Here is a 284,041-nt window from a genome sequence, read left to right on the forward strand (position 1 = left end):
CTGGCAGGGGGACGGCATCCCTAACAGAGAACCAGGCCTCGGCATGGGCTGGAGGGATGACAGAGCGGGCCGGCGGTACGAGAGTCCGAAAGACGTTGGAAGCAGGGTCAGGGACAGGGGGGAAGAGAGCACCGCACGCAGACGCCTCGGGCCCCGCCTATCAAGTTGCGGGCGTGCGGCCCCGCCCCTTCCCCCTGCCGGCCTGACTGCGCGTGCGTGGCCGTGCCTACGGTCCCGCCCTCTCCCGAGACAGGCTGCGTGCGCACCGCCCTCCCGCCGTCCCAGTGCGCACGCGCGGCAGCGGCCCCGCCCCCCTCCCCCCCCCCCCCCCTTTCCCCCGGTTCCCCCGGCGCTCGGAGCCCGAGTCCGCGGGAAGATGGCGGCGCCACTCATCCCCCTCTCCCAGCAGGTACGGGCCGGACGGGCCTGGGGGCGGCGCCGGGGTGCGGGGCGCGAGGCGAGCGGCGCGGCGAGGCTGAGGCGCGGGGAGACTCAGACGGGCGGCGGCGGGGGCGGCTCGTGCTTGAAGGGTTTGCGGCGGGCGGGTGGGCAGGCGGCCCTGAAGGTGACAGGCCGGGGCCCGCGGCCTCCAGTGCCCAAGCGACCCTCGCGGGCACCGGCGAGGCCAGGAGGTGCGCGGCGCGTGTCCTCTTCGCCCAGGGCCCGGACCCTGCCGCCAGCCGAAGCTCCCAGGCCGTGGACCTGCGCGGGGCTGGGCTGCATCCCGTAGAGGTGGGCGAGGGGGACGAGCGTTTCTGTCGGCGCGGTGGCCCGGCGAGTCTTTGTCTCCCGCGGGTGCCGGCGCCCAGGCGGGCAGGGTCCCTGCTGGGTGCAGGGCAGAGCCTCGCCGGAGCCCGGACCCGTCAGCAACAGCGAGATCTCAGACTGATCCCTGCCTCCCTTGGGAGCTGCTTCCGCCACCCCTGCACCCTGCACCGGGCGCAGATCGCACGTCTTTGGGCACCTCTCTGTGTCCTCAAATTCGCCTGATGTGCTTAAGAAGGGGCAGTATCGGTAGCGCGACACAGACGTGCGAAAAAGAGTCCTGCGTAGGCAACTCTGCTATTTGGGAGGGACTTTCATTCATTCATTTTCTATCCATCCCTCATATGTGCGTTGGGTCAGGTGCTGGGAGCGCTGCATTCATCCAGACAGACAAGGTCGCTGCTCTCCTGGAGGTGACACTCGTGGGAACTAGAAACTGCCTGTGTTCTGCTAATCACAGCTGCCTTTATTTTCTGAATACCTGTGTTGTGCAAAGCACCGTATAAGCATTTTGCTAGAATGATCTAGCACAGCATAGTGATTAAGAGTGAGGACACAGGGTTAGATCATGTGTTCAAATCTTGGCTCCAGCCCCGATTTCTCTGTGCCTTTGGTTGAAGCTCTTAGCCTTTCCACCCATCAGTTGCTTCCTTTGGAAAATGGAGATATAAAAACATGTTGGGATTATGTGAAAATTAAGCATGTGAAAAAGCACTTAGAACAGTGCCTATGCCAGATTTGGACCTTTGGGAGTAGAGACCACAGCAAGTAAGAATTCCAGACCCAAAGAGAGCTGATAGGCCGGTTACATGCTTGCATGACTGGTTAGCTGATCCAAGGAGAGAGAAGTGCACAGCTAGCCAGTTTGCAACACTGTCACTAAATTAACAGTGCTAAAACCCAGTGATTATTAATTAGCAAGTTCTTGCTACTGACATGAAAGTGCTCTGTAAACTGTTAAGTGTCCTACAGATAGTAGTTATTAATAGCTAAGTGCTACAGTTTAGAGTATGTAGTGGGGAGGTGGGGGGTGGGGGGCGGGAGGGCAGGGACAGCAGGAGTCGGGGAAAATCACCTAAGATCATTTCATGAGAAATCTCTAAGCACTACCAGTTTGGGAGGCATGGATCTTTCTAAAACTTCCTGTCCAAATTTTCCTGTCCAAATTTTTTTTTTTTGAGGTGGAGTATTGCTCTGTCACCCAGGGTGAAGTGCAGTGGTGTGATCTCAGCCCACTGCAACCTCCGCCTCCCAAGTTCAAGTGATTCTCCTGCCTCAGCCTCCTGATAGCTGGGACTGCAGGCACACCCGGCTAATTTTTGTATTTTTTTAGTGGAGACGGGGTTTCACCATGTTAGCCAGGCTGGTCTCAAATTCCTGACCTCAAGTGATCCACCCGCCTTGGCCTCCCAAAATGGCGTGAGCCATTACCCCCGGCCAGGTCACTGACTCCTAAGCCTCTTCCTGTTCCTTTCCCTATACATTTGTTGAATGAAGGCTTGGCCTGGTTTTCTTCCTTTGGAAATGTCAGCATTTCTCTACACCTGCTCTCGAGTGAAGATCTACACCATGGGTTACCGTTGACCCAGATGTGAGGCATGGCCCTCCCAGGCCCTTACTGTCTAGCTCAGGAGATCACTTGGGTTCACAGATAATTCCGGGGGAACCAAGGGTATGATTCCAAAATTTTTGATTGGGGGCAACAGGGAAGCACCCTGCAGCAGGCGGCTGTGATCTGGTTGGATTTTGGTGACAGAGCACACTTGGCAAGCAGAAGGCCAGGTGAAGGTGAGCAAAGTGGATAACCCAGTGGGCTAGCCTAGGGGAGGAGGGGTGTGTTTTCTCCACCCCCACTCCCGTCTGCACTTTTCCCATCAGCGTCTTTTTCAGCCTGCTCTGTACTCCCCGACATCATCTCAGAATCCCCTTCCTTATATACTCTTTTCTGACCCTGAATATCAATATGAATTAGAAAGGTCTGCACTGCTGCCTCTTTAGTAGTGATTTTTTTTTCCCATCAACATCTCAGTTTTTTGTGTTTCTCCCTGTCCCCCTGCTCAGCTCTCTTCTCCTTTCCAAAAAGACTTCCATGGAAATGCGTCCAGATTTTCTCCCTCCTTATACTCCCCGAGGTTACCAGCGGCCCCTCCGTCCTTAAACCTGGTGCCCTGTGGCTGCAGCCGATCCTCTTCAAACCCTGTAACACTGGAGCCCATGGGACTTTACTCTTCATCCTCTCTCCTTTCGGTCTCTCCCTCTTGTCCCCTAATTTCAGCCTCCCCACCTGCATCTTATCTCTCTGTGTTCTCCCTCCCCTGAAACTTCTGTGCAGAGGACTCCAAACCTGCCTTCTGGAGTCCAGAAGGTGTCTCTCTCCTGCACCCCTGCCAGCCTGCTGGACTATGGAATAGGCCACTTTTTTGCCATGCCCAAAGTGGGCTGGGCCATCCTACTTCCTACTTGCCCTCTCCCTCCCACTTCATCCCCTGCCACTGTGGGAGTCATCTTCTTTTTGTTTTTTGAGACAGGGTCTCGCTCTGTCCCCCAGGCTGGAAAGCAGTAGTAGGATCATAGCTCACTGCAACCTCAAACTCTGGGCTCAAGCAATTCTCCCACCTTGGCCTCCCAAGTAGCTGGTACTACAGGAGCGCACCAGTCATACCCAGCTAATTAAAAAAAATTTTTTTGTAGACATGAAGTCTTGCTATGTTGCTTAGGCAGGTCTTAAACTCCTAGCCTCAAGCAGTCCTATCTCGGCCTCCCAATGTTTTGGAATTACAGGCATCAGCCACAGCATCTGACTGGGATTCATCTTCTAAAACATACTCCCCTGTTCCAAAAACCTTTCACAGCTCCCATTCCCCTTCCTCCAAAAGAAGTCAGTTTACAGCTGGGCGCTGTGGCTCACGCCTATTATCTCAGCACCTTGGGAGGCTGAGGCGGACGGATCACTTGAGGTCAGGAGTTCGAGACCAGCCTAGCGACACTCTGTGTGTACCAAAAATACAAAAGTTAGTCAGGCATAGTGGCACACACCTATAGTCCCAGCTGCTTGGGAGGCTGAGGCACGAGAATCGCTTGAAACCAGGAGGTGGAGGTTGCAGTGAGCTGAGACCGCGCCACTGCACCCCAGCCTGGGAGACAGGGTGAGACTCTGTCTCAAAAAAAGTCAGCTTTGATGAGCTTAGTAAGCCCTGAATCGACTCCACCTAACCTTGCTGGGTCCCTTTCCTGCACTTCTGGCCCTTGGCGACACCTTCTAGCCTCGGCATCCTTAGCTGTGTTGCTCCAGTTGCTAGAACATCACTGTGAGCTCCTGCCGCATGCTGCCTGCCCTGAAGGACGGTCTTTGAGGCCTCCCCCGTGTTGTCCCCCCTTAGCCCCACCGGAATGAGAGTTCTCTCCCTTGTACCTTCTGTCAGTCCCTTTTGTGGCCGCTGTCCCTAGGAAGTGCATGGTACTGGGCTCAGTGATGAGGAGAGACTGCCCTGGGCCCAAAGAGTTAAACCTTCCTCCTTTCCCCCTTGTCATGCGTTCTTCATCCAGGAGCTTTTGCTGTATTTTGGTAGGTGCCACCATTCTAGGATGTTTTTATTCCCCTTTTACAAAGTGAGGAAACCAAGACCCACAGAAATAAAGTAACTTGCTGAAGTCTCATAGTTGGTGGGCCCAGAGCTGAGGTCTCATCCATGTCCTCCTGCTGCAGAGCCCTGCTGTTCCAGATGGCCTGCTGGGCACCCTCCCAGAGCAGCACCCGGCCAGTGTGTCTGAAATGAATGCTGAGTGGCTTGGACACTTACTTTTCCTCTTGTCCCTTGCTTTTTTTCTTCCTCTGAAATAATCGCTAGTCTCTCTTACTAGAATGCTAATGGCGATGCAGTCTAAATTGATGAGAACCAAGTTTTAGAGTAAAATCCACTTCTGAAAGATCCAGAATTCCCTGTCTCTTATTGACCTGAACTTGCCTGTTTTTTTTTTTAGTTGGTGTTGATTTTTTTTTTTTTCTTTACTAAATAGATTCTCACTGGGCAAGACCCCTCCACCCCCATTCTGAACTTTAAAAAACTTTCCGGGCCAGCCGCAGTGGCTGACGTCTGTAATCCTAGCACTTTGGGAGATCGAGGCAGGTGGATCACCTGAGGTCAGGAGTTCAAGACCAGCCTGGCCAACATGGTGAAACCCTGTCTCTACTAAAAAACCAAAAAATTAGCCAAGCATGGTGGCGGACACCTGTAATCCCGGCTACTCGGGAGGCTGAGGCAGGAGAATCACTTGAACCCAGGAGGCGGAGATTGCAGCAAGCCAGTATCGCGCCCCTGCACACTCCAACCTGGGCAACAAAGCGAGACTCCATCTCAAAAGAAAAGAAAAGAAAAGAAAAACAGGCACCATTAGGTGCAGTGGTGCCTGCTTTTCAATGTTTGGGTCCTTAGATGTTTGGATTCCCAGATATTCCTTCGCTGCCCTCAGTCCTGCAAATACTTTCTGTACCACAGTTTTCTCATCTGCAGACTGGGACTGTGGACTCGCTTGACCTGCTTTGTCACAGTAGAGTGTCAGCACCCTGCCGTGTGATGCATGAGCTCTCAGTGCCTTCCCTTTTTTTCTGAGACGGAGTTTCACTCTTGTCACCCAGGCTGGAGTGCAATGGCGCTGTCTTGGCTCACTGCAACCTCCGCCTCCCGGATTCAAGTGATTCTCCTGTCTCAGCCTCCTGAGTAGCTGGGATTACAGGTACCCGCCACCATGCCCAGCTAATTTTTGTACTTTTAGTAGAAATGGAGTTTCACCAGCCCAGGCTGGTCTCGAACTCCTGACCTCAAGTGATCTGCCCGCCTCAGCCTCTCAGAGTGCTGGGATTACAGGTGTGAGCCACCACATCTGGCCCTCGTGCCTTCCTTTTGTAGATCACGCTGTTTGTTCAGTGAGTATTTATTCGGCATCTTCTTTTTGCCATGCACTTTCTGGGCAGTGGATGGAACAGTGAATCTGAAGGCAGCGCCGCCTCACGGGGCTGACATTGTGGAGAGGGGTCCAGATGTAAAGAAATGAGCCAATGTGTAGTGCATCTGGTGGGGATTGTTGCCGTGAGATGAGTAGAGCAAGGCAGGTTCTGATCTGATGTGGAGGTCAGGAAAGGTCTCACCACCAGGCTGGAAGGACTGAGTAAAGAAGACATCTTAGATTGCCTGGTTCATCCTCCCAGTCACTCTGGCCAGTGTTATCTTCAGTGTATAAAGAGGTAAAGTGGGCCGGGTGCGGTGGCTAACACCTATAATCACAGGACTTCGGGAGGCCAAGGCAGGTGGATCACTGGAGGTTGGGAGTTTGAGACCAGCCTGGCCAACATGGTAAAACCCCATCTCTACTAAAATACAAAAATTAGCCTGGCATGGTGGCGCGTGCCTGTAGTCCCAGCTACTCAGGAGGCTGAGGCAGGAGAATTGCTAGGACCCAGGAGGCGGAGGTTGCAGTGAGCCGAGATTGTGCCACTGCACTCTAGCCTGGGCCACAGAGCAAGGCCCTATCTCAAAAAAAAAAAAAAGAGGTAAAGTGAGGCCAGAGATTGTCATGTCCCTTGCCCAAGTTTGTACCCGGTGAGCTCGGGCTGACATGGCTTTTCTGACACAGGTCCAGGCCTCTTCATTGCACCATAGTTTCTTGTCTTGGAAAGTTTTTTTTTTGAGTTTGTGTGTTTTGTTTTTTTTTTAAACTCCCAAGCATTATCATAGCATGACATCTCCTAACCTCATTTGTTTTTATACCTAGTTATTAGATACTATGTAGTCTGAGTTTGTATCTTATTTCTTTTTTCTTTTCTTTTTTTTTTTTTTTGAGACGGAGTCTCGCTCTGTCACCCAAGCTGGAGTGCACTGGCCAGATCTCAGCTCACTGCAAGCTCTGTCTCCCGGGTTCACGCCATTCTCCTGCCTCAGCCTCCCGAGTAGCTGGGACTACAGGCGCCCGACACCTCGCCTGGCTAGTTTTTTGTATTTTTTTTTTTAGTAGAGACGGGGTTTCACCATGTTAGCCAGGATGGTCTCGATCTCCTGACCTTGTGGTCCGCCCGCCTCGGCCTCCCAAAGTGCTGGGATTACAGGCTTGAGCCACCGCGCCCGGCCTGTATTTTATTTCTTTAATCTCATCTCATTTAAAGGTAGAGAGAGAACTGGAAAGTCCTGCTTATTGTCTTTCTTTTTCCTTTAGAGACAGGATCTTGCTTTATTTCTCAGGCTGGAGTGCAGTGGTGCAATCAAAGCTCATTGCAGCCTCGACTCTTCGCCTCAAGTGATCCTCCTGCCTCAGCCTCCCAAGGAACTGAGACTACAGGCATACAACACCATGCCTGGCTAATTTTTAATTTTTTTGTAGAGACAGGATCTTACTATGTTGCCCGGTCTGGTTTCGAACTCTTGACCTCAAGTGATCCTTCTGCCTCTGCCTCCAAAGCGCTGAGATTCCAGGTGTGAGCCACTATTCCCAGCCAATTGTCTTTAGAAGATCCAAAGGTTTCCCTGACAGAGTGGTAATCAGTGCTCCTGGCCCATGCAGAATTGAGTTGTCCAGGCCCGGCCCACAGCAGAGCCTCAGGTGACAGGTGGTCCAAGCTGCAGGAGGGGCAGACGACTGGCTTCCATTTGGGTGTTGGACATGGTTGTATGGAGGAGAGGGCGTGTTTGGTGTAGGCCAAGCTTGTCCAACCCATGCCTGCATATGGCCCAGGATGGCTTTGAATGCAGCCCAACACAAATTTGTAAACTTTCTTAAAACATGAGGTTTTTTGGTGAATTTTTTTTTTTTTTTTTTTTTTTGAGCTCATCAGCTATCGTTAGTGTTAGTGTTAGTGCATTTTGTGTGTGGCCCAAGACAATTCTAGTGTGGCCCAGGGAAGCCAAAAGACTGGACACCTTTGGTCTAGGCCGTGGGGAATAGCCTTTTGCACAGAGGCAAAGAGGACTGAGCCGGAGCTGCGAGGCTGCAGGTCTAGGTCAAAGGGCCAGAACGTGCGGCTGGGACTTTGGGGTTTATGTCCTTCCTTTAATTTAGGCGACTCAGGGATGAAAGGAGGAAGGTCTTTTGGTAAATAAGACGTGAGAGTTTGTGTCTGGGCTACAAATTGGCCCAAGACAAAAGGGACTGACAGGATCTCTGCTTGCCCAGAGAGTGGCCAGTGGCTGATGGGGGCCGAGGAGCCGAGACCTGCCCACTGTCCTTCGCACTGGACTGGGCTTTACCGCTCGTCGGAGTGGTGGCCCTGAAGTTTGCTCCTGCATGGAGTGCAGACCATGAGCTCTTAAAGCTTCTTTGGGCTTTTCCCCTCATAGGAGTCCTAGCTCTTGATACTACAAACTGTCGGGTGAAAGTAAAGGTTACAGATGACCACAGGCATTTGTCTGGGATTTCCATCTGCACTGCCTGCGGTGTGGAATGTAGACCTGATAGCAGAATCTGTTTACTGACTTCGTGCAGGTCAGGCTAACATAAAGTCAGTTTTCCTCCTCTTGAGCACACCAGTAGAAACCGGGCTGGATCAGGAGGGGCTGGATCAGGCGCTGCTCCCGGCAGCTGACAGCATACCTGCTCCCTGTGCCTCCCAGGCCTGCAGTCCTCATTCCCTCTGCCCTGTGGCCCCCGGCCCCTCTTTCTGTCGGTCCCTCTTTCTGTCGTCTGTGCAGGCGAGACTTCATCTTGCCTCAGGGCCTTTGCATCTGCTGTTCTCTCTCTCTGGAATGCTCTTTGCAAACCCTTCATCCTCTGGTGTATCCCTACACCTCTTCATATCACCTGGGGCATCACTTCCTCAGGGAAGCCTTTCCTGACAAACTGGCCCAGCTTCTCTGTTACCACTGGTGGAGATGGACACCTTTTCCATGTAGCCGTTTATAATTTTCTCTTTGCGGGGTTGATTGATGGTCTGTCTTCTCCAACTACCTAGAGTAGGTCCACAAGGGCAGAGACTGCCTGTTTTATTCATCCTTGTTCACCAGGCTGCAACTGGCACTCAGGTGCTCAGTAATCATCTGTTGAAGGAAGAGTAGGATGGGCCACATTATGAGGGGCAGTAGGGAGCTATGGCAGGTTCTTGAGGAGTGACACCTTTAGACTGTCTGGCTGCTTACCCAGGGAGTGCTTGGAACTGGGTTCTAGCTTTGAGACAGTCTCTGTGATATGGGCATGAAGTGATCAAGAGAAACCTGGCCTGAGGTTGTTTTAGGAAGAATAGAAAGGGCTGGGGGTGGAAGGAGTATGTGGGGTAGCTATTTGGACAGGTGAGGGTCTAGGTGGGAGAGGAAGCAGGGGGAAGAAGCAGGCATAGGGTCTGCAGCCGTCAGATTGAGGCCACCTTCAGGGAGCCAGGATAGCAGCAGTGGGAGTGCCCGGTGGGCAGAGCCTGGTGGGCTGTGGCTGTATCAGTTGAGTCAAAACCCATCACTTTGCAGGAAACCCTCCAAGCCACATGAGACCCCACATTTAGGTACAGTCAAAAGGAAAGCCAGCTATGTCGGGCGCGGTGGCTCACGTCTGTAATCTCAGCACTTTGGGAGGCCGAGGTGGGTGGATCACCTGAGGTTAGGAGTTCGAGACCAGCCTGAGCAACATGGAGAAACCCCATCTCTACTAAAAATACAAAATTAGCCGGGCGTGGTGGCTCATGCCTGTAATCCCAGCTACTCGGGAGGCTGAGGCGGGAGAATCGCTTGAACCCGGGAGGCGGAGGTTGCAGTGAGCCGAGATCGCACCATTGCACTCCAGTCTGGGCGACAAGGGCAAAACTCTGTCTCAAAAAAAAAAAAAACAAAAAAAAAAAACCCAGCTCTGGCTGGGGCTAGGGCCCCGTGAGATTCTGTCTGCTTGCTGAGCTACTGTGTGCTGTCTTGGGACTAAGATAAATAAAACCGAGCCCCGCCCTGCAGGTCAGCTCAGCTGCAGCCAGGCACACAGAAAATTAGGACACAGTGTGACACACTCGTGGAAGTCAGGTGGCACCCACAGTGGTGGGATGAATCGCCTCCACTGGGCTGGGAATAAAGGACAGGAGGAAGAGGGCTCCTGTGCCTCCTTTTGTCTTTTCCCTCCTCTGTTCCAGCAGGCCTGGAGGAAGCAGCCGGACGCAGCCTTTCTGACTGGCCGCACACTGCGTGGACCAGTGTCCTGCCCCCACCCTCTGCACAGGCCCTCTCTCCCAGCACCATCTTCACAGATCCTGGCCCCTTCTGTGCCCACTCAGAGCCTCACTTCCCTTTTTCTTTGTTTTATTTTATTTTTTCTTGAGGTGGAGTCTCGCTTTGTCACCTAGGCTGCGGTGCAATGGCGTGATCTTGGCTCACTGTAGCCTCTGTCACCTGGGCTCAAGCGATTCTCCTGCCTCAGCCTCCCAAGTAGCTGGGATTACAGGCGCACACCACCAACCCTGGCTACTTTTTTTGTATTTTTAGTAGAGACAGGGTTTCACCATGTTGGCCAGGCTGGTCTCAAACTTCTGGCCTCAAGTGATCCACCCACCTTGGCCTCCCAAAGTGCTGCGATTACAGGCATGAGCCACCACGCCCTGCCCCCCACTTCTCTGATTCTGATAACCTGGTCTCCCAGAACAGGTGGCAACGGGACCCCAGTCCTGGTGGTACCCTGACTGCCCTCACCAGTGAGTGGGCCCGGACAGGCAGCTCTGGGACCTGGGGAGAGATCTGGGGCACAGGTCTGATACAGGAGTGAGGGAGTGTTGTGGGACCAACAGTGGTGCCATCGTCCCTGTGCTTGTTTCTAGATGAGGAAACTGAGAGGGAGAGGGGTAAAACAACCAGTCAGACCCCCATAGAGAACAGGCGTCTGGATCAGACCATGGGCTCCAAAGCCACCGTTTTGTCCTATGGATGCCACACCATGGGCTCCAGGAGGGTCGAGGAGCTCCGTCTGTCCTGCTCTCTGCTGGGTCTGTCCCCGGTCCCTGAAATCTGGGCTCCTGGCACATAGTGGGCCGGCGATAACCCTCTGTCGATTGGAGGCTGGGTATTTGGAACAGCAGCCAGAAGCGCAGTCTGTCTCTCTAGCTGCCTTTGAGGGTAGTTGACAGACGGGAACGTTTTGTTTCTCGGGTGAAGAAACAGGCACAGGGTCCAGAGCTGCCTGCTCAGGCCCACTGGCTGGTGATAGCAGTCAGGGCACGATTAGGACTGGCGCCCCGCTACATCCTCACCTGCACTCATCAGAGGGTGAGGAAAGGGCTTCTCTCTTGTGCAAGTGACATCAACAAGCATGCCTCTGTCATGACGCCAATCTGTAGAAAACTGGCCTTTCTTTCCTTCTTCCCTTCTTTCCCTTCTTTCCCTTCCTTCCCTCCCTCCCTCCCTCCCTCCCTCCCTTCCTCCCTCCCTCCCTCCCTCCCTCCCTCCCTTCCTTCCTCCCTTCCTCCCTCCCTTCCTTCCCTTTTCTTCCTTTTCTTCCTTTTTTGTGAGACAGGGTCTCACTCTGTGATCCAGGCTGGAGTGCAGTGGTGCGATCTCAGCTCACTGCAACCTTTGCCTCTCGGGTTCAAGTGATTTTCCAGCCTCAGCCTTCTGAGTGGCTGGGACCACAGGTGTGTGCCACCACACCCTGCTAATTTTTGTATTTTTTTGTAGAGACAGGGTTTCTCCATGTTGCCCAGGCCAGTTTCAAACTCCTGAGCTCAAAGTGATCTGCCTGCCTTGGCCTCCCAAAGTGGTGGGATTGTAGGTGTCAGCCAGTGTGCCACTATGCCTACCTGGCTTTTCTTTTTTTCTTTCTTTTTTTTTTTTTTTAAAGAGACGGAGTCTGCTTTGTTGCCCAGGCTGGAGTGCAGTGGTACGATCTCTGCTCACTGCAAGCTCCGCCTCTCGGGTTCACGCACCATTCTCCTGCCTCAGCCTCCCGAGTAGCTGGGACTACAGGCGCCTGCCACCACACCCGGCCAATTTAGTAGAGACAGGGTTTCACCATGTTAGCCAGGATGGTCTCGATCTCCCGACCTTGTGATCCACCCGCCTCGGCCTCCCAAAGTGCTGGGATTACAGGTGTGAGCTACCGCACCCAGCTCCAGCTGGCTTTTCTTAATCTGAAGAGGATGTGCTTTTCAATTTTATATTTTCCAGTGGAAGAGAAAACTATCTCATTTCAGACTCTGCCAAGGGGAAAGATGAAACACGAAAATACTTGATGATGACGCCCTCACACTGAGCGTGTTTAACCAGGACTGTATGTTTATGGGGATGGACTGTCCCCCTCAATTCCCCCCACACCCTACAAATGGCACTGTTTGTGGCTGGGGAGCCCCAGACATGATTGGCCTAGGCGCATGTTCTTGCAAACGTTCTTCCCTTTGAGTTTTTTCTTTGCTAAGAACTAGAACGCTCTGTGCCCACAGCACCACCTGTGCTGGCTTTGGAGACTTTCTCTGTGGGTCGAGGTTTCTGGGGTGGAGGAGCGGGCTCCACAGTTGCTGATGGGCCAGGCGAAGTTGTCCATCACCAGCGTGCAAATTGTTGCTGTTATTTTGCTTGCTCACACCAGGCCATGGAGTTGGCATTTTCTTTCAGGCCAGCCTCTGAGTTAGCATTCACAGTCAGTTGACTTTACTGATTTAATTTGTTGTTGACTCTTAGCCACTAGAAAATGTCCTTTAATTCACATTTAAAATGTCCTTTAATTCACGATAAGTGGGTTTTTACAGGTGTGTACTTACCTGCTGTGTGTAAAATTGTATGTTTTTTTAAGAAAATGACAACTGAGACTAAGAGAATTGTTGAAACATTGTTCTTTTTTTATTTTTAGAGACAGGGTCTCACTTCGTCACCCAGGCTGGAGTGCAGTGGTGGTGTCACAGCTCACTGCAGCCTCAGACTCCTGGGTTCATCTTCCTGTCTCAGCCTCCTTAGTTGCTGGGACTACAGGTACTACTCGGCACACCACCACGCAAACATTTTTAATTTTTGTAGAGCTACGGTCTCACTATGTTGTCCAGGCTGGTCTTGAATTCCTGACCTTAAGGGATCCTTTTGCCTTAATCTCCATAGTGTTAGGGTTACAGGCCTGAGCCACTGTTCCTGAAATGAAATATTGTTCTATCCTAGATGTTGGGAGCTGCTTAGTTGATGAGTTGAGAGAGAAAATGGCTACCACATGTACTATAGTGTAGCCCACATTTATTGAAATACTTTATTGCTCGGGAAAGATCAATTGGCAGGGCAGGCTCTGAGGACTGTGATTTTACACCTGCAACTCACATGCTGAGTCACAGCCTTGCCTGACCTGCTCCCCACCCACCACCATTCTTTGTAAATACAGCCTGCTCCCCTGTCTCAGGAATAATAATACAATAATACAATAGTAACCACAATAAGGGATGTAATAATGGCTTCCCGTTGCAGAGCGTATTTCACCTGCATATTCTCATTTGGGACTTTCCAGCATCCTCAGGCCAGGTGCTGTCTATTCTCATTTTACAGATGGGGACACTGAGGCCCAGGGTGGCTTGGTGGCTTGTTCTCACTGCTGCTGAGCCACGGAGCTGTCTGTCCAGTCCCCACTGCTGACTGCACCTCCCTGCACTCAGCCTACCACCTGCCTCCCTCAATACTTTAATTTCACCCACGCCCTCAACAGACATTTACTAAAGGCCTGCTTCCAGGAGGGCACAGCGTGACCCCTCCACCCTCCAGGCATTAGGAATGTAGTGAGAGGGGCTAGTCATTATAGCAGCTTTTCTATCAAATTGACTTCAGGAAGTGTCCCTTGTCGAAGCTTGGAGCTATGGGAGTGTGGAGGCAGGAGAGACTTGTTTCAGTTGGGGGAACCTAGGGGTGTCTTAGAGCAGTGCGTTGGCCTGCAGCAGGCAGAGGCCCTAGGCATAGGGAACACAGTCACGCACAGCATAATCACAATGGACTGCATATGTGACAGCGCTCCCGTAAGATTATACTGCTGTGTTTTTCCCGTGCCTTTTCTGTGTTTAGATATATTAGATATGCAGCTACTTGGCATTGTGTTACAGTTGCCTGCAGTTTTTAGTTCCGGGCCACGCTGCCCAGGTTTGTAGCCTGGGAGTACTTCCATTGTCAGGAACACCCCGACAGGAGGCCAGACCCATCCCGACCGAGTCCCGGGCAGTGTGCTCAGTTAGGGGATAGTAGATGGCAGAGACATTGGAGCCCAGGAGTGGCCGATGCAGGAAAGGAATGTTGGGAAGGCCTGGGGTACACTTCGGAAAGTTGGGAGACTCTGGGAAGTGGGCCCTCGTGGGAGGTGGTGGGTGCTCCTGCTGTGCAGGACACGCTGCTGAGTCATCAAAGCCCCTCTTGGTGCCCCCCCTTCCCCCCAGTCTCAGGTGACCGCTCTCCCATGTCTCTCCAGGGAGACCATGCATGGGTCAGAGGAAGGAAACAGATGGAACAGAATGGGTCTGTTCTCTGAGATGCCCGGGAGGGGTGATGTCCAGGGGACACAGGTCAGCAGCTGGGAGGGCTGCTCGGAGGTTTCATCTGCTTTTGCTCTTAAGCAGCATTTTCAGGAGGGAGGGCTGGAATCTGCTCCCCTCCTGCCTGGGCACCGTTCCTCTTCCATCCCTCCTGCCTTCTGCATGGCTGGACAAGACCCTTGAGCCCTTCCCTACACGCCCCTCTGTTGCTCCAGGACCCAGCTCCCCTGATGTTTCCTGTGGTGGAGCCTCCTCCTTCCCTTCCCGTGGCAGGCCTGTCTCCGGCACTGCTTTGGCACGGGTGCTCCGCAGCTTTGCTTGACCAAGTCTCCCTGGACAGGCTCAGCCATGGAGGGGGTGCCTCCCAGGTCTCCTGATGCCCTGGGTGTATGTCTGCTGCTGGCTGCGGAGTGGCCCTCCATCCTGTCTCTTCCATATAGCTCTTGGCAGCCGTCTGTATGCTTTGTCGCGGCTCCATGAGGCTGGGGTTGGGGAGGGTCCCATTGTTCACCTCCACACCTGCACCAAGACATCTGGAATGGCAATTAGAGTTCTACCTCAGTGCCCCTGGGGACATCCCAAGGAAACATGTTCCTTTTTAGGGAACTGGCATGTCCCCTTTCTTGGGGTGCCGCTGTAGTGAGTCGCTATAGTCCCCAGGCCTCCTGCTGCTGGAGGGCAATGGCAGTCTCTCTCTGATCGCTTCCTTCCAGCCCTGCTCCTGGTCCCCACCTCCTTGCAGTGGATTCCTACCGTACTGTTTACCATCTCATGTGCATATATACACCCAGCTTGCTGGCCTGCAGGCACCCCTTCCCCAGGCTCTGCTTGCCCTGGGGATGACACCACATCTTCTCAGCACAGCGTGCACAGACCCTGGATCTCATGTGCGTGTCCTTCCACCTGGCTGGGGCCATGCTGAATCACGCACAGCCCGCCTGACTCCTCTGTCCCAAGGCACACCTGGCCCCAGGCCCTGAGTTCCCCTCACTGTGCCTACTGCTGCAGTCATGTCATACGGTGCCCTGTGCCGTAGTCCTGGGCTGACTTTGTCCCGCCTGCCCTTCCTGAAGCTAAGGACTCTGTGAATTTTTTTTTTTTTTTTTTGAGATGGAGTTTCACTCTTGTCACCCAGGCTGGAGAGCAATGGCACGATCTTGGCTCACTGCAACCTCCGCCTCCTGGGTTCAAGCGGTTTTCCCGCCTCAACCTCCCAAGTAGCTGGGATTATGGGTACCAGCTGTCACGCCCAGCTAATTTTTATATGTTTAGTAGAGACAGAGTTTCACTATGTTGGCCATGCTGGTCTCGAACTCCTGACCTCAGGTGATCCACTTGCCTTGGCCTCCCAAAGTGCTGGGATTATAGGCGTGAGCCACTGTGCCTGGCCTGAAGCCCAGGACTCTGTCCTACATACTTTTGTATCCCCAGTGCTGCCTCTTAGCACAAATTCAGCATGTGTTGATTGAGTGAGCAGACGAATAAATCTCCAGGTCCAAAGAAGGGGGAGCTGGGGAATCCAAGGGTGGACCCTTTTTCAGGAGGGCTTTTTTTTTGAGACAGGGTTTTGCTCTTGTTGCCCAGGCTGGAGTGCAATGGCACAACCTCGGCTCACCGCAACCTCTGCCTCCCGGGTTCAAGTGATTCTCCTGCCTCAGCCTCCTGAGTAGCTGGGATTACAGGCATGCACGCCACGCCCAGCTAATTTTGTATTTTTAGTAGAGATGGGGTTTCTCCATGTTGGTCAGACTGGTCTTGAATTCCTGACCTCAGGTGATCCACCCGCCTCAGCCTTCCACAGTGCTGGAATTATAGGCGTGAGCCACCGTGCCCGGCTTTCAGGAGGTTTTATGTGAAGGGTAGGGGAGGTCAGTAGCTGGAGGTGGAGGGATGTTTCTGGGGAGAGGGTACATATTTACCTGGAGCCAGTGGAAGGAGGGTGATGAGGAAACCAGGAATCACAACAGCCGGCGATTGACAAGTCCCTGTGTGTGGGAGTGCTCACCCTCATCTCCAGATGCAGAAGCTGAGGCACAGAGAGGCTGCTCACCCCAACCCAGGGTTGCACAGCATTCCAGCAGCGGGACAGGACTCAAATTCACATTTGTCTGACAGCACTGTTGACCTTCACATGAGACAGCTTCTCTTAGTGAAGGAAGATGGGAGGACACAGGCCGTAAGTGTAGATGGAGCCGGGCAGTCTCTCCTAAAGACTTTTGGGGCTCGGTGTAGTCCTGCATCCTCCACAGGGCAGTTCATCGAGGCAGGAAGCCTGCTGCAGGCGATGTTTTTTCTCCAGGAATTCCGTTTCTGGAATGGTGAGTTCGGTGGCTAATGCCTGTAATCCCAGCACTTTGGGAGGCCAAGGCAGGAGGATTGCTTGAGGCCAGGAGTTCAAGACCAGCCTAGCAAAATAATGAGACCCCCATCTTTACAGAAAAATGAAAAAAAAATTAGCCACACATGGTGGTGCATGGCTATGGTCCCAACTACTCAGGAGGCTGAGGAAGGAGATCACTTAAGCCCAGGAGCTTAAGGCTATAGTGAGCTATGATCGTGCCACTGCACTCCAGCCTGGACAACAGAGCTCTCTCTCTCTTTTTTTTTTGAGACAGAGTTTTGCTCTTGTTGCCCAGGCTGGAGTGCAATGGTGCGATCCTGGCTCACTGCAGCCTCTGCCTCCCTAGTTCAAGCGATTCTCCTGCCTCAGCCTCCCAAGTAGCTGGGATTACAGGTATGTGCCACCACACCTGGCTAATTTTGTGTTTTTAGTAGAGACAGGGTTTTACCATGTTGGCCAGGCTGGTCTCAAACTGCTCATCTCAGGTGATCCACCCACCTCAGCCTCCGAAAGTGCTGTCTCTTTAAAAACAAAACAAAACAAAAAACTTTCAAACCTTGATTCTGTGTTCTGATGCCCTTCCTGGTCCATGTCATTCACCTTGCTGCTTTGCTGCGTGTCTAAACACTCAAGGGCAGTTTTCTTGCTTGTTGGTTCCTCTCCAGAGCAGCGACTGCAAACCTTACCCCTGTGCCATGCCCCACTGCAGGCCCTGAGTTCTGTCTGGTTTGGATGGAGGCCTTGAGCCCTGAGCATGTTCGTCTTCTACTGGTCTCACAAGGCACTCATTTGGGTCCCCGGGGAGAATCCATGAAAATTCCTTCAGATCCTGCTTTTCCTTGTACATCTTTCTATTTCTGTCTAATTTACAAAAGCAGCTCATGATGACATAGAACACCAGGGAACATAGGAAGCCACGAGGAAGCAAACTAACTGGCCCATAGAAATCCTGGTAAGTGTGGCCCTGTCCCTCCAGGTTCCAATAGCGGGGCGATAGGACACCGTGTGCTTGTAAGCCAGGTCACACTGTACCTGCTAGATTGCACCCTTCTCACTTAGCAAGCTGATGAAGATTGGACCCCATTTGTAAACATTCTGCTGTTTTGACTGCTGTAAGATATTTATTCTGTCCCATGGAGACTCAGCAATTTATTAGCAGCTTAACCAGTCCTCTGCTGTTTCCAGTGCCTCGCAGTCTACATCTGTGCCCTCAAGAGGGGAAAACAGAGAACCCTCTTGCTCTCTCCCCGCTCCTGTATCACTTCTCAGTCTCCCAGTAGCAGATCTTGTAGCTGTGGTAGGGCACACTTGTGTGTGTTTTAAAGGAATGCCAGTTTGTATTGTTTGACAGAAGCACGATCCTGTCTGTGACCAAGCTCTCCTCATTTGTCACACTTAAAACCTTATGCAGCTTGTGCCATTAGGTTCCTTGACAAGGCAGAAGCACATCAAATGGTAGCCTTTAAACACATTAAAAGTCAATGGCTGGGCCTGCTAACGCCTATAATCCCAGCACCGTGGGAGGCCCAGGTGGGAGGATCTTTTGAGCCCAGGAATTAGAGACTGGCCTGGGCAACAAAGCGAGACCCGTCTCTACAAAAAAATAAAAAATAGAAATTAGCTGGGTGTGGTGGCATGCACTTACAGACCCAGCTACTTGGAAGGCTGAGGAAGGAGGATCCCTTGAGCCCAGGAGGTTGAGGCTGCAGTGAGCTACGATGGCACCACTGTACTCTAGCCTGGGTGACAAAGCAAGTCTCTGTCTCTATGAAAAATAAAATAAAATAAAATAAATGTAGAGGGAAGGGTTTAATGAATTCCCAGGTACCCACTGCCCATTTACAACAGTTATCAATATTTTGCAGATTTCTTTGTACCACCCTTTAGTTCCCAGGTTTTTTTTTTTTTTTTTTTCCAGATGACATTTTGCTATGTTGTGCAGGCCAGAGTGCAGTAGCCATTCACGGACCCAGTGATCATAGCTCACTGTAGCCTCGAATTCCTGGCCTCAGGCAATCCTCCTGCCTCAGCTTCTCGAGTAGCTGGGAACTACAGGCACGTGCCACTATGCCTGGCTCCTGTTTTTTTTTTTTTTTTTTGAGACGGAGTTTCACTCCTGTTGCCCAGGCTGGAGTGCAGTAGCATAATCTCGGCTCACTGTAACCTCCGCCTCCTGGGTTCAAGTGATTCTCCTGCCTCAGCCTCTCGAGTAGCTGGGATTACAGGTGCCTGCCACCACATCCAGTTAATTTTTATATTTTTAGTAGAGATGGGGTTTCATCATGTTGGCCAGGCTGGTCTTGAACTCCCAACCTCAGATAACTGCCCACTTTGGCCTCCCAAAGTGCTAGGATTACAGGTGTGAGCCATTGCACCTGGCCCGTTTTTTTTTAATCTTAGAAATTGTATTTCAACATGAATCTCTAACAGTTAAGATCATTTTCCTTTATATAACAACATGCCTTATCACACCTTACACAACTAATGATAATGTCTTTGGTATTATCGGATACCAAGACCGTATTCACATTTCCCTGATTGTCTGCAAATGTCACCTTGCATTTGGTCATTAGGTCTTGTAAGTCTCTAAAGAAAAAATAAAACTTCTAATTTCGAGATTATTGTAGACTCACAGACTCACACACAGTTGTAAGAGAGTCTGGGCGGGCACGGTGGTTCATGCCTGTAATCCCAGCACTTTGGGAGACTGGGCAGATCACTTGAAATCAGGAGTTTAAGACCAGCCTGGCCAACATGGTAAAACCCCGTCTCTACAAAAATATAAAAATTAGCTGGGCATGATGGCGGGTGCCTGTAATCCCAGCTGCTCAGGAGGCTGAGGCAGGAGAATCGCTTGAACCCAGGAGGCGAAGGTTTTAGTGAGCTGAGATCGCACCACTGCACTCCAGCCTGGGCGACAGAGCAAGACTCCGTCTAAAAAAAAAAAAAAAGAGACTGGACCATTTATCCAGTTTCCTCTGAAGTAACATTTGCATAATGGTGGTAGAGTATTACATCTGGGATACTGATGATGATGGCTCTGTTCAGGATCTGAAGGAAGAGTCCTGGATTCTCTCTGGGGACCCAAATGACCACCTTGTAAGACCAGCAGAAGTTGGACATGCCCTGGCTGGGCCTGGTGGCTCATGCCTGTAATCCCAGCACTTTGGGAGGCCGAGGCAGGTGGATCACCTGAGGTCAGGAGTGTGAGACTAGCCTGGCCAACATGGTGAAACCCTGTCTCTACTAAAAATACAAAAAATTAGCCAGGTATGTTGGTGTGTGCCTGTAATCCCAGCTACTTAGGAGGCTGAGGCAGGAGACTCACTTGAACCTGGGAGGTGGAGGTTGCAGTGAGCTGAGATCGCACCATTGCACTCCAGCCTGGGCAACAAAGCGAGACTCTGTCTCAAAAAAAAAAAAAAAAAAGGGAAGAAGATGGACATGTCTGGGGCTCAAGGACTCTGTCCCACCCAGACAGAATTCAGGGCCTGCAGTGGGGCATGGTACACGGGTAAGGCCTGCACTCCCTGCCCTGGAGAGGAACCAAGAAGCAATAGAACCACCTTTGAGAGTTTAGACATGCAGCAAAGCAGCAAGGTGAATGACATGGACCGGGGAGGGCGTCAGAGCACAGAATCAAGGTTTGAAAGCTTTTTTTTTCTCTTTTTTAAGAGACAGGTCTGTTGCCCAGGCTGGAGTGCAGTAGCACAATCATAGCTCACTGCAGCCTTGAACTCCTGGGCTCAGGCGATCCTCCTGCCTCAGCCTCCTGAGTAGCTGGAACAACAGGCATGTGCCACCATGCGTGATTATTTTTATTTTTTTTTTCATTTTTTGTAGAGATAGGGTCTTGTTGATAGCCAGATACAGAACACTGTACCTCATGTTGCCCTTTGATAGCCACACCCACTTCCCTCCCAGCCCATCTCTTCCTTATCCCCAGCAACCACCACTCTGTTCATTTCTACAATTTTATATTTTAATGATGTTATCTAGTGGAATTATTCAGTATGTAACTTTTGAGGGTTGGAATTGTCATTCAGCATAATTCTCTGGAAATTAATCCAGATTATTGCATGTGTGTCAGCCGTTCATTCCTTTTCATTGCTGAGTAGTAGTCCATGGTGTGCTTGGACCACAGTTTGCTGAACCACTCACTTATTGGAGGACATCCAGGGTGTTACCAGTTTGGAGCAGTGACATATAAAGCTGTGGCCAAGACTGCATACAGGATGTAGTGTGAACATCACTCTTCGTTTCTCTCGGGTAAATGCCCAGGACAGTTTCTGGGTCATGTAGTTTCGTGTTTAGTTTAGTTTTTTGTTGCTGTTGTTTTTTTAAGAAACTGCCAATCTGTTTCCAGAGTTGCTGTACCTTTTTACCTTCCCATCAGCAGTGTATGCGTAGCCCAGTGTCTCTGCGTCCTCACCAGCATTTGATGTTGTCACTATTTGTTATTTTAGCCACTCTGATAGGCGTGCAGTGGCATCTTACTGTGGTTTTAATTTGCATTCTCCTATTGGCTAATGATGTTGAACATATTTTCATATGTTTATTTGCCATCTGCTATATTTCCTCTTTGGTGAAGTGTCTTTTTGCCTTCAGATCTTTTGCCCATGTTCTTTTCTTCTTCGTTTTTTTTTTTTTTTTAATTTTATTAGAAATCAGATCTTGTTATGTTGCCCAGGCTGGTCTTGAACTCCTGGGCTCAAGCAATCCTCCTGCTTCAGTCTCCTGAGTAGCTGGGACTACAGGTGTGTACCACCACACCTGGCTAGTTTTTTAATTTCATGTAGAGATGGGGTCTTACTATGTTGCCCAGGCTGGTCTTGAACTCCTGGGCTCAAGCAGTCCTCCCGCTTTGGCCTCCCGAAGTGCTGGGACTCCAGGCTTGCCCATGTTCTAATTTGATTGTTTCCTTTTTTGTGCTGTTGAATTTGAGAGCTCTCTAGTATATATTTTAGATAGTAGTCCTTTGTTGGATGTGTGCTTTGCAAACCTTTCTTTCTAGTCTGTAGCTTGCCTTTATCTGGGCTTTTTTTTTTTTTTTTTGAGATGGAGTCTTGCCCTTGCCCTGTCGCCCAGGCTAGAGTACAGTGGCACAATCTCAGCTCACTGCAGCCTCTGCCCCCTGGGTTCAAGCAATTCTCCTGGCTCAGCCTCCTGGGTAGCTGGGGTTACAGGTGCACACCACTATGCCCAGCTAACTTTTTTCGTATTTTTAGTAGAGATGGAATTTTGCTATGTCGGCCAGGCTGGTCTTGAACTCCTAACCTCAGGCGATCCACCCACCTCAGCCTCCCAAAGTGCTGGGATTACAGTGTGAGCCACCGCACCTGACCTTTTTTTTTTTTTTTTTTTTTTAAATACGGAGTTTTGCTCTTGTTGCCCAGGCTGGAGTGCAATGGCGCGATCTTGGCTCACCTCAACCTCTGCCTCCCGGGTTCAAGCGATTCTCCTGCCTCAGCCTCCCGAGTAGCTGGGATTACAGGCATGCGCCACCATGCCTGGCTAATTTTACATTTTTAGTAGAGACGGGGTTTCTCCATGTAGGTCAGACTGGTCTTGAACTCCCAACCTCTGGTGATCCTCCTGCCTCGGCCTCCCAAAGTGCTGGGATTACAGGCATGAGCCACCACGCCAGGCCTTACCTGGCTCTTTCACAGTGCAAACATAAAGTTTGTCTGCCAATCTTTACTTTTATGAATCGGGCTTTTGGTATCAAGTCTAAGAACTCTTTGCCTTGCCCTAGATCCTGAGGATTATGTTTTACATTTGAATTCATGATCCTGTTTTTTTGAGACAGAGTCTCGCTCTGTTGCCCAGGCTGGAGTGCAGTGGCGCGATCTGGGCTCACTGCAAGCTCCACCTCCCGGGTTCATGCCATTCTCCTGCCTCAGCCTCCTGAGTAGCTGGGACTACAGGTGCCCGCCACCACGCCCGGCTAATTTTTTGTATTTTTAGTAGAGACGGGGTTTCACCGTGTTAGCCAGGATGGTCTCGATCTCCTGACCTCGTGATCCGCCCTCCTTGGCTTCCCAAAGTGCTGGAATTACAGGCGTGAGCCACCACGCCCGGCTCATGATCCATTTTGAGTTACATTTTGTGCGAGGCATAAGACTTTTAGTTTGAGGCCCATGTTTTTCCTATGGATGCCGATTGCTCCAGTACCCTTTATGGAAAGGCTGTCCTTCCTCCTGAAATACTTTTACACCTTTGTCAAAAAATCCACTGGGCATATCTGTGTGTGTCTGTTTCTCAGATTCTCCATTCTGTTCTGTGCATTACTGACTGTGCCTGCCCCCTGCCAACACTCTACTGTCTTAACTACTCTAGCTATAGAGTCAGTCTTGAAATCAGGTAGACTGACTCCTTCCACTTTATTACTCTTTTTCAGAATTGTTTTAGCTTCTCTGCCCTTTTTTTTTTTGAAGATGGAGTCTCGCTCTGTTGCTCAGGCTGGAGTGCAGTGGCGTGATCTCGGCTCACTGCAGTCTCCGCCTCCCAGGTTCAAGTGATTCTCCTGCCTCAGCTTCCTGAGTAGCTGGGATTACAGGCATCTGCTGCCATGCCTGGCTGATTTTTGTATTTTTAGTAGAAACAGGGTTTCATCATGTTGGCCAGGCTGGTCTTGAACTCCTGACCTCAGGTGATGCACCAGTCTCGGCCTCCCTAAGTGCTGGGATTATAGGTGTGAGCCACCGTACCTAGCCCTGTAATACTTAAATTACTAGCGAGATGGAACATTTGCTTTCTAACTTTGCTGCATCTCTTCTTTCTGAATTGCCTTTCTCTTCCCTTTGCTCATTTTTAATTGAGATGTCTTTTTCCTTGTGATTTGGAAAAGCTGTCTTTTCACTTGCCAAGTCTTCTCCTCTTGGTAACATTTACCTTAGCTCTGGTGTAGAAACCTCTGATGGAGCAGTTGGAGAGAGCTGTCCGTCCAGTCCAGGAAGATTAGACATGCCCCAGCGTTTCCCTGATGCCTTTTGAATGCTTTAAGTCAAGTCCCAGTTCTGCCACGTGCTTGCCACATGACTCAGCCAGGTTACCTCACCTGCAGAATGTGGACTGGCCTGCCAGGAGGGCTGGGCTCACGTGGGGTGATGGTTGTGCAAGGCCTGTTGGGGCCTCTAAGGGGAAGGCAGAAATGGAAGGTTTATCAAGCAAGCTCTACTCTGGGCTATGTTTTTGCATCCGTGTGTTTTTCTAAGTAGGAACTCAGACTGAGATGTGTTTCGGTGTTATGTGCCTAACTTCCTGCAAAACTTGGCAGTGGCATTGAAAAACACAACCATTATGGGGTCTCAGCTTTCCTGGGGAAATGGCAGGCCATTGAAAACACTGGCTTTCAAGTCCATTTATATGCTCAAATCGAGTGTTGGCTTTTGACCTCTTCTGTTTAATAAAATGCTCCAGCACGTCATCACGGACATGCATTTTCCCAGGCCAGCATATGCATGAGGCTGTCCTGTGGCCCGGTGCCCCGCCCTGTGACACCTGGGCTGTCATTACAGGGTGCACAGTAGGTGAGGGTCAGACTCCAGGACCACCCATCCTGGGTGCTTCGCTGACTGTTGCTCATTGGCTGTTGTGGTCCTGAGCAGGGCAAACTCAGTTTCCCCACCTGTCAACTGGGACTAGTAATATTACCTGCCCTTTAGTGTTGTTGGGAGGATGAGAGGTACTGGATATGAAACAACGGATTATAGGTACTTCTCTGAACATTGTACAGTGAAAATGGATTGCTTTCCAAAAGTCATTTTGAACCAATGACGATCATTGGTTTGTTTTGCACAAGAGCGTGTACTTTGCTAGCAGAGTGAGAGTGACAGTTCCAGCAGGAGGCAGCCAGGCATGACGATGTAGGAGGCGTCCTGCCCTTGGCCACGTGCAGGGATCAGAGTTGGGTGAACTCTGCTAAGGAGTCGTTAGAACACAATCCTGAGACAGTTTCTCCTCCAAGGTGGTTCTGCTGGGTTTCTCCATCTCAGTTGCTGTCCTGGGTTACAGGTACAGGCGCTTGTGTAAATTGTGGTGTTTTAAAGCCTTCAGAGCAGAAGGATGTGAACTTGTCCTTCTCCATGTGCCCCTCTCCCTGTCATCCCACTTGTAAATTGTTTCTGGGCTGGAGGATAAGTGAGGAGGTCACAGGAACTTTGCATGTTGTCTCAGCATTTTAAGACAGGAAGAGCAACTGAAAGATCGAGCTGAAAGCTACATTGAACCTCATCAATAATTCACACACTGCAGAGGCGAAGATGGCGTCTTCTCAGCACAGTGGGCTGGAGCAGGAGAACACCATCGGGTCAGCTCTGCCGCACTTCCTTCCATTCCTGCAGCCACCCTGGTACCGCCTGCAGCCTCTTACACTGCAGGCCTCATCCCCTGGCGCGTCCCCTTTCTGCCTTTGCGTCGGGCTTGGCCCCAGGCTCACTTTGGGGTCAGACGTGGGTGGGCAGCTCCAGAGGCTGCTCTCAGCACGCAGAGGGCTCTTTCCCAGTGGCTGTGAGTCTTCCTTTTGGGGGCCAAGAGGTCTCTGCACAAGGGGCCAGTGACAGACTCCCTGGGGCTGGGGATTTGTGTCATTAGCAACGTGTCTTCAGTTCTGCCGCAATGACGTATCAGGGCAGCGTGCAGGTGTGACTATCGTTCCCGGGAAGAAGCCTGGCCTAAGAAGAAGTGGCAGTTGAGGCCTGGTGCTTTCCCTTCTTTCTTCCCCCTTCTGGTTTGGCAGTACCTGACATATGTGTAATTAGATCAAAACCTCTGACCACTGTCATTGTTCCAGGTTACCCAGATGGACTCGCGTAGTGATGAGCACTGGTTGAGCCATGCTCCCTGGGCTTTCCCTCGGCTGTAGGTCTTTTGAGAGTGACACCCAGTGGTCATCACGTATTCGAGCCCGATGGCCCTTAGCGTGGACGGGCAGAGGCTGGAGCTCTGGGCTGTGTCCTTCAGCGGCTCTTCTGGATCAGTCCGGGCCTTGTTTCTCGTGGTTGCGGATCTTGTTGCTTCTTAGCACCTGGGAAGTGGAGCAGATATTTAATAACCCTGCGTGCCTCAAAGACTGAAACTCTTTTTTTTTCCACTGGAATCACAGTAGCTTGGAAACCTCTTTCCCTTGCTTCCCATGAGATTGTTAAAAAACTCGCCTGGGGCCGCGCGCGCTGGCTTACGCCTATAATCCCAACACTTTGGGAGGCCAAAGCAGGTGGATCACCTGAGGTCAGGAGTTCGAGACCAGCCTGGCCAACATGGTGAAACCTCGCCTCTACTAAAAATACATAAATTAACCGGGCATAGTGGCACGTGCCTGTTGTCCCAGCTATCTGGGAGGCTGAGGCAGGAGAATGGCTTGAATCCAGGAGGCAGAGATTGTAATGAGCTAAGATTGCGCCACTGCTCTCTAGCTTGGGTGACAGAGCAAGACCCTGTCTCCAAAAAAAAAAAAAACTCGAAATGTGCTTCAGATCCGGACCTTTCTTATCATTGGCAGGAAGGGCACCTTTGTCATCTAAAGTGAGGGCCTCTGGTGTCTGTGAACCCATGGCAGGCGATGTGCTGTTTGCTGCCTAGACCTGACCACTGTCACCTTTACTGACAGGTGACAAACAGCCTGCCTGCCTTGGCCTCCTTTCTGTGGGTCTTCTTCCTCTGGGGAGACATATTTTGGAAATAAGCTGGGGTTTGAACCCAGGAGGTGACACAGATATGATGGTTGGACACTGTCATCTAACGAGGTTGTAAGATATTAAGGGTGACGGCCACTCCAGGTCCTTCCTGTACCACTCCCCCAGGGATGGTGTCACTGCCTCCAAGTGTGAAGCAGGCAGCCATCCAGGGGCTGCTGTTGCTATACGCTTACCTCCTAAGTCTTTTCCATGATGTCTTTGGTCTTTGTCTGTTTTAAAAATGATGGCTCCTGGCCGGGCGCGGTGGCTCAAGCCTGTAATCCTAGCACTTTGGGAGGCCGAGACGGGCGGATCACGAGGTCAGGAGATCGAGACCATCCTGGCTAACACGGTGAAACCCCGTCTCTCCTAAAAAAAATACAAAAAACTAGCCGGGCGAGGTGGCGGGCGCCTGTAGTCCCAGCTACTCGGGAGGCTGAGGCAGGAGAATGGCGTAAACCCAGGAGGCGGAGCTTGCAGTGAGCTGAGATCCGGCCGCTACACTCCAGCCCGGGCGACAGAGCGAGACTCCGTCTCAAAAAAAAAAAAAAAAAAAAAGATGGCTCCTAAATCTCTGGCTTTTCTTGCTTTTTCATTTTATTCTAATTTTTTCTGGCTTTTCAGTGTTTCCCCCTTTCTTTTCCTCTTTTTCTTTTTGTTTTGACTTTTTCCTCTCCCCTTTCAGATCTTTATGCTATTTTCCTTCTATTTTCATTTTGTCGTGGTAATTTTCTCTGTACTTTCACTTCTTCTTCTTTTTTTTTTTTTTTTTTGAGACATAGAGTCTCGCACTGTCACCCAGGCTGGAGTGCAGTGGCACTGTCTTGGTTCACTGCAATCTGCCTCCCGGATTAATGCGATTCGCCTGTCTCAGCCTCCTGAGTAGTTCGGATTACAGACACACACCATCACACCCAGCTAATTTTTTGTATTTTTAGTAGAGATGGGGTTTCACTATGTTGGCCAGACTGGTCTTGAACTCTTGACCTCGTGATCTGCCTGCCTTGGCCTCCCAAAGTGCTGTTTGGGATTACAACTTTTACTTCTGTATACGTTCACAGGTGTTGGCGTCCCCCAGAGAAGCTGACCCTAATCCGGGCATTATTATTATTTATTTTTATTTTTATTTTTGAGACAGAGTTTTCCTCTTGTCACCCAGGCTGGAGTGCAGTGGTACGATCTTGGCTCACTGCAACCTTTGCCTCCTGGGTTCAAGAGATTCTCCTGCCTCAGCCTCCCAAGTAGCTGGGATTACAGGCACATGCCACCACGCCTGGCTAATTTTTGTATTTGTTGTAGAGATGGGGTCTCACCCTGTTATGTTGGCCGGGTCTCAAACTCCTGACCTCAGGTGATCTGCCTGCCTCGGCCTCCCAAAGTGCTGGGATTACAGGCATGAGCTGCCGCACCCGGCCCGGGCATTATTTTTAGCTTGAAGTGACCTTTTGTAGCACAATAATATGCAAGTGGTGGGTGCATATTGGTTCAAATCTAATGACCATAACTGGAAGGAGCCTACGTCCCCCTGGTTTTATTCATTGTGAGAAATCGTACAACAGTAGTCTGAGAATTTGTTGGATAAATACTGTAATCCTGCCCCCAAGACAGTCCTCTTTTCCCCTCCCAGGTCTATTCTCTTTAGCTGTTTACACACCCATTCTGTATAATTAGGCGTCGTTGTGCATTCTTCACTTTTTTTTTTTTTTTTTTTGGGACGGAGTCTCGCTCTGTCGCCCAGGCTGGAGTGCAGTGGCCGGATCTCAGCTCACTGCAAGCTCCGCCTCCTGGGTTTATGACATTCTCCTGCCTCAGCCTTCTGAGTAGCTGGGACTACAGGCGCCCGCCACCTCGCCCGGCTAGTTTTTTGTAATTTTTAGTAGAGACGGGGTTTCACCATGTTAGCCAGGATGATCTCGATCTCCTGACCTCATGATCCGCCCGTCTTGGCCTCCCAAAGTGCTGGGATTACAGGCTTGAGCCACCGCACCCGGCCAACATTCTTCACTTTTATCGCTTATTACATCAGTGGCAGGTTTGTAATACCAATACACGTAAACTTTTACAGCCAGCATTTCAGGGGCTGCATAATTCCCCACCAGGTTGGCACACTCCCCTGAGTGTCTCTTCTCTCTCCTGGGAGACCTCTGGCAGAGGTCAGGACACGGTGGGAAGTGTCTGGACTCAGCCGCCAGCCAGGCTGGATCCAGGTGTGGCCTCTGGTGGCCCCGATTAGCTGCGTGACCCTAGATGGGGAAGTGACCTCTGAACAGCGATATCTTGGGGCCCTGAGGTGTTGGGAAGTGGAATATCTTCAGTGCCAAGCTGAGGACACCACACTTCCTTCCTGCTGTGGTGGGAACAGTCACTGGCCAGTGCTCTCCGGGCGCAGGCTGGTCAGTGCGCATCTTTGAGCATTCAGATAGCTGGAGGAGGATGGATGGGATGGGTGAGAGAACCAGACCCAGGCCAGGGAAACTGGTCGAAAGCTTGCGGGCCCGGTATTTCACGGTGATATGTGGAAACTTCTTTTCTGATTCCGGAGCCAAAGAACAATCTCAGAGGATAGAGTGTCTTTTCCCTCTGAGCTCTCCAGGAGCTGAAATCCCTTTGCTCAGGAATGGAAATTGACACTGGGCTGCTACTGCTGTTTCCTGAGTGACTGGATTGTTTGCCCTAGAATTAGGATTTATTCAAGAACATTAAGCTTACTTTTTCTAAGTCGGGTAAGCATAATAATATCTGTGTCTGAAGATAAACTTAATTCTGTGTTCAGAGGATGTATAAAGTGCATACATTTTTGACTCTTAACTATCATCATCTATTTTGGTCATGACAAAATTGAGGGGTCAACCCTTTTTTTCCCCAAGGGGATGCGTTCACTTTTGACCAATATCTGTGGTTTCATTTACAGATTCCCACTGGAAATTCGTTGTATGAATCTTACTACAAGCAGGTGAGTTTAGCTGATGTCTTTTCAGATGGAACTAGAGCATGCCTGAGCTGAAAGCACAGTACAGAATAGAAGCCCGGCTGAGCGGCCTTTTGTCCTTTTCTGTTCACTGTCAGCGGATAGTCAGCATGGCGGGTGCTGTTTCACCTGCTGCTGCATTTGCTGAAAAGTTATTTTGCCTCTTGCTCTCCCATCTCAGGTCGATCCAGCATACACAGGGAGGGTGGGGGCGAGTGAAGCTGCGCTTTTTCTAAAGAAGTCTGGCCTCTCGGACATTATCCTTGGGAAGGTATGTGAAGATGAATAGTGATTTCTCTTCTGTGGTTGCCCTCACAGCTTCCCCCGCAGGTCAGGGCCAGCCTGTGTAGGCCTCCTTGCATGGGGCTGGGCCTCCTGGGGAGTGGCCTGGTCACTGCAGACCTCTCAGGCTGCAGCTGATGGATCCAAACGCCCAGGTGGCAGCCCCCACCACTACTTTGGTAGCAGACAAGAAACCCGAGTACTTTTGGGGTCTTGATAGCTTGTGGACTTTTTTTTTTTTTTTTTGAGACAGAGTTTCGCTCTTGTTGCCCAGGCTGGGGTGCAGTGGCGCGATCTCGGCTCCCTGCAACCTCCTCCTCCCGGGTTCAAGTGATTCTCCTGCCTCAGCCTCTTGAGTAGCTGGGATTACAGGCGCCCACCACCACACCCGGCTAATTGTTTGTATTTTTAGTAGAGATGGAGTTTCACTATGTTGATCAGGCTGGTCTCAAACTCCTGACCTCAGGTGATGTGCCCACCTCAGCCTCCCAAAGTACTAGGATTACAGGTGTGAGCCACTGCACTTGGCCACTTGTGGACTTTTGTTGGGGGAAGAAGGGTGTCATAAACACCATTGGCTTGGGAGCTGAGTGCATCTGGATGTCCTCTGGGCCCTGCCGCTGACTGGCTGTTTGCCCCTGGGCAGATCATTCACCTGATCTGAGTTGGCCTCTTCATCTGCAGAACAACCTGGGGACAGTCACTCCTGCCCTGCAAGGCCGGTGGTCGGGTGGTGGCAACTCTGGTTTTTGTTAACACATGGACAGTGATCAGCAGTCATGCTTATGAGCATTTTTGTGTTTCCACAGATATGGGACTTGGCTGACCCAGAAGGTAAAGGGTTCTTGGACAAACAGGTATATACACATGTACACAGAGCAAGTGGAGGGGCTGGGCAGAGCCCCCAGGCTGGGTGACCTCCACGGCTCCTTCCACATTCCTCCACTGTCAAGTATTACTAGCATGAGCACAGCTGTCAAACTTAACACTGGAAGTTTTCATTTTGAAACAAAGGTCTTTTAAACACTTGGAGCCATCTTTCATGGCGAGTGTATCTTTTATTTTTGTTTTTGTGTTTTTTTTTTTTTTTTTTGAGACAGAGTCTGGCTCTGTTGCCAGCCTGGAGTGCAGTGGCCGGATCTCAGCTCACTGCAAGCTCCGCCTCCCGGGTTCATGCCATTCTCCTGCCTCAGCCTCCCGAGTAGCTGGGACTACAGGCTCCCGCCACCTCGCCCAGCTAGTTTTTTGTATTTTTTTTAGTAGAGACGGGGTTTCACCGTGTTAGCCAGGATGGTCTCGATCTCCTGACCTCGTGATCCGCCCGTCTCGGCCTCCCAAAGTGCTGGGATTACAGGCTTGAGCCACCGCGCCCGGCTTATTTTTATTTATTTATTTATTTTTCTTTTAATGTTTTGTAACCTTACATGTGATTAAAGTGTTGTCCAGACTTTTTATTTTGGACCAGTCTCTCGTGGAAGTTGCACAAATAGCTTGGAGGGTTACTGCGTATCTTTTGCCAGCTCTCCCCAGTGATGGCGTGTTACATAATCACAGCACAGTGATCAGAGCCAGAAAGTAACATTGGTGTTATTTTTTATTTTTTATTTTTTATTTTTTTGACATGGAGTCTTACTCCGTCGCCCAGGCTGGAGTGCAGTGGTGCAATCTTGGCTCACTGCAACCTCCACCTCCCAGGATCAAGTGATTCCCCAGCCTCAGCCTCTGGAGTAGCTGGGATTACAGGTGAGCACCATCATGCCTGGCTAATTTTTGTATTTTTAGTAGAGATGTGGTTTTACCATGTTGGTCAGGCTGGTCTCAAACTCCTGACCGCAGGTGATCCACCCACCTCGGCCTCCCAAAGGGCTGGGATTATGGGCATGAGCCACCACGCCCAGCCACATTGGTGTTATTAATGTAACAAAATAGACATTTGTGTAACTTTAACTAAAGGCCTTAATCAGAGTTTTTTTGTTTGTTTGTTTGTTTGTTTGTTTTGAGACAGTCTCACTCTTGCCCAGGCTGGAGTATAGTGACATGATCTTGGCTCACTGCGGTCTCTGCCCCCTGGATTCACAAGATTCTCGTGCCTCAGTCTCCAGAGTGAAAACTCCATCTGAGGAAAAACAAAACAATCTGAAATCTGAAACTCTCTTGATCCCAAGTATTTGGGATGAGGAATATTCAGCCTGTGATTTTAAGTGGTCGCAGATGGCCGTTTTGTTGGAAGGGACCTTGTTTGTGCTGTGCCATGACTTGTGATCTAGTCTGTCAGGAAGCCCCCTTCACTTGTGCCTCCCTTCTTTGAGGTTCATGGTGCACATCTGCATGTGTTTTTTATTTTTTTAAATTTATTTTTATTTTTTATTTTTTGAGCCTTGCTCTGTTGCCCAGGCTAGAGTGCAGTGGTGCAATCATGGCTTACTGCAGCTTCGACCTTTTGAGTTCAAGTGATCCTCTGCCTCAGTCTCCCACGTACCTGAGGCCACAGGCACGCACTGCCACACCTGGCTAATTTTTATTATTTTTTGTAGAGATAAGGTCTCGCTATGTTGGTCTCGAACTCCTGTGCCCAAGCAATCCTCCCATCTTGGCCTCCCTAAGTGCTGGGATTACAGGCGTGAACTGCTGTGCCCAGCCTCATGTCTGCATGTTAAAGTTTCTGAGAATTCCTGTAGAAAAGAAATTTGACTTGACTTAATGCAGTTCCCCTAAACTTACTTTTTTTTTTTTTTTGAGATGGATTCTTGCTCTGTCGCCCAGGCTGGAGTACCGTGGCCCAGTCTCAGCTCACTGCAAGCTCCGCCTCCTGGGTTCACACCATTCTTCTGCCTCAGCCTCCCGAATAGCTGGGACTACAGGTGTCTGCCACTATGCCCAGCTAATTTTTTGTGGGTTTTTTTGTATTTTTAGTAGAGACGGGGTTTCACCATGTTAGCCAGGATGATCTCGATCTCCTGACCTCGTGATCTGCCCACCTCAGCCTCCCAAAGTGCTGGGATTACAGGCGTGAGCCACTGCGCCCAGCCTCCCCTAAACTTACTTAATCCCCTTTTGTTTGCTATTTATTTATTAATTTTTCTCTTTTCTCAGACCTTGCAGGAATGAAAGGTCCCCTTTTCTCAACACCCTCTTATGATCCTCTACACTCTACAAGAGCTTCTGAGGACAGCAGGCTGAGAAAGGCCGATCCTAGCACTTATCTCTTGGAAGACACTTTTAAAACTGTTAACAGTATTTATAGCTTTAAAAGTATCCATGTTCTTAGGCCAGTTAATTTAAAAAAAAACAACAAAACACTCTTGAAGCTAGGTGATGCCTCACAAGTCCACTGAGCCTGTGTGTGGTGGGTCCTGGGTTAGGAGGGGAGGCATCTGACAGCCTAGTTCAACTTCTTCCTTCTGGTGTCAAGGTGGGGTCCATGTCAGGCCGCTGGGGATGGGCAGGGGATGTTCCGTTCAGTGAGGCCGAGGGGATCGTGGTGAACCACAGATACGAGTTTCTGACCAACCATGTGTATTTCAGACTGCTTTTTAAAAAATTCAACACCTAGCCAGGTGCAGTGGCTCATACCTCTCATCCTAGCTACTCAGGAAACTAAGGCAGGAGGACAGGAGTTTGAGATCAGCCTGGGCAATGTAGTGAGATCCCACCTCTAAAAAACTAAATAAAAACTTAGCTGGGCATAGTGGTGCACACCTGTGGTCCCTGCTACTCAGGAGACTGAGGCAGGAGGATCGCTTGAGCCCAGGAGTTTGAGGTTGCAGTGAGCTGTGATTGCGCCATTGCACTCTGGGTGACAGAGTGAGACCCCATCTCTAAAACAAACAAACACAAATTCGGCACATATTTGGTCCATCATTCGTCACCTTAACCATGTTAACTTTGTTGCTTTACACAACCTAACACTTCCTAAATGTTGGGAGCTTATAGTTTTTGGAAAATGCTTGCATCTGAAATTTTACAGATTTTCAGATGCAGTGGAACCTAAGTCCATTTTGTTTTATTTTATTTATTCATCTTGAGACGGAGTTTTGCTGTTTTTTGCCCAGTCTGGAGTGAAGTGGCATGATCTTGGCTCACTGCAGCCTCCACCCACTGAGTTCAAGGGATTCTCCTGCCTCAGCCTCCCAAGTAGCTAGGATTTCAGGCACCTGCCACCACGCCTGGCTGATTTTTATATTTTTAGTAGAGATGAGGTTTCGCCATGTTGGCCAGGCTGGTCTTGAACTCCTGACTTCAGGTGATCCACCTGCCTTGGCCTCCCGAAGTGCTGGGATTACAGACGTGAGCCACCGCACCCAGCCAGGACAAGTCCATTTTAATGTATTCATTTAAGCGATATCCCCAAGGTGAGTCCAGTTCAGCCCAATGCTCCAAGGGGTTTTGCATGGACAGTCTTCATTGTTGAAGTGGACGTCCTCTTTCCCTGAAGCCTACCATTAGAGACAGCTCCCCTACCCTCACTGGCGATGTGCTGTTTACTCCTTCCCTTTCTTTGGACTTGCAGGGTTTCTATGTTGCACTGAGACTGGTGGCCTGTGCACAGAGTGGCCATGAAGTTACCTTGAGCAATCTGAATTTGAGCATGCCACCACCTAAATTTGTGAGTGTCCAAAGTCCTTCAAGTTGACATTCTTCTAATACCAGATGTGTGTGCGTGTGTATGTGCATGTGTGTATTTGCGTGTATATTTCCATGTTTTCTCTAGCCTTCCCCTTTAATTGTGGTGAAATTCACATAATAGAAAATTAATAATTTTAAAGTGAACTCTTCAGTGGCATTTAGTACATTTACAGCGTTGTGTAGTCATTGCCTCTGTCTAGCTCCAGAACATTTTCATCCCCCCACAAGGAGACCCCATCCACATTAAGTAATCACTCCTTGTCTCCCACTCCCAGTCGCTGGCAACCACTAATTTTATTTCTGTCAATGGATTTGCCTGTTCTGGACATTTCATGTCAATGGAATTCTCTAACATGGACTTTTGTGTCTGGCCTCTCTCTCAGCATCGTGTTTTCAGGGCTCATCCATGTTGTAGAATGGATCAGTGTTTCCATATTCCATTTAGAGGATGGACCACATCTTTATCCACTCATCTCTCTGTGGACATGTGGGTTATTTCCACCTTTTTGACTGTTGTGAATAGTGCTGCTGCGAGCATTCATGTACAAGGATTTGTTTGGACAACCGTTTTTAATTCATTTGAGTCAATACATAGGAGTGGAATTGCTGGGTCATGTGATGATTCTGTGTTTAACTTTTTGAAGTCTTCCCTTTTTTGAAAGCACTTTGAAACGTGTATCCTTTTCAGCAAACCCACCCACCTATGATTTAATTCTGTGCCAGCCACAAAGGAATGTTTCTCTCTCTTCTCAGCACGACACCAGCAGCCCTCTGATGGTCACACCGCCCTCTGCAGAGGCCCACTGGGCTGTGAGGGTAAGTGAACGGGAAATAGGTCCCTCCTTGGCTCTCCTTCAGATAGAATTGTTCCAGCAGTTGTTCTAGAATTGTTCTGGAATTGTTCTAGCTTGATGTTGTTCAGAGCATTTTATAGGATGATTCTGTCAGCTCTTCTGTCTTAGTGTGAATGGCCGTAGCACTCGGATGAAACGCCTCTTCTGAGCACCTTTTACAAAGGCGATGGTCCTTCACTGGAATTGGGAGTTGCCTACCGGGACAACTAAGTGTCAGGAGTTGGATTATTAAAGGACTGCAGTTTGAATCTTGCATCTTTAGGTCACATTCTGTGGTTTTTGCTGCTTGTGTTGGTTATTCAGAATAGAAGAGGAAACGGTGAGAGCTTGCAAGCACGTGGACCCCCAAATGTGTTCCTTGCTTTCTCGCTTCTTTCCAGCCACTTTGCATGTTACTATTCTTTCCTCCCTGATGTTCTGATTGCTTTGTGAAAAGCCTCTCTCAGCACTTGAAGTGTTATTTTTAAAACAGAGGATGTTGTGGCTGGAAAGATATGCTACTGCTTCCAGAAAGACAAAAAAAAAAAATGAGAGCTGTCTTCTAAGTACAGAATTCCTGCTAAAGGAAGTGAGCATGGTCCCTCCAGATAACGTGAGGCCTCCTCACCTTCCCTTCACTTTCAGACTGTCACATTTCCTCACGTTTTTGTGGCTTAAATCCTGACATGAGTAACACTTGCTATCAAGCAAAGGTCCCAAGTACCTGTGTCCCATGTTTACACGGTTGGTTTGTTCCCTTCTTGGAGAGGTCGTGGGTTGGGTGGGGGCATCTGTGCAGGGAGAGGACATAAAGATGTGTCATGTGACCGAGGAGTCATGCAGTCACCTCTGTCATCGAGCACTTTGCCAGTGGCAATCACTGTGGTGAAGGGTTTCTCCCTGTCACCCAGCGCATTGTGTGGACTTTGAAAAAGAGCTACTTTGTCATGGGAAACACTGCCAAGAGATCTTATTATTTAAAATGTGATGGCTCTTTTCCAGCAGGGGTTATGTCCAGGCCTCACTGGAAGAGCTGGGACGAGGGGCCTGGGGACCTTACAGAGAGGAGTCAGGGAGCGCAGGACCAGGCGCTGTAATTGGGGTGGACTATGGTCAAGAGAGATTCTGCATTCCATTCACAGCCACAGTCAGAAAGAACAAGCCCGGAGTGCCAAGTGTTTGTTTCCATTGTGAACATTCCTGGGCTTCTGAAGGCACTGAGTCAGCAAGTCTGATGGCCAGGAGAGGATCTCAGGCCCCCGAGACAGACCTGCAGTGCTCAGCTTCTTAGCACCAGCAGCCGTGAGAGCATGCGGTGTCTGCCAGTGATCTCATCTCTGTGACTGAGGGCACTGTCTTGGTTTTTCTCTTTTAAAAATTAAAAGGTTTTTATTGTGGCTGAAAGACACATCACATAACATTTACCATCTTAACCATTTCTAAGTGTACAGTTCAGGAATGTTAAGTACATTCATGTTGTACAGCCATCACCACCGTCCATCTCCAGAACTTTCTCATCCTCCCAGACTGAAACTCTATACCTGAACCTCCCAATCCCTCAACCCCTGGCACCCATCATTCTGCTTTCTGTCTCCATGGATATGCCTAGGGAGGAGGGGACGTCCTATGAGTGGCATCATGTGGTATTGGTTTTTTGTTATTTTTCAGATGGAGTCTTACTCTGTTGCCCAGGCTGGAGTGCAGTGGTGCGATCTCAGCTCACTGTAATCTCCGACCCCCGGTTCAGGTGATTCTCCTGCCTCAGCCTCCCGAGTAGCTGGTACTACAGGCACGTGCCACCACACACAGCTAATTTTTGTATTTTTAGTAGAGGTGGAGTTTCACCATGTTGGCCAGGCTGGTCTTGAACTCCTGACCTCAAGTGATCTGCCCACCTTGGCCTTCCAGAGTGCCAGGATTACAAGCATGAGCCACTGCGCCTGGCCTAGTTTTTGTTTTTGTTTTTTGTTTTTAGAGATGGGGTCTCACCATGCTGCCCAGGTCAGTCTCAAACCCCTGGGCTCAAGTGATCCCCCTACCTTGGCCTCCCAAAGTGCTGGGATTACAGGCATGAGCCAGTGTGCCAGCCTCATACAGTATTTGTATTTTGTGTGTGTCTGGTTTATTTTAATTAGCATGCTGTCCTCAGAGTTTGTCCACATTGTAGCGTGTGTCAAAACTCACTTCCTTTTTGTGGTTGAGGGATGTTCCACTGTCTGGATCTACCTCACTTTGCGTATGCATTCATCTGTCGATGGACATGTGTTGAGGGTGTTTTCTTAGTGCTCCCAATAGCTCCAGTGTGTGGCCAAGCAGGTTGCAAGAGGCCTGCTCTCCCTGAGTCCCACTCGCTGTGGGCCTCCTTTCCTTTGGAGGACGGAACAGACTGGAAGCCACTGCCTCACTCATGGCCTCTTTTACGGGCTGCCTGCGCTGTGTCTTTCAGAACAGCAGGAACTGTGACTCCGCATCCTAATGCCGCACCTTCCCTTTGTTCATGAAGAGCTATTCATATTTATGTATTAATTTATTTACCATTAGAAATTGAGGGCTTCCTGTATATGGCCGGGCTTGGTGGCTTACACCGTAATCCCAGCACTTTGGGAGGCCAAGGCAAGCGGATCACTTGAGGCCAGGAGTTCAAGACCAACCCGGCCATCATGGTGAAACCCCATCTCTACAAAAAATACAAAAATTAGCCGGGTGTGGTGGCGCATGCCTGTGATCCCAGCTACTCGGGAGGCTGAGGCACGAGAATTGCTTGAACCTAGGAGTCGGAGGTTGCATTGAGCTGAGACTGTACCACTACACTCCAGCCTGGGCAACAGAGCGAGAGTTTTGTCTCAAAAAAAAAGAAAAAGTAAAAGAAAAGAAAAAAAACCAGAGGGCTTCCTGTACTTGTTTAAAGTTGATTTTGATAATTATTTGCTCAAGCAATAACATCTGCTCACACTTTTGTCTTTTTGGTACAAGTGGGCTTCTTGGAGGAAGGTGAGACTGATCTGTGTTTCCCTGCAAAGACACTGCCCCACCATGGGAGACTCCTGCCCCACTCAGGCAGCAGCTAGGATGAAGGGCAAGGCCCGGGGCCAGGGCTTCCCTCCTGAGGACCTTGGCTCCCAGATCTGAGGTCGCCATAATGCTATTTCCTTCAGGGCATGTGTTCACTTTGGAAGGGGCCAAGACAGTTCTAAGATCATTTTGTGCTTTTAGCCAAGGGTGATGATGGGTCCATGGCCACTTTCACTTGGCTTTCGGTCAGAGCTCGGTCTGGACACTCACACAGGTGCGCTCTCCTACTTACTCGGGCTATTTCTTTCCAACTAGGTGGAAGAAAAGGCCAAATTTGATGGGATTTTTGAAAGCCTCTTACCCATCAATGGTTTGCTCTCTGGAGACAAAGTCAAGCCAGTCCTCATGAACTCAAAGCTGCCTCTTGATGTCCTGGGCCGGGTAAGTGGGCCGCGGGCTTGGTTCTTCCGCACTCGGTGTCCCTGCTGTGTGCCACTGTTCTCTTTCCCCACGGTGCTTACGGGGCTCTCGCCCTGTTTTCTCCCTGTGCCATCAGGGGCTTCATCAGCGCTCCTGTGGGTCCCGCCCCAGCTGGCTCAGGGCTTCCTAGGGCGTGGCTTACAGTGTTCACGCAGCCCCTGGGGAGGGTGCTAGAATCCTTACACTTCACAGATGAGGAGGTGGACTCAGAAGTGAAATTGCTGCCTGGGGCTTCGGGACCAGTAGAGCTCAGTCTTAAGCTCCCCAGCCTGGGCTTTCCCCCTTTCCATTGTGCTGAATGTGGGAATGTGTGTGTGTATCTTTTTATTTATTTATTTATTTATTTATTTATGAGACGGAGTCTTGCTTTGTCGCCCAGGCTGGAGTACAGTGGCGTGATCTCAGCTCACTGCAACCTCCGCCACCCCATTTCAATCTATTCTCATGCCTCAGCCTCCCGAGTAGCTGGGATTACAGGTGCATGCCACCACGCCCCACTAATTTTTGTTTTTATAGTAGAGATGGGGTTTTACCATGTTGGCCAGACTGGTCTTGAACTCCTGATCTCGTGATTCACCTGCCTTGGCCTCCCAAAGTGCTGGGATTGCAGGCGTGAGCCACCACACCCGGCCTTTTTTATTTCTTTTTTGAGTTTTTAGAGATGGGGTCTCACTATGTTGCCCAGGCTGGTCTCCAACTGCCAGGCTGAAGCCATCCTCCGCCTCAGCCTCCCGAGTAGCTGGGACTGCAAGTGCATACCACCATGCCTGGCTCTTTTCTACTGTTAATTACTCTTTTTCTTCCTGTAAAGCTCAAGGTAAAAGTATTTTCAACTCTGCTGCAAATTTAGGAAAAATTTTATGCGTTTTCTTTAAAAAAAAAGTCTTGGTTTGGTGCAGTAGCTCACGCCTGTAATCCCAGCACTTCGGGAGGCCGAGGTGGGTGGATAACTTGAGGTCAGGAGTTTGAGAACAGCCTGGCCAACATGGTGAAACCCCGTCTCTACTAAAAAAAAATACAGGGCCGGGCGCGGTGGCTCAAACCTGTAATCCCAGCACTTTGGGAGGCCGAGGCGGGTGGATCACGAGGTCAGGAGATAGAGACCATCCTGGCTAACATGGTGAAACCCCGTCTCTACTAAAAAATACAAAAAAATTAGCCAGGCGAGGTGGCGGACGCTTGTAGTCCCAGCTACTCGGGAGGCTGAGGCAGGAGAATGGCTTGAACCCGGGAGGTGGAGCTTACAGTGAGCCGAGATCACGCCACTGCACTCCAGTCTGGGAGACACAGCGAGACTCTGTCTCAAAAAAAAAAAAAAAAAAAAGCCAGGTGTGGTGGTGTTTGCCTGTAATCCCAGATACTCAGGAGGCTGAGGCAGGAGAATCACTTGAACCCGGTAGGTGGAGATTGCAGTGAGCTGAGATCGCACCACTGCACTCCAGCCACAGTGACAGAGCGAGACTCTGTCTCAAAAAAAATAAAAACCCTCAATTTAGGCTGGTGTGGTGGCTCATGCCTGTAATCCCAGCACTTTGGGAGGCTGAGGCAGGCAGATTACTTGAGTCCAGGAGTTTGAGGCCAGCTTGGGCAACATGGTGAAACCCCATCCGTACTGAAAAAAAAAAATACAAAAAAATTAGCCAGTTGTGGTGGTGTGCGACTGTAGTCCCAGCTACTCTAGAGGCTGAGGTGGGAGAATCATACCTGAGCCTGGGAAGTCGAGGCTGCAATGAGCTGAGATCGTGCCATGGCACTCCAGCCAGGGCAACAGGAGTGAGACTCTGTTTTAAAAATAAATAAATAAATAATTTTTTTTTTTTTTTTTTTGAGATGGAGTCTCGCTCTGTTGCCCAGGCTGGAGTGCAGTGGCCAGATCTCAGCTCACTGCAAGCTCCGCCTCCCGGGTTCAAGCCATTCTCCTGCCTCAGCCTCCCGAGTAGCTGGGACTACAGGCGCCCGCCACCTCGCCCGGCTAGTTTTTTGTGTATTTTAATAGAGACGGGGTTTCACCGTGTTAGCCAGGATGGTCTCGATCTCCTGACCTCGTGATCCGCCCGTCTCGGCCTCCCAAAGTGCTGGGATTACAGGCTTGAGCCACTGCGCCCGGCCGGTTTTGTTTTTTTGTGAGACAGTCTTGCTCTGTCACCCAGGCTGGAGTGCAGTGGCATGATCTTGGCTCACTGCAACCTCTGCCTCCCAAGTTCAAGCGATTCTGCTGCCTCAGCCTCCCGAGTAGCTGGGACTACAGGCATGAGCCACCATGCCCGGCTACTTTTTGTACTTGTATTTGTATTTGTATTTGTATTTACTTATTTATTTTACTGAGATAGAGTCTCGCTCTGTCGCCTAGGCTGGAGTACAGCGGCGCGATATCTGATCACTGCAAGCTCCGCCTCCCAGGTTCACGCCATTCTCCTGCCTCAGTCTCCCGAGTAGGTGGGACTACAGGCACCTGCCACCACACCCGGCTAATGTTTCATATTTTTAGTAGAGATGGGGTTTCACTGTGTCAGCCAGGATGGTCTTGATCTCCTGACCTCATGATCCGCCCGCCTCGGCCTCCCAAAGTGCTGAGATTACAGGTGTGAGCCACCAAGCCCAGCCAATTTTTGTATTTTTAATAGCGATGGGATTTCACCATGTTGGCCAGGCTGGTCTTGAACTCCTGACCTCAGGTGATCCACCTGCCTCGACCTCCCAAAGTGCTAGGATGACAAGCGTGAGCCACCGCGCCTGGCCAAATTAATTAATTTTAAAAGCCTCAATTTGTTTCTATTAACTAAAAGTACAGTTGTCCCTTGGTATACTTAGGGGGATTGGTTCCAGGGCCCCACCATACACCAAAATGTACACATACTCAAGTCCTTCAGTCAGCCCTGCAGATACAAAAGTTGGCCCTCTGTATATTCAGGTTTCACATCCCACGACTACTGTATTTTGTATCCACATTTGATTAGAAAAATACGAGCATATGTGAGCTTGCACAGTTCAACAAACCATGTTGTTCAAGAGTCAACCGTGTTTTGCTTTATTCTATGTTTTATTATTTTTATTTTTGATGATACATAATAATTGTAATGTGAGGTCCATGTGATGGTTTGATACATGCACACAATGTTTAATGATCCCAGCAGGGTAATTAGCATATCCATCACCTCAAACATTGATCCTTTCCTTGTACTGGGAACATTCAAATCTTCTCTTCTAGAGACTTTGGAAGATACGATAGCCGGGCGCGGTGGCTCAAGCCTGTAATCCCAGCACTTTGGGAGGCCGAGACGGGCGGATCACGAGGTCAGGAGATGGAGACCATCCTGGCTAACACGGTGAAACCCCGTCTCTACTAAAAACTACAAAAAACTAGCCGGGCGACGTGGCGGCGCCTGTAGTCCCAGCTATCCGGGAGGCTGAGACAGGAGAATGGCGTGAACCCGGGAGGCGGAGCTTGCAGTGAGCTGAGATCCGGCCACAGCACTCCAGCCTGGGTGACAGAGCGAGACTCCGTCTCAAAAAAAAAAAAAAAAAAAAAAGATACGATAAATTATTGTTAGCTATAGTTCTCCTATTGTGCTATTGAACATTAGAATTTATTCCTTCTGGCCGGGCGTGGTGGTTCACACATATAATCCCAGCACTTGGGAGGCCGAGGTGGGTGGATCATGAGATCAAGAGATCAAGACCATCCTGGCCAACATGGTGAAACCCCGTCTCTACTAAAAATACAAAAATTAGCTGGGCATGGTGGCATGCTCCTGTAGTCCCAGCTACTCGGGAAGCTGAGACAGGAGAATCGCTTGAACCTGGGAGGCAGAGGTTGCAGTGAGCTGAGATCGCACCACTGCACTCCAGCCTAGGTGACAGAGTGACTCTGTGTCTTTAGAAAAAATAAAATAAAAGAACTTACACCTTCTGTCTAACCATAAATATGTTTTATTTTATTTATTTATTTAATTTTTTTTTTTTTTTTTTCTGAGATGAAGTCTCGCTGTTACCCAGGCTGGAGTGCACTGGCGCCATCTTGGCTCACTGCAACCTCTGCCTCCCTGGTTCAAGTGATTCTCCTGTCTCAGCCTCCTGAGTAGCTGGGACCATGGGTCATAACGCCCAGCTAATTTTTATATTTTTAGTAGAGATTGGGTTTCACCATGTTGGCCAGGCTGGTCTCGAACTCCTGGTGTCAGGTGGTCTGCCCGCCTTGGACTCCCAAAGTGCTGGGATGGATGACAGACGTGAGCCACTGTGCCCAGCCATGCATGCATCTTTGTATCCATGCATCTATGCACCCATGTCCCTCTGCATCCCTATGATCCATTCATCTATGTGTGCACATGCCCATGCAATGTATTTATCCACACATCTGTGCATGCATCTTTGTGCCTGTACGTCTATGCTGACATGTCCCTGTATGTCCATATTTATGCATTCATCCGTGCACACTTGCATCCGTGCCGTCATCCATCTGTGCATCCAGACACCCACACATCATGCATCTGGTCAGTCATTCAGTAAGCATTTTTCAGAGCCTGCAGTGGACTCTGCCTTGTGCTGGGCAGTGGGAAGGTGGGGATGATTAGGTACCATCAAAGAAGTCAAATAAGTAATAGCCAAGATGCTTTTACTTATTTACTTATTTACTGAGGGCTTAGTATGTGCAGGCCAGGCCCTAGTGCTCTGCATGAAGACACACATCCAGCACTTGCAGCCATGCTGTTAAGGACTGTGTCTCACACCCCTCCACCCCCTGTTTTTCAGATGGGGAAGCAGATGTTCAGGGTGGTTGGGAAGTCACCCTGGTTGCACAGTTGTGGAAGGGTGCATAAGGGATGAGATCCTATTGCAGGCAGCGCGGGGCAGGATTCAGTGTGCATTCTGGAGCAGCTGTCCCCAGAGCCTGCCCTCTTCACCTCGCCTGTCCATTAGACACTCCCCACAGCATCCCTGATAATCACAGTTTGGCCCAGTGAGGACAGTGGTAGAGGGGAGGGCCCCGACCCACTCGAGCACGGGGAGCAGGGCAGCCAGGGAAGACTTTCTAGAAGAGGTGTCCCTGGTCACATCCTCCAGGGTGAGGGGGACTCTGGCGGAAGTCTGGGCATATGGGCATCTTGAGTGACAGCACAGAGGCCGCAGGTAGCCTGGCATGCCAGTTAGGGCCAGGGCTCCCCCTGGGCGCTTCTGCCCCTCAGGGCCCCCAGAGGACATTGGGCAATGCCTGGGAACATTTTTAGTTGTCACACCTGGGTCGGGTGCTGCTGGCATCTGGTGGGTCAAGGCCAGGAACGCTGCTCAGTGCCCTGCAGTGCACATGATGGCCCACACCCCAGAGAGTGATCCGGCCCTAACAGGCAGTAGTGCCGAGGTGAGGAAGGCCTGGGCTGAGGGAGGACTGTGGAGCCAGAAAGGCCTGTTGGAATCCTGGATCCCTGGCAAAGTAGGTGGAGGACCCCTTGGAGTCTGTGGAGGCTGGGCTGGGGTGCAGGGACCTGCTACCATCAGGGCTCAGCAGCAGCCAGGTGACAGGACCCCATCTGCCAGGCTGAGGAGCAGGGTGAGGCAGGGTCAGGTGTGTGTTCTGGAGCAGTCCCTGTGGTAGCCATAGGGACAAGACTGGGATAGGGAAGCCAGCTGGAGGCTCTTGGCTGTGCGAACTGGGGAGTCATGAGCCTCGGGCGCAGCAGCAGAGGTGGAGAGGAGGACCCAGATGTGAGAAACCTGCATGGACTGAAGCCCTGATGATTGGCTGGGGAAGGGTGATGGTGACACATGAAGCATTATGGATAGAGCAGTGGGCATCTTCTTAGATCCAGGGACTGGCATCCTGCCCAGCATTGGCCTGGCAGGCAGGTGTGCCCATCCAGGAAGGCTGGCATGGGTTAGGAAGCTGGCAGCGTAATGGTGCTTGAGATCTGCACATGTCTTAGGCATAGTCCAGAACCCACGCCTGCCTGCCTGCCTGCCTCCTCTTCAGCGCACTGAGTGGACCTGACACCTGTCTCACCATCCACTGCTGGGGAGAGGAGACGAGACCCACAGACATGCTCAGACATGAGCTCACAGCCCTGCCCAGCTGAGAATGCAAGGGGTGGGGTGGGGTTTGCAGGAGTGAGCATAGGGAGTGTGGGTGTTTAGGGCAACACCTGTACTCAATCAAAGCTGTCTTTTCTAAGATGCCTCTGTAAGACGATAAAGAGGAAACTCAGGCTAAGTTTAAAGTATAGCCTTGGCCATGATTATAATCATGATGATTGTCAGACCATGCATCTGGTAGTTGACAGTACTTCACAGGTGATGGTTTTTCTGAGAACTCGAAGACTGGTTCTGAAATGTATGTTGACTTCCTTGTCCTGAGCCCAGTGAGTGCCATGGCTGAGAGTCTGAATTCTGGCAGGTGGTCTCACTCTCACCCAATTTTTCCTCCCGCAGTAACCCATGCTGGTCTCTCCCTTGCAGGTCTGGGACCTCAGTGACATTGATAAGGATGGGCACTTGGACCGAGACGAGTTCGCTGTGGTAGGTCCTGCTGTTTCCTTCCCACCTACCCCAGGAAGGAAATGTGCAGTGCACAGGGGTTGCTGGATTCGTTTGTTTTTCTTATTTCTTTCTTTTTTGAGACAGGGTCTCACTCTGTCACCAGGGTGGAGTGCAGTGGCACGATCTTGGCTCATGGCAACCTCTGCCTCCCAGGTTCAAGCAGTTCTCTTGCCTCAGCCTCCCGAGTAGCTGGGACTACAGGCGCCTGCCACCACACCTACCTAATTTTTGTATTTTTAGTAGAGACAGGGTTTCACCATGTTGGCCAGGATGGTCTCGATCTCCTGCTTCGTGATCCACCCGCCTCGGCCTTTGAAAGTGCTGGGATTACAGGCATGAGCCACTGTGCCCGGCCTTCTTTCTTTCTTTTTTTTTTTTGAGATGGAATCTTGCTCTGTCACCCAGGCTGGAGTGCAGTGGTGCCATCTTGGTTCACTGTAGCCTCCGCCTCCCGGGTTCAAGCAATTCCCGTGCCTCAGTCTCCCAAGTAGCTGGAATTACAGGTGCACTCCACCACAGCCAGAAAATTTTTTCGTATTTGTGATAGAGATGGGGTTTTACCATATTGGCCAGGCTGGTCTTGAGTTCCTGGCCTCAAGTGATCAGCCCGCCTCTGCCTCCCAAAGTGCTGGGATTAGAGGTATAAGACACCACACCCGGCCTTCCTTCTTTCATTTTTAAAGTGTTTATCTTGACATAGTTCTTTGTATGTAGAAAAGTTTCATTACAGGTTGAGTGTGTCCTTAATCTGAAAGTCTGAAACCAGAATGCTTCAAGATCTGAAATTTTTTGAGCACCAACATGACACTCAAAGGAAATGCTCATTGGAGGATTTCAGATTTTTGGATTAGTAATGCTGAACCAGTACGTATGATACACACCTTCAGAAATTCAGAAAACTCCAGAATCTGAAACCCTGTGGTCCCAAGCATTTTGGATAAGGGATACTCAACCTGTAATATGGAGAATTATTTTCTGGTTTTGAGACAGAGTCTTGTTTTGTCACCCCGGCTGGAGTGCCGTGACGTGAATACCCTTGCTGCAGCCTCGAACTCAAGCGACCTCCCACAGATAATTCTTTTGAAAACTCTTCGCTCAAATTTCCCAGTGTCGCTAATTTACTACATTTGTCTTATTTTTCTCCTCCTTTCTTCCTCCCTCACTCCCTAACTCTCTCTCCCTCCCTACTGCTGCATGAAGTTTTCCTTTGAACCATTTTAGAGTTAAGTTGCAGACACGATGCCTCTTCATCCATAAACACTTCAGTGCGTATTTCCTAAAAAGAAGGACTTCTCTTACACGTAACCATTATCCACCTCAAAATCAGGAAATTCACACGATAGCATCGCATTTATGGTATTTTGATTATATCCTATATATACACCTTATATTCTGTATGAGGGTGTCTGTTATTATCTAATCCCAGGATATTACTCAGATTTTATCAGTTGTCCCAAAAATGTCCCTTGTGTCTAAAGAGAACCCAGTCCTGTGTGTTACATCCTGTTGTCCTTTTGTCTTTCGTTTCCTGGAATCTAGAACAGTTCCTTCATCTCTCTTCGTGTCTCTCAACATGGACTTTTTGTTTTTTTGTTTTGTTTTGTTTTTGAGAGGGAGTCTTACTCTGTCACCCAGGCTGGAGTGCAGTGGCGCGATCTCAGCTCACTGCAACCTCCACCTCCTGGATGCAAGTGATTCTCCTGCCTCAGTCTCCTGAGTAGCTGGGATTATAGGCGCTCACCACCACGCCCGGCTAATTTTTTTTTTTGTATTTTTAGTAGAGATGAGGTTTCTCCCTGTTGGCCAGCCTGGTCTTGAACTCCTGACTTCAGATGATCTGCCCGTCTCGGCCTCCAAACTGCAGAAATTGCAGGCATGAGCTGCCGTGCCTGGCTTCAACATCAACATTTTGAAGAGCACAGGCCAGCCGTTATGGAGTGTCCCTGGGCCTGGCTGCCAGGTCCTCTTGATGACCCAGGTCGTGCACTGTTGTGGGACAGGAATCCCACAGAGGTCACACCTGCCCCACATGGGTCTCCCACCTGGGGGAGCGTGATGTCAACATGCCTTCTTACTGCCATGTTGACATTCATCACTGGGTCAAGGTGGGGCAAGGTTGTGGGTTCCTCTGGGCAGTTGCTCTTTTTCCCTCAGTGCTCAGTTTGTCTCTTGTGGGGGATGCCTTGATACTGTCAACACCTATGACTCTCAGACTCTTCCCTAAGAGTTCCACCACCGCTGATGAGTCTCGCCTTATTCTGGCAAGATTAATTATGATGATGGTGGCTGCCAAATGGTGATGTGCTCATCAAAACCATCGTTCCTTGCACTTTTATTAGTTGGCCTTCTACAAAGAATTTATTTCTATGGCTGTGGCCTGCCTCATGGATGCATCCTCAGTTCCACTGTTTTTTGTTTTGTTTTATAGAGACAGGGTCTTGCTGTGTCACCCAGGCTGGAGTGCAGTGGCGCGATCACAGCTCACTGCAGCCTCCCTCTCCTGGGCTCAGGCGATCCTCCCACCTCAGCCTCCCAAGTAGCTGGGACTACTCCTGAACGTCTTGAAGTACAAGCCTCTCTTCTGGTGTCTTTAGACTTCCAAATCCAGTACTGGGAAGGTGCCAGCCCTGGAGCCGGTGGCCTCCCTGAGTGGTGAAGGGATGCATACCGAGTCTGGCTTGATTGAATTCTTTCTGTGTGCATTTCAGTCTCGGGGAATAATTCAACACATGTCTTGGAAAGTTACGCATAAAAGATAACTCATCTGAAACGATTTTTGTTTTACTCTGGTGAGCTTGGGAGCGTCCTCACAGAGTGTCTGTCCTGTCACTGCAGCCCCCAAAAGGGCTGCCCTCTGCCTTCTGGTGGTGCCCGGCCCCAGCCTTGTCCCTTCAGCGCCATTGTCGTTTGCACCCGCAGGCCATGCACTTGGTGTACCGAGCCCTGGAGAAGGAGCCCGTGCCCTCCGCCCTGCCCCCGTCCCTCATCCCACCCTCCAAGAGAAAGAAGACTGTGTTCCCTGGCGCCGTCCCTGTCCTGCCCGCCAGTCCCCCACCAAAAGATAGCCTCCGCTCCACGCCGTCCCACGGCAGTGTCAGCAGCCTCAACAGCACAGGGAGCCTGTCCCCCAAGCACAGCCTCAAGCAAACACAGGTATGGAGCCCTCAGCGAGGGCACAGTCCCCTCTCAGAGCACAGTAGGATGTTTCTTGGGAGTTCTTAACATGCAACCCCAGACCAGTCAAGCTTGTGATGAAATGTTTTTAAAAAATATTTGCAGCCAGGCACGGTGGCTCACGCCTGTAATCCCAGCACTTTGGGAGGCCGATGTGGGCAGATCTCGAGGTCGGGAGATTGAGACCATCCTGGCCAACATGGTGAAACCCCGTCTCTACTAAAAATACAAAACATAATTAGCTGGGCGTGGTGGTGCACACCTGCAATCCTAGCCACTCGGGAGGCTGAGGCAGGAGAATCACTTGAACCTGGGACACGGAGGTTGCAGTGAGCTGAGATCACGCCACTGTACTCCAGCCTGGGCAACAAGAGTGAAACTCCATCTCAAAAAAAAAAGTATTCGTTTATCTCATTATTTCAATAGAGATGAGGTCTCCCCATGTTACCCAGGCTGGTCTTGAACTCCTTGGCTCAAGTGATCCTCCTGCCTCGGCCTCCCAAAGTGCTGGGATTACAGGTGTGAGCCACTGTGCCCAGCCTGTGTCTGCAGAGCGCTTGCCAAGAGTTCTTACTAAGTACTGAAGGTCAGGTTGGGGAGGTGCTTTATTGGCAAGGAAGCTAGTGGGGCCAAACTCACTGGCAGGCACAGGTCACCCAGCTTCATAACCCGCCTCTCTGGTGATCTTCTGGTGGTTTTCTCAAGACCCTCTGACTAGACTGATTTTACCAGTGGCCCCTGTTGGGGTGGGGTGGGAGGGTATAGCTCCTGCCCCGAGGACGGCACTGGTAGGATCACAGTCATGAAAACCAGCATTTCTGGGGCCCTATAGTTCGCATGCTCCCCGCACTCCACCTTCCTCATCTCTAGGCCAGCAACACTCTTATCTGGGGCCCCCAAGGCCACCCGATTTTGCCCTCATGCCAGGTTTGAATGAAGCCACTTCCAGCCACCAGGGTCTGATCTGCTTCCCTTGGGACCTGTGACTGCTGAGCCTGCCTTAAAGCCTAGCCCTCACTGGGAGAGCCAGCTCCACGGGCAAGGCTGCCCCGTGTTGGGTTTACAGCCAAGTTCGCACCAGAATCTTGCTGCTGACCTACCCTGAGGCCCCAGAAATCAGGCAGTGAGTTCCTTTTGTTTGCCCAGCAAATATTATTAGGACTCTTGTCATCCCAGAGCCATAATTTCATACGTACTTTCTCTTTTGGACCCGTGGGACACAGAACCGCCCCCCCTTGTTTCTATGTCCTGCCACAGCTCAGCTTGTCTGACTCCCATTACCTCTTAGTGATCCCTGGCTTCTGAGGTTAGCTTGCTGTAGCCCCTTGACTTAAAGGCAGCAAGCCCATTTCTTATTAGAATTCATTTATTGGCATCTTTATGTCCACCAGACTTGAGGCAGCTCACAAAATTTACATAGTACAATGCCACAAGTAAAAGTCAGGTTGCTCTTGCCATCTGAACTCTTATCATTTGAATTAGATCCACAGATTTTTTTTATTTTTTAAATATATAAGAGACAGGATCTTGCTCTGCTGCCCCGGCTGGAGTGCAATGGGGCAATCACAGCTCACTGCTATCTCAACCTCCTGGGCTCAAGTGATCCTTCCACCTCAGCCTCCCCAGTAGCTGGGACAGGTGGATACCACCACACCTACCTAATTTTATTTATTTATTTATTTATTTATTTATTTATTTATTTATTTATTTATTTTGTAGAGATGGCGTCTTGCTGTGTTATGCTGGCTGGTCTTGAATTCCTGGGCTTGAGGGATCCTTCTGCCTTGGCCTCCCAAAGTGCTGGGATTACAGGCATGAGCACTGTGCCTGGCCTAGCTCCATAGATTTTGATAAATTGTTTGATCAAGTCCTTGCTGTACTTCATCACACATACTTGCTACGTGAAACCCCTGAACTAAGCTGATCTGGGTCACATGGTATCCCTTGTTTCCCAAGCTTGCTTTCTGAATTCCCCAAGTTGGTATCAGGAGCCCGTTAGATTTGGACATCACAGGAGACTTGTTCATGAAGAGTAAATGAGTTTAACCATTGTTTCCCAGTCTTGACCATGAGTCCCTTCTCCTCAATCCTATGGACATCTTCGGGTTGTCAACACTGTGATAACTCCTTTTTTTTTTTGAGATGGAGTCTGGCTCTGTCGCCCAGGCTGGAGTGCAGTGGCCGGATCTCAGCTCACTGCAAGCTCCGCCTCCCGGGTTTATGCCATTCTCCGGCCTCAGCCTCCCGAGTAGCTGGGACTATAGATGCCCGCCACCTCGCCTGGCTAGTTTTTTGTATTTTTTAGTAGAGACGGGGTTTCACCGTGTTAGCCAGGATGGTCTCGATCGCCTGACCTCGTGATCCACCCGTCTCGGCCTCCCAAAGTGCTAGGATTACAGGCTTGAGCCACCGCGCCCGGCCTGTGATAACTCTTTGAGAAATCCTTTTTTCCTTTTTTTTTTTCCCCCCAAGACAGAGTCTTGCTGTGTTGCCCAGGCTGGAATGCAGTGGCACAATCTCAGCTCACTGCAACCTCCACCTCCCAGGTTCAAGCAATTCTCCCACCTCAGCCTCCCGAGTAACTGGGATTACAGGTGCCCACCACCACACCTGGCTAATTTTTCATGTTTTTAGTAAGTAGGGTTTCACCATGTTGGCCAAGCTGATCTCAAACTCCTGGCCTCAGGTTGTCTACTCACCTTGGCCTCCCAAAGTGTTGGGATTATAGGCGTGAGCCACCGCTCCCGGCCTAAGAAATCCTTTCGTAACTAAGAGGAATGACTTTGAGTGGCAGTTTCAGGCATCATGGCATTCGTTGAAGGTGAGGAGTGGGTTGCGGCTTTTTTGTACGGTTGCTGTGTGGAGGAGGAACAATCGATCCCTCCAGCCACATTTGCCTGTCCTTTTCCTCTCCACTTCCTCATCATCTAGATAATTCAATCAGGTGTTGATTCTCATTGCTATTATGAGATTGTTTAAAAGGAGTGATTTGTATAAATATTAGTTAAAAAAAAAAACGGGAAGAGGAAAGGCACGTCTAGAGTTCAGGACACAGATGCCGTGAACTATGGCTTGGTGGGTTTATTGAAGGCCCGCGGTAATGCAGGCGGAGTGGGTCACAGAAGGGGCCTGCCCCTGAGTGCCTGAGGGGCCTCGATGCCTCTGAACCAGGTGACCGGGCCCTGGTTGACCCATGATGGCATTTGCCTCTCTCAAGTTAACTGAGCCGGCGGTGAGAGGGGCCGCAGGTGCAGCAGGTGGCCCAGCCCCAGGGCTGTGAACCTCAAGCTGCACTGGGCTTGTGGCTCCGTCTGCCCTGGCGGGGTTGGGACTGCATGAATGTTGGTGGGGCCTCGTGGGTGGCGGCCCTCTTGGATAATGAGGTCTCATTTGTTACCTGTAAGTGGTGTGTCTGCACTGACACCTTGGGGGTATCTGTTGTTTCAGGAGCGGGGTCAGGGACGTAGAGGGGTGGTCTACAGAGTCCTGGGACGGGACACTTTGGCTGCCTGTAGGGCAGCCTCTGGGGGAGGAAGAGTGGGAGGACCAGGGAGGCTGGCATGTGGCAGGGCCGGCTCTCCGGGGACAGTCCTTCCAAGTGGGTGCTCAGGGAGGTCTTTCCTGGCATGTTTGAACCCACCCCCTGAAGATCACAGCCTCCCTCGTGCCCTAGGTGATAGGGCAGATGGACAGGCAGAGCGGGCGATGGGGTGAAGAGAGGTGCAGACTGGCGTCTGGGTGAGCTTCACAGAGCCAGCCTCAACCTGTCTCAGCCTCAGTTTAGCCAGTTACAGAACAAGGATCTCATCTGCCCTCAGCTCATGGAAGTGAGGAGAGTTTGATGCCAAATGTGCATGGAAGTGCTTTAATCGCCCCATCATCAAAAAGCATGTGTCTGGGGGTCATAAAAAGCTCCAGATTAACTCTTTTGCCAAAAACTGTTTCAGCCAACAGTGAACTGGGTGGTGCCGGTGGCAGACAAGATGCGATTTGATGAGATATTCCTGAAGACCGATCTGGATCTGGATGGCTACGTGAGTGGCCAGGAGGTGAAGGAGATCTTCATGCACTCGGGCCTCACCCAGAACCTTCTAGCACACATATGGTGAGGCCGGACGGGTGGCAATCATGGCTGTGGGTGGCTCCAGGGGGCCTATGGGTGAAGACTGTGGAGGGTGGTGGTCAGGGGGCCCCCTCCAGCTTGTCACAGGCTTCCACTGTGTCTGGCGTCCTTTATTCTCCCCGGCCTGACAGAGGTTGAGCAAGGTGCATGTGCCAAGGCTTGAAGCCCACACTCCATGCTGGTCAGTTCACTGTCTTCCAGTAGGAGGGTCCTCTGGCCCCTCTCAAGAGCTCCCAGGCCATCTGCTCACACAGCTGGGCCCTGTTCTTGCTGGCCATGATACTAGTTCTAGCAGGAGGCCTGGCCTTTGCCACAGCTGCCTTCGGGAGGTGTGGGCAGCAGGGTCTTGGAGCCTCTAGCAGAATGGCCTAGGGGGTGGTGACGGGGTTGGGGGCTACAGCTGCCTCCTGTGGGAGGCCCTGCTCTGGAAAGGCCAGTGGTTTGGCTCCCGGCAGGCGGGTGAGCACAGGGAGACCCTTTCTGCACCTCAGAGCCCAGTAGAGGAGTCGGCCTCACCCCCACTTTCCCCCAGGGCTGGACACAGCTGACTTTATAGGGCTGGGCACTCCTCTTGCCACTGGCCAGGGCTGAAGTCACTTTTGAGCTTGTTGCTCAGAACTTTGTGGCCTTAGAGAAGGCTTCACTTGGGAGCTATCAAAAGGAGAGAATTGTTGGATAATTCTCAAGAGGCAAATCCCTCCAAGTAGAGCAGTGAAATTCAGGATGTTACTTAGTGGCTTGGGGGAAACGACTGTCCTTAGTGGTAATTCACAGATGTCCATACTGTGAGGTGGGAGACTGAGAACCAGCTGTCACAGAGTCATCACCCAAACGGCCAAGCCACCTCCGACTGGCTAGGGACAGTGGGTCTCACCTGCCTCGGATCCACTGTCCCTTTTAGAAACCACAAAAACAGTGTCCCCTTTATGACTCTGAAACCAACACACACACAATTCCTGGTTAGCGCCCTGACACCCTGACTGTCATGTCCAGGGGCAGTAGAGGGAACGTGATTTATAATGCATGCTCCAATTGGTACATGATGTAACGACGTGGAAATGACACAGGAAGTCATGAATCCAACTGGATCAAAAGAAGGAACTCGGAGGTCATTCCATGCAGGCAGCAAAGGGAAAGGAAAGGATAATTGGGCTCTCGAATAAACAACCACGAGGAAAGATGTGTCTGTGGGTGCCCGGGACGGGGCCATGGCCCAGTGTAGACGACACACCTCCTAGGAGGGACTGGAAGGAGGGGGAGCATGAAGATGGAGGCTTTGTCCCTGCGATGGCCGCCACTGTACAGGTCAGCAGGGCAGGATGTGTCAGAGGCGGATGGCCACCGACTGAGCCACCCCCAAGCCTGCTTCTCCCTTTTTCTCTCAGAACCCTCCGCAGGTGGGCGTCGGACCCCATGCTCCTTGAGAGATGGCCGGAGCAGAGAAGCTGCAGCACATGAGCAGGCTGGGGCCCGCAGGGGTAGACTGGGGAGAGAGAGTGGCAGTGTGAAATCGTCAGGGCCTCCAACTGTGGGGACAACTAGGCATTTTAAAGCAGCCTTTATCAGCGACGTTCCTTGAAATCTGCTCATTCTCCGCAACTGTTCGCGCACCGCATTTGGGCATAAATAAGTCTGTTAGTACTGTCCCAGCTCTCTTTGGTAGAGGGGGAAGCTTCTGCCATAACGGCTTCTGCCGTAACTACACAGGAGGTGGGAAATGAGGTCCCACGTTGAGAGGGTGGCATGGGTGAAGGAAGACATTTTTCACAGACCCCAAGGCCTTATCCTTGATCAACAAGGGTCCTTTCCTTTCCTGGCTGCTTCCCCCGCTTTTTTTTTTTTTTTTTTTTTTGAGACAGAGACTCACTCTGTTGCCCAGGCTGGAGTGCATTGGCGCGATCTCTGCTCACTGCAACCTCTGCCTCCCAGGTTCAAGTGATTCTTGTGCCTCAGCCTCCTGAGCAGCTGGGATTACAGGCCACCATGCTCGGCTAATTTTTGTATTTTTAGTACAGACGGGATTTCCCCATGTTGGCCAAGCTGGTCTCGAACTCCTGACCTCAGGTGATCCGCCCACCTTGGCTCCCAAAGTGCTGGGATTACAGGCGTGAGCCACCATGACCGACCCTGGCTGGCTCCTTGATTATAAGTGTCGGGGAGCCTCTCACCTCAGCTCCGTGGAACCACTATGTGCTGCTATTCAGATGCTGCCTTGGCCTATCTTTCAGGACATCCAAGAGCCATGTGGGCAGAGGATGCTTAGTTGTGGGGGACTGTCGGGTGCATTGCGGCCATGCCCCTGTAGCAGCCTCATTTGGGCACAAGAGGAGTGTTTTAGTCCATTGGGCTGCTGTGACAAACTGCCATGGACAGAGTGGCTTAGAAACAGACGTTTCTCACAGCTCTGTAGGGTGGAAGTCCGTGATCCAGGCACCGGCAGATCCAGTGTCTGGTGAGGGCTCACTGCCTAGTTTGTAGATGGCCACCTGCTTGCTGTGTCCTCACATGGCAAAAGAAGCAGAGAGAGCCTTCTGGAGCCTTTTTTATAAGGGCACTAATCCCACTTACAAGGCTCCACCCTCATGACCTCATCACCTCCCAGAGGCCCCATCTCCCAACACCATCCCATTGAGGGGTAGGATTTGGACATAGGAATCTGGGGGGACATTAACATTCTGTTCATAACAAGGAAAGAGAGTCATTGCTGATTCTTCCTTCATCATGATGACACCCCAAAGTGCTGCTGTCACCCCCACTGAAGGCCAGTGACCGGGGCCATTCAGATGACCCAGAGCCGCGTGTGGATGCTTGGTCTCCGCACCCATTTCCACGGAAGGGCTGGTCTACTCCACGCATGCGACATCAGAACCTGCCCCACGCACGAGATAAACCAAAGAAAGAGGCAGCTGCATCTCTTAGCCCTAGTGAGGTTTCCCAAGGGATCGGCTCCTCAGCCCAGGGGCAGGGGCTCAGGGTTCTCCAGCCCCGACAGCCCTCCTAGGGTGGGGGACGCTGGGAGTGGGAAACCCCCCGACCACTTTCTGGGAAGGAGATGTGAAGTAGGAAAGGAGCTGGGGCTTGCCACTGCGCCTTGCCATTGTTTTTGTCACTGTGATTTTTGAAAAGCATGGGATCGGTGACTTGTGTTCAGGCTGAGTCGGCACCTGTGATGTGTAATTAGCATCCCCACGTTTCTCCCAGGGCCCTGGCCGATACGAGGCAAACGGGGAAGTTAAGCAAAGACCAATTCGCGTTAGCTATGTATTTCATTCAGCAGAAGGTCAGTAAAGGCATCGACCCCCCTCAAGTCCTCTCGCCAGACATGGTCCCGCCCTCAGAGAGAGGCACGCCTGGCCCGGTGAGTGCTGGTCACGCCCTGGGGGTATTCACATCCCTTTCTGCCACCTGCCACCAGGTGGCACTGGTGGCACAGCCCACAGTCGGTGGTGGGTGCTGCCTGTGGTGCCTGCCTTCCCCAGTAGGGGCCCCTGGGAGGGTGGCTTGGCTGCCTAGGTATTTCCCCAGGCAGGGGGCTGGCACTTTGGCTACCTCACCCTATGTACTAAAGGGACAGTTTTACCCCTGGGCCCGAGACCTGCTGGTGCCTCCTGTCAGGTGATGTCAGATTGCTAATTAGAGATCTCGCCTCTGAATTTGATTCTAGGACAATTCAGGCTCTCTCGGCTCCGGGGAGTTTACTGGCGTGAAGGAGCTCGATGACATCAGTCAAGAGATTGCCCAGTTACAAAGGTACGTTGGAAACGGCCCGTCCCTCCACATCCAAACGTTACACGAACTCTCCCAGGTTGTTATCGGAAATATCAGAGACTCACCTGGAAGTTTGCTCATCACAGGTTTATTCAGAAGGAAGGAAAAGATACAGCTTCTGAGGTCCTTAACTGGCTCAGGGGGCTCGAAGAATGACATTTTCCATTTGAATCAGCCTCAGCCAGAGCCCGTGGCAGCTGTGTGGTCCCAGGCAGGTCGTGGGCAGAGCCCGTGGCAGCTGTGTGGTCCCAGGCAGGTCGTGGGCAGAGCCCGTGGCAGCTGTGTGGTCCCAGGCAGGTCGTGGGCAGAGCCCGTGGCAGCTGTGTGGTCCCAGGCAGGTCATGGGCAGAGCTGGCAGCTGTGTGGTCCCAGGCAGGTCTTGACCAGAGCCTGTGGGTGGCAGCTGTGTGGTCCCAGGCAGGTCGTGGGCAGAGCCCGTGGCAGCTGTGTGGTCTCAGGCAGGTCGCAGCTCAGTAGCCCCAGGCACCAGCCCCTCCCCAGTGCTAGGAAGGCCTTGACAGCTAGAGCAGTTGGGTCTCGGATGGTGAGGAGTGGGCTTAGGACCCAGCAGCTGAAGGTGTGAAGAGGCCTCCAGGTCTCTGACTCACCTCCTTACCTAGTGCCTTAGTTTCCTCATGTGTAAACGAGGGCTTTGGGTGGGCTGTCTGCACTTTTATAGTCTGGTATAAAGAAATGAAGTCACTTCCTATATTCCGCTCTGGATCCTCTTCATTAATGACATCGTTTTTTGTTGTTTCTTTTTTAGACAGGATCTCGCTCTCACCCAGGCTGTAGTGTAGTGGTGTGATCATGGCTCACTGTAGCCTCTGTCTGCTGGGCTTAAGCAATCCTCCTACCTCAGCCTTCTGAGTAGCTAGGATGCACCACCATGCCAGCTAGATTTCTTTTTTTTTTTTTTAATTTGAAACAGAGTTTCACTCTGTCACCTAGGCTGGAGTATAGTGGTGTGATCTCAGCTCACTGCAACCTCTGCCTCCTGGGCTCAAGTGATCTTCCCACTCAGCCTCCCAGGTAGCTGAGAGTACAGGTGCATGCCACCACGCCTGGCTAATTTCTTTGTATTTTTGGTAGAGATGGGATTTCACCATGTTGCCCAGGCTGGTCTCGAACTCCTGAGCTCAAGTGATCCTCCGGCCTTGGCCTCCCAAAGTGCTGGGATTATAGGCGTGAGCCACTGTGCCAGCCAACATCTTTTTTCCAGTCGATTCTAGGACAGGGTGGACTCTTGGGATGTCGGGGCACCAAGCAGAAGGGCCCAAAGGTGCTTTGCCCTCTGTGGGAAAAAGATTGTTTACTTGGCTGAAAATGGAAAGGGCTTTGACTTTCCCCGAGAGGACTGGATCCTGGTCCTAGCTGGGGGATCCCCGGGGGTCGTATTAACAGGTGCACTCTTCTGTCAGTTCTTCTGGGTTTGGTTTTGTGCTGTTAGCAGAGCCCTGATGAGCAAAGGCAGGTTAAGTCTTGGAGGGGATCAGGGTGGGTGGCAGGTTAGAAAACCTCAGCTGGCCGAGCTCAGTGGCTCACATCTGTAATCCCAGCACTTTGAGAGGCCAAGGCGGCGGATCATGAGGTCAGGAGATCGAGACCATCCTGACTAACACGGTGAAACCCCGTCTCTACTAAAAATACAAAAAATTAGCCGGGTGTGGTGGCGGGCACTTGTAGTCCCAGCTACTTGGGAGGCTGAGACAGGAGAATGGCATGAACCTGGGAGGCGGAGCTTGCAGTGAGCCGAGACTGCGCCACTGCACTCCAGCCTGGGCGACAGAGCGAGACTCTGTCTCAAAAAGAAAAGAAAAGAAAAGAAAAGAAAACCTCAGCCACGGCCTGAGACAGACACCTTACTTAATGCTCAGTACAGTGGACGGTTCCTGTTCTGTCCTGGCTCCTGGGGGCCACATTATCCAAACTGGCGATAGCAGGGATGTGCAGCCTGACAAGGCTGAGGGTGTCTTGAGGATGCAGGGCCAGCATGCTAGAGCCTGGGCAGGCCTGAGAATCAGGACTGGCAGGCCAAGGATAGAGGGAGCCCCTGTCGTGCAAGGGTCAGGGTCTAGGAAGGGACGCTGGGGCATGAATCACCCCAGTGTGGCCTCAGGCAGCCAGAAGCCTTGTTTCCCCAATGTGGAGGTGACAGGCTGGTGTGTGCAGAGCGCCTGTCTGTAGGAGGCTGGGGCCTGCAGTGGCCCCTTGAGCAGGTAGCTCTAGAGTAGCCCTTGGATTGGGGGAGTATGGGCTGAGCTTTCCTCTTATGGTTTCACACTGCCATAAGCCCGCAAGGGCATGTCAGGTCCTTCAGTTTAAAGAGCACTTTGTATTGTAAGTTTCTGGGCTTGTGGAAATGAATATTCCGATGATCATAGTTATTTTGTGTCTGGAGAAATGTCCCTGAGAGGACCTTATTGTTGTGCAAGTCCTGGTCTCTGGGCAGGAGGCAGGGTCTGGTAGACACATGGTGTTCCTGTCCCTGAGGTAGCCTCTTTGGGCACAAGAGGAGAGTCTTAGTCCATTCATACTGCTATAACAGACCACTCTGAATGGGTGACTTAAACGTCAGACATTTCTCACAGTTCTGGAGGCTGCAAAGTCCAACCTCAAGATACCAGCAGATCCGGTCTGCTGAGGGCCCATTTGCTGATTCGTAGAGAGTCACCTTCTTGCCATGTCCTCACAGGGCAGAAGGAGCAAAGGGAGCTCTCTGGGGTCCTTCTTATAAGGGCACTGAACCCTGGGCCTTGTGGCTCATACCTGTAATCAATTTTTCCTGTTCTAAGCCACCCAGTTGGTGATTTGTTACAGCAGTGCTAGGAAATACATGCACGAATTCTATCTCAGTTTAAAAATAAAAGAAGGCCGGGTGCTATGGCTCATGCCTGTAATCCCAGTGCTTTGGGAGGCCAAGGTGAGAGGATCGGTTGAGCCCAGGAGGTCCAGACCAGCCTGGGCCACATAATGAGACCTAGGCTACAAAAAATACAAAATTTGCCAGGCCTGGTGGCACACACCTGTGGTCCTAGCTACTCAGGAGGCTGAGGTGGGAGGATTACTTGAGCCCAGGAGGTCAAGGCTGCAGTGAGCTATGATCATGCCACTGCAGTCCAGCCTGGGTGACAGAGCAAGAGCCTGTCTCAAAAACAAAAAACAAAAAAAAAGGCCAGGCACATTGGCTCACGCCTGTAATACCAGTATTTTGGGAGGCCGAGGCGGGTGGATCACGAGGTCAGGAGATCGAGACCATCCTGGCTAATACAGTGAAACCCCGTCTCTACTAAAAATACAAAAATTAGCCAGGTGTGGTGGCACATGCCTGTAGTCCCAGCTACTCGGGAGACTGAGGCAGGAGAATCACTTGAACCGTGGAGGCAGAGGTTGCAGTGAGCCGAGATTGTGCCACTGCACTCCAGCCTGGGTGACAGAGCAAGACACTGTCTCAAAAAAAAGTAGTAGTCCAGACAGGCTCTCCTGGGCTGCCTGGGGCATCATAGGTTGAAGTCAAGGCGTCGACTGGGCTGGGCTCTTATTGGAGGCTCTAGGGGAAGAATCTGTTTCCAGGCTCATTCAGCTGTTGGCAGAATCCAGTTCCCTGCGGCTGAGGGTCCAGGGTCTCTTTTTCCTTGCTGAGTGTCAGCCAGGGCCACTCTGTGCTCCTAGACACTGCCCCCGTTCCCCCTCATGTGGCCCCTCCACCTTCAAAGTCAGCAAGGGTGCATTGGGTCCTTATCACACTTGGGATGTCTCTGACTTGCACTTGGGCCACCAGGTGGAGAAAGCACACAGGTTTTAGAGGGTGGTTACGTTGGGAGCGATCCCTCCCATAGTCACAGGTCCTACCCACAGTCGACGGGGAAGGGACTGTACAGGACGAGCAGTCGCTGGGGCTCATTCTTAGACTTCTGCCAGCACAAAGAGGGGCTTTTGTGGGGATGAACGGAATCGGGTCTTGAGGAGTGGAGGCTTACTATTCACTCTTGTTTTCATGAAATATTTTTAAACATTCAGAGAGAAATATTCACTGGAACAAGACATTCGAGAAAAGGAAGAGGCAATCAGACAGAAAACCAGTGAGGTGCAGGTAAGGCTCTCGCTTGTTTTGGTTACATCTACTTTGTGCTAAATGTAGTTTAGAAAAACTTCCCTCCCTGGCTGGTGGTGGGGAGGGGCGGGGGCCTGCCCTGGATGGAAACATGAGCTCTTGGGGGCTGCAGAATGCAGTTTTTTTTTTTTGTTTGTTTTTCAGGCTTAATTTACTTTATTTTTCTTGCATAAAAACGCTATGTTGTAGCCACAGCTGGAGCCTGGGTCCTCTGCACGGAGACTCTGGTGTGGGTTTTGACAGGTGGTCCGTGAATTCCTGGTAGGGAGATGTGGTGAATACAGTCTCCTTCCAGTGGTCGGGGGTCAGGTATCTGTAGATCTTAGAGATGGCATCAAAGCTGGCCTTGGCGAAGTTGCCCAGGGTGGCAGTGCAGCCCCTGGCTGAGGTGTAGCAGTCATCAATACCAGCCATCATGAGTGGCTTCTTGGGCACAGGCGCTGAGACGATGCCAGTGCCCCTGGGCATGAGGATGAGGTGCACCAGCACAGAGTTGCAGTGTCCTGTCACCTTGCAAGGGACAATGTGGGGCTTGCCGATCTTGTTCCCCCAGTAGCCTCTGCACACGGGGACAATGGAGAGCTTGGCCAGGATGATGGCCCTGCAGATGGCAGTGGCCACCTCCTTGGAGCACTTAACACCCAGACCGATGTGGCCATTGTAGTCCCTGATAGCAACAAATGCCTTGAACCTGGTGCACTGGCTGGTGCAGGTCTGCTTCTGCACTGGCATAATCTTGAAAACCTCATTCTTGAGAGAGGCACCCAGGCAAAAGTCAATGATCTCAGATTCCTTGATGGGCAGGGAGAAGAGATAGCTCTCCTCCAGGGATTTGATCTTCACGGCCTTGACCAGGCGGCCCAGCTTGGTGACGGGCATCCACTCCTTATCCTTGGCCTTGCCTCTGCAAGCTCCGTGGCCTTGGCCCTGGCCCTGGCCCCGTCCATGGCCACAACCCCAGCCCTGGATGCCACTGCTGAAACCTCCGTGGAAGTTACCGCAGTTGCCCATCCCAGGGCCTCTGACACCGCCCCCCTGCCCCCCATGCTGCATTGGTGTCATCTGCCATCTGACTTGCACTTGGGCCACCAGGTAGAGAAAGTGCGCAGCTTTTAGAGGGTGGTTACGTTGGGAGCGATCCCTCTCGTGGTCACAGGTCCTACCCACAGTTGACGGATGCCACTGCTGTGACATCTGTCGTGTTGGTGTTTTCTTGGAGAAGAAGAAGTGTTGTTTTTTTTTTTGTTTTTTTTTTTTTTGAGACGGAGTCTCGCTCTGTCGCCCAGGCTGGAGTGCAGTGGCCGGATCTCGGCTCACTGCAAGCTCTGCCTCCCGGGTTTACGCCATTCTCCTGCCTCAGCCTCCCGAGTAGCTGGGACTACAGGCGCCCGCCATCTCGCCCGGCTAGTTTTTTGTATTTTTAGTAGAGACGGGGTTTCACCGTGTTAGTCAGGATGGTCTTGATCTCCTGACCTCATGATCCACCCGTCTCGGCCTCCCAAAGTGCTGGGATTACAGTCTTGAGCCACCGCGCCCGGCCAGAAGAAGTTTTTTTAAAAAAATAGTTTTTTTTTTTTTTTTTCCAAATAGAGACAGGGTCTCAAACTCTTGAGCTCGAATGAGTCTCCTGCCCCAGCCTCCCAAAGTGTTAGGATTACAGGTGTGAGGTGTGAGCCACCAAGCCTAATGAGAGTGAAGATTTTTTTTTTTTTCAGTTTTTGTTTTTTTTTTAGAAACGGAGTCTTGCTCTGTTGCCAGGCTGGAGTGCAGTAGCATGATCTTGGCTCACTGCAATCTCCACCTCCGGGGTTCAAGTGATTCCCCTGTCTCAGCCTCCTGAGTAGCTGGGATTACAAGGCACGCACCACCATGCCCGGCTAATTTTTTGTATTTTAGTAGAGATGGGGTTTCACCATGTTGGCTAGGATGGTCTCAATCTGCTGACCTCGTGGTCTGCCCACCTCAGCCTCCCAAAGTGCTGGAATTACATGCTGAAGTTTTTAAAGTTGCTTATAACCATAGACAGTGGCTTCTCTTTTTCTAAAATTGAGACAAGTTGGCCCTCTGTATCCAAGGGTGCTGCATCCTTTTATCTAAGCAACCACAGATTAAAAAAAAAAATAAAAAATAATCCAAATTGATAAAACAGTACAATATGATAATTATTTACATAGCATTTACATTATATTGGGTATTATAAATAACCTAGAGATAATTTAAAGTATATGAGGCTGGCTGTGGTGGCTGACACCTGTAATCCCAGCACTTTAGGAGGCTGAGGCTGGAGGATCACTTAAGCCCAGGAGTTTGAGACCAGCCTGGGCAACACAGTGGGACCCCGTTTCTACAAAATATTTGCAAAAGCCGGGTGTAGTGGCACATGTCTGTAGTCCCAGTTACTCCAGAGACTGAGGTGGGAGAATCACTTGAGCCCAGGAGTTGAAGGCAGTAGTGAGCTGTGATTGCACTACTGCACTCCACCCTGGGCAACAGAGTGAGACCCTGCCTCAAAAATAAATGAATAAGTAAATAATATGGGGTGGTGGCAGGGTAGGTGACGTGTGTAGGTTACATGCAAACACTAAACCGTTTTACATCACACTTGAGCATCTGCAGATTTTGATACCAATCTGAGAGATGACGATATAATTCGTGTAAAATGTGCTGTATTGAAGTGTACATTTCAGTGGTGTTTCGCATAATCACCGTGTTGATTAACCATCACTCTATCGAGTTAGAACGTGATTGTTTCTCCCATAGGTGCCAGTAGGCCCATAAAAAAACATCCAGCCCTGAACAGTAAATGGAAGGATACTTTCTGAAAGATTCATTATTAACTGTTCTCTTTCAGTGAATGGAAGAGTTTGACACTAACTTTCCATTAACCCAAAAGGAACCCTCATCCCCATTAAGCAGTTACTTTCCATTCTCCCCTTTCTCTAGCTCTTGGCAACTACTCATTTTTTTTTCTGTGTGTATGGATTTGTACCCGGTCACGACGGGGTCCATTTTCTTCGTCCGTTCCTCCCATCGGTGAATATTTGGGTTTTCCCACTTTTTGGCTGTTGTGAATAATGTTGCTAGGAACAATTGCCTGCAGGTTTTTGTGTGAACACCTGTTTGCATTTATCTCAGGTGGATACCTGGGAGTTCCAGACATCTCCTGTCAGTGGAATCATACAACACATGACCTTTTGTGCCTGGCTTCTTCCACTCAGCATCATGTTTTTGGTCATCCGTATTGTAACATGTATTAGCATTGCATTCCTTTTTATGGCAGAATAATATTCCATTGTGTGGATGGAGCAAATTTTTTTGTTTTGTTTTAAGAGGCGGAGTCTCACTCCGTTGCCCAGGCTTGAGTACAGTGACACAACCTTGGTTCGCTGCAACTTCCGCCTCCCAGACTCAGGTGATCCTCCCACCTCAGCTTCTCAAGTTGCTGGGACTACAGGCACGCACCACCATGCTTGGCTAATTTTTAATTTTTTTTATAAAGATGAGGTCTCACTGTGTTGTCCAGGCTGGTCTCGAACTCCTGGACTCAAGCAATCTGCCTGCCTCGGCCTCCCAGAGTGCTTGGATCACAGGCATGAGCCACCGTGTCCAGCCACGATGGGCCACATTTTACTCATCCATCCCTCAATTGATAGATGTTCGGGTTTTCCCACTTTTTGGCTTTATAAATATTGTTGCTAGGAACATTTGTCTGCAAGTTTTTGTGTGAACACCTGTTTGCCTTTATCTCGAGTGTATACCTGGGAATGAATTTGCTGGGCCACATGGTAACTGTTGAGGAGCTGCCAGACTGTTTTTCAAAGTAGCTGTACCATTTTACAGTCCCATAAGCGGTGTATGAGGGTGCCAGCTCTGCACAGCCTCACCAACGCTTACCGATTTCCCATTTTTCCTTGTAGCCGTCGTGGTGGGTGTGGAGCACTGCCTCATTGTGGGTTTCATTGGCATGTCCCTCGTGCTTCCTTAGTGACGTTGAGTATCCTTCCATGTGCTTATTGGCCATTTGTATGTAGTCTTTGGAGAAAAATCAATTCTGATTCCTTGCCCTTTTATATGGAAAAATATTTTTTCTTGTCCATTTTTAAATTGCTTTTTTTTTTTTTTTTTTTTTGAGACAGAGTCTCACTCTGTTGCCTAGGCTGGAGTGCAAGTGTGTGACCTCAGCTCATTGCAGCCTCCACCTCCTGGGTTCAAATGATTTTCATGCCTCAGCTTCCCGAGTAGCTGGGATTACAGGCATGTGCCACCACACCCAGTTAATTGGGTTCTTTTTACAGCTGTTTTTTTTTTTTTTTTTTTTTTTTTTTTTTGAGATGGAGTCTCACTCTGTGGCCCAGCCTGGAGTGCAGTGGTGCGATCTCAGCTCACTGCAATCTCTGCCTCCTGGGTTCAAGTGATTCTCCTGCCTCAGCCTTCCAAGTAGCTGGGATTACAGGTGTGCACCACCACACCCAGCTAATTTTTGTATTTTTAGTAGAGACGGGGTTTCACCATGTTGGCAAGGCTGGTCTCAAACTCCTGACCTCAAGTGATCCTCCCACCTCGGCCTCCCAAAGTGCTGGGATTACAGGCGGAAGCCACTGTGCCCGGCCTATAGCTAGAGCTGAATTTGAAGAGTTCTTTATCATTTCTAGGTAGAAGTCCTTGTCAGATATGTGACTTGCAAATACCTTCTCAGTATCCACTGAGAGTCCACTCTGTGGATTGTCTTTCCACATTCTCGATGGTGTCTTTTGAAGCACAAGTTTTTAATGTTGGTGAAGTCCAGTTTATTCTTTTTTGGCTGCTGTCGCATTTGGTGTCAGCTGAGAATCCATTGCCAAATCTCAGGTCACATGATGTACCTGTGTGTTTTCTTCTAAGAGTTTTATAGTTTTTGCTTTTCCATGTAGGTCTTTGATCCATTTCTAGTTAATTTTTGTATATAGTATAAGGCAGGGATGTAACGTCATGCTTTTGCATGTGGACATCTAGTTGTCCTGGCACCATTGTTTTTATTATTTTACTTAAAAAAATTGTATTTAGAGACAGAGTCTCGCTCTTTTGCCCAGGCTGGAGTGCAGTGGTGTGATTGTAGTTCACTGCAGCCTCCAACTCCTGGGCTCAGGGGATTCTCCTGCATCAGCTTCCTGAGTAGCTAGGACTACAGGGTGTGCACTGCCACACCTAGCTAATTCAAAAACATTTTTCTGTTTTTTTTTTTTTTTTTTTTTAGAGACAGGGTCTCACTCTGTTGCTCAGGCTCATCTCAAAAACCTGGCCTCTAGGGATCTTCCCACTCTGGCCTCTCAAAGTGTTGGGATTACAGGTGTGAGCCACCATGCTGGGCCAGCGCCATTTGTTGAAGAGACTCTTCTTTCCCCCATTGAATGGCCTTGGCATCCTTGTCAAGGATGAGTTGACTGTAGCTGTGTGCGTTTATTTCTGGACCCTCAGTTCTATCCCATTGACCTATCTGCATCTCCTCATGCCACTACATCACTGGCTTGATTACTGCAGCTCTGTAGAAGTTTTGAAATCAGGAAATGGGCATCCTCCATCTTTTTTTTCTCTGTCGGTGTTGTCATGGCTATTCTGGGTCCCATGTGTTTCCATATGATTTTTTTTTTTTTCTTGAGACAGAGTCTCGCTCTGTCACCAAGGCTGGAGTGCAGTGGTGCCGTCTCAGCTCACTGCAACCTCTGCCTCCTGGGTTCAAGTGATTCTCCTGCCTCAGCCCTCAGCCTCCCGAGTAGCTGGAAATACAGGTGTGTGCCACCATACCCAGCTAATTTTTGTATTTTTAGTAGAGACTGGGTTTCACCATGTTGGCCAGGCTGGTCTCAAACACCTGACCTCAGATGATCTGCCTGCCTTGGTCTCCTAAAGTGCTGGGATTACAGGCGTAAGCTACCGCCATACCCAGCTAATTTTTGTATTTTTAGTAGAGACTGGGTTTCACCATGTTGGCCAGGCTGGTCTCAAACACCTGACCTCAGATGATCTGCCTGCCTTGGTCTCCTAAAGTGCTGGGATTACAGGCGTAAGCTACCGTGCCTGGCCCCATATGAATTTTGGAATCAGCTGGTCTATTTCTGCAAAGAAGCCAGCTGGGATTCTGACAGGGATTGTGTGGACTCCGTGGACTGTCGGAGTTATTTTTGTCTTCTCTTTGCTCCCCTTCCTAACCTCGAGCTGGTGGATCTTTGTCCCTCTGGGACTTTCCGGTGGCTCCTTCTCCATTACGGAATGAGGTCCAGATTCCTTCAGTTCCACACTATTGTTACCTAGTGTCCAGGTAACACCAGGCCTAACCCTCTTCCCGTCTTCCCCTCCCTTATCCATCACTCCCCTTAGATGTGGCCACCCCACACCCCTGACTCCCACAACTAACTCTGTTTCAGTTATTCAGTGTTCACCCCCGAACTTGTTAGACTTGATGCCTCAGTTCAGGGTTTTGGAGACACAGCGCCGTCCCATCAGCAGCCACCCCTTCCAGCCTAGGGTCTCCACTAGTGTCTAGGGGAATCCAGGAGTTGTCACGTCATGGGGGTTGGCTGTGCTGTGGCCTGACTGAGCAATGACCTTTTTCAATGAAGGGGGAAGACAGAGACTGCCCTGAAGGAAACTGCAGCTCAGTTTCCTAAATGCAGGAGAAACTATGTGCAAAAAATTACCCAGCAAGGTTTAAACAATTGTGTATTTCAGTTTTATTGATTTATATATCATGGAGGGAGAAAACAAGAATCAAGAAGAGGAAAAGAAGGCTGGGCACGGTGGCTCACACCTGTAATCCCAGCACTTTCGGAGACCAAGGCCGGAGGATCACTTGAGGCCAGGAGTTCAAGACCAGCCTGGCCAACATGGTGAAACCCAGTCTATACTAAAAATACAAAAAAAAAAAAAAAAAAACCCAAAAACCAACCAACTGGGCGTGGTGGTGTACACCTGTAGTCCCAGCTACTCAGGAGACTGAGGCATGAGAATCCCTTGAACCCAGGAGGCAGAGGTTGCAGTGAGCTGAGACTGCACCACTGCACTCCAGCCTGGGTGATAGAGTGAGATTCTGTCTCAAAAGAAAAAAAAAAAAATGCTGGGGAGCAGGGAGAATAAAGGTAAGGGAGAGCCAAGAGTGAGTAGGGCAGAAGCTTCTGAGGAGGGGTTTAGACTGTGAGAACCCTCTTAGAGAAATGGTGAGGTACCCTGAGCACCTTTGTCACTGCAGACACTGACATGGCACATGTGTCTTAGTCCATTCAGCTTACCATAACAGCACACCATGCACTGGGTGGTTTATAAACAACAGAAGTTTACTGCTCGCAGTTCAGGAGGCTGGGAAGTCCAAGATCAAGGGGCCTGCAGGTTCAGCATCTGGTGAGGACCCACTTCCTGGTTCATAGGTGGCACCTTCTTGCTGTGTCCTCACTCAGTGGGAAGATCGAGGCAGCTCTCAGGGGCCTCTTTTATAAGGCCACTAATCCCACTCACAAGGGCTGAACCCTTATGACCTAATCACCTCCTAGAGGCCCCACACCCAATACCATCATCTTGGGGGTGAGAATTTCAACAGCAGACATTCAGTACACGGCACGTGGCCAGTGAGTTCCCTCTCGTCCTCCTGTCATGCCTCTTCTGGGCAAATAGTCTCTGCTCTGTGCATGAAGTGTGTGGTATACACATTTTGTCATCTTTGGTTTGAGGGGGACATAAAGGAGGGACCTTCTCTGGGCAGACCAAAGGCATTGGAGCCCCTGGTGTCCTGGAGCCATGGGCCGTGGCCTGGAAGGAGCCAGTGTGGCCCTAACTAGAACCCTGAGGCCCAGGACATCAGGGAGTTGCTGCCAGTGTTACCCAGTGATGGGGCCAGGGTTTGACTTAGGAAGCTCTAGAGGCTTCGGTCCCTGGTGGGAGCATCGCTCGGAGCATTGGGCTACCTCGGGCTCTCCCCGAGCCTCCCACTGGACACCTCACCCATTCCCACATGTTTAAATACCACCTTGATGCTGACACGCCTGACTTCGTGTTTCCAGTGTCTTCCCTTCCTGGCACACTGGCTGGAGTCTTTCTCCTGAGTTTCCTGTCAAACATGTCCAGAAGTGACCCTGATTGTCCCCTCCAGATCCAGCCCTCAAGTGAAAGGCCAGAGGCAGGGAGGCTGGGGAGCGGAGACCCCAGCTTCCTGAGGCATGGTTTGCCCATTGAAGCAGGGAAGTGCCATGACGTCTTTGTCCCTGTAGTGAGGAGACCCCGAGCCACCTCTGGTTTTCTTACCTTACGGCACCAGCCACCCCAGCAGCCCAGACTGGCTCTGGGATTCAGCCCCACCGCCCAGCCATGGCTCCCTGCAAACCCACCCGTCCTGTCCATTCTCATGACCACCACCTTGCTCAGGCCCCGGCTGCCACTGCCTCTCCCTGGACCCCACACAAGGCCCCTGCAGTCCCTGCGTCCTGATAGCCCCTTGCATCACGCTCCACATGGCAGCTGGAGGAAGGGGGCTTCTCACAATGCCCGCTTGTGCTATTTCAGCTTTGGTTATTTATCTTAAAGACAGATAATGCATTTGCACAGTTGAAAATCAGGAGGTGAGAAGCCTCTGCCCTCTCCTTGGGTGCCCCATCCCTGGAGGTGCTGTTTATGAGTTCCTTGGGGTGGGGGCCTTCCAGAAAAGCATACCCTCCCCTTCCTGTTCACACAAATGCAATGTGCTCATGTCCTACTGTAAGGCAGAGCACCCGGCGCTATCCCGTTCCATGGCCAAGGAGCGTCCCACAGTGTGGGCTGTGCTGGAACCTTCCAGCCAGTACCTCATGGACATCTGCATTGTTTACGGATTTTGCTGTCAAAGACATTGTGTGCCTCTGCACATGTCATATGCCTCCAGGATGCTTTTCTTGGAAGTGGAATCATGGGGCGGTAGAGCCTCGGGCTGACCATCTGGATCCATCCCAGGGGGTCAGAGAGAGCTTCAGAAACAGAATCATGATGTCCTGCCTCCCACGCTTGCACATCCCACCTCCCCACCGCAGAGCCCAGCACCATCTCCTTGGCATGGCCTGCGAGGTGCAGCCTCTGATGCCTCGGCCCGTTCCCTTTTGCTCCAACTGGAGTGCGACATCCCCCCACCCCAGGGCCCCTGTGGTTCCCACCACCAGGCTCTGCCCCTGGCTCTTCACCTGCCTGACACCTGCTCACCTGTTGGCACCACCCTAAATGCTGCTTTTGCAGGCATCTTCCCTGCCCACAAGGTGTGACTGCAGTTTCCCTGTGACCCTCTTGGTGCCACTTGTCCCCATTTATTTGTGTTTGGGTGATGTTCCCCTCCACAGTCATCCGGGAGCTGGGGCCTTTTTCTCACAGGGACCCAGCCCCTTCTCTGGCACCTGGCCTGTTAGGCCATCAAGAAATACCTGCTGAGGGAGCTGTTGAGAGAGTGGACCCGGGCCTCCAGCCCAAGAGGCACACATTGGCCGTGGGTGTGCACGGAATGCTGGCCCTGAGCACGGTCCTGCCAGGTGGTTTCAGAGGCTTCTCTGGGGCTTCTGGCCCAGGCTACCCCCCTGTTATGTTGAACATGCTTCATTTTTCGCATCCTCACGTAAATCCCTGCAACTCCTCCCTAGGAATTACAAAATGACCTAGACCGGGAAACAAGCAGTTTGCAGGAGCTCGAGGCTCAGAAACAGGATGCTCAAGACCGCCTGGACGAGATGGACCAGCAGAAGGCTAAGCTCCGAGACATGTTGAGCGATGTCCGGCAGAAGTGCCAGGACGAGACTCAGATGGTGCGTCCCAGCTACATCCGGGACAGTGCCCTGCACACGGGCAGGGGTTCCCGAGGGCTCCCCTGCGCTCATGTTACCTGGGAACACAACACTTAGACATCCTACTGGGTCAATAGAGTTGCTCCAAATACCACGCGGAAAAGTGTCCGCGCACCAGTGGCTTGACTTCCTGGCCACCCCCCGTGCTCCTATAAGTCAGGTTGTATATGTGAATGGCCTTGGTCCCTGTGAACCTGTGCCCTGAACACACCCCACCCTGGCTGTGCCCCACAACACAGGGAGTTCCAGGGTGCCTGTCTCCCCTCCTCAGGTGTCTCTGAGGCTCCTCACAGATTCCAGAGGCTGCAAACTCAGAAAACTATGGAGACGCTCAGTCTCCCGGGTCACGGACAGATCGTTCATGCTTGGTCATGCCCCTTATTATTCCAAAGTGATCTTCCATCCACAGCAGGAGGAGCCCGTCTGCCTTTTCTGTGTCTCTGTTTTGGGTATGGAAAGAGGCCTGTAAGGAAGCCAGGTATCTGGGCCTGGGTTAGGTGTCCGCCTCCCTGGGTTAGCTTGTTTCAGGGATGGGGGCTAAGCGTTCTTTCTCGGAGTCCCATTTCACATGCACTGTGAATCCCTTTAACATCTTTTAACATCTCATTTCAGATCTCATCATTGAAAACACAAATCCAGTCTCAGGAATCGGACTTAAAGTCCCAGGAAGACGATCTGAACCGAGCCAAGTCGGAGCTGAACCGATTGCAGCAGGAGGAAACCCAGCTGGAGCAGAGCATTCAGGCCGGGCGAGTCCAGCTGGAAACCATTATCAAGTCCCTGAAGTCAACGCAAGATGAAATCAACCAGGTGCTTCCGTGGAGCCGGGTCCCTGCCACATGCCGGGGACCAGCGAGCCCCAAGAGCCGAGGCTGCCACTGCTGAACTCCTTTGCTCTCACCCTTGTTACTTAGTGAAGGTCTCTTTTGGGAGGCCGTGGTGCTGGCCTGGAGGCGCAGGGCCAAGAACTCCCCAGGGCATGTTCCAGAGGGTGTTGGCATTGGCCTAGAGGAGTTCACTTTCCTTTCCTGAGCACACAGCATCTTCAGGGAGTAGGCGGGGCAGGGTGGGAACGTTTAATTAATGACTCATTTGGAGAGACCTTGGGGTTCCTTCCAGCCTGGTCCTCACACAAACAAGAGGGACAAAGTCAGAGAGATGACTCCTTTGTCCCTGGGCAAGAGAACAGATGTCCTCTGCAGTCACTGGTGTGTTCAGGAGGCACCACCCTGGAGCATTGCGCCATGCAGGACCCCCATTCTCTAAGCTGTCTGGGGTGCCCCCACCCTCTTCCCAGTCCAGGGTGGCGCTGGCTTCTTGTGGTGTGCAGCTTTTGCCCTTCCCTGCTCTCCTGTGGGCAGTAGTTGAAGGCCTCTGTCCTGGCCCTGGGCATCCAGTCTGCAGAGTGGCTGTGACACTGGCCCTCGGCCTGTGTGGGAGTGGCCAGGCACACTTCCTTTCCCAGTTGAACTGGTCTCTCTCTGTGCTGTTAGCCAGTTTATAGGCCACAGTTGATCATAAACATGGACTGCTCAGAGATTTACTGCCTTTTCTTGTGCTTTATGGTTAATATCTGTAGGATTACTTTCAGTGTTTTCTCTTCTTTTTTTTTTTTTTTTTTTTTTGTTGTTGAGACGGAGTCTCGCTCTGTCACCCAGGCTGGAGTGCAGTGGCCGGATCTCAGCTCACTGCAAGCTCCACCTCCCGGGTTACGCCATTCTCCTGCCTCAGCCTCCCAAGTAGCTGGGACTACAGGCACCCGCCACCTCACCCAGCTAGTTTTTTGTATTTTTTTTTAGTAGAGACGGGGTTTCACTGTGTTAGCCAGGATGGTCTCGATCTCCTGACCTCGTGATCCGCCCGTCTCGGCCTCCCAAAGTGCTAGGATTACAGGCTTGAGCCACTGCGCCCAGCCTCAGTGTTTTCTCTTCTAACCCTTAGAATTTGTAGTTGGGTGTCAGGAGCAAAGATATCTTGCTTTGCTCAGTGCAGTGCCTTACACCTGTCATCCCAGCACTTTAGGAGGCTGAGGCAGGAGGATCACTTGAGGCCAGGAGTTCAAGACCAGACTGGGCAACATAGTGAGACCCCATCTCTACAAAAAAATACATTTTTTGTAGACATGGGGCCTCCGTATGTTGCCCAAAAATATAGGTGGTGATGTGCGCCTGTAGTCCCAACTACTCAGGAGGCTAAGGCAGGAGGAGTTTCTGAGCCCAGGAGCTCAAGGCTACAGTGAGCTATGATCACTCCACTGCACGCCAGTCTGGGTGACAGTGAGACCCTGTGTCTTAAAAAAAAAAAGTCTTTCCTGACATGTTTTCCTGACCCTGTTTAATGCTGATGATGTCTTTGTTGCACAGGCAAGGAGCAAACTTTCCCAGCTGCACGAAAGCCGCCAGGAGGCCCACAGGAGCCTGGAGCAGTATGACCAGGTGCTCGATGGAGCCCATGGCGCCAGCCTGACCGACCTGGCCGACCTGAGCGAAGGCATCTCCCTGGCAGAGAGGGGCGGTTTTGGAGCCATGGTAAAGGTTGAATAAATGTATTACAGTACGGGGCTCTGGTCCCCGGGTGTGACAGCAAAACATCCCACCCGCCAGATCTGTTCATGTCCAACGCTGGTTCCATCCAAGTGCAGGCGGCTGTCTCTTGTTTTTGCTGCCACTTTGTGCGTTCACACCAAGCCTCGCAGCCTGGCACAGGTGGCCATGCTGAATCCTGGCTTCCAGAACAAAGTCCAAGATAGGCCAGGATTCTTTCAAAACCTGTTTTGAAAGCCCTTCATCTCTGCGGAAGCATTACACTGGGCCAACCACCCAAATTCAGAGGGCTTCTCAAACTTCACCAAAATTGGATCAGTTTCTACTCATTGTGGAAACCCCACATTCTACTGATCGGGGGCAGGGGACATCTGAGGGGTATGTGTGTATGTATATGTGTGTTTCCACAAGGAGCACCTTGAAAAGCAAATGTGTTGCTAAAGATGAGGAAATAATGGCAAGTAGCCCTCCCAGGGTGTTCCTGTTTCAACTAAGAATTGGCCTCTCCTGAAATTTTGATTATGTTTAAAAACCTCTGCACTTTACTCCCATCTCATGACCTTAGAGTTGTCATCAGGCCTGGGGCAGGGGACTGTCGGCCCCCTAGATTTTTGAGAGATCTCGAGCCCCTGATACCAAGACAGGTGTGATCTTTTCCTTAGGTGGTCACATCCCCCCTGTTCACGCCAGTGTCTGCCCCTGCAGCCTTGAACCTGGGGACATGCGGCTTCCCGTTTCGTCTTAGTGCTGTTGCGGGAGTGGACGGGCTGGGCCGCGCGGGTCTGGATGTTTCCTTGGTGCTCTGGTGCCTCCAGCAGCTGTCTCCATGCTGCCACCCTCTCTCCCAGGGCTCCTCCCTGGAGCCCTTCTGCTCCTGGGTCTGTGTTTGTCATGGATTCCTCTTCCTCCCTGGAATAAGAGTGAGCGCTCATGCTCTCTAAACACCACACGTGCCTCTTTATGTTCAATGCTTGACTTGTTTCTCTTCTCAGCAGCCGAGTCCTCAGTCCCAAGGATTTATGGGGAAGCACACGCATCCCCTGGGCTGCTGGGAAGGCACTGCTGGCGAGCTCATCTGTCTCTTGTGTCTGGCCCACACTGGGTGTACTGCCTCCCTCTTTCCTCCCATACTCTCTTTTCTCGTGGACTCGTAATGAGGTGGCTTCCATAGCCGCCCCCGGGCCCATCATCTTCAGCTTTATCGTCTAAATTGAAACGATGAGCATTCATCCTTCATGAATTACGAGAAGCCAGAACTCCTCGCTTTGCTCCCTGGCTGTTCTTGGCGTGTGTGTTTCCGCCTCACAACCCGGCTCCTACTTTCCCCATCTGGCATTGTCCCCTGGCGCTGCTTTTGGCTTGTCCTGCTCAGTCTTCGTTCAGGGAACAGCTTCCTCTTAAACGTCCCTTTTGCAGGTTTTTAGAAACCGGTTTTCTTGAATGAAAGTTGGCAGTGAAGTGGCAGTTTGCAAGAGGCCAGTGATTCCCCCAACTCCAAAGACAGATTTTTACCTTTCTTGTTATTTTTGTTCATCTTTTGGGCAGGGCAAAGGTTACATGAGAGACAATTACTTTGGGAATGTAGATATAAGATATGTTACATGGAAATTTGCAACCCGCGTCCGAAAGAAAAACTGTCTTTATCTTGTTGTACAAATACAGTTTTTAAAGCATTTTTCTGACTTGTTTCTATTTCTTAATAAATACGTGGAAGAGAGATTTTTGTTTACTTCTGAACACTTCAAGACTGCTTCAGAGCCGAGGGAGAGGTGTCTTAGTTCTCCCTTGTGGGTTGAAGTTGGGGATTTTAAGTCCCTGAGAATGGTGTATCCACAGTGGTACATCCTGAAACTTCCTGTGTTTGGACAAGTTCTACTCAAGTTACTAAATTCCATGTGAAACTCACGCAGTGTGACTTTATCTCAAAAGTCAGGTTTTTTTTTTTTTGAGACTGAGTGTCTCTACTCTGTCTCCCAGACTGGAGTGCAGTGGCACGATCTCAGCTCACTGCAACCTCTGCCTCCTGGGTCCAAGTGATTCTCCTGCCTCAGCCTCCCAAGTAGCAGAGATTACAGGCTAGCAGAGATTACAGGCACGTGCCACCACGCCCAGCTCATTTTTGTGTTTTTAGTAGAGATGAGGTTTCACAGTGTTGCCCAGGCTGATCTCAAACTCCCGACCTCAGGCAATCCGCCCGCCTCGGCCTCCCCAAATGCTGGGATTAGAGGCGTGAGCCACGGCACCCCGCCAAAGTCAGGGTTCTTAAAGCCATATTTATTTCTTGTTTCTCATCTGATTATGAGAATATTGGCCTCTTGCTCACCATCCAATCAACTTGTAGAGAGAAGCTAATAAGTCATCCCAGACTTAGGCCTTACTGAGGACAGATTAAGAAAGGTTGGATCATCTGTCGCATCCAGCCCCAGTGGCATGCTGGAGCCAGTTTTTATTGACTTTCCAGAACCGATTATTAAATAGAAACTGGCCGGGCACAGTGGCTCACACCTGTAATCCCAGTCCTTTGGGAGGCTGAGGTGGGAGGATTGCTTGAGGCCAGGTGTGTGCCACTGCACTCCAGGCTGGGTGACACAGCGAGACTCAATCTCTTAAAAAAAAAAAAAAACCCGAAAAACAAAAAACAGGAACTTGTGAGCTAGTTGCTTGGAAACTTGAAATCAACCATGGTGAGACTGTTTATACCACAGGAATTGGCAGAAGCTCTAAACCAGGGCTTTTTTCTGAGAACTGATGCCCAGCACACCCCTGCTGCCCAGCACTCCTCTAAAGGCAGGAATGTCACAGAAGCTTCTTGAGCCCCCTTTCAGAGTTACCATGTGTATTTCCTAAGAAGGGCACTACTTCACACTGGTTGCTGAACTTGTTCAAGGTATTACATCTCTGCGAAGGGCCATGTCATTCATCCTGGCCTTTGTCTGCTGTACTCGTGTCCCCCAAGTTGGCAGATGGGTCTTTTCTCCTTGGTAGGTGGTCTGCAGGGGGTAGAATTGATGGTATCTTTGTAACAGGGAAATCCCATTTCCCACTCTGATTCTGTGCAGTGGAATCAAAACCACCTTTAGTTACCCTGACCTCCTGAATCCTGCTGGGGTCTCAGGCTTCCCCTTAGAAGGGGAAGGAGTGATTGTGGTTTCAGGCCAGTGACTCCTGAGAAAGGGATTGCAGGCCTGTCTGCAGGGGGCTTGCAACCCGCATTCCCAGAACCTTAAGTCTCTTTTCTGCCATTGTTAACTGTTATTTGGCAGTCTTCCAAGTGATGACTGAAAACACTGAAAAAAAAAAAACCTTATAAATAAATGCCAATTAAAAACTAAACAGAGCCAGGCATGGTGGCGAGTGCCTGTAGGCCCAGCTACTTGGGAGGCTGAGGCAGGAGGATCCTTGAGCCTGGGAGTTCTGGGCTGTAGTGTGCTATGCTCATTGGGTGTCTACACTAAGTTAGTCATCAGTATGGTACCTTCTGGGAGCAGGGGAACACCAGTCGCCTAAGGAGAGGTAAACCTGCCCTGATCAGAAACGGAGCAGGTCAAAACTCCCAGGCTGATCAGTAGTGGGATCGCACCTGTGAATAGCCATTGGCCTCCAGCCTGGGCAGCATAGTGAGATCCTACCTTTAAAAACAAGCAAACTAAATAGAAGCTTTCATTCTGAGGTCAAGCTGGCATTCTTAACTCACTGCTTTATCCAGGTCATGATCCCTCTCTTTCTTCTGGAACAAATACATTCCTCCTTCCATGGAGCAGTGTGAGAGGTGGATTTTCCATGTGGGCCTCCTGGCCTCCTTAGAGTAGGACTTCTCCATCTTTATCTGCATCCGAGAACCCCATCAGACGCTCGCTGGGCGTGTGTGTCTTGTGGTGGTCAGCACCTGACGTCCAGTCAGCACTGTCTCCAGCTGCGGTGCTTGTGGACATCTGTACTTAACTTGTCTAAGAACCTGGCTTGGTTTCCCCACCTTGGGAAAACCCTGTGGTCGGAGGCTCCAGCTAATGTTTCCCAGGTAAGAAAAACCATTCCATGTTCATCAGATGGCAGGGATGTGGGTGCATTCTCCCGAAGCGGGGGCTGAGGAAGAAGCACTCACACTAATTCACTCATTCACAGCCTGGACCAGTGGCTTGTCTTAACTCTGTACCTCTCAGAATTGTCCTGCACCCTTAAGTTGGCTGCCCCAGAGTGGTGGCAGCCTTGCTAGGAAACTTTCTTTTGGACCTTTGATGTGATTGCCCCAAACCATTTGTCCCTATTTTCGTGGAAGCCCCAGCTTTTTAATGATTTTGTTTTGGTCGGTTGGAATACTGGACTGGTTTGTGAGCCCCACGCAGGGATGCCAGTGTGTGTGCCAAATTCAGTGAGGGTGTTGTGCTGTTTTTTTAATATCACAGTGAAACATTCATGTTTTCACTGAGGGTGTGTCTTTATTAACTAAAACAGAGTCCTTATTTAAACCAACTGCATTGTTCCCGTGTATGACAAACCCACCCTTTTCAGGCTACTGCCCACTACAAAAATGTGCTCTTCAAAAGTAAATATTTTTTTCTTCTTGTTTAAATGAACCTGTTTGTTTCTAGAAATACACACCTTTAAAAAAAAATGCAAAGCGTTGTGTATGCTCTAGTAATTCTAACTGCATGAGTACTCATTTCCTCATAGGACAGAAACAACCAGCATGTTTCTTGGTATGAAAACTCCATTTTCTCAAATACCCACCTAGGTACATACTCACCGAGAAAAGGTGATTGAGGAAGGTCATACTTTTGAAATGAGGCCTCTGCTGCTGTCGTTGAGTGACTCTTTGCAGTTTTCTTGATGGCATTTCCAAATGTATTATTTTTTTCTGACTCAGTGGTTAAAAAAATATTGTTTAAATTTCAGGTAAAATAGACATAAACGGCCGGGCGTGGTGGCTCACACCTGTAATCCCAGCACTTTGGGAGCCCGAGGCTGGTGGATCACTTGAAGTCAGGAGTTCAATACTGGCCTGCCCAATATGGTGAAACCCCGTCTCTACTAAAAATACAAAAATTAGCTGGGCATGGTGGCGTGCGCCTGTAATCACAGCTACTCGGGAGGCTGAGGCAGGAGAATCACTTGAACCTGGGAGGTGGAGGTTGCAGTGAACCAAGATTGTGCCACTGCATTCCAGCCTAGGTGACAAGAGTGAAACTCTGTCTCAAAAAAGAAAAAAAAGACATAAACTTGACCATCTTCACTGTCTTTAAGTGTACAGTTCGGTAGTGTTAGGTATATTCACATTGTTGTGGAACCCAGCTCTAGAACGTTTTCATCCCCATGAAATACCCACTCCCCATCCCCCTACCCACAGCCCCTGGCAACCACTGTTCTACTTTGTCACTGTGAACGTGATGGCTCTAGGGTCCTCATAGAAGAGGACTCATACCTTGTGCATCGTTTTGTGACTGTTATTTCACTCAGCATCCTGTCCTCAAGGTTCTTCCATGTTGGAGCATGTGTCAGAATTTGCTTCCTTTTGAAGGCTGGATCAGATTCTGTTGTGTGGCTCTTTACAGTTTTCTTGATGACATTTCCAAATTCATTATTTTTTTCTGACTCAGAAAAAAATTTTGTTTTTCCATTTTGTTTATCCATTTATGCATCGATGGACATTTAAGTTGCTTCCACTCAATGATTTTTTAATGAATTTTTATTTTAGAATAGTTTTTAGATTTATGAAAAAATTGCAAAGATAGGCCAGGTGTGGTGGCTCATGCCTATAATCCCAGCACATTGGGAGGCTGAGGTGGGAGGATCAGCTGAGCTCACGAGTTCAAAACCAGCCCTGGCAACATAGTGAGAGACTTCATTTCTACAAAAAATATAAAAATTAGCCAGGCTTGGTGGTGCATGCCTGTAGTCCCGGCTACTCAGGAGACCAATGTGGGAGGATCACTTGAGCCCAAATGGTCAAGGCTAGAGTAAGCCATGAGCATGCAACTGCACTCCAACCTGGACAACAGAGTGAGACCCTGTTTCAGAAAAAGAAAAACTGCAAAGATAGTGCATAGTTCCTCTATATCCCACACCCGGTTCCTCCTGTTAGTCACATCACATACAGTACATTTGTCACAACCAATGAACCAGTATTGAACATTATTATTCACTCCAGTTCGTATTTCTTCAGTGATCTTTAATTAATTTATTTTTTTAAAGATACAGGGTCTTGCACTGTTGTGGCTGGAGTGCAGTGGCACAATCATAGCTCACTGTAACCTCCACCTCCTGGGTTCGAGCAATCTCATGAGTCAGCCTCCCAAGTAGCTGGGACTATAGGTACATGCCACCATACCTGGCTTTTTTTTTTTTTTTGAGGCAGAATCTCACTTACTCTGTCACCCAGGCTGGAGTGCAATGGCGCAATCTCAGCTCACTGCAACCTCTGCCTCCTGGGTTCAAGCAGTTCTCCTGCCTCAGCCTCCCAAGTAGCTGCAATTACAGGTGCCTGCCCAGCTAATTTTTTGTATTTTTAGTAGAGACAGGGTTTCACCATGTTGGCCAGGCTGGTCTTGAACTCCTGACCTCAGGTGATCCGCCCACTTTGGCCTCCCAGAGTGTTGGGATTATAGGCATGAGCCACTGCGCCTGGCCACATTTTTAAATTTTTGTTTTTATAGAGATGGGATTTTGCTATGTTGCCCAGGCCAGTCTCGAACGCCTGGCTGAATCATTCTTTTTAGGGTCATGCTACTCAAAGTGGAAATGTGAGTTAAGTATGGAATTCTGTCCTTTGCTTTAACTCAGAAATAATCAAATCCTTGTCCTGTTTCTTCACAAAATTATAGGATGATCCTTTCAAAAATAAAGCCTTGTTATTTAGCAACAACACACAAGAGCTGCATCCGGATCCTTTCCAGACAGAAGACCCCTTCAAATCTGACCCATTTAAAGGAGCTGATCCCTTCAAAGGTATCTCACTTGCTACCCACTTTCTCATTGAAATATTGTGTGTTTTCTGTCATATTTAGAGTGGTTGAAGGGCTAGAAAAGTAAGGACATGCCACAGTCTGAAACGGAGGGGGAAAGGAACGCCTTTTTTGTTTGTTTGTTTGTTTGTTTGGAGACGAACTCTCGCTGTCACCCAGGCTGGAGTGCAGTGGCACAATCTCGGCTCACTGCAACCTCCGCCTCCTGGCTTCAAACAATTCTCCTGCCTCAGCCTCCCGAGTAGCTGGGATTACAGGCGCGCATCACCGCATCCGGCTAATTTTTGTATTTTTAGTAGAGTCGGGGTTTTACCGTGTTGCCCAGGCTGGTCCCAAACTCTTGACCTCAGGTGATCCAGCCACCTCAGCCCCACAAAGTGCTGGGATTACAGGTGTGAGCCACCGCGCCCGGCAGGAACGCCTTTTAAGCTTCTTATCTCACCCTGTTAACCAGAGAGCCAAGGCATCGAGACACAGTGGGAAGCGTTCCAAGCTCACCACAAGACCCACATTTGAAAGCAGCTTGGCCAGTCCCCTTCAACTCTTCAGTACTTAAATTTCCTCATCCCTCAGCAGGTTAATAAATTTGCTCCTTGCTCACCTCACAGGGTTGATAAAATAATCAGAGCTAGTAATGATGATGAAAGTACCTGGCAAACCATGGGTTCCTACATAAACGTAAGGTCTAGATAATTTTAGGAGTCTATCCAGAGCCACACCTGAGTCAAGAATAAGGATTCCGGAAACAAGATGTCCTAATTTATCTCCATGTTTCAGAGCAAAACAGTATTTCCAGGAGGAAGGCTCTCTGTACATTTCTGAGAAAAACACTGAGGTGGGGAGAGGACAGTGGAAGTTTGAGCTTCAGCTTGGAGTTGAAGCCTGCTGGGTCTGAGAGGCGAATCCAGCAGCCCCTGATGCCCAGGGGCACCACCGCCTCATTGCTGCAGGGCTGGTGGTGAAGTGAGGGACAGCCCAGGGTCCTGTGTCCTCTTACCCAGGGAGGTGGCAGGCAGATGGGATAAAGGAAACCCGGCGTGGGAAGAGAGGAGTGGATTCTAGCCCGCTCTGTGTCTTCCCTACTCCAGCCTGGGTGGGACAGCCACCAGGACCTTCCTTCTCATTTTCAACATTCCAGCCAGAAACAGCTGCCTCCTCCAGGTCCCCTTCTTTGGTTTGCCAAGGTTTCGAGGGCAGGTGGATAGAAATAACATTATTTCTATCGAGGGCAGGAGAAGGAAATAACATTCTCTCCCTACATTGGCGGAGTAGAAGGCAATGAAAGGCCTGGCAGGTGGGTGGCTGTGTTCAAGGGCCCGGCCCGCGTCCTGTGCCCTAAAGCTAATAAGCATTTCTCTCCTCTCCCACCCAGGCGACCCGTTCCAGAATGACCCCTTTGCAGAACAGCAGACAACTTCAACAGGTAAAGTTCAGTGTTTCCTGGACCAGTCTTCAGACTCTGTCCAGTCCTGGCTCAGAAGTTGCACGTGGCGGGACTTGTGTCTGCACACACTGGGGATGGAAGCCATGTAACTGGGAAGGATGGCTGTCCATCCATGTTACACCCATCCTTGGTCCCATTCCCTTCTGGAGGTGGCTCCCCTCCCTAGGTCCAGTCACTGCCTGCACCCCACCCTGGAGTGTGGTGGGATCACATTGCCTGCTAATTTATTTATTTATTTTATTTTTTGAGACGGAGTCTTGCTCTGCCACCCAGGCTGGAGTGCAGTGGTATGATCTTGGCTCACTGCAACCCCTGCCTCCTGAGTAGCTAGGACTACAGGCGCCCTCCACCATGCCCAGCTAATTTTTGTATTTTTAGTAGAGATGAGGTTTCACCATGTTGTCCAGGCTCATTTCGAACTCTTGTCCTCAGGTGATCTGCCCGCCTTGGTCTCCCAAAGTGCTGGGATGACAGGCGTGAGCCACCATGCCTGACCAATTTATTTTTTTTCAGGTGAAATTTATATAACTTAAAAGTCACTATTTTAAAGCATCCATTTCAGTGATATTGAGCACACTCACAGTGTTGTGCAATGATCATCTGCCTTCACCTAGTTCCACAACATTCTCATCCCCCCAAAAGGAGACCCCATCCCCATCAGCAGTCACTCTCTGTTCCCTCCCCCAACCCCTGGCACCCACTAATCTATTTTCTGTCTCTGTGGATTTACCTGCATTGTTTATTATTATTATTATTGTATCCAGCTCCTACAGGATATATTACTTATTTATTTAGAGACAGGGTTGTATTCTGTTGCCCAGGCTGGAGTGCAGTGGTGCAATTATAGCTCACTGCAGCCTTGACCTTCTGGGCTCGAGCAGCCTTTCTGCCTCAGCCTCCTTAGTAGCTGGTGCTACAGGCGCATGCCACCACACCTGGCTAATTTTTTATTTTTTTATTTTTACAAGCGGGGGTCTCTCTGTGTTGCCCATGCTGGTGTTGAACTCCTGGCCTCAAATAATCCTCCTATCTCGGCCTCCTAAAGTGATTGGAGGGTTGGGATTACAGACATGAGCCACCATGCCTGGCCAGGATATTATTATTTTTAAAGTCAATTTTATTGAGTGGTATAGTGTACACAGAACAAAATTCACCTATTTTAGTATGTAATAAGATGAGTTTCAACAAATATGCACAGTTGTGTGAGATTTGAGAACACTTCGGTCATTCCTGAGGCCCGTTTGCTGTCACCCTCCCCCCTGTCACCAGGCTGCCCTGGCCACCACTGCCCTGTTTTCCGTCACTAGTGTTCTTCCCTTTCTAGAATTCCATGTAAAGGGCATCGTTCTGTGGTGCGTCCTTTTATGCCTGGTTCTTTCACTCGGTATAGTGTTTACTCATGGGGCATTTTTCCTTCTAGATCCATTTGGAGGGGACCCTTTCAAAGAAAGTGACCCATTCCGTGGCTCTGCCACCGACGACTTCTTCAAGAAACAGACAAAGAATGACCCATTTACCTCGGACCCATTCACGAAAAACCCTTCCTTACCTTCGAAGGTGAGTGGGGTGGGACGTTGCCTGGGAGAGCCGCACACCTGCTCTGTGTGTGTGAGGGTGGCACTTCCCGAAGGCCTCCTTCCCTTCGTGGAGTGTACGTGGTGCCTACGAGTATGGGCCTTGGTGCCTGTTCTCTGGGAGCTGGTATCCCAGGCTGATTTCATTCCTGCCGAGTGAGGGAGCTGTCTGGCCTAGTCACTGCAGTGACTCACCTGTGAGCCCCAAGGTTCAGTCAGCTGTCCAGTGGCCCCACGTCAGGGCAAGGAGGATGTCACCCACAGTTCTTATTCCTCTATCCCCATCCCCACCCCTCAACTCTAGTCATCTGCCTCCACTGCCTCTTCATCTCCCAAAAAAGACTAAATCAAACAAGCACCACATACTCGCATGAACCTGGCCACCCCGCACGGTCCTTATAACACACAGCACTGGTGGGGACCTTAGAGTCACCTTGGTGGGTGCCCCTGTCACGGCAGGAGTAAGTGCAGGCGTCTCAGCCCGACTGCCTTGCCTGGTGTCGTCTCCTGAGAGCATCAGCCAACTCTGACCCTCCAGTTTCCGACTCCAGCACACCTGTGCTTCCATCCCCAGGCATGGCAGACGCCGGGCGTTTTGCACATTATGTCTAAGAGATTGGGTTAAATAGCTGTCAACTTGTATTTTAAAACAAATCAAAAAAGAGCAATCTCTGGTGATGGAGGAGAGGATTTTAATGATGGAGTGAGCTTGCTTCATAGCCTTTTTCCGTTTTCTAGGCTGCAACCCAGGCCCAAGGCCTGCTCAGAGACGAGCACTTATCCCTCCTCCTCAGGGCTCCTGCTGCCCTGGTGCCCACCTCCTTCACTCCCTGTGGACCTTTTGGTCTTTAGCGCTTGGAGCTCTTTGAAGGCAACGATTCATTTGCAGTGTTTTCTTATTGGCCCCTTTTTAACGTCCTTAAGACCTGTAGCATTCCTGGTATAGGTGATCTGTTTACCAATTTCATTGACCTTCTCCATAACCAATTTTTGGCTTCATTTTTCTCTACTGCTTGTTTTCTATTTCATTGATTTTCTCTTTTCTATTTCTATTTTTTTCCATTTCCTTACTCCTGTTTATTTGGGGTTTACCTTGCTCTTCTAATGTCTTAAGCTCCAACCTTCATTCATTGATTTTAGACTTCATTTTCTAGTACAGGCGGTTCCTGAGTTACGATGGTTCAACTTACAGTTTTTTGATTTTACAATAGTTTTATTGAGATGCAGTCCCATCATAAGTCAAGGAGTGTCTGGATTTATGTTGGTTCGACTTCTGATTTTTTTGCTTTATGATGGGTTTATTGGGATATTAAGTACATTTTCGACTTAAGATATTTTCAACTTACAATGGGTTTATCAGGACGTAACCCCATGGTAAGTCAAGGAGCATCTGTGTAAATTTACAGCAACGTATTTCCCTCAAGCACTACTTTACCTGTATTTCATATATTTGAGTACTTTGTCTCTTCATTGCCATTCAGTTTTGAGATGTTTCCCAGTTTCCCTTGTGAATTCTGTTTACCCATGGATTACTTAAAAGTGTGTTGTTTCATTTCCAGATACTTGGCTTCTTCTCCTAGGTCTATTATAATACTATTATTCTTGATTTTTTAATTCAATTTGTTATTAGAGAACATTTTCTGTATGTTTTCAATACCTTCACATTTATCAAGGGTTGCTGTTTATGGCCTATGTTGGTGAACAAACCGTGTACACTTGAGAACAATGTGTATCTAGTTGTTGGGTGTAATGTTCTACAAATGGCAGCGAGGTTGAGCTTCCTGATAGTATTCAGATTATGTGTGTCTTCATTATTTGTTCCTTTTTTAGTTCTACCAATGGCTGAGAGAGAGGTGTTAAACATTCTCCTATGATTGTGGAATTGTTCATACAGCACTTTAATTTGATCAAGTTTTGCTTTGTGTATTTTGAAGCTCTGTCAGGTGCATAGATGTTTATGATTGTTGTGTCTTTCTGACACAACAACCTTTTTATCATTATAAAAGGTTCCCATTTGATCTCTGGTGATGTTCTTTGTCTTGAAGTCTGTTTTATCACTTCATTCTCCTCATGTTATTCACTATATGATATATCATTTTTCAACCATTTACTTTCAGCTTACCTGGGTCTTTAAAACTGATAGGTGTCTTTTGTAACTAGCATAGTGTTGGGACTTGCTTTTTTTTTTAATCCAGTCAGAAGTCCCTGCCTTGTAAATGGAATGTTTAGTCCATTAACATTTAATGTAATTATTGATATGGTTTAAGTCTACTATTTTATTATTTGCTTGCTTTTTATCCCATGTTTTGTTTCCTGCCTTCTTTTGGATTGTTTGAATGTTTTTTGGAATTCTATCTATTGGCCTTTTTTAATTTTAATCATACCTCTTTTAATGATTGTTTAGAGGTTGCTTAGGAAATACCGTGTACAGTTTTAACTTTTCATAGTCTACTTGAGGTTAGTATTATATTATCTCATGTAAAATGTAGAAAATTGCAACCGTTTGTCCACCCACCCTTGCAGCCAGCATGTCTTATGTTATAGTCGTCATCTGAATATCATACATCTAAATACATTAGAAACTCCATAAGACCCTTATAATTTTTGCATTAATCCATTGTGGTTATTTTAAAGAAAAAGGAAAAAAGTAGTCATTTAGTTTTACCCAATATGTACCATTTCTGATACTCTTCATTTCTTTCTGAAGAGTGGTTTTCCCTCCATTATCATTTTCCTTCAGCCTAAAGAACTTTCTTTAGCACTTCTTATAGTGCAAATCGACTGTATTGTCACTTTTTTATTTTTATTTTTGAAACAGAGTCTAACTCTTGCCCAGGCTGAAGTGCAGTGGTGTGATCTTGGCTCACTGCAGCCTCAACCTCCTGGGCTCAAGCAATTCTCCCACCTAAGCCTCCCAAGTTGCTGGGACCACAGGCGTGTACCTCCACACCCAGCTAATTTTTTATTTTTTGTAGAGATTGGATCTCCATATGTTGGTCAGGCTGGTCTCAAACTCCTAGGCTCAAGCAATCCTCCTGCCTCAGCCCCTCCAAAGTACTGGGATCACAGGCTTGAGTCACTGCACCCGGCTGTTACTCTTTTTTTTTTTTGCAACCTCTGCCTCCCAGGTTCAAGGGATTTCTGGTTAATTTTTGTATTTTTAGTAGAGACTGAGTTTCACCATGTTGGCCAGGCTGGTCTTGACCTCCTGAGCTCAAGTGATCTGCTCGCCTCGTCCTCCCAAAGCGCTAGAATTACAGGCATGAGCCACTGTGCCAGGCCTGTTGTCATTCTTGAAGGACATTGCGTTTGATGTAGGTTGTTGGGCTTTTGTTTGTTCATTTAGCACTTTTAGCGTGTTTTTCTACTGCCTTCCAGCCTCCATTGTCCTTGATGAGAGGAGTTTTTTTTTTTTTTTTTTTTTTTTTGAGACAGAGTCTTGCTCTGTCCCCAGGCTAGAGTGCAGTGGCGCAATCTCAGCTCACTGCAAGCTCCACATCCCGGGTTCACGCCATTCCGCTGCCTCAGCCTCCCAAGTAGCTGGGACTATAGGCGCCCACCACCATGCCTAGCTAATTTCTTTTATTTTTAGTAGAGACAGGGTTTCACCGTGTTAGCCAGGATAGTCTTGATCTCCTGACCTCGTGATCCACCCACCTCAGCCTCCCAAAGTGCTGGGATTACAGGTGTGAGCCATCGTGCCCAGTGGAGAGGAGTATTCTTTCATTGTTATCCTGTATGTAATAGATGGTTTTTCTCTGGCTACTTTCTTTTTTTTTTTTTTTTTTTTTTTTTGAGACGGAGTCTCGCTCTGTCGCCCGGGCTGGAGTGCAGTGGCCGGATCTCAGCTCACTGCAAGCTCCGCCTCCCGGGTTTACGCCATTCTCCTGCCTCAGCCTCCCGAGTAGCTGGGACTACAGGCGCCCGCCACCTCACCCGGCTAGTTTTTTTTTTTTTGTATTTTTTAGTAGAGACGGGGTTTCACCATGTTAGCCAGGATGGTCTCGATCTTCTGACCTCGTGATCCGCCCGTCTCGGCCTCCCAAAGCGCTGGGATTACAGGCTTGAGCCACCGCGCCCGGCCTTCTCTGGCTACTTTCAAGATTCTCTCTTTATCTTTGGTTTTCAGTAGTTTTTGAAGTTTCTGGGTGTAGTTTTCTTGGTGTTTATACTGTTTAGGCTTTGCTCAGCTTCTTCAATCTGTAAATTATGCTTTTCAACAAATTTGGTAAGTTTTCATTGCTGGGTTCAGTGGCTCATTCCTGTAATCCCAGCACTTTGAGAGGCTGAGGCGGGCGGATCACTTGAGGCCAGGTGTTCAAGACAGCCTGGCCAATGTGGTGAAACCCCGTCTCTACTAAAAGTACAAAAATTAGCCAGGTGTGGTGGTGCACACTTGTAATCCCAGCTACTTGGGAGGCTGAGGCAGGAGAATCGTTTGGACCCGGGAATCAGAGGTTGCAGTGAGCCGAGATGGCACCACTGTACTCCAGCCTGGGTGACAGAGCAAGACTCCGTCTCAAAACAGCAACAAAACAAGTTTGGTAAGCTTTCAGCTGCCAGTTCTCCTGATTTGTTTTTTCTGCCCCATTTTCTCTCCCCTCTCTTTCTGGGATTCCAGTTATACGGATGTTAGACCCTTTGTTATTGTCCCACAGGTTCCTGAGGCTCTATTTATTTATCTTTTCATTCTTTTTTCTCCTTTTTCTTCAGATTGAGTCATTTCTACTGCTCTGTTTTCAACTTCACTTACTCTTTCTTTTATTACTGGTTATTTAGCTAACCTAATGGAGTGTTGTTTTGTTTGTTTGTTTGAGACAGAGTCTCGCTCTGTCACCCAGGCTGGAGTGCAGTGGGGTGATCTCAGCTCACTGCAACCACCACCTCCCAGGTTCAAGCCATTCTCCTGCCTCAGCCTCCTGAGTAAGCTGGGATTACAGGCATGCACCACTAAGCCTGGCTTATTTATTTATTTATTTTTGAGATGGAGTTTCACTCTTGTTGCCCAGGCTGGAGTACAATGGTGTAATCTCAGCTCACTGCAACCTCTGCCTCCTGGGTTCAAGCAATTCTCCTGCCTTGGCCTCCCAAGTAGCTGGGATTACAGGTGTCCACCACCACACCGGGCTAATTTTTTGTATTTTTAGTAGAGACAGGGTTTTGCCATGTTGTCCAGGCTGGTCTTGAACTCCTGACCTCGGGTGATCCACTGCCCCCGGCAGTGAAGTTTTTATTGTAGATAACACTTTTTCATTTCTGGAACTTTCATTTGTTTCTTTTGTATACTTTCTGTTTCTCTGCTAAGGTCGCCTGTCTTTTCATTCATTTTACGTGTATTTTCCTTTTCCTCATTTCGCACAGTTATAATCACCGTTTTACGTTGTCCCTGTCTCAGAGTTCCACCATCTGGGTTATTTTGAGATTGGCTACAGTGATTGTCCTTTCCGGTGAGAATTGGTCACATTTTTCCAGTTCTTTGTATGTTTAGAAATGTATCTGATACATGGTGAGTGTTCTGTGTCGAGACTGTAGTCTGTTTTCTCCAAAGAGCAGGAATGGATTTGTTTCAGCAGGCAGTTAACTTGGTGGCACTCACACTGCAGACACTCTCCAGCAGATGGCAGAAACTCCAATCCTGGCTCAGTTCTTGTGGCCTCAGCTGCAGGCTGCCTTGAGTCCCCCCAGGCTTGCATGGGCAGGGACCAGCCTGAGACAGGGGGAGAGTGGATCATGAAGTTCAGGGCTTACATCTCTGCCTCTCCATCCTGATTCCCCTCCCATTCCCCGGGAATGGTTGACTCTGGGCTCCATCCTCCGGTGTTCGGATGCTACCAGAATCTTAGGCACCTGCACTGTGCTCTCCTGCTGTAGCTGGCGGAATGGAAACTCAACCTCCTGCTGTCTTCTTCTGCCACATTCAAATTCTCCTCCAAAGTCTTCTCCCTGCCTTGTTCACTTCCCAGCCTTCAGGCCACTGCTTTTTGTATTTGTAATTTTGGGGGTATTCTGTCCAGGTTGATAGGTGCTATATGCAGGAGGGTTGATCTGTTGGGATTTTACTCTGCCTGGGTTGAGTTTTAATCATTCCACTTTCCCTCTGGCCTGGCATTGGATGTTGTACATTGACGTCAGGAAAGTCTGGTTGAATGAATGGGTGATGGAACAAATGAACTGCTTTTTACTCTTTCCTCTCTCCTTTCACTCAGCTCGACCCCTTTGAATCCAGTGATCCCTTTTCATCCTCCAGTGTCTCCTCAAAAGGATCAGGTGAGACCCATGGCTTATTTTCCTTCCTGACTATTCCTCGGGCAGTAGCAGAGCCTCCCCTCCCCCCCAGTTAACACTTTCACTCCCAAAGCCAGTGTGGCCTCTGTGTTTGTGTCATTAGTCAGTGGCACCCAGATCCTGGCCTGAGCCCATTAGGCCAAAACAAGCATCCCCTGCTGCTCCTCTTCCCAGGCACGGCATGCGCTGGCATCTTTCTGGAAGGGAATTTTCGCAGTAGGGATTCAGTAATAGCACCAGTGATATTAACTACTGTTTACTTACTCCTCCTTATAAATCTTTGGTTTGTATCTTTGGGTTTCCTCCCTAAAAGAAATCCAAAATTTGACCCCAGGTACCGGCCTGTGTTGTGGGTTCTGTGTTTGAAGGAACCTCATCTCACAGTGTAGAACTCGCAGATGCACGCTTGAGCCTTTATGCAATGGGAGCATCTGTGGACACTCCCTTTCTTTTGGGAACAGGCCCTGCTTGGTCCTGCAGCTTGCGCGGGGCGGATCATAGGCGAGTATATCCAGTACTCTAGGCAAATCCCTTCCAGGTCAGAGGAAAAAACACAGCAAAAACCTCTATCCAAAGACACCACCCTGCATAAATCGTGTGGGTGGCAGGTCACCCTGGAGTTACTTCTCCCTCCTGACCCAGTGAGACCCAGTGGGACCCAGGGGCCATGCGCCTACAGCAACTTGTCACTCTTCTGATGACCGTGAATGATGCTGGCCCTCCCAGAGCGGTCGTCACAGTGAGAAACCGTCCCGCTGCGCCAGAGTGGGCAGGCAGGCCTTGCTGAGGGACCTTCATGCAGACGCGCGTGTCTAATGAGTAAATGCAGCCTTCCTGAGTCTCCTGGTTCAGGAGCCATCTAGCATTTTCCCTCCACCCCAGAAGGTGTGTCTCTTAAAGACCTGTAACTCTAACTTTGTTGGTGCCGATTGCAGATCCCTTTGGAACCTTAGATCCCTTCGGAAGTGGGTCCTTCAATAGTGCTGAAGGCTTTGCCGACTTCAGCCAGATGTCCAAGGTAAAGCCCCTCCCCGGAGCCCCCGCGCCTCTGCTAGTGTCTTTGTGCCTCTTGTCATGGTGTGGGCTGCCAGGCGTAATTGTTTATGTCAAGTGTGTATCTCCCCAGCACCTTTCGAATACAAGGTTAGGTCTGGAAAGCACCCATGGCTGTGATCCGATGCACTTCAGTCCCTCAGGGTGAGCCCTGACCCCTCCCAGTGGCATAGCTGCCCTGGGCTCCCCCGGCTCCCACTGGTGTCTCACGACCATCGGGTCTCAGATGGTGAAGGCTTTGCCATGGCCAAGTAGAAACTCGAGAAGGCGTTGGGCACAGGCATCTCGAGAGGGCCGTGGGCAGCAGGCTTGCAGGTGCAAGGCATCCGGGGAAAGCGGGCCAGCGAGTGTTCAGAGCCGCCTGTGTGACAGAACTTTCGAGGGGTGTTGAAAAGTGAGGGCCAGGCTCCGTGAATAAATGCAGACAGATCCACAGGTGAGGAGTGAACTGTTGAAGGAGGACAGCAGCGAGACTCGTTACCAGACTGGACCCGTCTGCGTCCGGCCCTCACCACATGGTGACCTGAACTCACTGTGACTCTGGTTCCAGATAGCTGTAGGGCTTCTCCAGTGGCTGGCAGTGTGGCTGGAGCTAATCTTTAAGGTAGCATAGAGAATTCAACAGGGAACGTCCAGAATGGACAAGTCAAAAAATAACAATAGAAGCCCCTTACAACTGAGGTGCCTTCCAGAAGAAACTGCTGGAAAGTTGGAAATGGGGGCTGTGGTGAGTGGGAAGGAGGCCGGGGCTGAGGCACTACTGTGCTTCCTTGTGAATTGTATATCTCCCTGTTTGAGCCAGGAGCGCGTTTCTTTGGCAGGAATGAAGAAAAGCAGGTGAGGTGTGCCCCGTCCCTGACATCTGCATCCACTCTGTCCCTTCTTGGTAGCCCCCAGGCAGGGGTGGATGGGCTCTGTCCTCGGGGGCTGCAGGGGCCTGCTTTCCTCAAGCGTTGCACCTGCAGAGGCCCAGGCATTGTCCACGCTGCGGGAAGAGGCTGTGGCCACAAGCAGAACACAGTCCCCTTCCTAGAGCCCATGGCCCAGGTGGTAAGGGGTGGCCGGTGGGGGGGTCCCCTGGAGCAGCTGGGCCCAGTCTGTGTGGGCGCTGCTATTGGCCTGAAGGTGGTGAGGGGAGGGAGCCCCAGGAGTACCTGGAAGATGCATGCCCCAGGCATGAGGCCCCCTCGGGCTCCCCACCCCGCCGGCCCCATGGCCAGGTGCCCCAGGTGCCAGTGTGACTGGGCAACCTCCCTTGGCTGCCCTGCGTTCACTCAGCTGGTGGAGCAAACAAGTCTCTGGGCATCTTGTGGTTGGCAGCGGTCGCAACTTGTGATCACAGAACACAGATTCCGAGAAGCACTTGAGATTCTGTTCAGGTTTTCAAAGATGCGTGTGTGAGTGCCCTGGCGGCGCAGCAAATCCCACTTCTGACCGAGGCAGGGTGTGTGTTTATACCGATGAGCCTGGGCAGAGGGAGCCAGAGGCCCTGGTGTGGCGCCCCCTCCTTCCAGCACACGGAGAAGGCCTCCATCCCTTACATGCCATGCTGTGACACGGTTTGGGACTGGCCAGGAGGGCACCAGGGGAAGGAGATTTAGGGGCTGTTGCACAGGCCCCTGGGCAGGCGGGAAACCATCTCCCGAAAGCAGAAAACATTGGCCACACGGTGGCAGCAGTCCCTAAGGCAGGGGTCCTGGTCATTTCTGGTTGTCGCACGTGGACTCCTCTTCCTTTGGGAGGCTGGCTCTGTCTTCCTCCTCTCACCGTGAGCAGAGACGGGGAGCTAGCAGAGCCTGGGCTAGGGCCGGGGTCTCATGACTGCCCTCTGCCTGTCCTTGGGCCCTGAAACCTGGGGCTCTTCACACACATGCAGCTGTGATTTCAGAGCTGGTCTCACTTCCTATTGGCGGTGCCGGGCTAGGACAGAGTTGGACAGAGCTGTGGAAAATGGGTCGCCAATACTATCTTGTTTTGATTCCACCGTTCCATCAGCTGCCTTCGTGACACTTGTACAGCCGCATTCTGAGCTCAACCCTGACCTTGTAACTCAGTTTTTCCTTTTTGGTTACCTTTCTGTTTTTCAAGAACAACATTGTGGATATAAATAAAATGCTAAGGGAAATGAAAGTGGCAAGAAGGTGTTTTGTTTTTTTTTTTTTTTTTTAAAAACAAACCATCATCAACTTTTCCCCATCTGAGCAGGGCGGGGAGGCCCTTTTGTAAGTCCCTGAATTGAAGCACCTTACCTCTGTGTGGCTTTGCTGAGGAGAGTCACAGCCCACAGTCCAATTCTAGAAGTTTCCTTTGGGAGGCTCTTTGGGCCTGCACTCTTAGTTGAGGCCCCACCCTCACCTGAAGAGATTTTTCTAGACAGTGTCAAGCCTACGTGACATCAGCTCGCTTTAAAAACAGATTCCCCAAAGTGTGTTTCCAGGGAGCATTTGAGAATAAAAACAAGAGTCCAACTTATTTCACCCTCCCCTGCCCTGAAAAAAAAAAAAAAGCCATCTGTGAAATATTGGGTTAGTCGTCAGCCCATTTTTAGCAACTTCTCAATCGTTTAAAGCTGTGCATTGATGTTTAGGGCTGCTGTTTAAAAATTCAGTCTTTTGTTTTGAAGCAGTTCTTCAACTGGTGAACTCAAACGTGGGTCTCTTAGAGCTGGTTTTCATAGTAGCTTTTTCTGTCTTCCTTTTATTTTAAGCACACTTCACTCTTGCCGAGCCCAGAGAGCCCCGACAGCTTTACTGAAACGTTTCTAAAAATAGCGACTTTCCTTGAAGCCGCTGCCTGAGTAGGAAAGAGTTGAGTCCCCAAGGAGGCTTCTTGGGAAACTTGAAGTCATGAAAATTGGGATTCGGAAATGACGCGGGCGTTCTGGCGCTAGGAGTGATCTGATTCACTGCGGAGGCAGTGCCAGACGTTTATTGGAAGCCTGTCGCCTCCCGAGTTGCCGATTGGCCTCGTGGGTTTAAACACACATGGGAGGCGCCAAGCCGGCTTGGCCTGAGGTGTCCCCGGTCAGCCTGGAGGGTCAGGCGGCTCTGATTTGAGTGTGTCACCAGGTCTTACAACTTTACTTTGGATGTCCAGGCTGAGTGTGGTTTTACTTGCCTGGGTCCTACTGCATGACGCAGAGGGTGGAAAGGCTCACTGCAGCCACTGGGACCGAGGCTCCACTCCGAATTTGGAGATGTGGCCCAGAAGCCAGCACATGTCTAGGGAGGACAAGGCCCGGCCGGTCACACCACTTCCCATCTAGACTTGCTCGCCTGCCCATCCCAGGCTGCGGGGGACTTGCATGGGCCCTAGGCCCAGGGATGTGTTCCATGAATGGCAGAAGCACCCACAGACGGGCCAGTGTTCTTTCCCCGATTCTTTCCCAAACAGCCGACCCCAAATGGCCCATTTTAAAGCTAAGCCGCAAGCCGACGCTGCTCCTCGTGTCTCGGACAGGCCTGGGGACAGCTGGGGCAGTAGGTGGGGCATTCCCAGATGCCAGTCACAGCTTCGTACTTGGTGTGATCATTATCGTGTGGTCCATGTGCCAACTTTACCTAGTGCCAGTGAGTGGACAGATGCCTGTCACATGTCACCTCATTCCCTTCTTGCTGGAGCCCTCCGACCTCTGTCACTCTTGCCATTTTACAGATGAAGAAACCGAAGCACAGGGCGTTGAGTAGGTGGCAGGGTTGAGGTTCCAGCCTGGGCAGAACAGTCTGCCCAGGACGAGGCCCTCGACCTACAACTGGGGTGGCCCTCGGCAGCTGAGGGCAGCGTCTGGAGGCTCCAGCCTGAGAGGCAGATGATGTGGCAGTCCCAGATCTGCTGCAGACCTGACCTGCTGTGTGATTTGGGCAGGCTACGCCTCCTTTGTGTGCCTCAGTTTCCTTGTGTGTAAGGCAGAGGTGCTGACTGTGGGACCCCCTGCCAGGTAACTGGGCCTATTAGGTGAGAAGATCAGCACAGAGCGAGTGTCTCCTGCCTGGGCGGCTCCAGAGGGCAACATGAAGCCCAGGGAAGGAATCTGGCGGGGTCATCTGTGCAGGAGCCTTTGGGGCCCCTTCCCCTTCCTGGGGGCATCTGCCTCTGCCCTCGTCAGGGAGACCTGGAATGGGTAGGCTGCCTCTTAGAGGGGCCACCTCCCTGTTCTGTCTCTGATGTGGCTCTGACTGGGCCGAGCAGCCTCGACTCTAGGACTACACAAGGTCCAAGGCAGCCATGTCTGTGACAGGACGCGAGCGGCCCAGAAGGGTGCATCTCTGTAACTAGATGCTAGAGGTCTAGATGACTGCATCTCTATAACTAGCTGCCAGAGACACAGGTGGCTATGTCTCTGACTAGACTCCAGAGGCCTAAATGCCATGTCTGTGCAACTAAATACTAGAGACCTAGAGAGTCGCATCTGTGTGACTAGACACCTGAGCCTCAGACAGCTGCATCAGTGTGACTGGAAGCTAGAGCCTCAGATAGCTGCATCAGTGTGGCAGGATGCTAGAGCCTTAGATGGCTGCCTCTGTGTGACTACACCCTGGAGCCTTAGACGGCCATGTTGGTGTGACTAGACACTAGAGCCTTAGATGGCCACGTTGGTATGACTGGACACTAGAGCCTTAGACAGACACATCAGTGTGACTAGTTGCTAGAGCCTTAGACCACCACATTGATGTGACTGGACACTAAAGCCTCAGATGGTCATGTCGGTGTGACTGGATGCTAGAGCCTCAGATAGCCACATCGATGTGGCTAGAGCCTTACATGGCCCCGTCTGTATGAAAAGATGTTAGAGCTTTAGATGGCTGTGTTGGTGTGACTAGATGCTAGAGGCCTAGATGGCTGCCTTTGCATGACTAGGCACTGGAGACTTAGATGGCTGCGTCTGTGTGACTAGATGCTAGAGCCTTAGACGGCTGCATTGGTGTGACTAGATGCTGGAAGCCTAGATGGCTGCATCTACGTGACTAGACACTAGAGTCTTAGATGGCCGTGTCTGTGTGACTACACGCTAGAGCCTTAAATGACCATGTCTATGTGATTAGATGCCAGAGCCTTAGGTGGCCACATCTGTGTGGCTAGATGCTGGAGCCTTAAATGGCTGCATTGGTGTGACTAGACACTGGAGCCTTAGATGGCCGCTTTGGTGTGACTAGATGCTGGAGCCTTAGATGGCCTTATCTGTATTACTAGATGCTAGAGCCCTAGACAGCTGCACTGGTGTGACTAGATGCTGGAGCCTTAGACGCCTGCATTGGTGTGACTAGATGCTGGAGACTTAGACGGCTGCATTGGTGTGACTAGATGCTGGAGCCTTAGACAGCCACATTTGTGCGACTAGATGCTGGAGCCTTAGATGGCCATGTCTGTGTGACTAGGTGCTGGAGCCTTAGATGGCTGCATTGGTGTGACTAGGCACTACAGCCTTAGATGGCCGCATCTGTGTGACTAGACGCTGGAGCCTTATATGGCTGCACTGGTGTGACTAGATGCTGGAGCTGTAGAGGGCTGCATTGGTGTGACTAGATGCTGGAGCCTTAGATGGCCGTGTCTATGTGACTAGATGCTGGAGCCTTAGATGGCCACATCTGTGTGACTAGATGCTGGAGCCTTAGATGGCCACATCTGTGTGACTAGATACTGGAGCCTTAGATGGCCGTGTCTATGTGACTAGATGCTGGAGCCTTAGATGGCCGTGTCTGTGTGACTAGATGCTGGAGCCTTAGATAGCCACATCTGTGTGACCAGATGCTGGAACCTTGGACAGCTGCCTTGGTGTGACCAGACGCTGTAGCCTTAGATGGCCACGTCTGTGTGACTAGACACTGGAACCTTAGACGGCTGCGTTGGTGTGACTAGACACTGAAGGCCTAGATGGCCGTGTCAGCATAACTAGACGCTGGACCCTTAGTCGGCTGCATCGGTGTGACTAGACATTGGAGGCAGAGGTGGCCCTACCTCTAGGACTGTCTGCTGGAGGTGGTGTTAGACCTTTTCCCCCACATCTGCAATCTGTTGCATCCGGATTCTTGAGGGAAATTTTGGGAGTGTGCCTTTGTGCTCTTGACCTGTTCTCTGTCTCTAGGCCTGCCATGCTGGGGAGAAAGTTAAAGACCCCTGGCCCCTCCCTCCATCTCTGCCCCACTCTGATCTTTTCTATGCTCTTGGAGGAACACATGATTTTTTTTTTTTTTTTTTTTTGAGATGGAGTCTCGCTCTGTCGCCCAAGCTGGAGTGCCATGGCGGGATCTCGGCTCACTGCAAGCTCCGCCTCCCAGGTTCACACCATTCTCCTGCCCCAGCCTCCCAAGTTGCTGGGGCTACAGGCACCCGCCACCACGCCCAGCTAATTTTTTGTATTTTTAGTAGAAACGGGGTTTCACCGTGTTAGCCAGGCTGGTCTCAATCTCCTGACCTTATGATCCGCCTGCCTCGGCCTCCGAAAGTCCTGGGATTACAGGCGTGAGCCACCGCGCCCAGCCAGGAACACATGACCATTTTTACCCCTATTTCTGCCTGTTCCTTTTGTTTCCTGTCACAATGTTATCTCTTTGTCCTATAATTTTCTAGTTATTTTGCATTTTTGTAACAATGTGTTTCCTCTGTTAGTAAAAATGTAGTTATTTTCTATTTTATTACACACTTAGTTATTTTCTGTTTTAGTAAGAGTGGTACCTCATCCTTCTTCTGCCCATAGAAAGTGATTTTCTCCCTCCTGGGACACCCCAGCCCCTTCCCTCACATGCCTGAGATGTGCCGGCCCTTCTGCGGCTGATGGAGACCCTGGCTCCCTTGTGCTGCACTGGTGTTCCAAGTGCGGGACGAGCATCCCTGCAGGTGGCGGCGCTTAATATCTGCTCATCACAGGCCTGGAGGCAGCAGGTGCCCGGAAGGGGACTATGCTTGCCCTCCAGGTGGGAGAGGCCTGGAAGCGTGTCTCTGTGGCTCAGTGAGCAGTGCGGGCGTGGGTGGCAGGAAGTGGCCCCAGGGAGAGCCCTGGGAGAGCTCTGAGGGACGGCAGTGGGGTCCAGCCAGGCTCTGAGCAAGGAGAGGGGTTCCTGGTGGACGAGGTGAGCTGAGCTACCCAGCAGGAGACCTGAGTGTGCAGAGCATGGAAATAGGAGGCTGAGTCAGCGGCTGCGGATGCAGTGGGTTCTGAGGACTAAGGAGGCATTATGAAGGGAGGGGTGACTTCAGAGGTGAGCCTGAAAAATCAGGCGGCCGGGGCAGCGATAAAGTCCCTGCATGCCTTAATGAGAGCTTGGAGCTTCCCCGTAGGAAGTGCCTACCTACCTACCTGTGAGACATCGCCTCTTACCTGCCTCCCTGTCTACCACCCACCTGCCTCCCTGTCTCTACCTGCCTGCCCATCCATCCATCCACCCACCCACCCACCCACCCACCTGCCATTCATTCATCCATTAATCCACATATATGTCTATCCATTCATCCAGCTACCATTCTATTCATCTACCCACCCACCATCCATTCATCTATCCAATTGTTATAACTGTCTCTGACTGTCTCACTCTTTAAGCTGGAGGATGTGGTCCGATTTGGGTTTGAGGCAGCAGGTGTGGGGTGGAGGATGTGGATGGGTGTGATGGAGGCTGGCCGAGAGTCCAGGCCAGAGGTGGTCAGAGCCCAGTGGAGGCGGTGTGGGCGTGCTGACCAGTGGGGGTGGGCTGGGCATGTGAGGGTGCGCTCCCACCTCAGGTGCTGTGTGTGCAGCCCAGAGGCATGGAGGAGGAAGGTCTGGTGCCAGCTGACCCAGCACCTGGTGCTGCCCGTCACTAACTGAAGGTAGTGACCACACCAGCCAGCTCAGTGGGGAGGCGGCACAGCAGGGCATGCGCCAAGCACCACAGCCAGCTCAGGGGTGAGGGTGGGGCGTGTCTCTGAAGTGTAAGCAGGAGGCCCAAGGGACCCTGTGTGCCAAGTCCTAGCGTCAGGAAAGACCCAGTGTGCCCCTTGTGGCTGGGGATGCCCTTGGTGCTGGTAGCCCGTGGAGGGATGGGACTGCTCTCTGCTTATCACCCACAGGCCAGAGGGCCCCTGCTGTTGAGGGTGGAGGAAAGCACGGGGCTTGAGAGATACCCCACGTCTGAGCAAGGCCGTGTTGTGCAGTCCGGAGGGTAGGGGGCCTCGCCAGGGCCCTTGGAGCATGAGCGTCTGTTCAGTGGACATCCGTCACCTTTGTTTTAACAACTATTTTTGCCTCTCTTTCGTGTCCTCTCTTACAGCCCCCACCTTCTGGCCCTTTCACCTCCTCCTTGGGAGGGGCAGGATTCTCAGATGACCCCTTTAAAAGTAAACAGGACACTCCTGCTCTGCCTCCGAAGAAACCCGCTCCTCCACGGCCTAAACCGCCCAGCGGTCAGTAAGCTTTCTTCTCTCGCAGCCGCCGCCTGCCGGTGCAGGATGGCGGGGGACCAGGGCCCCCCTGCTCACCAGCCCAGAGTAGCAGCAGATGCCACAGGACCCTGTGTGGGGATCAAGAGGGTCCCCCCGGCCCAGCCACCCAGGTCCACGCAAGCGCCATGTGGGCGTGGTGTGTGCCTCTCGCCTGCTGGCCCTCGCCCCATCCTGTGGGCCCCTGGGCTTCTGGCTCTGTATTGGAGTGCACAAAGCCTTGGCCTTAGAGCCACCCTTGTGACTGGGGGCGCTTCGTGCGGCCTCTGCCCGAGCATGTCAGTGCCACCCCGACACCCCGGCTACACTTTAGGAGCCAGTCATGGCTGGCAGCCCTGTGGCCACTCCAGCCTCTTCTCTTCCATCTTCCTTCCCATCTGTGCTCAAGGAGGACCTGTGGGGGGTGAGGGCAGCAGGAGTCACTTCTTGGTCCAGTCCCTTCCCAGCTGCTTCAGGACTGAGAGTGGAGGGAGTGGGAAATTGTCCTTGGCGGCATCTGATGTGAGGAGGCAGGATGGCTCGGGCTCCCCTCCGCCCCAGCTCGCCCAGGCATCTAGATGCATGGCTCTGAGAAGGGGGCTTCCTGCAGGCCCTTCCCCTCTTCCCCATGGCCAGTGCTGCCAATGTCTCCTAACCTTGGCCCTCAAGGGTCCCCTGAAGATTCTGAAGCCCTTTAACTCACACATGGGATTTCTCTCATGTGATAGAGGTAGGCCAGTGGCCAGTTGACCAGACTCTGAAACAGAAAGCTGTTGGTTCAAGTGGCAGAAGGAGTCGCTGCAGCTCCCTGATCCATTTATCTACCCGGTCATTGCCTATTCCATCTGTGCCCCGGTCTGGGATGCCTCCCATTCTCTAACCTCCAGGCAGTGTTCCCCACACTGTCCTTGAATTGTGGGCAGCCACAGGAGACCCACACACTCCCAGGATCATGCCTTCTGTTACCCGTCTTCCCTGGACAGGGTGTGCCCCCGAGCCCTTTCCATCAGCTCCAGCGAGGGGAGCGGTGCTCACCCTCCTGCCTGCACTTGCCCTTTCCCTGGAATCTGCCGCTGGCCTCACTTTGCAGCCCCCGTGTCATCGCAGGTCCTGGAATGGACCTAGCAGGCTCCGCGTGCCCCCAGCTCACTAGTTACGAGTGACTCTCGGTCCTGCACATGGGCCACCTGTCAGTAGAGGTGAACATAGGAGAAGTTATTTCTAGAACATCGCCTCTCTCCTCCTGTCCCCTGGGCTGGCCATGGCCTTCTCTCAGGAGGATGGGGATCCAGCCTGCAGTGCCCAGGTTGGCTTTCTCGTGGATGAGTCAGGAGAAAAAGTATGACCAAGTATGGGCTGTGTGGATTTAGAGCAGATTTTCTGTGAACTGTTGAGCAGATACAGATGGGTAAAGAGATCATTTCTGTAAGCCACACATCAAAGACATTTACCATCAAGAGGAGGAAAAACAAAACAACAAAGGGACTCCCTTCCATCTGCAAGAGGCCGCCGGTACCTTACACAGAGGCAGTGGCTCTTCAGGGATCCTTGTTGGCCTCCTGATGGAATGGCAGTGGGCCTCTTCACTTGCCTAAAAGATGGGAGCAGAAGCACACATGTACACACACATATATGCGTAATCACAATGCATGCACACAGCTGGCACACACGCGTGTGCACATTCCCACGTGTGGCCATGTATTTTTAATGCATATATGTGCATGCACACATGTACGCTCTTGCATGCACTTGTGTACCCTGTGTATACACACATCCTCCACGCCTGCAGACACATGCATGCATACACCTGTTTGCATGTGAACACACATGCATACAGGTGAGCATGCCTTCACACACATACTGCGTCACATGAGTATTCTCACATGTGCCTGCATGTATGCGTATGCATGCACACACGCACTCTCCCATGCATCCCCTCCATGCACAGTCTCCATGCTTATATGCATCTGCAGACATGTGTGCATATTCACTTGTGAACACACACATGCATTCATAGAGATGAGCAGCACGCACTCACATACTGCATTGTGCATGCCTGCACACACACATGCTCTCATAGATAACAGCTGGGCATGAGCACCCTCCATGCTTATATATGTGCATGCATTCATTGAGACATGCACATACTCACATGTGAACACATACATGCATACAGGTGAGCAGTACACAGATGGTGAGCAGTACACAGATATTGCATCATGCATGCATGCAAATGTGCACACGCATATGTGCATGTGTGCTCATACCCGGGCATGCACACTCTTTGCTTACACACATGTACACACATTTGCACACATGTGCATGTATTCTCATATGGGTGCACACACTTGCCGAGCAGTGCCGTATTTGCTGGGCCCTGAGGAGGAGCCATCCCACTCAACAGTTCACAGGTGCAAAACTTCATTTTCAGTGTTTCATGGAAACCGCCACCCCCGCCTCCCCACGTACCTAAACCCAGCGCTGGGTCTGCCTTTGAACTTTCCCTCAGTTGTCACCTCCCATTGTGTCTCCCCTGCAAGCCTACCCACCCCACTTTGGCTTCTGCTCTTAGTGTACTGTGGGCTTCGAAAGCAGAAAAGAATGCTTGTTAAAAGTAGAATGTTTGATACCAGGGGTTTGGGTGACTTCCTTGGGCCAGTTTCAGGGTTGAGGCTTTTTAGGGAGCTGTTGCACAATTTAAGACCCAGGGGGTCCTGGGCTCCTTGGCTAGTGGCGCAGGCCACTGCATCTTTGTTCTGCTGTGGTCGATGGTTGCTGTGCCCCTTGGTGTTCTGCAGAGATATATTAACTTCGACGGGCCCTTAGGAAGCGCTTGCACAGTTCTTATCGCACTAGGTCCCAGCAAGACCCATGAGAGAGACAGGCCAGGCCATGCCCATTTCCTGGAAGAGGAAAGGGAGGGGGGAGGTCACGGGGGTTCCCTAAGGTCACGCAGCAAGGTGGCAGCAGGGCCAGGTCTACACCCAGTGACCTGCCTCCTGCCCCAAGACAGGAGTAACAAGAACTAAGCCATGAGCTTCAGAACATTCTCTAAAACAGCAAATGCATGTGCGGCATTTTAAGTCCGGAGCAACTGCAGATCTGTGTGGAGGCCTAAATATTTCTCATTTGATTCTTTTACCCAGAAGCAATGGCTGAACAGAAAAATTCTGCATTGTACACGCTGCTGGGTGGTAGGTACAGACCATGTGGTGGTTGCCGTTTGAGCTTGCAGCATTATTTGTGCTGTGATTCCATACTAACCTCTAACAATCAGAACACCGAACACCACGGTTGACCCACTGGTTGACCTTTTGATGAGTCACATGTTGGGGAGAAGTGTTTGGCTCTTTGGGGGGTTGCGAAGGAAGCTGCTCGCCCTCCCCTGGCTCTCTGGTCAAGGGAATTGGAGCCCAGCTCTGCACAATTCCCTTCCCGGTTCCTGGCCACACAGCACAGACCCACGTGCAGCCCAGGAGGCCTCTCTGGTTGTGGGCAAGAGCAGTCAGCAAATGAGTGTCGAGTGAAGTCGTGCTCAGAAAGTTTGCCAGGAATACACAAGGCAGATCTCTTGTTTTCTTGGCTTTAAGACAGGAGATAGTGAATCTAGTCTGTGATTTTTTTTTTTTTTTTTTAAGAAAGCATAAAGTCTAACATTTTCAAACTGCTGGACTTCATGTTTTCTTAAAAAAACAAACAAAAAACCTTTCTGCCTTTCTTGCTACCCTAGCCTTTTTCTGCTCAGGGAGACCACACGGCTAGCACACAGTGATGGCCGCCTTCCCCTGGTCACTCCAGGGCTTCCCAGATGCTATGGCTTTGCGTAAGATGCATGAGTCCCAGTGTGGCTGAGTGAGGAGGAAGGTGAGATGGGAGCCCCTGTGGGCCTGGCGGTTAAGCCGTGAGCTGGTGGAGACAGACTGACTGACAGAAAGACTGAAGGACCCATAGACTGTCCAGCAAGCAGTCTTAAACATCATGCACACAGCGTGACACCTACACTCATGGAAATCACAGTGAAGGAACAAGCTTTTCTGTCATCTCTCCGCCTGGCAAATGGAACATGTCTGATGTCCCATGCTCCTATCCAGGGTTTGTCCATCCCAGGGCACCCAGAGATTTCTAGAACCCTGCTAGGCCTCTGTGCCAGGAAATGGCTGACGTGTGAGGCCAGGACAGGAGAACTGAGGCTGCTTCCTTCTGTCTTCTGGGCGGCCAGTCCTGCTAGAATCCAGGGGACTGCTTAATCAGGCTAGTTTCTGGACGTTGGAGGAAAGGGAGGCTCCAGGTGGGTCACTTAACCTCCCTGAGCCCCAGTTCTCCTGCCTGACCATGGGACCCACTCAGGCCTAGCAGGTGGGTGTGTGGGTGAAGCACCTTGCATGGTGATGTGCTGTGTGTGGTCTGTAGCCCCCATCCCCACCCTGGGGCACAAGGACCGGGACGCAGGCTTCTGCCATGGGCACCTTTTCCAGCAGAGACAGGCTGGGCAGCTGAGGTGGCTGCACACATTCCGGGAGTCATTAATGGGGCCCTTTTCTCCCTGTGAGGTCACAGGTTAGTGGAAATCTTTTCTGTTAAAAAAAGTCAGCGTGCAGGGAGTTGAACGTCAAAGAGGGCTCCAGGGTCCTCTGTGGGTCATTGCTCATACAGGACCAAATGTGAGTTTGGGTCTGAGTCACGTGTGGCTTTTGGTGCTGTCTCTTGTGTTCTAGAGGCTGCAGTTTTCAAATTCCGTGGGAGCTGCTTTTTAAATTTTATTTAAAGCTCAGTTGTGGTGAAATTGACATTTGGTGTGGCCGACATGTGGTGTGGGTGCACAGGCAGACAGATGTTGACCCGGACAGTCACAGGTGGACCCCTCTACCTGCGAACCTGCAGAGGTTCCTCAAGGGAGAGTTCCGGTCACAGCGTACACCTGAGTAGCCCACAGTTGGCCATCTGCTCTCAAGGCCACATACTCAGTTCTTTCTCGATCTCAGCCAGAAAGCATATTCTGGGGGACCACCAAGGGCCATCCCTTGGGGCATGCATGGAGCTTTGGTGTGGGCACTTAAGTTCTCCTTGCCTGGAGGTCTTTTCTAGAAAGGTATATCAAGGTATTAAATAACCAGCAGCTGTCTGTTTTGGGCAGAAGAAACTGGTTTCTTTCAGGCAGATGCAGCACAGACCCAGCAGGCCGCCGAAACCTGTCAGTTAGAGTTAGGTTAAAGTTAGCCATGGCACACACCTCCCCCAGGTAAACAACGGTGTATTTTCTGCAACGGACCGGAGATCAAGATCAGTCAGAGCTCACCGCTGAAGAGTTTCTAGGTAAAAGTTGTTGATTTGCAAAGAGAGAAACAGATTTTTTTTTTTAAGTGCAGGAAACGGCTGTGTGGGTGTCAGTGATTGGGCCTCAGCCCCGTTGCGATAGTGGGATCCTGCGACCGGCCCCACCCTTGCCACTTCCTGCCAGCGCAGCCCTGCGTTGCGGTTCCTGCCTGCAGCGCCCGGTGACACCAGCCAGCGCACTTCCACCGCTAACCAGCCAGTCACCTTTAACCTCTCCCAAATTTAATGATCATTTTATTACTGCTAATGACCTTTTCACCTCCTAAACAAAGCCACATAGGTGATAGTGATGAGCATGATGTCTTTTCACCCCCTCCCCACAATTGCACTAACGAACAGCTTTTACCTAAGTGACATGAGATCCAGTTTAACCAGTGGCTGTCCTGTTTGATTCTAACAGCTGTCTCACCAAAAGAAGAAGACAAAAGTCATTCTTCCCCTTGCAAAACAAGCCCCTCCTGTACCTGTGTGTGGCATCCACCCAGGGTGGCCGTGGGTTCTTGACCTCCCTGTGGTGAGTGCCACACAGGATGCAGCCACCGAGAAAGCGCTGAGGTCCTAAGTGCTGCCAGCTCTCCCTGCTCCTCTGAAACGCCAGACCAACATCGAAACCAGGGCTCAGTGACCTCTCCCTGTCATGTGCCCATGTGGGTCCCAAAACCTTTTGTTGATTGCATAAGATCCACTTTAAAAATGGCATTTCCATTTGAACCCTGCGGTTAGCACCTCAGCCTTGAACTTAACTACTTTAATTCCGTTCCCACGATGATCTCAGAGAGATAATCCGGTGGGTACATGTGAAGTTCTACAATGGGACAAGTGGTTCCACCATCTCAAGGGGCCTGGAAAATTCTGGCACTTGCCTGCCAGCCAGGATGGGGAGGGAGTCCCAAGGAGCCTAAAACGACCAACCAGGCGGAGTCCCTCTTTCCTGCCCACGCCCCCATCCCCCAGCACTGCTGTGGTCAAGGAAGCTTCGGAGCTTCCATGTGAGCCCTCTGTTTCTGTCCTAGGGCTGGGTGAGACCCGCTGTCAGTGCCAAGGAATGGTCCCATTCTGAGAGGGAGGAATGTCAGCCTTGTATGTTTAAACTGACTGCAGGCAGATTGCCGTTTGGAGCACTTTCTGTTCTGTAAAGACCACTGAGTTTGAAAATAGAAGCATTTGCCTACCTGGGCACACTGTACCCAGAGGCGGATCCAGGGAGTGTTGTGTGACTTGATTATCATCTGGCATTCAGTGGGGTGCAAATGCTGGGACCTGGGGGCCTGTGGGGTGGGGTGCAGGCCTAGAAGGGCTGGACTGTCCCACCCCAGCATCTGAGTATAGGTGTGAACAGACGGGAGCTGTCGCCCTGGGGACATCCCTTGCTTGGCGGAGGCTCCACTTGAGGGAGGTAAGGGCCGGGGCAGATGCCTCAGAAGGGGGCTCTGGTTGCAGCTCTGGGCACCACCTCCCTGCTTTTCTGGCGGGGTGAATATGGCCCCTCATCTTTCATCTCTCCCATTCAAAGCCCCAAGTCAGCACCCCTCGCCTGCCACTGCTAACTGCAAAATAGCACATGCACTCGGGCAACGGGGGATCTGGCCATGAAGAGCAGAAGTGGCAGCCCCTCCCCAGACCTGACGCCTTCCCAAGTGTCGCCCACCATGGGAGCTCCTCGTGGGCTCTGCGCCTCAGTTCCTCCCCTCCCAGGGGCTCTTTTGGGTCCTTCCATGCACGACCCCTAACCAGCTCTCAGACTCGCTGCACGGCGTTCTCAGGGATCTTGTTACATGTGGGCAAGGCACCTTCCCACCCTTTGCAGAGGTGGCGTCTGTGACATTGGCAGTCTCCGTAGGGAGGAACAAAGCTGGGCCCCCTTGCTCCGTCAGGGCTCCCCGTGCCTGGCTCATGCATAGATAGCATCTCCCCCTGGAAATCCCCCCGGAGGATGGGGCTGACACCCAGGGGTATTCACGCAGGCTATGTCAAAGGTGCCCGCCAGAGAACAAATGCAGTTTTTCAAATAAGGCAGAATTGTGACACCTGCCAGTCTGTATTATTTTTGTCACGAAGACTGGCTTGTGATTTGTAAATTCATTTCCAAATCACATACCGCACCCTACACACACACACACACACACACACACACACACACACACGTGTGTGCGCACACACCCCCTTTTTTTTCTTCCAGGGCTGGAGCAACCCTTGCCTGGCAGGTTTTATGTAAATGTCATGGGAGCCTTTTGTGGTAACCTCTAGAAAATTGTTATTTCTCACTTCAAATGATATTTGCCTTTTGAGGACCCCAAAGCACGGCACCTTCTCCCCGCTTTCTTCTTCTCTTAATGGCAAGATGAGGCTGCAGCCATCGGGTTCAACAGCCCCCTGCCCACCTCACACACCTCACAGGGCAGGAAAACACACCGGCCACCAGTGGCTCGTAGTAAATATTTGTTCAGCTTTTCTCAACAGTTCAGAACCAAACCTCATCCTGTTCCCTTCAATGCATGAAGCAGATTTTCTCAAAATTTGGTAAATATTTTTAGTGGAAAATCTCAACGCTGCGATCGCAGGGACCTCAGATTCTTATCTCCCAGGGCTGTGCTGCTTGACACAGCTTTGATCTAAGGCAGAGCGCGCGCGGGGCTGGCGCCTGCAGGACTCAGCCTGCGGGTCCCTTATGTAGTCCCGTGTGTTATATTGTAAAAAATGAACTCCCCTCATGCGTCTTAGATGGGAGCCAGAGGAAGACGTTGGCGTGTGTTGGGGAAAAGCACTCTTTTTCAAGACAAGTCCCCAGCAGTGATGAATTTGAGAACCTATACTGTTTTCTCTCTTTCTCCCCTCTCCCTGCAGGTCAGCTTTTCTTCTGGCAGGATGGGGAGGGAGGAATAAGACATATCAGTGGCCTTGGATGAGCTCTGCTGGAGTGGTGCCCCAGCTGGGCCACTGCTCTCCTATGCAGTGTGACTCTCAGAAGCCTGCCAGTTGTATGGGCATCTGTGTTGTGTAGGATGAATGACAGTTGTGGTTGTGTGGGATCACCGGTTGTGTAGGGTGAATGACAGTTGCGTAGGTGTCTGTGTTATGTAGGGTGAATGATGGTTTTGTGTGGTTCACCTGTTGTGTGGAATGAAGGACAGTTGTGTGGGTGTGCCTGTTGTGCAGGATGAACGAGAGATGTGTGGGATCACCTGTTGCGTAGGGTGAATGACAGTTGTGTGGGTATCTTGTGTTCTGCAGGATGAATGACAATTGTGTGGGCATCCTCTGTTGTATAGGATGAATGGGTGTTGTGTGAGTGTCCATATTGTGCAGGATGAATGTGTGTTGTGTGAGTGTCCATATTGTGCAGGGTGAATGACTGTTGTGTGGCCATTTCCTGTTGTGTAGGATCAATGATGCTTGTGTGTATGTGTCCCCTGTTGTGTAGGATCAGTGATGCTTGTGGGTGTGTGTCCCCGGTTGTGTAGGATCAATGATGGTTGTGTGTATGTGTCCACTGTTGTGTAGGATCAGTGATGCTTGTGGGTGTGTGTCCCGTTGTGTAGGATCAGTGATGTTTGTGGGTGTGTGTCCCGTTGTGTAGGATCAGTGATGCTTGTGGGTGTGTGTCCCCGGTTGTGTAGGATCAATGATGGTTGTGGGTGTGTGTCCACTGTTGTGTAGGATCAGTGATGCTTGTGTGTGTGTCCTGTTGTGTAGGATGAGTGACAGTTGTGTGATGGTTCTGTGTTGTATAGGATAATAGCGAAGGTGGGCAGCTGCCCTGACCACAAACCCTTGTTTTGTATTTTTTTGTTTTCTTTTGTTTTGTATTTATCTCTCATCTACAGAACTGCATTTTCCAAGTACAGCACTGTATAAATAGAACCTAGCCAGTGTCAAACTGTATAAATAGAACCTAGCCAGGATCAAACACACACACTCTCTCCCTCTCACGTTTATTTCTAATATTTTTATTAATCAGATTGATTAAGACCCTACCTCACACGAGCCTTTTATTCTCCTCCTAAGCAAAAAGTTTAAACCAAGAGAATTTCCTTTCCAAGATTTTTATAGCATTCACCATTTTTAGGGTTTGCAATTGTATATTTCTATTCAATTTTTTTTAATTGTTTGTTTTTTGTGTTTTTTTTTTCCTTCTTTTTTTTTTTTTGGTACCCAGCTCTTGAGAATGCTTTTAAGCGGAGGGCTTCCTGCAAAGCAAGATAGAAAAGTCAGAACCCTGAAAAACTTTGCTGACCAAGAACACTAGTGCAGCAGAGCCAGCCCATCACAGCCCCGATCCCGGGTGCTAGGGACGTGCGCAACCTCGAGAAGAAGCTTGAGAAATAGCAGAAATAGGAGAATTAAAGAAATTTCTATCAGGGTGGAGCCGGCCACCAAGTTTTTTTTTTTTTTTTTTTTTTTTTTTTTTTTTTTTTTTTTAACAGCACACACTGTGGTAAACCATTTGGTTCATATTGTTTTTGCTAAAGTCAGTCCTGTGTGTGGTTTCGGTACACCGCTTGGGTAACTGTTGAAACTGCTGTGGTTTGAAAATAAGTTCTATTTTGCCTTTTCTTCAATTTTGTATCCCTTGCCCCCTGTTAATGAAGTCTCCCTGCGGTAGGCAGTCAGCACACCCATGAGGGTCTTTAATTTCATTTGTCTTTATTCACTGCCGTCTGCTGCGGGCCCCGGTAGTTCCCGCCGCAAATATCTAGGAATGATGGCATCAAACCGGGTGCCAGGATGATGCCTGATACCCGGTTTAATGCCATCATTCCCAGATGTTTCTATACCAACTTTGCTGGGTTTTGTTTTTAGGATTTCCGTCCCCTTTTCTGAAATGCACATCAGTAAAGCTGTCTCCTTACTCATGTTTTCTGGAGCCATGAAAAAGTATAAAACCCTGCCGTGGGTGCGCGTTGCAGCTTTTGCTTTAGGGACTGGAGGCACATTAAAGTTACTTTGTCACGTTTGAGATAAGCTACACCTCAGAAAATCGGAAAAAACGATTAAGGAGTTAGCAGAAGTGGTTACATAAAAGCAGGAACTAGACCTAGAAGGTTTGAAAAATACAGCTGCTAAAAATAAATCGCTGAGCAAAAGTGGGAAGTTTTGGGCTGAGAGCCGTGGCCCTGCAGTGATGCTGGGGGCTTTAATTGCACAAAGCCTCCGGTCATCAGCAAGGTTGAGAGCTGGACCGGGCACTCGGCCGACCTCACACATGTCAGGTCCAAAATCGCCTCTTTGCCAAAGCACAAACACTGACAACTGAGAAAAAAACGGTTGTTGTTGTTTTTTTTTCCTTCTGAAAACAAGAGGCCAGCAGTTGATATGCCCTGGTTTCATATTACCGTAGTCATGATTTCTAAATAACAACGGTTTCGGCAACAGAGCAAAACCAGGCACAGGCAGTTCTTGGTGTGAACGAAGCTTTTCATCTCCGATCATCTCTTTGCGCATCAGAAACCTCAGCTTGAAATGGTAGCAGGCAGAATTCTTAACCACTCCTCCCAAAAACCAATCTCTTTTTTAAACCCCCCAAACCAAGGGAGGAAGATCTTCATTGAAAAGAAGAAGAAAAGCAACTCAAAAATGACTGATTTATGTGAACCTTCGGTACCGTGGCGGTTGTTCTTGGGGGCCTGACTGGGGCGTCCTCCCTTTACACCCCTCTCCAGATACTTGCGGATCTGCCTCAGATCATCTTTCCCTGCAGGAACGGCTTCGAGAAATCAAGCAGTGTCCATCCTGGACTTGCTGCCCGTCCCAGGGGGCTACACCGTGTCCTGGGACTTTGAGCTTCTCCCCTGGAAACACTTCCTGTTTCCTCTGCTAGAATCTTGCGATTTGATCCATATCACGTAGGTATTCGAGGAAAAATAAATAGCCAAGCAGGCACAGTAACATCACTGTTTCCTGCAAACCAGGAAGGCCAGATGCCTTTATTCCCTTCTTGCTTCCCAGGGTGTTGCTCCAAAGGGCCCTAGGTCCCTGGAGACCTGTGGAATCTGTAACAGGTGGCACCTGGTTCACCAGGACCTCCTGAAGCCCACTGTGGCGAGCCCTGGGCTGGAGGGCACCAGGGACATGGGGCAGTATTGGCTGGCATTTGTATGGGTATGCTGGGCCCACTATTCACAGAGCTGACCCTCGGCCATGCCAGAGGCCAGTGCCACGGGAAGCAGACAGAGTGGTGAGGGACCCTGGCGTGGGGGGGCTTTCCCGTGGAGGGAGAGGCTGGGCAGAGGCAGGCAGGGGCTCCAGGGACTGGCTGAGGTCACTGTCTCTCCCTGCTGCAAACCCACAGGTTGGGGTGCAGGACACTGTCACATTGTCCCCCAGGGCGCCCCTGCCCGTGGCTTTGGTGGCTCCCTGCTCACACTTGCTCTATCTCAGCCTAAACAGTGGACATGGATTGTCCCGCAGTTCTAGAGGCTCAAAGTCCAAGATCAAGGCGCCAGTGCAGTTGGTTTCTTCTGAGGCTTCTCCTTGGCCTGGCGCATAGTCACGCGGCTATTTCTGTGCATAGATCTGTGTCCTAAACTCTTTCAGTGAGGACAGTCATTGACCCTGTGACTTCATTTTAACTCAGTTACCCCTTTAAATATGCTATCTTCAAGTATGGTCATATTCTAAGGCACAGGGGTTAGGACTTGAACATACGAACAGTTGTTGCGGGGGACACAGCCCTTTGCTTGGATTAAGAAACAGGCTGACAGCAGCCAATGCCAGGCTGAAGGGGGTGGCCACCATGCCCCCACCGTCGTCCAGGGCCACTCCTAGCCCCAGGGCTGGGCTGCAGAACTGAACACAGGCCTGATGGGGAAGGGGCTGCCATTTCTTCCCTGAGAAGGCCCCCACCTGTGATGGCATTCCAGTTGGGAGTGCCTTCCAGGCAGAGGGACAAGGCATAGCCAGGAAAGAAGCCCTGGGTTTGGGGGTTTCTGGGGAAGGAGGTGCCACCTGGACAAAACTGGGGTGTCATCCCCAAGTGGGGGAAGCCCTCAAGCAGTCTGGGCAGGGTGCTGGGGCCTACCTGTGTTAAGAGCCCACTTTGCTGGGTGGGTTTGGCTCACAGGGAAGGGAGCCGAGCTGGTGGGTAGCCAATAGGGAGACGAGGCTTCTAGGGACGGGAGGGTGGAAGTGAGGGGCCCTCGCCCACCCTCCATCCTGCTCAGGAGTCCCCTCTGCTCCAGTGGACAGCGTGGGGTTCACAGGAGCCTGGGCAGGCCTCACTTGACCGCCTCCAGCCAGAGCTGCCTGCCCGTCCCTTGGGCCTTAGGAGAGGGAAGGGGGCAAGTCCTGGAGACCCTGCAGCGAGGCCTTGGCTTCCCATTGGCTCGTGCCTGGGACCAGGAGTGGCCCTGCATGGGAGGCGGTCTTGAGGTGGGGGTGTGAGGCAGTTCCTCAAGGCCAGTGGAACCAGCCCGGGGGCTGCGGGCTGGGCCAGATCACCCTGCTCTCTGCAGACCTGGGGAGGTCAGGGGTAGGAGGAGGCTGCAGTAGAGCTGAAGGTGGGAGGGACATCTGGGGATAGAGAAAGAGAGACACATGGGGACTGCCCTGAGAGGGCAGGCGCTGTCGGAGGCAGAGGGGCCACATTCCTGTCCTGCCCGCGTGGGCTGGGCGCTACCCCTCTAGGGAAGGGTCTCCAGCATGGCTTGCCCACAAGTTTTGGCAAAGATAGTCCGTGTGGGCCCCTTCCAGATCCCAGGGCCCCCTTTGCTAACTGGGCCTTGGGACTGACAGTGAATTGATTTGAGGCCACAGGAGGAGACTGATACCAGGCCTCACCCTCCCTCCTTTCTCATCCATGTGAGTCCTAATAGAGCCCAGGACAGCTCTCCCTCCAACCCTGAGGAAGGGCCTCTTAGATGGAATCACACAGACGGGGAAAGTCTGGAAGGATCTCCCACAGCCGGTGGCCAGAGGTCAGCCAAGGATGTGACGGTGACCCTGGTGGAACCCTGTGGGACAGGCGGAGGCAGGCAGGCCGCAAGGGTGGGCTGTCGGGGAGTTTGTCTCCAAGTCAAAAATGAGGCCTGGGATGGCTGATCTGCTGCAGGAACAGAGGGAACGGCTTTAGATCTGGGCATGGAGAGGGACCGAAGATGGCCTGTGTGAGCTCATTCTACCAGATGAGGAAGGCAGGCGTCCCAGGCTCAGGTGGTGCGCGGGGCAGGTGTGGCTGGGAGCCAAGGTGCTCTTTGGAGGTGCAGCCAGAGATCCAAGGTCAACTTTCTTTAGAAAGAAAGTTCCTGGTTTCTTTCTAAACATTAGCCTTGAAACTTCCAGAGTTAACACACTGGAATTGTGTTACATGTTATTGAGCCTCCAGTCTGGGGTGCTGCATGGACCACATTGAATGCCCAGGGACCCCATTGGGCAGATAGAGGGGTGTCACACAGGAGCATGGAGTCAGTCCGGCTGGCCTGCAAACTGCAGATGCTAGAAGGCCTGGCAGGTGGGAACTCCCGTCACCAAACAGATCTCAACAGGCCTCTGCTTCTTGGTGGAATGTTCTGGTACATTGGCAGTATGCATTGGGAAAAGCCACCTGTCTTCAGGCCATGTCCCTCACACAGAATCATTTTCCTCCACTTCTGAACCCTTCTTTCCCACCTCCCTGTCAAGATATGCCTTGCCGGGACTGGGCATCCTGGAGTTCCCTGCTTGTCAGAAGCCCAGAAAGGCCCAGACAAACCCTGCCCCTTGGAGCCACCAACACCAGAGGGACAGAAGTGGGAGCTAAAAAAGAACTTAAGGCCAAGCGCAGTGGCTCACGCCTGTAATCCCAGCACTTTGGAAGGCTGAGGCGGGCAGATGACTTGAGGCCAGGAGTTTGAGGTTAGCCTGGGCAACATGGCAAAATCCCATCTCTACTAAAAATACAAAAATTAGCCACGCATGGTGGCTCATGCCTGTAGGAGGCTGAGGTGGGAGGATCGCTTGAGCCCTGGAGGCCAAGGCTGCAATGAGCCGTGATTGCACCACTGCATTTCAGCCCAGGTGACAGAGTGAGACTCTGTCTCAAAAAAGAAAAAAAAAAGAACTTAAACCACGGCGTGGCAGAGCTGTGTGCAGACCCTCATAACTAACACACCTAATAACCATACCACCTTGTGAAACTAATCCCTCTTCGTTTGTAAGTAACTCTCCCCCACCCCGCCTTTTTTTTTTTTTTTTTTTTTTTTTTTTTTACTGTTAGATGCTTGCAGTGTATTTTTCTGCTCAGCCATGATTTTTTAAATTAGTGTGTTAGTAAATGTGTTGCCATGCTAACTTGAATCTGTTTGAAACGTACCTGCATGCAAACTATTCAAGGACAACTCAGGTTTTAGCTGCTCTGTGTGTGTTGTGTATGGGAGTCATCTGAAGTGTTTTCCCTGTGTTGTTCACCACCCGTTAAGCCCCTGGGATAAAGCTGATTAAAACTGGGATTCCCCAGGCTACCCCCATCCCGCCTGTTAGCCAAATTCCAAGCTCTTTCCAGAGAAGCGCCCCAGGCTTGTGCCCACCGGCATTCTGCTCTGTCCGGGTGAGTAACTCATATTTCTTTCTTTCTCCTTTTTTTTTTCTCCTAAACTTTCCAGGTAAAAGTACACCTGTAAGCCAGCTTGGTTCTGCAGACTTTCCCGAGGCCCCCGATCCATTCCAGCCACTCGGGGCTGACAGCGGCGACCCGTTCCAAAGTAAAAAGGGGTTTGGGGACCCGTTTAGTGGAAAAGACCCATTTGTCCCCTCCTCTGCAGCTAAACCTTCTAAGGCCTCTGCCTCGGGCTTTGCAGACTTCACCTCTGTAAGTTGAGTCCTCCGCCGCCGGGCCACACCCTCTCCTTCCGCTTGCAGCTTCCCTGGGATTTTTGTCTCTTTTTAAAGGCAAACCTCCCAGCTTCTTTAGCCTCTTGGTACCTCACACTCTCTGTCCCTCGCGTTATTTATTCTACACTGCCACTTCTGTAAGAAAAACAGTTTCTCAATAAAAAAAAAAGAGCTGCGGTTTTGATGCGCTATCGTAAGGGCATGTTTTCTTCCAGCAGGGAGGCGGGACGCATCTGTCCTTCATGGTAGATTCCTTGTATTATTTCTGTCGCACCGAGGCTGTTGTGTTCACTGGTTTTTGGAAGCCAAGATGTCAAACACTTCCGAAGTATGAAAAAAAGACTGCAAAAGTGACATTAGGGTTCTGCTGTCCCCAAAAAGCCCTTTGTGCACAAGTTCTCATAGTCCCGCCCCATGCATTTTGTGCCACAAGTACAAATTGAGGGACTTCAGGCAGATCACACCAGGGAAGAGCAATTTGAAGTTTTTTTTGTTGTTTTTTGTTTTTTAAAAGCTTTTAAATGTCAGTTACCAGCCCCAATGAAAAAAGAAATCCAGTCTAGAACAGCCACTCTGAAAACCAAAACAAAAAGAGCTCAAAAAAGCTGTTGAGCAAAGTTTAGTGCCTTTTCAGAAGCAAATCCCGGGATTTTGAAAGCCTGGCTTTGTTTTTCTCTGTGTGAAAAATACTCCAGATTGTAACATGCCGTCGCTTCAAGGAGTTTTTAGTAGCTTCCTTGATACATGAAAATCTTGTTCTCTGAAAGCTTCAGGTGTTGTCTGCCCAGAATTGGTTTTATTGTGTGTGACGCACTCGCTTTCTTCCTTTGAGCTTGTTAGTTCCTTCATCATTAGGTGTGAGACATGTTATTTATAGATGCTCCGACTCCTGGGATGGCTCTTTGAACACAGGCCCTGCCATGTCAATGCACAGAAAGCACCTGATTTGTTTCTGAGCCACCTTGATGATCTCCACCGTGCACAGCTATCCTATGGCTTATTTATCAATTATTTATTTTAGCGACAGGGTCTCGTTATGTTGCCCAGGCTGGACTGCATTGGCACGATCAGAGCTTACTTGTAACCCCGAATTCCTGGGCTCAAGCAATCCTCCTGTCTTGGCCTCCTGAGTAGCTGGGACGACAGGCGTGCAACACCACGCAAGGCTGATTTTTTATTTTTTTGGTAGAGATCGGGTCTTGCTGTGTTGCCTGGGCTGGTCTGGACCTCCTGGCCTCAAGCTGTCCTCCCACCTTGAAGTACTGGGGTTACACATGACTGGCCCGTGTGGCTTATTTAGGTCTCCCAAGACCCTGACCTGTTTCTGGCTCTTGGTGACCTATAAATATTTTACAACTGTAGTGAGTTTGATTTTGTTGACCCTAGATGCGCCCTGAGGGTCTATACAAAATGGTGACATTGTTAATAAAAGCCAGAAACAAAACCTGCTTTATCTAGAGTTTCTTGAATAGCCCTTCATTTATTTTGTGGTGGAAAAATATTAAATGCTGATTTAAAGAAAACAGAACTCTTCACACATGACTCAGGTACTCTGTCTTGGGTAGGGAAGAGTTAGGTAAGTGGGGTGAACGGCAGCTTGAAGAAATGACTGTTTTCTTTCTGAAATTCATAGTTCTATTTCCTGTGACCCCAACACCCAAAGGGCTCGTTTTTTCGAAAACATTAAAAAAAAAAAGAAAAAAACCACCCAAGATTTCAAGGTATCGTTTGGTTTAGCATTTCTGGTAGTTCCAGAACAATTGTTAACTGTAGTTTTAAAACAGCGCCAGCCAGTTTGTCACCCTCCTCTCCTGGTGGGAGAGCAAATTCCACCCAGGCCTGGGTGCAGCCCTGCTGTTTTCTGGGGTTTTTTTTTCACCTAGTTTTTTGGTTTTTACATTTTCAGAGATGGGTCTCACTCTGTTGCCCAGGCTGGAGTGCAGTAGTGCAATCACAACCTCACCACAGCCTTGACCTCCTGGGCTCTAGCAGTCGTCCCGCCTGAGCCTCCCATGTAGCTGGGACCTCAGGCACACACCACCACATCTGGCTAATTTTAAAATGTTCTGGTGGGGACAAGGTCTCGCTTTACTACCCAGACTGGTCTTTGAACTCTGGGCTCAAACGATCCTCCTGCCTTGGCCTCCCAAAGTGTTGGGATTACAGGCATGAGCCCCTGCACTGGGCCTGTTTTCTGCTTAAAATCACTTTTCCCACTGCAGACACCCCAGTTTTTTCCAGAGGAAATGATCAGATAGTGTACTTCAGCCACTCTGAAGGGATGGGGTGAGTGAAGACAGGATCCTTCATTGTTTTTGCTTGTCCCCTTGGGTCATATCATTGTCCAAAATCATCCATAACCAGCCCCGTCTGGGGACTCGAGGCGTCTCTCCATGTTCACGGCATTCGGGGGCTCAGCCGATCAGCCGGGGGGTTCTGGGTCCGCTGGATCTTGAGTATTTGTGCTAACTTAGAAGAGGGCACAGCTGCTTCCTCTGGTTTGGATGATTCCACTTCCCTGAGCAAATGCCAAGAGGGCTGTCTGCCCGGCAGATTGGCAGCGTGACTCTTTCGGATGTTCTGAGACTGCTGTTCAGGGCACGTTTTCACCTGTGCAGGAGCAGCCCAGTCCATGATGGCAGTCAGGGGGCCCAGGTCACCCCCACCTCACTTGTGGAGGTGGTGCCCCGGCTGTGCCTCTCCAGAACCCTCTAATTTACAAGCCCCAAATTTCCATCAGTGGGTTATTGGTGCGTGTGGCTGTTCCCGGGAACCCTCTTCCCTCTCTGGTATTTCTTTAAAAGCAGGCCTTTCTGTCTCAGGCAAATGTGTGTATTAGGAAGTGGCATTTCTAGGTTAGCAGAATGGTTCTTTTGGAAGTTCGAATTAAGAGCAGTGCAAATATCAGATAAGCTAGGCCATGCTTTGAATTACTGAAGGAGTTGGATGCGATCTCAATGTCAGAGTAAGTGAATGAATAGGAAGTGGCTAGGCGTGTCCTGCACATGGTGGGGTGGAAGTGCCATCAGACGCCTTGGAGTGCCAGTGTCCGTTCCTAGTGAGGACAGGTGCCGGGCGCCTCCCCGGGCTGTCCCATCGCCCAGCGTGCTGAGCTGTCTGAACTGCGGATTTCTAAGAGGCTGCCGAAATGAACCACTTATTTGCTTCTGAAAATGAACCGCATCCTGAGTGGGCAGACCTTGGCGAGGGCGGTGTGTCCGGCCCCTGCGGTGTCTTGGTTCCATGGTAGTGCCAGAGGGAAGCAGAAATCAGAGCCGGTGTGAATCCCAGCCACTGTTGATTTTGCATCAGCCACACCCACAGGCATCCAGATTCTGGCCCATGTGACCCACCCAGATCTGAGAACTAGAAGGTAACCCCGTCCAGGGCTAAGACAGCAGACGCAGAGGGAGCCGCGGAGTCCCCTTTCCGGAGAGCTCTCGCAGACCTCACAGCTCAGCGTGCCTCCTAAGTGCATGCTTGCATGTCTCCGTAGTGGATTCGTGAGCTGGCCTTGAACCAGTCAACTCTGAAGGCACCGGGAACTTTCCTACTGAAAGTTTCATTTGGAAACACAGATCCCTCAAGCAGAAGGCACTTCTGTGACACTCTGCGACACGGGGATTCAGCGGGGCCAAAGAAGAACAGGGGCCTGTGGTTCAGACCCAGCAGGCCGGTTCACTTGGCCGTTCCAGCCTTTGATTTGGATCCGGGCGAATATTACCATCAGCTCTCACCCACTCTGTCCTCAAGGCTGGTGGAGGGTGAGGTCCCCGTCAGCCGCGCTGTCTCCCTCCCACTGTTGTCAGCAGCACCATGGAATAATTTCCACCTGCACTTGTTTTTTTCCTTGTTTTTCTCCCCATGAGGTGTTGGAAAATTCCCCAAAGTGAGCTTATCTGTGCCCATGGCGGTGACACAATGGCAGGAAGGGAGTCCGACCTGGAGACTCATCAGACCCCCAAGTGTTTAGCTGGGCAGTGCCTCTTTAAGAAGTCAAGACTCAGCCCTTCCTCCGAGAGATGTCTTTTCTTGATACTGACACTCCGCCTGTCCCCCGTCTGGGTCCTGAGGCCAGCTAGAGGGAGGCCTCCAGGCCTCCGCGTCCTCCTCACTGCCACATCTGCCTCCCAACCAGGGTTCTTGCATCCACCCGCTCCTGCACCTGGCCCAGTCCCCCCAGCCCTGCCATCTGGCCCTCGTCTCTCCTGACCCCCGCTTATGCCACCATCAAGCCATGAAATATCCAGACGCTGCCAATCTGATCACCCAACTCACTCGCCCACGGAGCCTCCACAGGGAAATCCCAGCTCCTTTCTGGGGCCCATGAGCCCCTCCTCAGTCTGGCTTATCCCACCCCATGCTTTGTCCTGGCAACCCCAAGGTCGGGCATTGAGCCTCACACCCCGAACCTTGTGGGGACGCATCCTCCCTGTCAGTTTCAGCCGGTATCCCACCCTCCGCTGGCCTGGGGGAAAAAAGTGTAGAGTGTGAGCCACCCCTTCCCTGGCCTCAGCGTCCCCAGCTGTCAGAGGGATGACATGACAGCGGGCCCACCCCCAGGTTGTCACACAGACATAGTGTTGCGTGTGGTGGAGAGGCCGTGAGTGTTCCTGTGTGCTTCCTTCCCCATCCTCCCCAGGGAGTCTGCGGGGCCCTCCTTGAGAGCCTGGGTCCTGGATTGTACTGGGATTGTTTGTATATTTCTGCTCCCAAGGGCGCCTGGGGAAGAGCCACCGCGTGTGTTATCTTTGGTGTTACTCCAGCATTTAGCAGAGAGCTGGTCAGAGGCAGTGCATCGCAGAGAGATGTTAATCAGGGAATCCTCTTAGTCCCTAAGCGGTAGCAGCTTTCCTGAGGGGGCCGATGATGCCAGTGACTTCTTGGATGTCTGGGACATGGGGACCCACCCTGGGGGAGGAGCTTGTGGGACGTGACTTTTCTTTTTGTAACTAAAGTACTTTGAGTTGTTTGAAATCACCTAGCTCAGCATCAAGATACTTTTCTCCCTTTTTTAAGTTCTTATTTTAACGGAACATTTTAGAAAAACACCCCACAGATAAAAACTTGACTAAATGGCAGTGTAAATGCCACAGCTTTTGTCAGTGTTCTAGGAGAAATCGACCCTCAGAGCCGGGCGCGGTGGCTCACGCCTGTAATCCCAGCACTTTGGGAGGCTGAGGCGGGTGGATCACAAGGTCAGGAGTTCAACACCAGCCTGACCAACATGGTGAAACCCTGTCTCTACTAAAAATACAAAAATTGGCCAGCTGCGGTGGCTCAAGCCTGTAAACCCAGCACTTTGGGAGGCCGAGGCGGGCAGATCACGAGGTCAGGAGCTCGAGACCATCCTGGCTAACATGGTGAAACCCTGTCTCTACTAAAAATACAAAAAAATTAGCTGGGCGTGGTGGCGCATGCCTGTAGTCCCAGCTACTTGGGAGGCTGAGGCAGGAGAATGGCGGGAACCTGGGAGGTGGAGCTTGCAGTGAGCTGAGATTGCTCCATTGCACTCCAGCCTGGGTAACAGAGCGAGACTCTGTCCCAAAACAAAACAAAACAAAAATTAGCCGGGCATGGTAGCGCACCCCTGTAATCCCAGCTACTCAGGAGGCTGAGGCAGGAGAATCCCTTGAACCCGGGAGGCGGAGGTTGCAGTGAGCCGATACCGTGCCACTGCAGTCCAGCCTAGCAACACAGCGAGACTCCGACTCAAAAAAAAAAAAAGGGAAAAGAAAAGGACCCTTAGAGGGTCTCAGCGCTCTCTGGAGTGTGGCCGGAGGTAGAAATACCACGTTCTCAGAGTGCAGAATTGTCTGCACCGCGGGGCTTTAGAGCCATGCACACTCAAACTTCCCCATCTTTGCACCTCTTGGCCACCAGCATCAAGGGCCCATCCTCACTTCTCTGCGTGGGGCAGGGTGGCTGGTTTTTCTGAGGCCCAGATGTCACGGTTATGGTCACACTCAATCATGCATCCTGTCGTCTCTGCCTTCCAGATGGGGGTCCTGAGCCAGGCTTGCATACCCACTGGGCCCAGCCAAGACACGCTTTTCCCCTGCACATCGGACCCTCCTCCGGGCGGTGGGCAGGACCCTGTCCCCCTCCCACGCATTCCCTGCCTCCCTCCAGCCTGCAGGTCCCAGCCCCTGGGCCACATCACCCACTCTCCGTTTTTCCTTTGCAGTTTGGCAATGAGGAGCAGCAGCTGGCGTGGGCCAAGCGGGAGAGCGAGAAGGCGGAACAGGAGAGGCTGGCGCGGCTGCGGCGGCAGGAGCAGGAGGACCTGGAACTGGCCATCGCGCTCAGCAAGGCTGACATGCCTGCCGCCTAGGCGAGGGCCATGTGCAGGCGGGACAGGGCACGGGCAGGTTCCAGAGAGGGGGCAGTGCAGATGTCTATATATATACACACACACCGTCGCCACCGTACTCCAAGGACCGGGACTCGGGGGCTCGTTCAGGGTGAGCAAACTGGCTGCAAGACCTGGAAAGGTCACATCTCCTGGGGAAACCCTTATGGAGGCCTTGGCTACCACTTCTACAGGTCCGTCTCTCCACTGTGCCATCCCCCCGGGGCTGACCGCCTCCCGCTCTTGCTCTGGGAATGAACACAGGGCCAGTCAGTCAAGGAGAGGAAGCACCCAGGGCCTCCCCGCCTCCTCCCTACTCATAGCTGCAGACATCCCCGCCTGCCCTCCCACGCATCAGTCAGACACTCCCCCAGTGGTGTATGCATTCGTTGTATAAAATGAAGTTTGAATGATTAATATAAAATATTTTAATACAAAACGAGAAGCTTCTTTAATCTCTGTAAACATTGTTTTCCCTGCATGGGTATCAGGAAGCAGATCAACCTTGCAAAAATAGGTGGAGCATTGCCCTTTAAATCTTAAGTTTTTACTTTTTTTGTGTGTAATTTTTTTTTTTTTTTAATTTAAAGAGATGGGATCTTGCCATGTTGCCCAGACTGGTCTCAAACTCCTTGACTTAAACAGTTCTCCTGTCTCAGCCTCCCAAAGTGCTGGGATTACAGCCGTGAGCCACCAAGCCCTGCCCATTTTTGTGTTTTAACCAACTTTATTTTTAGGACAGTTTTAAATTTGCAGAAAATCACAAAGAAGATACAAAGAGTTCCCATAAGCCCCTTAGACAGTTTACCCTTAAAATTTTTTTTGAGACGGGGTCTGAGCTCTGTTACCCAGGATGAAGTGCAGTGGTGTGATCTCAGCTCACTGCAACCTCTGCCCCGCCTTCACCACCGAGGCTCAAGTGATCCTCCCACTTCAGCCTCCCAAAGGGCTGGGATTACAGACATGTGCCACTGTGCCTGGCCAGTTTTAAATTTGCAGAAAGATCGCAAAGAGAATACGAAGGGTTCCCATAAGCCCCTTGGAGAATTTACCTTATTTTTAACATCTTACATTATGCATTACTTATATCCCGATTAATGAACCAATATGAATTCATTATTATTAACTAGAGTTCACACTTTATTCAGAATTGCTCTGTTTTTTGGCCAGGTGAGGTGGCTCATGCCTGTAATCCCAGCACTTTGGGAGGCTGAGGTTGGGGGATCACCTGAAGTCAGGAGTTCAGCCTGGTCAACATGGTGAAACTGTCTCTACTTAAAAAACAAAAATTAGCTGGGCGTGGTGGTGCACACCTGTAATTCCAGCTACTCGAGAGGCTGAGGCAGGAGAATCACTTGAACTCAGGAGGTGGAGTTGCAGTGAGCCAATATCGCGCCATTGCACTCCAGCCTGGGCGACAAGAAAGACGCTGTCTAAAAAAAAAAAAAAAAAAATTGCAGATTGAGCACGGTGGCTCGTACCTGTAATCCTAGCACTTTGGGAGGCCGAGGTGGGTGAATCATTTGAGGTCAGGAGTTCAAGACCAGCCTGGCCAACATGGTGAAACCCTGTCTCTACTAAAAATACACAAAAAATTAGCTGTGTGGTAGTGGAGCATGCTTGTAAACACAGCTACTCGGGAGACTGACACAGGAGTCTCCCTGGGAGAACCTGGGAGGTGGAGGTTGTGGTGAGCCAAGATCACACCCTGCACTCCAGTCTGGGCGAAAGAGTAAGACCCTGTCAAAAAAAAAAAAAATCTGTTTTTCCCCTTAATGTCCTTTTTCTGTCCTGGGCTCCCCTGTGACATTCAGCCCTTACATCTCCTTAGAATTCCCTGGACTGGGTGAAACCCCGTCTCTACTAAAAATACAAAAATTAGCTGAGCGCGGTGGCAGGTGCCTGTAATCCCAGCTACTCGGGAGGCTGAGGCAGGAGAATCACTTGAACCTGGGGGGCCGAGGTTGCAGTGAGTCAAGATCACGCCACTGCACTCCAGCCTGGGAGACAGAGTGAGACTCTTGTCTCAAGAAGAAGAAAAAAGAATTCTCTAGGCTGTGTGAGTTTCTCAAACGTTGTGTTTTTGATGCTCTTGACAGTTACAAGGAGAACTGGTCAGGTGCTTTGTAGAATGTCCCTCCATTGGGATTTGTCTGATGTTTTTCCCATGACTAGGCGGGGAGCTAGACTTGGGGGAGGAAGACCACAGAGATGAAGTGCCTTGACATCAAATCACATCAAAGATCCATGTCATCAACATGACTTACATGGCTGGTGTTGACCTTGATCCACTGTACATAGATTTATTTTTATTTATTATTTTATTTAATTTTATTTTGGGACAGAGTTTCGCTCTTGTCAGCCAAGCTGGAGTGCAATGGTGCGATCTCAGCTCGCTGCAGCCTCCGCCTCCCAAGTTCAAGCAATTCTTCTGCCTCAGCCTCCCGAGTAGCTGGGATTACAGGCGTTAGGCAACACACCTGGCTAATTTTTTTGTATTTTTAGTAGAGATGGGGTTTTGCCACGTTGGCCAGGCTGGTCTCAAACTCCTGGCCTCAGGTAGATTTATTTTTAAAAAGCAGTTTTTCAACCTCAGATATTTTGTTACATAGACTCATCTCAGGGCAGTAATTCATGAGATTGAAAATATAGGGCCGGGCGTGGTGGTTCACACCTGTAATCCCAGCACTTTGGGAAGCCTAGGCGGGTGGATCATGAGGTCAGGAGATCGAGACCATTCTGGCCTTGTGAAACCTCGTCTCTACTAAAAATATAAAAATGAACTGGACATGGTGGTGGGCGCCTGTAATCCCAGCTACTCAGGAGGCTGAGGCAGGAGAGTGGCTTGAACCTGGGAGGCGGATGTTGCAGTGAGCTGACATCGCGCCACTGCACGCCAGCCTGGTGACAGAGCCAGACTCCGTCTCAAAAAAAGAAAACAAAACAAGCCAGGAGCAGTGACTCATGCCTGTAATCCCAGCACTTTGGGAGGCCGAGGTAGGAGGATAACTTGAGGCCAGGAGTTCAAGACCAGCCTGGCCAACATGGTGAAATAAATAAAAATACAAAAAATACACCTCTACTAAAATACAAAAATACACCACCTCTACTAAAAATACAAAAAATTAGCCGGGCGTGGTGACAGGCACCTGTAATCCCATCTACTCAGGAGGCTAAGACAAGGAGGATCGCTTGAACCTGGGAGGCAGAGGTTGCAGTGAGACAAGATCGTGCTACTGCTCTCTAGCCTGGGCAACAGAGCAAGACTCTGTCTCCAAAAACAAAAAAAGAAAAAAGAAAATCCTCAGGAAAAGGAAGAGAAAAAATACCAGCCATCCTTTAAGTGGAAGTGGATCATCATAAAGGTCTTCCTCATCATCTTCCCATTGAGTAAGCCTAGGAGGAGGAGGAGGAAGGCTTGGTCTAAGGGTGGCAGAGGTGGAAGAAAATCCACATACAGGCAGGGCACAGTGACTTATGCCTGTAATTATAGCACTTTGGGAGGCTGAGGCAAGTGGATCACCTGAGGTCAGGAGTTCGAGACCAGCCTGGCCAACATGGTGAAACCCGTCTCACGTGAAAATACAAAAATTAGCTGGGCGTCATGGCAGATGCCTGTAATCCCAGCTACTCGGGAGGCTGAGGCAGGAGAATCACTTGAACCTGGGAGGCGGAGGTGGCAGTGAGCTGAGATCGCGCCACTGCACTCCAGCCTGGGCAACAAGAGTGAGACTCAGGCTCAAAACAAAGAAAATCCACATACGACTGAACCCACCTGGTTCAAACCTGTGTTGTTCAAGGGTCATCTGTAAACCATAAACTGAAGTTTATGGTGGATTTGGGCAAATGTAGAGATTCCAGACCTTTGGTAATCCTCCTTTTCCAGGTTACAGACCCTTGAGGGGTCCCTGCAGTCCCAGAGACGAGGGTGTTGGGAGGGGACGCTTCCTTGGTGTCCATGGAATGGACCTGCTTTGTGGATCGGGGGACCTGGTGGGGCCTCATGGGCTTTGTAACTTCTGAGATGCCCCTAGTCTTTGCAAAATGAGCAGCTTCCTGAAAGTGGTCATGGCCGGAGGCAATTCCCAAGACTTCCTTCCTCCTGCAGGAAAACCCAGAGTGAATCTGAAGGTCCCACGCCACGTGCGTCTGCCATGACAGATCCCTTTGGAGAAGGCGCTGAGTCACCTCTCTCCAGGGTAGTCACAGCTTTGGCACCATTTGAAGGAAGGTGAAGCTCACATTCTATATTTGGTTGGGGACTTCACAGTTTTCACAGCGATTCAACTTCCATTATCTTGTTGGAAACTCAAAGCAACAAGTAGATGAAGAGGGTGGATGTTAGCCCATTTTCCTGATGGGAAAACTGAGACTCATTCCCTGCAGTCATTTGCCCAGAGCTCCGAAGCCAGCCAGGGGCGGAGGCCCATCTTACTGACTTGAGAAAAGAACCGAGGGTTTCTTAGAAAACTTGAGGGTTTCTAGTTTCTTGTTTTCTTCTGCTTATTTGCATATTCACCGTACCCAGAAGAGGCAGGTGATGGCTCTTGATATCCTAGAAATGGAAAACCATGTATTGACTTAGGAGCTCTTACCCAGGGGATGGGACGTTTTTAGGGAAAGCAGTGAACCCCTGAATGCACATTTGCAAGTTTTTTGTTATTTTTTTTTTTTTTTTAATCGGAGTCTTGCTCTGTCTCTAGGCTGGAGTGCAGTGGCGCAATCTCAACTCACTGCACCCTCTACCTCCCGGGTTCGAGTGATTCTCCTGCCTCAGCCTCCCAAGTAGCTGGGACTACAGGCATGCACCATCATGCCTGGCTAATTTTTGTATTTTTATTAGAGATGGGGTTTCACCGTGTTGGCTAGGATGGTCTCGATCTCTTGACCTCGTGATTCACCCGCTTCAGCCTCCCAAAGTGCTGGGATTACAAGCATGAGCCACCACACCCAGCCCTGGTTTGTTTTTTATTGTATGTGGGTTTGCAGATTGTTCATAACTCTTTATCTTTTTTCCCCCCTTTTTTTAGAGATGGGGGTCTAGCTCTGTCACCCGGGCTGGAGTGCAGTGACGTAATCATAGCCCACTGCAGCCTTGGACTCCTGGGCTCAAGCAATCCTCCTGCCTCAGCGTCCTGAGTAGCTGACCACACCCGGCTAATTTTTTTATTTTTATAGAAATAGGGTTTCACTGTGTTGGCCAGGCTGATCTCCAACTCCTGGCCCCAGGTGACCCTCCCGCCTCGGCCTCCCAAAGTGCTGCTGGGATTACAGGGGTGAGCCACTGTGCCCAGCTGCCATGTGATTTTTAAAGAGGTCCTCAGACGCCTTAAAAAGTTAGAAGCCAGTCTCAAATCCTGTTTCCTTCCTTCCCTGCTACACACACACACTCCCCTGCTGTGTAAATAATCAACATCAAATCCACGAATCCATCCCCTCTCCCATTGGCGCTCTTGTCTCTTCCATGGCAAAGGACACTCACGCCCTTTCCTGAAGAATAGAGTATCCAATTGGAACAAAAGTATGATGAAAATTTCCGAACATAATAGTTGAAGACAAAAGGACAGTAAACACCCCCACCCAGCGTCAACTCTCATCCAGATTTTCCACCTTTGCTGCATGGCTCTCTCTTCCTTTGCTCTGGAGAAGCGCTTTAGAGCAAGTTGGAGTCAGGATGCCATTTCGCCAACATGCCCTGAAGCGCACGTCACTGAGACGTGTGGTGACTGACATGCTACGTATACTCCATGCTGAGGTCACGTCTGAGAAAATGAACAGTGACCCCTCCTTCTAGCCATCAGATCTTTCAGATAAGAAGCAACTTTTGATTGTTTTTTTCAAATGGTTTCTTTCTCTCTCTCTCTCTTTTTTTTTTTGAGATGGAGTCTTGCTTTGTCACCAGACTGGAGTGCAGTGGTGCGATCTCAGCTCACTGCAACCTCTGCCTCCCTGGCTCAAGCAATTCCCCTGCCTCAGCCTCCCAAGTAGCTGGGATTATAGGTGTGCCACGACACTTGGCTTATTTTTTGTATTTTAGTAGAGATGGGGTTTCACCATGTTAGCCAAGATGGTCTCAATCTCCCGACCTCATGATCCACCCACCCCCCCGGCCTCTCAAAGTGCTGGGATTAGAGGCGTGAGCCACCGCGCCTGGCTTTTTTTTTTTTGAGACAAGTTTGAGACAAGTTTTTTTTTTTTTTTTTTTTTTTTTTTTTTTTTTTTTTGATACAGTTCTTGTCACCCAGGCTGGAGTGCAGTGGCACAATCTCGGCTCACTGTAACCCTGTAACCTCTGCCTCCTGGGTTCAAGTGATTATCCTGCCTTGGCCTCCCAAGTAGCTGGGATTACAGGCATGAGCCACCACACCTAGCTAATTTTTGTATTTTTAGTAGAGATGGGGTTTCACTGTTAGCCAGGCTGGTCTCAAACTTCCAACCTCAGGTGATCTACCCACCTTGGCCTCCCAAAGTGCTGGGATTACAGGCGTGAGCCACTGCACCCGGCCCTTTTTCAAATAGTTGCAATCTAGGGTTGGTTGAATCAGCAGATACAGAAACCTCCAATACAGCAGGCAAGAGGCAACTTTTATTTTATTTTTATTTCTTTATTTTTAGAGAAAGGGCCTTACTCTCTGTCACCCAGGCTGAAGTGCAGTGGTGTGATCATAGCTCACTGCATCCTTGACCTCCTGGGCTCAAGTGATCCTCCCACCTCAGCCTCCCAAGTAGCTGGGACTAGAGGTGTGCATCACCATGCCTGGGTAATTTAAAAAAAAATTTTTTTTGGGGGGGGGGGTGGAGATGGGGTCTCGCTATGTTGCCCAGGCTGGTCTCAAACTCCTGGCCTAAAGCGATCCTCCAGCTTCGGCTTCCCAAAGTGCTGGGATGACAGGTGTGAGCCTATGCACCCATCTGAAAGAGGCAACTTTTTTTTTTCTTTTAGAGACAGAATTACGCTCTGTCACCCAGCCTGGAGTGCAGTGGTGTGATCTCAGCTCACTGCAGCCTTCACATCCCGGGTACAAGCGATTCTCCTGCTTTAGCCTCCAGAGCTGGATGCCAGGGTAATTTTTGTATTTTTTGGTAGAGATGGAGTTTTGCCATATTGTCCAGGCTGGTCTCGAACTCCTGACCTCAGATGATCCACCTGCCTCGGCCTCCCAAAGTGCTGGGATTACAGGTGTGAGCCGCTATGCTTGGTCACAAGAGGCAACTTTTGACTGCACCCCATTGTTTTGCCTCGCAGATTGTAAGGAGCCATGTCCCCTTTGTGGGCACCCTCTATCTTCGCCGCATCCAACAACCCAGTTTGGACTGGTGTTCAGCTGGAATTCAAGGGCCCACGTTGCCTGGTCCAAGCCGTGTTTCGAAAAAGAATGACGAATGATCTACAGCCTCCTCTGAGTAAATGAAATCACATCTTCAAAGCCCATTTTATGTAAAAGGACATTCTCATCCTGGAACAGTTGTGGAAGGCTATTTTTAAAATTGTCAGGAAGCGTCTGGGAAACAAAGAAACTACCTCTTGAAATAATGGAGTCAATATTTCTGCCCCTTATCAGATCAAGTTCCTTTGAAACATGCTGCTTTTTTTTTTTTTTTCCCAAAATTTTCCCCAAAGTTACTAGGACCTGTACAAATTGTATCATGAGCTGTTTGTGGAAAAATATAAGAGGAAATGGAAATATGATGGTTATCGCAAGCTTATTCCAAAGAGATGACGTGGATGTGGGCTTGCCTGGGTAGAGTAATGTTTACGTTGAGTGGTCTTTATTTTTATTAAATTATTATTATTATTTTGAGATGCAGTTTTGCTCTTGGTGACCAGGCCGGGGTGCAATGGCATGATCTCGGCTCCCTGCAACCTCCACCTCCCGGGTTCAAGCAATTCTCCTGCCTCAGCTCCCTGAGTAGCTAGAATTGTAGGCGCCCGCCACCACGCTGGGCTAATTTTTTTATTTTTAGTAAAGATAGGGTTTCACCATGTTGGCCAGGCTGATCTCAAACACCTAGCCTCAGGTGATCTGCCCACCTCGGCCTCACAAGTAGTGCTGGGATTGCAGGCATGAGCCACTGCACCCAGCCGAGTGGGTCTTTAAATATCACTCCTTGATTTGCTTTCTGGTTTTGTTTTGTTTTGGGGACAGAGTCTTGCTCTGTTGCCCAGGCTGGAGTGCAGTGGTATGGTCATAGCTCACTGCAGCCTCGACCTCCTGGGCTCAGGTCATCCTCCTACCTCAGCCTCCTGAGTAGCTGGAACCACAGGCATGTGCCACCATGCCCAACTACTTTTTAAAGATTGACCAGGCACAGTGGCTCATGCCTGTAATCCCAGCATTTTGGGAAGCTGAGGCGGGTGAATCATGTGAGGTCAGGAGTTCAAGACCAGCCTGACCCACATGGTGAAACCCCATTTCTACTAAAAATACAAAAAATTAGCTGGGCATGGTGGCGTGTGCCTGTAGTCCCAGCTACTTGGGAGGCTGAGGCAGGAGAATCGCTTGAATCGGGAGGCAAAGGTTGCAGTGAACCAAGATCACACCACTGCACTCCAGCCTGGGCAACAGGGTGAGACTCTGTCTCAAAAAAAAAAAAAAAAAAAAAAAAAAAAAAAAAAAAATTTATAGAGATGAGGTCTCTCTGTGTTGCCCAGGCTGGTCTGAACTCCTGGCCTCAAGCAATCCTCCCGCCTCAGCCTCCCAAAGTGCTGAGATTACAGGTGTGAGCCACTGTGCCCAGCCTGATTTCCTTTCTGACTGACGTGCAGGGTTGCTCTCTATTCAGGACCTCGGGCCTAACCTCTGTGCACCTCAGTTTTCTCATTTGGCCAAGGAGGTTGGACCAGACAACCAGTGAAGGCCTTTCTTTTTTCCTTTTTTTTTTTTTTTTTTGATACAGAGTCTCGTTCTGTCACCCAGGCTGGAGTGCAGTGGCCTGAGTCTCGGCTCACTGCAACCTCTGCCTCCCGGGTTCAAGTGATTCTCTTGCCTCAACCTCCCAAATAGCTGGGATTACAGGCGCCTGCCACCATGCCTGGCTAATTTTTGTATTTTTGGTAGAGACGGGGTTTCACCATGTTGGCCAGGCTGGTCTCAAACTCTTGACCTCAAGTGATCTGCCTGCCTTGGCCTCCCAAAGTGCTGGGATTACAGGTGTGAGCCACCACAGCTGGCCCAGTGAAGACCTTTCTAGCTCTAAAAGTCCTTAAGATGATTATTCAACTCTCTAAAAAGACACATATTTGGCTGGGCGCGGTGGCTCACGCCTGTAATCTCAACACTTTGGGAGGCAGAGACGGGCGGATCACGGGGTCAGGAGATCGAGACTATCCTGGCTAACATGGTGAAACCCCGTCTCTACTAAAAAATACAAAAAAAAAAAAAAAATTAGCCGGGTGTGGTGGTGGGCGCCTGTGGTCCCAGCTACTCAGGAGGCTGAGGCAGGAGAATGGCGTGAACCCGGGAGGCAGAGCTTGCAGTGAGCCGAGATCCTGCCACTGCACTCCAGCCTGGGCAACAGAGTGAGACTCCATCTCAAAAAAAAAAAAAAAAAAGACACATATTTTAGGATCTCAGATAATAAAAAAAGAAAAATTGAATAAACATTATCTTGTGAGCCTCATCTTTATTTAAAATATTTCGCTCACTCTTGATAACCTTAATTTCATAGTTAAGGGGGAAATGCTGGTTCAAATAACACTAATATACAGGCTGGGCACAGTGACTCATGCCTGTAATCCCAGCACTTTGGGAGGCTGAGGCAGAAGGATCACTTGAGGCCAGGAGTTTGAGGCTGAGGTGAGCTATGATGGCACCACTACTCTCCAGCCTGGGCAACAGGGCAAGACCCCAACTCTAAAAACAACAAAAGAACTCCCCTAACATAATGTCTCAATAATATATCAACAATGTGTAATTTTATCAATATGTTATATATCAATAATATATCTCTTATAAACTTTTAAAACACCATTGCAAGAAACACTAGTTTAATGAATGAGCAATTCTGTGACTTTCCATTGGTATTCCTACATTAACCTTCACCTGGGAGAGAAAGCACTTTCTGAGGCCAGAAACATAAGGACTTTGAGATCCTGGTCTGTGATGAACATTATTTCTTTGTACTAACGACAAAGGGCAGAATTTCCACTACAAGAGCCAAAAAAAGACGCAAGACAAGACATAGCAATTGTTCAACTATAAACACACTTTTTAAAGGAAATGAGGATCCTTGTTCTAAGAGAACAACATGGTGGACCAGAACCCTGGTTTCTTTTCTGGTTCTAGATCCTGGAGCAAGATCCTGGAGCAAGATACCTGTGGCTTCTTTTCACCTAAGGTAGACCAAACAAGATACTGAAGCCATGGAGAGGCAACACGCATCTTGGAAAAGGTACAGCCTTGAGTCAGAGTTGGTGTGAACACAGCTTCACCCCTGGAGAGTGTGACCTTGGGGAGCTCAAATCACTACTTGGAGTCCCCATTTTTCTTCATCTATATAATAGAGGTCATTGGCCTGATGCGGTGGCTCATGCCTGTAATCCCAGCACTGTGGGAAGCCGAGGCAGGTGGATCACCTGAGGTCAGGAGTTCGAGACCAGACTGGCCAACATGGTGAAATCCTGTCTCTGCTAAAAATACAAAAATTAGCCCGGTGTGGTGGCAGATGCCTGTAATCTCAATTACTTGGGAGGCTGAGGTGGGAGAATTGCTTGAACCCAGGAGGTGGAGGCTGCAGTGAGCCGAAATTACACCACTGCACTCCAGCCTGGTCAAGTCAGACAGACTGCGTCTCAAAAAGAAAAAAAAAAAAATTGGAGGTATAACAGCTATCCCTCAGGGCATATTCTAGATGCTCAAGTAAAGTAGTAGAAACAGTAGTAGTGGTTTTTTTTTTTTTTTTTTTCAGATGGAGTCTCGCTCTGTCGTCTAGGCTGGAGTGCAGTGGTGCGATCTTGGCTCACTGCAAGCTCCGCCTCCCAGGTTCACACCGTTCTCCTGCCTCAACCTCCCGAGTAGCTGGGACTACCGGTGCCTGCCACCACACCCGGCTAATTTTTTGTATTTTTAGTAGGGACGGGGTTTCACTGTGTTAGCCAGGATGGTCTCAATCTCCTAACCTTGTGATCTGCCCACCTCAGCCTCCCAAAGTGCTGGGATTACAGGCGTGAGCCACCGTGCCCGGCCTAAATTTATTTTTAATTTATAAAAATTTTTAATCTTTTTTATTTTTTTAGAGACAGGGTATCACTACGTTGCCCAGGCTGGATTCAAACTCCTAGGCTCAAGCAATCCTCCCGCCTCAGCATCTGGAGTAACTGGGACTATAGGTGCATGCTACCACTTTAACCACTTTTTTCTTTTAAACCACTTTTAAGAGCATGGTTCAGTAACGTTAAATATATTCACGCCATTCTGCAATAGATCTCTAGAGCTTTTTCATTTTGCAAAATTGACACTCTGTACCATTGAGCAATTCTCCACAACCCCACTTCCGCATCCCAGCCAGTGGCACTGGTTTTGTTATTATTCACTCAGATGGGTGGTGTTATTATTATTTTAGATGGAGTCTCACTGTCACCCGGGCTGGAGTGCAGTGGCGCGATCTCAGCTCACTACAACCTCTGCCTCCCGGGTTCAAGCAATTCTCCTGCCTCAGCCTTCCTAGTAGATGGGATTACAGGCACCCGCCACTATGCCTAGCTAATTTTTTTTTGTATTTTTAGTAGAGGCGGGCTTTCACTATGTTGGCCAGGCTGGTCTCGTCTCGAACTCCTGACCTCGTGATTCACCCGCTTTGGCCTCCCAAAGTGCTGGGATTACAGGCATGAGCCACCGCGCCCAGCCCATACTAAAGCTATGGTTACTATCCAGGGATTGCTTTGGGCTCTTCAAGCAGGGCTTGTATATTCTAGCTCTACTATCCAAGAACCGACTGAGGTGCGGCTCTGTCTACGTTAACTAAGCTACTACATTATTCCTCATTATAGGAATGGAATCCCCTTGTAAAGGAAACCGGTGTGGTGGAGGGGAAGTCCCAGCCCTGCGTCTCCATTCTGTGCCATTATACGAAAGTCATGGGAGAGACGGGGGCTCAAGTGTCCTGGGTGCCTTCTATGGACCAAGCACTTTCTCGACTACCGTTCAGGTGGTCACATCCAAGACAAAGATGTTCGCTTGAATTCAGGGGCTTGGCCAGGGGACTTTCCATTTGACGGGGACAGATGCCATTGCCTCTCTGTGGCACTGCCTGGCTGCATCACGAGCTTGTCTCTGCTTCGACAGTGGTTATTTTTATAGCTGACAATGAGACTTACTGGAAATGGTTTGGCACTCATGCGTAGAAAGCGCCTGCGTTTAAATTTCAGGAGTTGGAGTGCTCGGGGCCTGAAAGATGGGTGGGTCTTCAGGCCTTTGGCCAAGACCTTTAAGCTACAGAGCAAATCCCTTCCAGCCCAGGAAAAATTCCAGGGATTCTCAGCCTTTCTGAGGACTGGTTCTCTCAGAGCATCTGTTTGAAGCCTTGGAACTGTCATCCTTTCTCTTGTCTCAGGGCCCTCCAGTCCTCATGGCTTACCCCAGTCCATTCATGTTACGCGGCAGAGCTCTTTTCAGCTTGTAAAACTGAAACTCTGCCCCCACTAAACACTCATTCCCCATTTCCTCCTCCCCCAGCCCTTCGCACCCACCATTTTACTTCCTGTCTCTATGAATCTGATGGGTGGACTCATACAGTATTTCTCTTTTTGTGTCTGGCGTATTTCACTTAGGATAATTCCTTTTGGAGCACGTGTCAGAATCTTTGTTTTTTTTTTTTTGTTTTTTTTTTGTTTTTTTGTTTTTTTGAGTTATAGTCTTGCACTGTCACCCATGCTGAAGTGTAATGGTGCAATCTCGACTCACTGCAACCTCCGCCTCCCAGGTTCAAACAATTCTCCTGCCTCAGCCTCCCGAGTAGCTGGGTTTATAGGCGCGCACCACCATGCCCTGCTAAATTTGCATTTTTAGTAGAGATGGGGTTTCATCATGTTGGCCAGGCTGGTCTCGAACTCCTGACCTCGTGACCCGCCCGCCTCGGCCTCCCAAAGTGTTGGGATTACAGGCATGAGCCACTGTGCCCGGCCCTAGAATCTCTTTCTTTTTAAAAACTGAATACTTCCATTTTCTGGATAGATAGACCACATTTTATCCATTCATCAATGGATACTTGGTCCAAATATTATTTTATATTGACAGAAGAATTGTATTAAAAATAGTAACATGGCTGGGCGTGGTGGCTCACGCCTGTAATCCCAGCACTTTAAGAGGCTGAGGCGGGTGGATCACTTGAGGTCAGGCATTTGAGATCCTTCTGGCCAACATGGTGAAACCTGTCTCTACTAAAAATACAAAAATTAGCCAGGCATGGTGGCGGGCGCCCGTAATCCCAGCTACTCAGGAGGCCGAGGCAGGAGAATCACTTGAACCTGGGATGTGGAGATTGCAGTGAGCCGAGATTGCACCACTGCACTCCAGCCTGGGCTACAGAGCAAGACTCCCTCTGAAAAAAAAAAGTAACGTTTTACAACAGAAGCAACTTATTCTGGATTGCTTTTTTTAAATCTTGAAATTGAGCTGAAATTCACATAACATGAAACTAACCATTAAGTGTACAATGTAGTGGCATTTAGTGCATTCACAATGTTGTGTAACCATCACCTCTAATTCCAGAACATTTGCATCCCCCAAGAGGAGACCCTGTCACCATCAGCATCCACTCCCCATTCTCCTCCCCCAGCCCCTGGCAGCCACTCATCTGCTTCCTGTCTCTATGGATTTGCCTGTTCTGGGCATTTCTTTTTTGTTTTTTTTTTTGTTTGTTTTTGAGACGGAGTTTCGCTCTTTTTGCCCAGGCTGGAGTGCAATGGCGCGATCTCGGCTCACCGCAACCTCCGCCTCCCGGGTTCAAGCGATTCTCCTGCCTCAGCCTCCCGAGTAGCTGGGATTACAGGCATGCACCACCATGCCTGGCTAATTATATTTGTATTTTTAGTAGAGACGGAGTTTCTCCATGTTGGTCAGGCTGGTCTTGAACTCCCGACCTCAGGTGATCCACCCGCCTCAGCCTCCCAAAGTGCTGAGATTACAGGTGTGAGCCACCAGCCCTGGCTGTTCTGGGCATTTCTTTCTTTTTTTTTTTTTTTTTGAGCCAGAGTCTCACTCTGTTGCCCAGGCTGGAGTGCAGTGGCCGGATCTCAGCTCACTGCAAGCTCCACCTCCCAGGTTCACGCCATTCTCCTGCCTCAGCCTCCTGAGTAGCTGGGACTACAGGCGCCTGCCACCACGCCCGGCTAATTTTTTGTATTTTTAGTAGAGACGGGGTTTCACCGTGGTCTCGATCTCCTGACCTTGTGATCCACCCGCCTCGGCCTCCCAAAGTGCTGGGATTACAGGCGTGAGCCACCGCGCCCGGCCTTGTTCTGGGCATTTCATATCAATGGACTCTCACACTATGTGGGCTTTTGTGTCTGGCTTCTCTCACTCAGCGTGTTTTGGGGGCTCATCACATTGTAGCATGGATCAGTGCTTCATTCCTTTCCATGGCTGAATAATACTCCATTATGTGGATGGATCACAGTTTTCTTATTCATTCTCTAATGGATATTTGGGTTGTTTCTACTTTTTGGCTGTTATGAATAGTGCTTTGATGAACTTTCCAATTGTTTTCTGAGACAGTCTCACTCTGTCACCCAGCAGGTTGGAGTGCAGTGGACCAATATTGGCTCTCTGCAGCCTCTGCCTCCCGGGTTTAAGTGATCCTCCCGCCTCAGGCTCCCGAGTAGCTGGGATTACAGGTGCACTCCACCATGCCTGGCCAATTTTTGTTGTCCAGGCTGGTCTGGAAGTCCTGGGCTCAAGTAATCCGCCTGCCTCGGCCTCCCAAAGTGCTGGGATTACAGGCAAGAGCCACTCACTGCTCTGGGCCCCCAGTTGTTTCTTAAGCAAGCAAACAACAATAAAAGTTAATTACCAAAACTTTTCCTCCAGGCAATAATCTTCAGGGACCTCTCCCACTTAAAAAAGCACCAGGCTGGCGCGGTGGCTCAAGCCTGTAATCCCAGCACTTTGGGAGGCCGAGACGGGCGGATCACAAGGTCAGGAGATTGAGACCATCCTGGCTAACCCGGTGAAACCCCGTCTCTACTAAAAAATGCAAAAAACTAGCCAGGCGAGGTGGCGGGCTCCTGTAGTCCCAGCTACTCGGGAGGCGGAGGCAGGAGAATGGCGTAAACCCAGGAGGCAGAGCTTGCAGTGAGCTGAGATCCGGTCAATGCACTCCAGCCTGGGCGACAGAGCGAGACTCCGTCTCAAAAAAAAAAAAAAAAAAAAGCATCAAAGGAGATGCACATTTCCATTTGAGAAATGCTGCCTCCCAGAGACCAGCAGAATTAAGTAGAATGAATGGGCTTGTTTCCTTGGATTTTCTTTCTCTCTCTCTCTCTCATTTATTTATTTAGAGACAGAGTCTCTCTCTGTTGCCCAGGCTGAAGTGCAGTGGCATGATCTCCACTCACTGCAACGTCCACCTCCTGGGTTCAAACAATTCTTCTGCCTCAGCCTCCCCAGTAGCTGGGACTACAGGCATGTACCACCATGCCTGGCTAATTATTATTATCATTTTTTTAAGTAGAGACAGGGTTTCACCATGTTGGCCAGGCTGGTTTCAAAATCCTGACCTCGGGTGATCCGCCCGCCTCGGCCTCCCAAAGTGCTGGGATTACAGGCATGAGCCATTGCACCCAGCCTAGAAATTATGTTTAGATTAATTTTTTTTTTTTTTTTGAGATGGAGTCTCGCTCTGTCGCCCGGGCTGGAGTGCAGTGGCGCGAACTCGGCTCACTGCAAGCTCCACCTCCCGGGTTTACGCCATTCTCCTGCCTCAGCCTCCCCAGTAGCTGGGACTACAGGCGCCTGCCACCTCGCCCGGCTAGTTTTTTGTAGTTTTTAGTAGAGACGGGGTTTCACGGTGTTAGCCAGGATGGTCTCAATCTCCTGACCTTGTGATCCGCCCGTCTCGGCCTCCCAAAGTGCTGGGATTACAGGCTTGAGCCACCGTGCCTGGCCTAGATTAATTTTTTAGAGGTTATTATTAGGCCAGACACAGTGGCTCATGCCTGTAATCTCAGCACTTTGGAAGGCCGAGGCAGGTGGATCACCTGAGGTCTGGAGTTCAATAAATTATTATCGTTGTTTTAAGGACAGGATGTTGCCCAGGCTGGAGTGCAGCGGTGCAATCACAGCTCACTGCAGTCTCGACCTCCTAGCCTCTAGGGATCCTTCTGCCTTTGCCTCCTAAGTAGCTGGGACCACGGGTACACATCTCCATGCCCAGCCCTGTCTCCCTCTCTTACTAATGGCCAGCATTCCTTCACTGAGCACCTACTATGTGCCAGGCATAGCCCAGATTCCATCCATTAGAGACAGAGCCCGGCCAAGAGAGCTGCTAAGAGCCCAGCTCTACAGAGGAGGAAAGAGGCTGAGAGGCGCCTTTCCGTGCCTGAGATTGACAGTGGTGACATGAGGATCTGAACTTAGATTTGTCCAGGGCCCCGGGCCAGTGCCTCCCGAGTCACTGAGAGCTCAGATCCAAGCATCAGGGAATAGCAGCCCCGCCAGCAATTCTTGTACAGATGCAGCGAGAGAGATGGGTGGGAACGGTCTCCAGCTTCTGAGATGAGAAACCCTTCCTTCGACAAATCTCTGTATGACTCAAAATGAGCCCCCGGCAAGGTGGCCCGAGTCACCACCAGGGCGCATTGAGGAAATGAGATGTCAGGATGTGTTTGTGGTTTGGGGTTCAACGGAAACACACTGGGAATGTGGAGAATTCTGTCCCAAGAGCCAGGATTGGTGCCTCTGAGTTACGTTAAAGCCAAGAGGAGTGGGATGAGGCTGGCCAGACTTCTGATTCCTGAGCTTTTTGCCTGGAGCTGGAACATCTTATAGCTCTGAGGCTGCAGACGGGGCTTGGCTGTGAAGTGTGTCTCTCGATCTTGGGACAGTCCCCAGAAAGGCCAACCTGGGGTCAAGATTGAAAGCGGAGGGCAATTCAGGAGGCAGCCTGTGGAGTTATAGCCGCCTGCGGAGTGGCGCCTGGCATTCGGTGGGTGAGGCTCTGTTTCCTGAATGACTGTGCCCGTTTAGAGCCGCGTATCTCAGAGAGTGGCCCGCAGACGGATGGCCAGCCGAGCCTGAGTGCCTGCTCGCGTGCCAGCTCCCAGACCCTGCCAGAGGGCCCCCAGTTGGGATTCTACCCCCTCGAGAGGATGCGGGTGGAGGGAGGCTGAGCGCCTAGCAGGGTGGCAGGAAACAGCGCTCTGGGTTTACTTTTCTCACCAGCCCTGGTGGGAGGGAGCTGTGGCTCAGAGACGGCTAGGCGTGTGCTCAGGGCCATGGCCAGGGGCAAGGGGCAGAGGTAGGGGTAGCCAGGGCTGAGGGACTCTGAATCCTGTCTACATTCACACTACGTGCTCTACCCAGCATCTCCAGGCAGCCAGGGCCAGCGGATCCAAGTCCCATCTACACACATGCTGCACGCCCTACCCGGCATCATCTTGGCCTTGGGGTCAGAAATTCTGTCATCCCAGGAAGCCTTGGATTTTGTGTGTTGCTCTCTCTGACTATGACAGGGGAGTAAAACCACTGTCCCCTTCACGGTCCTGACCCTTTGTCAATCAGGGCCCCCGAGTCATTCAGCACCCCTCTTTGCTGCTGCCCAGCCTAGTGGGATGGAGGAGCCAGCCACCCTGTGAGGTCCAAGCTGGCACAGGGCTGGCTGGGGTGCTTCTATGGGAATCAGGGCAGGCTTCCCAGTGGAGGTGATGCCGCAGCCAGGCCTCGGGGGGTGGACTGACATCTGCCCCACGGACACACAGGAAGGGCTTTTTGGCATAAGGAACAGCCTGTGCAAAGATGTGGGATTGGGGAAGGGCCACAGGAGTTGTAGGACCTGGAAATGTGGGTGGGAGCAGGGGATGCTGGCCCTGACTAAAGCTGGCAGCCCCCCAGAAGCGGACTTGCAGTGGAGTCCCCATTGGCAGCCTTGAAGCTATGGGGAGCAGCCACTCTCGGTGTTCCTCACAGTGATCTTGGGGGAATCATCCACTAGAAGCCACAACCGCACAGGAGCCCTTGGAACTCAGTAGGTCAACACCCAGAAGAGCTCATGCACATCTCATATCTGCAGAGAGCCCCAGGTGCACTGAGTCCCTGCACAAAGCCGGACTGGTCCCCACTCAGGAGCTCAGGCCCCTAAAGGACCTTCCCACTGCTAGAATTTTCTTTTTTGTCTTTTTTTTTTTTTTTTTTTTTTTGAGGTGGAGTGTCGCTCTGTTGCCCAGGCTGGAGTACAGGGGTACAGTCTCAGCTCACTGCAACCTCCACCTCCCCGGTTGAAGTGATTCTCCTACCTCAGCCTCCTGAGTAGCTGGGATTAGAGGTGCCTGCCACCATGCCCAGCTAGTTTGTTTTTTTGTGGATTTTTTTTTTTTGTATTTTTAGTAGAGATGGGGTTTCACCATGTTGGCCAGGCTGGTCTTGAACTCCTGACCTCAGGTGATTCACCTGCCTCAGCCTCCCAAAGTGTTGTGATTACAGGTGTAAGCCACTGCACATGGCCCACCCTCTTTTTTTTTTTTCTTTTGAGACAGGGTCTCACTCTGTCACCCAGGCTGGAGTGCAGTGATGCAATCATGGCTCACTGCAGCCTCCACCTCCCTGGCTCAAGTGATCCTCCCACCTCAGCCTCCTGAGTAGCTGGGATTACAGGCGCCCGCCACCATGCCCGGCTGATTTTTTTAATTTTTTCTATGGATAGGGTCTCACCATGTGGCCCAGGCTGGTCTCAAACACTAGGATTTTCTGATGAATCTCGGAGTAGGTCCTCTTTGTCTTTACAAGTGCATTCTTGAATTTCCACATATTTCTTAAGTTTGCCAAATTCCTCTCTGTTTCTGATTTCTCATTTCATTCCATTGTGGTCACAGAAAATACTTCATAGAATTGCGATCCTTTTCAATGCATTGGATTTCTTCTTTGGCCTCTCCCAGGGAATGTTCCTTGCATTCTCAAGAAGAAAGTGTGTCCTTCTGTTGTGTGGAGTGTCCTACAGCTGCTTATTAGGTCTCGTGGATTTATAGACTCCCCGTGTTTTTAAAAAAAGGAGGGGAGGTGGCGGGGAGGTTAAAAAAAATGGCTTGCAATGACAAGCCATTGACAAAATGTCAATTTTGTGGCAATTGACAAAATGTCAATGCAATGTTCTGTTCACATCGTTCTAGATTATATTATTTATTTACTTATTTTGAGATAGGGTCTCACTCTGTTGCCCAGGCTGGAGTGCAGTGGCGTGATCGTGGCTCACTGCAACCTCCAACCTCCCGGGTTCAAGTGATTCTCATACCTCAGCCTCTTGAGTAGCTGGGACTGTACCTGCACACCACCGTGACTGGCTAATTTTTTTTTTTTTTTTTTTTTTAGTAGACACAGGGTTTCACCATGTTGGCCAGGCTGGTCTCGAACTCCTGGCCTCAAGTGATCTGCCCGCCTCGGTCTCCCAAAGTGCTAGAATTACAGGCATGAGCTACCTTGCTTTTTTTATTAAATTAAATATTATAAAATTTATAATTTTATAATAAAGTATAAAAATAATTTATCTATGTATTTATTAGAGAGAGGGTCTTGCTCTGTCGCCCATACCAGAGTGCAGTGGGGCAATCATAGCTCACTGCAGCCTCAAACTCCTGGGCCCAAGTCATCCTCCCACCTCAGCCTCCCGAGTAGTTGGGACTATAGTTGCATACTACCATGCCTGGCTAACTTTTTTTTTTTTTTTAATTTAAGAGATGGGGTCTTGCTGTGTTCCCCCGGCTGGTCTCAAACTCCTGGCCTCAAGCGATCCTCCCACCTCAGCCTCCCAAAGTGCTGGGATTACAGGTATGAGCCAGCACACCTGGCTGTTCTAGGTTAAAATGGGGTCAAATCCTGGCAAGCGGCATCCCCGGCTGGAACCTCACCTGCGGGACCAACTCTTCCTGTGGGATTTGTGTTTGTGACTCAGGAAGACCCCAAGACCCGTGAAGGTTGGTTGGCGTCTGTCTGCCGGAGGATTTGGATACCCAGGCCTCAGTTTCCCCACCCTGCAGAGTGAGGACTTTTCAGCTTAGTCTCCAGCCTGTCTAAGAGCCTCTGGGTCTGGTGTCCAGGGGTCTGTGTCCCCTCTGCAGGAGGCTGTCTTGGGATGGCTAGGGCCTGGGTGGGGAGGGGAGCTGGCTGCGCAGAGCAGGCTGTGGGCTGAGCAGGCGGCGGGTGGGTGTGCCGGGTGTGAGTGGCACCTCCACCGCAGGCCCGTCCATCTCCCCGACGGCCCCTGCCTCTCTGCACAACCCAGCCTGCTACAAAACCCCGATTTCCGGGCGGCCCCCAAGGCCAGGGCCCTGGCCGTGCTCCCATTGCTCTGCGCTGTCAACCCCATTTCGAAGAAGAGGAAACCGAGGCCCAGAATGTTGCAGGCTGAGGTGACAGATGCCCGCTGGTGTGAATCTGAACCCTCAGGGATGCTTGCAGAAAATGCTCAGCCTGGGTCAGTGGCTCTCAGGCGAGCTGCTCAGGAAAGAAAAACTCTTTTGAGCATATCAGCAGCCATGAATAAAGTTTAAAAAAGGATACCCAGGTCAGGCATGGTGGCTCATGCCTGTAATCTCAACACTTGGGGAGGCTGAGGCCGGAGGGTCACTTGAGGTCAGGAGTTCGAGACCAGCCTGGCCAACATGGCGAAACCTTGTCTCTACTAAAAATACAAAAATCAGCTGGGTGAGGTGGTGCATGCCTGTAATCCCAGTTAGTTGGGAGGCTGAGGCAGGAGAAGCGCTTAAACCCGGGAGGTGGAGGTTGCAGTGAGCCGAGATTACACCACTGCACTGCAGCCTGGGCGACAGAGTGAGACTCTGTCTCAAAAAATACTAACAGTAGGCCGGGCGCGGTGGCTCACGCCTATAATCCCAGCACTTTGGGAGGCTGAGGCGGGCGGATCACGAGGTCAGAAGATCGACACCATCCTGGCTAACACCGTGAAACCCCATCTCTACTAAAAAAATGCAAAAAAAATTAGCCTGGCTTGGTGGTGTGTGCCTGTAGTTCCAGCTACTCGGGAGGCTGAGGCAGGAGAATGGCGTGAACCCGGGAGGCGGAGCTTGCAGTGAGCCGAGATTGCACCACTGCACTCCAGCCTGGGTGACAGAGCGAGACTCCGTCTCAAAAAAAAAAAAAAAAAAAAAAAAAAAAAAAAAAAAAAAAATACTAACAGTAAAAATGAAAACAAAAAATAAAAAAGGGTATCCAGCTATTCCACTGTTAGGGACACATTCCCAAAAAACTGATAGCAGGGGCTGGAATGGGTATTTGCACACTCCTGTTCATAGCAGCCAAAGGGGGGAAATGAGCAAGTGTTCATCAAAGAATGAACAAATGTACAAAATGTGGTCCTTCCACACAATGGAATATTACTGAGTCATAAAAAGGAAGGAAATCCTGACACACACTACCACGTGGATGAATCTTGAAGACATTATGCTGAGTGAAATAAGCTACAGGAAAGGACAGATACTGTATGATTCCACTCCTAGGAGGTCCTCAGAGTGTTCGAATTCGTAGAGACAGAAGGAAGAAAGGTGGGGGCCAGCAGCTGCTCAGGGAGAATGGGAAGTGAGTGTTTAATGGGATCAGAGTTTCAGTTTGGGAAGAAGGGAAAAGTTCTGGAGATGGGTGGTGGTGAAGGTTGCACAACACTGTGAATGTACTTAATGCTGCTGAACTGTACACTTAAAAATAACCAATTTTGGGCCAGGTGCGGTGGCTCACGCCTGTATTCCCAGCACTTTGGGAGGCCGAAGCGGGCAGATCACCTGAGGTCAGGAGTTTGAGACCAGCCTGGCCAACATGGTGAAACCCTGTCTCTACTAAAAATACAAAAATTAGCTGGGTATGGTGGCGAGTGCCTGTAGTCCCAGCTACTTGGGAGGCTGAGGCAGGAGAATCACTTGAGGCAGGATGTTGCAGCGAACCGAGATCATGCCACTGCACTCCAGCCTGGATGACAGAGCAAGACTCTGTCGCAAAAAAAAAAAAAAAAAAAAAAAAAAAAAGTGAATTTTGGCCAGGCACAATGGTTCACTCTTGTAACCCCAGCATTTTGGGAGGCCAAAGTGGGTGGTTCATTTGAGCCCAGGAGTTTTTGACCAGCCTGGGTAACACAGTGAGACTCAGTCTCTACAAAAAATAGAAAAATTAGCCAGGCATAGTAGCACACCAGTACCAGCTGCTCTGGAGGCTGAGGCAGGAGGATCACATGAGCCTGGGGAGGTCGAGGCTGCAGGGAGCCGTGATTGCACCACTGCATTCCAGCCTGGGCAACAGAGTGAGACCCTATCTCAAACAAAACAAAACAAAACAAAAACAGTCAATTTCATGTTATGTATATTTAATCACAATAAAGAGAAAGAATGAAAGAAAGAAAATATGGGATGAGAGGGAAGAGAACAGAGTGATGGGGCAGATCAAATCACGCTGGAGAAAGAGCTCAGGCTACGAGCAGAGAGTTGGTGAGACCCCTATCTCCAGCCTCCTGGGTTCAGTATCCCTTCTAGAACTCTAGGAATGGCTCCCTAACTGGCACCAGCTTGGGCCTGGCCTCTGCACCCAGGGGAGCCCCCAGTAAGAACCAGCCCCAGAGGCTGATGCGGGAGGATAGCTTGAACCCAGGGGTTCGAGGCTGCAGTTAGCTGTGATTGCATCACTGCACTCCAGCCTGGGCAACAGACCGAGACTCTATCCCAAAACACAAACACAAAAACCACTGGGTCATATGGATACACCATACTTTTATTCCTTCATGAGTTGATGGGCATTTGGGCTGTTTCCACCGTCTGGCAGGTATAAATGGTGCTGCTTCGAACACGCGTGTGCAAGTATCTGTTTGTGTCCCGGTTTTCATTTCTCTTAGGACTGTACTGAGGAATGGAATCGCTGGGGCCTGTGGCAATTCCATGTTTAACTTTTTTTTTTTTTTTTTTCTGACACAGAGTCTTGCTCTGTCGCCCAGGCTGGAGTGCAGTGGCGAGATCTTGGCTCACTGCAACCTCCGCCTCCTGGGTTCAAGCGATTCTCCTGCCTCAGCCTCCTGAGTAGCTGGGATTACAGGCGTGCACCACCATGCCCAGCTAATTTTTTTTTTTTTTTTTTTTTTTTTTAGTAGAGATGGGGTTTTACCATGTTGGCCAGGCTGATCTTGAACTTCTGAACTCCAGTAATCCACCCGCCTTGGCCTCCCAAAATGCTGGGATGACAGGCGTGAGCCACGGCGCCTAGACCCCAGGTTCCTCTTTTTTTAAATTTTTTTTGAGATGGAGTCTTCCTCTGTCGCCCAAGCTAGAGTGCAATGGTGCGATCTCGGCTCACTGCAATCTCCGCCTCCTGGGTTCATGCGATTCTCCTGCCTCAGCCTCCGAAGTAGCTGGGATCACAGATGCCCACCACTATGCCAAGTTAATTTTTGTATTTTTAGTAGAGACGGGATTTCAACATGTTGGCCAGGCTGGTCTCGAACTCCTGACCTCAAATTATCCACTTGCCTCGGCCTCCCAAAGTGCTGGGATTATAGGCGTGAGCCACTGTGCCCGGCCTCCTCTTAACTTCTTATGTGGCACCTCAGGGAGCCCTATTCACCTAGCCTCTCCCTGGCCCCTTGTCCCTCCCTGTCTGGGATATTCCTGGAAAATGGGCTTCCCAGTTCCTTTTAGAAAAAAGCCTAGAAGGAACTCAGCAGGGCTTCCAGGAACCCCCAGAACCTGTATGTGGAGGGAAACAGGGCAAACCTGATGCATTAGTGCATTCAGATGTTTCTTTTTTTTTTTTTTTGAGACGGAGTCTCGCTCTGTCACCCGGGCTGGAGTGCAGTGGCCGGATCTCAGCTCACTGCAAGCTCCGCCTCCCGGGTTTACGCCATTCTCCTGCCTCAGCCTCCTGAGTAGCTGGGACTACAGGCGCCCGCCACCTCGCCCGGCTAGCTTTTTTTGTATTTTTTAGTAGAGACGGGGTTTCACTGTGTTAGCCAGGATGGTCTCGAACTCCTGACCTCGTGATCCGCCCGTCTCGGCCTCCCAAAGTGCTGGGATTACAGGCTTGAGCCACCGCGCCCGGCTACATTCAGATGTTTCTAGGCACGGGAGGAGTTGCGGTGGTGGGCCAGGCAGACCCGGGTTGAAGCCTCAGCTTTGCCACCTGTACCGGGCCCCCCAGCTAATCTTCCCCTTTCTAAACCTCACTTTCCACGTCTTGAAAATGGGGCTGCTTAGGCTACCGTCAGGCTTGTGGGGAGGGTTGAAAGGGATAGTTGAAAGTGCCTAGAACGAAAGCACCCAAGCTCGAGTCACAGGGGCCACCTTTAGCACGAAGTTAGGTCACGTGACAAACATTTTGGCACTGACTCTGAACAAGGCCCAGAGGCTGCGTCACTTTTTTTTTTTTTTTTTTTTTTTTGAGACAGAGTCTTGCTCTGTCTCTCAGGCTGGAGTGCAGTGGTGCGATCTCAACTCACTGAAACCTCTGCCTCCCGTCAAGCAATTCTCGTCCCTCAGCCTCCCGAGTAGCTGGGATTGTAGGCGTGAGCCACCACACCCAGCTAATTTTTATATTTTTAGTAGAGACAGGGTTTCACCAGATTGGCCAGGCTGGTCTCGAACTCCTGACCTCAGGCGATCCGCCTGCCTCGGCCTCCCAAAGTGCTGGGATTACAGGCGTGAGCCATTGCGCCCGGCCAGAGTCACTCTTGAAATTCTGAGTCACATCTGTTTGCCAGGACTCAGTGAGAGGCTGAAGCATCTGGAGCATGTGCTGAATGAACGGGTAAACGAATGAATGAATGAGCGAAGAGGGCCGTGGGGAGAGGGAGAGAGAGGGAGGAAGGGGCTTTAAAATTCAAGCACACCCACCTTATCAGGGGACACTCACGGTGCTGGCCACACCCCAGGGGTGGGCTCTGAGCTTGAGTCTCTCATTTCATTTTCAAGGCAGCAAACCCATTTTCCACACAAGGAAACTAAGGCGTAGGCAGGCAAAGTCGTACAGCTGATCTGAGGGTTTCTTTCTTGTTTTTTTTGAGATGGACTCTCGCTATGTCACCCAGGCTAGACTACAGTGGTGCCATCTCAGCTCAGTGCAACCTCCGCCTCCCAGGTTCAAGTGATTCTCCTGACTCAGCCTCCCAAGTAGCTGAGATGATAGGCGCCTGCCACCACGCCCAGCTAATTTTTTTTTTTTTTTTTTTCAGTAGAGACAAGGTTTCACCATGTTGGCCAGGCTGGTCTCGAACTCCTGAGTTCAAGTGATCCACCCACCTCAGCCTCCCAACGTGCTGGAATTACAGGTGTGAGCCACCAGATCTGGCCGGGGGATGGGTGTTAATTGGCATTGAGTCAGTGAAGGCCAGGGTTGCTGTTGAACACTACAGTACACAGGACGGCCCCGTACTGGAGAATGATTCAGCTCCAAATGTCTTGAATGTCTTTTGTTTTTTCTTTCTTCTCTCTCTCTCTTTTTATTTGTTTTATTTTTTTCCCAGAAACAGGGTCTCTCTATGTTGCTCAGGCTGGTCTCAAACTCCTTGGCTCAAGAGATCACCGCACCTCAGCCTCCCAAGGTGCTGGGATTACAGGTGAGAGCCACCGCCGTGCCCAGCTCCAAGGCTGATGCTCACTGGTCTGGCACAGCTGACACAGCTCAGGCCGGGGCAATCAGAGCCACCCAGCCCTGGCACCTGACAAGCCAGCTCGAGCCTATGGTCCTGGGACTCCACCTGGGGCTGCCAGGCGTGGGTGCTGACTCAACTGTGTTGACAGGGCTGGGTGCTGAGTCAGGGGTGAGCCCATAGACATCTTGCCCTCTGACAAACCCCCTTCCTCCTCCCACTTCACACCACATCATTCTGCAGCTTGCTTGGGTGCTGGGGCCCCCAGAACTACAGGAAATGCCTAGCAGAAAAATAGTTCCTACATCTCTCCCCAGCACCATGCCAATAAGCCCCTAAAAACTGTCACCTCTCCCTCACCCCCCGCCATAGCTGGGCTTGGTGATCTGCACCTATAATCTCAATTTTGAGAGGCTGATGCGGGAGGATTGCTTGAGCCCAGGAGTTTGAGCCCAGCCTGGGCAACACAGTGAGATCCCACTTCTACAAAAAGTTTAAAAATTAGCTGGGTGGCTGGGCACGGTGGCTCACGCCTGTAATCCCAGCACTTGAGGAGGCTGAGACGGGCAGATCACGAGGTCAGGAGATCGAGACCATCCTGGCTAACACAGTGAAACCCGTCTCTACTAAAAATACAAAAAATTAGCCGGATGTGGTGGAGAGCGCCCGTAGTCCCAGCTACTCGGGAGGCTGAGGCAGGAGAATGGCGTGAACCCCGGAGGTGGAGCTTGCAGTGAGCCGAGATCCGGCCACTGCACTCCAGCCTGGGCGACAGAACCAGACTCCATCTCAGAAAAAAAGAAAAAAAAAAAAAAATTAGCTGGGCATGGTGATGCATGCCTGTAAGTCCCAGCTACTCAGGAGGCTGAGGTGGGAGGATCACTTGAACCCAGGAAGTCAAGATTGTAGTGATTGTGCCGCTGCACTCCAGCCTGGGTGACAGATGAGACCCTGTCTCAAACCAAACCAAACGAAACCTTCACCCTTGTCAACCCTTTTACCCACAGTGCTTGTTTGCAAAAATAACTACTGCCATAAGTAAAAGGAATATTATGCAGCCATGAAAATGACAATATAAATGTGTCACTAGGGGAAAAACAGCATGGACAAGTGATTATATAACTTTGCCTGGGGAAAGAAAGAATACAGCAAAAATCACAGCCATGAAAAGTAATTCAGCCAGTGACCGCAAATCCCCTGCTCTAAAAGAGAGAGAGAGAGAGAGAGAGAGAGAGAGAGAGGCTGGGTGCAGTGGCTCACGCCTGTAATTCCAACACTTTGGGAGGCTGAGGTGGGTGGATCACCTGAGGTCAGGAGTTCGAGACCAGCCTGGCCAACATGGCAAAACCCCATCTTTACTAAAAATGCAAACATTAGTCAGGCATGGTGGCACGCACCTGTAATACCAGCTACTCCGGGGTGCTGAGGCAGAAGAATTGCTTGAACCCGGGAGGCAGAAGTTGCAGTGAGCTGAGATTGTGCCACTGCACTCCAGCCTGGGCAACAGAGTGAGACTCTGTCTCAAAAAAAAAAAAAAAAAGAAAGAAAGAAAAACTTGCATTGGGATTGGGTTGTAGAATCCTAGGTGAAGATGGCCTCAGGGTGAGGTTTTCTTCGTAGGTTTTTCTGGGTGGCATTTGCCACCAAAGCTTGCTTCCTGGCACAGTTACCTTCTTGCTGATAAAAGCAATGATCTTTTAGGAACCAGAGGCGATGTCTCAACCTCAGCACTGCTGACATTCAGAGCTGCGCCATTCTCTGCAGTGGGGGCTGTCCTCCACCTCTGTCCACCAGATATCAGCAGCACCCCCGAGCTGACAACCAAAAATGTCCCCAGACGGGGTCACTCTCCACTGAGCATCACAGATCCAGAAGATATTTGATGGAAACTGGCATTTGGGTGTCAGAAAGGGGCAGAAAAAATGATGATGGGATATTTCTGGATTAGTCAGTATGACCTAGCGCTGCCTGTCTCTTACTGAAATGTACAACTGTGTGTGCAACGATCACACTTTCTATTCTGTCTGTTCTCCAACAGAACAGACATGCAAGAAACAGAAACTCAACAGCTTCAGCCCCGTTAACGACTTGCCTTTCACTGGACTCAGAGGCTTTCAGGAGAAACCTGGAAGACATTTTCAAATAAGCAAGAAAAAGAGCTTGATCGCTAAGTTTAAACTGAACAGGGAAACCCGGAGACCCTTAAAAAATATTGTTTCAAACCACCCACAAGTCCTTCTTTAGCCCCTGCACTGCAGAGGCCAGCTTTTCAAAAGGAAGATCATCTTCCCAGGTGGAGGGGCCAGCATTCTGTCTTGGGATGGTTTTTGCAGAAGCTGTACACAGAGGGTACAGGAGGCTTAAAAACCCTCACACCCTTTATCACCAGCGGAAGTGAGGCCAGGCTATTTACTCTCGAAAAATGAATCAGATTGTCATCTCGTATTTCTGCTTTTTGTGGATTACCAAACACCTCTCAGCTGTTTCCAGTTGGGGAGGAGGAAGGATGGAGGGAGGGAGGAAATCCCAGCCTCTGTCGCAATGGGGTGAGAGTGTTTTAAAGCAGGCACTGCTTACGAGCTATTTTCACTTTCTGGAAACTTGAGCAATGGTTGGTGGTCATGGTTACCCGGGGCCCCCGAGAATGGGGAAGGTGAGGGGTGGCAGGGGAAATCTGGGGGGAGAGATACCTCCTTACCTGACTGAGACATTCAAGATAGTATGATTTAGGGATCTCCTCTGCTCTCTAGGTGTTCCAGACTGGTCACCTCCCACCATTGAGGCAGTGAATTTTTTTGCACCAGGAGACCTACAGGGGAGGCTTCTCTCCTTGCCTTCCAGTGCACACAACGGCTGGGTCAATTGTAGAAAGCCACCACTCCCTTCCAGTAGGGTTCAGGGGCCCTTGGAGGCAGACAGAGCAAGCTAACAACCCAACTCCACCACCCTGCAGCTACCTCTCTGGGCCTCTGTTTCCTCATCTGGAAAAGAGCTTCATGCATGGCCCTCGAATGCAGGTTTCACTGTTTCCCCCTAGCAGAATGAGGAACTCACCCCTTAAGAAAAGACTTGCTAAATGTCAAGACGAGTAAAGGGCAGAACATGCCAGAAACTTAGCATGTTAACCCCCTTTAAAAATATAAATAAAATTAAAAAAGCTGGCACTCCAGAAATTTGGCTAAAACCTCAGAGGCTTCCAGGAAGACGTTAAGTTTTTTTTTTTTTTTTTTTTTTTTCTTCAGCCTAGAGGAGGCCACGTCAGTGGGACCAACACTTTCCCAGCTTTGGGGCAAAGAGGCAATTTATGGCTCAAAGAACAACCTTAAAATAACCCTCCCTCAGTCCTAAAATGCAGTGTTTAAATTTACAGAAAAACCCACAGGTTCCTGGCAGGCGGGCGCAGCAGCTGGCAGTCCCGGTGCGGGCCAGAGGCAGGACCCACTGCACATGCTTTAGTGGCGCTGCCCTCCATCAAACTGTCCGCTCCCCCCTCCTCCCAAGTGCCCCAAGGCCCCAGTTCCAAGCAGCCAGACCAGTACTGTGGTTTTTTTTAAAAGATGCAAAACTTTTTAATTAAAAAAAAAAACCAACACAATCTTATAAAAACGAACCAGGTAGCCCAAAAATGCCCACCTGTCTCTCTATGTACAGTAATACAATATTTGTCACAGTCACTATATACATTATAAAAAATGCCGCAGACAGTACAAATTAAGGCCCTTATTTCTCACAAGGCATCACAAGCCTCGATCCTCTAGTGTAGACCCGGTGGGAGAGAAGATGCCACTTAAATTATTGCACCATTTTGAAAAACAAAACTCGTCAAGGAGGATCGTGGTCTTTTCCCACCGGGCCTTCAGTCACAGATGGGGGCTGGGGCGGTGGCGTCGTCGTCGTCATCATCGAGGGAGACCCTCTGTAGCCACGCTGTGCCCGGCCCGGTTCTCTGGGTCCAATAAATATCAGTCACAGTTTGGGAGGGGGCCGCGCCCGGCGCGTGGGACCCGCCACGGCCGCGCGCAGGTGGGCAGGGGCGTCCCGGCTACATGTGCCGTTTCATGTGCAAGGCCAGGTGGTCGGAGCGCGAGAAGGCACGATCGCACAGATGGCACTGGAAAGGCCGGTGGCCCGTGTGCTTGCGGTAGTGGCGTGTGAGCTCGTCTGAGCGCGCAAACTTCCAGCCACAGCCGTCCCAGTTGCAGTGGTAGGGCTTCTCACCTGCAGGAAGGGGGCGAGAGTGAGCCTCAGTTTCCCTCCCAGGACAGGGCACGTATGGACACTGGCTACCCCGGCGAGCGCAACCTATCCCTAGCCAGGCCCTTGACGCGCTCCCTGCTGAAGTGTTGCGCCCCGAGGGATCCTTATCCTACATCCCCAACTCCCCCCGCAATCCGGATCTTCACCCCCAGGGGGTCGGAGGAGCGCACGGTCCACTCCCCACTGTTGCGAGACACGCCCCCCCGACGGGTCCTAAGCATGCACCCTCTCTCCAGCATTTTAAGACACGGAAGCTCTCAAGGTTTCCCAAGCGCACACTCCCTCCCCAAGGTCCTGAGCCTTGTCCCCAGAGGAGCCCCAAGCCTGCGCCCCCTCCTCAACTTCTGGAGATGCAGCATCTCCCCGGGGTTCCTAAACGCGCACCTACTCCCCAACGACCCGAGCCTCAGCCCCGGGGATTCTGAGCCACTCGCCCATAGGCTCCTAAGCCAGCTCCCCCTCCCCAACTTTCTGAGACTGTCTCCCTAGCCACGCCCCCAGGAGGTTTTCCAAGTGCCCTTCCCAACCTCCTGAGGACTCCTCTGTCCTAAGCGTGCGAGCCCCCACCCCAGCCTCTCGGATCACACCTCCTTAGTGAGGGTTCCTGGGTGCCCCCCAACCAACCTCCCGAGCCACGCCTCCCAGGGAGTCCTAAGCGTGCGCCCCCAGCCAGATCCCCCTGAGCCACGCCCCAAGGGAGGTCCTAAATTCATTTTCTGGCGCGCGCTGGGAATCAGACCTTCCTCGCGCGTCCCCCATCTGGCGCTGCCTGCGCGTGCGTGCCGCCCACCTGTGTGCGTGCGCAGATGCGCCTTCAGATGCGAACTCTTGGTGTAGGTCTTGCCGCAGCCCGCGTAGCTGCAGGTGTGAGTGGCGGTGCGTTTGCGGGGCCAGGAGCGACGGCCCCGCTTTGGCTTGGCCTCCAGCAGCTCCAGTGGGGACGCAGGCGGCGTGAGGAGACCGCGGGCGGCGGGGGGCGCCAGACCCAGGGCTGCCGCGGCGGCGGCCGCGTCGTCAAAGAGACCGAAGGCTGGGGGCGCAGGCGGCGCGTAATGCAGGCCGGGCCCAGGAGCGCCGAAGCCGGGGCCACCGAAGGGCGGCGGGAAGGAGGCGCGCGGGCCAGGCGCGGGCAGGCGCGCGGGGCCGTCGGGGCTGAGCGGCGGGGTGTCGGGCGGCGGCGGGGGGCGACCCCCGGGACCTCGCATACATGAAGCCGCCGGGCCCGGGGCGCCCTCGCGCTTGAGGCCGCGCGGTCCACGGGTCAGCCCGGGAGCGCAGCCGTAGCCGCCGCCGTCCGCTTCAGGGGGCTCGGCCTTGACCAGGCGGCCGGGCGGCGCCAGCAGAAAGCGGCCGTGCAGTGCGGGCCCCGGCGGCGCGTCCAGCTCGGGTCGCAGCAGCTCAGACACCAGGCCACCCGCGGGGGCACTGTAGGGCGGAGGCGCGCCGGGTTCGGGGTAGTAGAACGCAGGCGGCGGGGGCGGCGGCGGCGGCTCGGGGGCGGCCTCGGCGCCCAGGCCGTCCAGCCCCATGGACAGGATGAAGTCCAGCACGCTGTTGAGGTCGTCGTCGGTGCCGCCGGGCTCGGGCTCGGCGCGCGGCCAGCGCTGCGGGCGACAGGACAATGGGCGTGAGCGGACGGCGGGGCTCGGGGGGCGCTGCCTGCCGCCCCCGCCGCCCGCCTTCTACCACCCTAAGTCCGCGATCCCCGTGGCCCGCATCCTCTCCTGAGTCTGCAGTCCCCGCCTTCGCGTCCTGTCACCCCTCAGCCCACGTTCTACTACCCCGAGCCCGCCGCCCACGGTCCCGGCCGCCCCGCCGTCCCCGCCGCTCTCACCTCCTGCAGGCCGCGCTCGCGGCACGGGCTGGCGAAAGTGGAGAAGGACGGCAGGATGGGTTCACTCAGCGCCATGGCTGGGACCCGGGGAGGAAGGACGCGGACGGGGTACACCGGTGAGTGGCTGCCCGAGGCCGGGCTGGTCGGGGCGCGGGCGGGGACGGCTCTGTGGGCCGCGGCCGGGCCCGCCCCAAGCCTTATAGGCGCGGCGCGCGCGGGGGCCGGGCCAAAGCGGCGGCGGCGGAAACGCGTCCCGGATGGGGACGAGCTCCGGGCGCAGCCTAAATTTAGCCGCGGTATATAAGCCGGCGGGCGGCGGCGGCCGTGGCCACTGCGGCGGCCCGGGCCCTGCGCTGACAGCCCGGCCCCTCGCGCGCAGCCAGGGCCGCGCCTCCCCCTCCCCGGGCCCCGCCCCCGCCGGTCTCCCCGGCGACGTTGTCAACACGCGCTGCACAACAGCGGCGTGACGCCCAGGGATCCCCCGGGCGCCCCGGGCTCCCGCCTGCGCGAGCATCCCGGGGACCTGGAGCGGGGGCGGTGTCGGGGCCTCTCGGAAACTCACGGGAGCACCGGGCTTGGCGGCCTCCCCGGATCCCTTGACGGAAGGGGAGATTGGCTCCAGCTTCAGAGGTCCTCAGAACCCTGGGTGGATGGGAAGCCTGGAGTCTCCAGGATTCATGGATGGGTGAGGCTGGGCCCCTCATCTGTCGTGGGACCACCCAGAGGGCGCCACCGTGTGCACATCACCCTGTTAAAAAAAAAAAAAAAAAAAAAAAAAAAAAAAAAAATCTTGTGTAGACCGGGCTCCGTGGCTCACACTGTAATCCCACCACTTTGGGAGGCTGAGACAGGAGGATCACTCGAGACCAGGAGTTCAAGACCAGCCTGGGTAACACAGTGGCCCCCATCTCTTAAAAAATAAAAAAAAAAATTAGCTGGGTGTAGTGGGAGGCTGAGATGGGAGGATCGCTTGAGCCCAGGAGGTCGAGGCTGCAGTGAGCTATGATCACACCACTGCACTCCAGCCTGGGTAACAGAGGAGACTCAAGAAAACAAACAAAACAAAACTTTTGTGTGGCAACATCAAGACACGTTAAATCTTTGACATTTGAGACGCCCACCCCCTCCTCCCCAGCCCGTCAAGTGCAGGGAAACTGAGGCAGAGGTGGCTGGGAGAAGTTGGAGGTCCAGCAGGCACAGGCAGGCTGGGTTCCTTTACCAACTTGCATAAGCGAACTAAGTAACTCAGAATGACCGGTGATGACGGTCATTCCCCCAGTACAACTCCAGCATCGGGGGCGTCAGATAACAATGCTGCTCAATGGGTCCCTTCAGTGCTCCACCTCTGTCCCACACACCATATCCCTGCTGGCCGGGGACTGTCACTCCTGTTACAACTGTCTGCCAGCCCTGTGTGGGCACTGGGGACACAGTAACCAAGAGATAGACAAGACCCGTGCCCTAGGGGACCTCCACTTTAGTGGAGGAGGGAAGGATAAAAGTTTATTCATTTGGGTTTTTTTGAGACAGGGTCTCCCTCTGTTGCCCAGGCTGGAGTGTAGTAGTGCAGTCACAGCTCACTGCAGCCTCAAACTCCTGAGCTCAAGTGTTCCTCCTGCCTTTGCCTCCCAAGCAGCTGGGATTACAAGGTGGATGCCACCGTGCCTGGCTAATTTTTTGTTTTTTTGTATTTTTTGTAGAAATGGGGTCTCACTATGTGGCCCAGGATGGTCTTGAAGTCCTGGACTCAGGCGATCCACCCGCCTCGGCCTCCCAAGGTGCTGGGATTACAGGTGTGAGCCATTGCGCCTGGCCTTACTGATAGGGGTTTAAAAAGAAAAATGGAGCGGTAGAAGGGACTAGAAAGTGAGTGTGTGATGAGGCAGGGGGAGGGAAGAAATGGGGAAATTTTGAATCTCACCCAGGAGGTGAAATGTGAGCTTATGTGAAAAAGTCACTGGGGAACTTGTGGGTATTGGAGGAAGAGCATCCCAAGAGGAACCTAGAGCCAGGTGGTGAGGGATGCAGGCAACTCCTGCTCTGGAAGCTTGGATTCTCAGCCCCTGCAGAAATGCACTCTGCAGGGTCTCCTCTGCAGCCCCCACCAAACCCAGTCACCAGAGACTTCAAGTTGAGTACAAACTTGCTTTCTGCAGTTACCACCGAAATGGTTGTGAGTCAGCCTCAGCCACTGAGCATGCGCTGTGTGACCTTGAACCAGTGGCTTTGCCTGTTTGGGTTTGCCACCTCAGTCTGTGAAATACACATAAGAATAGTACCTTACCCCCAATGGCTATTGTGAGTTCACACAGTCTCTTTTCTTTGTTGTGGAAGTAGGTGACATCCTGCGTGACACTGAACTCTCTACCAGTGCTTGGGAGATGGGCCTGCTTGTGTGCTTTGGGAATTGAATTGCCTTTCTCTGGGCCTCAGTTTCCCTGTATGGTAATGATGGAAAGATTAAGGGCATCAGGAATTTCTCCGCAAGGATATGGGATGCCTGGGCAACTGCCCGGGGGGGTTTTTGTTTGTTCATTTCTTTGCTTTGGCCAAGACTGCTGGCTGGACGCGGTGGCTCACACCTGTAATCCTAGCACTTTGGGAGGCTGAGGCGGGCAGATCACTTGAGGTCAGAAGTTGGAGACCATCCTGGCCAACACAGTGAAACCCCATCTCTACTAAAAATACAAAAATTACCCAGGTGTGGTTGCATGTGCCTGTAATCCCAGCTACTCGAGAGGCTAGAATCGCTTGAACCTGGGAGGTGGAGGTTACAGTGAGCCGAGACCATGCCACTGCACTCTAGCACTCCAGCCTGGGTGACAAGAGTAAGACTTTGTCTTAAAAAAAGAAAACCTCGGACCACAGCATCCCTCTGGTTTCTCAGCAAGCACCATGGTCCCCTGGGCCTCTGAGCCTTGCTCACTGGCACCTGCAGCTTGTCTGAGGCACCTCCCTGCCTTCCTCCTCTCTTACTGTCTCTGTTTGGGTCCTGAAACATACCAGGCACGTTCCCCCTGCAGGCCTCTGTGCTTACTGTGCCCCCCACGAGCATTCCTTTCTTTCCATTTCCACTTGTGAAGCTCTGTCTGTCTGTCTCTCTTTTTTTTTTTAACCTCCTTTAACTAACGTACTTTATTTATTTGTTGATTTTTGAGACAGAGTCTTGATCTGTTGCCCAGGCTGCAATGCAGTGGTGCCATCTCAGCTCACTGCAGCCTCCGCCTCCTGGGTTCCAGAGATTCTCCTGCCTTAGCCTCCTAGATAGCTGGAATTACAGGCGCCTGCCACCATGCCCGGCTAATTTTTTTTTTTTGAGATGGAGTCTTGCTCTGTTGCCCAGGCTGGAGTGCAGTGGTGTGATCTCGGCTCACTGCAAGCTCCACCTCCCGGGTTCACACCATTCTCCTGCCTCAGCCTCCCGAGTAGCTGGGTCTACAGGCGCCCGCCACCACGCCCGGCTAATTTTTTGTATTTTTAGTAGAGACAGGGTTTCACCCTGTTAGCCAGGATGGTCTCGATCTCCTGACCTTGTGATCCGCCCGCCTTGGCCTCCCAAAGTGCTGGGATTACAGGCGTGAGCCACCGCGCCCGGCTTTTTTTTTTTTTTTCAGTAGAGACGGGGTTTCACCATGTTGGCCAGGCTGGTCTCAAACTCCTGACCTCAAGTGCCGCCCACCTCAGCCTCCCAAAGTGCTGGGATTTGGGAGGCGTGACCCACAGCGCCTAGCCTGGACTTTTATTTTTTTAGAGCAGTTTTAGATTTATAGAAAAATTGAGCAGAAAGTACAAGGTGTTCCCAGGTAGCACCCCTCGCACCACCCCAACCTTTCTCCTGTTATCATCTTGCATTAGTGTGGTGCATTTGTGACAATTACTTAGCAGAGAGGAATATATTATTATTAACTAATAATAATAACAGCCCATATTTTATTTATTTATCTTGACACAGGGTCTTGCTCTGTCGCCCAGGCTGCAGTGCAGTGACAGTCATGGCTCACTGTAGCCTCAAACTCCTAGGCTCAAACCGTCCTCCCAGCTCAGCCTCCCAAGTAGCTCAGACTACAGATGTGCACCACCATGCCTGGCTGATTTTCATTTGTAGAGACAGGGTCTTGCCATGAATAATTCAGTCCATCAGTAATGGGTTAAATGGTGGGCCCACAAAGAAATGTCTAAGTCTCAAATCGCTGGCACCTGTGACTATGACCTTATTTAGAAAGTTTCTTTGGCTGGGCGCAGTGGCTCACGTGTGTAATCCCAGCACTTTGGGAGGTCGAGGCGGGTGGGTGGATCACCTGAGGTCGGGTGTTCAAGACCAGCCTGGCTAACATGGAAACCCCGTCTCTACTAAAAATATAAAATTAGCCAGGCATGGTGGTGCATGCCTGTAGTCCCAGCTACTCGGGAGGCTGAGGCAGGAGAATCACTTGAATCCGAGAGGTGGAAGTTGCAGTGAGTTGAGATCGCACCCTTGCACTCCAGCCTGGGCGACAGAGTGAGACTGTCTCAAAAAAAAAAAAAAAAAAAAAAAAGTTTTTGCAGACATCGTGAACCGTCTTGAGGTGAGATCATCCTGGATTAAGGTGGGACCTGATCCAGTGACGACTCCTCAGGAGAGAAAGGACGCAGGAACACAAACACAGAGAAGAAGGACATGTGAAGATGGCCAGAGGCTGGAGTGAGGCAGCCACAGGCCCAAAGATATCTTTGGAGCCACCAGCAGCAAAACTGGGAACAGATTCTTTTCTTTTCTTTTTTTTTGTTTTTAGATGGAGTCTCACTCTGTAGCCCAGGCTGGGGTGCTGTGGTGTGATCTTAGCTCACTGCAGCCTCCATCCCTTGGGTTCAAACAATTCTCGTGCCTCAGCCTCCCAAGCAGCTGGGATTACAGGTGTGTGCCACCATGCCTGGCTAATTTTTGTATTTTTAGTAGAGATGGGGCTTCATCCTGTTGGCCAGGCTGGTTTTGAACTTCTGACCTCAAGGGATCTGCCTGCCTCAGCCTCCCAAAGTGCTGGGATTATAGGCGTGAGCTACTGCACCCAGCTAAGGGAACAGATTCTTTCTCAAATGGCTGGCCGCTGTGGCTCACATCTGTAATTCCAACACTTGGAGGCCGAGGCAGGAGGATTGCTGGAGTCCAGGAGTTTGAGACCAGCCTGGGCAACATAGTGAGACCCCATCGCTACAAAAAATACAAAATTGGCTGGGCATGGTGGTGCATACCTGTGGTCCCAGTTACTCGGTAGGTTGAGGTGTGAGAATCGCTTGAGCCTGGAAGGCGGAGGCTGCAGTGAGCCAAGATCACGCCACTGCACTCCAGCCTGGGCGACAGAGCGAGACTCCGTCAAAAAAAAAAAAAAAAAGGAGTAAAAGAAGATCCTTTCTCAGAGCCTCCAGAGGGAACCGACCCTGCTGATGCCTTGATTTTGGGCTTTTGGCCTCCAGAACTGTGGGGAATACATTTCCATTGTTGGAAGCCACCCAGTCTGTGTCTTTTGTTGCGGCCACCACAGGAAACTCATACATCATGGTAACCAGCTGTTCTCTCGCCTGGCTTCCTCTCCAGACGGCGAACCCCTCAAGACAGGGACCTTCCTTGACTCATCTCTGTGTCCCCCTGGGCCCAGCTGTGGACCCACTTTGTTGAAACAAATGTGATGTAAAGACAGTGGCCACCCACTGAGGACCTCCCAGGGCAGTGTGAAACATTTCAGCAGAGTGCCTGGCCAGCAGAACCAATGTAGAGAGCCGCCAGTGCATGGAAAGAACATGAACTTTTAATTTTATTTTAGAGAAATGAGGTCTCGTGGATTGGTCTCGTGGGCCGGGTGCAGTGGCTCATACCTGTAATCTCAGCACTTTGGGAGGCTGAGGCAGGCAGATCACCTGAGGTCAGGAGTTCGAGACCAGTGTGAAAAGAGACCATGGTGAAACCCCGTCTCTTCAAAAAATACAAAAATTAGCCAGTCGTGGTGGTGCGTGCCTGTAGTCCCAGCTACTTGGGAGGCTGAGGCATGAGAATCGCTTGAACCTGGGAGGCAGAGGCTGCAGTGAGCTGAGTTTGTGCCATTGCACTCCAGCCTGGGTGACAGAGTGAGACCCTGTCTTAAAAAAAAAAAAAGCAGGAATGGTGGCTCATGCCTGTAATCCCAGCACTTTGGGAGGCCAAGGCGGGTGGATCTTGAGGTCAGGAGTTCAAGACCAGCCCGCCCAACATGGTGAAACCTCGTCTCTACTAAAAATACAAAAATTAGCAGGGCGTGGTGGTGGGCATCTGTAGTCCCAGCTACTCAGGAGGCTGAGGCAGAGAATTGCTTGAACCCAGGAGGTGGAGGTTGCAGTGAGCGAGATCGCACCACTGCACTCCAGCCTGGGTGACAGAGCGAGACTCTGTCTCAAGAAAAAAAATAAAAGAGAAATTAGGTCTCACTATGTTGCCCAGATTGGTCTTTAAGTCCTGGCCTCAAGTGATCCTCCTGCCTTGGCTTCCCAAAGTGCTGGGATTACAGGCATGAGCCACTATGCCCAACCTAGATGAACTTTAATTGCCATATTAGCTGTGTGACCTTAGGCAAGCCACTTAACCTCTCTGAACCTCAGTTTCCTTTTGAGAATATGAGACAGCATTTGTCAGTGTTCAATAGTACTTGCTGGCTGATTGTGAGGGTGAGTGAATGAGCATGTTAGGGGATCTCAGGCACTATGGAATCTCTGTGCAGGAGAGGTTTGGCACTGGGAGGGGTCTTGAAGCACAGACCCTCTCCTGCTGTTGTCCTGTGAAACTGCTATCTGGTTGGTACCTGCCTGCATAGGTATCTGTTCTCGTGAAGTCTCAGCCAATGATGATGTTGGAGAAAGAGCACTGGGCATGAAGTCACATTCTCAGCCCTGCCTGGAACTAGTTAGGTGACTTTACCCTCAAAGCTCTGCAAGCCTTGGCTGGGTGCAGTGGCTCACGCCTGTAATCCCAGCACTTCAGGAGGCCAAGGCGGGTGGATCATTTGAGGTCAGGAGTTCGAGACCAGCCTTACCAACACAGTAAAACTTCGTCTCTACTAAAAATACAAAAATTAACCGGGTGTGGTGGCTCATGCCTGTAATCCCAGCACTTTGGGAGGCTGAGGTGGGTGGATCACCTGAGGTTCAAGACCAACCTGACCAACATAGTGAAACTCTGTCTCTGCTAAAAATAGAAAAATTAGCCATGGATGGTGGTGGGTGCCTGTAATCCCAACTACTTGGGAACTTGGGAGGCTGAGGCAGGAGCATCGCTTGAACCTGGAAGGTGGAGATTGCAATGAGCTGATTGCACTCCAGCCTGGGTGACAGAGCGAGACTTCATCTCAAAAGCGAAGCAAAATTAGCCAGGCGTGGTGGCACACATCTGTAGTCCCAGCTACTTGGGAGACTGAGGCAGGAGAATCACTTGAATCCTGGAGGCAGGGTTGTAGGGAGCCAAGATCACGCCACTGCACTCCATCCTGGGTGACAGAGGGAGACTCGGACTAAAACTCCTGACCTCAGGTGATCTACTCACCTAGGCCTCCCAAAACGTTGAGATTACAGGTGTGAGCCACCATGCCTGGCCACTGTTGGGAACTTTATGTTTCCTGATGATGATTTGTTTTTTGGAGACAGGGTCACCCGGGCTGGAATGCAGACATGTGATCATAGCTCACTGCAGCCTCCAACTTCCAGGCTCAAGCAATACTCCTGCCTCAGCCTCCTGAGTAGCTGGGATTGCAGGTGCGCACTACCTCGACTGGCTCATTTTTAATCTTTGTTTGTAGAGACAGGGTCTCACCATGTTGCCTAGGCTGGTCTCGAACCCCTAGGCTCAAGTGATCTTCCTCCCTAAGCCTCCCAAAGTGCTGAGATTACAGGCATGAGCCACCGTGCCCAGCCTCAATGGTGAGTATCTTATTGTCATCTTTCTTGTGGCCCCTTATCTTCTCCTTACAACTCAACATTGTAAATGTAGACCAAGGAGGCAGAATATTTTCCTCAAATCTGTTGATAATAAGTTGCTTTTAGCACTGTGCTGGCACAGATTCTGAGGTTGTAGCCAGGCCCAGTGCTGTGATGGATTGGTCATGTCTGTGATTGACTGGTGATGTCTGTCACCAACAGGGGATTGGATAAGTGGTACGTGTGCAGCTTTGTATTTGTTGTCTCCTGCCAGGCTGTCTTCAAGGGCTCAGGAAACGTGCAAATGAGTTTTTCGTCTGAGCCACAAATAAATACTGAGCTTCCGCTCCATGCTGAACTGGGCATGGAGAGGAAACTGATGAAGTGTATGGCCTGTTTCTGCCCATAGAGAGATTACAATCTTCTTTTACTGGGCCCTGGACATTTCTAGTAACCTTGAATTCTTTCCACTTTTCTTCTAGAGTCTAAGCTGCCTTTCTCTTTACCAGCTGTTTGCCCCAAATAGCTATTGTGTGCACTTGGCTCAGATCCCAAGAGCAAGTACTCAGGAATTCTACAGAAAACACGTCATGTAAAATACAGCTGAGCTTCCAAGACAAATTATGAACACTGGAGGAATTACAGTCACATTACAGCAGCAACTGGATGATGACTCCCAGCTGGGGTGATTGGGGTGTTTTTGCTGAGGTTTGCACAACCCTTTTTCAGTATGTTGCAAAACTTGGCTCCTCATGTTGCAAAAAGGTCTGGTAGTTCTGCCTTTCTTGAGGATATGGAGAGATATGGGCAGAGGCACCCTCTGCAAGTGCTCTTCTTATCTCAGGTCACCACCTTGTTGCTGCCATGCTTGGAGCTGAGGTCTGATAGGAAAGGTCACTTTGTGATTGGCCTGGTTGTCTCTGGAGTTTGTGTGTGTGTGTGTGTATCTGTGTGTGTGTGTGTGTGTGTTTGCACAGGGTCTCGCTCTGTCTCCCAGGCTGGAGTTCAGTGGTGCTATCATAGGTCACTGTAGCCTCAAACCCCTGGGCTCAAGCGATCCTTCTGCCCCCGTCTCTCAAAGCACTGGGATTACAGACCTAAGCCACCACGCCTGGCCCTGCCTCTGGAGTTTTCTTATTACTATATAAATAATTAGGTCACGTGTGCATGGGGAGATACGGGATTGCACTGGGCTGATTACTGATGGATTTCCATCAGAACCTCTCATCATCTGCTTGCCAGCCAGGCCATGACTACCTCGGTCTTATTGACACACAGGATAGAAGACGGGGAGAGAACAATACTTACTGAGCACCTACTGTATACCAGGCCCCATGCTGAGGATCTGGATGTATTTTCTTTTTTCTTTTTTTTTTTTTTGAGGCCAGGTCTCAATCTGTCACCCAGGCTGGAGTGAAGTGGCGCGATCTCAGCTCACTGCAACCTCTGCCACTGAGGTTCAAGTGATTCTCCTGCCTCAGCCTCCCGAGTAGCTGGGATTACAGGCACACGCCACTACACCCAGTTAATTTTTGTTTTTTAAGTAGAAATGGGAGTCTCACTGTGTTGGCCAGGCTTGTCTGGATGTATTTTCTTATTTAATCCTCTCAGTTGGTCTGTTCAGTGAGGTGAGTGATGGACAGCTGGAACCCTGAGTTTAGATTCTGGCTCTTGTACTTGTTGACCTTGAGTGAATGATGTTCTTTTTTCTTTTTTTTTTTTTGAGATGGGAGTCTCGCCCTATTGCCCACGCTGGAGTGCAGTGGCGCAACCTCGGCTCACTGCAACCCTCTGCCTCCCAGGTTCAAGCGATTTTTCCCACCTCAGCCTCCTGAATAGCTGGGATTACAGACATGTGCCACCACACCCAGCTAATTTTTAAATTTTTAGTAGAGACGGGGTTTCACCATATTGACTAGGCTGGTCTCAAACTCCTGACCCCAGTGATGATCCGCCCATCTCAGCCTCCCAAAGTGCTGGGATTACAGGCATGAGTCACTGTACCCGGCCTGATATTCTCTTTTTGATCTTCAGTCCCTCATTCATCAAAGGGGCATGAGAATGCCCGCCCCATCAGGTGTTTATGAAGGTAGCAAACAGGAGAATCACTTGAACCCTGGAGGCAGAGGTTGCAGCGAGCCGAGATCACGCCATTGCACTCCAGCCTGGGCAACAAGAGCAAAAGTCTGCCTCAAAAAAAGATTTTTCCCAGAAGAACCCTTCCATCCCTGGGAGCGATTTTTATGTATCTTAATTGGAGGTTGGCAAATGGTGGCTTGCAGCTTAAAAAAAAATAAAAATGGCCGGGCGTGGTGGCTCAAGCCTGTAATCCCAGCACTTTGGGAGGCCGAGATGGGTGGATCACGAGGTCAGGAGATCGAGACCATCCTGGCTAACACGGTGAAACCCCGTCTCTACTAAAAAATACAAAAAATTAGCCGGGCGAGATGGCGGGCGCCTGTAGTCCCAGCTACTCGGGAGGCTGAGGCAGGAGAATGACGTAAACCCGGGAGGCGGAGCTTGCAGTGAGCCGAGATCGCACCACTGCACTCCAGCCTGGGTGACAGAGCGAGACTCCGTCTCAAAATAAATAAATAAATAAATAAAATAAAAAATAAAAATATCAGTAGTGTAATTCTCTATATTCTATGCATATTCCTACATAAATTATATATATGTATATAAATTTTTATCAAGGTGAAGCTCACATAACCTGAAATTAACCATTTTATTTTATTTCATTTATTTATTTATTTTTGAGACAGTCACTCTGTCTCGCAGGCTGGAGTGCAGTGGTGCGACCTCAGCTCACTGCAGCCTCCATCTCCCAGGTTCAAGTGATTCTTCTGTCTCAGCCTCTCAAGTGGCTGGGCTTACAGGCGCACACCACTCTATCTAGCTAACTTTTGTAGGTTATGTAGAGACAGGGTTTCACTGTATTGGTCAGGCTGGTCTCGAACTCTCAACCTCAGGTGATCCACCTGCCTTGGCCTCCCAAAGTGCTGGGATTACAGGTGTGAGCCACAGCACCCAGCTGAAATTAACTGTTCTAAAGTGCACAATTTAGTGGCATTGTGTACATTCAGTGCTCTGCGAACGTCACCTCTGTCTAGCTGCAGAACATTTCTGTCACCGCCAAAGAAAACCCTGTCCCCATTAGCAGTCACTCCTCACTCCCCTCCCCCAGTCCCTGGCAGCCACCAATCAGCTTCCTGTCTTTATGGATTTGCCTGTTCTAGACTTTTTTTTTTTTCCCTTGAGACGGAGTCTGGCTCTATTGCCCAGGCTGGAGTGCAATGGCGCGATCTTGGCTCGCTGCAACCTCTGCCTCCGGATTCAAGCGATTCTCCTTCCTCACCCTCCTGAGTAGCTGGGATTACAGGCACCTGCCACCACACCGGGCTAATTTTGTATTTTTACTAGAGACAGGGTTTCTCCATGTTGGTCAGGCTGGTCTCCAACTCCCGACCTCAGGTGATCCACCCGCCTCAGCCTCCCAAAGTGCTGGGATTACAGGCATGAGCCACCGCGCTGGCTGCTTTTTTTTTTTTCTGAGATGGAGTCTCACTCTGTCACCCAGGCTGGAGTGCGGTGGCGCGATCTCAGCTCACTGCAAGCTCCGCCTCCTGGGTTCACGCCATTCTCCTGCCTCAGCCTCCCAAGTAGCTGGGACTACAGGTGCCTGCCACCATGCCCAGCTAATTTGTTTTTGTATTTTTTAGTAGAGACAGGGTTTCACTGTGTTAGCCAGGATGGTCTCGATCTCCTGACCTTGTGATCCACCTGGCTTGATCCACCTGCCTTGAATGGAATCGTATAATATGTGGGCACTGCAGCTTTCATTTGGCCCATGAGCTAAGCATGGATTTACATTTATGAATGGTTGGAAAAAAAATAGTACTTCATGAAACACAAACATTATATGAAAATCAAATTTCCGTGTGCATAAATACATCTTACTGTTAGCCATACCCATTCATAGATCCATCAGCTATAGCTACTTTTTTTTTCTTTTCGAGACAAGGTCTGGCTCTGTCTCCCAGGCTGGAGTGCAGTGGTGCGATCACGGCTCACTGCAGCCTTGACCTCCTGAGCTCAGTTGATCCTCCCACCTCAGCCTCCCAAGTAGCTTGGAACTACAGGCGTAGGCTGCCACACCTGGCTGATTTTTTGTAGAGACAGTGTCTATGTTGTCCATGCTGGTTTCGAACTCCTGGCCTGAAGAGATCCTATCCTGCTTTGGCCTCCTAAAGTGTCAGGATTACAGGCATGAACCACTGTACCTGGCAATGGCTCCTTTCCTGGGATGACGACAGAGTTGAGTCATTTTGAAAGAGACCACGTGGCCCACAAAGCAGAAAATCTTGACTCTGGCCAAAGCTTAGAGACGTTAACTTCAAGCACAGGGAAAAGCCGGCAGAGCTATGTTCAACTCCAAAGTCTGGACTGTATTCCCAAGACTATCGCTGCCTCAGTATGCTTTGTTGTTGTTGTTGTTGTTGTTGTTGTTGTTTGAGATGGAGTCTTGCTCTGATGCCCACGCTGGAGTGCAGTGGCGCAATCTCAGCTCACTGCAACCTCCGCCTCCTGGTTCAAGCAATTCTTGTGCCTTAGCCTCCTGAGTAGCTGGGACTATAGGAGCGCACCACCATGCCTGGCTAATTTTTGTATTTTTAGTAGAGACAAAGTTTCACCTTGTTGACCGGCTGGTCTTGAACTCCTAACCTCAGGTGGTCTGCCCACCTCAGGCTCCCAAAGTGCTGGGATTACAGGTGTGAACCACCGTGCCCAGCCTCAGTATGCATTTTATAGACACTGATGAACACTTTTTTGTTGTTGTTGAGACAGGATCTTGTTCTATTGCCCAGGCTAGAGTACAGTGGTGCAGTCATAACTCACTGTAGCCTCAAACTCCCGGGCTTAAGTGATCCTCCTGCTTCAGCCTCCTGAGTAGCTGGGACTACAGGTGCATGCCACCAAACCCTGCAAATTTTTTATTTTGTTTGTAGAGACAGGGTCTCCCTATGCTGCCCAGGCTGGTCTCCAACTCCTGGTCTCAAATGATCCTCATGCCTTGGCCTCCCAACGTGCTGGGGTTACAGGTGTGAGCCACTGTGCCTGGCTAAGGAATACTTCTTATTGGGCAGGTGCTGGAACGTGAGCTGTCTACCAGAGTGGGCCAGTCTTTGTCCTCAGGGAGCTTCCAGACAGGGAGGAGACTGAGGGTTAAGTGAAGCTCTCTATCCAAGCATCACAGAGTCACAGGCTGATGGGAAGGCGGAGGGAAAAGTGGGGAGTGCTCAGGGTAGGATAATGGGGCTCTGACTTAGATTGGAGGGGAGACGGGAAGAAAAAACCTTTTTTTTTTTTTTTGAGATGGAGTCTCGCTCTGTCACCCAGGCTGGAGTGCAGTGGCGCGATCTCTGCTCACTGCAAGCTCCGCCTCCCCAGTTCACTCCATTCTCCTGCCTCAGCCTCTGGAGTAGCTGGGACTACAGGCGCCCGCCAACACGCCTATCTAATTTTTTGTGTTTTTAGTAGAGAGGGGGTTTCACCGTGTTAGCCAGGATGGTCTCCATCTCCTGACCTCATGATTCGCCTCTCTTGGCCTCCTAAAGTGCTGAGTTTACAGGCTTGAGCCACCGCGCCCGGCCCAGAAAAAAACCTTTTAAGGCTGGGCGCGGTGGCTCACGGCTGTAATCCCAGTACTTTGGGAGGCTGAGGCGGGCAGATCATGAGGTCAGGAGATTGAGACCATCCTGGCCAACATGGTGAAACCCAGTTTCTACTAAAAATACAAAAATCAGCTGGGCGTGGTGTTGTGTGCCTGTAGTCCCAGCTACTCGGGAGTCTGAGGCAGGAGAATCGCTTGAACCTGGAAGGCAGAGGTTGCAGTGAGCGGAGATCATGCCACTGCACTCCAGCCTGGTGGCAGAGTGAGATTCTGTCTCAAAACAAACAACCTTTTAAGCAGAAACTTGAAGGCCAAGGGGGTCACGTCCAGGAGAGTGGCAAATCTGAAGACTGTTTATGTCAGCAGTATGAACATCACCAGCATCTGGGACATTTTAAGAACCTGGTTGTAAATGTCGAATTTACAAGTGCTGACTTCAGAGTGATTTCTTTTTTTTTTTTTTCTTTTGAGATAGGGTCTCACTCTGATGCCCACGCTGGAGTGCAGTGACGCGATCTCAGCTCACTGCAGCCTTGATTTTCCAGGCTCAAGGAATCCTCCCACTTCAGCCTCCCAAGTAGCTGTGACTATAGCTGGTGGCCACCATGCCTGGCTATTTTTTTGTCTTATTAGTAGAGACAAGTTTTCTCCATGTTGCCCAGGCTGGTCTGGAACTCCTGGGCTCAGGTGATCTACCCACCTCCATCTCCCAAAGTGCTGAGATTACAGGCAAGAGCCACTGCACCCGGCCTTTTTTTTTGTTATCTGTTGGCCATGTATCTGGGCTAGGGATTCCTTTTCCTCTTTTGTTTCATTTCGTTCTTACAGATTTATTGAGATATCATTTACACATTATAAAATTTATTTTATTTACTTTTTAATTTTGTTTTGAGGCAGAGTCTCTTTCTGCTGCCCAGGCTGGAGTGTAATGGCACGATCTCGGCTCCCTGCAACCTCTGCCTCTCAGGTTCAAGCGATTCTCCTGCCTCAGCCTCCTAAGTAGCTGGGATTACAGGTGCCTGCCAGCATGCCTGGCTAATTTGTTTTTTGTATTTTTAGTGGCGACAGGGTTTCACCATGTTGGCCAGGTTGGTCTCGAACTCCTGACCTCAGGTGATTTGACTGCCTCGGCCTCCCAAAGTGCTGGGATTATAGGCATGAGCCACCATGTGTTATTTATTATTTATTTATTTATTTATTTATTTATTTAGAGACAGCGTCTTGCTCTGTCACCCAGGCTGGAGTAGAGTGTAATTTACTATTTATTTATTTAGAGACAGCGTCTTGCTCTGTCACCCAGGCTAGAGTACAGTAGCATGATCACAGCTTACTGCAGCCTTTATCTCCTGACCTCAAGCAATTATCTTGCCCCAGGCTCCCAAAGTGCTGGGACTGCAGGCATGAGCCACTGTGTCCAGCAAAGCCATCTCTTTGACCAGCCTTGTTGGACTCCCTGACGTGCTCTGCCCACCAGAAGAGGCCGGCACCCTCCCCTTCCCATAACCTGTGTCTTCTGTGTTCAGCAGAATCGGTGCCTGGAGCAGGAATGGGTCCATTTCAACGGGGAAAGTGGGCAGGCCCAGGGCCAGGGGGATAGTGGTTGAGTTTGAGCCCCACATTCTGGGCTCCTGGGGAGCTCTTTTTGTGGGAGCAGCCTTCTGACTTACCTTGTAATTTCAGCGCTTCAGCCTGATGCCCTTCAGCCTCATAATCGGGGTGGAAAATCATAATGACGTTATTAAGCAATTATGTCATTATTTATATATATTATTAATAATGACAGCTATCATGAAGAGGGACTCTTCACGTAAGAGGTGAATCTTACACAGAAGGGGTAAGTCACAGAAGGACTCCATTTAACATGCTTGAAGTTTATTTGTAAAATTCCACATCTTTTAGGACAGATGACTGGGTGTTTCTGGGTGCCTGTAACAGTTTCCTTGGAAAGTGGCATGTAAATATCTTCCCTTTCCATTTGTTTCGCATTTTCATTTAAAAAAAAAAATTGAGGTGGAATTCACATAGCATAAAGTTAGCCATTTTTAAATTTTATTTTATTTTTTGAGGCAGAATCTCACTCTGTCACCCAGGCCGGAATGCAGTGGCACGATCTTGGCTCACTGCAACCTCTGTCTCCTGGGTTTAAGTGATTTTACTGCCTCAGCCTCCCGAGTAGCTGGGATTACAGGCGCCCGCCACCATGCCTGGCTACTTTTTGTATTTTTAGTAGAGACAGGGTTTCACCATGTTGGCCAGGCTTGTCTCGAACTCCTGACCTCAGGTGATTCACCCGCCTCAGCCTCCCAAAGTGTTGGTTTTACAGGCGTGAGCCACTCCACCCGGCCTATTTTATTATATATTTTTAGAGATGGGGGTCTCGCCTCTTGCCCAGAGTGGAATGCAGTGGTGTGATCGTAGCTCACTGAAGCCTCGACCTCCTAGGCTCAAGTGATCCTCCCACCTCAGCCTTCTAAGTAGCTGGGACTACAGGCGCATGCCACTATGCCTGGCTAATTTTTAAATGTTTTGGAGAGATGGGGTTTCACCATGTTGCCCAGGCTGGTCTCAAACTCCTAGGCTCAAGTGATCCTCCCGCCTTTGCCTCCCAAAGTGCTGGGATTACAGAGGTGAGCCACCACACCCGGCCAAAGTCAGTCATTTTTAAATATACAATTTAGTGGCATTTAGCACGTTCACAGTGTTGTGCAGCCACCACCTCTGACTAGTCCCAGGACATCTTCATCCCCACAAAAGGAGACCCTGTCCCCATCAGCAGTCACTCCCCATTCCCCTTCCCCAGTCCCTGGCAACCACCCATCTGCTTCCTGGCTCTATGGAGTTGGCTGTTCTGGGCATTTCACACGGATGGAATCTCACATATTTGGCCTTTGTGTCTGGCTTCTCTCAGCGTTGTGTTTTCGGGGTTCATCCATGCTGTAGCATGAGTCAGTGCTTCCTTTTCATAGCTGAATAATATTCCATATTGTGGATGGACCACATTGTGTTGATCCGTTTGCCTGTTGATGGACATTTGGTTTGCTTCCACTTTGGGGCTATTGTGCGCGCGTGCGCGTGTGTGTAAGGACTTGCTTGCATTCCTCTGACACTTTTTTTTTTTTTTTGAGACGGAGTCTCGTTCTGTTGCCCAGGCTGTAGTGCAGTGGCATGACCTCGGCTCATTGCAACCTCCACCTCCCAGGTTCAAGCGATTCTCCTGGCTCAGCCTCCCGAGTAGCTGGGACTACAGGCGCCCACCACTACACCTGGCTAATTTTTGTATTTTTAGTAGAGACGGGGTTTCACCATATTGGCCGGGCTGGTCTTGAACTCCTGACCTCAGGTGATCCACCTGCCTCAGCCACCCAAAATGCTGGGATTACAGGCGTGACCCATTGTGCCCGGCCATTTTTTTTTTTTTTTAATAGGGTCTCACTCTGTCACCCAGGCTGGAATGCAATGGCGTGATCTAATCTCACTGAAGTCTCAACCTACGGGGCTCCAGCAATTTTCCTGCCTCAGCCCCCCAGGTAGCTGCGTCTATAGGCATGCGCTGCCATGCCCAGCTAATATTTTGTATTTTTTGGTAGAAACAGGATTTCTCCGTGTTGCCCAGGCTAGTCTCAAACTCCTGGGCTTAAGTGATCCGCCTGCCTCATCCTCTCCAAGTGCTGGGATTACACATGTGAGCCACCATGTCTGGCTGTAGGAAACGTTTTGTGTCCTGTGACCAGGAGCCCCAAGTCGTCCATGCTTCATGGAGATGGCTCTTGTTTATTGAACAAAGTTCCACATTTGGCTTGTGTCTCTTGAAAAACATTGAAAAGCGGGGACCACAAGCAGTGGCTCCCTCACCTTTCACCCCTCAGCCCCTCCCTATGTTGTGGCTCAAAAGCCCCAAACCCAAGCCAGGGAGGGAGGGAGGGACGGGTGCATGGCCAGAGGCTGTGTCCCCAGGGTGAACCCTCCTGGGAAACCTTAGCTCCTCTGAAGGGAGGGAGGGTGAGGACAACCTCAGAACATCCTAAAACCAGGCTGCTTTAGGTCACAGGCCTGAGTCCGATGAGCTGAAGGGTGCAAGGACCTCCCTGAAGCCACAGGGCCAGGCAGGGGCCAGGGTACCCAGTCCCAGATCCGCCTGCCACCTTGGGAGTCACCTTAACCCCCTGTCCCTCCCCTCCTTCAAGGTTCCCAGAAGGAACTCACCCTGTCAACCTTTGACTTGGGACTTGGGACCTCCAGGACTGTGAGAGAACACATTTCCATTGTTGGAAGCCAGTGTGAACCCGGAACATTTGAGACAGTTCTCAGTTAATTTAGAAAGTTTATTTTGCGTCTGGGCATGGTGGCTCACACCTGTAATCCCAGCACTTTGGGAGGCCAGGCCGGGCAGATCACCTGAGGTCAGGAGTTCAAGACCAGCCTGACCAACATGGTGAAACCCCCTTTCTATTAAAAACACAAAAATTAGCCAGGTGTGGTGGCAGGCACCTGTAATCCCAGCTACTCGGGAGGCTGAGGCGGGAGAATCACCTGAACCCAGGAGCCAGAGGTTGCAGTAAGCCGAGATCACGCCACCGCACTCTAGCCTGGGTGACAGAGACTCTGTCTCAAAAAAAAAAAAGAAAAGAAAGTTTATTTTGCCAAGGCTGCTGGGGATGCCTGTCCATGACACAGACTCAGGAAGTCCTGATGACATGTACCCAATGTGGTCGGGGCACAGCTTAGTTTTAGACATTTGGGGAGACATGAGACATCAATCAATATATGTAAGAAGTACATTGGTTCAGTCTTGAAAGGTGGGACAACTCGAAGCAAAGGCAGGAAGACCTGAAGCTGGGAGGGAGCTTCCAGGTCCCAGGTTTCCTAACAGCAACCCCAGGGAACTCGCTGGCAGGTGGGGACAGTGGGGGCATGTGTGCACTTCCACACCAAGGCTGGGTGTGGTGGGGGATGCAGGCGTGAGCCTGGCTCGATGCCCATCAGGTTGCCAGGCCCGGTAGGGAGCCAGGCGCGTCTAAAACCAGCCTGGGTGGATCAAGATTTATGCCGTAGGGGAGGTGCAATTATCATCATCACCATTATCATTAAGACCCATTAACAGCTTCTGTAAAATGAGCTCATTATCCCCCCTCCACTCCGGCCTCTGATTCTCACCCCAGTTAATGGAGCCCCCACCACCCAGGTGCCAGATCCAGAACCGGGTGCTGACCCTGGACCCCACCCCCAACCCACTGGGTGCTTTCTACCGCCTAGACTAGAGTTTCGGGCTGAAACACAGGACCCACCTCTTAAATGTAAATTTCAGATAGAGGCCAGGTGCAGTGACTAATGCCTGGAATCCCAGCACTCTGGGAGGCCAAGACAAGTGAATCGCTTGAGCCCAGGAGTTTGAGACCAGTCTGGGAAGCACAGCAAGACCTTGTCTCAACAAAAAAAAGTTTTTTAAGACAGAGTTTCTGTCACTGAGGTTGGAGTGAAGTGGTGCAATCTCGGCTCACTGCAACCTCCACCTCCCGGGTTCAAGCGATTCTCCTGCCTCAGCCTCCTGAGTAGCTGGGAGTATAGGCATCCACCACCACGCCCGGCTACTTTTTGTATTTTTAGTAGAGACGGGGCGGGGTTTTGCCATGCTGGCTGGGCTGTTCTCGAACTCCTCACCTCAGGTGATCCATCTGCCTTGGCCTCCTAAAGTGTTAAAATTACAGGTGTGAGCCCTGCACCTGGCCACAAAATTTTTTAAAAAAATTATCCAGGCCGGGCGCGGTGGCTCAAGCCTGTAATCCCAGCACTTTGGGAGGCCGAGACGGGCGGATCATGAGGTCAGGAGATCGAGACCATCCTGGCTAATACGGTGAAACCCCGTCTCTACTAAAAAATACAAAAAAAAAACTAGCCGGGCGACAAGGCGGGCGCCTGTAGTCCCAGCTACTCGGGAGGCTGAGACAGGAGAATGGCGTGAACCCGGGAGGCGGAGCTTGCAGTGAGCTGAGAGCCGGCCACTGCACTCCAGCCTGGGCAGCAGAGCCAGACTCCGTCTCAAAAAAAAAAAAAAAAAAAATTATCCAGGAGGCCGGGCATGGTGGCTCACGCCTGTAATGCCAGCACTTTGGGAGGCTGAGGCAGGCAGATTGCCTGAGGTCAGGAGTTCGAAACCAGCCCAACCAACATGGTGAGACCCTCATCTCTACTAAAAATAAAAAAAATTAGCTGGGCATCGTGGCATCCGCCTGTAATCCCAGCTACTAGGGAGACTGAGGCAGGAGAATCATTTGAACCTGGGAGGTGGAGGTTGCAGTGAGCCAAGATTGTGCCATTGCACTCCAGCCTGGGCAACAAGAGCAAAACTCCGTCTCAGAAAAAGAACAAAAAATTATCCAGTATGGTCTCTGCCTGTGGCAGCTACTCAGCAGGATCCCAGAGTCAGGCGCAAGTCAACCACTGCACTCTAGCCTAGGCACCAGAGTGAGGCCCTGCTAAAAATAATCACGTCGATAGGGAAGAATTGTATGAATAAGGCTAGGGTTCCTCTTCTAGCTTAATTTTTTTTTTCTTCTTGAGACAGGGTCTCACTCTATTGCCCAGGCTGTAACCTTGAACTCCCAGGCTCAAACGATCCTTTCATCGTGACCCCTTGAGTAGCTGGGACTAGGGGCACATGCCATTACTCCCGGTTAATTTTCATAATTTTTGTAGAGATGTGGTTTTGCTGTGGAGCGCAGGCTGGTCTCAAACTCCTGGGCTCAAGGAGTCTTCCTGCCTTGGCCTCCCAAAGCGTTGGGATTACAGGTGTGAGCCACTGCACCCGGCCTGAGTTGTAAAATAAATGTCTTATAAATGTTTTATTTTGGAATCAATTTAATGGCAGGAAAGTTGCAAAGAGGCCATGCAGCACTCCCGTATCCCCTTCCACCAGCTTCCCCTGATATTGACGTCTTTCCCCACCTCAGTACATTGGTGAAACTAAGAAATCAATGCTGGGACAATGATGCTATCAACTAAACTCCAGACATTCTATGTGGATGTTGCAAATGTCCCCACAAATGCCCTCTCTCTCTTCCAGGATCCTTCACCTTATTTAGCCCTCGTGTCTCCCTGATCTCCTCTGGTCTGTGATGGTTTCTTAGTCTTTCCTTGTTTTTCATGACCTCAGCAGTGTTCTTTTTCTTGTTTTATTTCTTTTTTTTTAGATGGAGTTTCACTCTTGTCACCCACGCTGCAGTGCAGTGGCACAGTCTCAGCTCACTGCAACCTCCGCCTCCTGGATTCAACTGATTCTCCCGCCTCAGCCTCCCGAGTAGCTGGGATTACAGGCATCCACAACCACACTCGGCTAATTTTTGTATTTTCAGTAGAGATGGAGTTTCACCATGTTGGCAAGGCTGGTCTCGAATTCCTGACCTGCAGTGATCTGCCCTCCTCAGCCTCCCAAAGTGCTGGGATTACAGGCGTGAGCCACTGTGCCTGGCCCATTTTTTGTTTGTTTGTTTTTTGGTTTTTGTTTTTTTGAGACGGGGTCTCACTCTGTTGCTCAGGCTGGAGTGCAGTGACTCGATCATACCTCACTGCAGCCTCAAACTCCTGGGTTCAAATGATTTTTCCCACCTCAGCCTCTGAATAGCAGGGGCCATAGGTGTGTGCCATATGCTTGGGTGTTTTTTTTTTTAAACTTTTTGTGGAGATGGGGTCTTGCTATGTTGTCCAGGCTGGTCTTGAATTCCTGGACTCAAGTGATCCTCCTGCCTTGGCCTCCTGAAGTGCTGGGATTACAGGTGTAAGAGACTTTGTCAGTCTTTTTTTTTTTTTTTTTTCTGAGATGGAGTTTCGCTCTTCTTGCCCAGGCTAGCATGCAGCAGTATCATCTCAGCTCACTGCAACCTCTGCCTCCCAGGCTCAAGTGATTCTCCTGCTTCAGCCTCCAGAGTAGCTGGGATTACAGGCACCCACCACCATACCCAGCTTCTTTTTGTGTGTTTTAGTAGAGAGTGGGTTTCATCTGTTGGTCAGGCTGGTCTTGAACTCCTGACCTCTGGTGATCAACCTGCCTTAGCCTCCCAAAGTTCTGGGATTATAGGCATGAGCCACCGTGCCTGGCAGACTTTAGCAGTCTTGAAGAGTGCTGGCCAGTGCCCCCCAGGGCATCCAAGTGTTTGACATTTTCACCCCAATCTGTGTTTCACCCCAGTCTGTGTTTGACATTTTCTTGTGGTTAGACAGAAATTGTGGGGTTTGGGGAAGAAGACGGGGGCATGCCCTCCTCATTGCGTCATATTGGGGATGTCCAGTGTCCCCATCCATACCCCCAGTCGTGCCAATCCTGTGCATTATGGCGGGGACACCAAACAAACGCTCCCCAAGTATCTTCCCTTCCCAAGTATCTTCAAGAACTGGAAGGAGTTCCATTTCCTCATAGCCAGACACAATAACACATCCCAGACATTGGCCACTTGGCTGGAGGCCGAATTTTAATGGGAGGAAATGGACATAGAAGAGTATCGCCGGCTGCAGAACCTAGAGCCCCCACATGGTTCTATTTTCTCCCCAATTTCCCAGTGTGGATGCTTTACAGCCTCAAACAAGGTGGAAAACAGGCATCTGCCTGCGTGTATTTCTCTAGCTTGCCGCCTGAAGAATGTCAACCAACCTATTTTAAAATTATTTATTTAGCCGGGCGTGGTGGCTCACACCTGTAATCCCAGCACTTTGGGAGCTCTAGGCAGGCAGATCACCTGAGGTCAGGAGTTCGAGACCAGCCTGGCCAACATGGCGAAACCCCATCTCCACTAAAAATACAAACATTAGCCGGGAGTGGTGGCACGCGCCTGTAATCCCAGCTACTCTGGAGGCTGAGGCAGGAGAATCAGTTGAACTGGGGAGGCAGAGGTTGCAGTGAGCCAAGACTGTGCCACTGCACTCCAGCCTGGGTGGCAAAACCAGACTCTCAAAAAAAAAAAAAAAAAAAAAACATGCTGCGGGGCAAGCCTGCATGAGATGAGAAATGGGCTCTTCAGGGGCTGGTAAGCAGAATTTCCCAACCTCAGCACTTGAGGCTGGATTATCTCTGTGGCAGAGGCCATCCCGTGCATTGTAGCATCCCTGACCTGTACCCAGCAGATATTATTAGGTTGGTGCAAAAGTCACTGCAGTTCTTGCCATTACTTTTTTTTTTTTTTTTTTTTGAGACAGAGTCTCATGCCATCCCCCAAGCTGGAGTGCAATACTGCGATCTCAGCACACTCCAGCCTCCGCCTCCTGGGTTCAAGTGATTCTCCTGCCTCAGCCTCCCCAGTGGCTGGGATGACAGGTGCACGGCATCATGCTTGGCTGATTTTTGTATTTTTAGTAGGGACGGGGTTTCACCATATTGTCCAGGATGGTCTAGAACTCCTGACCTCAAGTGATCCACCCGCCTCGGCCTCCCAAAGTGCTGGGATTACAGGCGTGAGCCACCGCGCCAGGCCCTTGCCATTACTTTTAATGCCAAAACCCGCAATGAATAGCATCCCCCCAACCCGCCTCCCCGAATTGTGAGGACCAAAAATGTCTCTAGACATTTGCCAAGCTTTCTTAGGTGTGAACCTGTGTCTAACCGTAAGAGGCCAGGCTGCACTTCAGAGCTGTGATTTGCATTTCTAGGAAACCCTGGGGACTCTGTTGGGTGTTGGACAGCCTCCCTACCCCCAGCCCTGGGATGGAAACCTCTCTCGTGTCACTGGTTCCGCATGAGGTATGTTGGACATTTGCAGTTCGATAAGTCCCAGCTCCCCTGACCCAGAGAAGCCTGTCCCTGAGTGATCTGCACTGCTTACCCGAAACGATGACTGATGACCCACACAAGGCCTGTCACACTCTGTGGTGTTCAGAATAAGAGAAAACACAGGAACAGTGAGCAAACCCAGCCTGACTCACGCCGGCCGGCCGTGCAAGGAGCGCCAAGGCCTAACTCACAGCCTAGGATGTCACACCTGTGCCTGTGTCCCAGCAGTGGCGCCCCTGTGAGAAAATACTGGCTAAACCCCCAGCAATCAAGCTGGGACGGCCCTGTGCCTGCATAAGCCTGTGGCGAGAAGGGGCGTGGGACCCACGATAGCCTTGTACACTCGGTGAACCCCGGGCTGTTTGCAGGAGGAAGGCTGACTCATTTGAGGAGTGTTCTGACACACAGAGACCCCTGGAGAAGGGGAGTTTCAGAGGCTTCCCTTTTTTTTTTCTTTTTTTTTTTTTTGAGGCAGAGTCTTGCTCTGTCACCCAGGCTGGAGTGCAGTGGCACCATCTTGGCTTACTGCAACCTCTGCTTCCTGGATTCAAGGGATTCTCTTGTCTCAGCCTCCTGAGTAGCTGGGATTACAGGCATGGGCCACCACGCCTGGCTAATTTTTGTATTTTTATTAGAAATGGGATTTCACTATGTTGGCCAGGCTGGTCTCGAACTCCTGACTTCAGGTGATCCACCCGCCTTGGCCTCCCAAAGTGCTGGGCTTAGAGGTGTTGTGAGCCACTGAGCCTGGCTTTATTTATTTTTTTATTTTTTTGAGATGGAGTGTCATTCCTTTTGCCCGGGCTGGAGTGCAGTGGTGTGATCTCGGCTCACTGCAACCTCCGCCTCCCGGGTTCAAACGATTCTCCTGTCTCAGCCTCCTGAGTAGCTGGGATTACAGACGCCTGCCACCACATCCAGCTAATTCTTTTGTATTTTTAGTAGAGACGGGGTTTCACTATGTTGGCCAGGCTGGTCTCGAACTCCTGACCTCAGGCGATCCACTCGCCTCAGCCTCCCAAAGTGCTGGGATTACAGGCATGAGCCACTGTGCCCAGCCATTTTTTTTTAGATGGAGTCTCCCCTCTCTCTGTTGTCTAGGCTGGAGGGCAATGGCGTGATTGGTTCAATGCAACCTCAACCTCGTGGGCTCAAGCAATCCTCCCACCTCAGCCTCCTGAGTAGTTGGGAATACAGGTGTGCACCACCACACCTGGCTAATTTTATTGGTATTTTTTTGTAGAGATGGGGTTTTGGGATTACAGGCTTAAGCCCAGGAGTTTGAGACTGGTTGCCCAGATAACTAGTACCCAGTCTGTGTGCATTCATTTTTGTTTTAAACAACAGCAAAAAAATTAAGGTGAGCTGGGCTCAGTGGCTCACGTCTGTAACCCCAGTATTTTGGGAGGTGCAGGCAGGGGAATCAGTTGAAGTCCAGGAGTTCAGGACCAGCCTGGGCAACATAGAGTGCCCTCCACCCACCCAACCAAAAAATAAAAATCAATTAGCTAGGTGTGGCTGCTCACACCTATAGTCCCAGCTAGTTGGGGGGATGAGGCGGGAGATCCAGGCTGCAGTGGGCTGTGATGCCACTGTGTACACCCCCCTGTGATGGCACGTGTAATATACAAATGGGGACAGGATGATCGCACCCCCAATATCACCAGGGTGTGTATACGCCCCTGAGATGCTGTGCACAATATCCTGGGTGGGACAGGATGATAGTATCCCCAATATTGCAGGGGACGTATACCAGTCAATATACGGGGGGGACAGGATGATAGTACCCCAATATTGCAGGAGGCATGTGCACCCCTCCGTAATACCAGTCATAATATACAGGAGAGGACAGGATGATAGTACCCCCAATATTGCAGGGGCGTGTACACCCTCAATTGATATTGTACGTCATATCAAAGGGGGGACAGAATGATCGTACCCCCAATGTTACAGGGAGTGTGTACACCCCCTGTGATATCATGCATAATATTAATAATTAGCAACCACACTTAGCTAATTTATTTTTATTTTTTGGTGGGGTGGGCAGAGGACACGCTATGTTGCCCAGGCTGGTCCAGAACTCCTGGACTTCAAGTGATTCCCCCGCCTCCACCTCCCAAAATACTGGGATTATAGGCGTGAGCCACTGAGCCCAGGAAGTGACAGGATGATAGTACCCCCAATATCGAAGGGGTGTGTACACTTCTCTGTGATACCGTGTGTAATATTGAGGGGGGTACTGGATATTATGAACAGTATCATGGGGGGTGGACACTCCTCACGATATTGGGAGTAACATCATTCTCCTCTCCCCACCTGGATATTGCGAACCATATCACAGGGTGTCCTGTATGGTATGGTGCCACTGTGCTCCAGCCCAGGCAACATAGTGAGACCCTGTGTCTAAAACAAAACAGACAACTCCCCGAGTGGTAAAATAACATACATAACATTAAAATTCATCTTAACCTTTTTTTTTTTTTTTTGAGACAGTCTCACTCTGTTGCCCAGGCTGGAGTGCAGTGGAGTGATCTCAGCTCACTGTAACCTCCGCCTCCTGGGTTCAAGTGATTCTTGTGCCTCAGCCTCCCAAGTAGCTGAGATTACAGGTGTGCACCACCATGCCTGGCTAATTTTTGTATTTTTTTTGTAGAGACAGGGTTTTGCCACGTTGCCCAGTCTGGTCTCGAACTCCTGGCATCAAGCAATCCACCCCGCCTTGGCCTCCCAAAGTGCTGGGATTACAGGCGTGAGCCACCGCACCTGACCTCATCTTAAGTGGACCTGACCTTTTTAAGTGGACAATTCAGTGGCATTAAGTTTATTCATGATGTTGTGTAACCATTGCCACTTTTTATTTTTTGAGACAGGATCTCACTCTGTCACACGGGCTGGAGCGCAGTGGTGCAATCTCGGCTCACTGTAGCCTTGACCTCCCAGGCTCAAGTGATCCTTCCACCTCAGCTTCTTGAGTAACAGGGACTACAAGCGTGTACCACCACCTACCTACTTTTTAAATTTCTTGTAGAGATGGAGTTTCATGCTGCCCAGGCTGGTCTTGAACTCGTGGGCTCAAGCAATCTGCCCCTCTCAGCCTCCCAAAGTGCTGAGATTCTAGGCATGAGCCGCCGTGCCTGGCCACCTTTGCCACTTTCTATTTCCACAACTTCTCTATCATCCCAAACTGAAACTCTGTCCCTATTAGACCCAAACTCCCCATTCCTTCTCCCCTAGCCTCCCGTACCCACCGTTCTACTTTCTGTCTCTATGAGTATGACCACTCTAGAGACCTCCTATAAGTGAAATCAGACCATAGCTGTCTTTTTGTGATGGGCTCATTTCACTTAGCATAATGTCCTCAAGGTTCATCCACAGTGTAGCATGAGTCAGAATTTTATTCCTTTTTCCTGGCTGAATAATATTCCACTGTGTGGCTACACTACATTTTTTTGTATCCATTCATCTGTTGATGGACCTTAGGTTGTTTTCATTTGCCATCACAGTTTTTTTTTTTTTTTTTTGAGACGGAGTCTCGCTCTGTCGCCCAGGCTGGAGTGCAGTGGCCGGAGAATGGTGTAAACCCGGGAGGCTGAGCACTGCAAGCTCCGCCTCCCGGGTTTATGCCATTCTCCTGCCTCAGCCTCCCGAGTAGCTGGGACTATAAGCACCCGCCTCCTCGTCCAGCTAGTTTTTTGTATTTTTAGTAGAGACGGGGTTTCACCGTGTTAGCCAGGATGGTCTCGATCTCCTGACCTCGTGATCCGCCCGTCTCGGCCTCCCAAAGTGCTGGGATTACAGGCGTGAGCCACCGCGCCCGACCTTTTTTTTTTTTTTTTTAAATTAAAAAGTTTAAGGTCTGGGCATGGTGGCTCACACCTGTAATCCCAGCCCTTTGGGAGGCCAAGGTGGGCAGATCACCTGAGATCGGGAGTTTGAGACCAGCCTGCCCAACATGGAGAAACCCCGTCTCTACTAAAAATACAAAATTAGCTGGGCATGGTGGTGCATGCCTGTAATCCCAGCTACTCGGGAGGCTGAGGCAGGAGAATCGCTTGAACCTGGAAGGCGGAGGTTGCAGTGAGCCGAGATCGCACGCGCTGTCACACTCTGCTCTGGGCAAGGAGAGTGAGACTCTGTCTCAAAAAAAAAAAAATTAAATTGTGGTTAAATATACCTAACACAAAATTTGCCATTAGACGCAGGAGCGAAATTGATGGTTGAAAAAAAAAATTTACCAGTCCTCTTTCTTTTTTTTTTTTTTTTTTTTTTTTTTTTTTTTTCTTTTTTTTTTTTTTGAGATGGAGTCTCGCTCTGTCGCCCAGGCGGGAGTGCAGTGGCCGGATCTCAGCTCACTGCAAGCTCTGCCTCCCAGGTTTACGCCATTCTCCTGCCTCAGCCTCCCGAGTAGCTGGGACTACAGGCGCCCGCCACCGAGCCCAGCTAGATTTTTGTATTTTTTAGTAGAGACGGGGTTTCACTGTGTTAGCCAGGATGGTCTCGATCTCCTGACCTCGTGATCCACCCGTCTCGGCCTCCCAAAGTGCTGGGATTACAGGCTTGAGCCACCGCGCCCGGCCTACCAGTCCTCTTTCAAAGCACTCTCCTGATTAGGTCAGGTCCACCCAGGGTAAGCTCCCGTTTGATGAACTCAAAATCAAATTATTTTGGACCTTAACTATATTCGTGAGATTTTTTTCACCTTTGCCTTAAAATGTCACCTTATCAAGGAAGTGACACCCTTATTGACTCACTAGTCCCACCCAGACTTACGGGATTATAACAGGTGTGTATGCAGACTGCCTGGAATCTTGGGAGCCTGTTAGAGTTCTGCCTACACTGAACCCAGCCTCATTCCCTGCCCCTGGTTGGTTTTGGGCCAAGATGAGAGGATTGCTCAGGTGACTGGTGGGTGGAATTGGGTGGGGGTGAGGAGGCTGTGGTCCTGTCTCTCCCTTTCTCCTCGTCAGGGGCAACACGCTGCTCTTTCCTTCCAAATAGCGACAACAGGCCAGGCATGGTGGCTCACGCCTGTAATCCCAGCACTTTGGGAGGCCGGAGCGGGTGGATCACAAGGTCAGGAGTTCGAGACCAGCCTGGCCAACATGGTGAAGCCAACATAGTGAAACCCCGTCTCTACTGAAAATACAAAAATTAGTTGGCCATGGTGGCGGGCGCCTATAGTCCCAGCTCCTTGGGAGTCTGAAGCAGGAGAATCGCCTGAACCAGGGAGGCGGAGGTTGCAGTGAGCTGAGATCGTGCCACTGTACTCCAGCCTGGGTGACAGAGACAGACGAGACTTCATCTCAAACACACACACACACACACACACCCCATTCATGGTGAAGGTGAAAGCAATTTGTCTTCCGGGCTGGGAACCTTGATGCCGCGGATGAGTGAGGCTCACTGGGACAGAATGAAGGAATCACATTCATGTTGAAAGTCTCCTGTCGCCATGCACAAAGAGGGGGATGTCTGTGCACTTTTGAGGACTTTCAGAGATGATTGGCCATCGGCTTTTGTCCTCATCGGGTTCAAAGAGGACCATTTGGAAAGGTTTTCCAAAGCGCTGGCTGGCCAGCTGCCCGGGCCATTTACCAGGCTCATGGATTTGTCGCCACGAAGGGCTTTGCCCCAGACAATCCAACGGCTTTGTCTTGTGACTCACTGTGTCCCAGGCACCGAAAGGCCGTGTACAAAAGGTGGGGTGGCCATCCAGAGAGGCAGCTCCCAGACACACCTTGGCCTGGTGGGTACTGAGTCACCAGCAAAGCCAGCAGGCAGCAGGGACCATCACCACCTTCAAGGGGCCAGTCCCTGCGGGCTCCCACGAGGTTTTACAGTCCCATTTGGGGACAAACCTGGCTGCTGAGATATACGCCATTTTGTCCCGTCTTGGGGACCTCAGGGAAGTCACGGAGGCTGCATTTTATTTTTTCTTTCCTTCCTTCCTTCCTTCCTTCCTTCCTTCCTTCCTTCCTTCCTTCCTTCCTTCCTTCCTTCCTTCCTTCCTTCCTTCCTTCCTTTCTTTTTTTCTTTCTTTCTTTTAGATGAAGTTTCGCTCTTATTGCTCAGGCTGGAGTGCAATGGCACCATCTCAGCTCACCGCAACCTCCACCTCCCAGATTCAAGCGATCCTCCTGCTTCAGCCTCCCAAGTAGCTGGGATGACAGGCATGCACCACCACGCCCAGCTATTTTTGTAATTTTAGTAGAGATGGAGTTTCTCCATGTTGGTCAGGCTGGTCTCGAACTCCTGACCTCAGGTGATCCACCTGCCTCAGCCTCCCAAAGTGTTGGGATTACAGGCGTGAGCCACTATGCCTTGCTGGAGGCTGCATTTTCACACCTGCTCATCCTGCACTGGGAGGTGGCCCTGTGAACACTGGTCCAATCGAATCACACACCGGGACCTCTTTCCACCACCATCCACTCCTCCTTGATCTTTGAGACCAGGACAGAGCCTTGTCCCTGGTCTGTGGAATCCCTCTGCTCACCCTGCTGCACAGCCAGATCAGAACCCATTGTGTTTTCTTCCCAGACACAGCAGGGGTTCTCTGGGGCACGGGGCTTCTGGAATTCCAACCACCTGCATGGACCGACCGTGGCTGGAGGGTTCCGCAGTAGCATCTTGCTTGGTTTGCGTCTCCTCCACCTGACCTCCTGGTCCAGAGGGGTGGGGTTCTCTGTCCTCGTTGCCTTTTTAGGGTCTGGCATGCAACAGGTGCTCAATAAATGCCTGTTTGATTTTTTTTTTTTTTTAATTTAAGACAGAGTCTCACTCTGTCACCCATGCTGGAGTGCAGTGGCGCAATCTCAGCTCACTGCAACCTCCACCTCCCAGGCTCAAGAAATTCTTGGCCAGGCGCAGTGGCTCACGGCTGTAATCCCAGCACTTTGGGAGGCTGAGGCAGGCGGATCACAAGGTCAGGAGATGAAGACCATCCTGGCCAACATGGTAAAACCCTATCTCTACTAAAAATACAAAAAATTAGCCAGGCATGGTGGCGGGCACCTGTAATCCCAGTTACATGGGAGACTGAGGCAGGAGAATGGCTTCAACCTGGGAGGCAGAGCTTGCAGTGAGCCGAGATCGCGCCATTGCACTCCAGGCTGGGCAACAGAGCTAGACTCCATCTCAAAAAAAAAAAAAAAGAAAAAAAGAAATATCCCACTCCACCCCCTCAAGTAGCTTGGACTACAGGCATGCATCACCACGCCCGGCTAATTTTTTGTATTTTTGGTAGAGATGGGGTTTCACTGTGTTGTCCAGGCTGGTCTCTAACTCCTAGGTTCAAGTGATCCACCGACCTTGGCCTCCCAAAGTGGTGGGACTACAGGAGTGAGCCACCACGCCCAGGCTTGATCTTTTCCAATGAAGACAGAACTTGCTTGCAGCGCAGTGTGATAATCTAGAGTGTACACACTGGATTTTGCTGGCATGATCAATCTACCGGATCCAGACACAGGAATGTCTAGGGCCTGCAAAGCCTCCCTCTCCGAGCGACTCCAAGCTCTGTCACTGCAGAGGAGTTTTGCCTAATTTCCCTAAAGTGGAATTACAGTGATGCTCCTCCTCCCCCCTCCCCCTCCCCCTCCCCCTTCCCCTCCCCCCTCCTCTTCCTCCTCCTCCTTTTTTTTCTTTTTTTTTTTTTTTGAGACGGAGTCTCGCTCTGTTGCCCAGGCTGGAGTGCAGTGGCCGGATCTCAGCTCACTGCAAGCTCCGCCTTCCGGGTTTACGCCATTCTCCTGCCTCAGCCTCCCGAGTAGCTGGGTCTACAGGTGCCCGCCACCTTGACTGGCTAGTTTTTTGTATTTTTTAGTAGAGACGGGGTTTCACCGGGTTAGCCAGGATGGTCTCGATCTCCTGACCTCGTGATCCGCCGGTCTCGGCCTCCCAAAGTGCTGGGATTACAGGCTTGAGCCACCGCGCCCAGCCTTTTTTTTTTTTTTTTTTGAGTTGGGATCTCACTCCTCTTGCCCAGGCAGGAGTGCAGTTGGCACAATCACAGCTCGTTGCAGCCTCGACCTCCTGGGCTCAAGTGATCCTTCTGCCCTACTTTTAAGTTTTTTGTAGAGACGAGGTCTCACTGTGTTGCCCATTCTTCTCTTGAACTCCTGAGCCCAGGAGATCCTCCTGCCTCAGCCTCCCAAAGTGCTGGGATTACAAGTATGAGCTACCACGGCTGGCCTATTTTCATTGTTCAGCGTCACGTCCACTTGGTCCCTTCATGTTCTGCATGTAGTCGGTGCTTGTTCTTATCTTTTTTCTTTTCTTTTCTTTCTTTCTTTTTTTTTTTTTTTTTGAGACAGAGTTTCCCTCTTTGTCCAGGCTGGAGTGCAGTGGCGTGGCGTGATCTTGGCTCATTGCAACGTCCGCCTCCTGGGTTCAAGCGATTCTCTGGCCTCAGCCTCCTGAGTAGCTGGGACTCGCTACCATGCCCGGCTAATTTTTGTATTTTTAGTAGAGATACAGTTTCGCCATGTTGACCAGGCTGGTCTAGAACATTTGACCTCAAGTGATCCGCATGCCTCGGCCTCCCAGAGTGCTGGGATTACAGGCATGAGCCACCGCGCCTGGCCAAGGGACAGGGATCTTTCAGGGAAATCCCATGGCAGCGGACAGATTTCACTTTAGGCTTTCTCTGAGTGGTTTATCCCTGAATCACATTCCACCTCCTCTCTCTGCACTTTGGGTTTCGTTTTCTGCAAAATGGGAGAAGACATTGGGGACCAAAGGGAACCCCCAAGGACCCTAGGAGGGTGGAAGAGATGCTGCTAGAAAGTGTCTGTGGGGCCGGGCGCAGTGGCTCAAGCCTGTAATCCCAGCACTTTGGGAGGCCGAGACGGGCGGATCACGAGGTCAGGAGATCGAGACCATCCTGGCTAACACGGTGAAACCCCGTCTCTACTAAAAAATACAAAAAACTAGCCGGGCGTGGTGGCAGGCGCCTGTAGTCCCAGCTACTCGGGAGGCTGAGGCAGGAGAATGGCGTGAACCCAGGAGGCGGAGCTTGCAGTGAGCTGAGATCCGGCCACTGCACTCCAGCCTGGGTGGCAGAGCAAGACTCCGTCTCAAAAAAAAAAAGAAAGTGTCTGCACACTCCTGTTGAGGCTTGGCGTGGCGGCTCATACCTGTCATCTCAGCACTTTGGAAGGCCGAGGTGGGAGGATCACTTAAGGCCGGGCGTTCTAGGCCAGCCTGGGCAACATAGCAAAACCCCTCCCCACATCTCTACAAAAACTTAAAAACTAAACAAAACTTAGCTGAACCGGGTGGCATGTGCCTACTTAGGAGGCCGAGGGTGGAAGGATCCCTTGAACCTGGGACATCGAGGCTGCAGTGAGTTAAGATTACATCACCACACTCCAGCCTGGGTGACGGAGCAAGACTTTGTCTCTAAAAAAATAAACACACAAGCAAGCAAATAAATACATAAAATCCTGGCGCACCACCAGTGAGCCATGGGTGTGCCAGGGTCTCAGGCTGGAGGAATCTATTCCACAGGACCTCTGTGATGCTTTACGAGAACCTGGCCTTGCCAACATATTTCAAATATGCAATTGGCCTCCCAGCTGTGGTCCACACTGCCCTTATCACTTTCATGGGGGAGTCGAGGATTCTTGGCAAAGACTGACTTTCCCTGCTCACAACTTTATTGCTACTCAGAGCCTCTGCAGCTGGGGAGGCTTATCTAGTTGTTTCCAGGGGCTGATTGCATAAACTCTGTGTAACGTAAGCCCTGTGTCGATTTTTGGAAAACTCCCTTTTTTTCTCCCCGCCTTTAGAAGATTTTTTTCCAGCATCACCCAAACACCCAGCCACGGAAGGGGTGGAGAGGTTGTTGTTTACAATTCTCGGTCAGAACAGTGTGTCTGAATTTCAGGGTGAGAAGTGTGTGAGCGCCTTCGATTGTGGAAAAACAAATGTGATTTAAAGGGGAAAAAAAAAAAGAAGAGGGAAAATGAAACGGAAAACAACTTGCTGAGTGGGAACTTTGAGGCGCGGCCCGGATGGTATGATTTCTGACGACTCGAGAAGGAATGTTCTGGAATATTTTGGGAGTTTTTTTGTGCTTCTGGCAGGCTGACAGCTCGTGCCCCCCCACTCCCACCTCCAACCCCGCACTCCACGTCACTCCAGTCATTCTGGACAAGCTCCCAAGACAAACGGCTTCTCTTCTTTCCATGGGCTGCAGACATGTGTCCCCAATCACTTAAAAATAGCCGCCCGTTTACTGCAGACCTGACTTTAAACAATCAGGTTTTTCTTAAGATGTAAAAAACTTTTCCACTGAAAGGGCAGTTTTTGAAACTACGTGTAGTGAGAGGGAGTTTTCCTTTTTTTTTTTTTTTTTTTCCTTTCCTCAGGAATAAATGTGAAGGCCTTGAGTCTAAAATGGCCAACTTGGCAGGGCACGGTGGCTCATGCTTATCATCCCAGCACTTTGGGAGGCTGAAGCAGGAGGATCACTTGAGCCCAGGAGTTCGAGACCAGCTTGACCAACATGGTGAAACCCCGTCTCTACTAAAAATACAAAAATTAGCCGGATGTGATGGTGGGCGCCTGTAGTCCCAGCTACTCGGGAGGCGGAGGCAGGAGAATGGCTTGAACCCGGGAGGTGGAGGTTACAGTGAGCCAAGATCGTGCCACTGCACTCCAGCCTGGGTGACAGAGCAACACTCTGTCTCAAAAATAAATAAATAAATAAATAAATAAATAAATAAATAAATAAATAAATATAACAAATAAATAAAATGGCCAGCTTGGCCAGGTGCGGTGGCTCACACCTGTAAACCCAGCACTTTGGGAGGCCGAGGCAGGAGGATCGCTTGAGCCCAGGGGTTCAAGACCAGCCTGGGCAACATAGTGAGAATTGGTCTCTACTAAAAATAATAATAACAAAAGTCAACCAATCAATGAAATGGCCAGCTGTGTTTTTGCGGACTCATGCTCACACGTTTGTGTGTGTGTTTCAGACTTTGTGGGAGCATCAGGCTGAGACAGGGGAGAAGAAAACTGTTTATTGAAAACCCACTATATGCCAGGCCCTGCATGGATCCTCCTTAGTTTTTAGGACTCAGAGAGCCAGTAATATTTCCACCACTCTATAGTGATGTGTTTGAGGAGGGAAACTGAGGCATGGTGGATCCTCAGCTGAGCCACGATTTAAACTGATTTCACAGGCTTTGATCTGGACCCAGGATTGCTCCCCTGTGTGAGCTTCAGAGGGGTTCATGGACCCCCTGAAACTAAATGTAAGTTGCAGGTACTTTGTCACAAAGAAAAGTATCTATAGCTTACACCCTACAGAGCCCAGAGCATCAGAAAGATACAAAATCGGCCAGGCGCAGTGGCTCACGCCTGTAATCCCAGCACTTTGGGAGGCCGAGGTAGGCGGATCACGAGATCAGGAGATCGAGACCATCCTGGCTAACCTGGTGAAACCCTGTCTCTACCAAAAACACAAAAAAATTAGCCGGGCGTTGTGGCAGGCGCCTGTAGTCCCAGCTACTCGGCAGGAGAATGGAGTGAACCCGGGAGACGGAGGTTGCAGTAAGTCGAGATCACACCACTGCACTCCAGCCTGGGCGACAGATAGAGGCTCCATCTCAAAAAAAAAAAAAAAAAAAAAGAAAGAAGATACAAAATCAAGCTGGTCACGGGGGGCTCATGCCTGCACTTCCAGTGCTTTGGGAGGCTGAGATAAAAGGATTACTTGAGACTAGGAGTTCAAGGTCAGCCTGGGCAACACAGCAGGATCCTGTCTCTACGAAAATGAAAACAACAACAAAAAACTAAGTGTGGTGGCATGCACCTGTAATCCCAGCTACTCAGTAGGCTGAAGGTGGAGGATCACATGAACCTAGAAGTTTGAGGCTGCAGAGAGCTACAATTGCATCACTGTACTCCAGCCTGGGCAACAGAATGAGACCCTGTCTCTTGAAAAACAAAACAAAACAAAACAAAATCACTGCCCCTGCAAAAGTTTTTTAGAGAACAACAGCCTAGAGCTCGGTCAAGTTGTTGCTCTTTTCTCAGCCTCAGTTTTGTCATCTGAGAAATGGGTTGTATCTCCCGGTACATGCTGGATATAGGATCCTCCGTCCCTCCTAAAATTCAAAAACATAGAGTGTGGCTGGATGTGGTGGCTTATGCCTGTAATCCCAGCACTTTGGGAGGCCGACGCGGGCAGATCACCTGAGCTCAGAAGTTCGAGACCAGCCTGGCCAACATGGTGAAACCCCACCTCTACTAAAAGTATAAAAATTAGCTGGGCGTGGTGGCACGTGCCTGTAGTCCCAGCTACTTGGGAGGCTGAGGTAAGAGAATCGCTTGAACCCAGGAGGTGGAGGTTGCAGTGAGCCAAGATCGCACCACTACACTCCAGCCTGGGCGACAGAGACGCCATCTCAAAAAAAAAAAAAAAAAAGTTAGGCTACTTTTGTGTGGGCTCTTAAACATCCCAGGGCTCTGGGCCTTGTATGTATGATGGATTGGTCGGCCCTGGACAAAGTGTCCCTGGGGGAACAGAACAGCGATGGACGGCAGGGGTTTCCTCACTTAGCATCCTCTGACATCCCCCAGGCCTCCTGTGTTAGGCCCGGAGCCGGGTTCTGGGAAAACTCGAGGGGAGAAATGTTACCTGCTCTGGCTGACTTACCCCTGGCAGGGGGTGCTTCCAGCTGCACGGACTCTGTTTGAATACGAGGAAGCGTGAATCAGACCTCGGTGGCCCAGGAGGCAGAGCTGAGGGAGGCGTGTTTTAATAGAGCGCTGATTCTGTACTGATCCCATGCTCACTGGCCCTTCCGGCGGCCTGGGGTTGGGGACCAATTTAGATCATGTGTCATCTGACAAAAGTGGACCTTCAAAGACTTCCCAGGCTCAGGCCAGGTGCGGTGGCTCACGCCTATAATCCCAGCTCTCAGGGAGGCAGAGGCAGGAGGATAGCTTGAGCCCAGGAGATCGAGACCTGCCTGGGCGATATAGCCAGACCCCGTTCTCCACCAAAAGAAGAAGAAAAAAAAAGACTTCCCAGGTTCTGAACCAATTATTTATCACCAGACTTGTCTTGGGAAATGGTGGAGAATCGGAGACATCTACTTGGTGGATTGAGTCCCAGCAGGTGGGCAACATAGCAAGATCTCATCTCTACGAAAAATACAAAAATTAGCCAGGCATAAGAGCACACACCTGTGGTTCCAGTTGCTTGGGAGGCTGAGGTGGGAGGATTGCTTGAACCCAGGAGGTCGAGGCTGCAGTGAGTCCAGATCACCACCATTGCACTCCAGCCTGGGTGACAGGCTGAATGGGTGGATGGGTGACGTGGGGTCTGAAATACCTAGCCAGGTGTGGTGGCTCACACCTGTAATCCCAGCACTTTGGGAGGCCGAGGTGGGCGGATCACAAGGTCAGGAGATCAAGACCTTCCTGGCTAACACAGTGAAACCCTGTCTCTACTAAAAATACAAAAAATTAGCCGGGTATGGTGGCACGTGCCTGGAATCCCAGCTACTCAGGAGGCTGAGGCAGGAGAATCGCTTGAACCCAGGAGGTGGAGGTTGCAGTGAGCCAAGATCGCACCACTGCACTCCAGCCTGGGCGACAGAGCAAGACTCTGTCTCAAAACAAACAAACAGGCTGGGCGCGGTGGCTCACGCCTGTAATCCCAGCACTTTGGGAGGCCGAGACGGGCGGATCACAAGGTCAGGAGATCGAGACCATCCTGGCTAACACGGTGAAACCCCATCTCTGCTAAAAATACAAAAAATTAGCCGGGCGCGGTGGCAGGTGCCTGTACTCCCAGCTACTCAGGAGGCTGAGGCAGCAGAATGGCGTGAACCCGGGGGGCGGAGCTTGCAGTGAGCCGAGATCGCGCCACTGCACTCCAGCCTGGGCGACAGAGCGAGACTCCGTCTCAAAAACAAAACAAAACAAAACAAAACAAAAAAAAAAAACAAATAAAAAACCTAGCATCCCCTTCAATTTCTGCCTGGCTGTGAGAACCAACTGTTACAAAGGCTGCTTACCATGTTTTGCAAGTAAAATGCAGGGCACTCCATTAAATTGGAATTTCAGATAAACAACAAGTTTTTTTTAGGTTAAGTATATCTCGAATAGTGCATGGAATGGGATATACTTATACTAAAAAAAAGGATTCATTGGTTATCTGATGGTCGCATTTGAGTAGGGTGCCCTGTGTTTAATCTGTCAACCCTACGTGGGTTGGGGGTGGGGTCAGGGAACAAGGATTTTCACTTGAGCTGCCAGGCCACAGCTGGGGCCTCTTCTGACGTCATCTCCTTACATTGTCAGCACGGCTGATGTACAGATGAGGAAAGTGAGGGCTGAGAGAGCTGGTGCAGTTTGAGGATTGTTCCTGGGGGCCGCCGTCAGGGAGTTGGGGGAGCTGTGGACAGAAGGTGTGTCCGAGGGGGTGTGGCTAACTCAGCCTTAATTCTGCCAGGGCCAAAATCAGGAGGGTTCCTCAAAAAGTGAAACATAGAATACAAAAATTAGCCAGGAGTGGTGGCATGCACCTGTAGTCCCAGCTACTCGGGAGGCTGAGGCGGGAAGATGGCTTGAGCCCAGGAGATTGAGGCTGCATGAGCCCATGATTGCACCATGCGCCAGCCTGGGTGACAGAGCAAGACCCTGTCTCAAAAAAAAGAAAAAAGAAAAATGCGCAAGATAGAATTATCATATAACATATCACGGCCGGGTGCAGTGACTCACGCCTGTAGTCTCAGCAATTTGGGAGGCTGAGGTGGTTGAATCACTTGAGGTTAAGAGTTCAAGACCAGCCTGGCCAACACAATGAAATTCCATCTCTCCTAAAAATACAAAAAAAAAAAAAAAAAAAAATTTGCTGGGTTTGATAGTATGCACCCGTAGTCCCAGCTACTCGGGAGGCTGAGGCAGGAGAATTGCTTGAACCCAGGAGGCAGAGGATGCAGTGAGCCAAGATTGCACTACTGCACTCCAGCCTGGGCAACACAGTAAGACTCCATCTCAAAAAAAAAAAAAGAAAAAGAAAAAAGAAAAAATTACCATATACCATAGCAGCTGCACTCTCAAGTGGTATATACTTATATACTTGAAGGATTTTGGTATTCTTTGGTATATTCTTTGGGAATAGCCTCAAAAGAATTGAAGGCGGGTGTTCACACAAAGATGTGTGAATGCATGTTCACAGCAGCACTGTTCACAACAGCCAAAAGGTGGAAGCAACTTAGGTGTCTGTCAACAGATGAATGGATAAACAAAACGTGGTCCATCCATGCAATGGAATATTACGCAGCTGTGAAAAGGAAAGAAGCACCGTTCCATGCTACAACGTGGATGAACTCCAAAAATATGCCGAGTGAGAGAAGCCAGACACAAAAGGCCACAAGGTGTATGATTCCATTGATATGCAATGCCTAGAACAGGCAAATCCATAGGGACAGGAAGCAGATGAGTGGCTGCCCGGGATGGGGGAAGGGAAATGGGGAGTGACTGCTGACGGGGACAGGGTTTTCTTTTTTTTTCCTTTTTTTTTTTTGAGATAGAGTCTTGCTCTGTCGCCAAGGCTGGAGTGCAGTGGCGGGATCTCTGCTCACTGCAAGCTCCGCCTCCTGGGTTTACGCCATTCTCCCGCCTCAGCCTCCCGAGTAGCTGTGACTCCAGGCATCCGCCACCACGCCCGGCTAGTTTTTTGTATTTTTTTAGTAGAGACGACGTTTCACCATGTTGGCCAGGATGGTCTCGATCTCCTGACCTCGTGATCCACCCGTCTCGGCCTCCCAAAGTGCTGGGATTACAGGCTTGAGCCACCGCGCCCGGCCTTTTTTCCTTTTTATAATTCTCGCTCTGTCGCCCAGGCTGGAGTGCAGTGGCACGATCTCAGCTCACTGCAGCCTCTGCCTCCTGAGTTCAAGGGATTCTCCTGCCTCAGCTTCCTGATTAGCCGGGATTACAGGCATCCACCACCACGCCTGGCTAATTTTTTTTGTATTTTTGTATTTTTTGTATTTTAGTAGAGACGGGGTTTTACCATGTTGGTCAGGCTGGTCTCAAACTCCTGACCTCGTGATCTGCCCGTCTTGGCCTCCCAAAATGCTGGGATTACAGGCGTTGAGCCACCGTGCCCCGCTGGCACAGGGTTTCTTTTTGGACTGATGGAATGCTCTGAAGTAGATACTAATGGTGGTTGCACAACCTTGTGAATGTGCTAAATGCCACCAAATTGCACACCTTATGATGGTTAAAATAGTAAATTTTATGTTACATGTATTTTACCACAATTTTAAAAAGGCCGGGCTTGGTGGCTCACACCTGTTATCCCAGCACTTTGGGAGGCTAAGGCAGGTGGATCATTTGAGGTCAGGAATTCAAGACCAGCCTGGCCAATATGGTGAAATCTCATCTCTACCAAAAATATAAAAATTAGCTGGGTGTGGTGGCATGTGCCTGTAGTCTCAGTTCCTTGGGAGAGTGAAGCAGGAGAATCGCTTGAACCCAGGAGAGAGAGGTTGCAGTGAGCCAAGATTGAACCACTGGACTCCAGCCTGGGTGACAGAGTGAGGCTCTGTCTCCAAAAAAAAAAGGCCAGGTTCAGGCAGCCTCCCCTGTTGGCTTGGTTGCGAGACTGCCTCTCTCTAAGCCTGCGTTCCTCTGTAAGGTGGGGTAGGGGCAGTGCCTGCCCTCAGCACCGGGACATCCCCAGAGCATCAGCAGGCCTGCTCTTGGCCATGGGCTGCTGCTTATTGAGAGTTCATGGTCAATGAACCCCCCTGGGAGTTCATGGTCACCCAGGACAGCTTATCAGGAGCTCCAAGCCCCTTCCCAGAGAGGTCTGGACATCTGCTTATTTAATTAAGAGAATCTAATTGCAAAGAGCACACAGGCTTCTTCTGAAAGCTTTGAATGAGACCAGAAGTCGGGGTCTCCCTGCTGGGACGTGGAGACCGGGGAGCGGCTCTTAACACACAGAGTGCCTTGGAGCTGGACTGTCAACTGGGGGACAGGCAGCCACTCAGTCTAGTCTTTTCCCCGTGAAAGGAACGGAGGCCGCAGGGTCACCCGTCTTGTTCTTGGGGTATAGGTACTTGCCCTGCCCAGGCACAGCTGCAAAAACACCCTGGGAGAGATATGGAGACTCAGAGAGCGAGAAGGAGTTAGAGACAGAGGAGATAGAGACAGACAGTGAGAGACAGACAGAGACAGGGAAAGAGACAGAGGGAGAGAGATAGACAGAAGCAGAGACACAGAGAGAAAGAGCAAGAGACAGAGAGAGAAAGGGGGAGAGACAGAGAGACGAGGGAAGAGAGTCAGACACAGAAAGAGAGAAGGGAGACAGACTCACGCGACAGAGACAGATACAGAGACACACAGAGAGACAGAGAAAAAGAAAGAGACAGAGAGAGAAACACACAGCGTTAGAGAGAAACAGAGAGACAGAAAAGAGTCACAGACCCAGAGAGAGAGAGAAAGAGAGACTCAGAGAGAGAGACCCAGAGAGAGAGAGAGACCCCCCCACACAGAGAGACACAGAGAGAGATGGAGGGATAGAGGACAAGATGGAGAGAGGCCGGCAGAGCAGGACCCTGGGACTGGTTGATGGAATGCCACATCCTGCTGCTGTGGAACAAAAGCCCCCTATGAAGTGAAAGCCACCATTGGACAGATGAGGAAACCGAGGCCCGAGGTCCCTGCCTCCACTCCCCATAGCTAAGGGGTTCAGACACTGCTCCCCGCAGAGACCCCAGCCACCGGCCACAGCCCTTGGCCTCTCTAACAACCCTCCATCGTCTCTCCCCTCAGGTGCCACCCTGCCGCTGGCCCATAACAACTCCCCTTTGGCCAGTTAAAAATAGCCCACGTCAGAGCCCATGGAGGACGCTGGTGACTCCTGAAAGGGGCTTCAGAGCCAAGGCGGCCTCGATCCGCAGGCCGCAGCCAGGGACGGCACTAATTGTAGCAACAAGCAGGGTACAAAGGCGCCCTTCAGGGGAGCTGGCACTGCGGGCTCAGATTTCTGGAGAGCAAACATATCTTTCATTTCCCTGAGCCCCACCGGGGCTCTGCCCTAACGGCAGAAGAACACGCCTCCCTGGAAGGGAACAGGATCTTGTTTTGGGGGGCAGGGAGCCCGAGCGCCCCTGTGAACAGCAGCGAGGCAGCCTTCGGCACCTAGGACAGTCCCCAGCATGCCCGGAGCAGCCACCGGTATAGAGCCATTCGGGAAGCTTTCTTTCCTGTTCAGTTTGGTGAAAGTCCTCGTGTAAGGTTGCTGCAAATGTAATTGCTTAAAAGTCGCGAGGTCAGGAGATCGAGACCAACCTAGCTAACACGGCGAAACCCCGTCTCTACTAAAAAATACAAAAAACTAGCCGGGCGAGGTGGCGGGCGCCTGTAGTCCCAGCTACTTGGGAGGCTGAGGCAGGAGAATGGCGTAAACCCGGGAGGCGGAGCTTGCAGTGAGCTGAGATCCAGCCACTGCACTCCAGCCTGGGCGACAGAGTGAGACTCCGTCTCAAAAAAAAAAAAAAAAAAAAAAAAGTCATGGCAAAAACCGCAACTAGGTTTGCATCAACCTATCAAAGTGATGCTCTCTCTATCTTAGATGTTTGGGGGAAATTTACCAGGGACGCTGTCCGGACCTGGAGTTTTCTTTGTAGAAAGGCTTTTGTTTGTTTAGAGACAGAGAAAGGCTTTTGTTTGTTTAGAGACAGAGTTTCACTCTGTTGCCCAGGCTGGAGTGCATGGCACAATCATAGCTCACTGCAGCCTTGACCTCCTGGGCTCAAGTAATCCTCCCACTTCAGTCTTCCAAGTAGCTGGGACCACCCCACCATGCCTGGCTAATTTTTAATTTTTTTTGTAGAGATGGGATCCCACTGTGTTGCCCAGGCTGGTCTCAAACTCCTGAGCTCAAGTGTATCTCCCACCTCAGTCTCCCAAAGTGCTGAGATTATAGGCACAAGCCACCAAGCCTAGCTAATTTTTCTATTTTTTTGTAGAGACGAGATCTTGCTCTGTTGTCCAGGCTAGTCTTGGCCTCGTGCGATCCTCCTGCCTTGGCCTCTCAAAGTGCTGGGATTACAGGCACCCACCACCATGCCTGGCCTGTAGGAAGTTCTTTTTACAACGATGTTGATTTATTCCATAGATACAGGAATATTCGGGTGATCTATTTCTTCTTCTCCTTCTTCTTGTTCTTCTTCTTCTTCTTCTTCTTTTTCTTTTTCTTTATCTTTTTTTTTTTTTTTTGAGAGAGTCTCACTCTGTCATCCAGGCTAGAGTGCAATGGCACGATCTCAGCTCACTGCAACCTCCACCTCTGGGGTTCAAACAATTCTCCTGCCTCAGCCTCCTAAGTAGCTGGGACTACAGTAGCTGCTACCATGCCTGGCTAATTTTTGGTTTTTAGTAGAGACGGGGTTTCACCTTGTTGGCCAGCCTCGTATTGAACTCCTGACCTCAGGTGATCCTCCTGCCTGGGCCTCCCAAAGTGTTAGGATGACAGGCGTGAGCCACTGCCCCGGCCGATCTATTTCTTCTTAAGTAAGCTTTGGTAATTTGTGTCTTTCAAGGAATGTGTTCATTTCATTCCTGTCACTGGATATTTTGGCATCGAGATGTTTATAACATGTCCTTGTGATCCTTTTTGTATGTGTTGCATCTTTTGTGGGGTCACCCAGACTTGGAAACCTCAAACCCTGGCATTGACCCCAGACACAGGCTTTTGCTTTTCTTGCTGTTTGGGCAGCTGTTCCGATAGCATTGACAACTTTAAAAATCTGCTTGTGGCCAGACGCAGTGGCTCATGCCTGTAATCCCAGGACTTTGGGAGGCCGAGGTGGGGGGGGATCTCTTGAGCCTAGGAGTTCGAGACCAGCCAGGGCAATATAGTGATACCTTGTCTTAACTGAAATTCAAAAGAAAACTAGCCAGGCATGGCGGCATGCATCTGTGGTCCCAGATACTTGGGAGGCTGAGGAGGGAGGATCGCTTGAGCCTGGGAGGTTGAGGCTGCAGCGAGCCATGATCTTGCCACTGCACTCCAGCCTGGGTGACACTGTCTCAGTGAGATGCTGTCTCAAAACAAAACAAAACAAAAATCTCCTTGTGAAAGGGCAAACATCCATCTCCCAGGCCACACCCTCCTAACTCCTAAAGCTTAACTTCTGTGTTTAGTGATTACAGCAGCGTAGGAGCTATTGTTAGTTCCATTCTACAGATGGGGAAACTGAGTCACAGCGTTAGGTGGCAGAGCCGGGATTTGAACCCTGGCTGCCAGCACCCCCCAGCCTGGGTGCACTACAGCGTCACTGCCAGGCACAGCCAAAATCACAGCCCAGCCCATCTGGGTGGGAGCAGGGGACAGGGATTCCTCTACCCTGACAGCAGCTTGAGGTTACGTGCTTTGCTGGAGAAAAGCGTTTTGAAACAGAAACACCCACGGTGTCCCTGACGCTGAGTTCTGGAAGTGAGGCAGACTTGGGGCTCTGAACTTGGCTGGTGTCTTCCCCAGCCGGGGGCCCAGAGGCAGGGGTTTGGCCTTCCCGAGGCCCCAAACCACCTGCTCGGCCCTGCGTCCAGCCGGCCGGCGCCCGAGTGAGCAAGCAAGGGGACCCTCCGCTGTCTTTATATACCGGAGTTATTTTTAACCATCGCCTCCCAGAACATTACGGAGCTTCCTCTCTCCAACACGCAGGAAACCCTACTTGGCTGTGCTTCCTGCTAACACGAGGCTCTGCGATTGCTGAGAACAACAGGCCCGAGACTGCACGGCTCCGGGGGGAAAAAAAACCTGGCCCCCTTTCAAGCCTTGACAGAAAACCTTTCAGAGCCCTGAACTCCCACCAGCCCGAGGACGGCTCCGATGGCGCTGACAAATGAGCCAGGACTGTGCCCAGGGCTCCCAGGCTGGGAGGGGACCCCAGCTCCCTTGTTCCTTCCTAAGGTCGGGGGAAAAAAAAGCGCATCTCTTCCCCCACCACGGAGGAACAGAGAAATGTTTGCATTGGTGGATTTTTAAATACTTCTGTTTATTTTTATTAAAGTGCAATTCACATGAAATTAACCGTTTTAAAAGTAGTGGCATTTTATACATGCAGTGTTGTGCAACCGCCACCTCTACCTAGTTCCAGAATATTTTCATCACCCTAAAGGGAGACCCAGTCCCCATTAGCAGTCACTTCCCATTTCCCCACCCCCAGTCCCTGGCCAGCACCAATCTGTTTTCTGGCTCTATGGATTTGCCTCTATGGGGGTCTCACACAGATAGGATCGTACAATACGTGGCCTTTTCTGTCTGGTTTCTTTTACTCTAGGTAATATTTTCTTTTTTTTTTTATTTTCTTTTTTTTTTTTTTTTTTTGAGACAGAGTTTTACTCTTCTTGCCCAGGCTACAGTGCAGTGGCACAATCTCAGCTCACTGCAGCCTCGACCTCCGGGGTTCAAGAGATCCTCCTGCCTCAGCCCCCCAAGTAGATGGGACTACAGGCATGCACCACCACGCCCAGCTAGTTTTTGTATTTTTAGTAGAGACAGGGTTTCACCATGTTGGCCAGGCTGGTCTCGAACTCCTGACCTCAGGTGATCCACCCACCTGGGCCTCCCAAAGTGCTGGGATTACAGGCGTGAGCCACCGCGCCCGGCCTAGACATTTTTGGTGGTCACCATGGGGGTGGGATGGGGCTCCTAGCATCTGGTGGGTGGAGGCCAGGGAAGCTACTCAACGCCCTGCAGTGTACAGGGCGGCCTCCACCCCGGACAGAGATCTGGCCCCAAATGTCAGCAGTGCCAAAGCTCAGAGGCCCTGGCCCAGGGAGTGCTCAGATGTCTGTAACTGAAGAAAGAGGGATCCCTCAGTGAGCTGGGTCCTGCGAGGCCAGAGAGGACCCCCAGGGGAGAGCTGGAGGACACTCGAAGGGTGGATCTGAAGGGGAAAGGGGCTGATCCAAGAAGGGTTCAGGAGAGCTAATGGGGAAGAAAGAACCAGGTGGGGTGTCCTGTCCTCTGGGGGGCTAGCGACGGCCCCTCTGGCTTGGCACCAGATAAAAATTCACTGATGCCCTCTTTAGGCCAGACACTGCTTGGTGGGGCCATAAGGATATTTCAGGCTGAGACCTGGGCGGGAAGGACAACCAGTTTAGGGGAGGAGACAGCTGAACACAGACAACCCCAGTTCTGGAGGGTCAGGGCCGACTGGAAGAAGGAACCGCAGTCTGCCTGGGGGCACTGGTGAGGAGCAGGAACTCTGCTGGAAGTTGAAGGAGAGAGCCAGACTGCAGGCGGAAATGATGTTTAGTTCTAAGCAGACGTGGGAGGAAGAAGGGAGGGGGTTCCAGGTGGAGGGAACGGCAGAGGCCAAGACCTGGAGGTGGGAATGGAACAAATTTGGGAAAGGAGAAGAGCTCTCAGTGTATCAGAGGGAATATGTAGGAGGTGAGGCTGGATTATAAAAGATATTAAGGCAAATTGGAGGTGATGCTATGGGTAGAGCTGGGGAATCAGATCCTCTATCCCTGCTGGTCCTCAAAACCCCACAGAGAACCATCTGGGCCAGTTCCCAGCCCTCACTTGGCGGAGAGGAGACTCATCTCCAAAGACATGAAGGGGCGTCGGGCACAATGGCTCATGCCTGTAATCCCAACACTTTGGGAGGCCGAGGCGGGTGGATCACCTGAGGACCTGAGGTCAGGAGTTTGAGACCAGCCTGACCAACATGATGAAATCCTGTTTCTACTAAAAATACAAAAAATTAGGCTGGGTGCGGTGGCTCACGCCTGTAATCCCAGCACTTTGGGAGGCCGAGGCAGGCGGATCACAAGGTCAGGAGATAGAGACCATCCTGGCTAACACGGTGAAACCCCGTCTCTACTAAAAAATACAAAAAATTAGCCGAGCGTGGTGGAGGGCGCCTGTAGTCCCAGCTACTTGGGAGGCTGAGGCAGGAGAATGGCGTGAACCCGGGAGGTGGAGCTTGCAGTGAGCCGAGATCACGCCATTGCACTCCAGCCTGGGCGACAGAGCAAGACTCCGTCTCAAAAAAAAAAAAAAAAAAAAAAAAAGAAAAAGAAAGAAAGAAAAAGAAAAGAAATGAGGGACAATCTTAAAAGTTGCATCTAAATTTAAATCCTAAGCAGCTTCTAAGCCTGCAGCGATTTCTTGTCGACCTATTTGGGTCTGCTACCTAGAACATCTAACCATTTGTAGTCGCCCTGCAAGCCCAGATGGGTCCTGTGCTTCCCCGGCACTGAGTCTGGCTTTCCAGCCTTCTCCTGTCCAATCCAGAGCTTCCCCATGCCAAGTTGTGGCACAGGGGCCCTCCGTCTAGGGAGGAAGAGCTGGATTCAGACACCCCAGACTGTGGGGTCAAGGCTGGGCCAGAGGGAGGGATGGGGGCTAATTCTTTAACATTTTGCAGAGAAGAGGTCTCACTCTGTTGCTCAGGCTGGTCTCGAACTCCTGACCTCAGGTGATCCGCCTGCCTCGGCCTCCCAAAGTGCTGGGATTACAGGTATGAGGCACTGCACCTGGCCCAACTTCCAGTTTCTTCTTCTTTCTGCCCACTCTTTCTGTTCTTCCAGTTTCTTCTTTCTGTTTCATGGTGGTTACAGCACAACCCCTCCCCATCCACCTGTGCCCCCACTCACTCGTTCCTTTAATCATTTATTCAATCAATCCTTCTCCGTCCCTGGGGCACCCTGCACTTAGCCTGCTTCTGCCACCCAGACCCCAGGCTCATTGTCTCTAGAGCAACCCCGCCTCCCTTCCCAGAGCACCTGCGTCCTCACCCAGATTTGCCTTATGAGCAAATCCCCTGTGAGTCTGGGTTCTACCCGGCCCTCCGTCTGGGTCTCACACACTTTTCGTCCCAGGGCCAACCTGTTTGGGTTTTTCTGTGATTAGCAAATAATGACCCCAAGGTCCCATCTAGCCCACCACCTGTGTTTGGGCTTTCAAGCTCAGAATGTTTTATTTGTCTTTTAAATGTTTTATTTGTCTTTTAAAATTTGTCTTTTAAAATTGTGATAAAATATACATAACAGGCCGGGCACAGTGGCTCACACCTGTAATTCCAGCACTTTGGGAGGTCGAGATGAGTGGATCACTTGAGGCCAGGAGTTCGAGACCAGCCTGGACAACATGGTGAAACTCTGTTTCTACTAAAAATACGAAAATTAGCCAGGTGTGGTGGCGGGCGCCTGTAATCCCAGCTACTCGGGAGGCTGAGGCAGGAGAATCGCTTGAAGCTGGGAGGCGGAGGTTGCAGTGAGCTGAGATCGCACTACTGCACTCCAGCCTGGGTAACAGAGACTCCGTCTCAAAAAAAAAAAAAAAAAAGTGTAGGCTGGGCGCGGTGGCTCACGCCTGTAATCCCAGCACTTTGGGAGGCCGAGGCAGGCAGATCACGAGGTCAGGAGATCGAGACCATCCTGGCTAATACGGTGAAACTCTGTCTCTACTAAAAACACAAAAAAATTAGCCGGGCATCGTGGCTGGAGCTTGTAGTCCCAGCTTCTAGGGAGGCTGAGGCAGGAGAATGGCGTGAACCAGGGAGGCGGCGGAGCTTGCAGTGAGCAGAGATTGCACCACTGCACTCCAGCCTGGGAGACAGAGTGAGACTCCATCTCAAAAACAAAAAAAGTGTATATATATATATATATACACACACACACATGCACACACACATACATATATACACAGACACACCCATATGTGTATACACACACACACACATATATATAACAGAAAATTGACCATTTTAACCATTTAAAAAAATAGATGGGGTCTCGCTTATCACCTAGGCTGGAGTACAGTGGTGCAATCATAGTTCACTACAGCCTCAACCTGCTGGGCCCAAGCCATCCTCCTGCCTCAGCCTCCCGAGTAGCTGGGACCACAGGTGTGCACCACCATGACTGTCTAATTCTTTTTCTTTTCAGAGACAGGGACTCCCTATGTTGCCTGGGCTGGCCTTTTTACATTTTGTAAAGGTTGGGAGACTATTAAAAGAAAAATATTTTGTGACATGTGAAAGCTCTAGGAAATTCAAATTTTGGCATCCATAAATAAAGTTATCGGCACATGGCTGTGCCCATTTGTTACATCTTGTCTTAAGGCTGCTTTGGGGACACAAAGGCAGAGTTCAGTGGTTGCAACACAGACCCAATGGCTTGCAAAGCCCACTCTTTGCAGGAACACTTTGCCCAGTCTTCCATTTCTCCTCGTTTCACCAGCCCCCTCCAACTCTGCCGAGCCACCTTCATCTTGCCCGGGGAAGCCAGATCCAGCCACCTACTTCCTCCCTTGGCCCAACAGCTCATTCCTCACCCATCAGCCAGAGGGACCTTCTGAAACATCATGGGATCAAGGGAGAGGCCTCAGGATCTGGCCTCTGGGACATCACCTTCTGTCACTCCTCTCCCTCAACCGTAGCCCAGGGGTCTGTTGTTACTGCCCCTCAATCCCACTGGGTCTTTCTGGACTTATATGTACGCATCCACTGAACCCCCACCCTACGCCTGCAAACTTTGCTCAGTGTGGTATATTCAGATCCCACGACCCCAGAGAGGCCACTCCTGGAAGATGCTTCTCTTAGTTCAAGATTTCTGGCCCGGCGCTGTGGCTCACGCCTGTAATCCCAGCACTTTGTGAGGCCAAGGTGGGCGGATCACGAGGCCAGGAGATCGAGATCTTCCTGGCGAACATGGTGGAACCCTGGCTCTACTAACAATACAAAAAAAATTAGCTGGATATGGTGGCGTATGCCTGTAATCCTAGCTACTCGGGAGGCTGAGGCGGGAGAATCACTTGAACCAGGGAGTCAGAGGTTGCAGTGAGCCGGGATCACGCCACTGCACTCCAGCCAGAGACTCCAGCTGGGATCGCGCCTGCACTCCAGGCGACAGAGAGAGACTCCATCTCAAAAAAAAAAAAAAAAAAAAAAAAAAAAAAAGATTTCTGAGCCACATGTCAGTAGGGATCCCTGCCTCCCTCTCCCACTGTCCCCATCCATGACAACCAAAAATATCCCCAGACATTGTGAGAACCAGGGCAGTACTCGCCTTGTTTTTATAAAAGCAGCTTAATATTTGAAAAATTAATTAATTTAATTAATATTAATAGTTTTATTTTTTGAGATGGAGTTTTGCTTTTGTCGCTCAGGCTGGAATGCAATAGCACGATCTCGGCTTACTGCAACTTCCATCTCCCTGGTTCAAGCAATTCTCCTGCCTCAGCCTCCGGAGTAGCTGGGATTACAGGTGCCCATCACCAGGTCCAGCTAATTTTGTATTTTTAATAGAGACGGGGTTTCACCACATTGGCTAGGCTGGTCTCCAACTCCTGACCTCAAGCAATCCACCCGCCTCAGCCTCCCAAAGTGCTGGGATTACAGGCGTGACCCACTTTGCCTGGCCGAGGATTAAGTTTCTTCTTGATTTTTCTTTTCTTTCTTTCTTTCTTTCTTTCTTTCTTTCTTTCTTTCTTTCTTTCTTTCTTTCTTTCTTTCTTTCTTTCTTTCTTTCTTTCTTTCTTTCCTTCCTTCCTTCCTTCCTTCCTTCCTTCCTTCCTTCCTTCCTTCCTTCCTTCCTTCCTTCCTTCCTTCCTTCCTTCTTTCTTTCTTTCTTTTCTTTCTTTTCTTTCTTTTCTTTCCTTCCTTTTTTTTTTTTGAGACAGAGTCTCGCTCTGTCCCCCAGGCTGGAGTGCAATGGCGCAATCTCGGCTAGCTGCAAGCTCTGCCTCCTGAGTTCAAACGATTCTCCTGCCTCAGCCTCCTGAGTAGCTGGGTTTACAGGTGCCCGCCATCACATCCAGCTAATTTTTGTATTTTTAGTAGAGAGGGGGTTTCACCATGTTGGCCAAGCTGGTCTCGATCCCTTGACCTCGTGATCTGCTTACCTTGGCCTTCCAAAGTGCTGGGATTACAGGTGTGAGCCACTGAGCCTGGCCTTTTTTTTTCTTTTTCTTTTTTTTCTTTTCTTTTCTTTTTTTTTTTTTTTTTGAGACGGAGTCTCGCTCTGTTGCCCAGGCTGGAGTGCATTGGCCGGATCTCAGCTCACTGCAAGCTCTGCCTCCTGGGTTTACGCCATTCTCCTGTCTCAGCCTCCCGAGTAGCTGGGACTACAGGTGCCCGCCACCTCGCCCAGCTAGTTTTTTGTATTTTTTAGTAGAGATGGGGTTTCACAGTGTTAGCCAGGATGGTCTCGATCTCCTGACCTCGTGATCCGCCCGTCTCGGCCTCCCAAAGTGCTGGGATTACAGGCTTGAGCCACCGCACCCGGCCTTTTTTTTTTTTTTTTTTTTTTTTTTTTTTTTTTTTTATGCGGAGTCTCTGTTCCTCAGGTTGGAGTGCAGTGGCATGATCCTGGCTTACTGCAATTTCTGTCTCCCAGGTTCACGTGATTCTCCTGCAAAACCTCCTGAGTAGCTGGGATTATAGTCACAGGCTACCATGCCCGGCTAATTTTTTGTGTTTTTTAGTAGAGATGGGGGGGTCTCACCATGTTGCCCAGGCTGCTCTCGAACTCCTGAGTTCAGGTGATTTGCCTGCCTGGGCCTCCCAAAGTGCTGGGATTACAGGCGTGAGTCACTGTGCCGGGCTCTACTTGACTTTTGGAGTGGACAGACATTCAAACAGTAGCAGCATGTAACATTGACTCATATACAAATCACATCAAATCAAATTACAAAGTCACCAACCATGAGTCATCTGGATACATGGGAAATACAGTATCGGGTACTGTAGCTTCCCATCCTCAGCACCACTGACATTCGGGGCTGGATTATTCTCTGTGTGAGGCCATCCTGTGCCTAGCAGGGTGCAGAGCAGCCTCCCTGGCCTCCACCCACCAGATGCCAGTAACATCCCCTCCCCAGGTTTTCTGCAACAACCAAGAATGTCTCCAGACATTGCCTGGTGTCAGCAGTTAAAATTACCCCCCAGCTGACCAATCCCACCTGCCTATTTTTGATGGGAGGTAGAGGAGGGAGCAGAGGCCAAGCGCAGTGGTTTGTGCCTGTAATCCCAGCACTTTGGGAGCCCAAGGTGGGTGGATCACCTGAGGTTAGGCGTTCGAGACCAAGCTGGCCAACATGGTGAAACTCTGCCTCTACTAAAAATACAAAAATTACCTGGATGTGGTGGCACACGCCTGTAATCCCAGCACTTTGGGAGGCCGAGGCGGGCAGATCATGAGGTCGAGAGATGGAGACCACCCTGGCCAACATGGTGAAACCCCATCTATACTAAAAACACAAACAAAAAAAAATTAGCTGGGCGTGATGGTGTGCACCTCTAGTCCCAGCTACTTGGGAGGCTGAGGCAGGAGAATCACTTGAACCCGGGAGGTAGGTGGAGGTTGCAGTGATCCAAGATCGCGCCACTGCACTCCAGCCTGAACGACAGAGTGAGACTCCATCTCAAAATAAAATAAAATAAAATAAAAAGGCTGGGTGCAGTGGCTCACGCCTGTAATTCCTGCACTTTAAGAGGCCAAGGCAGGCGGATCATGAGGTCAGGAGATTGAGCCCATCCTGGCTAACACAGTGAAACCCCGTCTCTACTAAAAAATACAAAAAAATTAGCCAGGCGTGGTGGTGGGACCCTGTAGTCCCAGCTACTTGTGAGGCTGAGGCAGGAGAATGGCATGAACCTGGGAGGCAGAGCTTGCAGTGAGCCGAGATCGCGCCACTGCACTCCAGCCTGGGCGACAGAGCGAGACTCCATCAAAAAAAAAAAAAAAAAAAAGAAGGAGCAGAGACCTCCCCCTCCACACAAGAATAGACAAAATCCTGAGTGTAGCCTGTGCAGTAGCTCACTCCTGCCATCTCACCACTTTGGGGGGATCGCTTTAAGCAAGGAGTTGGAGACCAGCCTGGGCAACATAGTGAGACCTTATCTCTACAAAAATATTAAAAATAAATTAGCCAGGTGTGTGATAGCATGAGCCTGTGTTCCCAGCTACTTGGGACACTGAGGTGGGAGGATCACTTGAGCCGGGGAGGTGGCGGCTGCAGTGAGCCGTGACTCAGTGCCTCTGCACTCCAGCTTGGGCAACAGAGTGAGACCCTGTTTCAAAACAGAGAATCAAAGAAACTCTGATGGAGGCTGTCTCCACGTTGTGCATTTCATACCCAGCATTGAGCAGATTTCTCACCGCTCTCCCATGAGGTGTGAATTACTCACCCCCGTTAGCAGATGGGTAAACTGAGGCTTGGTGAGAGAAGCCAGCAGTCTGTCCCTCCGTTCTCTGCCCCCCATATTCCTGCCAAGGCTTTCCCCGAGCAGCAAAAATTACAGACCTGAGATCCCAAAATAGCTCCCAGGCAGGGACTGAACACAGTGGCCTGTGGTTCAGCCTCCAGAGACGCAGGGATAAAATCAGAGATTCAAATCCAGTCGCCTGTAGATCGTAAACTTCAAAGAAGGCAGAGCGGTCTGTTCCCTGGTGATGGCGGCATGAATGTGCTTCCCCCACCGCGTGGGAAAACTGCCACCAACGTCTGATGGGGAGAGTCCAGATGAGCCCCTGACGGGACAGTAGCGAACCCCTGGGCTGTCCTACTGAGTGAGGCCAGGAAAAAGGCCCCTAGAGACTTCTCCAGGAGCCCCAGAACCCTTGAAATGGCCCTAGGTGCAGCTCATTTCTAGGATGTGGCTCAGAGGCCATCTCCTCCAGGAAGTCTCCAGGAATGCATCCCATCTGCCCTCACACAGTGCCCTCTTCTGGCTCAGGACAGGGTCTAAGCCATCCCTGGCCCTGTTAGCTCCGTGTCAGCTGACCCTATCAGACATTGGGCTTACTTACAGATGTTTTTTTGAAAGAAAAAAGAAAAAGACATTGCAACGAGGGAGCCCTGAGACCGAATGGAGGCTGGGGCCAGCAGGGCTCTGCAGAGAAGAGATTTAAGGGAGTCATTTCTAGCTTCTCCTGCACATTGGGGTCCCTGCTCTGGGAAGATTTTATTACATATAATCCCATCACCTGAACCATAAGAACACATCTGGCCGGGCGTGGTGGCTCACACCCGTAATCCCAGCACTTTGGGGCCCGAGGCAGGAGGATTGCTTGAAGCTAGGAGCTTGAGACTAAACTGGGCAACATAGTGAGACCCCTTTCCTTTTTTTTTTTTTTTTGAGACGGAGTCTTGCTCTGTCGCCCAGGCTGGAGGGCAGTGGCCGGATCTCAGCTCACTGCAAGCTCCGCCTCCCGGGTTTACGCCATTCTCCTGCCTCAGCCTACTGAGCAGCTGGGACTACAGGCGCCAGCCACCGCGCCCGGCTAGTTTTTTGTATTTTTTAGTAGAGACGGGGTTTCACCATGTTAGCCAGGATGGTCTCGATCTCCTGACCTCATGATCCACCCGTCTCGGCCTCCCAAAGTGCTGGGATTACAGGCTTGAGCCACCGCGCCTGGCTGAGACCCCTGTCTTTACAAAATATATATGTATATTTTAAATTAGCAGGGCATGGTGGTGCACACCTGCAGTTCAGCTACTTGAGAGGCTGAGGCAGAAGGATCACTTGAGCCCAGGACCCGGAGACTAAGGTGAGCTATGTTTGTGTCACTGCACTCCATCCTGGGTGACACAGCAAGACCCTGTCTCTAAAAAAAAAAAAAGAGAGAGAGAGGCTGGGCATGGTGGCTCATGCCTGTAATCCCAGCACTTTGGGAGGCTGAGGCAGATGGATCACTTGAGGTCAGGAGTTTAAGACCAGCCTGGTCAACATGGTGAAACCCTGTCTGTACTAAAAATATAAAAATTAGCTGGGCATGGTGGCAGGCACTTGTAATCCCAGCTACTCGGGAGACTGGGGCAGGAGAATTGCTTGAACCTGGGAGGTGGAGTTTGCAGTGAGCCCAGATCGCGCCACTGAACTCCAGCCTGGGTGACAGAATGAGACTCCATCTCAAAAAAAAAAGAAAAAGAAAGAAAGAAAGAGAGAGAGAGAGAGAAAGAAAAGGAAGGAAGGAAGGAAGGAAGGAAGGAAGGAAGGAAGGAAGGAAGGAAGGGAAGGAAAAAGAAAAAATAAGACTACAATTAACATCCCCAGTAACTGGACAAGCTGATGTCAGGTGCCTCCTGATACGATGCACCTGGGAAGATCCACTATTGCTTCCGTGGATCCTGCCCCGAATTCACACCCTCTACCTGGTCACAGGGAACCATCAGGCCAGCCTGCTGGGAGATGTTCCACAAAACAACTGACTTCAACTCCACCAAAATGTCCACATCATGGAAGACTGGGAAAGACTGCAGCCTAGTTCCTGATGAAAGGTGTTGAACGAAACAGGAGCCCCAGGGGAAATGCGTGACTAAGTGAAAAAAGAAAAAGTGGCCATAAAGGATGTTATTGGGGAAGCTGGGGAAATTTGACTATAGTGAGCTGGGTGGCAGATGGCGGTGGTCTTCCTGAGGCCCAGCCTCAGCATCCCCATTCTGCATACAGATGGGAGATTCAGGTCTGAGAATGCTAAGTTGTTACTTTAAGCCCACCAGCTGGTCACTGGCAGGCCAGCGAGGATTTAGACCCAGAGCCTCTGTTCTCACTACTCCCCAAGTCACATGCCTTTTTTTTTTTTTTTTTTTTTTTGAGATGGAGTATCACTCTGTTGCCTAGTCTGGAGTGCAGTGGTGCGATCTCAGCTCACTACAACCTCTGCCTCCCAGGTGCAAGCGATTCTTCTGCCTCATCCTCCTGAGTAGCTGGGACTACAGGAGCTGCCACCGTGCCTGGCTAATTTTTGTACTTTTAGTAGAGGTGAGGCTTCACTATGTCGGTCAGGCTGCTCTTGAACTCCTGACCTTGTGATCCACCCACCTCGGCCTACCAAAGTGCTGGGGTAACAGGCATGAGCCACCGTGCCCGGCCTTTTTTTTTTTTTTTTTTTTTTAAGAAATTCATACAATGTAAAATTACCCATTTTAAAGTGAGCAGGCTGTGCACAGTGGCTCATGCCTGTAAGCCCAGCACTTTAGAATCTGCCCCGAGGCAGGCAGATCACCTGAGTCAGGAGTTCGAGACCAGCCTGGCCAACATGGTAAAACGCTGTCTCTACTAAAAAAAAAAAAAAAAAAAAAAAAAAATACAAAAAATTAGCCAGGTGTGGTGGCACCTGTAATCCCAGCTACTCGGGAGGCTGAGGCAGGAGAATCACTTGAACCTGGGAGGCGGCGGTTGTAGTGAGCCGAGATTGAATCATTGCATTCCAGCCTGGGCAACAAGAGCAAGACTGTCCCAGAAAATAAAAGAAAAAGAAAAAGAAAAAGTGAGCAATTCAGTGGTATTTAGTACACTCACAATATTGTGTAACCACCACCTCTATCTAATTCCAAAATATTTTCATTCCTGCCAAAAGCAGACCTTGTCCCCATCAGCAATCACTCCACACTCCCCCGCAACCGGTGGCAACCATGCTTCCTCTTCTTCCTCTTCTGTCTCTATGGATTTGCCTGTTCTGGGCATTTCATATCAATGGAATCTCACACTATGTGGCCTTGGTGTCTGGCTTCTCTCACTCAGCATTATGTTTTTGAGCTCATCCTCCTTGTAGAATGGATCAGTGCTTCTTTCCTTCCTATATCTGATTAAGAATGTTATTATTATTATTATTTTTTGAGACAGAGTCTCACTCTGTCTCCAGCCTGGAGTGCAGTGGTGCAATCTTGGCTCACTGCAACCTCTGCCTCCCAGGTTCAAGCTATTCTCCTGCCTCAGCCTCCTGAGTAGCTGGGACTACAGGTGCCTGCCACCACGCCCGGCTAATTTTTGTATTTTCAGTAAAGGTGGGGTTTCACTCTGTTGGCCAGGATGGTCTCAACCTCTTGACCTCGTGATCTGCCCACCTCAGCCTCACAAAGTGCTGGGATTATAGGCATGAGCCACTATGCCTGGCCAAGTGCATTACTTTTTAAAAATCAGGGCTTTAGGCTGGGTGCAGTGGATCATGCCTGTAATCCTAGCATTTTGGGAGGCTGAGGCAGGAGGATGCCTTGAGGTCAGGAGTTGGAGACCAGCCTGGGCAAACACAGCAAGACCCCCATCTTGACAAAAAAATAAAAAATAAAATTAGCCAAATGTGGTGGTGCATGCCTGTAGACCCAGCTACTTAAGAGGCTGAGGCAGGAGGATCGCTTGAGCCCAGGAGTTGGAGGCTGCGGTGAGCCATGATCTTGCCACTGTACTCCAGCCTGAGCAACAGAGTTCTAGCTCTCTTTAAAAAAATTAGGCCGGGCGTGGTGGTCCACACCGCCTGTAATTTCAGCACTTTGGGATGCTGAGATGGCTGGATCACCTGAGGTCAGGAGTTCAAGACCACCTTGACCAACATGGTGAAACCCCGTCTCTACTAAAAATACAAAAAAATTATCCAGGAGTGGTGGTGGGTGCCTGTAATCCCAGCTACTTGGGAGGCTGGTGCAGGAAAATTGCTTGAACCTGGGAGGCGGAGGTTGCAGTGAGCCAAGATCACACCATTGCATTCCAGCCTGGGCGACAATAGAGAGACGCCATCCCCCCCCCCCAAAAAAAATCAGGGCTTTGCTTATAGAAATGCAAAATGCTATATTTGGCAAATTAAGTGATGTTTGGTTTGGTTTGTTGTTTTTTTTTAAATCCACTCCACAAATAGCTCAAAATTGGCTCATGCTACCAAACATCACGAGTCCCAGCGCTTTGCCACAAGCCCAGGGGCCTCCTGTGAAGGAGTCCTGGGCTCGGACAGGGCCCAGTGGGAATAATGTTTTAATTAAAAAGTCATACAATGACAGGCTCCCAAGCAGCAGAGGCCCGAGCCTGGCGGGGCAAGAGCCATGCTTGACATTCCACGCTGGCCTCCTTGGAGCCCCGGCAGCCGCAGAAGTCCCCAAGCCGAGCCAGGAATAGTTCTGCCTTTTATTTGGAAAAAGAATTACAGGGCGAGTGGCCCGGCCCCAGGTTTGCTGCTTCGAAGCCGTATTTTTGAACACGACCCTAACCACACACTTGCATTGGATAGTTCGTTCCAGGCTAAATGCTGTCAGCTGCCTAAACACTCAGCTCGCAGCTCTAAACACAGGTTCTTTTTTATTCTTGTTTGAAGGTCTATCCGTCTATTTTTGTGCAAAAACATATTTAAAATCTTGCTGGCTCAGGAGGCCCTAGCAGCTGCCAAGACCGCCCTTCTCTCTCCTCCCGCTATGTGAATCTCAGTTAGACCTGCCTTTTCCTCGTGAATTTTCCTAGGTAGGGGAACCACCTCTTGGTTCCCCAAATTTGCCCCCAGCCCATTGAGTGTGAACCTCTAGGATCGATAGGCCCGCTGGCCATGATGAGACAGGTGGGTTCCTGAGGACAGAATTGGGTGTTGCTACCAATAAAAGCAGGATGCATGATGGGAAAGAAAAGGGTCCGGTGGTCACAGTGGTTGAGCCAAGATTTGAACTTGGGTCCTAGTTAGTTGAAAGCCATAAGGGTTCAAAACTACTGAGCCATTGCTGGTGGGAATGTCAAATGATGCTGTCGTTGAAGGCTGGTGGGTCCTCAAAAAGTTAAACACAGGCTGGGTGCAGTGGCTCACACCTGTAATTCCAGCACTTCGGGAAGTTGAGGCAGGAGGATTGCTTAGGAGTTCAAGACCAGCATGGGCAACATAGTGAAACCCCGTCTCTATGAAAAGCATGAAAAAATTAGCCAGGCATGGTGATGTGCCTGTACTCCCAGCTACTTGGGAGGCTGAGGCAGGAGGATCACCTGAACCCAGGAGGTTGAGCCATGGTGAGCTGTGATAGAACCACTGCACTTCAGCCTGGGCAATAGAGTGAGACCCTGTCTCAAAAAAAAAAAAAAAAAAAGTTAAACACAGAATTACCATAAATATGGCCCAGCAATTCCACTCCTAGGTATAGCCCCAGAAGAATGGAAACAGGTGTTCAAATAAATCCTTGGACATGAATATTCATAGCAGCATTATTCACAATAGCTAAAAAGTGGGAGCAATGCAGATGTCTATCAAAGGATGAATGGACCAGCAAAACATGGGTCATCCATTCAAGGGAATATTACTCAGCCTTAAAAACGATTGAAGGTAGGCCGGGCGTGGTGGCTCAAGCCTATAATCCCAGCACTTTGGGAGGCAGAGACGGGCGTATCGCGAGGTCAGGACATCGAGACCATCCTGGCTAACGTGGTGAAACCCCGTCTCTACTAAAAAATACGAAAAATACCTAGCCGGGCGAGGTGGCGGGCGCCTGTGGTCCCAGCTGCTCGGGAGGCTGAGGCAGGAGAATGGCGTAAACCCGGGAGGCGGAGCTTGCAGTGAGCTGAGATCCGGCCACTACACTCCAGCCTGGGTGACAGAGCGGGACTCCATCTCAAAACAACAACAATAACAACAACAACAACAACAACAAAACGATTGAAGGGCCAGGCGTGGTGGTTCACGCCTGTCATCCCAGCACTTTGGGAGACCGAGGTGGGCAGATCACCCGAGGTCAAGAGTTCAAGACCAGCCTGGCCAACATGACCAAACCCTGTCTCTACTAAAAATACAAAAATCAGCCGGACATGGTGGCGGGCACCTGTAATCCCAGGTACTCAGGAGGCTGAGGCAGGAGAATCGCTTGAACCTGGGAGGTATAAGTTGCAGTGAGCCGAGGTTGTGCCACTGCACCCCAGCCTGGGTGACAGAGCGAGATTCTGTCTCAAAAAAAAAAAAAAAAAAAAAAAAAAGCCAGGCACAGTGGCTCACGCCTGTAATCCCAGCAAGGGTGGGCAGATCACGAGGTCAGGAGTTTGAGACAAGCCTGGCCAACATAGCGAAACCCTGTCTCTACTGAAAATACAAAAATTAGCTGGGCATGGTGGTATGTGCCTGTAGTCCCAGCTACTGAGGAGGCTGAGACAGGAAAATCGCTTGAACCCAGGAAGTGGAGGTTGCAGTGAGCCGATATTGCGCTACTACACTCCAGTACTCCAGCCTGGGCCACAGAGTAAGACTCCATCTCAAAAAAAAAAAAAAAGCAAACAGGGAGGTGTCTAGATCTCCCCAAGCAGAGAATTTCTTTGAGGTTTCAGGGTGTATTTTGAAAACTCACAAGACATTTTCCTTCTCTTCCTGAATGTTTTTTTGTCAGCTTTGCTATAAGACCACATGCAATCTTTCCTTTTTTGTTTTTGTTTTGTTTTGAGACAGGATCTCTTTACTGCCCAGGTTGGAGGCAGCGGCCCAATCACAGCTCACTGCAGCCTCAGCTTCCTAGGCTCAAACGATCCTCCCACCTCAGCCTCCCAAGTCGCTGGGACTACAGGCACTCACCACCACACCTGGCTAATTTCTTTTTATGTTTTGTAGAGACAAGGTCTCTCTATGTTGCCCAGGCTGGGCTCAAGCTCCTGACCTTCCAAAATGGTGAGATTACAGATGTGACACTGTGCCACTGCACCAGGCTTTTTTTTTTTCTTTTTTTTTTTAAGAGATGGGGTCTCACTATGCTGCCCAGGGCGGATTCAAATGCTCAGGCTCAAGTGATCCTCCTGCCTCAGTCTACTGAGTAGGCTGAGACATCTCTTAGAAAACAAAGGCTTAGGCCGGGTGCAGTGGTGCATGCTGGCAATCCCAGCATTTTGGGAGGCCCAGGCAGGAGGATCACTTGAGTTCCAGAGTTCGAGACCAGCCCAGGCAACATGGCAAAACCCCGTCTCTACAAAAAATACAAAAATTAGCTGGATGTGGTGGTGTGTGCCTGTAATCCCAACTACTCAGAAGGCTGAGGCAGGAGAATCGCTTGAACCCCGGAGGCGGAGGTTGCGGTGAGCCAAGTCACGCCATTGCACTCCAGCCTGGGCAACAAGAGCGAAACTCTGTCTCAAAAAAAAAAAACAAAACGAAACAAAACAAATAGCTCCTGAGCCACTCCTGTGCCCCTGAGACAGGCACAGTCCCTGTCCTCATGTAGCTCTCAGGTGAGATGCAAGCAGTAGCCTGGCAAACAATCATAAATAGAGCTCTGGGACTGCTTATTGGCTGGGCATGGTGGCTCATGCCTGTAATCCTAGGGCTTTGGGAGGCTGAGGCATGTGGATCACCCGAGGTCACAAGTTCGAGACCAGCCTGGCCAACATGGTAAAACCCCGTCTCTATTAAAAATACAAAAATTAGCCGGGCGTGATGGTGGGCGCCTGGAATCCCAGCCACTTGGGAGGCTGAGGCAGGAGAATCACTTGAACCCGGGAGGCAGAGATTGCAGTGAGCTGAGATCACGCCACTGCACTTCAGCCTGGGCAACAGAGTAAGACTCTTGTCTCAAGAAATAATAATAAAAATAAATAAATAAATAAAGCTCTAGGTACTGAGGTTCCAGAGAAGAAAATGAATTGAGGCGAGGGGAAAAGAGGGCCCATTGGTGCATTTAGCTGGGGGAGTCAGTGAGGGCTTTTCCCAGGAGGAGAGAGAGGCCAGTGGCAACCTTCAGGAAGGTTCTTGAAGGTGCTCCCAGCAGAGAGGGATGGACAGCGCAAAGGCCCTGAGCCTCGCAGCCATCCCGCGAGTTTGATATTTTTAGTCCCATTGCTCAGGTGGATAAACTGAGGCTCACTGTCTTGAAGGAGCTCCAGAGAGTCAGTGGCTAAGCTGGGCTCTGATCCTGGCTTTTGGAGGAGGGTCCTTTCCCAGTCCTGCCTACATGGGTAGCTCACGAGGAAGCCAAGTGGGTAGAGGGATGGAGGCAAGGGCAGACGAGGGAGCCGGGGAAGCCAGGCGCCAGGCAGACGGGCTAGTGGGTGGGTGGAGGAAGTGGCTTAGCAGGTAGACAGGTAGCAAAGGCGAAGAAACCTCAATGTGGGCGGGTGGGGGGCCCAACTCCTGTTGCCACATCTGAGGGGCAACCCCTGGCACCTTCCTGCTGGGAGAAGCGGAGGAGCAGCTGGGTGGTTGGGACTCCCAGCAGGAGCTCACCTGGTCGTAGCTTGGGTGACGAGGAGCTCGGTACCTACATCCTTCAGCCGCTGCCCAAAATGCCTTCTATCCAGAGGTTCAGAGCTGCCTCCTGGGCTTCCCAGTGCTTAAAGTCAAAAAGCCGTTCTTGGTCTTCTGTTGTCTGTTTTGTTTTTTAACAGTTTTGTTGAGATATAATGCACCTACCACACAATTAACTACTTTTAAGTGTCCAGTTAGTCCGGGCGCCGTAGCTCATGCCTGTAATCCCAGCACTTTGGGAGGTTGAGGCGGGAGGATCCCTTGAGGCCAGGAGTTCAAGACCAGCCTGGGCAACACAGTGAGACCTCATCTCTACAAAAAAAAAGAGAGAGAGAAAGAAAGAAAATTAGCCAGACATGGTGGTACACCCCTGTAGTCCTAGCTACTTGGGAGGCTGAGGTGGGAGGATTGCTTGAACCTGGAAGGTTGAGGCCACAGTGAACTGAGATTGCACCACGGCGCTATAACCTGAATGACAGAGTGAGACCCTGTCTCAAAATAATAATAATAATAATAATAATAATAATAATAATAAAGAGTCCAATTCAATGGGTTTTAGTGTATTCATAGAGTTCTGCAACCATCACCACATTCCACCTGGGAACATTTTATTTTTATTATTTATTTATTCATTTATTTATGACATGGTGTCTCTCTCTGTCACCCAGGCTGGAGTGCAATGGTACAATCTCCGCTCACTGCAGCCTCTGCCTCCCAGGTTCAAGCGATCCTCCTGCCTCAGCCTCCCAAGTAGCCGGGATTACAGGCATATGCCACCATGCCTAGCTAATTTTTGTAATTTTAGTAGAGACGTGGTTTTGCCATGTTGGCCAGGCTGGTCTCGAACTCCTGACCTCAAGTGATCTACCTGCCTCGGCCTCCCAAAGTGCTGGAATTACTGGTGTGAGCCACCGTGCCCGGCCTGTTTGAGAACATTTTAATCACCTCAAAAGGAAACCTCTTCCCCTTTAGCTATCAACCTCCATCCTGTTCCCATCCCAACTCCCAGCCCTGAGCAACCACTAATCAGCTTTCTGGCCCTACACATTCCCTGGCACTGCCAGGCCCTCCTCCTCTCATCCAACCTGCTGTGGCTTCTCCCCAGCATCCCTTCCTGAATGGCATCACTTCATCCTCACACCATCGCCATTTCACAGATGAGAAAACCAGGTTCTGAACTTCACCCTGGCTCTTAACCTCCCCACTCCCCAGCTTAAACCCTGCCAAATCCCTGCTGCTCTTCAGAGAAACCCCAGCTCTTTCATCAACCTGACCTTGCCAGAAACTCTTTTTTTTTTTCTTTTTTTCTTTTTTGAGACAGGGTCTCGCTCTGTCACCTAGGCTGGAGTGCAGTGGTGCAGTCTCAACTCACTGTAACCTCCATCTCTGGAGGTCAAGTGCAAGCAATTCTCCCACCTCAGCCTCCCAAGTAGCTGAGACTATAGGCGTGCACCCGCCTGGCTAATTTTTTTTTTTTTTTTTTTTTTTGTAGAGACAGGGTTTAGCCATGTTGGCCACGCTGGTCTTGAACTTGTGAGCTCAAGCGATCCTCCCGCTTCTGCCTCCCAAAGTGCTGGGATTATAAGCGTGAGCCCCTGCCCCCAGCCTGCTACAAGGTTCTTATCTCCAAACCTCTGCCCATGCAGGTTCTTCCACCTGCAATGCCTTCCCCATATTCTGCAACTAACCCTCCATCACTCCCTTCCAGCATCCCTTCCTCCAGGAAGTCTTCCCAGAAGCCCCTCGACCCAGCCCTGCTTCCCCCTCCCTGATGCCCTGACCCCTGGGGTGCAAGACCAGGAGACATCAAACGGAGAATCTCTGAAAATAAGGCCCGTAAACAAGTTGTTGGGCGCCTTGAAGGCCCTAATCAGCAGGGATCGCGATGAGGGGGCCTGATAAACAAGCTGTTTTGTGCCGAGCACCTGTGATGACATGGCTGTCTCTTCTGAGAAGTGCACGGAGGTGCCCCGAAACCACCGCGTCCCGCCGCTGATAGCAGATAACAGCACCCTGAGTTGTGGTTTTTTAAGACACCAACTAGTGGCACCAGGTGGGGAGAGCAGGGTGAGAACAAAATAGTATCGGGACCCAGCTGCAGTCAGGGACAGAGGACAGTGCATGTGTGCTTGGGGGAAGGACACTGGGGACTCCAAAGTTGCTCAGGGGGATGTGGGGACCCCAGGGCTGAACGATAGACCTGGTGGGCTGTTGTGATGCACCACGGGGCTTTTTCTGTCCTTTTCAGATAGGGAAACTGAGGCCTCGTTGGTCCCTGTGCCCCTCCCTGGGTCTGGCCTGGGCGAGTGGGTGTCCGTTACCAGATGGATCCCAAACACCTTTTATTTCATAGACGGGGGCTGGGGGTATTGAAGTGAGCCCCTGTCAGGCCTGGAGTTACTGGGGAGCTTATAGAAAGCTCAGGTTTCCCTGTCCAGGTCGGTGACCTCGTTGTATCACAGTCAAGTCACCATGAAGGAGCAGCACGTGGTGGGCAGCACGGTCTTTGCGGCTGGCAGGAGGTTGCCAGGGACTCAGTCCCTGAGGTGGCCAACTCAATTCTGCCCTGTGGGAGATAGAGCCTCCGTGCAGTTCCTAAATGCATCCATGCTGTTCCATGCAGTTTCACACTGTTCCAGCTTCCTCAGGAAGGTCTGCAAAGACCTGAATTCCTTGCACCCTGGAGTCTCCATGTGAAGGCCTGAAGCACCAAAGGTAGGGCTGAGTCTGTGGTATGCCATCCTCTTTCAGCAAATATTTTTAGAACAGTGGCGGAGAACAGAGCCCTGTACCAGGTTTGCAATAAAACCCAAACCTGGCTGGACACGGTGGCTCACACCTGTAATTCCAGCACTTTGGGAGGCCGAGGTGGGCGGATGGCTTGAGGTTGGGAGTTTGAGACCAGTCTGGCCAACATGGTGAAGCCCTATCTTTACTAAAAATACAAAAGTTAGCCAGGCATGGTGGCTTATGCCTGTAATCCCAGCTATTCAGGAGGCTGAAGCAGGAGAATTGCTTGAACTTGGGAGGCGGAGGTTGCAGTGAGCTGAGATCACACCACTGCACTCCAGCCTGGGTGACAGAGTGAGACTCCATCTCAGAGACAAACAACAAAAGAAACAAAACACAAACCTCTCACCGAGGTCCTCAAGGCCCTGTGGTGTGACCCCAGCCACCCTGTGACCCCATCTCCTCTTGCACACCAGCCTCCCCACTGTTCCAGGATCACACCAGGCATGGTCCTGTCTCAGGGTCTTTGCCCCGTCTGTTCCCTCTGCTGCAAATGCTGTTCCCTTCAGTCACTCCTTTATCTCCTGCTGGTCTCAGCTCAAATGTCACCTCCTCAGAGAGAACTCCTTGACATTCTTGGCTAAAATGACCCTCCTGGTCCCACCTACCATGTCATGACCTATTTTTCTCCATCACAAAGATTTCACTCAGAGTTATTTTCCCCACCTCATGGCTGTCCAAAATAGGTGAATCCAAAGACAGAAAGCAGATTTGTGGTTGTCAGGGTCCTGGGGAGGGGGATGAGAAGTGACTGCTGATAGAGATGGGGTTTTCCTTTGGGAAGATAAAAATGTTCTGGAATTAGGTATAGGTGATGGTTATACAGCCTCATACACTTTAAAGCAAATGGTGAATTTTGTGTTGTGTGAGTTTTATCTCAATTTTTTAAAAAGTTGGCCAGGCGCGGTGGCTCATGCCTGTCATCCCAGCACTTTGGGAGGCCAAGGCTGCTGGATCACCTGAGGTCAGGAGTTTGAGACCAGCCTGGCCAACATGGTGAAACCCCATCTCTACTAAAAGTAAGAAAATTAGCTGGGCGTGATGGCAGGTACCTGTAATCCCAGCTACTCAGGAGGCTGAGACAGGAGAATCGCCTGAACCCAGGAGGCAGAGGCTGCAGTGAGCCGAGATTGCACCACTGCACTCCAGCCTGGGTTAGGGGAGTGAAATTCCATCTCAAAATAAATAAATTAATTAATTAAATTAAATAAAAATTTAAAAAGGTCAAGCCAGGTGCAGTGGCTCACACCTGTAATCCCAGCACTTTGGGAGGCTGAGGCAGGCAGATCACTTGAGGCCAGGAGTTCAAGACCAGCCTGGCCAACATGGTGAAACCCCATCCTTACTAAAAATATAAAAATTAGCCAGGCGAAGTGGGGGGCACCTGTAATGCCAGCTACTTGGGAGGCTGAGGCAGGAGAATCTCTTGAACTGGGAGGCGGAGGTTGCAGTGAGCCGAGATCATGCCACTACACTCCAGTCTGGCAACAGAGCAAGACTCGGTCTCCAACAAAAAAAAAAAAGGAAAAACAAAAAGTCAGATCTAACTGCTGGGATCATTGCTGCTTCAGGGCAGGGGGTTTGGGGGTCTACATGAGCTGCCCCTGCTCCCTGTTCCTCTAGCCCACCAACCAGGATTTGGAGCCTCCAGTGTGCACAGCAAGCCCTAAGCACTATGGGTGCTGGAAGCCAGCTCGGTGAACGGGAGCGGGGGGGCAGGCGAGCCTATGTCCAGCAGCCGTGCCCAGGTGGCAGCAACTCAGGCCAGAGTGGGTTAAAGGGGAAGCGGATCTTTTCATGGTCCCCAGGTTCCTGGATTTGCATCGACCACTTTTACATAAAAATCTTTCCAGGCTGTGCCCAGCGGGCCCTGAAGCCGGCCGTGGGGTTGGGGGCCTGGGTGGGCAGCTTCTGCGGGAGGCTTCTGCAACACGGGGTGCCACCCACTGGTTCCTGTTTTGGGGGAATGTTATCACCATTGGCTTCTTAGAAAGACCTGGAGGTGGGGGAGAGAACCCAGCACCTTCAGAGCCTCACTGGTCACTTTTATCCTCTTTGCCTGGTAGGGGAGGAAGACAGAGCCCCATCCAGGAATCAGCAAGGGGACATCCCTGGGGGAAATGACAGTGGCTGGGTGTCTCCAGTGTGCCTGGCTTCTTTTTTTCTTTTTCTTTTTTTTTTTTTTTTTGAGACAGAGTCTTGCTCTGTCGCCCAGGCTGGAGTGCAATGGCGCAATCTCAGCTCACTGCAACCTCTGCCTCCTCGGTTCAAGCGATTCTCCTGCCTCAGCCTCCTGAGTAGCTGGGATTACAGGCATGTGCCACCATGCCTGGCTAACTTTTGTATTTTTAGTAGAGATGGGGTTTTGCCATGTTGGTCAGGCTGGTCTCAAACTCCTGAGCTCAAGTGATCCTCCTGCCTCGGCCTCCCAAACTGCTGGGATGACAGGCATGAGCCACTGCGCCATGCCAGGTGTGCCTGGCTTTCTGTGTGCTATGGGTTATCTTTGGGGATCCCTGGTAAGAAATGTCACTCCCCGGACCTGTTGTTTAGCTGAGAAGAACTGGAGCTTGTAGGAGTGATGGCCCAAAGCTGAGCTGGAGTTGGGTCCTGAGCCAAGCTGATAACACTCCCTGCTGAAGATAAGATGGGCCTGACCCCGCGTATTCAGGCAGCAAATATTTACTGAGCGCCTTTCGGTGCCAGGCTCCAGGCTGGGGAGTCAGAAGTAGGATGGATGGCGAGGCAGGGAGAAAGCCAGCTGAGTCCTGCCCTCCCACGGGTGGCCGTGGGGGCAGATGAGCAAAAGGCAGAAAACCAAGGTGACTCTGGAGAGACCACGGTTGAAGACAAGACCACAGTGGAGGTGATACTGAGGGCCCTGAAGTGTCCGGAACAGGCACATGTGTAGAGACAGAAGGTGGCTTAGTGATTACCAGGAGCTGGGGGACACAGTATAACTGGGGGTGACTGGTGAACGGGTACAGGGTCGCCTTTAGGGGTTGGAGAAGAGAAAGATTCCCTATGGGGAGGTTTAGGGGAAGCGGACCCCACGTCAAGGTGCAGCCCCGATAAAGGCTGGAGGTAGGGCCAGGAGCTGTGGCGAGGGGACGTGGGTGGAGATCTGCCCGGATGGTGTCCCCGAACCCCCTGCCCTGCGTGTGGCACGAGTCCCTTTTCATCAGTGCCTTTCTACTTCTTCCATTTCCCCCAGTGGGGCTGAATTTGCATCATGGGGTTATTTAGTTTTAGAACTCCTACCTCTTCTTCCAGAGTTTTTCCCGGTGCAAGCTGAGGGTGCCACCTCCACCCTCGCGACCTTCGAAGGTCAAAGAGTTTCCTCCTTGGGGCCGGGCTTCTCAGAAAAGCCACCTCCGCAGTGCTCAGGTTATGAAATGCCCCCTCCACTGCCCAGGCCCTTTTCGCTGGAATCACGGTGCAGTCCACGGGGAAGTGTTGCTGGGCTGCATGCAGAGGGGTCAGAGATGAGACTCCTTCACCCTCCCATGCCCCCGTTTGACAGGTGAGGATGCTGAGGCCAGTGAGCGCAGAGTCAGACTCGAACTTGGGACATCTGGCTGATTCTTGCGCAGAGAGGTTGTGACCACTCTCCAAGTGGGTGCAGCTGGGAGAAAGAGGCCGTTGGGCGAACCCGACCAAGTTCACATTGCCCCTCCAGCTCCTACTTGCAGCCAAGCAGCCTGGATTCGCCAGGCCTCAGTATTCCCCTCTGGCAGATGGGCTGAGCGCCCCTTTACCACTCAATCATAAATGTCCCTGCTTGTGGCTTCAACCGCCCTTCCACGTGTCCACCCCACGTCATCAGCCTCCACTTAAACCTCTCGGCTTGGCACCTGTCTTGGGGTAACGTCCACGCACCCTGCTGTGACTTTTGAGGGTCTGCATGGCTGGTCCCTGCCCCCACCCAGCCGCACGGGCCTCTGCCAGATCCTCAAACACCACGGCTGCCTCAGGACTCCAGGCCTTAGCCCGTGCCTTGCCTCTTGCCTGCAATACCCTTCCCGAATCCATCCACGCCCTCAAACCTCACCTAGTTATTATCTACTTAGCTTTCAGTCTCAGTCTGAGACAACAAACTGCTTTCTTTCCTTTTCTTCTTTCAAAATGTTTTATTCAAGGACAACACACAGACATTAAAATACCCAAATCCTAGGTACACAGTTCTGTAACTTCTCATAAAGGGAGTATGCCCAGGTAACCAGCAGCCAGCTCGAGAAACAGGACATTCCGGCTGGGCTCAGTGGCTCATTCCTGTAATCCTAGCATCTTGGGAAGTCGAGGCAGGAGGATTGCTTGAGGCCAGGGGGAGGTCAAGTCTAGCCTGGGTACATAGTAAGATCCCATCTCTACCAAAAAAAAAAAAAAAAAAAGACAGAAAAAGAAACAAGACATCCCCATGCCCACCACCTTCATCGAAGCTCCCTTATGGGGCTCAATGTTTGGAATTGATGAACGGTTACGTGAAGGAGCCCATTGCCTATGACATAGTTGTCCAGCAAGTCGCTGAGCCCATGGGTTGCATTACTAGAGGTATAGACTCCAGAATGGGGAAGGTGATTTCCCTCTCCATTCTGGGCTGGTCAATGCTGTCAGGCAGGGGGCCCTGCCACTTCAAAATGGTGATGGATGGTGGCAGGTTCGGGGAAGACCACTATGGGGGGGGTGTGTGTGTGTATACACACTTCCAAGTGGTGTCCTGGGAGAAGGCACTGGAGGCTTTAGGGCATTTAACCTAGAGAAGGACTGACTTAGGTCTCTCTGTCAGCAGTCCCAGGTGGCTAGATGGCAGAGTGGGGCAGGGTGGGGACTGAGCCATTCTGAAGGAGGCACCCACTTTCACTAAGCCACACACCAGGCCGCCCCGGCTGGCAGTGAGCATGTCGTCAGGAAAGGGATGCCAGTCCAGTGCCTCCCTGGCAGCAAACTGAGCCAACTGGTTGTGTGGCATGAACTGGGAGATGTCTTGACCCCCAATCCCCACCAGATCTTAAAAAAAGGTGGGCAGGGATGAGGACTTCAGGGACACCTGAAGGGGCCCACTGCCTGTGACATAGCTGCCCAGCAAGCTGCTGGGCCCATGGGTTACATTACTAGAGGTATAGGCTCCAGAATGAGGGAGGTGATTTCCCCCTCCATTCTGGGATGGTCACAACAGGCAGGCAGGAGCCTCTGCCACTGCTGAGACCTTTCTGTGGCCAGCAGGGAGACTGAGATCCAGAGGAGGACAGTGACCTGCCCAAGGTCACTGGGCCAAAACTGGTTTTCTAGGCACAGGCCGGGCCTCGAGCTCTGGTTTTGGGTGGAGTTCAGGTCAGGTTATATGTGGCATGGCTGTTCCCTCTTGTCAGCTGCAGCTGCCCGGGGTGGGGGCTGGCTGGGCACGCTTCATCACCTGCCCTGGCAGGCAGTGGCAGGTGCTGGGCCGGCCACTTTACATAGCCACGGTTGGTCTCCTCTGCCTGCGCTGCCGTCCTGCCCCCTCGCCTCTGCCCAGGAAAGACGGAGGCTCTGAGGGCAGGAGCCGGCTGCGGGCCCCAGCGAGTTCTTGAGTATCTTTATTTCACTTCTTCATTTCACTTTTACTGGTGCCGGGAGAAATATGCATGTTAATCAGGACCAGAGCCATCATCGCTGGGCCCAAGATGGCTCTGTTCTGTGCCAATCAGGGTTCGTGGAGCAGGCAGACCCAGGTTCAAATCCCAACCCCACTGCTTGCTGGTTGGCCACATCACCCCTGTAGCATCTCCTGAGAGGTGCACGGGGTGGAGGTTCTGATGGGGCGTGGCCTCTGGTCTGCTGTGTGGCTTCAGGCAACTTCCTGTCCCTCTCTGGGCTTCAACCCCTATTCTGTAAAATGGGAATAACTACAGCCCATTTTTATAATATGGCTCAAATTCAGCACTTGTGCAATGTCATCCTGGGCACCTGTCCACGGAACTTTTTGGGTGGGGGTGCTGGACCCGCTGTATGTTCTTGAACTTGAGAAGCTTGGGCTTGTGTATGGATCCCTGTTTTGTGTGTGTGTGTGTGTGTTTAGATGGAGTCTTGCTCTTGTTGCCCAGGCTGGAGGGCAGTGGTGTAATCTCGGCTCAGTGCAACCTCTGCTGCCTGGATTCAAGTGATTCTCCTGCCTCAGCCTCCTAAGTAACTGGGATTACAGGCATCAACCACTATGCTTGGCTAATTTTTGTATTTTTAGTAGAGACAGGGATTCACCATCCTGGCCAGGCTAGTCTCGAACTCCTGACCTCATGATCTACCCGCTTCAGCCTCTCAAAGTGCTGGGATTACAGGCATGAGCCACTGTGCCCGGCTAAGGCTGGTTTTAAGTTGCAGATTCCTGGGCCCTGCTTCGCATTGGGAGAAAGTGGGGCCAACCCCCACTCAGATGTCAGCCCAGAAACTTCAGAAAATGCTCCAGGACCTGGGGGCGTTTTTTTCCCTGGGACAGGATCAGAGGAGCGATGTGAGGAGGGGGAAACTGAGGCACCGGTGAAGTCACTTGCCTGGCAAGTGAGAATGTCTGTACCAGGATTGAATGGGGGCCAGCTCAATTCAGAGCTGGCACCCTCAGGCCTGCAGTGATGCCCGGACAGAGTCCACCCCTGCCACTCTGTCCCGCTCAGCTCCTGAGCTCCTCCCGGGTCCCCGTATTCCAGCAACCTCAGGACTGCTGCAGAACATGAAGCCTGAGGCTTCCCCGGGGAACAGCTTGGAGCCGAGTCGGGGTTTATATAGTGGCTCCCAAAATATCTGGCTGCTGATAGGCTGAGCCGGGTGCGGGTGCGGCTGACCCATGCCGCGCTTCCTGGCCTGCCAAGATGTTTCCTGCCGATAGCCGGGCCCAGCGGCCTTATCTGTGACCTCGGGGACACCCAGGGGACAGGCTGTCCTGGCCTGGGCAGGGGCTGCAGGGAACCAGGAGGGAGTCAGGGCACAGGTAGTGGGTTCTCCATACACACATTTTGGAAGGAGCACTGGACTTGGAGTCTGGCTGCCCAAGAGTTGAAAATTGGCTCTGGGTCTAAACAGCTGTCACCCCAGGGAAGTTGAGCCCCTCTAGAAATCTCAGTCCCTTATCTATCAAGGGGGGGGTACTGGGGTCTCCACTTTATTTATTATTTATTTTTATTTTTATTTCAAGATGGAGTTTTGCTTTTCTTGCCCAGGCTGGAGTGCAATGACGCGATCTCAGATCACTGCAACCTCTGCCTCCCGGGTTCAAGCGCTTCTCCTGTCTCAGCCTCCCGAGTAGCTGGGATTACAGGCGTGTGCCACCACACCTGGTTATTTTTGTATTTTTAATAGAGACGGGGTTTCATCATGTTGGCCAGGCCGGTCTTGAACTCCTGACCTCAGGTGATCCACCCACCTCAGCCTCCCAAACTGCTAGGATTATAGACGTGAGCCACTGTGCCCAGCCTGGCATCTCCATTTTTATAAAACACTTGCCATCCTCTTGTGTCCCCTAGCCCAGTCCTCAAGGAGCCCCCAGTCTCAGGGAGACAGAGCTGGACACAGATGGTCACAGCCTGCAGAATCAGGGCTCGGTTGGAAGGTGGGTGGGGATGAGAGAATTCAGAGCATCTGTCTGCGGCAGCTGCCTGGAGGAGGGACATCACAGTTGGGGTTTAATGATATGTAGGAGCTCTCTAGGCAAATGACGTGGAAGGGATCACCAGCCTGAGGGAACAGCATGTGTGAATGCTTGGAGTCAGAGTGTCACTATCCCCATTTCACAGAGAAGAAACCTGAGATTCCAAGAGAAACTGATTTTGTGGCTCTGAAACCTGGCTCTTCCCTCTGCACCTGCTGACCAAGATCTCAACTTCTGGAAGAGGACACATTAAGGACTTCAGATGTACCTCACGATCTGAACAATTATATTTTTATTTCAAAATAATGTTATCACAACCCAAAGAGTGAAATTAACAATATATAATAAATTACATGCATCTACATCTGTATATGTCTATGTATACATATACACACATCTTAAGTTATAGGAAAGAGTTTATTTTGGCAGATAGTGTGAAACAAAAGTAAAGTAGCATGCAAGAGTAACACAACTCAACTTCCTTTTTTTTTTTTTTTGAGATGGAGTCTTGCTCTTGTCACCCAGGCTGGAGTGCAGTGGCATGATCTCAGCTCACTGCATCCTCCACCTCCTGGGTTCAAGTGATTCTTCTGCCTCAGCCTCCCAAGTAACTGGGACTACAGGAGCCTGCTACCACACTTGGCTAATTTTTGTATTTTTAGTAGATACAGGGTTTCACCGTGTTGGCCAGGCTGTTCTCAAACTCCTGACCTCAGGTGATCCACCTGCCTCTTCCTCCCAAAGTGCTGGGATTACAGATGTGAGCCACTACGCCCGGACTCAACATCCTTAATGTGGTATAAGTGTGACACATTTTCTTGACTTCCTATGTTCTGCAAAATCATCATACCCACACTTCTTTATCTAATGGATATGCTGAAATTTAACATTACACTATTTGCTTACATTCTGATTCTCTTTCTCTCTTCTTCTTTTTTTTTTTTTTTTAAAAAAAAAAAAAAAAAAAAAACAGGGTTGGTCTCACTCTGTCGCCCAGGCTGGAGTGCAGAGGTGCTACCATAGCTCACTGCAGTTTCTAACTGCCAGCTCAAGCGACCCTCCCACCTCCACCCCAGCTAGTAGCTGGGACCACAGGCATGCACCACCATGCCTGGTTAATTAACTTATTTATTTATTTATTTATTTATTTATTTATTTATTTATTTTAGAGATGGGGGTCTCACTATGTTGCCCAGGCTGGTCTCAAACTCCTACTCAAGTGATACTCCTGCCTCGGCCTCCCAAAGTGCTGAGATTACAGGTGTGATGTCACTGCACCCAGCCCCTGTGCTCTGATACTAAAAGGGGTTTTCAGCCGGGTGCAGTGGCTTCCTGCCTGTAATCCCAGCACTTTTGGAGGGTGAGGCAGAAGGATCACTGGAAGACAGGAGTTTGAGACCAGCCTGGCCTGGACAACAAAGTGAGAACCCATCTCTACAAAAAGTAAAAAATTAGCTGGGCGTGGTGGCACGTGTGCCTGCGATCCCAGCTTTTCAGGAGGCTAAGGTGGGAGGATCACTCGAGCCCAGGAGGCTGAAGCTACAGTGAGCTATGATCTCACCACTGCACTCCAGCCTGGGCAACAGAGTGAGATCCTTTTTTTTTTTTTTTGAGACAGAGCTTCACTCTTGTTGCCCAGACTGGAGTGCAATGGTGCAATCTTGGCTCACTGCAACCTCCGCCTCCTGGGTTCAAGTGATTATCCTGCCTCACCCTCCTGAGTAGCTGGGATTACAGGTGTGCACCACCATGCCCAGCTAATTTTATATTTTTAGTAGAGACGGGGTTTCACCATATTGGTCAGTCTGGTCTTGAACTGACCTTAGGTGATCCACTCACCTCGGCCTCCCAAAGTGTTGGGATTACAGGCGTGAGCCACTGTGCCTGGTCGGTATCTGGTCTTTAAAAAGGCAGGGGAGGGGATTCACCCTTTTCTCTAGCAGTGGCTCACGCCTGTAATCCCAGCACTTTGGGAGGCGGGGTGGGTGGATCATGAGGTCAGGAGTTCAAGACCAGCCTGACCAAGATGGTGAGACACCCCCCCCCCCACGTCTCTACTAAAAATACAAAAAAATTAGCAGGGTGTGGTGGTGGGTGCCTGTAATCCCAGTTCTCAGGAGGCTGAGGCAGAGAATTGCTTGAACCTGGGAGGCTGAGGTTGCAGTGAGCCGAGATGGTGCCACTGCACTCCAGCCTGGGTGACAGAGCGAGACTCCATCTCAAAAAAAAAAAAAAAAAAGCAGGGGAGAGGGTTCACCTTTTACTCTCATCAGCCCAACTTCAGGGACCAGAAGCGTCCTTGGGAGCCAGTGGCCGGTGCTGGGAGCCTGGCAGCAGCTACGCAGAGAGGGGAAGCCAGAGGCCACTCCCAAGGTTCCAGGTGGGTCTGAAACTGGATCCCCTGTCCCTGCCTGCCCTGTGACTTCAGGGAGGTCCTTGTGTCCTCCAGCTCAGTCCTGCTTTGGGACTCAGGACTGTGACCCAAAGGAGCCAGGCTTTGAGACGTTCTGAGGTTGTCCTTACCTTCCCTCCCATCAGAGGGGCTAAAGTTTCCCAGGATAGTTCAGCCTCTGCCGACGCACCCGTCCCCTACTCCTTGGCTTGGGTTTGGGGCTTTTGAGCTGCAACATAGGGAGGGGCTGAGGGGCGAAGGGTGAGGGAAAACTGTTGGTTTGGGTCTCCCGCTCTTTCTCTCTCTCTTTTTTTTTTCTTTTTGAGAGATTCTTGCTCTGTCACTCCGGCTGGAGTGCAGTGGCGTGATATTGGCTCACTGCAATCTCCACCTCCCAGGTTCAAGTGATTCTCCTGTCTCAGCCTCCCAAGTAGCTGGGATTACACGTGCCCAACACCATGACTGGCTAATATTTGTATTTTTAGTAGAGACGGGGTTTTGTGAGGCTGGTCTCGAATTCCTGACCTCAAGTGATCTGCCCACCTCTGCCTCCCAAAGTGCTGGGATTACAGGTGTGAGCCACCGCAACCAGCCAGTTTGGTTCTCTTTTAATGTTTTTCGAGTCATGGGCATAATGTGGAATTCTTTTTTTTCAGTAAATCAGAGCCTCCCTCCAAGGGCCTGAGTTACTTGGGTCTCCTGGTTATAGAACACAAAAAGTGTGTTGGAGGAACCAAACAAATCCTTGTACATACACACACACTCACAGACACACATACAGACACACACACACACAGACACATGCAGACACACACAGACACACAGAGACCCACACACAGACACACAACACTCACATAGACACACATGCAGATACACACACACACACAGATACAGACACACACACACATAGACACACACACACACTCACAGACATACACAGACACAGACACACACATACAGCAGCACTGTTCACAATAACCCCAAAGTGCAAGCAACTCAAGTGTCCATTAACAGGTGAATGGATCAACACAACATGTTTCCTCCACACAACGGAATACAGTGCAGCCATGAGAAGGAAGGAAGGAAACACTGCTCCATGCTACAGCATGAGCCCCCAAAACACAGTGCTGAGTGAGAGAAGCCAGACACAAAAAGCCACACAGTGTAGGATTCCACTGATATAAAATGTGCAGAACCGGGAAATCTATAGCGACAGGAAGCAGATGAGGGGCTGCCGGGGGTTGGGGGAGGGGAATGGGGAATGGCTACCGATGGGGACGGGGTCTCCTTTGGAAGTGGAGGTCGTGGTTGGACAACATTGTCAATGTACTGAATGCCACCAAATTGTTCACTTTAAAAATGGTGAACTTTATGTTATATTATGTAGATCTCCCGGCCTGCTGGAGCCTCTCCTGCACACATCTCCCAAGCCCCCTCATAGAACCCTCCTGTGAGGTAGGAGAATCGCTTGAACCCGGGAGGCAGAGGTTTCAGTGAGCTGAGATCCTGAGATCACGCCATTGCACTCCAGCCTGGGTGACAGAGCAAGACTCTATCTCAAAAAAAAAAAAAAAAAAAAAAAAAAAAAAAAAAGAAGGCCAGGTACAGTGACTCATGCCTGAAATCCCAGCACTTTGGGAGGCTGAGGCTGGCAGATCACTTGAGGTCAGGGGTTCGAGACCAGCCTGGCCAACATGGTGAAACCCCGTCTCTACTAAAAATACAAAAGTTAGCCAGGTGTGGTAGCTCATGCCTATAATGCCAGCTACTAGGGAGACTGAGGGAAAAGAATTGCTTGAACTCAGGAGGTGGAGGTTGTAGTGAGCTGAGATTGTGCCACTGTACTCCAGCCCAGGTGACAGAGTGAGACTCTCAAAAAAAAAAAAAAAAAAGAACCCTTCTCCCTCCTTTGAGGTTAAAGGCTGGCGAGTGGCTGAGCCTGGGTGGTACTCAGGTCCGGCTGGCTCCAGCGCCTGAGTGCTCAGTGCCCCACACGCCCCTCTTAGTGCCCCTCTTAGTGGCCCTGCTCTTCCTGCGCAGTGGCATAGTGGGGGCTGCAATGTGACTGCACGCCTCCACACACACCCACTCACGTGGCTGGCCTCCTGCTGCCCAGGGCCTTCTGGGAACTGTGCAGGTGCAACCTGTTTCTCTTGGAATGGAACAGAGCCAGGGGTGGGATGGGAAATGTGCTCAGCTCAGCGTCAGGGCAGGCGGCACGGGGGAGGGGCCCTGCAGGAACTGCCGTGGGGATGGGAATGTTCTGGGCTGCGGGGAGGCTCCTAGCCTGTTGTCTCGGGAGCTGGCACGTGCCAGTCCTTACTGTGTGTCCCCGCCACGTGAACATGAAGGTCCTGGCTCCAGCTCATTCCTGACTATTCAGAGCTTGGGGACATTGCCTCTGCTCTCTGACCTCAGTTTTCTTCTGCAAAATGGGCTTTTTTTTTTTTTTTTTTTTTGAGATAGTGTCTTGTTCTGTCACCCAGGCTGGAGTGCAGTGGTGCGATGTTGGCTCACTGCAACCTCCACCTTCTGGGTTCAAGCGATGTATGTGTATGTCTGTGTTGTATGCATGGTGTCTGTGTGTCTCTGTGACTGTTGTATGTGTGTGTCTCTGTGCATGTTGTGTGTCTCTATGTGTGTCTGTGTGTTGTGTGTGTAGTGTTTTGTGTGCCTGTGTGTGTTGTGTGTGCTTTATGTGCATCTATGTGTTATATCTGTGTTGCACATGTGTTGTGTGTGTTAGATGTGTGTCTGTCTGTATGCTGTATGTCTCTCTGTGTTGTGTGTAATTGTATTTGATGTGTGTGTGTTGTGTGTGTGCATCTGTTTTGTGTGTGTCTCTGTGTTGTACGTGTGTGTGGTATGTGTGTCTGTCATGGGTTTCTGTGTGTCTCTGTATGTTGTGTGTCTCTGTGCATGTGTCTGTGTGTGTTGTACGTGTGTGTTGTGTGTTGTGTGTCTGTCATGGGTTTCTGTGTGTCTCTGTGTGTTGTGTGTCTCTGTGTATGTGTTTGTGTGTGTTGTATGTGTGTTTCTGTGTGTCTGTGTGTTGCGTGTCTCTGTGTGTGTCTGTCTCTGTGTTGTGTGTAGTTGTGTTTGATGTGCATGTGTTAGGTGTGTGTCTCTGTGTTGTATGTGTATGGTGTGTGGTGTCTCTGTGTGTCTGTCTCTGTGTGTTGTGCCTGTGTGTGTGTGCATTCATGTATGTGTATGTGTGTGTGTGTTGTGTGTTGTCTGTATGTCTCTCTGTATATTGTGTGTCTCTGTGTGCAGGTGTGTGTGCCTGTGTGTGTCATGCGTGTCCGTGTGCGTGCTCTGCCCATGTGCACACACGCGCCAATGTGGCATTTTTGAGGAACTGAATCCTCGGTCGGATGTGTACGCTGCCCAGAGGGTGTGGGAACCCTCCACGCCACCCTCACCCCATGACATCCCCACCCTCACAGCCCTGCTGGCCTCAGCCTCTTCCACTCTCTCTGGCTGCACCCAATTCCCACAGTTCTCTCCCCACCCGCACTCCAGTGGGGCCCCACCATTGCTCCCTGCTCCCACGCTGGCGCCCTGACCTCCCTCCTGCCTGGGCTCCTCCCTCTCCTATCGGTGGCCAGAGGCGGCCTTGACGCCCAGAACCCCCTGTGGCTCTCCCGTGCCCTCCTCACAGCCCCAACCCCTCTACAGGGCCCCTTCTCCAGGGACTTGGGGTCTCCATCCTGCTGTGTCCTCACCTCCCCTCCTGTGCATGCCCGCCCGATGCCCCACGTGCCATGTGGTGACTGTCGAGATCATCCGTCCCCCACCCCATGGCTCCCTGGGACTGGGGTTTTGTTTGCCTGCGTCAGTTGAGTCTCTGTACACAGCAGGTGCTCCATAAATACCCAAACGAATGAATGAATGAGGGTCAGGAGTGGGGCTGGAGAGTTCAGGGGACACTCAGACTGGGCAGAGACTTGCCAATGGGCCTGGACAGGGGCTGAGCACTGAGAAGGTGCCCAAACGCTTTCAGCAAGCCCCCTGGGTCTCAGAAGCGTCCCTGGGGTGTGAGTTGGACAAAAGGGTGAGCACCAAAGAAAGTGAGCTGGCCGGACTTGATGGCTCATGCCTGTAATCCCAGCACTTTGGGAGGCCGAGGCAGGCGGATCATTTGAAGTCAGGAGTTTGAGACCAGCCTGGCCAACATGGAGAAACCCCATCTCTACTAAAACTACAAAATAAATAAATAAAAATAGCTGGGCGTGGTGGTGCATGGCTGTTGTCCCAGCTACTAGGGAGGCTGAGGCAGGAGAATTGCTTGAACCTGGGAGGCGGAGGTTGCAGTGAGCCAAGATCGCTCCACTGCACTCCAGTCTGGGCGAGAGAGCAAGACTTCAGCTCAAAAAAAAAAAAAAAAAAAAAAAGAAAGAAAAGAAAAGAAAAGGAAGAGAGCAGTGAGGCTTTCATGACAAAGCACAGCTCTGAATAGTCAGGGATAAGCCAGAGGCAGGACCTTCCTGGGAGATCAGGGAGGGCTGCCTGGAGGAGGGGTCATCAGAGCTGGGCTTTGTAAGATGAGCTGGAGCTTGCCAGAAGAGTCTGGGTGGCGGGGGGTCCTTTAATCAGAAGGACACACCCACTAACTTCCTCCAGCCTGAGCCCACAGCAGCTCCAAGAAGAGAGATGGGTCATAGGTCACACCTTTTTCTTTTCTTTTTTTTTTTAGATGGAGTCTCGCTCTGTGCCCAGGCTGGAGTGCAATGGCTTAATCTCGGCTCACTTCAAGCTCCGCCTCCCGGGTTCATGCCATTCTCCTGCCTCAGTCTCCTGAGTAGCTGGGACTACAGGCGCCTGCCACCACGCCCGGCTAATTTTTTGTATTTTTTTTTTTTTTTTTTTTTTGAGACGGAGTCTTGCTCTGTCGCCCAGGCTGGAGTGCAGTGGCCGGATCTCAGCTCACTGCAAGCTCTGCCTCCCGGGTTCACGCCATTCTCCTGCCTCAGCCTCCCGAGTAGCTGGGACTACAGGCGCCCGCCACCTCGCCCGGCTGGTTTTTTGTATTTTTAGTAGAGACGGGGTTTCACCAGGTTAGCCAGGATGGTCTTGATCTCCTGACCTCGTGATCCGCCCGTCTCGGCCTCCCAAAGTGCTGGGATTACAGGCTTGAGCCACCGCGCCCGGCCAATTTTTTGTATTTTTAATAGAGACAGGGATTCACCGTGTTAGCCAGGATGGTCTCCATCTCCTGACCTTGTGATCCACCCGCCTCGGCCTCCCGAAGTGCTGGGATTACAGGCGTAAGCCACGGCGCCCAGCCCCTTTTTCTGTTTTTACAGTCTCTAAAACAAAACGATTTGGACAGCACTTTATTATTTGTTTATTTATTTTGAGACAGAGTTTCACTCTTGTTGCCCAGGCTGGAGTGCAATGGTGTGATCTCCGCTCACTGCAAGCTCACTGCAACCATCACACCCAGCTAATTTTTGTATTTTTTGTAGAGACGGGGTTTCACCATGTTGGCCAGGCTGGTCTCAAACTTCTGATCTCAGGTGATCCATGCGCCTCGGCCTCCCACAGTGCTGGGATTACAGGCGTAAGCCACTATGTCTGATCTCGGCTCACTGCAAGCTCTGCCTCCCAGGTTCAAGTGATTCTCCTGCTTCAGCCTCCTGAGTAGCTGGGATTACAGGCACCCACCACCACACCCAGCTAATTTTTATATTTTTAGTAGAGATGGGATTTCACCATGTTGGCCAGGCTGGTCTCGAACTCCTGATCTCAGGTGGTCGGCCTGCCTCGGCCTCCCAAAGTGCTGGGATTACAGGTGTGAGCCACCACGCCCGGCCTGGGCAGCACTTTAACTACACGAAGTATCAGTAGCATTCAAAGCGTGGGTGATGGGGACATAACACAGGTGCAGATACCGACCTGAGGCTCGGCAGGCTGGGGTCGCCTTGGAAGGGGACTATGGTCAGCCAAGGTCGAGCAAGCTCTGATGAGAGTGGCAGGTTGATGCGGAGGAAAGAGCTCAGAGAAAAGAACTTGCCAGAAATTTCCAGGCACTATATTCCCAGTTTGACCAGGGGCCTTATAAAACACATGCACACATGCACACACACACGCACACAGTGAAATTGTGAAATTCCTCAGAAAGTTAAGCCTAATATTACCATATGATCCAGAGATTCTATTCCTGGGGTATATACCCGGAAGAATTGAAAGCAGATGTTTAAACCGACACTGGCATGCGAAAGTTCATAGCATTGCTCACGATGTCTAAAAGGTGGAAACAGCCTTCATTTTTGCTGGCAGATGAACTGATAACACAGAACATGAGGTATCCGTGCAATGGGATATTATGCACCCATAAAAAGGGATGAGGTGCTGATCCACGCTGCAACAAGGATGAACCTCAAAAACCTGATGTTGGCCGAGCACTATGGCTTATGCCTGTAATCTCAGCAGTTTGGGAGGCCAAGGCAGGCGGATCAGTTGAGGTCAGGAGTTCGAGACAAGCCTGGCCAATGTGGTGAAACCCCAACTCTACCAAATATACAAAAAATTAGTCGGGTGTGGTGGCAGGACCCTGTAATCCCAGCTACCTGGGAGGTTGAGGCAGGAGAATTGCTTGAACCCAGGAGGCGGAGGTTGCAGTGAGCTGAGATCGTGCCACTGCTCTCCAGTCTGGGCAACAGAGTGAGAGTCCGTCTCAGAAAACAAACAAACAAACAAACAAATAAATCCCCACAATGCTGAGTGACAGAAGCCAGACACAAAAGGCCACGTAGTGTGAGATTCCATTGATATGAAATGCCCAGAACAGACAAATCCCTAAGACATAAGGTAGGCTGGTGTTACCTGCAGCTGGGGAAGAGGAATGAGGAGCGACTGCTGATGGGGATGGGGTCTCATTTTGGGGTGATGGAAATGTTCTAGAATCAGATAGCGGTTGCATGACATTGCGAATGTCCTAAATGCCACTGAATTGTTCACTTTCAAATGGTTAACTGTGGCCAGGAGCGGTGGCTCACATCTGTAAGCCCAGCACTTTGGGAGGCCGAGGCGTGAGGATCGTTTGAAACCAGGAGTTCAAGACCAGCCCTGGCAACCTAGTGACACCCTGTCTCTACCAAAAACTACAAAAATTAGCCAGGCATGGTGGCATGCTCCTGTGGTCCCAGCTACTCAGAGGCGAGAGGATTGCTTGAGCCCAGGAGGCCGAGGCTGCAGTGAGCTGTGATCGCACCACTGCACTCCAGCCTGGGTGACAGAGTGACACCCTGTCTCAAATTAAAAATAAAACAGGCCGGGCACGGTGGCTCAAGCCTGTAATCCCAGCACTTTGGGAGGCCGAGACGGGCGGATCACGAGGTCAGGAGGTCGAGACCATCCTGGCTAACACGGTGAAACCCCGTCTCTACTAAAAAATACAAAAAACTAGCTGGGCGAGGTGGCGGGCGCCTGTAGTCCCAGCTACTCGGGAGGGTGAGGCAGGAGAATGGCGTAAACCCGGGAGGTGGAGCTTGCAGTGAACTGAGATCCAGCCACTGCACTCCAGCCTGGGCGACAGAGCAAGACTCTGTCTCAAAAAATAAATAAATAAAAAATAAAAAAATAAAATAAAACAAAATGGTTAACTATGTGTTATGTGAATTTCACCTCAATTTCAATAAACAACAGTACACTGGCCATATCAGGGTCTTTGTGTCATGTAAAAGAACCTCGGTGCTTAGAAAGAGCATCTGACCGGTTCTTAATTGGTTGACAAGTGATCTTTTTCTTCTTCTAGAGACTCTTCTAACAAAATGGCATGAAGAAACCCCAGTGGACATAGAAACAGGCCCAGAGAGGGCAAGGAGCCTGCTCAAGCTTACACAGCACAGGGAGCCGGGTCTGTGGGGCACAGCTTTGAACACAGTGCTTCCCTGCCCACTCCAGGGCCAGGCCACTGGGCGTTTCCTCTTGTTGGGGGTAGTCTGAGTTTGGGGGCCCCTGGATGAACCTGGGTGGGATCAGACCCAGTTCTCTATTGAATAGGGAACTGGAAGGAAGTGGGTGAGGGGCACTCGCCTGCTGTCCCCACACTGGGTCCCCAAGCCCCACCACAGAGGGCAGCTGGGGAGGATTCAGTGGGTAACAGTGGTGTGTCAGGACCTGCCAGGTTCTGGTGTACAGAGGCCGGCTCCAGCCTCTCTCTGAGCCTCAGTTTCCCTGTGTGTGCAATGGGAGCTGCTGAAGCCAGGCAGTGATTGGGCCGCCTGTGTGAGCTGAGGCTCCTCATGGACAGAAGGATCAGTCTGAGCCTGGCGGCCCTGACTTGGTCCTACTAGCCAGGCCAGGGCTCCTAGCGTCCCCACCCACCCTCCATCTGTAGCTTCCCTGTCAATGGCCTGTGAGGAGGGGGAAGAGGTGTTGGACATTTCTGCGGCTTTTTTTTTTTTCTTGAGATAGAGTCTCACTCTGTCACCCAGGCTGGAGTGCAGTGTCATGGTCTCGGCTCAATGCAACTCACCTCCTGGTTTCAAGCGATTCTCCTGTCTCAGCCTCCTGAGTAGCTGGGACTACAGGCGTGTGCTGCCACACCCAGCTATTTTTATTTTATTTTACATGGTTAGTAGAGACAGGGTTTCACCATGTTGGCCAGGCTGGTCTTGAACTCCTGACCTCAAGTGATCTGCCTGTCTCAGCCTCCCAAAGTGCTGGGATTACAGGCGTGAGCCACCGCGCCCAGCCCCTGTGGCCTTTCTGAACCTCATCTTCACCATCAGGCTGCAGGGAGGACCCTCAGGAAGGATAGCAGTGGTCTTGGGGTCGCTGTGCTCAGAGAGGGCTGGAGTCTCCCTCTTCCCAGGCCTGTCCCGCACACCTCTCTGTGGCCTGGCCCAGTGGTTCTCCAAGCCGTGATTTCTGACCCGTGGATGTCCCCTAGTGGTCATGGCTGGCAGAGCCTTGCATCCACAGATCCCAGTCCCAGCGCAGTCTGCTCTGGACACAGCAGTAACAAATCAGATGGGGTGGGGGTGTCCCAGTGGAACTTCTAAGCAGACCAGGGATGTGCCGGCAAAAGTGGAACAAATCACAGCTGCATGTATCGACAAGCTGGAGTGGCTGCAGGGAGGGGACATTTGACTTGAGCAGTGAATTTCAAGGAGGCAGCAGAGGCAAGGGTGCACCAGGCAGAAGGCACTGCAACTGCAAAGGCTCTGAGGTGAGAACAAGCTTGGGGCAAGGGGCGTGAGTAGCAGGTGAAGAGGGAGGAAAGGCGAGAGTGGCAGCCAGGGGAAGACCAGCTGGACCCCGAGGACAAGGAGCGGGGCCTTTACTCTGAGGGCACTGGAGAGCCATGGGAGGATTTTAAGCAGGGGAGGGGAATAACCTGAATTACAATCTTTATTAAAAGATGGTCTTAGGCCATCACAAACACGCTGATGATGGCTCTATCTTTTATTACATGGCCATGTAATTTTATCTTATTTTATTTCATTTTATTTATTTATTTTTGAGACGGAGTCTCAAAAGCCACAAACAATCTCTAATAAATCCAGAGAGAACATAAAAGAGAATATAGAAAGGACAAAAATAGAAAACAAAGGAAGATGGTAGATTTAAATTTAGATTTAAATGTAGATTAAAAGAGTGACTTGCTGAAAGACATTGCCCCCATTATGTGTGCGAAGTTTAAAATTACATGAAACGACCGGGCGCAGTGGCTCACGCCTGTAATCCCAGCACTTTGGGAGGCCGAGGCAGGTGGATCACGAGGTCAGGAGATCGAGACCATCCTGGCTAACACGGTGAAACCCCGTCTCTACTAAAAACTACAAAAAATTAGCCGGGCGTGGTGGCGGGCGCCTGTAGTCCTAGCTACTTGGGAGGCTGAGGCAGGAGAATGGCGTAAACCCGGGAGGCGGAGCTTGCAGTGAGCGGAGATTGTGTCACTGCACTCCAGCCTGGGCGATAGAGTGAGACTCTGTCTCAGAAAAACAAAACAAAGAAAACAAAGAAAGTTACAATGCTACTAAAATAATAAAAATGTTTTAGCTCCCTTAGATAGTAAAATGCATACTTATCAAAATGCAGATGTGGCCAGGCGCAGTGGCTCATGCCTGTAATCCCAGCACTTTGGGAGGCTGAGGCGGGCAGATCACCTGAGGTCGGGAGTTCGAGACCAGCCTGACCAACATGGAGACACTCCGTCTCTACTAAAAATACAAAGTTAGCCGGGCGTGGTGGCGCATGCCTGTAATCCCAGCTACTCGGGAGGCTGAGGCAAGAGAATAGCTTGAACCCAGGAGGCGGAGGTTGCAGTGAGCAAAGATCACGCCATTGCACTCCAGCCTGGGCAACAAGAGTGAAACTCCGTCTCAACAACAACGACAACGTAGATTTTATCCATGTTATTTATTCTCCTCCCAGACAGTCATGAACTTGGAACATTTTAACTCAGTTTACTCCTTGCAGACTTTTTTTTTCCTGCCGTATAATTCTATCACTTAAAAAAAACGCCAGAAACTGTTTATGCAATCTGTATTTGTCTAGATTTTCTCATGTATTTTCTACTTCTTTGTTTTTATTTCTTCTTGCATCATGCCCTTCTGTCTGAGATCACTTTCTTTGTGCCTGAATATACTGTTTACAATTTTCTTTAGTGTTAGTCTGCTGCTGGCAAACTCTTTTGTTATTTGTCTGCAAAATGTTTTTACTGTAACCTCATTCTTGAAATACTTTTGTTGGGTCTGTGATTTGGGTTGGTGGTTTTCTTTTAGCATGTTGAAAATGTCACCCACCTGTTTTCTGGGTTCCTTTGAAAAGCCAGCTGTCTGTCTGGTTTTCATGTTTGAAGGTGATGTGTCTTTACCTCTGGCTGCTTTAAGTATCTTTTGCCTTTTTCTCCCTTTGTAAATGTTTTTGCTGAAGTGTAACATATATACAAGAGTGTGCAAGTCATCAATGCTTGATGAATTCTCGAGAGCACACCAATGTCACCTGCCTCCAGATTGAAAAATATTCTCTTATTTATTTGGAGACAGATTCTTGGTCTGTTGCCCAGGCTGGAGTGCAGTGGTGCAATCTCAGCTCACTGCGACCTCTGCCTCGGGGGTTCAAGCCATTCTTGTGCCTCAGCCTCCTGGGTAGCTGGGATTTACAGGCGTGCACCACAACACCTGGCTAATTTTTGTATTTTTAGTACAGGTGGGTTTTTGCCATGTTGGCCAGGCTAGTCACAAACTCCTGAGCTCAAGTGATCCACCTGCTTCAGCCTCCTAAAGTGCTGGGATTATAGACGTGAGCCACCACAGCTGGCCATTCTCTAATATTTTCTAACTTCCATTATATTTTCTTCTTTGACACACGGTGATTGGGAAGTGTGCTTTAAAATCTCTCATATTGGCTGGGCGTGGAGACTCACACCTGTAATTCCAGCACTGTGGAGGCTGAGGTGGGCGGATCACTTGAGCCCAAGTTCAAGACCTGCCTGGTCAACATGGAAAAACTCCATCTCTACTAAAAATACAAAAAAAAAATTAACTGGGCTTGGTGGCCCTCACCTGTAATCTCAACTATTCAGGAGACTGAGATGGGAGGACTGTTTCAGCCTGGGAGGCCAAGGTTGCAGTGAGCTGACATCGTGCCACTGACTGCACTCCAACCTGGGCAACAGAGACCCTGTCTCAAAAAAAAAAAAAAAAAAAAAAAAAAAAGCTCTCAAATTTGGAAATATTTTAAAGTAATTTATTTCTTGTTGAATTCTAACTCACTTCTCTTGAAAATCCCTCAGAGAGTGGGAACACTAATAATAATTCTTGGAGATGTGTGGAAACTTCTTGGGGATCTAATACTTCTTTTTCTTTTTTGCCTTCTTGCTTTAAAGTCTATTCTAGCCGCGCGCGGTGGCTCACGCCTGCCACCAGCACTTTGGGAGGCCAAGGGGGGTGGATTACCTGAGGTCAGGGTTCGAGACCAGCCTGGCCAACATGATGAAACTCTGTCTCTACTAAAAATAAAAAAAATTAAAAATTAAAAAATTTAGCCGGGCATTGTGGTGCACTCCTGTAATCCCAGCTACTCAGGAGGCTGAGGCAGGAGAATCGCTTGAACCCGGGAGGCAGAGGTTGCAGTGAGCTGAAATCCTGCCACTGCACTCCAGCCTGGATGACAGAACGAGATTCTGTCTCAAAAAATTAAATCAATGAATCAATCAATCTATTCTGTCTGGAATTAATATAACCACATGAGATTTCTTTTGGCATCTTTTAATGCCTTTTTACTTTTAACTGTGTTGTGTACTTACATTTTAAGTGTCACATCTTTTAATGTCTTTTTACTTTCAATTGTGTTGTGTACTTATATTTTAGATGTATCGCTTATAAACAGGATGTCACAGGATTTTTGTATTTCAGTTCAATCCAACATCTTAAACTAGCAGCTTTGCTTCGTTTACACATTGTGGTTCCTAACGCCTGGATTTATTTCTACAATCTCATTTTATGCTTTCTGCAGTCAGAGATACAAGGGGCGTCCCAAAAGTCCCAGTGCAGTTTTAAGTACTATTTATTATTTTAGAAAGCTTAGAACATCTCTGCATTTATCCTGATTTTTCCTTTTTTTTTTTTTTTTTTTTTTTTTTTTGTTGAGGCAGGGTCTCATTCTGTCACCCAAGCTGGAGTGCAGTGGTGCAACCACAGTTGACTGCAGCCTCGACTTCCTGAGCTCTGGTGATCCTTCCAACTCAGCCTCCTGAGTAGTTGGGACTACAGGTGTGCCCCACCATACCTGGCTAATTTTTGTAGAGACAGGGTTTCTCCATGTTGCCCAGGATGGTCACAAACTCCTGGGCTCAAGCAATTCACCTGTCTCAGCCTCAGCCTCCCAAAGCACTGGGATTACAGGCATGAGCCACCGCACCTGGCCTCCTGATTTTTCTTTTTTCTTTCTTTCTTTTTTTGAGATAGAATTTCGCTTTTGTTGCCCAGGCTGGAGTGCAATGGCGTGATCTCAGCTCACCACAACTTCTGCCTCCCAGGTTCAAGCGATCCTCCTGCCTCACCCTCCCGAGTAGCTGGGATTAAAGGCATGCACCACCACACCCGGCTAATTTTGTATTTTCAGTAGAGACGGGGTTTCTCATGTTGGTCAGACTGGTCTCGAACTCCCGACCTCAGGTGATCCGCCTGCCTCAGCCTCCCAAAGTGTTGGAATTACAGGCGTGAGCCACTGCGCCCAGTGCCTCCTGATTTTTCTATGCCTCCTTCGCCTTTCCTTCTTCCTATTAATTCGTTGAAAGTTTTCCTTCAACCCGTTTCCAACCACTGGTCTAGAAATTATACATAAATACATGGCCCTTGCAGACTTTAGCCGAATCTCTTCCCAAATAGTATAGTGACCTTGAAAGGCATTAACACCAGGATGTTGTCTGGTATTTCAGTTGCGCCTTTTGTTACTACTCTATATATTAGTCACTATTATTACTGCTTTACAGTCAGTGCCAGTTTAGACATATCCAATGGTTTCTAAGGGTTTCCGGCATTCCTTCTCACGTCTTTCTTCCTTACGTACACAAGTTCCTTCATTTGGGGAGTCCGTTATTGATAAATTATTTTTATCTTGTCCTTTTTTTTGAGACAGAGTCTCACTTTGCCCAAGCTGGAGTAAAGTGGCGCGATCTCGGCTCACTGCAACCTGTCTCTCTGGTTCAAGCAATTCTCTCTGCCTCAGTCTCCCAAGTAGCTGGGAGCACAGATGCCCACCACCACACCTGGCTAATTTTTGCATTTTTAGTAGAGATGGGTTTCTTCAAGTTGGTCAGGCTGGTCTCGAACTCCTGACCTCAAGTGATCTGCCTGCCTCGGCAGAGTGCTGGGATTACAGGCGTGAGCCACCATGTCCGGCTTGTCCTGCCTTTTACAGATGAGGTGGGCACAGAATTCCAGACTGCACTTCTCTCAGTAATTTGAAGTCATGCTCCATCTTTGGATTTTTGTTGTCCCAGTTATGAAGCCAGTTCTCTGTCCAACTGCTTTTTGGAGAGACTTTTTTTTTTTTTTTGAGATGGAGTCTCCCTCTGTTGCCCAGACTGGAGTGCAGTGGCGTGATCTCAGCTCACTGCAAGCTCCACCTCCCGGGTTCACGCCATTCTCCTGCCTCAGCCTCCCGAGTAGCTGGGACTACAGGTGCCCACCACCTCGCCCGGCTAGATTTTGTATTTTTTTTTTAAGTGCAGACGGGGTTTCACCGGGTTAGCCAGGATGGTCTCGATCTCCTGACCTCGTGATCCGCCTGTCTCGGCCTCCCAAAGTGCTGGGATTACAGGCTTAAGCCACTGCGTCTGGCCTTGGAGAGATGTTTTAATCTCTTTGTGTTGCTGTTAGGATCTTCCCTGAGTCTGATATGTTCTGTGGTTTGACTATGATTACTTTGGTTACGGATTTAGGTTTGTGTATCATGCTTTGGACTCAATGGTTTCCTAAATCTTAGAATTTCAAGATTTTCAGGTCAGGTGCAGTGGCTCATGCCTGTAACCCCAGCATTTTGGGAGGCTGAAGCAGGCAGATCACCTGAGGTCAGGAGTTCGAGATCAGACTGACCAACATGGTGAAACCCCATCTCTACAAAAAATACAAAAATTAGCTGGGTGTGGTGGCGCACACCTATAATCCCAGCTACTTGGGAAGCTGAGACATGAGAATCGCTTGAACCCGGGAGGCGGAGGTTGTAGTGAGCAGAGATCTCGCCATTGCACTCCAGCCTGGGCAACAAAAGGGAAACTCCATCAAAATGGAAAACAATAAACACTTAGATTTTCATTAATTTTGGAAAATTCTGGCCATGATCTCTTTGCATGTGGCTGCTCCCCAGTTCTCACTTTCTGGTTTGTGTTAGATACTTGCTGGCATGTCGAGCCCTCTTACTGTCTCGTGTCAACTACACATACACACACACACAGAGCACAGAGTCATCCCTCCATATCCTCAAGGGATTGCTTCCAGGATTCCCCTTGGATACCAAAATCTGAGGATGCTCAGGTCTTTTATATAAAATAGGGCAATATTTGCATATATCCTATGCACATCATTTTTAAATCATCTGTAGATTACCTAATACAATGTAGATGCTACGTAGTCGTTATATTGTATTATTTAAGGAATAATGACAAGAAAAAAGAAAACCTGTACATGTCCGGCACAGACACAATTGTTTTTCCAATATTTTCAATCCACTGTTGGTTGAATCCATGGATGCAGAACCCATGGATATGGAGGGTCGACTGTAAACATATATACGTCTCATTAGCTGTGCTATGTCCTGGGTAACTGCCTCAGACAGATCTCCTCTAGTGCACTAATTCTCTTCAGCTATGTCTCACTTGTATTTTAACCCCCTCCGACCAAGTTGTTCTTTTGAGACAGTGTCTCGCTGTGTCGCTCAGGCAAGAGTACAATGGTGCCGTCGTGACTCACTGTGAGTTCCATCTCCCAGGTTCAAGTGAATCTCCTGCCCCAGCTTCTTGAGTAGCTGATATTACAGGTGTGTGCCACTATGCAGAGTGAATTTTTTTGTAGTTTTAGTAGAGACCAGGTTTCACCACGTTGGCCAGGCTGGTCTCAAACTCCTGACCTCAAATGATCTGCCCGCCTTGGCCTCCCAAAATGCTGGGATTATAGGCGTGAGTCATCGTGCCCGGCCCCAAGTTGCTAACTTCTATGACTAGATTTTTAATCTATAATATTTTTTTTCTTCCACATCTGCATTGTCATTTTTTGGGAGTGTTTTGTTGGTTTATTTTAGAGACAGGGTCTCACTGTTGCCCAGGCTGGCCTTAAACTCCTGTGCTCAATCCTCTAGCCTCAGCCTCCTGAGTAGTTGGGACTATAGGTGCAAGCTACCATGTCCAGCTTTGCATTGTCTTAAAAACAAACAAACAAACAAACAAACAAAAAACAAAGAAAAAAAGCTGGGGTCAGTGGCTCACGCCTGTAATCCTAGCACTTTGGGAGGCCGAGGCGGATCATTTGAGGTCGGGAGTTTGAGACCAGCTTGACCTACATAGTGAAACCCCATCTCTACTAAAATACAAAAATTAGCCGGGTGTGGTGGCGGGCACCTGTAATCCCAGCTACTCTTGAGGCTGAGGCAGGAGAATTGCTTGAATCCAGGAGGCAGAGGTTGCAGTGAGCTGAGATCGTGCCACTGTACTCCAGCCTGGGCGACAGAGCAAGACTCCAGCCTGGGTGACAGAGCAAGACTCCGTCTCAAAAAAAAAAAAAAACTACAAATGTAGATTAAGAACTACAAAAAGGGCTGGGCACTGTGGCTCATGCACTTTGGGAGGCCAAGGTGGGAGGATCACTTGAGCCCTGGAGTTTCAAGCTGCAGTGAGCCATGACCATGCCACTGCCCTTTGGCCTGGGCAACAGAGTGAGACCCTGTAAAACAACAACAACAACAAAAACCTACAAAAAGCATAAAGAAAGAATAAAGAATAAGCCACTAAGCAATACCAAGCTTAAGGAAATTGCCAACACAGCAGAGGCCCCAGTCGTACCCCCTTCCTGTTTTTGCCTTCAGAGATAACCAAGGATGTGAATTTTTTCAAATTCTCAAGCATCTCACTAGACTTTTGCTGGATATACATAGATCCCTAAGCATGCCAAATATTATTTCCATATTTTATACTAGATTACTGCACACTTTTTGTACACATTTTTCCCGCTCAGTGTTGTTTCAGGTGTGTTCTGAACCGTATCACTGCTCTAGTTGAATTCATTTTCACTGCTGTAATCTCTTGTGTGGATGGAGTACGATGGTCCCTTTTCCTATGGAAGGACTTCTGGTTGCTTTCCAATTTCTTGCTATCATGAACTATGCTGCTCTAAGTGTAACTGTACACCTGATATTTCTCTACATATTTGTGCATGGAATTCTCAGGGCTTTTCGCAACTACAGTTCTGCAAGAGAATTCTGGCATAAAGATGATTTCGGGGAGGATGTTCTCAACTTTCCCACAGTCAGTACATAGCTAGCACATTCTAGATGTTTAGGAGGCGGGGCGAGGTGGCTCACGCCTGTAATCCCAGCACTTTGGGAGGCCGAGACAGGATGATGGCTCGAGTCCAGGAGTTGGAGACCAGTGTGGACAAAATCATGAGACCCCATCTCTATAAAAAATCTGAAAAATTGGCCCAGCGTGGTGGCATGTGCTTGTAGTCCTAGCTCCTCAAGAGGCTGAGGCAGGAGGATTGGTTGAGCCTGGCAGCTCGAAGCTGCAGTGAGCCATGATCACGCCACTGTACTCCAGCCTGGGTAACATAGCAAGACCGTCTCAAAAAGATAAAAAAAAATTTTGGGGGGGCCAACCTGATGCAAATAGCATCTGTGATCTCGGTTTACGTGTACGTATTTCCTGAATACCTACATGGTTGAATGTTTGCCTTTTTTTTTTTTTTGAGATGAAGTCTTGCTCCGTTGCCCAGGCTGGAGTGCAGTGGTATAATCTCAGCTCACTGCAACCTCTGCCTCCTGGGGTTCAAATGATTCTCGTGCCTCAGTCTCCCAAGTAGCTGGGATTACAGGTGCCCGCCACCATGCCAGGCTAATTTTGGTATTTTTAGTAGAGATGGGGTCTCGCTATGTTGGCCAGGTTGGTCTTGAATTCCTGACCTCAGGTGACCCACCCATCTCGGCCTCCCAAAGTGCTGGGATTATAGGCATAAGCCACTGCGCTAGGCCTGTTTTTTTGTTGTTTTTTGAGACAGAGCCTCGCTCTTGCTCAGGCTGGAGTGCAGTAACGCAATCTCAGCTCACTGCAACCACCACCTCCTGGGTTCAAGCCATTCTCCTGCCTCAGCATCCTGAGTAGCTGGGATTACAGGCGTGCAACACCATGCCTGGCGAATTCTTGTATTTTTAGTATAGATGGGACTTCACCGTGCTGGCCAGTGCTGGTCTCAAACTCCTGACCTCCAGTGATTGGCCCGCCTCGGCTTCCCAAAGTATTGGGCTTACAGGCGTGAGCCACCACACCTGGCCGAACGTTTGCCATTTGTATTTCATCTTCTTCATACTGTTTGTTCACACACTGCCCATTTTGTTAGGTTCTTTTTTTCTGATTTGTAGACATTATAACCCGCATGCAAATTATTTGCCTTGTTGGATGTTGTAACAGCTCTGTCTTAACAGCATTTTGTTAATTCAAAGTCTCTGTGCCTTTAAGCACCTGGAGCAGATTGACTGCAGAGTGTATTTGTTTACATGCCTGATAATCTTCGAAGTTCATGAGGATCTGATCCCGCTGTTTAGTTTGCTTCACGCCTGTTTTGTAATTTTCAGGATGTGCCCGTCATGTTTAGGGTGGATTGTGTGCGATGATCTTCTGTAACAAGGGATGAAGTTAGGTCCCTCCAGGGAGGTTTTGTGTCACAAACATCTTGGCTTGGTTGTCTGCAAACCATATTAGTATTACAAGTGTTGGGTCTAAATGAGTGGTGACTTTCTTTCCTGTGGATCTCAGGCAGAGAGACGACACAGTGCTTACTCTCAGGGGTGGTAGGCAAATGTTTTTTCTAGTCCATCTTTTTACTGTGAATATCGGGACCCTCGAGGATCCCAGCTTCATGCAGGAGTCAGCTCCATTGCATTTCACCATCTTCCCGAGGCCCAAAGTCCTATCTGCCACCTGGCCCCCAAACCTAACCCAAACCCTGCGGTTTCCAAGAGCAACTCCGGTGTGAGCCCATGGTGACTTCCACGTCTGCTTCCTTCGTGTTGGGCTCCTGTGGATCTCCTTGCTTTTTTATGGGCACAGCTAGGCGCGTCTGCTTTATTTCCTGCATTTCTACTGTCTGTAGTGGAGGGTTTGCAGGTCTTATCTGGTAAGTTGCTGGAAACCGAAGTCTCTCTTCTGTCCTGTGGACCAGCCCTCTCCTGTCCCCCCAGCATGGGGGCTCTGCAGGGTGGGGGACAGTGACAGCCCATACTGGAGCTTGGCCCCGGGGGTGGCAGCAAGGATGGCAATGGAGTCAACCCCAGGGTTTTCTGGAGGGGCCATCAGGGCTGGCTGCTGACATGGGTGTGGACAGTGAGGAGAGGGGCCCCAGGGATGCCTCCAGGTCTTTGGTCTGAGGCCTGGGCTGGGCAGCATCACTGAGATGGGGAAGACCTACGTGGGCAGAAGGTTCTACTCGGGAGGTTAGGTCGGATGCCCACTCGACACCTGAGGATGAGCTCAGCAAGACAGGAGAGGGACGGGGAGAAGGAAGGCAAGAGGCTGCTGGCCAGGCAGGGCCATCAGCACTGGTCCGGGAGGGAGCCAAGAGCAGGTGGCACTTCCTGCCTATGTGCTGTTTCCCCCATGGACCAGGTAGCAGTTCACAGAAGCAACTGGGGGCCTTGTTAATGTTTTCTGGGACCCTGGCCCCAGAGCCTCCACTTTGGAGGGTCAGGGCTGGCCCATGAACCCGCATTTCTAGCTAGGACACAGGGGATGCTGCTGTGGACACAAGGACCACGCTCTGAGTCGGCCATTAGGTTGGGGAGAGGTGGGGACAAGCTGTTGGCCATCTGAGGGTGAAGCAGATTGGATGAGAGGAGAAGACTCTACCTCCGTGGCCTCATCTGTATGGCCTGGAATTGGTGGCCCACGGTCCAGCGCTGCAGCTGCCTCTTCCCGCAGCTGCTTTTCCTGTTTCAGCTGGGGAAGCAGAGGGAGCTGGTGACACCTCGTGGGGCCACAGGAAAGGTCGGCGATGAAACTAGGCAAGCCCTGCAGCTGCCTGTGGTCACGCAGGAGGGGTCGGGACCACGCCGCATCAGAGGAAGGCTGTGGAGTATTCAATGAATGGAATTTAATGTAACTATGATGTGAATACACACAGGGTAGAGAGGGCGGGTGACCAAGCACAGACGTGGGTGACACGTGGCCCCACTCTCTGGACCCTCAGTGGGAAAAAGTCTGAGGCCGGCGTCTCTCACCGATCCCCACCTCCCCTGGTGGTTCAATACTGATCCGGCTGAGTGACAGCGTCTTGTGACCCAGGCTGGCCCTGGGAAGGCGCCACAGGCGAGGCCTGCAAGTCCAGGCAGCAGGCAGACGCTGCAGTGGCCCCCGAGAGCGCCAGGTGCCGGCCCCAATGTGTAAACGGCCCGCTGTGGGCGTTGCCGGGGAGGAAGACAAGAAGGGTGAGGGCTCGTCCTCACTAAGTGCTGCCTGAGTGCCGTAGGACGTGGGTGGGACATGGGGACAGTGAGGGTAACACAAACAGCAACGAATGCACAAAGACAAGTTCCAGGAACACCCATAAACCCATAACATTCAATAAAATGGCAACAAAACGATGCCCCTGCTGGCCCGGCGAGGCTGGTGCTTCCTTCGTGGCAGATGCCAACTGCAGCTGGCTGGCTGGCAAGCATTGGCCAAGCTTTTTGGTACCTGGGAGCTCAACAGCATAAAAGGCTGTAACCTCAAAAGGGAAAATTTTCACATCCTTCCCCTGAAACTGACTTCAGGGACAAAGAGACGAGCCTTCTCGAAGACCAGCCTCTTCTGGGAAAGGGGCTTCTGAAACGAGTGTCAACGGCAGCGCAGATGGCCTGGGGAAGGCAGGGGTCCCTGGGCGGAGGCTGGGAGGGTGGCCAGAGACCAGGGTGGGCCCCTCCATCTGGCAGGCTTGGCAGGTGTGTCCCAGGAGCCCCGAGGCTGGGGCATTGGCCACGACAGCCCCTCACTGGGTCCGGAGCTGGTAATCTAGGAGACAGGAGGGAGGCGTCATGCTGGGCTCTGCACCCTCCCGGCTTTTGGGACCTGACCCAATGGCTCCACCCTGGGGGTAGCCACAGAGGACCCCTCAGCACAACCCCACCCCACGGGTGGGGCCTCACTCACCTCCATTCTGCGTGATATAACGCACCCACGGCAGGGCCTGGTATCCACTCTTCTCAATGATCTTCAGGTAGCGCACCTGGGGCACAGGTAGCAGGGCCCTGAGCACCGCAGGCTCCCGCCCTGTTGGTCCCCCCCTAATCATTCCTGCTGGGGCAGTCTAAGGTTGGCAGGGGAGGCCATGACAAGCGGATGAGTACAGGCCTCAGGGGGGTGAAGGGGATGTGGGAGGGCAGAGCCGCCTCTGGAAGTGGTGAGGAGCCAGGGTGTGGCTTGCAGACACGGCCTCAGTAGCCTGCTGGGGGCGCCCGGCCAGAAGGCCCCTGGCTCTCTGGGGGCCTCTCCTCCCTCTGTGGGCTTCTGAGGGGGTGCCAGGGAAAAGAGGTCCTACGGGGCATGTGTGGATGGCAGAGCCTCAAACGCTAGTTTTGGGGCAGAATGATCTCTGAGCTTTGAACTCAGGGGTCAGGGCTGAGCAGAGGCAGCCTGGCCTCTCCCCGTCTGTGGGGAGGCAGAGGCAGAGGCCCATAGCACTGCAGGGTCCTGATTCCAGCTGACCGACACCCTTCCCAAGCTGGCTGCGTTGATGTGTCCCCTGCGGCCTGTGTCCCTGCTCTGGGCCCAGCCGCCTGGGCCTTGCGTACCTGGATGCCGGAGGTAGTGAAGTACGGGATCTCGAACTTGACGCTGATCGGGGGCTTGCCCTCCTTGTCCTCAGCCTCCACGCTGGGCAGGCCGAAGTGGGCCCGCATCAGGTACTCCTTGCCGCCCTGGGGAGCAGACGGGGGAGGTGCTCAGGCCCAGGCCCTGCCCCAGCTTAGCCAACAGCTCTGGCCCTAGTGGCGATGGGCAGAGACTGACCACTCACCCCAGTCCAGGGAGCAGAGCATGAGCCCATGTGCTGGGGAACCAAAGCTTGGCCCTGTGCTGCCCCAGGCTGATAAGGACAGCCTCTGCTCTGGGGTACCCAGCTGCCCCATGAGGACACCTAGGCACCCAGAGCTGAGCTCACCAAGCCGCCAGCCCCAGTCACCAAGCCCCTGCCAGTGTGGCCTGCAGTGGCCCAGCACCCCCCGCTCCAGCTCCCCTAATGCACTTTCCTCCAAGGCTGGCGAACCAGACAGACGGGCCATGGGAAGGAAGAGTGTGTAATGACCGTGGCAGGTGAGGGCTGCCGGGGACAGAGGCCACACGCCCAGTCTCAGGACAGCATGTGAAAGAAAATAGAGTGTCCAGGTGAGAACCATGACCAGGGAGAGGCGACAAAAGGAAGAAACCAAGGAGCGTGCACTGAGTGACGGGTCAGCCCTGGGTCCTGCTCCTGAGGGTGAGCAGGGGGCGGCTCTGGCTCTGACTGGAACCGGAGTCCTGGCTGTAGCCTTTACCCTCTCCCTGCCTTGAGGAGCAACAGGTTGCAGCCTGGTCGCCCCCAGTGCCTGGTCTCGCCCTGAGCAGTCGGGGGCACGATCTCAGCTCTGGCCACGCCTGGAACCCCACAGTCTGTGCTCCCCAGGGCTCAGGCCGAGGTTCAGGGGGAGCTGCTGCCAACTAGAGCTGTTTCCACCTCAGAGCAGGGGCCGTCCCCATGCACCTGGGGCAGGGCCGAGTGGTCCATCTCTGCCTACTGCCACAAGGGCAGCGTGACAGTGAGAACTCTGCCTGACTTGGTGACATGTGCTGAGTACAGACTCCGGGAGGATGATGAGGGGATGATGCAACATCAGCAACTGGTAAAGCAGGCAGCGAGGGAAGAAACCTGCTCGGTGACTAGCCTGTGTCCCAAACACTCAGCCTGACCCCAAATCTGAACCTTAGCAAAGACGAAAGGGAAAACACAAGCCAAAGAAAAGGCAGGGAAGCAGACCCTCCCCAGGGGCCATGGAGGCCTGCACGCCCAGCCCGTGTTGTCATGTTGAGCCGAATGGGTTTAATTCTGCTCTCGATGAGAGCTGTAGGCTGGCACCAGCTCACACACCAAAACCGACTCGACGGCACAAAGGCACAGTGAGAAGGGCTCCCCGGGTAGGAAGAACAGACATTGACAGGCGTGCTGCCAAAGGCAGGCAAAAGAGGACAGGGCTGCCATCATCACAAGGGAGAATGACAGGCGAACAGGAGGACAGGCCACAATCCTAGAGGCTGCTGTCCTAATAGTCACAGGTACCCACGCACCAAGTAACGTGGCAGCAACTTCTATGAAGCGGGTGCTATGGGAGATGCAGAGAGAGCCAGGAGAAGGCCCGGACGCAAGGCCTGGCCCAGCTCTCCGTCCAGTTGGACAGTGTCATGGTGCCATGGCCACTCATGGGCACACATCAAATTCTCTACCCTGGTAACAGACGGCAGTAGGCACAGGACTGACAAACACTGCGTTTAAAAGCAAACAGCCTACACTATGGCACTTCCACAAAAAATTGAACATAGAATTACCTCATGATCCAGCAATTCCACTTCTGGGGATATACCCAAAACAAATGAAAACGGGTCTTGAAGAGATGTGTGTGCACCCACGTTCACAGTAGCATTATTCACAATAGACCAGGCGTGGTGGCTCACACCTGTCATCCCTGCACTTTGGGAGGCCGAAGCAGGCAGATCACCTGAGGTCAGGAGTTTGAGACCAGCCTGAGCAACACAGCGAAACCCCGCTTCTACTAAAAATACACACATTAGCCGGGTGTGGTGGCGTGTGCCTGTATACTTGGGAGGCTGAGGCAGGAGAATCGCTTGAACCTGGGAGGTGGAGGCTGCAGTAAGCTGAGATCATGCCTCTGCACTCCAGCCTGGGCAACAGAGCGAGACTTCTCAGAAAAAGAAAAAACAAACAAAAACAAACCTTTTAGTATGCAGCAATCTAAGAAAAAGGGAAGGGTATCTATTTATCTAATCTATCAACCATCTACCTCTCTATATTTCTTAAAATTTATTTTCTGCACTTCCTTTTGTCTTTAGGGTGTGTTACTTGAAGTAATGTGTATCTGTAGCTGTCATCAACTTGATACGCTGATGAATTAATTTTGCTTTTCATTTTTAGGAATTACCTTTTTTTCCATTTTGATTTAATTTTGTTTTATATGCTTGGAAAGCACTGACAGGTGTACCTTGAGACATTGCAGTTTGGACACTGCCATAAAGCACATAGTACAGTTAGGCAAGTCACACACGTTTTGGTTTCCCAGTGCATATAAAAGTTACATTTACTGGCTGGGCTCGTGGGCTCACGCCTGCAATCCCAGCACTTTCGGAGGTCGAGGCTGGTGGATCACAAGGTCAGGAGTTCGTGATCAGCCTGGCCAATATGGTGAAACCCCATGTCTACTAAAAATACAAAAATTAGCCAGGCGGCCGGGCGCGGTGGCTCACGCCTGTAATCCCAGCACTTTGGGAGGCCGAGACGGGCGGATCACGAGGTCAGGAGATCGAGACCATCCTGGCTAACATGGTGAAACCCCGTCTCTACTAAAAATATAAAAATTAGCCAGGTGTGGTGGCGGGCGCCTGTAGTCCCAGCTACACGGGAGGCTGAGGCAGGAGAATGGCGTGAACCCGGGAGGCGGAGCTTGCAGTGAGTGGAGATCATGCCACTGCACTCCAGCCTGGGCAACAGAGAGAGACTCTGTCTCGAAAAAAAAAAAAAAAAAAAAAAAGCCAGGCATGGTGGTGCATGCTTGTAATCCCAGCTGCTCAGGAGGCTGAGGCAGGAGAATCGCTTGAACCTGGGAAGTAGAGGCTGCAGTGAGCCGAGATTGTGCCACTGCACTCCAGCTTGGGTGACAGAGCAAGACTCTGTCTCCAAAAGAAAAAAAAAAGCTTACTGTATAATGTAGTCTGAATAATGTGCAACAGTAGTATGTCTAAGAGAATGTACATACCTTAGTTAGAACATACTTTATTGCTAAAGAGTGACAACACAGAGACGCGAAGTGAGCACGTGCTGTTGGAATAATGGTGCCAACAGACTTGCTCAACACAGGGTTGCCACAAACCTTCCATTTGTTTAAAAACTGAAAAAAAAAAAAAAAATGCAGTATCTGGGAAACACAATAAAATGAGGTGTGCCCATGCATAGCTTCGAAGTCAAATTTACACAAGCACGGTCCACGCCAGCCTGTGTCTCGGCCTTTAGCCCCGTCCCTTCCTCCTCCGTCTACAGCTCACCATGCTGTTTATTTGATGAGGTATTCTCCCATTGTGTTTTAAATAATAAACACTATTTTCAACAGTGGAATTGCAGGAAAAGAGGAGATAATCCAACAATCAGGGATGGTCACTACCCCTCCATGGAATATTCCACAGCTCCCAAAGCCGACCACCAAGAAGACAGTCAACACCAGAAGGAAAACGCTCTGCCGCAACGCTGCATGGAAGGGCAGGCGCCGAGTTGGCTCTACTTGAGTATAATGAGGAAGACCCAAATATGCAGAAAGAAAGGTGAGAAGGAGACGCGCAGAAAGGCTGACAGGAGTATTAGGTGGTAGGGTAACGGGCTTTTCTCTCTCCTTCCTCTACTTTCTGCATTTTATGTCATGTGATTAGATTGAGACTGGAAGGGAAAGTGCCATCATGAAATTCAAGGAGCTTGAATTGCAGCATTTCCAGCTTAACTCAGCTGGGGCTGCAGGCGGAGAGACGGGAGAACATGGAAAGTAGCGCCTGCCCTGAGCCTGCCTGGCGGAGCAGGTCAGTGCCACCCGGCTCGGCTCCAGAGCCATGCCCGGGCCTAGCCTCTCTGTGCACTGTGTACACCCAGCAAGCCCAGACTCAAGTCCTCAGAACCCCTAACACGGTACCGGGGAAGTCATGCCGGTGCAGAGCTGGCCCAGGACATGGGCGGCTGGTGCAGGGCTCTGGAGGCTATGCTGCTCTGGCCTACAGGCAGCCATGCCCCTTGATGGCAGGCAAGGCTGAGCCTGCACGGAAAGGGCCCTGCACCTGCCAGGGTGGACAGGGGCTCCTTCAGGGCCTGCCTGGACAGGAGCCCCATCTCACATCAGTACTCGGGGGCAGCACAGAGAGAGAGAGGAAGAGGGCACTGCCCTGAGGTTGAAGACAAAGGCTGGTTCACAAACAAGAGGAAAGCAGAAAGGGGCCCAGGGGCCAAGTCAGCCTCTGACTCTTCCCGCTTTCCCTCCAGTCCTTGGCTCTCCGTCCACCCTTTCAGAAGCCCCAGGTGTGGGGGACACGGTGGCCACAGTCACCCCATCTCGAGGTGCTGGGGTCCTGGGCACCCAGGCTGCCTTGCAGAGACAGGCACAGGGTGCATGTGGATGTCTGGATGGAGTGCTCACCGGGAAGGACTTGATGGACCACACGATCTCGCTGTTCTCGGGGACCCACTTGACGCTCCCCACTGTCGTCTTGAACTTGGGTGAGTCAGCATCATTGGGCACAGGAATGTGGATCTCCACGTTGTTGGCTGTTGACCGCCGCTTGAACTGGCTTTTGGCCTGCAGGCCAGGCCGATGCGGCCCAGGGTTATGGAGGCCAAAGTGAGCTGGCCCAGCCCCTCCAGGCCACATGTCCCTCAGCCTGGCCTGGGGAATCCTCCCTAGCCCCACTTCTCCAGGCACTACCCACCCCCACTCCTACCCTCGAGACTCTCCCAAGGCCTAATTTCAGGCGTTTCATCTTCGTCCTCCTGTCTGCTCAGCTTCCAAGGCTCCCCATCCCTCCCTCTGCCCTGCCCTCCTAGGACAATGTTGTGTCCCAGGGCCAGGCTGCGCTGGACAGGGTCACTGAGGGGCAGAGGTGCTCCACCTGGGGGCAATACCTCTGGGAGTGTCCTGGATGCCTAGTTATAGGCCCCTCCCCACAAGTGGCACCATCTAGGAGCAGGCCTCAGGCGGTGTCCCCTCAGTGTCAGGCCACTCCTGCATCTGAGGCCACAGCGAGGGTGCATGGATGGCAGCCCTACGGCACCCCCAGCCCTCGGTTAGGCCCCCAGGACAGGCCAGAGACACCAGAAGGCCCTCAGTGGGTGGCCTCAGGCCCCCGCACCTTGATCATGTACTCGATGCGGCTGTGGGAGTGCTTCTCAATCACCGACTCGATCCATATCAAAGGCTTGACCTGCCGAGGAGGGCAGAGAGGGTGCTCACACCTGGCCATGTTTGACAAAGGCCCATTTCAGAGGGGAAACCAAGGCCCAGGGCAAGGGGCCATCTGCCCAGCTGTTGGCCCAGGGCCCGGTGGGGAGTGCACAGCCAGCGTCAGGGAGGGTCAGGGCAGATAGGCCGAGGCAGCAGGGAGCTACTAGGGAGGCCTCGGTACAAATGCAGAAAACGTGCGCAGGTCCTGCTCTAGGGGGCTGCCTGGGAAAGAGGTGTGGTGGCGAAAGGGGTCTGTGCCCCTCAGAAAGCTCGGAGTCCCAGGTCCTCAGACTCCATCTCTGCGGAGCCAGGCAGCTCATGGAGCATGGGGTGGGGCCAGCCCCGGCGCCTGCCTGGGCTTCACCTCCTGGAGGTGAAGGGGAGGAGGCGGCCACCAACAGCCCAGCCCCGGGGTGGCGCACTCACGTGGGTGTTGAGGCGGTAGGACATGAGCTCGAACTCGCCGTCGGGCGGGATGAAGGAGATGGTGCGGTCGTTCTCGAAGCGTGATAGCCGCACACACTGGTGGAACTTCACATCCTCCAGCTCCACAGATTTGCTTTTGCCGCCTGGGGTCAGGGGTGAGGGTAGAACAGACCTGGGCCCTCCGGGTCACTCTCTCAGCAGTACTCCTACCACCTGGGACCCACCCCAGCAGAGCAGGGCCCCCAGTCCACGCAGTAACAGCAGCCTGGGCCACAAACACCAAGGGGGCTGGGTCCCAAGACAACTGCCCCATCACTCCTCATACCCCTGGGGTCCTGGCGGGCAGGGCTGGTGGGTCTGGTTCATGCTGAGTCTCCAGCGGCCACCCCAAGGCCCAGCCAGGGGACCTGCTCAGGACACGTTCACTGAATGGTTGATCAATGGACTTGGCTGGGGGATGGCTCGGGGCTCCCCAAGGGCTCAGGCCCCGGCATCCACGGGGTCCTGGGTCTTCCTTGGTTTCCCACCTCCCTGAGGGCTATATGGGTGGGGCCTTGCCCAGCCCCGGGCGGGGAGCTGCCCTGATGGGCTGATGCCCAAGAAGCCCTCACTGGGCCAGGAACGGGGGCATGCCTAGCCACTGTACCCTCTTCCAGTGGCCTGTGACAGCTGAGAGGCGGGAGGCACAGTTTGCAAACCCAGGCCCTGAGCCCCTCTGACCCCGCCCTACCGTGGGAAGTGTTACAGACCAGCAGCGGGAGCGAGAATCACCATGCGTGGCCTTCACACAGCCCACACCTAGGGCCCAAGGTGAGGGGAGAACCTGGCCTGGGAGGAAGCGAGCAAGGCCTCGGCCTGAGCTCCAGCGGCCTGGGCAGTGCAGGGCAGGGTGCAAGACCTGGCATGTGAGGCTGGGTGATGGGGGCCTCCCAGCTGGACTGGAGGATTTCACTCCCCTGCGCCTTCTATGTCCCGGAAGGGAGAAATACTCTACACAGCTGTCTCAAGCAGTGTGAAATGCTGCTAAACCAAGCGCTTGAAACCAGCTTGTTCCTCCGCCTGGCCCAACCCTGCTCTGGGCTGTAATGTGCGTGCCCAGTGAAGCCGTCCTCACGCGCAGGGCCCTTGGCACAGGTACTCACGGCCCGTGTTGTCGAAGAGGACCTTGTCGTTGAGGCCCAGGCGCAGCTCGGGCATGCCCGAGAGGAAGACCCGCATCTTGATGGAGCCCACAATCTCACTGCGCAGGACGTTGCCGTTGGCGCTGACCTGGGGGTGGTGGTGTGGGAGTGAGGGGAGGTCTGCAACTCACCAGCCACTGCCTCCTACCACGTCATGTGACCCTCTGGCCACCCTACTCTCAACGCCCTTCTCACCTCCAAGCCCATCCCTCTCCTGGGCATTCCCTGAGCTGGGGGAGTCCCAACTGTGGCTCAGGCCTACCCCCAACCCAAACCAACCCATGCCTGGCTGAGGGTCCCCAGGCTCACCCACCCCCTATTCCAGCCTTAACGCCGGGGCCCTGTGGACATGAGGTGGACACTGTGGGTCCTGCCCTCTAGGCCTCAGGCCACAATGGGGCTTGGTGATGCGTGCCTGGAGCCCCCTCTGAGAGTTCTCTCTCAGGCACCAGTCCCTCCCTCCTGAGAGCCCCCTGAATGCCCCGGGCCAACCTGGCAGCTGGTCCCTGTGCTGAATCAGCCTCGAGAGGCCATGAGCTCGGCTGGCCCCAAGCCAGGACCTTATGGTCCCTGCTCACCCAATGGGCTGGGCTGGGGTCTCTTGGACCAGGCCAGACTTGCTTTTCTTGAATGCTGTTTCTCCTCTTGGCCTCCTGGGGAGGCCACCGGCCCCTCACCCCCCAGGGCTTATGAGAGATGGCACTTCCTGGGTCCTGACCCCTTCCTGCTTCCCAGGGCCACCCTGAAGTGTGATAACGCTTGATTCAAAATAATCAACTTAAATCCAGTCACAGTGGCTGACATTGACAGCATTTCCACCATGCCAGGCATTGTTCCACACACGCCTCGACAACCTCTGGGGAAGGGACCATGGGGAGATGACCTGAGGGGCTGTAACCCACTGTGCATGCCGAGATGCATCTGAAAGTGCAATTAAAAATCCACACCAGGGCGATGGTCCTGCATCCCCTAGCCTGTCCTGAGGGAGCCAAGATGCTGGAGCATCTCTTCTTGCATCCATTTTAGAAGTGAGGAAACAGGCACAGATCAGAGGCCCCGTGCTGAGGGCACAGAGTGACAGGCAGAAGAATCGCAGGGGCTGCAGCCCTGGCCACCACTGCATACTGCCATGCTGCATGAGGCCATGCCCACACCAGCAAGTGGGCCAAAGGCCACCGACTTGAACACCTGGGGCCAGATGCTGGCTCCAGCCAGGCTAACATGGTGCAGGGCCTGTGTTTCCTGTCTGCAGAGTGGCAGGAGAGTCTGTGCAGTCTTATGCATGATGTCCAAAAAGCACTGGGTAGACAAACAAAAGACCCTCACCAGCTTGCCGCTTCTGAGAGAATTGGGAAAACTGAGGTGCCAAGCAAATGACAGCCCGGGGAGGGGCAGGGAACTGGACATGGCCCCAAGGGCTCCGGTTCCGTCACCTCCCCAGCCTCACCTCCTGGTGCTGTCCTGTCCTCATCTCGCAAGCAGCTCCCTGATCCCATGGTGCACAACAGCTTCCCTGCGACTGCCTGCTTGTCTGTCTCTGTCTCCCTGCTGCGGGAAGCCACGTGCGGCTGTGCGCCGCCATGTCCAGCACTGGAAACAGCGTGTGTGGCAGCAGGTGCTCAGTGGACACGCAGAGGCTCAGGAGCTCGGGACCCTCACCGGCCAGGGTTCCAGGAGCCCGAGCATTGGGATTTCGCCTGCCTCCTTCTCGGAGGGCCCTCTTCTCAACTGTGACAGCCCCTAATTCCCTTTGGGTGCTGCCTCCCCCTGAGGGAGTAGGGATTGTCCCCGGCAGCCAGCTGTAACTGAACACATGGGTCATGAATGCCGTGAAGGCAGGCCCAGGGAGTGAAGCTAAAAAGCCACCCAGTCCATGAGGCTGATCTCAGCCCTGCAGGCAGCAATCAGGACCTTCTCAGCTGAGGTGTGACAAGCCACCCAGAACCGGTGCACTTCCCAGAGTGGGTGCTGAAGGGATGCTTGCTGAGGGCCCGGCTGTGTAAGTACGAGGCTCCACTCAGATGATCGCAACTGGAGGCAAATGTTGACCCAGCCGCCAGCTCTGCAAGCCACTTAGGAAGGCGGCATTCTGACAGCTGCCTTTGTGCTGACCCGTGTGGGGTGGAGCCACGGGCAGCAGCGCACTGTGGCAGGGACCCCCGCAGCCCCAGCGCTTCCCTGCTCAGTTCTCTCTAAGCTGCCCCCTGGGACTTGCCTTTGCACCCCAGGGCACCCAGATTTGGGCTCAATGAACCATCAGTCAAGGGTCCCTAGGGGAGAGGGGAATGTGGTTAGCAAGGCCACTGTCCCGTCCCATGGTTTAGAAAGTAAGAAAGCGAAGAGGTCTGCATGGAGCGCGCTGGAAGAGTCTTTCCGGGCAGCACTCTCCTTGGCAATTCCGTGTCTGGGGCCTTGGCCCTCCAGAAATCCCAGCTCAGGTCACGGAGACACCCAAGTGCACACGTCTGGGGCTGAGCAAGTGTGCCCAATGCTGCACTACCTGTGGCCGTCAGAAACGGGTGCCCGAGTGACCTGCATGACTGGATCGGCTGAGCCCATCACAGTCTACCCACACTGCAGGGATGAGGCCAGAGTGCACATAAAAGCAAGTGGCTGGCGAGGTGGGTCAGCTGGTGCCCCTTCCCCTGCCACTGACTACAGCTCTGAAACCTGGGCAGGGGGCTTGGCAGTTGCTGGAACACTGAGGACAGCGGCAGGTGGACCAGAGAGGAGCCACGAACGCAGTGTCCTCACCGCCCCCCATGAGAAAGTGCAGCAGCAATCTGGAAGCAGAAGTGTGCACCACAGAGCACACGAGAGCTCAGTGGAGCCTCCAGGCCTGGCTCTGGGGCCAGAAGAGGAACTTCCAACTCTCCTGGAAAACACAGAAGTCCCCCATCTCCCTGGTTCCTCATGTCCCAGGCCCTGTGGTGCTAGCTACTATTCCGAGGGGGTGGGGCAACCGTTGTCCTTTTCTCACACTGTCCTCTCTCCATGTGGGCTGGGAAGTGGGCCCAACGGCAGACGTGTGCAACAGAGTAAACCGCAAGGTATCAGAAAAGTACTGAGTAGACAGCACAGAGCCAGAAGTTCAGGAAAGTCACCCCATGAAGTGGTTTATGTCTCCAGAACTCTCTAGAATCGAGCATGTGTGAATCCTGTGCGTATACCACACTTTGACTTACCAAAGACTTCGAGAACTGAACTAACCACCCTGGTCCCAGACTGGCCACTGGGCAGTGCATACCCAGGAGATTTGACCTGGAAATGGCACATGGGGCTTTAAGAACTGACGTGATGTTTATGGTCTACAGGTTGGGGGCTGGAACTTGTGCCCTAAAACTAAGATTGGCTGTTGGCTAAAACAAAAATATCAATATTTCCCATATCACTTAAATAAGACCTAGAATATCACCACATAATGCTCAAAAAGTCCAGGATGCAATCCAAAATTACTCAGCATACAAACAACCAGGAAAATGTCAACTTGTCTAGAAAACCCAATCAACCACTGTCAACACTTCACGGATGTTGGGATTATCTGAGAACTTTAAACGGCTATTTTTAAAACTGCAAATGCTTGCAACAAATGTTAAAATAGAAAGTCTCAGCAAAGAAATAGATCATAAAGAAGAATCAACCAGGAGTTTGAGACCAGCCTGGGCAACATGGCAAGTCCTAGTCTCTACAAAATAAAAAATAAAAAGAATTAGCCAGGCATGGTGGTGCTACTCATGTGGTCTCAGCTACTCAGCACACTCAGATGGGAAGATCACGTGAGCACAGGAGGTTGAGGCTGTAGTGAGCTACAATCGCACCACTATACTCCAGCCTAGGCAACAGAGTAAGACCCTATCTCAAAAAAAAAAAAAAAAAAAAAGAGAGAGAGAGAGAGAGAGAGAGAGAGAGAAGAATCAAATGGAGAAATTTTAGAACTAAAAAATAGAATAACTGAAATAAACAACTTGCTCGATGGACTTAATAGCAGAATGGAGGCCACGTACAGTGGCTCATGCCTGTAACCCCAGCACTTTGGGAGACGAGGTGGGAAGATCATTTGCCCCAGGAGTTTGAGATCAGCCAGGGCAACACAGCAAGACCCTCATCTCTACAATTTTTTTTTTTTTTTTTAATTAGCCAGGCTTGGTGGCACACACCTGTAGTCCCAGCTACTCAGGAGGCTGAAGCAGAAGGATCACTTGAGCCTGGGAGGTTGGAGCTATAGTGAACCATGCTTGCTCCATGGCTCTCCAGCCTGAATGACAGAGTGAGACCCTATCTTGAAAAAAAAAAAAAAAAAAAAGCAGAATGGAGACAAATAGGAAAGGGCCAATGGACCTGTGAACTTAAAGACAGATCATGTAAATTGTCCAATCTAACAGAGAGAAGAACAGATAGAATAAAATAAGCAGCCTCGGGGACACATGAGACAATAACCAAAGGTCTTTCATGTCACTGGCATCCTGAAGGAAGACTAAAATGACAAAAACATATCTGGGGGCCAGGTGTGGTGGCTCATGCCTGTAATCCCAGCACTTTGGGAGGCCAAGGCAGGTGGATCTCCTGAGGTTGGGAGCTCAAGACCAGCCTGATCAACATGGAGAAACCCCATCTCTACTAAAAATACAAAATTAGCCAGGTGTGGTGGCACATGCCTGTAATCCCAGCTACTCAGGAGGCTGGGGCAGGAGAATTACTTTGTAGAAAGCAAAGAAGTTCCCTTTCAAAGTTTCCCTTCTTATTAAAGAATAAATTGTAAGTGTTAGAAATAATGTACATTCTATGTCCTTGTACTTTAACCAAAATATTTGTTTTAGACATAAGAGGTGTTAGATATAAGGGAATGAGTACATTCTATGTCCCTGTACTTTAACCAAGATATTTGTTTTTGATGTGAGAGACGTTAGATACAAGAGAATGAGTACATTCTATATCCTTGTACTGTAACCAAGATATTTGTTTTTGACGTAAGAGATGTTAGATACAAGGGAATGAGCACATTCTATGTCCTTGTACTGTAACCAAGATATTTGTTTTTGACGTAAGAGATGTTAGATACAAGGGAATAAGCACACTCTATGTCCTTGTACTTTAACCAAAATGTTTGTTTAAGACATAAGGATGTTAGATGTAAGGGAATGAGTACATTCTATGTCCTTGCACTTTAACCAAGATATTTATTTTAGATGTATGGGATGTTAGATATAAGGGAATGAGTCAACTTCCTCTTTTTCCTTTGTTCTCCCTTGCCTTTACCTATTTAGGAAAGTTTTAAGTTATTAGCCAGTCAGGTTTAGCTTAGATTGTGAGGTCTGGCTCCAGCCAATGGAGATAGGACACAGCAGCAGGGACAAGCTGCGTAAGGGATAAAAATGGCTTCCCTCCTTTGTTCAGGTGTGCTCTCGCCATTGTTCCATCTGCAAGGAGCACCCTTTCTGCAAAAAGTAAATTTGCCTTGTTGAGAAAACTTTTTGTCTGAATGCTGATCTTTCCTTGCAGTACTGAGGAACAAGCATTCTGTTTCTGAATAAACATTTTACTTATAACAGCTTAAACCCAGGAGGCAGAGGTTGCAGTGAGCCAAGATTGTGCCACTGTACTCCAGGCTGGGCAACAAGAATGAAACTCTGTCTCAAAAAAACAAAACAAAACAAAAAAACAAAAAACTGTATTTGAGGAAACAATAATTGAAAACTTCCCAATTTGATGAAAGACATAAACTTACAGATCCAAGAAGCTGAACAGATCCCAAACGGTAGAAACACAAAGATATGCACACCTCATCTAACTGCTGAAACTAAAGGCAAAGAAAAATCTGGAAAGCAGCCAGAGGACAATAACACATCACTTACATGGGAATAAAGATTTGGGGGACTGTGGATTTCTCACCAGAAATGATGGATGCCAGAAGGAAGTGGCATAACATATTGAAGTGCTAAACAAAAACCGTAAATTCATAAGTCCATATCCAGTGAAAATGGCCTTCAGGGATAAAGGTAAAATAGAAAGACATTCTTAAAGGAAAACCAAGGGAATCTGTAGCCAGTAGACCTCTTCTACAAGAATGGCTTTTTAAAAAAACCTTTTTAGGGCTGGGTACGGTGGCTCACGCCTGTAATCCCAGCACTTTGGGAGGCTGGGGTGAGCAGATCACTTGAGTTCAGGAGTTTGTGACCAGCCCAGCCAACAAGGTGAAATCCTGTCTCTACTAAAAATACAAAAATTACCCAGGCGTGGTGGTGCATGCCTGTAATCTTATCTACATGGGAGGCTGAGGCTGGAGAATCGCTTGAACCTGGGAGGCAGAGGTTGTGGTGAGCTGAAATCGTGCCACTGCGCTCCAGCCTGGGTGACAGAGAGAGACTGTCTCAAAAACAAAAACAAAAACAAAAACTAGCGGGGCATGGAGGCACATGGCTGTAGTCCCAGCTACTCGGGAGGCTGAGGCGGGATGATCACTTGAGTCAAAGTGTAGTGAGCTGTGATCACGCTACTGACCTCCAGTCTGGGCAACAGAGCAAAACTCTGTCTCAAAAAAAAAAAACCACTTTTTTTTTTTTTTTAAATTCATGCATGGTTAAAAGCATTTTGTAAAATAAATCTCCAGGCTTGGATAGTTTCAGTGGTGAATTCTAACAAATGTTTAAAGAAGGCCAGGCGCGGTGGCTCAAGCCTGTAATCCCAGCACTTTGGGAGGCCGAGACGGGTGGATCACGAGGTCAGGAGATCGAGACCATCCTGGCTAACACGGTGAAACCCCGTCTCTACTAAAAACTACGAAAAACTAGCCGGGCGAGGTGGTGGGCGCCTGTAGTTCCAGCTACTCGGGAGGCTGAGGCAGGAGAATGGCGTAAACCCGGGAGGCGGAGCTTGCAGTGAGCTGAGATCCGGCCACTGCACTCTAGCCTGGGCGGCAGAGCGAGACTCCGTCTCAAAAAAAAAAAAAAAAAAAAAAATGTTTAAAGAATTAACATGGATTCTATAAAATGTCTTCCAGAAAACAGAAGAGGAAAAAACACTTCCTCCATTACCTTGATACCAAAACCAGATAAAAACATTACAAAAAAGAGAAAATTACAAACCAGTATCTCTTATGAGCGTAGATCCAAAAATCTCCAACAAAATACCAGCAAAGGAAATCCAGCAATACATAAAAAGAATACAGGTTAGGCATTCCTAATTCAAAAATCCCAAATCCAAAATGCTCCAAAATCCAAAACTTTTGAGCCCTGACACGATGTCAAAAGTGGAAGATTCCATACTCAACTTCATGTGACAGGTTGCAGTCAAAATGCAGGTACACAATGCAGTTTATTCAGCATCCCCAAGGGAAAAGTAAAATTACCTTCAGGCTATGTGCATAAGGTGTATATAAAACATAAATGAGGCTGGGTGCAGCGGCTCATGCCTGTAATCCCAGCACTTTAGGAGGCTGAGGCAGGCGGATCACCTGAGGTCAGGAGTTCAAGACCAGCCTGGCCAACATGGTGAAACCCCATCTCTACTAAAAATACAAAAATTAGCTGGGTGTGGTGGCAGATGCCTGTAATCCCAGCTACATGGGAGACTGAGGCAGGAGAATCGCTTGAACCCAGGAGGCACAGGTTGCAGTGAGCTGAGATTGTGCCATTGCACTCCAGCCTGGGCAACAAGAGTGAAATTTCATCTCAAAAACAAAAAACAAAAAACCATAAATGAATTTCATTTTTGGACCTGCGTCCCAGCCCCAAGATATCTCATGATGCATATGCAAATATTCCAAAATCCAAAGAAATCTGAAATCCAAAATACTTCTGCTCCCAAGCATTTGTATAAGGGATACTCAACCTATAATACACCATGACCAATGAGATTTTATTCCAGGAATGCAACACTGGTTCAATAATCAGAAACCAGTCAGTGGAATACACCATACTAACAACCTAAAGAACAAAACTCATGTGATCACATCAATTGATGCAGAAAAAGAACGGAACAAAATACAACACCCACGCATGATTAAAAAAAAAAAAAACAAACTGTTAGCGAACTAGCAATAAAAGGGAACTTCCTCAAGGTGAAAAAGAACACCTACAAGAAACCTACAGCTAACATCCTAGTTGGTGGCAAAAGACTTGAGGGTCTCCCTCTAAGATCAGGAACAAAGCAAGAATGTCTGCTCTCACCACTCGCATTCAACGCTGTGCTGGAAGTCTCAGTGAGGAAAGATGTAAAGCAAAAGAGATAAAAGGAGCTTCCAGAGAGCTGAACATGTGGAGGTTCCTGGAGGGTGGCGTGCCCAGAGAGGGCAAGGAAGTTCTGGGTCCCTTCCCCGTATACCTCGCTTATCCAAAGAGGGGTTCGTGGGAACCCTAACTTGAAGCTGTTTAAAGACTTGACCGAGATTTTGCTCCTGCTCCAAGACGGCCAACTAGATGCAGCCAGGAGAAAGAAACCTCTCCCACTAAGGGACAGGGACACTGAGGACAGGTGCACTCCCAGAATCCTAGATCTTCAGAGGAAAGGCCCTGAGAGTGGATGGAGGGAAGACACAGAGGCTGAAGGGAAGACAGAGGAGGAGGCTGGGAACCCTGCACAGGGTTACTGTGCACCAGGAATCGTTCCTGGCTCCCAGTGACTCCTGTGAAGGGGGTGAGTTGAACTAGCAAGGGGCAACCCACTCTCGCCATGGCCTCTGGAATCCCGGCAGGAGGGACCCCTTGACCACCACTGCCAGCTGCGTTGGCAGGGGAAGCTACTCAAAGAAGTGGTAGTAGTCCGGGCGCGGTGGTTCAAGCCTGTAATCCCAGCACTTTGGGAGGCTGAGACGGGTGGATCACGAGGTCAGGAGATCGAGACCATCCTGGCTAACACAGTGAAACCCCGTCTCTACTAAAAAAAAAAAAAATACACACACACACAAAAAAAACTAGCCGAGCGAGGTGGCGGGCGCCTGTAGTCCCAGCTACTCGGGAGGCTGAGGCAGGAGAATGGCGTAAACCCGGGAGGCAGAGCTTGCAGTGAGCTGAGATCCGGCCACTGCACTCCAGCCTGGGCGACAGAGTGAGACTCTGTCTCAAAAAAAAAAAAAAAAAAAAAAAAAAAAAAGTGGTAGTGATGCAGGGCAGGTGAGCCCCAAAACTGAGACAGCCCAGGAGGGTTCTTGGCTTCACCCAGGAAAGAACTCAAGGGCGAGCCAGTGGTGATACACAGAACTTTTAGTAAAACAGACCCATGCACAGCAGCAGAGGCACTGCTCCCTGTGAAGTGGGGCTACCCCATGGGCAGCACGCCCAGAGCAGCAGCTCAGAGGCAGCTCTGCAGTCACATTTATACTGACTTTTACTTATATGCAAATTAAGGGACAGTTTATAAAGAAATTTCTAGAATGTAGGTGGTAGCTTCTGGGTGGTTGGGTCATTGCCATGAAAAGGGACAGTAACTTCCAAGTGTTGCCATGGCAGTGGTAAACTGACAGCAGACTGTGGGGTGGGTCTTATGGGGAGGCGCCTCTGCCCTGACCTGTTTCAGCTAGTCCTCAATTTGGTCTGGTGTGAAGCCTCACCTCCTACGTCGAGTTCTGCCTCCTACCTCAGTCGGGGCAGAACTCCAGCCTGAGCCAGGCCAGGGGGTTTGATGCAGAAACCCCCTGCATCAAGGGTGGAGCACAGCGAGGACGTCCATCCCCTAGGCTTGACTTGCTCTCACAGGAGACTTTAGCCCTAGGGGAACTGTCAGACCTGAACTCTCTAGGGTAGTCTTGCCCATCTGATGGGGCTGGTCGGACCTGAGTAACCCTCAGTCTTCTGGCCTCTCCTGCGGCCCCAGCCTGGCCAAGCCTGCTTGCAGTACAATCCCCAGGTACCTCCTGGGGCAGCATCAGAGCTCCTGCACTGGCAGACTATACCTGAACGGGGAGTACTCCTGCACAGCGGCCCCATGGACACACTAGCCCGCCTGAGCCCTGCTCCCATTGAAGCCTCCCCCGTGTGGTTTTGCCTGCAGGCTCTTGCCCACAGCCACCCTCAATATCGTTTTGCTGGTTGTGTGTGTAGGTGGACCTAGCCCACCCTTCCCCAACAGCATGCCTGTGTGTGCACCCTGCTGTGCCACTGGTTGCCAGCGTAAGTGCACCCCAGCCCCCCATTCTCCTCTCCCACCACCATTGTTGTCAGAGTGTTGGCAGCATAGAGCCTGCCAGCCCCACCCCTGCCAGTGCCCCACCCATGCTGGGCCTCCCGCAGGAAACTAGGCAGAGAAAACAGTGGACCTACATGCAGCCCTGAGCAGCCACTGCTGCCAGTGTGAACATGCACAAAGGGCACACACAGTCCTGCATCCACCAGCGTCCCGCCCCCATGCTAACCCTACCATTGGCACCAACGAACAGATGCACAGTTGCCAGCGTGGCTCCTGCCACCACCCCAACCACACTGCCACCACTGCTGCTGCTACAAATGCCCTCCCAGAGGCTGGCTCCCTGACATTCACTAGCACCCTGTCACAGCCGATGAGCATGCACCCCGCCGTGCTGCTGCTGGCACATGCAAACAAGGACAGATCCCGCTGCCACCACCCTACGAAGTGCGTTGCCTGGCACCACCCATTGGAGTGTTGTGACCAGTTGTCTGGGAGCAGTGTGGTCCCTCCAGCAGAGCAGGTTTCTAACCTGAAGGAGCCAGAGATCAAAGCCAGGGCTGGATACCAGTTCTCCAGAGTTAGAGCACGCAGTTCAGGAGTCCTGAACTGAGCCTTGGTCCCCTAAAATTGTCCAATAATGAAGCCATCCAACTGAACCCACCTTATACACAATCAAACCCCCAGGGTCATCAAATAGGATAAAGGAAAAAGAAACCCATTCAAAAGACAGCAACTTCCAAGACTGAAGGAATATCAGCCCACAAAAATGAGAAAGAACCAGCACAAGGACTCTTGACAACTCAAATAACCAGCGTATCCTCTTTCCTCCAAACGACTGCAGCAGTTCTCCAGCAAGAGTTCTTAACTAGGTTGAGATGGCTGAAATGACAGAAATAGACTTCAGAATATGGCTAGGAACAAAGATCATTGAGATTCAGGAGAACATTGAAATCCAATCTAAGGAGGCTAAGAATTATAATACAACAGTATACGAGCTGGCAGACAAAATAGCCAGGATAGAAAAGGATGTAACTGACCTGATACAGCTGAAAACACAGTACAAGAATTTAACAATGTAATCACAAGTATTAACAGTAGTATAGACCAAGCTGAGGAAAGAATCTCAGAGCTTGAAGACTGGCTTTCTGAAATAAGACAGTCAGATAAGAATAGAGAAAAAATAATGAAAAGGAATGGACAAAACCTCCGAGAAACATGGGATTAAAAGAGACCAAATTTACAACTCATTGGTATCCCTGAAAGAGAAGGGGAAAGGAAGCAACTTGGAAAACGTATTTCAGGATACCATCTGTGAGAATTTCCCCAGTCTAGCTAGAGAGGGCCAATATGCAAAATCAGGGAATGCAGAGAACCCCTGCAAAATACTTCCCAAGATCATCCCCCAAATACGTAATCATCAGATTGTCCAGGGTCAAAATGAAAGAAGCTAGAGAGACACAGCAGGTCACCTACAAAGGGAAGCCCATCAGACTAACAGTGGGCCTCTGAGCAGAAACCCTACAAGCCAGAAGAGATTGGGGGCCTATATTAAACACCCTTTTTTTTGAGATGGAGTCTCATTCTGTGGCCCAGGCTGGAACGCAGGGGTGGGATCTCCGCAGCTCACTGCAACCTCTGCCTCCCAGGTTCAAGCAATTCTGCCTCAGCCTCCGAAGTAGCTGGGACTACAGGCGTGTACCACCACGTGCAGCTAATTTTTGTATTTTTAGTAAAGACCGTGTTTCACCATGTTGGTCAGGCTGGTCTTGAACTCCTGACCTCAGGTGATCCCCCTGCATGAGCCTCCCAAAGTGCTGGGATTACAGGTGTGAGCCACCACTCCTGGCCAATATATTAAACATTCTTAAAGAAATTCCAGTCCAGAATTTCACATCTGGCCAAACTAAGCTTCATAAGCAAAGGAGAAATGAGATCATTTTCAAGTCAGGTGTGCTGGCTCACACCTGTAATCTCACACTTTAGGAGGCTGAGGTGGGTGGAACGCCTGAATCCAGGAGTTTGAGACTAGCCTGGGAAACATGGCAAAACCCCATCTCTACAAAAAATATATAAATTAGCTGGGTGTGGTGGTACCTGCCTATAGTCCCAGGTACTTGGTAGGCTGAAGCCAGAGAATAGCTTGTGCCAGGGAGGTAGAGGTTGCAGTGAGCCATGATCATGCCACTGCACTCCAGTATGAGCAACAGAATGAGACCCTGTCTCAAAAAAAAAAAAAAAAAAAAAAGAAAAAAAGATCCTTTCAGACAAGCAAATGCTGAGGGAATTTGTTACCAGCAGACCTGCCTTACCTGTTTCAGAAGCACTAAATATGAAAAGAAGGCTGGGTGTGGTGGCTCCTTCCTCTAATCCCAGCACTTTGGGAGGCTGAGGTAGGCGAATCCCCTGAGGTGAGGAGTTCGACACCAGCCTGGCCAACATGGTGTAACCCCATATCTACTAAAAATACAAAAATTAGCTGGGCATGGTGGTGGGTACCTGTAATCCCAGCTACTTAAGAGGCTAAGGCAGGAGAATAGTTTGAGCCGGGAAGGCAGAGGTTGCAGTGAACAGAGATCATGCCATTGCACTCCAGCCTGGGTGACAGGGCAAGACTCCATCTCAAAAACAAAACAAAACAAAACAAAATAAAATAAAATAAAATAAGCTGGGTACACTGACTCACGCCTGTAATCCCAGCACTTTAGGAGGCCAAGGCAGGTGGATCACGAGGTCAGGAGATGGAGACCATCCTGGCTAACACAGTGAAACCCTGTCTCTACTAAAAATACAAAAACAAAATTAGCCAGGCATGGTGGCAGGTGCCTGTAGACCCAGCTACTGGGGAGACTGAGGCAGGAGAATCACTTGAACCTGGGAAGCAGAGGTTGCAGTGAGCTGAGATCATGCCATTGCACTCCAGCCTGGGCTATGCAGCAAGACTCCATCTCAAAAAAAAAAAAAAAGAAAGAAAAGGCCATTACCAGCCACTACAAAAACACACTTAAGTATACAGACAAGTGACACTATAGAGCAGCCACACAAACAAGTCAGCATAATGAACAGCTAACAACACAATGACAGGATCAAATACACACATATCAATACTAACCTTGAATGTAAATGGGCTAAATGCCCCAATTGAAAGGCACAGAGTGGCAAGAGCTGGATAAAGAAGTAAGACCAAATGATATGCTGCCTTTAAGACACTCATCTTGGCTGGGTACAGTGGCTCATGCCTGTAATATCCCAGCACTTTGGGAGGCTGAGGCAGGTGGATCACTTGAGGTCAGGAGTTCAAGATCAGCATGGCCAACATGGTGAAACCCCGTCTCTACTAAAAATACAAAAGTTAGCCAGGTGTGGTGGCGCATGCCTGTAATCACAACTACTCAGGAGGCTGAGGCAGGAGAATTGCTTGAACCTGGGGGGCAGAGGTTACAGTGAGCCGAGATTGCACCACTGCACTCCAGCCTGGGCAACACAGCAAGACTCTGCCTCAAAAGAAAAAAAAAAAAAAGACCCATCTCAGATGCAATAACCCCCATAGACTCAAAATGGAGAAAAGTCTACCAAGCAAACAGAAAACAGACAAAAGCAGAGTAGCAATCTTAATTTCAGACAAAACAGACTTTAAGCCAACAAAGATAGAAAAAAGACAAAGAAGGGCATTGCATAATAAGGGATTCAATTCAACAAGATCCAACTATCCTAAATAAATATGCAGCCAACAGGAGCACCCAGATTCATAAAGCAAGTTCTTAGAGACCTACAAGGAGACTCAGACTCCCACACAGTATCAATGGAAGACTTCAACACCCCACTGACAGTATTAGACAGATCATCGCGGCAGAAAAATTAACAAAGATATCCAAGACCTTAACTCAGCACTGGATCAACTGAACCTGACAGATATCTACAGAACTCTCCACCCAAAAACAAGAGAACATATCTGACCTGTACATGGCATATACTCTAAAAACAACCACGCAATTGGACATAAAACAACCCTCAGCAAATGCAAAAGAACCAAAAGCACACCAGCCACTCTCTCAGACCACAAATCAATAAAAACAGAATTCAAAACGAAGAAAATCGCTCAAAGCCATACAATTACATGGAAATTAAACAACCTGCTCCTGAATGACTTTTGGGTAAATAATGAAATTAAGGCAGATGTCAAGAAATTATTTGAAATGAATGAGAACAAAGACACAACAGACCAGAATCTCTGGGACACAGCTAAGGCAGTGTTAAGAGAAATTTACAGCACTACATGCCCACATCAAAAAGTTGGAAAGATCTCAAATTAACAACCTAACATCACAACTAAAAGAACTCATGAAGCAAAAGCCTCCACCTCTAAAGCTAGCAGAAGACAAGAAATAACCAAAATCACAGCTGAACTGAAGAGGACTGAGACACAAAAACACCATTCAAAACATCAAGTAAGCCAGGAGCTGGTGTTTTAAAAGAATGAATAAGATACACAGGCTGCTAGTTAGACTAATAACAAAAAAAATCCAAATAAATACAATTAGAAACGAAAAAGGGGATATTACCATTGATCCCACAGAAATACAAATAACCCTCAGAGACTATTATTAACACTTCTATGCACACTAACTAGAAAATCTAGAAGAAATGGATAATTTCCTGGACACATATACCCTTTCAAGATGGAACCAGGAAGAAACTGAATCTCTGAACAGACCAATAATGAGCTCCAAAATTGAATTAGTAATAAATAGCCTACCCACCAAAAAAAGCCCTGGACCAGATGGATTCACAGCTGAATTCTATCAGATGTACAAAGAAGAGCTGGTACCATTCCTGCTGAAATGATTACAAAAAAATTGAGGAGGAGGGACTCCTCCTCAACTCATTCTGTGAGGCCAGCATCATCCTGATATCAAAACCTGGCAGAGATGCAACAACAAAAAAACTTCAGGCCAATATCCTTTATGAACATTGATGCAAAAATCCTCAACAAAATACTAGCAAACTGAATCCAGCAGTACATCAAAAAGCTAATCCACCACAAACAAGAAGGCTTTTTTATCTCTGGGATTCAAGGTTGGTTCAATATATGCAAATCAATAAACATGATTCATCACATAAACTGAACTAAAGGCAGAAACTACATGATCATCTCAATAGATGCCGAAAAGGTTTTCGATAAAATTCAACATCTCTTCATGTTAAAAACTCTCAACAAACTAGGGTTTTTTGGGTTTTTGTTTTTGTTTTTTTTTTGGAGACAGGGTCTTGCTCTGTCGCCCAGGCTGAAGTGCAGTGGCACAATCTGGACTCACTGCAACCTCCGCCTCTGGTGCTCAAGTGATCCTCCCACCTCAGCCACCCGAGTAGCTGGGATCACAGGCACACATCACCACACCTGGCTAATTTTCCTATTTTTAGTATAGCGTGAGCTACCATGCCCAGCCAACAAACTAGGTTTCGAAGGAACATACCTAAAATAATAAGAGCCATCTACGACAAATCCACAGCCAACATCATACTGAATGGGCAAAAGCTGGAAGCATTCCCCTTGAAAACCGGCATAAGACAAAGATGCCCTCTCTTACCACTCATATTCAATATAGTATTGGGGGCCAGGCAGGGTGGCTGACTCCTGTAATCCCAACAGTTTGCGAGGCTGAGGCAGGCAGATCACCTGAGCTCAGGAGTTCGATACCACCCTGGCCAACATGGTAAAACCCTGTTTCTACTAAAAATACAAAAATTAGCTGGGCACAGTGGCATGCGCCTGTAATCCCAGCTACCTGGGAGGCTGAGGCTGGAGAATCACTTGAACCCGGGAGGCGGAGGTTGCACTGAGCCAAGATCATGCAACTTGTATTACAGCTTGGGCTACAAAGTGAGACTCTGGCTAAAAAAAAACAAAAACAAAAACACTACTAAGAGAATAAAAAGATAAGCTACAGACTGGGAGAAAATACTTGCAAAGCACCTATCTGACAGAGGACTTCTATCTGGACATACAAAGAATTGTCAAGGCTCAACTATACAAAAATAATCCAATTTTAAAATGCTAAAAAGATGCACAGAGACACTTCTCCAAAGAGGATATATAGATGACGAAGAAACATGTAAAGCAATGCTCAACATTAGTAGCCATTAAGAAAATGCAATAGGCCAGGCGCAGTAGCTCATACCTGTAATCCCAGCACTTTGGGAGGCGGAGGCAGGTGGATCATCTGAGGTCAGGAGTTCGAAACCAGCCTGGCCAACATGGTGAAACCCCATCTCTAGTAAAAATACAACAATGAGCCGGGCCTGGTGGTGGGCGCCTGTAATCCCAGCTACTCAGGAGGCTGAGGCAGGAGAATCGCTTGAGCCTGGGAGGCAGAGGTTGCAGTGAGTAGAGATAGCAGCATTGCACTGCAGCCTGGGCGACGAGAGCGAGACTGCATCTCAAAAAAAAAAACCACCCAACTATGCTGAGATACTACTACATACCTATTAGGATGACAAAAATAAAACTACTGACCAAGGATGTGGGGTCATCACAACCCTCATCCGCTGCTGGTGAGAATGCAAAACGGCAATGGTTTGGCAGTTTCTTATAAAGGTAAACATACACTTACCGTGTGACCCAGCCATCCCACTCCTGGGTATTTACCCTAGAGAGATGAAAACTTATGTCCACACATAAACCTGGACACGACATGTTTCTAGCAACTCTATTGACAATTGCCAAAGATTGGAAAACCACCCAAATGTCCTTCTGTGGTTCAGAACAGAAAATAAATACAAATAAATATAAAAGGGAACAGACTTTTGATACACAAAACAATTGGATTTGGATGAATCGCCAAGAATTAGAAGGAGTTAAAGAAGCTGGACTTGAGAGCTCATGACTGTATGACGCCATTCATACGACAATCTCAGAAAGACAGCTACAGTGACATATGATGCTGCTCGTGTGACAATTACAACACGATGAAGACTCCAGTGATGGAGAATAGATCGATGGCGGCCAGGAAATGGGCAAGAGGGGAGCGTGGAGCTGTGAAGGGGCAACATGAGGAGGTTTTGAGGTTCTGTGTCTTGGGTGTGGTGATGGGTACACAAATCTGCACAAGCGCTAAAATTCATTTTCAAAATGTCAACTTTCCTCATAATTAAAAAAACCAAAAAACAACAACAACAAATATATACAAAACAGTAACACTGAACGCAAAATCAAAACCCAAACGACAACAAAAAAATAAGTTGCAGGAGAACCACATCTTATGATCTCAGGTTTATAGAAAAACCAACATACTTGTTTCTGTCTATCTACAGAATGAGGCCCGAGAGGCTGATGGTGAATAAATCCTAATCTTTCTGATTATAGGAGCCCTTTGGTTTCTTTTTTTTTTTTCTTTTTTCTGTACATGGTGACTGATAAGAGCCCTTCACTTTCTAACCTCATACCCTGCTTCTAATTTTTAAAAATAATGTGCATGTATGGATTCTCAGTCAGCATAAATGCTAATAAAGATAAAACAAGCTTTAGCCGAGCATGGTGGCGGGCGCCTGTAATCCCGGCTATCAGGAGGCTGAGGCAGGAGAATCGCCTGAACCTGGGAGGCGGAGGTTGCAGTGAGCCGAGATTGCGCCACTGCACTCCAGCCTGGGCAACAGAATGAGACTCAGTCTCAAAAAAAAGATACGACAAATTCACATTTCAATGAGTGGCCCAAACTGAATCCTACTATTTGTTACCGCACAGAATGGCTCTTGGGGCTTTGCCAGTTTTAAAATGCTGTGTTTATTTCTATCATGGAGGAGATAAAACCCCACAGAAGAAGGAAAGAAAGGAGGCCTACCAAGAGGTTGACAGACTCAATGACGTCCAGGAACACCTCATTCTTCCGATACTTGATGCCTTCGGACCGCCAGGACACCGCGTTGGTGACGGTGGCTGGGGGCCGCGGGGCCCCTGTTTCCAGCTTGTGGCCTTCCTGAGTGATGTACCTGTGGGGCCACATGCTCAGAATGAAGCAGGTGGCACCTGCACCAACGCCAAAGCTTCTGGCACTGACATTTCGGCAGGGTCAGGGCGGGTGCAGGGCAGTTTCTAGCTACCTTGAAAACAGCCCCTGGATTTCAGCAGCTCCAGAAAAGGCAGCCTGTGGTTTCACCTGGGGCTGCTTCATACAGGAAAATCTTCACAATTTCCAAAAGCCAACATGCTCAAGTTATAGAGTCTAAAGTGCTCATTTTGGGGGGCCAAGAAGACCATGTTGGAGAGGAAAACAAAAAGTGCGTGTGAGCTGCTTCCCATCCCCGCTGAGCATGCAGATGGAACTGCCGCCTCGGAGCGTAACCTGGTGACCCCACCCCGCTGAGGGAGCAGCAAGTGCAGTGGTTAGGAACACAGGCTTCTCGGGGAGTCTGTTTGCTTGACCCCCTGTAAAACGGGGAGACAGTAAATGGGGAGGCTAGGAGGCTATGAATCGAGTGAATGTGAAGTGCTGGGGCCTGGCCCCCAGGAAGCACTTAATTCACATTGCTTACTGTCTGAAGGGCAGGGTTCCAAAGAGGAGAGATTTTGATCACAGTCTCATTTTATGACAGTAAAAACAAAGGAGCTACCTTAGTAGCAAGGGACCGAGGGCATCCGTGCGGATGGAGAGTAAATACGAGGAGCAGGAAAAGCACTGTTACGTGGGGGTATAGAGGAGGAAACAAATTAAAACCACTAAGCAACTTAGTAAAAACCCGAATACGGCTGGAGGTGGAAGGCAGGTGGGGGACAACACGAACACAAATTTGCCCCTTCTGTTTCCACACCTGATGACATCGATGTCATGACACTGCCCAGGCCTAGCCCCAGGCCCTACCCCTGCCCACTCACTCCTGCAGGATCTTGCTGTCGGTGGTCTGGGGGTAGCCGAAGTCCATGAGCTCGTCCAGCAGCTCGTAGATGATGACAAAGTTGTCCCGGATGCTCTCCTCCTCCAGCTCCTTGAAGTACTCGGAAAACACCTGTGGCGGTGAGGGAGGGAGGGAGGGAGGGATGGGAGGCAGATCGTTGAGCAGACAGATGAGGAATGAATGAACGCTTGCACACGTTCATTTGCCCACTAAGTCCTACCAACAGCCCACTTCCCAGGCTCGGTGGCGTGCTACAGGCCCTGGACCCAGGTAATGGGGCAGGAGGACAGCAGTGGCTGGCTGTGGGGTGGGACCAGTCTAGAGCTGCTACAGATGTCCCCGTTCTCTTCCCTGCCCAGACACTCCCAGGCAGGCAGCCCCTCCTGAGCGACTGTAACTGTCATCCCTTCCTGAGTCTGGAGTGACTCAGGGGAGGACCTGATGAGCTACCATCTTCCCCATTTCAATGGAAAGCTCAGAAGGTTAAGGAAGGGACGCCAAAGAAGAGGGACTGTTAGAAGCACTTTTGCAGGCACGAATGCTGAAGGAAGGGGCGTCACTAAAGCAGAAAGGAACTGCCCAACCCTTGGGTGAGGACCTTCCCCTTCCCTCATCCCCCATCCTCTGATCTGCTGACCCCACGTGCTTCAGGACTGTGATCGCCCGGCCTCTGCTTGGAAACCACAGGTATCACAGCCAAGCCCAGCCCCGCCTGTGACAGCACCACGGGTCCAGTGAAGGCAGCCCTTGGCCTGCACATGGGGCCTTCCCAGGTGACCCTCAGCTCCTTCCCCAAGCCCTTGCCGCCCAGGCTTGCCCCTGTTCCCCAACACAGGCGGCATCAGTGAGGGATGAAAGCTTTCCCAGGCCCAGCACAGGCCTCCTGGGTCCTATTCCCCACTTTCTTGAGCCCCAGAGCCCGCCTCAGCCAGGTTCATCCTCTCCGGGAAGCCAGCAGCAGCCTCCTCACTGGCCTCCAGGCTGCCTTCAAGTCCTCCTTTTGCTCAGCAGTCAGAGAGGCTGCTTTAGATCAAACCATGTCTCGTCAGTCTCCTGCTTAAAGCACTCCACTACCTTTCATCAGAAGTTGAGTGAAATCCACACTCTTGTATAATCTGCCCTCTTCTCAGCTGACCTCAGCCTCATACTCTGCCACAAGCATGCTGGCCTCCCTAGCTGTACCACATACACACCTGTCCCAGGACCTCTGCCCTGGCTGCTGTCTGCATCTCACTGGCAGCCTGGGCCTGGCGTGTCAGCTCTCTCCAAGGTGGGCCTCGGGCATCTGTGCCTTGAGAGCCCCCTGGGAGATTCTGAGCTGGCTCAGCTCTGCAGCTCTGCTGGTTATTCCAGCCCCATCAGCTGGTCACCCCACATCCTTCCAAAGCTGGCTGGGGGACTTGCTTGTCCCTTCCAGGGTCAGGGCACCCCTGCTCAGCCCCACCTTTTCCTGTTCACTTTCCTTTCTTCCCCAGGGTCAGGGAGCAACATGAGCTACAGAATTCCACAGGCATGGCGGGGGGGTTTGGGGCTCCCCTTTGCCACTTCCTGGGGTTCCAGCCCCAGCACTCCCTAGGGAGGCCATGGCTATCTCTAAGGTGGCCAGGTATGGGGAGGTCCACAAGCAGAGCCAAGACAACTGCCACCCAAGCCCACGGCCCCTCTGAGCGAGACTCACCTGCACCACCTTATAGAGGAAGGAGAAGACCAGTGACACGCATGCATTCTTCTTGGATGTGGCAACCACTGCATGGTGGTCAGAGTTAAGGAGTATTCAGAGGCTGGGGCTGCTGCCTGGAAGATCCCAGTTCATGGAGGGACCTTCTAACCCTTACAACCCTCAGAGCTTTCCCTACCCCCACTCCCAGTCGTTTACTTGGCCTATGGTAGGCTACCAAGCTCCTGGTCCAAGCTACACTTGGGACACAGGAGTCACCAGAAAGACATGCTCCCAGGCCCCAGGGCGCACTCACTGAGATGGAGAATCACAGGGATGGCAGGTGGCACAGGGCACCTGTCCCAGTGGCTGGGTGAGGAGTTGCTCTGAGCAGGGAGGGAATGAGGCTCATTCCAGGAGCAGAAAGCAGGACACACTGGCCCTGCTCCTCCAAAGCTGACACCTCGTCATGACCCTGATGAGGTCCAGGGTCCCCTGGCCAGACTCTGCGGGAAGTAGCCAGGGCCAATTCTGGCTTCAGCCCTTCCTGTCTTTGGAAACATAAGCCTTGGCCCATGAAATAAACCTTTCTAGAGAAACCTCAATATTTCTCTCCTGTGTAATGGGGGCCTGTGAATGAACTCACCAAGGCAATGTATGTGAGATGTCTGGCACAGATGCTCCCTTCTACCACGGGAGCCAGCCCCTGCCTCCCAGCGTCAGTGTGTGCTGGGCGCTTCCTGTTCCTTTTTCCCTAATGGGCCCCCAGAGAAGGCTGGTTCTTCCTCTGTAGGCCCACGCACTGCACCCTGGACATCCCTGTTCACAGCATGTCTGTGCCGCCTGGCTTGTCTGCCCAGCGGTGAGCTCTAGGAGGGAGGGTGGGGCCTGCATCCTCTCTCTTCCCGCCTCACCCCAGCACAGCACAGGGCCCCAGGAAAGGGACGCTGGCCCAGTCAAACGAGCGCTGGCCTCCCTCCTGCTGCCTGGCAACGTGCCCTCCCCAGATGCTTTACAAGCAGGGGCAGTGGGTGCCTCTCAGCCACGGCCTTGCTGAGAACTGTCTCGGCTGGGGGTGAAAGGATGTCCACTCAGCCAGAGGGGTGAGCCCTCCCTGCTTCTTCCCTAGATGCCCAGGTGTGAAATGTGGGGGCCCAACCAGAAACTGATCTGATGGCTCCTGCTGAGCTCGGACCACAGCCACCTCACCCTCCTCTCAATACCTGGGCAGCTTCAGAGGACTGTCAGCTCCCTGGGTTAAAAGCCACCTAAGATCATCTTCAGAGCTATTCTCAGGGCCTTCCAGACCCAGGTGAAATATACACAGAGGCACACCACAGGGAGCCCTGGACCAGCACGGCCCACATGGGAATGTGCACACGAGTCACCAGGAACAGATCTTCCTACAATGCAGATTCTGACAGGGCAGGGCTGGGTGGAGCCCTAGATTCTGCATTTCCAAAGGGCTCCCGGGGAGGTTCTGGCCCATTGGCCACACTGTACTGGCAAGGCCCCAAGTGTCTCCAAGAACACAGGAAAGGGCAGAGAGCCCATGTCTGCTGGGAGCAATGTGCACAAGTCAGCTCAACTGACCCGAATGGTCCTGCAGCGAGGGGTCGTTGTTCCCACCGAACTGTGGGAAGGTGAGGGATTCACCTCCACGAACTGCTGGAGCTGGGGCTCAAACTAGGCTGTGGGCTTCAAAGCAGGCCCTTCCACAGTAGTGTGGGTACTGAGATGGGCCTGCAGGTCTGCCCAAAGCCGTGGGGTGGCCAGTTAGACCTCCTGGATAGAAACTGGCTTGGCCAAGTCTCCCCATGGGCCCAAGGACAGGAAGGGTGGGGGGCTCTGAGATCTGGGCAGGACTGTGAGGAGTCTCTCCCCTTCTCTGTACCCTACCACCCCTCCGTGGTCCAGGCCACTTCCCCTCCGACCTGCACGATGGCCCCAGCCTACTCCTCACCTACCCATGTCCTCTCCTGTCCCCACAGTCTTGCCCCACTCAGCAGCCAACCTCCAGAAGATGCACATCTAAAAGCCTCCAAAGACTTCCTGTCACATTTCAGATGATGTTCTTTGAGACCCCAGACCCCGTTGACCACTCCAGCCTCACTGCTGCCACACACCCCCTCTCGAAGGCTCCAGCCACCCCAACTGCAGCTGCTGGAATGAGCCTTTCCCCTGCAGAGCCTTCACCCACGCCTAGTGCCTGCCTGCCCCTCCAGCTGGCAGAAGCCAGGCCTCCCTGCAGGCTTCCTCCAGGGTGTCACTTCCCTTCCTGGGCCCCTGGGCCAAAGGAGTTCAAGTCACACCTGCTCCTCTCCCCACACCCATCACGCATGTCATCGTGCATTCTCTGTCTGTCTCTGCAGGCAGCAGGGAGCTCCGGGAGGGCTTAGCTGTGTCCAATGCTCCCGCTGTGCACAAACCAGTCCTGGTTGAAGGCGTGTGGATGTGCACACACACCAACACCGACACAGGAGTCTCCTGGGAGCTGCCTCAGTAAAGGGATACGATACAGGTTGTTGTGTTTGATCCACATGAAACGGACCCCCCCGTGGGCCAGGATGGGCGACAGCATCCCCTCCTCCTCCTTCTCCATCAGGATGGGCATGAAGTGCTCCACCTCCGACATGTCCACGTCGCCACGGTAGTTCCGGCAGATGAGCACCTGGGGTGGGGAAGGAAGAGGAACGATGCTTGCATTTTCAGTTCTACAATCCAGGGGCTTGGGGCAGGGGGTGAGATGCACCAGCCTGCTTCCCTATGGGGACTCCGGTCATGGCCCCTATCCGCAAAAGAGCAGGACTGGACGCCGTTCTGATCTCCATCCCCCAGGGAATTCCTGGAGAAGAGCATCTCCCAGTGTGACCGTCCACAGGGGCCACTGCAGTTCTTTGCAGGGTGAGGGTAGAGGGGAAATCTGCGGCAAAGGTCCAGGACCGAATCATTCAAAGACATCAGGTTAAGTAATGCCTCACAAGCTCTCAGCGCAGACCTTCTCAGAGCCTTTGCTGGGCCAACACACCCTGTTCTCCCGCCTGTGTCAGGGCGCCCACTCCCGCTGAAGATTCGTATTGACTGAAGTCTACCGGTGGCCTGAAGAGAAGAAGCCCTCTTCCTGGTCTCTCTCTTTCATAGCCTGTGGGTCAGGATATACAGCATCCAGAAACCCTGTCCACTGCTGATAGGAAAGGAAAATGGGACAGCTATTTTGGTGTAGTCTGGCAGTTTCTCAAAAAGTGAAACCTGTGGCCGGGCGCGGTGGCTCAAGCCTGTAATCCCAGCACTTTGGGAGGCCGAGACGGGCGGATCACGAGGTCAGGAGATCGAGACCATCCTGGCTAACACGGTGAAACCCCGTCTCTACTAAAAAAATACAAAAAATTAGCCGGGCGAGATGGCGGGCGCCTGTAGTCCCAGCTACTCGGGAGGCTGAGGCAGGAGAATGGCGTAAACCCGGGAGGCGGAGCTTGCAGTGAGCTGAGATCCGGCCACTGCACTCCAGCCCGGGAGACAGAGCGAGACTCCGTCTCAAAAAAAAAAAAAAAAAAAAAAAGTGAAACCCAGTGTTACCATACCATCCAGTCATTCCTCTCTCTGGTATTTACCCAAGAGAAATGAAACCACATGTCTGCACAAAGACTAGCACGAGAATGTTAACAGCAGCTTTAACTGAAACAGACCCAGACTAGAAACAATGCCGATGTCCTTCAGCAGGTGAACTAGAAACAAACTGTCCGTGCACACCATGAGAAGCACGCCTCAGCAACGAAAGGGATTGGACTCCCGATATACGGGCGCATCAGAATCACTGTGCTGGCTGAGAGAAACCAGACAGATGAGCGCTCATCCTGTATGACTGCACGTGTATAAAAGCCTAGAAAATGGTGATGAAAAACACATCGGTGGCTGCCTAGGGATGGGGCTGGACAGCAAAAGGGCGTGAGGAAGCTTTTGGGCGCGATGGAATGTGTAGTTATGGCTTCCCACATGACTGAGCTCATCAAATTGTACACTTTAGATAAGTGCAGGTTATTAATGCAAATTACATCTCATTAAAGAAAAAAAGGAGGTCGGAAGTTTTGCTAGCCTGGGCACGGCTGCGGTTGGAGATGCTGCCTGGAGCAGCTGCAGCTCTTGTGGCCTGCAGGACAGCCAGCTGCAGGACTCAGCAACGCGCTGAGAAGGCCATTGCAGTGCTGACCATCCTGGGAACCAACTGCCTCAGAACTTGGCATTTCATCACACACTGCCTTTATTCTCTTAAGGAGAGACTGGGGGTGGTGGAGGGTGGCACTTTCCTTTCCTAGTATCTCCTTCGTGGCCTGTGGGACTGATTGGAGGCAGGTGATGACGTGTTAAGGGACCAGCCCCTCCCCCCCCCCCCCGCTGTCACTCTTGACCCCCTAGGTCCTTCCTCACAAAGGGTGACGGGGCTTTTCCTACACAGAAGCCAGATGGAGTCTCTCTCCCACTGTTGAACTGCCACCTACCCCAGCCTCCCCGGCACTGAGAACAAAGCCCGAGTCCGTCCCTGTGGCTCCCAAGGACTGGTATGGTCTGGCTCCTCACAGCCTCTCTGACGCCTCTCTGCCTGCGCTGCCCTGGTTCATTCCCCTCCAGCCTGGCCCCTTAGCTGGTCTCTGAGTGATCCACATCTGTTCCCACCTTGGGCCTTTGCCCTGACCTGGCTCTTCTCATTTCTCAAGCCTCAGCTCAAATGATACCTCCTCTAAGAGTCCTCCCAGCTGGGCGCAGTGGCTCACGCCTGTAATCCCAGCACTTTGGGAGGCCGAGGTGGGCGGATCACGAGGTCAGGAGTTTCAGACCAGCCTGATCAATATGGTGAAACCCCATCTCTATTAAAAATACAAAATTAGCCAGGTATGGTGGTACATGACTGTAACCCCAGCTACTTGGGAGGCTAAGGCAGGAGAATCACTTGAACCCAGGAGGCAGAGGTTGCAGTGAGCTGAGGTTGTGCCATTGCACTCCAGCCTGGGTGATAGAACATAACTCTGTCTCAAAAAAAAAAAAAAAAAAAAAAAAAGTCCTTCCTGCTTGCTCTGAGATCATGTCCCATCCCTCTGCACCCTGACCCCTGCTTTATCCCTATCACCTGCTGTGCTGTACATTTATTTGTATCCTCATCTATTGTCTGACATCCCCTGAGAACAGTGATGACTCCTGTCTCATTCACAGCTGTGTTCCAGCACCCAGAACGGGGCCTGGCCCATAGTAGGTGCTCAGTAAACATTTGTGGAGTGAATACGGGGGTGAGGAGAAAAAGGAAGCGAGGATAATGTCCAGGTCTCCAGTGCAGATGGCTGAATGGGTGATGGCATCACTGAGATGGAGAGAGAGCAGGTACAGGAAATGCATTTAGAGAAATGCTGAATTTGTGGTGGTGGCGGGACCTTCCCAGTGTCCCAGAGGCCAGTGGATCTCCAGAGAAGTGCTGTGGACAAAGTCAAGAGTCACCGGCCCATGGACATGAGTCGAAGCCCACCTGGGAAGAGTGACAGCATGGGGAGGCACGCGTGGGCCCGAGCCGCTCCACAGCCCTGAGGAGGGCAGAAAAGGAGGAGAGCAGGCAGTGCGAGAAACAGGAGGAAACCCCCCAGAGCGCGGCCTCCCGGAGGCGGAAGGGAGCGCTGAAGAGGAGGTGGTTAGTGGTGTAAGAAGCCAGCTAGATAAAGCGGAGAAGCTCCCTACTAGGAGAGCTTCCTTCCAGCCCAGTGTGGCCACGCCGGTGTCCTCGGTGACCAGACACGTGGCCATGAATTCCTCAGTGTGCTTTATTTTTTATTAAATGCAGTGGGCTCACGAGGCTGACTTTGGAAACAGGAGGTCCGTGGGTTGTGGAATAAGAAAGGGCATCATGGTTGCAGAGGGAGGGAGGGAAGCCCATGGCTGCCTTGGGGAGCTTTCTGAAAGGCAGGTCTCATCATGCCTCTCTGGGCTATGGTCTCCTCACGGTGGCTCCTTGTTGGAAATGAAGTGGTCCCCTTGGTCCCTCTCTCCCATCTCAGCATTAGCCAGGACTTCTGGTTCGGCAACCCCAGCAGGCTGCCCCTTGCAATACCTCTTTTCCACCTGATAGTGCCTGATCACCTTCCAAACACACTTCCGGCGTTGCCCTCTTCCAGGGAGCCTTTCATAACCACCTCCACCTTCCACTGGCTAAAGACGAGGTTGAGCAACTGCAGGACTTGGGACCTTGTTCCTGCCCCTGTGGCTGCCTGGATCCAACTGTGTGGTAATGTCTCTGCTTCTAGGGGACTCCCCTGCTAGACCAAGAGGCCTGGGAAAGCTAACATGGACCATGGGTGGTGCTGAGCCTGTCTCACGCATCTGCTCAGCAAATCTGCACAATAACTCTATGCAAGCCTCTTTTGACCGGTGAGGAAAGCGAGGCTCAGAGAGAAGGTGCCTGTCCCAGGTCACACAGCTGAGCAGCAGAGATGGGTTTTGAGCTCAGCCCTAACACCACAGCCACAGTGCCAATGGACACCCTATGCCTGGCACAGGACAGGGTGCATCCTAGGTGCTCATGAAATGTTTGCTGAAGGAATAAGCCAGCCAAGACAGGCAGCCTGCTGGCACTTCTGGGGAGGCAGTGGCCAGGGCGGAAGCAAGGCTCATGCCACCAGGACTCAGGGTACACTGCACACACCCAGCCCCTGGCATGCTCTAAGATGGGTGTCTTCCCTGCTTCCAAGAAGGTGGGGGAAGGAAACCCAGCACTGGATCTCACCAGTTATTGGCTTTGGTTGGCTTCCAGGGCAGGCACCCACTCAAGGGACTTTAGGAAAGTGTGGGGGTGGGGTGGGGCAGGAAGGGGCAGCCACTTCACCTCTTCACTCTCAGCTGCTTTAGGGCTCACCCCTGCCCGCCTCACCTAGGACCTGACACCCACGTTTGTTTCTCTCACTGATCAACGTTGGGTTTAACATTGTTGGACCAGTGCTTGTTGCTTCTACATGCAACAGGCCAGGCAGCCACTTGCCTTGCACCTGGGATGGACTTGGGAGAAGGCAGAGGACCATTTCTAAAAGGCGGGGACAATCCCTTCTTTAAGTTTTCTCAGATCCTCTGGGGAAGATGCCCGGGTTCTAGTTTATGTCCAGCTCCCTGGTATCTCAGGTCCATTTGTCACCCCTCCTTAGGGAAACCCTTTCTCATCCCCGGGCTGAGGCTGACTGTCTGTATAACACATCCGCCCTGTCCCACCACTGCAAATGACATTTATTTGTGTTTTTGGAGATCGGTATCCACCTCCCCAATCAGCCTGTGAACATCATAAGAACACAGATTGTTGAGCCCTGGCACAGTGACTCACGCCTGTAATCCTAGCACTTTGGGAGGCTGAGACAGCTGGATCACTTGAGGTCAAGAGTTCGAGACCAGCCTGGTCAACATGGTGAAACTCCGTCTCTACTAAAAATGCAAAATTTAGCTGGGCGTGGTGGCGGGTGCCTGTAATGCCAGCTACTTGGGAGGCTGAGGCAGGAGAATTGCTTGAACCCAGAAGGCAGAGGTTGCAGTGAGTGGAGATTGCATCACTGCACTCCAGACTGGACGACTGAGCATGACACTATCTCAAAAAGAAAAAAAAAAGGGGGGGACTGTTTTTTGCTAAACACAAATCGACCCCAGGCTTACTATCCTGCCTGGCATTAGTAGGAGCTCCCCAGATATCAGCTAAATAAACAAATGTTTCTGGATCGGACTCCTAGACTTCCTACTTCTCCGTGACCATTGTGACCTTGGTCAGGTTACTTCACCTCTCCGTGCCTCAGTTTCTCCCTCTATAAAATGGTACTCGTGATCACCATCCACCTCACCTAACCCTCGTAACTCACTATCGCAATGAACGTGGAAAGATTCCTACTGAGAGAAAGTGCACGATAAACAGAAGCTGCAACGCCCTGAGAGGGCGGGACTGGCTCGAGAGCACCCAGTCCCCGCCACGCCTCGCCACCCCCGGCCAAGGGTCGCGCAGCCCCTGGACGCCCTGCCTGGCTCCGAGGCCGGCTGCGACCCCCCTTCTGGGTCCTCCACCGAGTCCAGAGCCCCTGGCCCCGGTGCCGGGTAGCAGAGGGCGGTGCAGTCAGTCACCTGGCAAAGCGGTGGCTGCAGCCCACCGCGTTACCTAGCAACAGGGCGGGGATTACCCACTTAAGACCCCTGCCCGGTTACCCAGAAATAGGGTGGGGCTCTCAGATGAGGTCTACCGGCCTCTTTGCCTCACACCAGGGTGGGGCTCATAAGCCGGTTACCTAGCAACAGGGTGGGTCCCCGCGGGCGGAGGCCCCCGCCGGTTGCCTGGCAACAGGGAGGGTGGGGAGCCCTCGGTACCTTGCCCTTCAGGTCCAGCACGTAGACGGCGCTGGCGGACATGGTGGCTGCAGGAGGCCTCGGCAGCGGCAGCGACTGTGGGGACTGCCAGGCGTTGAGCAAGGCCGGGCGCCGCCCGCGACAGCTCACCTCCACTTCCGGTTCGGGGAGCCGCGCGGGGACCGTTATGTCCGGTCCGGGAGGCGCTCTCAGGAATGCGCAGGCGCAGGACGGACTGTGCGCAGGCGCATTACGTTGTATGTGACCATGTTTCTTGCTCCCGCCTGAAGCATCCCGGAAGTAAGGCCCTGGGAGGCGGGGCCGACCAAATCAGGACACCCAGTTGCCGCTGCCAGGCTGAGCTATGGAGCCAGGAGCAGTTGAAAACCGCCTCCCGTGGGCCGAGTTAGGCGAGAGACCCTGGTGGTGAAACCGACCTGGGACCCAGCCATATGGAGCTCACAGTCTAGTGGGGAAGTCTATGAAACAAGTGTACAGTCACCAATTGTGATAAGCTCAAAAGGGAGAGGTAAGGCCGTGGTTACTTGGACAGAGGTCAAACAGACTTTCTGAATGGCAATCAAACCTTATCAACAGTCACTACCTGTCATTGTCAACATTTATCAGTGAATGAGCATGCCTGTTTATTGCCTGGAATGTTACGAAAACCAGTCTCACTGACCCTTGACCCAGGGTACCGTGTTTCATTTCTGCGAAGTTAGTAGTCGGTAATGCAACTGGTGGCCCTTGATTAATCCATTGAAGCATATCTAATTTGCTTTTATGAACTCTCGGGCTTTGGAGAAATACCTGTATTCTGTTCCAGTTAGCCATCACAGTACCC

General features: G+C 50.9%; 3 protein-coding genes across 18 annotated transcripts; 1 reads left to right on the forward strand and 2 right to left on the reverse strand.

The window, feature by feature from the left end:
• Positions 1 to 332: 332 nt before the first annotated feature.
• On the forward strand, positions 333 to 120,120 carry EPS15L1 (epidermal growth factor receptor pathway substrate 15 like 1). 16 transcript variants are annotated; one of them, XM_030935898.1, is made up of 25 exons: positions 333 to 409; positions 29,124 to 29,165; positions 29,362 to 29,451; positions 30,272 to 30,319; positions 33,973 to 34,068; positions 34,842 to 34,904; positions 38,249 to 38,374; positions 44,864 to 44,923; positions 47,864 to 48,097; positions 52,066 to 52,223; positions 55,443 to 55,599; positions 55,906 to 55,991; positions 60,030 to 60,102; positions 69,744 to 69,905; positions 70,557 to 70,754; positions 72,308 to 72,472; positions 79,306 to 79,429; positions 80,819 to 80,869; positions 82,311 to 82,447; positions 88,671 to 88,731; positions 89,685 to 89,767; positions 98,043 to 98,175; positions 101,337 to 101,384; positions 113,100 to 113,198; positions 119,516 to 120,120. In XM_030935898.1, exons 1-25 carry the CDS (start codon positions 377 to 379, stop codon positions 119,524 to 119,526), a joined length of 2,538 nt encoding a protein of 845 aa, XP_030791758.1. In that variant the 5' UTR covers positions 333 to 376; the 3' UTR covers positions 119,527 to 120,120. The 16 variants fall into 16 exon arrangements, 14 of the variants coding, with proteins under 14 accessions (XP_030791758.1, XP_010359788.1, XP_030791760.1 ...); XM_010361486.2 differs by having other exon boundaries at positions 113,100 to 113,305; positions 119,516 to 120,119; XM_010361490.2 differs by having other exon boundaries at positions 352 to 409; positions 30,272 to 30,296; positions 113,100 to 113,305; positions 119,516 to 120,119.
• Positions 120,121 to 148,998: 28,878 nt separating this feature from the next.
• Positions 148,999 to 151,737, reverse strand: KLF2 (Kruppel like factor 2). The gene is made up of 3 exons (XM_030936064.1): positions 151,551 to 151,737; positions 150,507 to 151,320; positions 148,999 to 149,677 (listed from the first exon to the last, which is right to left on the reverse strand). Exons 1-3 carry the CDS (start codon positions 151,623 to 151,625, stop codon positions 149,502 to 149,504), a joined length of 1,065 nt encoding a protein of 354 aa, XP_030791924.1. The 5' UTR covers positions 151,626 to 151,737; the 3' UTR covers positions 148,999 to 149,501.
• Positions 151,738 to 245,442: 93,705 nt separating this feature from the next.
• AP1M1 (adaptor related protein complex 1 subunit mu 1) lies at positions 245,443 to 283,691 on the reverse strand. Its single transcript, XM_010361495.2, has 12 exons — positions 283,219 to 283,691; positions 277,369 to 277,525; positions 274,876 to 274,943; positions 273,178 to 273,308; positions 272,147 to 272,294; positions 254,154 to 254,280; positions 253,012 to 253,154; positions 252,494 to 252,565; positions 251,785 to 251,943; positions 247,141 to 247,266; positions 246,500 to 246,575; positions 245,443 to 246,361 (listed from the first exon to the last, which is right to left on the reverse strand). Exons 1-12 carry the CDS (start codon positions 283,258 to 283,260, stop codon positions 246,339 to 246,341), a joined length of 1,272 nt encoding a protein of 423 aa, XP_010359797.1. The 5' UTR covers positions 283,261 to 283,691; the 3' UTR covers positions 245,443 to 246,338.
• Between the last annotated feature and the right edge of the window lie 350 nt (positions 283,692 to 284,041).

The sequence above is a fragment of the Rhinopithecus roxellana genome, chromosome 8 (genome assembly GCF_007565055.1).
Source record: "Rhinopithecus roxellana isolate Shanxi Qingling chromosome 8, ASM756505v1, whole genome shotgun sequence".
NCBI classification, from domain to species: domain Eukaryota; kingdom Metazoa; phylum Chordata; class Mammalia; order Primates; family Cercopithecidae; genus Rhinopithecus; species Rhinopithecus roxellana.

What these genes read in the sequence shown, in the direction of transcription:
- AP1M1 (XM_010361495.2), bottom strand. Translation starts at nt 283,260, where the DNA reads ATGTCCGCCAGCGCCGTCTACGTGCTGGACCTGAAGGGCAAG. An exon ending in TCCTCTATAAGGTGGTGCAG is followed by an intron (nt 273,309 to 274,875) that starts GTGAGTCTCGCT and finishes TCACCGCCACAG; the next exon opens with GTGTTTTCCGAGTACTTCAA. An exon ending in GACAGCAAGATCCTGCAGGA is followed by an intron (nt 272,295 to 273,177) that starts GTGAGTGGGCAG and finishes GTGGCCCCACAG; the next exon opens with GTACATCACTCAGGAAGGCC.
- EPS15L1 (XM_010361486.2), top strand. Translation starts at nt 377, where the DNA reads ATGGCGGCGCCACTCATCCCCCTCTCCCAGCAG. An exon ending in GCCAGGACGAGACTCAGATG is followed by an intron (nt 69,906 to 70,556) that starts GTGCGTCCCAGC and finishes ATCTCATTTCAG; the next exon opens with ATCTCATCATTGAAAACACA. An exon ending in ACCCTTCCTTACCTTCGAAG is followed by an intron (nt 82,448 to 88,670) that starts GTGAGTGGGGTG and finishes CCTTTCACTCAG; the next exon opens with CTCGACCCCTTTGAATCCAG.
- KLF2 (XM_030936064.1), bottom strand. Translation starts at nt 151,625, where the DNA reads ATGGCGCTGAGTGAACCCATCCTGCCGTCCTTCTCCACTTTCGCCAGC. An exon ending in GCGAGCGCGGCCTGCAGGAG is followed by an intron (nt 151,321 to 151,550) that starts GTGAGAGCGGCG and finishes TGTCGCCCGCAG; the next exon opens with CGCTGGCCGCGCGCCGAGCC. An exon ending in GCATCTGCGCACGCACACAG is followed by an intron (nt 149,678 to 150,506) that starts GTGGGCGGCACG and finishes CCCTTCCTGCAG; the next exon opens with GTGAGAAGCCCTACCACTGC.